This window comes from Felis catus, chromosome D4 (assembly GCF_018350175.1).
Source record: "Felis catus isolate Fca126 chromosome D4, F.catus_Fca126_mat1.0, whole genome shotgun sequence".
Classification (NCBI taxonomy): domain Eukaryota; kingdom Metazoa; phylum Chordata; class Mammalia; order Carnivora; family Felidae; genus Felis; species Felis catus.
Genome location: NC_058380.1, coordinates 88,613,633 through 88,886,903, shown reverse-complemented (window position 1 = coordinate 88,886,903; position 273,271 = coordinate 88,613,633). Strand labels below are relative to the sequence as shown.

At 53.1% G+C, this 273,271-nt stretch overlaps 5 protein-coding genes and 3 long non-coding RNA genes across 11 annotated transcripts; 3 read left to right on the top strand and 5 right to left on the bottom strand.

Moving 5' to 3' along the window:
• Positions 1 to 6,251: 6,251 nt before the first annotated feature.
• On the bottom strand, positions 6,252 to 11,430 carry LOC111557555. Its single transcript, XR_002737697.2, has 2 exons — positions 10,923 to 11,430; positions 6,252 to 8,470 (listed from the first exon to the last, which is right to left on the bottom strand). It is a non-coding gene; the product is annotated as an uncharacterized LOC111557555 (long non-coding RNA).
• A 28,567-nt stretch (positions 11,431 to 39,997) lies between these two features.
• On the top strand, positions 39,998 to 71,719 carry FIBCD1 (fibrinogen C domain containing 1). 2 transcript variants are annotated; one of them, XM_023242858.2, is made up of 8 exons: positions 39,998 to 40,203; positions 47,198 to 47,272; positions 47,848 to 48,327; positions 52,448 to 52,607; positions 52,981 to 53,117; positions 64,389 to 64,485; positions 69,495 to 69,674; positions 70,217 to 71,719. In XM_023242858.2, exons 1-8 carry the CDS (start codon positions 40,132 to 40,134, stop codon positions 70,474 to 70,476), a joined length of 1,461 nt encoding a protein of 486 aa, XP_023098626.1. In that variant the 5' UTR covers positions 39,998 to 40,131; the 3' UTR covers positions 70,477 to 71,719. The 2 variants fall into 2 exon arrangements, with proteins under 2 accessions (XP_023098626.1, XP_023098627.1); XM_023242859.2 differs by lacking the exon at positions 47,198 to 47,272 and having other exon boundaries at positions 40,000 to 40,203.
• A 3,138-nt stretch (positions 71,720 to 74,857) lies between these two features.
• QRFP (pyroglutamylated RFamide peptide) lies at positions 74,858 to 80,944 on the top strand. The gene is made up of 2 exons (XM_045043179.1): positions 74,858 to 77,689; positions 79,729 to 80,944. The coding sequence occupies exons 1-2, from the start codon at positions 77,390 to 77,392 to the stop codon at positions 80,122 to 80,124; spliced, it is 696 nt and encodes a 231-aa protein (XP_044899114.1). The 5' UTR covers positions 74,858 to 77,389; the 3' UTR covers positions 80,125 to 80,944.
• On the bottom strand, positions 78,446 to 229,295 carry ABL1 (ABL proto-oncogene 1, non-receptor tyrosine kinase). 2 transcript variants are annotated; one of them, XM_003995974.6, is made up of 13 exons: positions 228,394 to 229,295; positions 115,856 to 116,029; positions 115,014 to 115,309; positions 106,255 to 106,527; positions 98,778 to 98,862; positions 97,784 to 97,961; positions 95,882 to 96,066; positions 93,391 to 93,543; positions 92,069 to 92,158; positions 91,554 to 91,718; positions 83,162 to 89,135; positions 81,724 to 81,937; positions 78,446 to 80,660 (listed from the first exon to the last, which is right to left on the bottom strand). In XM_003995974.6, exons 1-11 carry the CDS (start codon positions 228,527 to 228,529, stop codon positions 87,418 to 87,420), a joined length of 3,453 nt encoding a protein of 1,150 aa, XP_003996023.4. In that variant the 5' UTR covers positions 228,530 to 229,295; the 3' UTR covers positions 78,446 to 80,660; positions 81,724 to 81,937; positions 83,162 to 87,417. The 2 variants fall into 2 exon arrangements, with proteins under 2 accessions (XP_003996023.4, XP_023098624.2); XM_023242856.2 differs by lacking the exon at positions 228,394 to 229,295 and adding an exon at positions 130,451 to 130,611.
• On the top strand, positions 103,615 to 109,249 carry LOC109494013. Of its 2 annotated transcripts, XR_006588879.1 has the most exons (4): positions 103,615 to 104,159; positions 105,265 to 105,358; positions 108,725 to 108,843; positions 108,948 to 109,249. It is a non-coding gene; the product is annotated as an uncharacterized LOC109494013 (long non-coding RNA). The 2 variants fall into 2 exon arrangements; XR_002737696.2 differs by lacking the exon at positions 108,725 to 108,843.
• A 4,152-nt stretch (positions 229,296 to 233,447) lies between the features above and the next one.
• Positions 233,448 to 243,090, bottom strand: EXOSC2 (exosome component 2). Its single transcript, XM_003995972.6, has 9 exons — positions 242,933 to 243,090; positions 241,545 to 241,646; positions 239,823 to 239,868; positions 239,511 to 239,600; positions 238,156 to 238,221; positions 237,599 to 237,667; positions 236,035 to 236,211; positions 235,029 to 235,157; positions 233,448 to 234,475 (listed from the first exon to the last, which is right to left on the bottom strand). The coding sequence occupies exons 1-9, from the start codon at positions 243,052 to 243,054 to the stop codon at positions 234,395 to 234,397; spliced, it is 882 nt and encodes a 293-aa protein (XP_003996021.1). The 5' UTR covers positions 243,055 to 243,090; the 3' UTR covers positions 233,448 to 234,394.
• A 6,526-nt stretch (positions 243,091 to 249,616) lies between these two features.
• On the bottom strand, positions 249,617 to 250,775 carry LOC111557628. Its single transcript, XR_002737857.2, has 2 exons — positions 250,679 to 250,775; positions 249,617 to 250,297 (listed from the first exon to the last, which is right to left on the bottom strand). It is a non-coding gene; the product is annotated as an uncharacterized LOC111557628 (long non-coding RNA).
• A 95-nt stretch (positions 250,776 to 250,870) lies between these two features.
• Positions 250,871 to 265,408, bottom strand: PRDM12 (PR/SET domain 12). Its single transcript, XM_023242854.2, has 5 exons — positions 264,878 to 265,408; positions 262,852 to 263,042; positions 261,323 to 261,478; positions 252,609 to 252,720; positions 250,871 to 251,280 (listed from the first exon to the last, which is right to left on the bottom strand). Exons 1-5 carry the CDS (start codon positions 265,098 to 265,100, stop codon positions 250,871 to 250,873), a joined length of 1,092 nt encoding a protein of 363 aa, XP_023098622.1. The 5' UTR covers positions 265,101 to 265,408.
• Between the last annotated feature and the right edge of the window lie 7,863 nt (positions 265,409 to 273,271).

Sequence of the window (273,271 nt, the reverse complement as noted above, 5' to 3'; positions counted from 1 at the left end):
AGAAAACCGCTGTCCTGATTTGCTTAATGAACGTTAATTAAAAGGACAGAAGATACCAGACTCCTTCAGGACAGAGATGAAAGGCCTGTTAATTAAATCTGGGGAGATGGGGCCAGGACCCCGCTGATCCCACCTGACAGCTCCTCCTTGGAGCCCGGGATTGGGGTGCTAGCACAAAGGGAAAAGTAGCCCCCTTCCCCGGCCTTGAGGCCCTGCCCTGATGGTCACTCGGGTGGGTCCTGCCCCTCTGGGGTGCCTCGTTTTCCCTATCTAGACAGCAAGAGCATTGGCCCAGGTGGTTTCCCATGACACCCCGAATGGCTCCAGGGCTCTGTAAGTCTGTGCTCTTTGTCTGCGTGTCTGGGCCTCAGTCTTCCCTTCTGTTAAGTAGGGAGACTCTACCTGCTCAGCGGATAGGCAGACAAGGCGTGACATCAGGCTTGGGGATCTGCCCGGGGAATTTAGTGACTGGCTACAGCTGGCCCCCGGGCCTGTGCTGCCAGGCCCAAGCCGTCTGTCTGCACCGCGACCACCCTCCTGGGGCACCATCCCATTATCTCTCAGCAAGGACAAGGTGGCCACCACAGAGGCTTCCTGGGGGTCGGGCCTGGGCTGAGTGCATCACATGCCCAGGTAAGCGTAAACAGGGAAACTGAGGCTCAGCCGGAGGCAGTCCCTTGCCCAAGTCAGTGACGGAGCCTGGATTCGAACCCCGATGTCCCTGGCTCCAGAACCTACGCTCTTTTCTCCTTGACTCTTGTTTCATTCATTAATTCATTCCTTCAGGGAGCAGCTGTGCTGGGCGCTGGGGTTGCCGCGGTGCAGGCCAGGCCGTGGGTGGTCCATGAACTCAGGGGGCTTCCTGCGGGATTAGGGAGGGAGACGGTGACCCAGGAAACAAACTGATGAATCAGGTGGTGACAGGTCACGGTAGGAGCCACAGAGGAAATAGAAGAAGGGATGGGATGGACTCCAAAAGGGGATGAGTTTTAGTTTGGGCAATCAGGGGAGGCTTCTCGAAGGAGGCGACAGATCGGCAGAGACCTGCAAGATGGGATGGGGGCAGGGTGGCAAGGGAGGGCTCCCACTGATAGGAGCTGACAGAGGGCCCCTCAGCTGTCAACCTCATGGAGCATCCTTTCCCTGGAGTTAACAAGTTCCGACAGGCCGAGGGACATGGCTGGCCTCGGGTATGGCACCACTGAGTCCCCCCACTGCTGCTGTGCCCAGCCGGAGCAGGCCTGGGCCCAGAATGAGTCAGCCCTGGGAAGCCCTTCAAAGGGAGGGGGCCCAGAAGGACAAAGAATGCCCCTCTTCTGGGTGGTTTGGGGACCAGAGTCTGGGCTACAGAGGAGGCTCCCTGGACAGACATTTACTGTGTCCATGTGCCAAGCCCTGGGGACGGAATGATGGCAAAACTGTCCTTGCACTTGGGGGACCCAGATGATAAACCGGTGATTATAACCCAGAGCAGTCAGGTAAGCCCTGGGGCGGTGAGCACCCAGTCTAGAAAAGCCAGGGAAGTCTTTCTGGAGGAGGTGGGGTCAGCGGAGAGCTGGAGAGGAGATGGTCAGGAAAAAGGGATGGGGATGAGCATTCCGGGAGAGGGAACAGAAGGTGAAAGGCTCAGAGGCAGAACTGTGCAGGACTTAAGGAAGCTGTGTGGCCGGAGGTGTGAGTTTGAGAAGAGGCAAGGTGGGGTGACAGAGGTGGGAGCCGGGGGGCGGGGGTGGGGGGCGCAGCACGACATGTCGTGCTGAAGAGCCCACATTTCACCTGGGGTCAGCCGGCGACTGTGGTTCCCACAGTGGTTTCAACAGAGATGAGACGGAGCAGGTTTTGTCCTGGAAAGCCCTCCCTGACGGCCGCAGGGAGAAGAGAGTGGGCTGCAAGGGTGGGCGCCAGCTGTCTGAGAAGCAGGTCCGGGGAGACGGGGAGGTCACTTTTAAGTACTGACAGCATCTGTCCTGGAGATCATCCAAGAGAGGTCTCCAAGAGGCCAGACTCTTCTCCCTGCTTGGCCCCTCCCTTGCTGTGTGTCCTTGGGCAAGTCCCTTCCCCTCTCTGGGCCTCAGAATTCCCACCTGTGCGCCAGAAGGCGGCACAGAATGGCCACTGAGGCCTGTCTGGAGTGGCTTCCCCTCCCTAAACCTCTCCCGGGGGTCCAGGCTGCCCCCTCGCCGGCGAGAGCCTCCCCCGCTAGACCCAGCCTCTGGCCCCTGCTAGTCTGGCTCCTGCTTCCTCTGGGCACACAGGGTCTAGGACAGCAACCCGTGGCCCTGGGACTCCTTGAGGAAATGCCCGTGGCCAGGTCCACGCAGGCTGGCCCTGCCACGCCCAGACCTTGCCCACACACAGCTGAAGTGTGTGAGTTGCTGTTCACGGATGGGCCCAGCCAGGGCTCCCGGGGCCGTGGAACCCACCCCGTGGGTAAACATCCAAGCTGCCCCCAGTGTCTAATCCCACCCCGGACTAGGGATCCCTTGAGGGTATCCCTGACTCACCCCCTGGGCAGGTGGCAGACTGGGTGCTCACGCGGTGTGAATGAACGGATGAGGAATGAATGGTGAATACATAAATAGTACGTGAAGAGGGGCGCCTGGGTGGCGCAGTCGGTTAGGCGTCCGACTTCAGCCAGGTCACGATCTCGCGGTCCGCGAGGTCGAGCCCCGCGTCGGGCTCTGGGCTGATGGCTCAGAGCCTGGAGCCTGCTTCCGATTCTGTGTTTCCCTCTCTCTCTGCCCCTCCCCCGTTCGTGCTGTGTCTCTCTCTGTCTCAAAAATAAATAAACGTTAAAAAAAAAATTAAAAAAAAAAATAGTACGTGAAGAAAGGGCCCACACGCCCGCCGTCCTCTCCTGCTAGCCACGCTTCCCGGCCACGCCGGCCTCCTCCCCCAAACAGAGCGCATTCCTACCACGGGGCTTTTGCACATGCTGTGCTTACGCCTGGAGCCCTGTTCGCGGAGATCTCGGCAGCCCTCCCTGCCCCAAGGTCCCTGTATGAAGAGGCCATCGTCCCAGAGCTCCTGACCGTCCTCTGTGCGGCCTACCGAGGCACGCTGCGTTGTTTTACTCCCTAACCTTCGCCACACGGGGGGCGCCATATCTGCACTGGCTAGTTTTCCTCTGGTCTGTCTCCTCCATCAGACTGTGAGCTCCCTGAGGGGGTGGGCTGTGCTGGCCTCCCCACCCCTGCTCAGGGCCCAGCAGGGGCCCGTGTGGGATGAATCAATGGAGACGTAGTATCCATCGGGCGCAAAGCAGCAGGAGCAGGGGCGCAGAGTGACCGGCTCCGTGCAGACGCTGGTCCTCACCAGGGGTTCCCCCTGCAGGGAAAACCCGGCCATCAGACATAATTTCGTTTCAGAGCTTTTTGTGCTGAGGACAAGGAAACAGCAATTATAAGTCAGCAGCAGAACCCAGCAAGGAAGGGGAGGGCATGGGAAAGCAATACTGCCCTCCAGCTGCCCTCGGGATTCTGAATCGGTGCTGTGAACACCTCTGGGACCATGTTGGGACCCCCCAGGCCTGAGTTGGACCCCGTCTGTCCCTAGGGCCTGGCACCACCCTGCAGGGGCTCCCATGGCCTTTGGGTAAAGGCAGCCCCTCAGATTTTACCTCCTCAAATCCCAGAACTCCTGCCTCATTGGCCAGCCTCTTCCAGACACTCAGACATACTAGGTCCCCTCCTACCCCAGGACCCTTGCACCTACCAGTCTCTCCATCTGAAATGCTCTCTCCCTGATTCTCGTTCCTCCTCTTGGCCTCAGGCTCAGGATAATGTCGCTTCCTGAGGAAGCCCTCCCCGGTAACCCGCTCCTGATTTCACGTCGCCTCTAATAGTCATTATCAGTCCCGTGTTCTTTGTTCCCACTAGACTGCCACGCCCGGAGGGCAAGAATCGTGCAGTTTCCTGCTCTGCTTCTGACACACACCCCAGGCAGGATTCACATGAGGTGGTCAAACGCAGGTGAGCGAGCGAGCGAGGGAAGGAAATCGGGTGCAAGGAAGGAGGGAGGATGGACAGAAAGCGGGCAGGAAGTAAGGAGAAAGCCGTCTAGCTGTGAGGCCCAGGCCGTGGTTGGGCTCCTCTCCCAGCATGCGGGCCCTTTAAGGGGGTGAAGGCCAAGGGCAGGGAAGAAGCTGGCAGGCCCAGGACGGGGAAGTGATCTACTCCTGCGCCTCTGCCTTCACGTGGCTTTATTTTGAAAACGTGAACTTTACAAATGTCAGGGAAAGGTGGGATTCTCAGCCGGGGACCGGGAGAAGCCGATTAGCATTCCCCGTGCCAGCGCTAATGGGGCCGTGCATAGGCTGCGGGAAATTTATGCCGCCTGCTGGGGCCGATGCTGAGGCCAAGGCAGGAGAGTCTAACACATAAAACGGCAAGGCTGTCAAATCTATGCGTCCCCCAGGAGGACACGGGGCCACCGTGGGGACGCCCGGAGGACGGGAGGCGGGCGGAGTAACCCCCGCAGGTGGTGGAGGCCACGGGGGGGGGGCCGGGCGGGGTGAGGGGACCCCCCTGTTTGCTGCACCCCGGGAGGGTGCATCATCCTCCCTCCATCAGGCCGGGCCCTATCCCTGCCCACCGGGCGACCAAATCGTGCTGATTCCTCCTCATGGGGCCCTGCTGGGGAGGGGCGTGCTTCCGATGAAGAGACAGACGGTCAGGGAAGCAAAGTCACTCAGCTGGGCGGGTCAGGCCGGCGGCCCCCTTGCCCTGCCCTCCCCCACCTTCCCCAGTTTCCAAGACAAACCTCGTTTAGGACGGTCCCCACCATCAGCACCCAATTAGAGTCCCCTCCGAGCGTGTGTAGGGAGTTCTGCATGCACCTCGGAGCACTAAACATACCCTTCCCTCTGCTGGAACACCCTTCCCCACCACACCTGCTCTACGGTTTACTGCTGTCTGTGCCCACCCCACGGGCAGGGGAATTTGGGTCTTTAGCGAAGAGAATTCTTTGCAAATCACCTTTCGGGCACTGTGGGGTCTTGGGGATGTGTTGGGAGCTTTCAGGCTTCCATCTGGATCTGTGTGTGTGTGTGTGTGTGTGTGTGTGTGTGTGTGTGTGTGTGTGTACGAGGAGGGACAGTGCCCGGATCTGACAGGGGAGGGAGGCCCCGGGAGCCCCGGGCCACGGCAGGGCTGTCACAGGCCCCACAGCCTGGCTGGGCTGGGGCCAAGCAGGCCTCAGAGCCCACTCTGGGACCGGGAGACACAGAAGGTGAGGGCAATTGAGGGGTTGGCAGGTTCGGGGCCTCTGGCCCCTCGGGGACAGTCCCTGAGGGGCTCAGGAAGATGCTTTACGGATCACTCCAATCATGGGTGCAGGAGTCCGTATGAGACGAAGGCCCCAGAGCAGCCAGGGAGGGGAGACTTGAGGCTGGTCCCCAAGGCTGTCCAGCTGTGTCCTCCCGCGGGCCGCGTCCTGTCCCTCAGAAGAGGCAGGGGCCTGGGACAGTGCCGGGGACCAGTGATGACCCCGGGCCCCAGCCACTGAGCCCTTCTGTCACCCCCAGATCGGGGCCTTGCTGAGGGCAGGGACGCGGTCTGCCAGTTCCCGAGACTCATCACACCCTAAGTGCCGGGCCAGTGCTGCGTATGGAGTGCATGCCCAGCCCTGTGCCCTGAGCCGTGCGCAGGGTCTCTCCTCCATGTTCGAAGCCACCCCTGCTCTCAGACGAGGCGGCCAGGCTCGGGGATGGGGGACCTGCCCGGGTTCCCAGGGCTCAGAGGTGTGAGCGCGTCGTTCTGAAGACGTGGTTGGACTCCAGAGCGGAAGCACAGCTCGGCCGCTGGCTTGGGGTTCCCGTGGGAGGGCCAGGCAGGGGGCACATGTCACGAGTCGGCCGTGTTCTCCACACTCAGAAGAGCTAGCGGGGACCGGGCCTCTGGAGTCCCTGCAAGCCAGCAGCCAGAGGCTCGGGCTTGGGTCCTGAGTGGGGACTCCGTGGCCTGGTGACAGACAGAGGCCAGGCAGGGAAGCCTGCCAGCGGAGGCCCCTAAATAACAGGGAGTGACCAGCATGTCTGTTCCCTGTCCCAGTCGGGGGACAGGCTCTGCCTTCATAACGCGTGATCGATGGGCCTAATATGGGACTGGAGACGGCGGGCTGGCAGCCCCGGCCCGGCCCGCCGGCTGCCATTTGCCCATATATTTATTTATTTATGCATTCTCCTCCGTGGCAAAAGCCCAAAGACAATAAAAGAAATTGAATTGCATATCAGATGGGACATCAGAGGGAGATACGGCCATAAATCGCGTCGTATTTATTCCATAAATATCAGCGCCTCCCGAATAGCCAGTGCCCGTTATGAAGTTATAATCAGGAATCTGGTCCCACGACGCTCACCACGGGCTCCTCCCCCACTAGACAAACAGGCTGGGTCCCCAAAATAAATAACGGCTTCCTCCGGCCACCTGCCCCCCACCGAGGCAGGCATCTGCGTGCCCGGACGCTGCCTCCACCCCAAGCAAGGAGCAGAGTCTACAGGAAAGGGCAGGAGGAGGCTGGCTCTGCAGTGTGCCCAGGCCCCGGGGGGTGGGAGGGGGAGAGTTAGCTTCTCCAGGCCCTCTCCCCCCCCTCCCCCTGCCCACCTGCCCCGCTAACCCCTGGTCGGAGCCATCACTCCCTCCTCTCTCTCTATGTCAGTTTTCTGCCCAGGTATCCTTTCCATTCAGTAAAATGCACACGGTAAGCGTGCGGCTTGATGAATCTATGCACGCATTCCTTAGTGCTACGTCCCCGTCGTGGGCACCCCTGCAACGGAAGCTGCACTTCTGTCCCCTCGGGTCATCTCGCAGGTTCTAGAATTTCGGCAACCTGCAGTCGCGTCGCTTGTGTTCTCCCGTGTCTGTTTTCTCGTGGGTCCTATGTCAACTTCACCTCCATCCTGGGACCTAGATCGGCGCCTGGCATAGGACAGAGGCTCAGCCAGCGTGGGTGGGACAACTGAAAGGAGTCAGCGGCGGGTAACGTGGCATTTTGACCTGACTCTTTTTAAGGTGGAGGTGAAATTGACGCAGCACAAAATGAGCCATTTTGAAAGTGCGCAACCTGGCGGCGTGTGGAGCATCCACGCTGCTGAGCAGCCACCGTCCCCGGCTTGTTCCAAACGACAGCCTTTCGGACGTGGCCTCATCAGCCTGTGACGTGGCCTCACTTTCTCTCTTTAGCAACCGATGTGCCTCTGAGGTCCTTTCCGGCTCCCTCCCAGCCCCGGGTCTTCGTGTGCCCTTGAACTTCTCTTCTCCGGTGTTTACGGATGGTGAAATGTCCCACCTTGAAGGTTGGCAGATGTGCCCAGCACCCTTCCCGGGGAGGGAAGCGTCTGGTGGGGCTCCCCCTCCCCGCCCCCTGCTGGCCGCTCTGCCTGGGTCCTCAGGTCCCCTGGGCAAACTTTGGCTCCGCCCGTCTCCCCCATGCCCCTGGCGTCCCTCATCAGCCTGCAAGAATCTTTCCTTTCCTTCCCTTTGGCTAATAACTGGGGCAGGGGAGGAGGACCCAATTTATTCGGCAGCAAATGAAGAACTGCCATGATAAAGTTGGGGGGAGAAAGTTTAAAGGAGGAAAAATACCTTGGGTAATGCCATCTCCTGCGTCTTTATATTCGGAAACGGATCGTTCTGGACGCGGGCAGAAGGCCTGATTTAATATCCTCATGGAAAATACTGCACCTGATCCAATTACCACGGGAATTTTGATACAGTCAGCAGTCAAGATGAAACGTTCAGAGGCGCCCGCGGCAGGAGTAAACACAGAGACCGAATTACCCCGACTCCTCTGGGGGCATATAAGCGGTTCGGGTCACGGTAAGGGCACCTCGGGCCAGGCTGGGGGGCTCGACTGAGGCCAGCGTGCTGCCGTCGGCCTCCGTGGCCACGCTGGTCAGTCCCTTGGCAATCCGTCACGTTGCCTTCTAGCCGGTGGGAGCCCTTGGGTTGGAATCCCGGCGTGGCAGGCGAGGGCCCACGCAGAGAGGTGTCCCCACGCACCCTTGCCAAACCCTGACCAGGCTGCTGCCTGAAAAACCCTCCGTGTGTCCTCCTGGCCCAGTCTCCAGGCCACCAGGCTGGCTCTGGCTCAGCCACCAGTCAGTTCTCCCTGTTACGTGCACTCCGAGCCCTTGCCCTTTGCCGCACAACATTGGCCGTGACTATAATCCAGAAACATCCGAGCTCTGCCTACTGAACATCCGTCTCCCCCGCTGGATTTGGGCTGCGCAAACGTACAGGTGCCAAAGGCTGCTGTGTCTGTCCTGTGCTGGCCACGCAGCCTTGGGGAAGGTTCTAGACTCCCTGAGCCTCAGTGGACTGACCTGCACGACATCCCGGAGGGGGCAGGAGGATCCGGCAAGATGCTGATGAGGAGGAATGTGATAAGGAGCGAAGGTTCCACAGCCAGGTTCTTCGGGGGCCATGACCCTGCTGTGCCACTCACCAGCTCCATGACTCAGTTGCCTCATCTGTGAAATGGGTCGTCATGGCAAATACACCAGTTAATATCTATCTAATGAGCACCATAGCAGGGTTACCATGTTGAGTTCCCCACCCCTTCCTGGATTTTGGTGGAGCTCCATGTATCTTTCCCCCCCTTGAATGGGGCGGCAACTAAAAGCCCTGGGGTGTCCCCACCATCGCAGAGCTGCGGGGCAAGGCCTGGATCAAGGCACCAAGTGTTTCCCACCAGAGTCAGACATTAGCCCATTCACCACTAACCCGTGATTACAGCCGGGTCTGTTACCTCTGGAACCCACCTCTTAGGAAGGGACACGGCAGACCAGGTACACAGGAGGACGTGCTTGTTTGTTTATTTATTTAAAGCTTAGTTATCTTGAGAGAGAGAAAGAGAGAGCACGCACAAGCTGGGGAGGGGCAGAGAAGAGAGAGAATCCCAAGCAGGCTCCACACCGTCAGTGCAGAGCCCGATGTGGGGCTCGAACCCACAAACTGTGACATGATGACCTGAGCCGAGATCAAGAGTCGGACGCCTAAGTGACTGTGCCACCCAGGCGCCCCTATTTTTTTTAATGTTTATTTATTTGGGGGGGGGGCTGTGGAGGAACAGAGAGAGACAGTTTACGTACTGAACTGTGAGACGCTGACCTGAATCTACGTAGGATGCTTAACCGACTGAGCCACCCAGGCGCCCGAGGAGGAACGTAACCTCCTGAGTGAATCAACAACCTGGGTGGGCTTTTGTGCACCGAAAAGATTACCCAGACAATGACTTTGATTTTAAACATTAACATGTGGTTCATGAACGTTACACATTCAAAAATGCACCTCTTTCTTGAGCTTTCAAGCTCACTTTCCATACTTACTATTCTATTTCTATTTACATATTTATAAACTTAGCACATTTGAACAATCCTTTGTAAGGGCCCTTTGATTACTGTTTGGTCCCATTTATAAAACTAGTTAATCAAGCGCCTTTAAACATTTTAAGCTGCATGAAGAAATTGAACGTGTTCCATTTCTTTTTTGGTATATTCAGTGGTCTGAGAACCCAGCCTCTCTGCAGACGGAAGCATATGGTTCATACACTGCATTTATAAACGCTGTTAACATCGAGCACTGTTTCTGAACTTCCCCAGAGCGCAACGTAAAACCCCAATTTGATTTATCTTTTATCTTTTTTAATGTTTGTTTGTTTTTGAAGGAGAGAGAGAGAGAGACAGAATGTGAGCGGGGGAGGGGCAGAAAAGAGAGGGAGACACAGAATCCGAAGCAGGCTCCAGGCCCCGAGCGGTCGGCATGGAGCCCGACGCGGGGCTCGAACTCATGAGCCGCGAGATCACGACCTGAGCCAAAGTCAGGCGCTTAACTGAGCCACCCAGGTGCCCCTAAGACCCCACTTCTAAATCAAGCACTCACTTCCATATTTTAAATTTAAATCACAAGGCTGGGCTGGTATCTTAATCAGCAAGATAGTCTTGAACCTTAGGAACGCTCACACCTGTGCACCCTCAAGATGAAGATATTATCGTTATCGTTTTGATTCTCTTAAATGTGTCTATTTTTTTTTTAACCTTATTTACTTATTTTGAGAGAGAGAGAGAGAGAGCACGAGCAGGGGAGGGGCAGAGACAGGGAGAGAGAGAATCCCAAGCAGGCTTCATGCTTTCAGCACGGAGCCCAACGCGGGGCTTGAACCCACAAACCGCAAGATCACGACCCAAGCCGAAATCAAGAGTCGGACGCTTAACCGGCTGAGCCACCCAGGCGCCCCTTAAATATGTCTATTCTTGATTCTAAGCCTTCTTGAGGTTGAACGATGCTAGCCTGGCACGGGCACGATTTTGCTGCACCTAGAGATTTGAGGATTGCATTCTCAGCTGGCTGAGTGTTTTACGGACCCGCTGGCCTGGCTGGGGCGCCCACCTGCCCAGCCTCCAGCTCCCGGGGCCTGGGCCCAGTGCTGGCCTCCCGGGGGCCCCTGGCTGGCCGGGATGAGCCCCTCAGCCCTCATTCTTCTCTCTGCTCACGCCCCCCACGCCCCAGTTGATTGGATTCCGCTAATCGGTTTACTGATTCATTCTCCCCTGAACACTTCATATTCCTCCTCTCAGTTAGGACCTCCGCCATGGAGGACACTTAATGACAGATGATTGGATTCTGTGTGCCTCCCAGGGCTTTTGTCACACTTCTGAGGTCACCGCAAGGACGGGGGTGGGGTGGGGGGTGGGGGTGGAGGCTTGGCCGCTACCCAGGAGGAAGTGGCCGCGAGGAGCTTGGCTGCGGGACCACGCGGCCACCCCAGTCTCTCCACCTTTGCCAGTCGATGCCCGTGTGTCCTGGGCCGCCAGAAGCCACGGAACCCTGGGACAGCTGGAAGGAGGCTGGGGAAGGCCTGGGGCTTCGAATCACCCCCGCCTGGACTGCGGGGCAGTTGGCTGCTGGCTCTCTGCACCTCACCTGTGAAGCAAACCGCAGACAAGTGGGTCTTAGAGCTTCCTCCTGGGCAGGGTGGCTGTGAGCACAGAGAAGGGCCTGGTAGCCAGTGAGCCCCAACTAAATGTCAGTCCCTTCCGGGTGGGCGGGCGGCAGCTGTATCCGGAGCTCCACCCAGGAGAGGCTGGGACGCGGCAGGAAACACCTGCTGGTGGGAGGGGCTGCCCGCAAGAGTGCGCCCTCCTCCTTCTCAACAACCTGGTCAGCACTGGGGCTCAGAGAGGTTAAGTAACTTGCCCACAGTCACACAGCTTAGAAAAGGTGGAGCTGGGGGTTGCCCTCAGGCCAGCCTGAACCCTCTGTCCCTTCGTCTTGGCCCCGGTGCTGTCCCCCTCCCTGTGGCTGTGGGCCCCCAAATCCCGGCTTGGGCCGGACGAGACGGAAGCAGCGGGAGGAGGCAGCCGTGACTGAGCTGTTTACACAGCGGAGAGGATTCCCTTCCATCTCCCATCACTCCCCCTTCAATGATCTCACCACCAGGAACCCGAGAGAATCGGAGCCTCTGTGAAGGCGGCATCTCTCAGATGAAAGCTGCAGCCGGCATCCCCGCGATGGGGGCACCTGCTGGCCCCTCGGCCCCTCTCGGGGCGGCCCCCTGGGGAGGCTGGGGGCTGCGGGAAGGGCAAGGTGGATAGGGGTCTCCTTCTAGCCTCCCCTCCCTCCCCGCCAGCGCCAGCCACGGCCTGGGAAGGTTGTCTTGGTAACTCGGGCTGAATTGCTGCTTACCATCTTGCTGGGATTTCTCTCCCTGTGATGAAAGGCTCGTGGAGGGGAGGAGAGGCAGAGCCAGCCCAGCACCCTCCTTCCGGGGCGCTGCTGACTTCATAAGAGATGCTCCTTTTCTGCAGGAAGCCTCAACCGCAGGCTCATGATGTGCGGGGCGGGGTGGGGGGCAGGGGCGAGGGTCTTCCTGAAGCCCGGACCCCCACGGGGAAAGTCCTCAGGTCCCAAACACCCTCCCGGGCTGGAAAACCCCAGGGCGAGCCTGTGGCTCTGGGGACAGTGGAGGCGGGAGGCTCTTAAGAGGGGGCACAGCAGCCCAGTGGTTTGCGCAGCGCTGGATGGCCTGGGGCCCCTCTGCTCACGGGCTGGATGGCCTTTCCTGCCGGGTGCCAGGGACGTGATGGCTCCCTGGGGCAGCCCCATCCACAGGGGCCGGTGACACCATTGCCAGGATGCTGTGGGATGACCCTAAGCCAGCCTGACTGAGATGTCCACCCCAAGAACCATGGGAGGCAGGAAGCTGACCAGCTTCCTTCGTCTCTCTCTCTCTCTCTCTCTCTCTCTTTTTAACCAGCTTGCAGCATTGCAAAATCATCCGCCTTGGACTCAGAAGGAGCTCCAGACAGGGGGTGCCTGGGTGGCTCCGTTGGCCGAGCGTCCGACTTCGGCTCAGGTCGCGATCTCGCGGTTCACGAGTTCAAGCCCCGCGTCGGGCTCTGCGCTGACAGCTCGGAGCCCGGGGCCTGCTTCGGATTGACACGCCCTGCTATCAAGGAAGAGCATGCCCCCCCCCCACCCCCGCCCCGATCTTTACACATGTGGCCATGCGAGCCCAGGGAGGTGACACGACTTGTCCTGGGCTGCCCAGCCACTTGGGTCTTCTCTAGCAGAGGTGGTGGCTCAGCGCGGGGGTGAGAGTCTAGGCTGTCCCCACCCGTGGCTCTTTCCTCTGCCAGCTCATCAGCTCCGGCCTCTGCTCGAAGAGACCCTCGCATCCCCCCACAGTGAAGACAGGCAAACGTCCACACTCTAACCAGAGCCCACGTGGCCTCAGCCGCGCCTCCGGGAAGTGACCGTGTCGGAGGCCAAACCCCGTCTTGTAACTGACCATCCCCTGAGACACGAACCCATGACCCGAGTGTCAAGGCGGCTGTATTATAAGCACAGAGCTGAGGATGAGACTTTCTCTGATGGGAAGGGGATGGGGGGATGGGGTCGGGGAGGGGTGGGCACTGTAGACATTTTCTAAAGCTACTTCCTCCTTACCGCGGTGCAGGAGACCGGGGATGTCCCCCAGGGCCGGGGGAAGAGGGCGCGGGCAATGCTTCATTCCTCAGTAACGTTGCTGACCACACTGCTATGTGTTCCCCACTAATCAGAAGAGACTTTATCTAGTGAGCAACTGCTGTGTACCAGGCCGTCCCTATGCTAGCTGCACGTTGTGGGGAAAGTTATGTCCATTTTACAGATGAGGTAAGCGAGGCTCAGACAGGCAGAGTCACTTGCTATCTTCGGTGGTTCTTCCAAGGGCGGGCCCGTGTCGAGGAGGTCAGGGCAAGTGATTTTATGAAGGAAGTGCTCCCAGGAGAAGCCAGTCAGGGATAGAGAAAGAGGACAGAGGAAGGATTAGAAGGCCAACATAGAGCTCAGCTGAGGTCCGAGGCTCAGCCTGATCCCGTGAAGCATAGATGATACCCTGGTGCTGGTCCCATCCCAAGACCGGGAGAGGAGCTTTCATACCTGCCCGCCAGCCAATGGCTATAGATGGACAACGGGGTCCAGGAAAGGGGACTCAGGGACACCGAAGTCTCTACCCTATTTGCTCTAAGTCATGTATCTGGCAGGTGACAGAGCCAGGCTTCAAACCAAGCCCTGTCCCCACCTGGGGTTCTTTTTTTTTTCCCCCTTAAGTTTATTTATTTTGAGGAGGGGCAGGGCAGAGAGAGAGCAAGACAGAATCCCAAGCAGGCTCCGTGCTGTCCGTGGGGCCGGATGCACGGCTCAATCACGCGAACCATGAGATCATGACCCGAGCTGAAATCAAGAGCCAGATGCTTAACCAACGGGGCCATCCAGGCGCCCCCAGGTCCTGGGTTCTTAACTACCGCCCCACAGGCCTCACCTCTCCCTAAGCTGATGCTTTGGCTTCACTGGGAGGCCGGCTTCCCCTCTGCTTCCCGCCGTCTCCAGGAAGCCAAGAGGCCACGGTGCGGAAGTGACACGAGCATATAATCGCACGCTTTTATTACACCGCGAATCTACCGTGCTCTATCACATGGCCTCACCACAGAAAATACGGCACAGGGTCGCGTGTATTATTTATACAAGGAGACTCTTGGTGGGAGTGCGGGGCGGGGGCAGCCTTGGATAATACGCAGATGGCTGGGCGCACTCGGAAAATCCCCCGTGCTCAGAGGAACATTTAGACACTCCTGACTTAGGGCCCCTCTCCTCGCCTGGCAAAGCAAACAAGCAGACAAATGAGTTGATTTAAAGAAAATGACTCTGTAAATGAGGTTAGGGTTGGTGCAGGGATATGGCAGGAGGAGGGAGGTGTGGGATAAGGTGTGTGAGCGGGGAGCACGGGGGGCGGAGCTGGGCACCGGCTCCATCCATCAGCCTCGCCATCCCCTCCCCACCCCCAACCCCTCCCCCGCCCCGGCAACCCCCACAGTGCTCTAGGGAGTGAGATCCCCGCCCCCTCCAGTGAGACGTGGGCACGTGACCCTTTCTGGCCAATGAAATCCAGAGGGGCCGAATGTGGGCCCCTCCCAGGCCTGGACATTTAAGTGCCAGTGTGGGACCCTCCGGGCGGTCCCTCCAGCAGACGTCTATCGGAAGCCTGAGGGGTGTGAGTGAGGAACAAAGCTTGGCACTGGGGACCCACTGAGAGTCTGGGCTTGTCGCCGGCCTGTTGTGCTCATAGAGCAATTTTACAGCTAAGCAAACAGCTCAAGGGCATGAGGGAACCTGCCCAAGGTCACACTGCCTGGGAGTGGGACAGCTAGGGCTGAGAGCCAGTCTGCCTCCACCAGCCCTCAGTGGCTCCCTTCTGTCTCCAGGGACAACTGATTTTTTTTCAAAAGACCATTCTGTCAGTAGGTCCTGTCCAGCCACATTCCAAGCGTTTCTCAAGCCTCCATCCACTCTGCCTAGACCTCTGGGCTTTGGGGTGGCCGCCCTGGTCTTTCCCTGGGCTCCTCCTCCCCCTCCCGCCCCTTGCAAATCCGCTCTCCACTCAGGAACCAGGTCACCTCTCCAGACACGCGTCTCCTTGCGCCACGCACCGTTCAAAGCCCATCGCAGGCTCCCCGGTGCCCCAAAGACAAGGCCTGCGTGCCACAGGCCTCTGGTGACTTCCGTACCTCACTACACCACTCTCCATTTGGGCTATGCCCCAGCCACACCTGCTTCCTTCAGTCTCTCTGAACACCACACTCCTACTGCACGGGCTTCACACAGGCTGTTCCCACCACTTAGAATGCTTGTCCCTGCAATCTTAGCCTGGCTCACTTCCACGAGGGAGGCTGTGGAGCCCAGGGGTGGAACCCAGAAACTGTGTGCACGCGTGTGCATGCCTGTGTGTGTGTGTGTGTGTGTGTGTGCACGCGTGCCTGTGTAAGCTCCACCTTCCCTCACACCTCTGCCCAGATGCCCTCCCGCATCAGCCACGCTGTATTGGCTTGTCCACTGTCCTCCCCTACGGGGACATAGGCTCCCTACAGCTGGAGGTTTTGCCTTGTTACCGTGTACTTTGAGTCTAGCCCAGTGCCCGGCACAAAGAAGGCATTTAGTAAATAGTCACTGGTTGGATGAAGGCTTTGCATTGGTGGACACCATGAGCGGCCACAAGTCTATGAAGATATATTTGATTTCTCTACCCGTCCCAGTTGGGACACAGACCCAGCCGCCCCCTGTCCTGGGGTCCGCACCCACACCCAGGCCAAGACCCACCCTCTGTGGACAAGCCACCGCCCTTGAGAGTCTAACACCGTTGTGAACCCCTCCTTCCCACCTCCAGGCCTGGCTGCACCTGTTGTCTTGTGCTCCGGGTCTGCGCTCTTTGAGGGTCGTGTGCAGAATCCCTTGCCCCCTTCTGGGAGTCAGGCCTAGAGCCCGTGAGCCCGTGTCCCACGCTGGTTGTGGGTGGTAAAGACCTTGGGCTTTGGGGCCAGAGAAACCTCCCTGCCAGTTACTTTCTCCGGCTGTGGACCTTGGACAAGTCACTGGACGGCTTGCTGGAGGCCCCAGCCATCCGCCCTGTAAATGGGTATAAACAGCACCTTCTTCCAAGGCCTGTCATGGCGGTTTGGGGAGCTGACGTCCAGTTATGACCTCAGCCACCCAGTCCTGCCCTTCGGACCTGCAACCCCCCGGCAGGGGCTGCCGACAACAAGAGATCTCACAGGGTGTGAGAGACGGGTTAGCTCTCTACACTTTCTCTCCCACAGAATCAGCCAGAACCGGAGGAGCCTTGCTAATGGAGAGTTTCCTGTCTGGAAGAGACGACTCACCTGTCAGCATTCTGGAGGAGGATGTACCTGTCAAAGGTATATCACCAGCATCACTTGAGAATGCTGTCACCCGAGGCGGCCCCACCTCGGGAGAAGTGGCTGACGTCTCACCGGGCCAGCAGCTGTCTGGAGCAGGGCTGTGGGGTATGAACGATGGCATTTGGGGTGATTACCTGAGGGGACACGGGACGAGCCTTCTCCCCGAGCCCAGGGAGCGTTTCCAGACCCTCACCGCCACTTTTTTTTTTTTTTTAATGTTTATTCATTCTTGAGAGACAGAGAGAGACAGCATGAACGCGGGAGGGTCAGAGAGAGGGAGGCACAGAATCCGAAACAGGCTCCAGGCTCCGAGCTGTCAGCACAGAGCCCGACGCGGGGCTCGAACCCACGAACCGTGAGATCATGACCTGCGCCGAAGTCGGACGCTCCACTGACTGAGCCCCCCAGGCGCCCCTCACCGCCACTTTTTATATTAAAGTCTTCGCCACACTTCCGAACCTCTGGTTCTGTTGCCATCATCAGCTATGGATGAGCAGCAGTGCCCGGAGGTGGGACAGGAGTGAACGTGGCCGTGTTTAAATGGCGCCTGAGCCTGGGGGGGCTCAGCCGGTTGAGCATCTGACTCTTGGTTTCGGCTCAGGTCACGATCCCAGGTGTGTGAGTTCAAGCCCCGCGTCGGGCTCTGCGCTGACATCATGGAGCCTGCTTGGGATTCTCTCTCCCTCTCTCTCTGCCCCTCCCACTCTCTCTCTCTCTCTCAAAATAAATAAATGTAAAAAAAAGAAAATAGGCTACTTGGGAAATGGAGGCTGGTGGGGACAGGGAGCTTGCCTGGGGGTGGGTAACTATGCTTTTGCCCACTGCCCCCATCCTGCCTTGGACCTGATGCTCTGATGCCTCAGTTTACCCCTGGGTGCCCACACGACTAGAGTAGTCTTCTTCCCAGGCATGCCGTGAGGGGGTTCGGACCTGGGCGAACGGCACAGGCCCCCGGCCGTGGTTGGTGGGACCGTCCAGTCGCCCTGCACACCACTTCCTCCATCAGTGACACTTCCCAGCTGGAGGGTTGGAATCGCTTTGCCCGATGCTGGCTGTCGCCGGCACAGGCGATGGCCGCCCGCAGCCTGGGAGCGGCCGGGGCTGACAGAGACCTCGGGGAGGCAGGTCTGGCATCTGCACAAATGGGGAGGGGGGGGGCAGTGGACCCGGCTGCCCCTCTGGTTGGGCCCCCAGCGGGCTGTGTGGCCTGGGCAGCCCGAGGCGCTGGCTGCCACCCCGGTCCATCTGCCGAAATTTCAAAGGCAAATGTTCTGAGAAATAATGGGGCTTAATAAACCAGGCTGATCGATATTCCATTGAAGGGAAAGGAGAAGGAGAGGGAGAGAGGGGGAGGGGGAGGGGGAATGACCCAGAGAGACCTAGAGAGACCTAGAGAAACACAGAGTGTAACAGAGAGAGAGAGAGAGAGAGAGAGAGAGAGAGAGAGAGAGAGGGAGGGAGGGAGACTCATGCACAGAGAGACACAGGCCGAAATACACAGAGAAAGAAGGAGGGAGAGAGGCAGGTACAGACAGCAACTATACACACTGAACAACGCAGGGGTACAACAGAGAGAGAGATGTGGGGCCCCCCGCACCCCCACGACGTGCACAGAAACAGAGTCACAGAGGGACCCCCGGAGGACGGCGGAGGGATGCAAGGGGTCAGGAGGAGGGCTGTGGGGGTCTGACCTCGGGACCTCGGAGGAAGCTGGGCCCAAGGTCAGCCTGGCCGCAGGGGTCTTGTCCTTGGTCCTCAGGCCCTCGGGCAGCAAAGTGTGTGGCCACCCCCTGTCCCAGTGCTCAGGACACAGAATGACGGGCCCGGCCGACAGCAGTGCCTGAGGTCATGGTGACAGGGAGGGGTCCCGAGTGACAGGGCTTCCATCGGCAGCTGTACGGACCTCCCGCCCTGGGCAAGACCCCACGTCTGGAGTTTCCTCCCCTACATCTGCAAAATGGCAGGGGTGGGCACCAGAGTGGCTGTGAGGGTTTAAATGAGCAGCCTCTAGTCCAGCAGCAGCTACCCTTTCTGGAAACTTCCGATGTGGCAGGCCCATCAGAGGGCCCAACAAGCATCCGTGAGTTAGGCACAGCAATGCCCGGTTGCAAGGGAGAGAGTGAGTTACCCGAGGTCCTGCACGGGCAGGAGATGTGAACACAACCTCTGAACGTGTTTCTACGCGGGGTCGGTGCCCCGGCAGAGGTGGGAGTAAGGCAGACCCAGCAGCCTTGTCCTTCGTTAAGGTTGGGCTAAGGGCTGGGGACGGGCAGACGTCCACCTCTGGGGGCAGAGAGCCATTCACTCACCCACCCGCTCCCTCCCTCCTCCACTCACTTCCGGCCTTACTAGATTATTGTTAAATAAAAATTTTTAAATGAGCTGACTCTTGTCCTTCCCCGTGTTCTTCAGAGGCCTGTACTGAGTGTTCTCGGCCGCCTATAGAATGCGCCTTCTCCAAGCCCAGAGACCATTTGGCAACCTGTCTGTCTGTCCCACGCACACGCTCCCTGCACCGAGGTGCCCACGAGAAGTGCCCGAGGTGGGTCCGATCTGAGGTCACACAGCTTGTTCTGGGATCCCAACCTGTGCTCTCGGCTACCCTCCCATCAGTCCGGGACACCTCACCGAGCTCCACCCTGCACCCCTCGGTCCTCGCTCATGGCCCTGCAGGTGCGTCTCTGGAGTTCCGTCCCGGGACCCTTCCTCTGCGTGGGGCCAAAGATCTCTACCCCTTGCATCTATGAATCGTCCCCATACTTCAGTCGAAGCCGGGGCTCTACTCACCTGCCCTTTCTCTGCAGGGCCCTGGACTCTTAACAGCACCACCCTCCTGTCCCAGGGGACGGAATTCATACAGCCAGGGGCCACTCGGCCGACTTTCAAGCTGCCCACCGTGTCCAGTAGCCTCCAGATTTTTCCTGCATGGCCCTGGGGCTCAAGAGGACAGAGGGTTTGAGAGAAATCGTCCCCCGTTCGACCTGCCTCTTCAAATGTATGCTCCCCGAAGTCCCCTTCCTTAAGTAGACTGTCACCTGCCCCTGGGTGTATGTCAGGGGAGTTTTCAAAAGCTGGATTCCTGCGTCTCACACAGCAGATTCCATTCCTGCCAGCCTGGACCTATGATATATTTTTTTTTTTACAGTGGTAAAATGCATATTACATAAAATTTACCATTTTAACCATTTTAAATATCAGTGGAAACAAATACAACCACGATGTTGCACAACTGTTCCTACTACCTTAGTTCCAGAACTTTTCAGCACCCCAAATGGAAACCCCATACCAATTAAGCAGTCAGCCCCCATTCCCTCCTTGCCTCCCCCCTCCTCGTCAGCCCCTGGAAACCACTAATCTGCTTTCTGCCTCCCTGGATTGGCCTGCTCTGAATGTCTCGTAGATGAGGAATCATACAATACGTGGGCTGCTGGGACTGGCTTCTTCAAGGTTCGTCCTTGTGGGAGCAGGTGTCAGAACCTCATTCCTTTTTTTTTTTTTTAATTTTTTTTTCAACATTTATTTATTTTTGGGACAGAGAGAGACAGAGCATGAACGGGGGAGGGGCAGAGAGAGAGGGAGACACAGAATCGGAAACAGGCTCCAGGCTCTGAGCCATCAGCCCAGAGCCCGACGCGGGGCTCGAACTCCCGGACCGCGAGATCGTGAGCTGGCTGAAGTCGGACGCTTAACCGACTGCGCCACCCAGGCGCCCCTGAACCTCATTCCTTTTTGTGGCTCACTGTTTCTCCGTCACGTGGCTCTACCAAATTTTGGTTATCCATTCATCCTTTGATGGACACTTGAGTCGCTTCCGCCTTTGGCTGTCGTGAATAACACTGCTACAGACCCGGGTGTACAAGTATCTCTTTGAGACCCTGCTCGCAATCCTTCTGGGTGTATCTCAGAAGTGGGCTTGCCGGCCAGGCGATAATTCCACTTTTGATTTTTTGAGGAGCCCCCACGCCGTTCCCCACAGGGGCCGCACCATTTTGCATTCCCACCAGCAGGGCACAAGATCTCTCCACATCCTCTTCAACACTTGTTGTTTCTGTTTTGTCCTGGTTTTCACAGCCTAAGAGCCGCCCTAATGGTATGAGGCAGGATCTGGTCATTTCGATTTTCTTTTCCCTTTTCCTCTTATTTCCTTTTCTTGCCTAACTGCTCCGGGGCAGAATTGCGGTTTTGCCGGTAGTGTTTTCTCATTCTCGGGAGCCGTGGGGCGATTCTGCTGAGCAGCCTGTGGGCGTGAGCCCCTGGCTCCCTCAGGTCTGTGTTTCCCCATCTCACGTCAGAATTCTCAAAACGGAGGCCTCAGGCCCTGTTTACATGTCACACAGAGAAGACAGATGCCCAAAGAGGGGAGGTTCTCCAAGGCACAGGGAGGTGGGCAGCAGAGCCAGAAGGGCCCAGGCAGGGTAACGGGACCTCAGGCACTGCTTACAGTGGCACCTGTCCTGACCGGAACGGACGCCCGCAGGTTGGTGAGTGTTTTCAAGGTCTCCTGGCCCGGGTCTACCTGACTCCAAAGCCCTTCACCCCCGCCTTCCAGGCACAACCTTGTAGCCAGGGGTTGGCCAACTATGGCCCACAGGCCAAATCCAAAGTTAAGAACGGTGTTCACGTTTTTAAGGGATTGGAAAAAGAAATCAAAATTGAATAGGCAAACCCTAAAATATTCACTGTCCGGCCCTTTGCAGGAAGAGATCGCTGACCCCAGCTTTGCTCGGACTTTAACGCTGGATCCCTCTGGCCAGGGGATTCCAGAGGCTTGGGGAAGATCCTCACAAGGGCAGTGCCTTCCGGCTGTGCCTTGTCAAAGCCCAAGTGCTAGCCGAGGAATGAGGGACGGCCAGGCTCCCCTCCGCTGCTGCCGCAGCCCCTGTCTGGGTCCCTGGCACCAGACTTCAGCTCTGGGCAGGCCAACCCTCCCCCATCCCAGGAGGAGGTAAAAAATGTGACACCTCAAAGTGGGACATTAAAATTTAACGGGGGCGATGCATATTTAATGGGGCTTAACAAAGCATCCTTAAAGACATCCCAGACAGCCCCCCCGGGGGCGGGCGGGGGTAGGCTGCTGAGAGCGGTCCTGCCCAGGCAGGCTTGCTCCCTCATCTGTCTGTGGTGGCATCGTTGGGACAACTTGGCATTCTACGCTCCTGCCAGAGCCAAGTGCGGGCCTGCGGGCTCCCAGGGAGCTGCCCTTTCATTATTCATACTATGAGGGTGTCTGAGGAACAGCGTGAGCAGGGACACAACTCAGGCTGCCTGGCCCCATTCCAGGAAGCACCCCCTACCTGCCCCCACGGGCAGGGTGACCCCTTCTCCCTCCGCCCTCTGATCCCGCCCTCTGATCCCTCACTCGTGGCAGGGGTCACTGCTGCGGCTGGAAGGTCAGCTGGAGACATCCCTAGGAAGGGGCGCTGGGATGGCCCCCCCCAGGGGCTTTGGCATAAGATGGGCCCCAGTCATGGACTCCGAGGCCACTGTCTGAGAATCAGAGGTCACCGAGTCTCAGAATCATGGCGTCTTGGAAGCCTGCTACAGGCTCTCCTGAATCTAAACGGCTCTAGCAGCCCTGACCTCTGACCAAATCCCATGAGCACTGGGCTCACTTGGTTCCACCTCACTCCCCCGCCATCCGCACCATTTGGGGGCCGCAGCCTCCTCTCAGAGCCACCTGGACATCCCCGGGGGTCCCTGGGGGCTTCTCACAAGGAGCCCGCCGGCCCTCGCCGATGTCTCGCACGGGAAGCTCCTGTCGGCCACTCTGCAGGCTCCCTGCCCAGGATGGTGGCCTGGAATTCTCAGACTGTCGCCGAAACTCACCCTTGCGTCCAGCCTCAACTCATCCTGGGAACTCTCACCCTGGGGACCGGCCACCCAGGGCCGCCGCAGCCCACACCTGGGCCCCCAACGCTGCCTTGATTTCCCCCGTGGCGTGTTTCAAGGGCCGCCCCCGGCCCAATATGTTCGGAACAGAGTTTCCGATCTTGCCCCCCAAGACTGGTCCTTGCCCGAGGTTCCTGTTGATGTGATGGGACCCCCCTCATGGAAGGGCCTGGACCGGATACCAGCATGGGGCGGGGGTGGGGGTCACTCTCGACACCCCTGTCACCGGCACCGTCTCTCCTAAGCCCCTGCTGACTGTCCTCAGTCTCTCTCCTCCTCCCCAGCCTGGTTGTAGTGTCACCTCTCTTGGCCTCTGTGCATCCCCTGGTCGCCCCCTCCATCCGTCTCCTGTCACCATCACAGTCAACTTCTCTCTGATCACGTGGAGCCCCTGTTTAAAACTATGAGAGTCCCTGGTTCTCTCCACCAGGGCGTGCAGGGGACACAGAGTCTTGTCTCCAGCACCTCCCACCCCCCCACACATCCCTTCCGTCCCCTTCCCGCCCTGCCCCTCCCTCATAGCTGCCTGTCCTCTGGTGCCCCTTGTCCCTGCTCCCCCATCTCAGGAGCCCGGCTCCCTGCCTCCTCACCTGTGACACCTGTTAGCCTTCCCACTTCAACTGCTCCTGGTCACCTCCTTGGGGGGACCCTTCCTGACCAAGTCAGACCCCTGAGGGGGTTCCTGCCCAGCCTGAGGTTTCTGTCCCTTAGGACACACATCACAGAGGCCACTTGACAGCTTTCGGGTGACCCCTCCCCAGACAGAAGCCCGGCTGACCCACCGGGCGCCCAAGGGTGCTGGCTCTGTTGTCAGTCTCCCCACACGGCTCCCTGACCCTGGGTTCAGGTGGAGGCGCCCCACTCTGCCATTTAGTCAACTTTATTGAGCACCTGCTTTGGGACAGGTGTGGTCCCCGGGCCCTAAAGCGGCACTCTGGAGGTGGTAACCCCAAGTGTCCCAAGTCGCCCACCCTCAGAGCAGACACGCCAGCCCTCACCTCCTCTGGTCGCCTCTGCCAGCTGGCATCGGGGTCCCGCTCACAGACATGAGCAGGCCGGTGGCGGGGTGGGGGGAGGGGGGCCCAGCCTCACCGGGAATCCGAGGAGCTCAGCTCATGGCCTCAGAATCCGTGACTCTCCACGTGCTGGAGTTTGGGTGTTGTGTCTACAGAGTCCCCACCCGGGCCAGGGTTAAAGACGTGCTCCCAGTCTCAGGGTCTGCAGGGCGACTTTGTGGGGGACCAAAGGCTGGAGGGGCCACGGGAGGCCGCCGGGGGCGCCGGGAGGGAGCCAGGGGCCCTTAAGCACCCCATCCCCCCCCCCCCAGAATGGCTCTGATGTGACACCCAGGGGCTTCTGTAAAAGATCTCGTTCAGCGTCGCAGCTGAAACCCAAGGCACCGGTCGCAGCTGAGGGCAAGGCCAGCGGGGCCCAGCTGCAGGGACAGGAGTTCGCAGGAGAAGGCGGAGGGGGGCCTTGGCAACATCTGGAGTGTGGCCTGTCACGTCTCTGCGTTCTCGCTCGAGAGGAAGCAGGTGTCCTGGCAGCCTCTCCATGTCTCTCCAGCCCCCTCAGTGTTCCAGCCCCTACCAGACGCCCCACACCCACCCTCCAAGATGGCACAGAGGCATCAGCCGTCCTCGCATTTGGGAAGTGTTTTCAAATTCCTTTGCCGTTACTTATCTCTCTTTTTTAGAAAAAAAAAAAAAAATTCTCCCCAACATCCCGGGATGTCTCACGATTCTTAGACTCCCTGGTCTTGAGACGCTGGTCGGAAAAGTCTAGGAGTCGGAGGTTCGGCATCTGGGGGACAGGCAGCTGACCGGACCGGGGCTCCCCGGCCACATGGGCAGCACAGCCCGCACACAGGCCACCCGCCCTCCTCACTCCGGCCCCAGCCCTTCCAGCCAGTCACCTGAGCCGAGGGCGGATATTCCACGGCAAGTTCCCAGCTGTTGGCTTCGGGGAGAGGTGTTCCCTCCCCATCGACGGCACGGGGGAAGCCTGTCCACACGGGCCACCCTGCTGAGGGCAGGATCACTCTGAGCAGTCAGAGCACAAGGCCACAGCTCCCTCCTCTCTTTTTTCTGGGGGTCTGAGGGCCCGCTATTCCCCTGAAGGCCCGGGGGGACGGCCCGTGTGCTGGCTGCAGGAGGGGACGCCAGGTCCCCACCCCGCCCGTTGAACCCTCCGTGGGCCACCTCACCACCTCCACCTGTCCTCTAGCGTCGTCCGGCCCTGCGACCCCTTTGCAAAGCGACCCCATCACCCTTGTCGTCTTTGATCTGCACAATGCCCCGAGAGGCAGACTTGAGTAGCAGACGGGGAAACTGAGGCCAGAGAAGGGGTGTGACCTAACAAAGTTCATGGAGCCCGATTGAGGAGGTGACTGGCTAAGAAGACGGGGCGCCCGGGTACCTCACCCAGCCCAGGTTCCCCCCACTTCTCTCTCAGGGTCCATCAGACTGGTCACAGTGGGTACCCTAAAGGTGATGAGGGCACTTCCTGGCTGTGCAACCTTAGGTGAGCGTCTTAACCTCTCTGAGCCTTAGTCAGGACTGGGTGCAGGCACTGGCATGTGAGGAAATTTCGGTACAAACGAGTGTAGGAGAGAGAGAGAGAGCCCATGCTAGACATGAGTTGTGGGGGCCCAGAGAACCTTGGCATCCAGGCAGGGGACCACCCCGGCCACCCCCTGCCCAGGACGGATGTCCCTCACTCTAGAGGAGAGGGTCCAGTGCATCCCATTGGGTTGGAGTCCAAAGCCCCCATCCTGCCGGCCTCAGATGAGGTCCCCCCAGAGGTGAAGCACCTTCCTGACCATCGAATAGCTGAACCGTGGTGTCTCGTCTCCCCGGGGCCTGCCGCCACAGGGCTTTGCCTGGCTGCTCGGAGGAGGCCACGCCCTGTCCCCCTCCTCGCTGTCACCATGGTGGCAAGGCCTCTCGGCAGAGGGGACCCCCCCCCCCAGGCTGGGCTGCAGCCCCCACCACAGCACCCAAGCTGTTGGAAATGGGGAAAAATTTTAAAAAACAAAACAAAACCAGATGCTCCTTTGAACATTTCTGGCATTCATAAGGCTAGGAGTTTCGTCCCAAATGCCACTAACTTCCTCTCCCATGCTGTCTCCTGCGTTCTGCTGTAAGCGTCCCCACCCTCCTGGCCAGCATCAGGATGACAGGAGGGCCGGCACCTGCCTCTCCCTTCCTCCCTCCCCCCTCCTCACCTCCTCCCGTCTCTCCAGCCACAGAGCCTTCCCCCCCACCACTGTCTCCCCCCGGGAACCACATTCTTGGCCACTCCATCTGGCCCTGTGCCCAGGCTCATATCTGATGGCCCCCTCACCTGCCCCCTCCTCCCCTCCTGAGAGGCCTTGGCCTTTGCCAGCCCCCAGGGGCCTCCTACCGAGGAAATAAGGCCCCAGCTCTGCACCGGAGAAAGGTGATTCATGACAGGGGCTGGCTGCCTCCCTCCCGCCCTCCCTCCCTCCCTCCCTCCCGGGCTCAGCAGCAGGGAAGGGGCTGGGCCTCGCAGGGGGGCGTCAGGTGGCTGGCAGGTTGACTGGGAGGGGAGCGCATCATCTGCCAACCGGCAGGACGAACGGACACAGACCCAGGCTCCAGGCTTCCCTGACACCTGCCCTGGGGTCTGGTCAGGGAAGGAACCCAGGGAGGGGTCTCTTCGGGGCCTCGGTTTTCTACGCGGACACTGAGGGCATGTAGGCCGGATGGCCTCTAATAGCCCCTCTGACTCTGATATTGTAGGATTCTAGAACAGCCGCCCCATTTCCACTACCCTGTCTCCATCGCTAAAGGAAAATAAAAGGGAAAAAAAAAAATAACACCCACCCCATCTAATCCTTTCCCGGCTTATACCACACAGCTCAGCTCTCTTGCCGGCTCCTCTGGGGGATGATGGAAATGTGAATTTAAATAGAGTTATGTCAAAAGAACATTACCCGGCACAGTCCCAGCAGGGAGAAGCCCCGCCGAGTCACAGAGGCAGGCTGGTGGTGCACGCGTTCACAGGGGAGGCCAGCACCTTCGGACAATTACAATCAGGACAGCTTGATTAGCCTTCTCCCCGCCTCGCCCCCTTCCCATGAATCTCCTTAATAGCTAGCTGCCTTCTTTTAGGGCGCTGGGGCCGGCCGCCGGGGACCGGCCGGGTGTGGATAATCTCCTGGTGGCACCATGATGCCATCCACAACTAATGGGGACTCCAAACCAGCTTTCCGGGTGGCTCGCTTTCCCCCTCCTGGCTGGGGGCAGCCACCAGCCCGGGAGAGGATTAGCATGGCTGTCTGCTCTGAGCTGAGGGCTCAGGCGTGGGGCTCCAGGCAGAGCGGAGGCAGGAGCTGGGGCCGTCCGGGAGGCTCCCCTGCACAGCCCTGAGCTGACCCTGCACAGCAACCCCCTCCTTCTTTGCTCTTTCCCATTGCCCGGGCGCCCTGGAGGGAAGGGACAGTCTGCCTTGCTGACTGCCGGGCACAGAGTAGGGACTCAGGGCAGGGCCAGCCTTCCCCTGTCCAGGGCCTAGGGTCAGCTAGGAGACATGGGCAGGGCTGGCAGCATGGGCTTGTCTTAGAGGGGCACTTGCTGGCCCTCAGACACACTCTTGGGCCCAGAGTCTCACGGTCTTGCCTGGGAATCGCTGCTGGTTCGAACGTTCCGGGTGAGCCCAAACCATCCCATCCCACGTGGCCGCGTGCTGACTCTTCCCCGGCCCCAGGATCCCATCTGGTGCCTTTGAGTAAATTAGAAAAAGGTGCCCTTCTCAGACCCACCACCTTTCTCAGCCTTGTGCGGGGCACAGCCTGGACGACTGTTCCAGGCGACCCGACTCATTTCTCCTCCTGAACTCTTAGAGTGAAAACTCCTCCCGCGTCATCTCCAAGCAGCTGCACATCCCAGGTGGGCCTGTCCCATCGGGCTGCGAACAAAGCCACTCTGGATCTCGGTTTGGGCTCAGCCGGCCCACCTTGCGTGCACACCGTGCATAAAATGTCTATGACACTCCTTGGAAATAGACTCAAGGGCTCCAGATGGGCCAAGATTCTCGGTGGGTGACGGCCTGGCTAAGGGGGCCGGGGTGGGGAGGAAGGGGCGGGAGCAGAGGAGGCACCGAGTGGAGAAAGGAGAGATCCGTGTGGTCCGGCACGCCCGACTGCTAAGCAGGACTTCGGGTTTTATCCTGTTGAAAATGGGGAGCCCTGGCTGCCTGGGGGGGGAGGGGGCAAGGGGGGAAACGAGAGAGGCAGCATTTGGGGAGCCCATGCTGATGGTGCCGTTTGGGGTAGATGGGTGCTGGGGGCTGGGTAACTGTAGCAAGGCTGGGTGCTGGGTTTGGGGAATGGTGATACAACCACAGTCGCCACAGACCGAGTCTTGGCAGGTTGAGTTGGTGCCCAGGCCCGGTGCCCGTCGGACCGTCTCCATGAGCTTCAGCACCCCGTCAGGCGCCTGTGGCAGCTTTTAGAAACATAGGCTCCTCTCTCAGGGCGACCTAGTTCCCCGGCCCTTGCCCGTGGACGGCACGGAGGGGCTCACTTCTAACGAACGGAGTGTGTGCGAGATGGTGAGTGGGGCTTCCCAAGAGTAGGCCGTAGAAGGTATCGTGGCTTCCCTTGCTCTCTTGGGTCCCCGCCTTGGAGGGAGCCAGTGGCCATATTGTAAGGATGCTCAAGCCACCCTAGAGAGGGGGCCGTGGCCGAGGAACGGAGGCCTCCCGCCCAACGGCCCTGGGAGGGCGCCATCTTGGAAGTGGGCCTCCAGCCCCAGTGGAACCTTCAGTTGATGCAGCCCCAGGCCCCTGTCTTGACTGCCCCCCTCTGAGGGACCCACCAGCTGAGCTGCTCCTGTAGTCCTGCCCCTCATAAACCGTGTGAGACGATAAATGTTTGTTTCGTTTGGGGGTGATTTGTAATGCAGCAATCGATAACCGCTGCAGTATTTTTGTTCCCTTTTTTGTTCAGGTTAGAAAATCGAGTTGTGAGGCAACCCGGGCCGGGGGCCTGGTTTCAGCCAAGGTGCCCGGCTGGACCACCTGTCCCAGTACAAAAAGCACCTGTCAGGGAAGGTGTGTCCGAGGGGATGGGCCCAGGGCTAGCTGTAGAGCGTTGGTTGCAGATTGAGGGGGTCGTGTCTACACGATCCCTTCTTTTCTGCCCCCAGCAAATGGGGAGCTGCCTGGAGGCACGTGGAGCTCCTGTGGACGCCGGAGTCCAGGGGGGTGCTGCTTTACGAGGGTTCCGCACCTGGAAATCTATCCAGGCGGGCCAGGGGACTTGTTCGCTCGTTCACTCGCTCACTCACTCATTCATTCATTCACTCACTCATTCATTCATCATAGCCAAGTCCCTACTCTGTGTCAGGACCAACCCCATTTCCTCCAGTAAGATCCCCCACCCCCGTCCTTTCTGGAAGGAAGCTCAGACGTCCTCTGCAGGCACACAGGACAGGACCCGGGAGGTCAGGTGCAGACTCGGGCAGGTGGGGGCTGGGCAGAGAGAGGCCAAGGTGGATGTTTCCCACTGACTCCTGGCCCAAGACAGTGTGGGAAAGGAGGCGAGAGAGTCCAAAAGCAAGGCCAGAGCGGGGCCCCGGGGGATGAGGAGTCTTAAAGACAGTTCTGCCCTCTGACCCCATAATTCTCTTCCTGGGAATCCACCCTAAGGAAGTAATTAGTGAGGCCCAATGGTGATGGAGGGCGAGGCTGTTTGCTGTGTGTGGTTTACAGCAACTAGAAAATAGAAATACACGTCCAAAACTAAGCGGGGGGGGGGGGGGGGGGCTTACAAACACCATGTCCTCCAACCCCGACTCTGGAGTCCAACGACCCGGGCCTAAATCTCCAGTCTATAGTTGTGTTACCACGCTGTGCCTCAGCTTCCTCTTCTGTAAGTGGGGAGAGTGATAGGACTCAGCTGCCAGTCCCTGTATGGGTCAGACGGTTAGCACACGCAGCATGCCAAGGTCAGCGCCTGGCACGTAGATCGCCTTCTGTACATATCACCTAAGATCATCGTTAAATACGCCTAACCGTAAAGGTGAGTTTTGAATCTTTAGGAAATGGGAAATCTTCACAGTCAGGTTATAAAACGTGCATACAGGGGCGCCCGGGTGGCCCAGTCGGTTGGGCGTCCGACTGCGGCTCAGGTCATGAGCTGGTGGAGTTTGAGCCCCACCTCGGGCCCTGTGCTGACCGCTCAGAGCCTGGAGCTTGCCTCGTATTCTGTGTCTCCCCCTCTCTCTGCCCCACCCCTGCTTGTACTCTCTCTTTCTCCCCAGAATAAATAAACATTTAAAAACAGAGAAAGAAACGTGTACATGAAACCTCCGTCTGGTAAAACCTGACTTTAGCCCGAGGCACTTCTCTAGGTCGAGGGCAAGCCCTGGTCACCGGGGCTCAGACGCTCCTGTCACCTCCGTCGGCGCACTTACCGTGGCCAGCGTGTGGCGCGTCATAGCAGAGCTGCTACGAAACCACAGGTCACCCGAGAACCTGCCGCATGGTCGTGAGAAGAAATGGGGGACGCGTACACAGCACCTGGCCACTAACGGTGGCTCCCCAAGGGGCAGGGACGTAAACACAAGCGGCTTATCTGGTGGCGATCACCCCAGGGTGAGCTTCAAGGGGCGTGAGAAGGTGACACAGGGAGGGAAGCCAGCCATCACAGGGACATTTCATCCTCTACCCTCCCAACCCCATCCTCGCTGGCCGAAGGCCGTGGGTCTGGCACCTTCTGGAACTGTGGGCGCTGAGTGCCCCTGTGGGCAGAGATCCAGCGGCGCCCACGACGCCGGTTTGTGGCAAATGTTGGATACTTGCTCCTGATAGTTTCCCATTTCAACCCCAAGGGCCTGCCCACAAAAAACACCACCGGGACCCTCTCCCCGCCCATGTTGCGTATCTGTACATATAAGCGGATCTCCCCCCCGCCCCCGCAAACGTCCCTGGTCCCTCTGGCCCAATAGAGACTCAGTCTCTGGCGGCGATGTAAGATAAAGATTGGAAGGAGGCACCCCGAAGTCGTGACCAGGATTATCTCTGGGTTCGGCGGTAATAAGCGATTTTTATAATTGGGGGAAAACTATGGAAAGGGAGAAAGAAATACGAGACAGAAGCAGATGGTCGCATGAGTGGCCCTGAGGAGCCCAGAGTCGAGAAAACGCTCAGGGAGGGTCTCTGTTTTAGATGCACAGTTAACAGTAGGCTAGGTAGAGTTTGCCGAGCGCCTACCCTGCACCAAGCCCTCAAGCATGCCCCCATCCTCCTTCCCAGAGGGCCTCGCCTCTGCTCTGTGTATCAGTCAGCTACGGCTGAAATACTGCTGCGTAATACCCACTCCCGGCACTCAGGGACTTACCACCGCGGCATGTATTTTCTGGCTCGTGGCTCTGCCAGGTTCAGGCCTCTGAACACATCTCCCAACCTTCTGGTACCTGTCTTCCCAGGGCTATTCCTCTCATGGTCCCAAGAGAAGGAAGTGCAGGAAGGTGTCTCTTAAGCTCTGGGCTCAGAACGCTGGCTGTTCTGCACGTTTGCACATAGTCCGGTAGCTGAAGCAAGTCACATGGCCAAGTCCAACATCAGCGGGGTGGGAGGCACAGGAGAGTCACCAGGCAGAGGGTGTAGATATGGGTAATTCTCTAACAGGGAGGGAGGAATTGGAAGCAATAATCCCAGGTCCCCAGATCCCACCGGCCACCGGGGATCGTCTGGTCTCATGGCTCAGAGTGGACAGCTCCAGCCTGGTGAGTTCGAGCCACCTCTCCCTGGCACTCCAGCCTCGGGTGTTCGATGCCCACGCCATGCCCTTCTGGGAGGCCCGGCAGGTGTCTGAAACGTAATGCGTTCAGAACAGAACTCCTGATTCCAGCCCGCACCTGCATGCTTCTTCCCCCAGATTCCCATATCTCGGGTATTCCCATGCCACCCTGCTTGTGCCTCGGACCCCCGACCTTGGCATCACCCTTGCTCTCTCTTCACCTTGCTGGGCACATCCACTCTGTCAGCCGGCCCGTGACCGTACCTCCACCACTTGTCCCATATCTGTCCCCTCTTTCTGCCGCCAACGCCCCAGTCCGAGCTGCCTCCGGCCCTCACCAGAGGGGACAGCAAGCAACCTTCTCACTGGCCCCTGCCGTCCCACCAGACCCTCCTGGAGCCCAACCTTGACATGGCAGCCAAAAATGAACTTGCAGAAACACCGCGCCCCCACCTACCACCCTCTGACGGTCTCCTGTTGTGACCAGTATGAAACCCAAACCCATTCCCGGCCCCGTATCGTCCAGCCCTCCTTCCCTCTCTGACCTCATCGCTGCCCTGGGCTCCAACCACAAGGCCTGCTGTCGGGGTTTAACATGCCAGTCTCATTCCTGCCTCAGGGCCTTTGCACCTGCTGTCCCCGCTCCCCGGAGAGCTCTCCCTCAGACCTTGCACGATAGGCTCCTTCAAACACCAGCTCCTCCCCAGCCACCCCAGCCACTCTGTATGGCAGCACCCTGTCTTATTTTCTTAGAGCGCATATCTCCATTTGAACGTATCTGGTACGTTTGCTGGAATTAAGCTCTACGCGGCAGGTGCTCCATAAATATTTGTTGAAAGAACTTGCCTGCGGATTGGACGTGGGAGGTGAGAGCGGGAGCTCTCTCTGGTCAGGGAAGCTTTCGGGTAGGGCTCCGGAAGGGGGCACAGATTCCACAGGAACCGCAGCTCTCGGGCGTTGGGCCCACCGCGGGCGGTCAGCAACCTTCCGGGGCTTGGGGTGTGTTTTCCCAGGCAGAGTGCAGGTGGAGAGCGACCCGAGGCCTGTCTGCCTGCTGGACTGTCCCCTGCCTCCCCTGCCCCTCCAGACGAGACCTGGAGCGTGAGATGGGGCACCCGGGTCCTCACACCCCCAAGGCCTTGGGCTCCGGGGGAGCTGGAACCCAGCACAGAGCCAGCTGCACCCCCAGTGAGCCGGCAGCCTGGGCGGAAACCCACCTGTGCGTGAGGCCGATGATGAGGAGGGTGCGAGGGTGACAAGGAGACGCTTCCCCACAGGCGAATGACCACAGGCCTGTTCTCTACCCTCGCACTGCTAGCGGGAGCGTCCGATGACACAGCCTCGTTAGGAGCCATTTGGCTGTGTTTTCTAAGGCACCAGCCCTCCGGTCCTCGGTGCCGGGCGGCGCGGCCGGTCGGGCGGGGAGGGTGGCTGGGGAGACAGAACGGTGATCGACGCGCCCCGGCGCACGCTGACATTCTGACAAGGACACACGAGGTTTGGCCGAGACACCAGCTTCCTCGGAGGCACGGGTGACAGCCCAGCGGCTCTCCTGCCACAGCCTTAGGACGGGCCCTCTGGCAGGCCCGAGGGGGAAGGAAGACACCCGCCGGGCCACCGTGCGCGTCCCCAGAGCCCATGAACGACGGCGGGGGCGGGACGCACGTGCAAATGGGCACAGCAGCCCCGTTCGCAGCAGCCCGAACGTCCATCAACAGGAAGGTGGCTAAACACACCGTGGCCGGGCCATCGAGGAAAGGCAAAACGAAGTTCCTATAGAAATCACGACTGGGGGCACCTCCGGGCGGTCGCGTGTGACCGGGAAAGGGGCCCGCGGGAACTTTCTGGGGAGGTGGAAATGGTCATCTAAACCCTACCTCTAAGATCTGTGCCTTTTATTGCACATATGTTAGACTTGGTCTTTTTTAAAAAAAAAAAAAATTTTTTTAACGTTTATTTATTTATTTATTAAAAAAAAATTTTTTTTTTAACGTTTATTTATTTTTGAGACAGGGAGAGACAGCATGAATGGGGGAGGGTCAGAGAGAGAGAGGGAGACACAGAATCTGAAACAGGCTCCGGGCTCTGAGCTGTCAGCCCAGAGCCTGACGCGGGGTTCGAACTCACGGACCGCGAGATCATGACCTGAGCCGAAGTCGGATGGTTAACCGACTGAGCCACCCAGGCGCCCCACGTTTATTTATTTTTGAGACAGAGAGAGACAGAGCATGAACAGGGGAGGGGCAGAGAGAGGGAGACACAGAATCTGAAACAGGCTCCAGGCTCTGAGCTGTCAGCACAGAGCCCGACGCGGGGCTCGAACTCACGGACCGCGAGATCATGACCTGAGCCGAAGTCGGCCGCTTAACCGACCGAGCCACCCAGGCGCCCCAGACTTTGTCTTTTTTTAAAGCTGAGAAAAGAGGGGCGCCTGGGTGGCGCTCAGTCGGTTAAGCCTCTGACTACAGCTCAGGGCAAGAGCTCACGGTTTGTGGGTTCGAGCCCCCCGTTGGGCTCTGTGCTGCCCAGCTCGGAGCCTGGAGCCTGCAGCCTGCTTTGGATTCTGTGTCTCCCTGTCTCTCTCTCTCCCACGCTCACGCTCTGTTTCTCTCTCTCTGTCTCTCAAAAATGAATAAACATTAAAAGAACGAAAATAATAAAGTTAAGACGAGAAAACTAGGCGTGAGAGGAGAGACTTCTGTTGTCAGTGATACTAGACTAGACTCCTACCACCAAAAGTCTGCAAGTGTTGCATACGACCTAACAAACATCCTTTTAGACGTACAGCTAAAGCAAAAAAAAAAAGGAAATGATCAGAGGTCAGAAGCAAAAAGGGGGAGCAGGGAAGGGGCGCCCGGCTGGCTCCGTCTGGAGAACGTGCGACTCTTGATCTCGGGGTTGTAAGTTTGAGCCCCACGTTGGGTGTAGAGATTACTTCAAACAAAGTCTTAAAAAAATTTTTTTTTTTTAAAGCCAGGGCAGGGAATCTGGGTGGAGATGGGCAGACAAGGAAAAACTCCATCTGTAGCGGAAAGGGAAGCGGACAGGAAAGTTTCTGCTGTAAACGAACACCCGCAGGCCCGTTCTCATGAAGACGTGGTTCGACTTTATTCTACGTGCAAGATGAGGGCTTCACGTGGCCCTGGGTTCGAAGTGGCTTCGGATGCCTCCCGGGAAGAAAAGCAAATCTGGGGAAGGACAAACTCGCGGCCCAGGACACCCCGGATTCCCACCGATAAAGCTCTGACAAAGAGGACGCACACGATCCAAAATTACAAAACACGCCGGGAAACACGGCACCGTGACTAAGCTGGCAGCAGGGACGACTATTAGTACCCCGGGGTTCGCGCTCCGGGGACATCGAGGTCACCGGCACAGAAAAGAGATAGTAAGATAAGGCACGCCATTTTCAAAGGTGAGGCCACTTGTGGCTGGGACGGGGCCACTGCTGCATCCAGACTTAACAAGATTTTGGCTTTCCGCACCCAGTTCCTTTCATTCGGTATAAACATTTGTCACCCGAGCGTGAGGTGCGCGGGGGTCCCCGCATTCCGCCGCCGAGGGCCCTGGAGAAGCGGGGTCAGGCGGCACAGCCCAAATTCAAGACGTGGGGTTCACGAGATGTAGAACCTTGAGCAAGGTACGCGACCTTCACGTACTCCCGTTGTTTCTGTATCTGTCCAATGCGGACAAGAAGCAGCAGCTGCCCCTTAGGCTCTTGCGAGGAAACCCAATGAGGAAGGGTGAGCGGCCCGCGCGGTGCCTGGCACGAGCTAGGCCTTCCGGAAAATGGTGGCTACTGTGAGTGCTCGAAAATGAAAACCGAAATGGCTCAAGCTCGGGTCACCTGCTGGTCGGATTTCCTCCTCGGGCCGCATTCTGGACCTCTACGCCCTCCCCGCCCTCCCCTCCGACAGCCGGACCCTTCGCTCTGCCTTGCGCTGACCTTGGCACGGGATGGCGACCGTTCCTTCCGTTTCCCCCGGAACGCCCCGGACACGAGGCCGTTGAGCAGAGCCCTGAGGGGAACAGATGGGAAAGCTGCTCTCAGCAAGAGCATACGCGCCCCTGCGCCAGGGCTGTGCTTCCCAGGCCCCCGTGTGGCCTCTCCTCCCTCTCCCCCCCCCCCCCACCCCTCCCCGGCCCTTCCTTGTCCAGTTGCTTTTGCAAAACCGTGCTTCTTCTGGGTTTCTTGCTTCCCTCCTGTGTCCTGCCCTCCCCTCCCCGGCCAGCCTTGAGCCTCAGGTTTTCACACCCAAAGAGTCTTCTAGGATGTTCCCCTGCAGAAAAAAACCAGACCTCTGCTTTCTGGCTTTTAAAATGACATCGTCCTCGACTGCTCTGTATTTATTGAGCACTGACTGTGTGTCAGAGGACCTATGGGAAGGGCTGGGGCCACGGAGATAAATGGGCAGGTGCCGTCCTGCCCGGAATGACCAAGTTATCCTGTTCCTGGGCTCCGGTCCTAGCCCCGAGGACCTGGCTTCGGCTCGTCTTTCTCTGGTGACACCTGACGGACGCGCTGCGGGCTACCGCACGCGGCACCCCAGCGGACGTGGGGCGCAGCCCCACACCGCCCCCTCCCAGCACACCACGGCAAAAACACACACACACACACACGCACACGCACACGCACACACGTCCGCTCCATGCTAATTTTCGCCTTTGATGGCGGCCTCTAGACTGTCATCACCACTCCGTGTTGACAAAGCATAAAAAATAAAAAGAAAGAAAGAAATCCACCCTGTCACTTGGACTCCCCTCCCACCCCCGCCCCCCCACCCCCGCCGGGCTTGGCAGCCCCCACCCCCGCCCCCGCCTTTGTATTATAGGTTTATGTCAAGGTATGTTGGATTCTAAATTAAATGTCAGCCCACTGTACCTTTCTGGCTCCAGCCACAGAAAATGAGGCGCCAGTGTTGGAGACCATCCAGTTGTTCAGCTCCCCGTGCCTAACCGAGAGGGGTGACAAGCCCATTGAATCACTGCACAGTAGCTTTCCGTGCCACGGGAAGCCAAGATAAATTTATTTTTAATGATAAATGTGACTGTCAGAGTTAAGTTGAAACAGCTTTACGGCAAGATCCCGGTGCCCTCGGCAAGTGAGGGGCAGAGGCTGGGCGGATGAGGGCCAGGGGTCCCGACCTCCTGGCCAGGCAAGCCCCCAGGCCCCACGGAGCCAAGCCCCTTTGGCATTCCGCCCACGTCTGCAGCGCCGCTGCTGCGACTTCGCTGGATGTCTCAGGCCAGCTCCAGATGACGAAGAGGGCGGAAGCTAGTGACAGAGCAGGGCGGAGACCTGGGTTCCAGTTCTGGCCCCATCGGTTGCTGGGTGATCTTGACCAAGTTACTTAACCTCTCTGAGCTCCAGATGCCTCATCTGTAAAATGGGGGTGTCGGGTTTTGGTGAGGATTACATGAAATAAGGTATACTGTTAATGACTGGGACTCATTCATTAAGCACAGGCGACACGCTTACTGAACGGCAGTTATTCATTATATCATCTTCTGTAACTTCCCTGACTCGGTTTTCTCATCCATGAAATGGGGATGGCAAAAGCTCCCGTGTCTGAGGGTGGCGGTGGGTCCAGCACAGAGCCCAGTGTGGGGAGGATGTTCAACGCATTGCACCCAGTCTGAAGGCCAACACCCTGAATGCTGTCACCCAGCGATCCTGGTCACTTTCTTATCTCCTTCGTCGGTTCTCTTCCCGTCCATTCCTCCAAAGCCGGCATCATGACTCGCCGCCCTGTCCCCACTCCCTGCTAAGGGAGGTGCCCTGCATCAGGTCCCCTATGCTCATTGCCCTCCATCAGATTATGGTGGGCACCTGACAGAGGGCAGCTGTTATTGGCCAGCTGGTAATCCACAGTTGACATGTCCTGGCTCCAAATGAGGAGCAGGATGGATCACAGCCTTTCTCTCCGGAATTTAAACTAAAAATCCCAGACAGGAGCTTTCTGTTCGTGGGGCCATCATATCCAGGTGGCCACGGGCAAAAAAAAAAAAGAAAAAAAAAAGTAGGAACGTGTAGAATTGGCGAGCCAGAGGGAGGAGGAGGGTAAGTGGATGCCCAAGGAGGGGGCAGGGATTCCGGGGCAGCCTTGGGGCTAAGCCAAGCACCCTGGGTTCCTAGGTTCCCACTCTCCCGAGGTCCTGGCTGGTCCCCAGATAGCCTTGATCCCACGCCGGCCAGTTGGGAACACCTGCGATCTCCCCTGGGGCTGTGAGGACACCAGCCTTGTCAAAAGGGAAGGGTGGGGGCACTGTCCCCTCTGTGGGGCCGGCTTCGATTTTTCTTACGCGGATCTCGGGGTCAATGAACTGAGTGAGGGTGGCCCTCCCCTCTCCCCGAGACACCAAGTGTGCGAGGTGAATACAGCGTGTAAAGCACTGAGCAAATGGCTGCAGGCTCGTGCCAGAGCTGCAGCAGGCCTGATTCTTCTCCTGGGGTGCCCAGGGGGTGGGTAGGCGAAGGTCGTCCTTGACACACGTCCTCACTGCACCCTCTCAAGGGCAGGAAAGCGAGGAGCCTGCTGTCCAGCAGGTGAGACCACCGGCAGCCAGCAGTGCCAGGAGGCGCCGCTAGGTGGCGCCCACTCACCTGTCCAACTGTCCTCCCGCCGGCCTGGGAGCGGATCTCCAGCCAGCATCCTCCGGCTTGCACCTGCCCACAGCCTATTGTCACTCTCCATTCTCTGCCTTTGCTGTAATGCCTTCTTCCCCAGCCTCCAGACATCCCGGCCTGCCAGGCCTGGCTCACGCCTCTCCTTCTTCAGGATGCTTTCCCTGCCCCCTCAGAGCACGCGTTCCCAACCTCGGTTGACCCTCAGCACCGCCCTGGTCTCAGAGTCTCAGTTCAGGGTTTCCCCCTCCCCAGCAGGGTGCTCTTTTGTCTGCACGTAGACACATCTGGAGTTTACATCCTCTCCCCAAATCAGTGCCACAGACTTGCAGTCCCAGGCGTGTGCCTGCAAACTTCACAATTCCCCACCAAGAAGGGGGAGGTCCTGATTTCTTTCCATGAGGAAACCAAGGCTACGGACGACAGGAAATCTGCCCAAGGTCGTAGCAGGAAAGTTTGAAATCTGCTCCGGTGATTCAAGGAGCCCTCTCTTAGAATTTCGCAATGAGCCCTTCCAAAGAGGGTGCTGTTAATCTTTTGGTACACATGGGGAAACTGAGACTCAGAGAGGCGCAGTAGCTTGCCCCAGGCCACACAGCCAGGGCTCTGTGCTTTCCACCACACCCCTCTGAGCAAGCCAGATGGCCCCCTCAGTCACCTGCCAATTCCTTTAACCCACAGGGAAGGGGGCGGAGGGGAAGAAGGGTGCGATCCGGAAAGAGCCTGGACTCCACACAGGTCCCGCGCCCCCCAGCCAGTGCTGTGGGATCCTCCCCAGCCACCCAGGCGGCCTCCCCCGTGGGGCGCAAACGGGGTGGGGCTGCAGGTGGGGCAGCCGGCAGCCCTGGGAGGCAGAGGAGGCTGCGCCAAACAGCTGGCGTGTTGCAGAACCCAGCTGCTGGTGGGTGAGTGACAGTCGCTCAGACGGCATGGGGGGCACGGGGTCCCGGGGCTTCCGGGCTCAGGGCGCGGCCACCGCGCAGGCTGGGCGCGGCCCCCACCCCCAGGCAGCCCGCGTTGCCTGTGCGGGGCTTGGAGAGGGGCCGGGAGAGGGACGAAGATGGGGCGACAGACTGGCAGCCGGTGGGGAAGAGACGAAGACGGTGCCAGGGAACAGCGTGGCGGGCCAAGGCTCCCCGGGAGCCGGAAAACAGCTCTGGGGAGAAGCGGGGGGCGGAAAATAGGGGTGTCTACTCTGAAGCTGGGGGAGCTGAAGCGATGGAAGAAAGGGGCGGGGGAGGGGCAGCCGGCGGGGCTCCCGCGGCGACCTGGGGAGGGGGCGGCCCGCCGAGAACGCGGCGTCGGGCCGTGTGGGCGCCTCCCGGTCAGAAGCCACAATAGCATCTCGTTAACGGCGCAGATTAAGGACTTTGTCAATTACCTCCGAAGGCTGCGCCGGGCGGATTAAATGCTTTTAAAAGTGCTGCTGGTGGGAGGGGGCGACTGAGAAGCCCCCTCCCTGCACAAATCCCCACTCTCCGGAGCAGAGGAGGAGGCGGGGGCTGAGGCGGTGCGGGGCGCGCCTGGGAGACGCGGGCGATCCAGCGCGCCGAGCGGCTCCTACTGGGGACCGCGGCGCCGGCGGCTGTGGCGGCGCGGGGAGGCAGGATCCAGGGTCGCGGACTCTGGCCGGGGGCGCCCCCAGGCCGGCCTCGCTGGTGGGGATCCGGAGGGGAAGGTCCCAACGGCTTGTGACTCCAGGACGGGGAGCGCTTGCCGGATCGGAGTCCTCGGAGACCCGCAGGGGGCGCACTCCGGCCGGCCCCACCCCGTGCCCCGCCGGGGTCCCCGGGTGAGGCCGGCGCCCCGAGGGAGCGGGAGCAACGCGGCGCCGCGCCCGGGAGACGCCCGACGGCCCGGCGGGGACGCCCACTGGGCCCTCCCGGCGCCGCGCCCCCGGCGCACGTTGAGTTGGCGCGGGTCCCGCCGGGAGGAAGTTTGCGAGGAGGTGCCGTCGGGGTTTCCCAGGCCCCTCCCGGAGCCGGCTGGAGGCGGGCTGGAGGCGGGCTGCCCGCTGCGGTTTGCCGCCCTCCCGGCTGGCCCCAGGGGCCTGGGGCCGGTTCTGCCCCTTTATCTGGGCCTTTTCGGAGGTGGAGTTAACTATCGCAGGCCTCCGGGGTGGGTGTGTGTGTGTGTGTGTGTGTGTGTACGCGCGCGCGCGCGCGAGCGCGTGTGTGTGTGTGTGTGTGTGTGTGTGTGTGTGACACAGAGAGGGAGGGAGGCCGGGGGAGCAATAAAAGGAAAGAGAGTCCGAGACAAAAAAGACACGGAGATTGAGAAGGAAGGAGGGAGGAGGGAGAGGAGCGCGCAGGGGGAGGCGCGGGAGCGGAGAACGGGGACGGCGCGCAGCGCGAGCGGCGGGCGGGCGGGCTGGCGGGCGGGCTGTTCTCGCGCTCCCGCTCCCGCTGTCACCCGCGCATCCCCGCGCACCCCGTCCTCACCCGCGCACCCCCGCACACGCACCCCCGTTGGCCCGGGCCGCCTGGCGCGGGGCCCCGAGGCGGGGATCTGGCGGGCAGAACGCGCCCCGCGCCCGAGCCCGCGCCCACCTCGGCGTCTTTGCGCTCCGCAGCGGCGCGCCTCGCCGGGCGCCCCCGCCAGTCCTGCCGGAAGATGGTCAACGACCGGTGGAAGACCATGGGCGGCGCTTCCCAACTTGAGGACCGGCCGCGTGACAAGCCGCAGGTACACGCGGGCCCGCGGCGTGGGGACTTGGGGCCCGCGCGGTGGGCGAGGTGGTGGCCGCTCCCGCCGGCGGGGTGGGCGCCCAGCTCGAGGCTGGAGTTTGGGGTGCACCCCGCGGGGGTCGGGAGGCCTGGGGTGAGGCGGGCGCCCTCCTCTCCTCCTCCTCCCGAAGAGGCTTGAACTTGGGGTGCGGGGTGCGGACGGGGGCAGCACCCCCGCAGGAGCCGCGCGCTGTGGGAGAGGGCCCTCTTGCGCCGCCAACAGCCTCCCTGTGCGCGTGTGCAGGGGGGATGAGAGACCTATAGTTCGCAGGGTGACCAGCCTTTTAGTTAACTGTGCGACCACAGACATCACACCCTCGCTGAGTGTGTTTCCACCCCTCGGCAATGGGCATCTTAATCACTTGCTAACTCTCCACCCTGGGCACCACCCTGTGCCAGGTGCCTGGCAGGGTGCCGATCCCCTGGATCTCCCCTGGACCCTTACACTTTAAACAGCTCTGTCCCCCCCCCTTCCCCACACAGTAAAGGATCGATAAATATTTGTCTTATGTGAGAAGCCTGGATATCATGATTCTCCAGTTTTAAGACAAGGAAAGCGAGGTTCAGAGAGGGTTGCTCCAGCCAGAGGCCGTGAGGCTCTGCTGAGATTTGAACCTGGGTCCGAGGTTCCACGTCTGTTCATTTGATCCTTCCTGCTGCGTCTTCAGGGGCAGTGGAGGGGGCAGGCTTGGAGGGTGCCCAGGGCTGTGCACTGGAAGGGGGGGCGGGGGTGAGGGCAGAGCTCCGGGGCTGGCCAGAGACGGGGCTGGAGATTCGGAGCTGAGCGGAGGGACAGCCCTGGGGCTGCCCCAGGCCGGGTTGCCAAGGGACTGGGGCAGGCAGGCAAGATGAGGGGGCCCCCCGCTCGCCAAGGAAAGGAAATAATGGGGCTGCCCGTTTTAAATTTCAAATTTCTCCCAGACAGATGTCATTGGGGAAAGAGCTGTTTGTGTTCGCGATGGCAAGAAGGCGGTGGCAGGGGCGGGCCTTGCAGCCCCTCACTCTCCAGGGTTGCAACCTGCTTGTTCTGTCCGGACTGACAGGGCCGTGGTGTGGGGGCCCAGCCCTCTACAGTTTGCAGAGCTCTTTCCCCACCAGCTGGCCAACCTCACTTCGTGCCATAGCCTGGGGGTTAGGCAGAGATGCATATTCCCACGTCACAGGGTAACGTGGCTCAGAGAGGTCGAGGCACCGCCCAGATCACACAGCATGTTAGCAGGAGAACGAGGATTCGAACCTGGGTCTGACCCCAGCGCCTCCCAATGCCTTCCAGGTAGTCTGTTTCTTTGTTTCGGGCAGGTGCACCCCCGAGCCACTCTCAGGTGTCACTCTTCTGCTGAGATCTGACTTTTCACCCTCTTAGCAAGAGCAGTCTCATCTCCTAGACTCGTTCAAGGCCATCCCCAGCCTGACCCGTTCTCCTTTCCCATTACCCCCTTACCAGGACTGACTGCTTGTCGTTGCCAAACTCCAGCCCCACACTAGGCTGAACATTTCCAAACCTTTGCAGGTCCCAGTAGCATTTAGCTTGGGGCGCTCAGCTGCCTTTGTGTCGCTGCCTTGCTCCCCCCACCCCAGCCCCGGGTCTCTCCTCTATCAGGAGCTCCCTTTGGACGCATGCTCCTTCCGGGCCCCCGTCTCTACGTCTTCCCCTGGGCCCAGGCTCCTGCCCCTCCATGTAGCTCAGACTGGGAGCTTAGGGGTGTTGGCTGAACTGAAGTGCGTGAAGCCCTCAGCCAGGCGCCCTGGGTGAGGAGTCAGCAGGTGCCCCTGTGTCTCAAGGGGAAGGGGGGGCTCCTGGGGGATCTGTTTGAAATGTGCCTTCAAGGCCTCCTCCCTCTGCTGCTGCCTGGGGGCACATATTCCAGCTGCCCCAGCCAGAGCCCCCGCCGTCCGCCCCGTGGCATCAGAGGCCGCTGAGAGCTTGTGGCCCCAGGGTCCTGGGCCAACATCAAACACCGCCTCCTTTCCCCCCTCCCTTGGTGACCTGGCATGTAGACCTAAGCACAGTGACCGAGCCTGTGCCAGCCCCAGCCTCACTTGAAGCTTCAGGTAAGAGGCAAGCCCGCTTCGTTAGAGTTGTCCCTTCTCCCCCCGGAGCACGAAGGGGCTTTCACACCCTTGGGGCGGGAGGTGACGGTGGAACATTTGCCAGAGTTTGGAGTCTGTCAGATGGAAGGATCTAGGAATAGACACGGTTCTCCTCTCCGGGAGCGCAGGGCAGGAAGTCCCCCTGTGACCCGCTCCTCCTGGGCGGGGTTGGGGTGGGGCGGTGGGGGGTGGTGGGGGGAGCCTTGTTTCTCAGCAGCCCTGGGGTCACGCCACCCCAAACTTCTCGCACCATTGCGGAAAGAAAAAGAACGTCTCATCGGGAAGTTCTTCCCGATGTCTAACCTAAACCCTGCGGCATTTAATTCACTCCGTGGCTATTTCTGGAGTCCCCGCCTCGGCTGGGATGCACGGCTGTGAGCCGGTGCCCCCAGGAAGTTTACTTAGGGTCTCACGAGGGAAACAAAAACAAAAAAAACCCCCCAAAAAACAAACCCTCACCAGTCAGGGACTGTCACAAGGCACCATAAAGAAAAGCAACTGTCTTCTTGTTCCCTGGGGCTTGGGTAGAGGTCACTGTGTTAGGCAGGGGCTGGGAGACAAGGAGGGTGACGTAAGGGAAGAAGGGGCCCACGGGGGTGGCAAGCCAAGGACTCCCTTCCGTCACTTTCCGTGCCCTCCTCCGGGCCGCCCCCCCCCCCCACCCAGCCCCACAGAGCTCACCATCTAGCCCAGCGGGGTGGCTGTGACCCGAAGGCAGGGTGGGAGTGAAGGACCACCTGCCAGAGGAGGTGACAGTTAAGCTGAATGGTATTTGCTGCATCCGTCCTGGAGGGAGACCAAGGTGTGTTGGGAGCCAGGAAAGGCACCAGGCAGGTGCAGAGCTGGGCAGGGCAGGATGGGGGAGGGGAGCCCGCAGGTGCCCTAGGCCGGAGGGCCCAGCGGGACCTGCCCTGGGGGCCTCTATAGCTCTACGGGGTTCTAAGCAGGACCTTCGGGAAGGGTCCTTCATGGCCTCGTGGGGAACGGGTTGGCGGAGCCTGGAGGCCAGCGGGGAGACCGTCACAGTGATTTCTTCGAGGCAGATGACGGGCTTAGACTGGGGCAGGGCTGGGGGCACAGAGACAGAGCCGGGTGGCTGCCTGGGTGGCGGTGGGGTGGAAGGAGTCCGGTGAGGCACCGGCTTTGGAGGGGTGGAGGCCGAGTTGGTGCAGGGGATCTCCAGAGGGCTCAGGTTAGGGGTGGGGACAGAACCTGGTTCGGTGTCAGTGGGCCGGGTGGGCCATCAGGAGGCCAGGGGCTGTGGAGGTGGGGAACAGACCCTCATGGGAAGCGTATGAAGACCCCCCTCTGCCCCCCCCCAGATGGACCCAGAGTCGAGCTCCTCTGAGGAGTAGCAAAGGTTGGGGAGCTTGGAGCCCCCAGGAGGGGTGGACTTGGGCCGCTCTCCAGGCCCTGCCCCTCTGTCCCCTTCGGCCACTCCCCCAGGACCTTGCAAATGGCCAGAGGCTTCCGATGGTCCTCAGCATGGGGTGCCTTAAAGCCGAAGAACTGGCCCCTCATTCTAGGGGGTCTCCGGGACACCCCAACCCCATCCTGCCTTTGGCTGGGGTGCTCGTAGGAGACGGGGGGGCTGTGCATTTGGATCCCACCTCACCTGGCCTCCCCTGGAGGGACATTTTTCTTCTTCCCACTTTGATACTGGGAGCCCAGTCTCTGTCTACCGCGGGGGCTCCCGCACCGGCTCCCTGAGCAAACGAGGAAGAAGACCGGGGGGCGGGGAACGGGGAGGGGGGGGCGGGCTGGGCACGTTGGGCTAGCAGGGCATCGAGCCAGCGCGTCCCTTCCTCTTGAGCCCTCTTTTCCTCCGCCAGACCCCATGGCCGCCTCTGGAGGCTGGGGACACAGAGGAGGCAGCGGGGAAAGACGCCAGCCCTCAACTGAGGCACCTCTGGGGTTTCTTACCTCCTGCCTCCCCTCGGCCACGGGGAGCCAGCCCTGGGGGCCACGCAGGGGACGAAGCCACGTGCCTCCAGCTGGGGGCTCACGTAAGCGGTTAGTGGCAGACTGGACCTCGAACCCGGGGCTCCTGGCACCTCTCACGCCCACCGCCTGGGATACCTTCCCAGCGTCCGCCCTCCTTGCCAGGGGAGGCGGGGGCCCCGTGTGCCCGGACCCCGGGGTGTGCACCCGGCTCTGCCACGGCCGAAGGCTGATAAAGCAGCCCCGGCCCCGTGGCCTGCTCTTTGCGCCCGGAGCCCCCCTTCTTAGCTCAAGCGGATTTCTTTGCGAGACACGTAAACAGCAGCCTATAAAAACGAAAAGTACTTCGTGTTTAAGGTGATCTCAGAAGACTAATTCTCCTCTGCTGAGTGGCCTGTTTCATCTCCAACTCCGTCATCCCCCTGCCCCTCAGGGGACCCCATGTGGCTTTCTCGAGCCTCTTCCTCCTCTGCACCCTCCGTCTTCCCTCCAGGGACTGGGGGCTTGGGTGGCAGCAGGTGCGAGAGACGGCGAGGGTCCTGGAGACACCGGGGTGGGTGGGGGCGGATGCGGCTGGCCACTTTGCCTTGCCGGCCGGGGACCTTAATGCCATTCAGTTGGAGGACGTCGCTCAGAGCTGCTTGGGGCAAGGTGTCTCCCCGTGGACTCCGGGAGGGGCCTGATTGCTGACACAGAGCTTTGTCTCGCAAACCCCACACTCCAGACTCTGGCAAGAACGTTGTGGGAAGACGTAGCCTCGGCCCGGAGGGTGTGATTCCAGTCACCGGCCCTGGGCTCAAATGCTGGCCCTCCCGCTCGCCTCCCGTGTGTCCTCGGCGCGGGCTCTTCTGCCCTCTGAGCTCTTCCCCCTGAATCCAGCCAGAGAAGGGGGCGTTAGGACGTTTCTGGGGCGGGAACACGGCTCGTGCTCGAGGCCTGGCGGTGCTAACGTGGTGCCCGCCCGTCTGCAAGGCCCTGACCTGCAGGTGACCGGGGGATTGGGGCAGCCTGGAGGTCGCCTTCGTTCCGTGCCCGGCCAGGAGAGGGGGCACACGGGGTCAGAGGGGGCCTTGCCCCGGGGTCCGGGGCTCAGCGTGAAGGTCATGAGTCCCGAAGCACAGTGGATCCCGGGGCCTTCACATCCTCCCCCTTTCGAGCACGGTCACTGAGAGATGGCCTGGCCCATCTGTTTTTCCTCCCATCCATGTGACAAGCGGCCGCTCTGTGCTGGGTGGGGGGAGGCGAGAGCAGGCCCGGCCCCGGGGGGCTCTGGTGGTCCAGCCCAAGTCTCCGGGCTCCTGGGGACACCCAGTGAGTGGATGTTTGCATGAGTACACAAATGAATTCAAAGGTGATGACTGTGGGTCTTGATAAGCACCCCCCCTCCCCCGGGGGGGTGGGGGGGAAGGAAGGGGCGTGGGAACACAGAGGAAGAGCATCTCCAAAACTAGATTGGGGGTGGCGGAGGGCTGGGGAAACAGTCAAGGAAGGCTTCCCGGAAGAGGTGGCCATCTAGCTGAGCCCTGAAGGAAGAGAGGGAGTTGGGTCGGCGGAGGAGGAGCAGGGGCCGTGGGCGCCTCGGGCTGAGGGACCAGCCTATGCAGAGCTGATGTGGTGGTGGGGGGGGTGCTAAGGTGTTCAGGTCCGGCTGGAGCAAGCCGTCGAGATGTGTGGAGCCCGGCACGGAGGTGCCGTCCTGGGGCCCCGGGCAGATGTGGGGAGAGGAGTCCTGGGGGTGTCACCCCTGCAGGGGCGGGCTAAGGAATTCTCTCTCTCATCTCGACCACAACACGGCACCCTTCCTTGGGCGGGGCGGGGGGGGGGTCTGCTCGTCCACCTGCGCCGCACCCCTGACCCCACCCCTGACCCCACCCTCCTCTGGTGCCAAGCAGCAGATCCAGGAGTCACCCGCGGCATTTGAGTGCGTGCAAAAGAAGCTCTTTGCTGTATAGTACTTTCCAGTAAAGAGCAAAGTGTAAGAGGAATTGCTGCTTTAGGCGCCACCGCGGGGAGCCTTCAATTACACCTACAGGAACCCCCCCCCGCCCCGCCCCCCGTCGGAGATGTGAAAATGTGCAAAAACGAGAAGGTGCACCCGAGCATCAGTGACAGAGAGAAGTAACACTTTGGGAGGAAAATAAACAACCCAACACCCCCAGATGCTCTGTGCACACTGATCGCCAGGCAATAAAAGCTGCTAATATTTATTGGACGCGCACAACGCGCCGGGCACGGTGCCAGGGGGTTCACATACTAACTCGCTTAAAGATGCATCGCGCATGCAGAAAGTTGAACACGCGGCGGGCGGGAAACTCAGGGGTAGAAGGTGCCTGGCCCTGAGAGGAGGCAGGAGGCCGGGGACGGGGGGCGGGGGGGGTGCGGTTCTAGCCTGAGCTTGCCTCTGAGGTGCCGTGTGACCCTCTGGGCCTCGCTTTCCCCACGTGTCATGCTCCCCGGCCGCCCCCTTTGGGGCTGTGAGGGATTCGGCCCGTGCGTCTGGGTGCGCGGTGCCTGCTTCACTGACGAGCGGCCCCTGTGTTCTAGCTTCCTTTGTCCCCAGCCCCCACGGGGTCCCCAGCCCACTTTGTACCTCCTCCGCCTTTTCCCGCTTTGGGGCACAACTGCCCTGCTGCCCCAACCCTTGCCTCCTTCAAGGGGGGGGGGGCGATCCCTCTCTCCAGGGTCCCCAGGGCTGTTCTGCCCGTTGGCCCGCTCTGCGGAGACGGGGTGGGGGGGGTGGAGGGGAGAGGAGGTGCTGGGCCGGTCACCCTGCGCCCCCGGGACTCGTGCACGGCGGCCTCGGAGGCTGGCCTGCACGGGGGACTCGGGATGTGGGTGCTCCAGGCCGAAAGGGACCTTTAGTGACGGGCGCTCATTCCGCTGTGACAGTGTGACAATTCTCGTTGCTGTCACCGTTACAGCTCTCTCTTCCTGAGTCTGCACGGCAGACACCCACGTGTGGGGCAGGGCGTGTCATTATTGCCTCCACTTTACAGGTGAGGACGCCCAGACTCGGCGAGGTGAGGTCCCTCAGCCAAGGTTCCCCCCTCCCCACCCCCCACCGGAAATGGCAGCCTGGGGGCCTGAGGCCGTGGGAGCCTTTGGCCGCAGCCCTTACCCACCCAGGAGGGCTCCAGGGGGGAGGAGGGCCTGCCCCGTGCAGGCCACGCGGAGCAGGGCAGGGGCAGCGAGGGGAAGGGTGCCTCTGTCTCCATCGGTCTCTGTGCCTCTCTGCCTCAGTTTCTCTTTTCGTCCTCTCCATCTCTGGTTCCCTGCGTCTCTCACTCACTCGCTCTTGCTGTATTGTTGGTCCCTGTCTGTCTGTCTCCCCTCCGGGCTTCTGTCTGTCATCTCTGCCTTTCTCTCCCCCGTCCCCGAGAGGAAGGGGATCCTCTGAGTCTCGTCCAGGCCTCGCAAAGGCCAGAGGCCCCGCCCGTCCTGAGGCTGCCCGCCCCCCCCCCCCTCACTGGGCAGAGCTGGAAGCCCAGCTCTGCCCCTGATGCCGCCCCTTCTCTCTCCTGTCCGTCTGTCTGTCCGTCTCTGTGTCTGTGTGCGCGGGGCCGGCCCGCAGTGGCCAAGCTGCGGCTACGTGCTGTGCACGGTGCTGCTCTCGCTGGCGGTGCTGCTGGCCGTGGCCGTCACGGGCGCCGTGCTCTTCCTGAACCACACCCACGTGCCAGGCACGGCGCCCCCGCCCGTCGTCAGCACCGGGCCCGCAGGTGCCAACAGCGCCCTGGTCACCGTGGAGAGGGCCGACAGCTCGCGCCTCAGCATTCTCATCGACCCGCGCTGCCCCGACCTCGCCGACGGCTTCGCCCGCCTGGAGGGCGCCCGGGCCTCCGTGCTGCAGGCCCTGGCGGAGCTGCAGGCCCAGCCGAGGCTGGCGGGCGAGCGGGAGCGGGAGCTTCTGGACACGCTGGTGGACCAGCTGCCCCGGCTGCTGGCCCGGGCCTCCGAGCTGCAGGCGGAGTGTGTGGGGCTGCGGAAGGGCCTCGGCGTGCTGGGCCAGGGGCTCGGCGCCCTGCAGAGCGAGCAGGGCCGCCTCATCCAGGTAAGGGGCCGGGTCTGCACCCGGGGTCCTGGGAGGGGGCTGGGGTGGCTGCCGCTGTGTCCCCCCCAGTGCCGCTGCCTGACGTCCGCGGCCTCGCTTCATCCCCAAGGGCCCCGGGAGCTGGTCCCACCTGCCGTCCAGCAAATGAGCCTCAGGGAAGGGGCTCCTTCGTCCGAGGCCACACAGCTAGAGGCACCAGGGTTCAACCCATTTCCTACGCGCTGTCCAGGTGGCCCTGGGCGTTTGTGTAGCACCCTGTGGCATGTGAGAGTCCGGTCAAGTCCAGGGCTCGAGGGGCTTCCCAGGCGCGCCGGTGCAGGTGGGGCAGGCCCTTCCCCGCAATGGGTAGTGAATGGAGGTTCAAGGTCAAGTGGCTGGTCAGTGGCAAGCCCTCTCCCCAGCTGGGCCTCGTGGCCGGAGAGAGCTGTACCCCCTGCCCAGCGCCCTGTCCCCCATTCATTGCCATCTGATGCTCCCAGCTTTCCAGGGAAGGAGGGACCAGCTGCTGGAGTTCCCACCGGACCCTTAGCCTGTCCCCACCACCCCTGCCCCTCCCCCACGTCCCCTCCGCACCCGAGTCAGGTCCCAGCAAACACCCGGTAGTTCTGGGGGCAGAGTTTCCAACACCGACCGCGCCTGAAGCACCGGCAAGAACTTCCCCTCCTAGATCCCTTCATAGGATCAGGGGCTTAGGGCCATCTCATTGGTTTTCCACCATTTTCCAGAAAAGAAAACTAAGACCTGGAAAGGGACAGTGATTTGTCCAGGGTGCAGTGGCCAAGTCAGGCCCGGCCTCTGGCCTCCTGATGCCCTGCCCACCCTCCGGCTTTGTACCCCGTCACCCCTGTGACTCAGGTCCTTAGGGACTAGGAGGCGAGCCCCACCCTGCCACGGATCCCAGCCCCTTCCCGACCCCCGGGATGCCCAGGCATTTGCTCGCCCTGCAGCTCATGAGCAATAGGTCTTTTCCCTCCTCTGAAGGCCGCAGCTGGAGGAATTATAGCCCTTGTCGTCCTGTTTGGGTGACTGATGGGAAGGCACTTCCCCCTCCCAGGGTGGGGTGGGAGGTAGGGTGTTCAGCCGCCCCCTCCATCAATCTGGGTCTCATCAATCTGGAGAGACCTCCAGATTTTCTGGGTGGTCTGCCCCCCCCCCCACCTTGCTCTCCACATGATGGAGCCCCTGGCCATCCAGGCCCTGAGGGCAGGGGTGGGGATTGGGGGGGGAAGGGGCCTTGGGGTGTCCCACCCACCCACCTATGCAGAGGCCTAGAGCTGTTCCTGCAAGACTGATAGCTTTAGGGGGGCCCGGGAGTGCCTTGGCTCACCTGACAGATTCACTTCTCCAAAGAATGTTTAATTTGACTCATTTCCTACAGACTCAGGGTAGCTTCAGAGACCCCATGTCGCTGGGGCTCCTGGCTCCCCTCCTCCAAGCGTCCCAGACCCCCCAGGGGATTGGCCCAGACCTGGGTTTCCCCAAGCACTACCCTCGGGCACCCTCTGTCGCAAGTGTCAAAGCCGCTTGCTAAAAGGCAGCCCTCCGGGGCGCCTGGGTGGCTGGGTCGGTTGAGCCTCCCATTCTTGATTTCAGCTCAGGCCGCGATCTCAAGGTCACGGGATGGAACCCTGGGTCGGGCTCCCTGCTAAGCATGAGAGCATTCTCTCTCTCTCTCTCCCCCTCTGCCCCACCTCCTCTCCCCTGCTGGCCCTCTCGCTCTCAAATTAAAATAATAACAATAATAATAATAAACATATAAAAGGCACCTCTCCGAACCTCATCACAAACCCGGGGTCCCAACAGTTAAGCATCAGGGTGGCTCTCGTGTGCACAAGCGTCTGAAACCCGCTGGCCTGGGAGCAGCAGGGCCGAGTGGTGCTGCCTGCAGGGGTGAGGCCGCGGCCCGTGCTGGGATCCAGTCCAGGCTCCACCAAGCAGCGGCTGTGGGACTTGGGCTGGTCAGTGGCCCTCCCCGGGGTGAGTCTCCTCACCTGTGACACGGGGGCGAAGGTAGCCTGTTCCCAGGAGGATTGTGGGAGCTCCCGACTGGGCCGGGCTCAGCTGGCATCTGGTGCATGAGAGACCAGCGTTTCTTTTATTATTACGGTGGAGATTATTTGTAAACTAAAGCCGCGGTCAGCGGGGGGCCACCGTTGCAAATCTCTTTTTGCGATGATCGACCGTAGTGGCAGGGACCACGGAGTGCTGGTTACTATAAGCACTTGGTTGCACAGTGGCCCCAGGAGGTGGAGATCGCGGACCCATTCCACGGAGGGGCAGACTGAGGCTCAGAGAAGCAGAGGGCCTTGTTTCGGCTCAGTCACACGACAAAGCGCCCGAAGCAGCGACTCTGACTTCACTGCCCCTAAAAGCTGCCGCGTCCCCTTTAACGCATCCGTGCAGCTCAGCGAGCAGGGCCTGACTCTCCCTATTAATTCGGAGCATGTTTATATGTACATTTTCAACTTTAATCATTTGCTGCTTTAAACTGAGGTCTTCCCTGCCCGCCAGCAAGAGCGGGCCGCGCCTGAGTTTCTCGAGCGTGTCCGCTGGTCCCAGAAGGGTGGGCAGTACCCTGGAGACTTCACCGATGAGCCTGGTGATCTCTGGCGCCCACACCCTGTCCCCTGCGCCCCGGGGGCCGTCTGCATCGTCTGGGCCGCGGGGCTCCCCTCCACCCCCCCACCCCCACCCGCGGAACCTGTCTACAGGACACTACGGTAAAAGCCCAGGGTGGGATCGGCCACCTTGCCCCAGGGTCCCCCCCCTGCCCGGCTCCGCACCTCTCCCCCAGGCCTCAGCCCTCACTGCAGAGGAGAAGCTGGCAAGGAACAGAAAAGCTTTGCGGGAGCCCTTGCTTCTGGACGAAACGAGAATCCTATTTTGTAAACTGCTGGCAGCGCGTGTTTCTATTTTCCTTCCTCCAACGAGCTATTATCTGGCAAGTGACAGGTTCGGGCAGGCTCCACGTGCACTTGCTGGCCGGCTGTGCCCGTGACCCCGCCTCCCCCCTCCCTGTGGTCCTGCAGCCTCCTAGAGCCAAGCCAGGGTGGGGAGGTGACAGACCGCAGACCCTTCAGCCGGCAGGCACGGCCCAGAGGCCCCCGGGGCGGGCAGGGGGAGGGGGCCCGTGCTGCGCTGACCGAGCTACAGGCCTCCAGACCCGGATCTCGGGGAGGGTGGCTGTTAGCCAGCGGTGGGAGCGACACAGACCGGGGACTGAGCACTCGGGCCCCAAACACGTGCCCTGGCGAGCCACCCCACACACCCACCCCGGAAAACCGGGTCCCGTCACTTTGGCTCACAAAGGGGGGTTGGTTACTCTTCCAGGGTCACTTGCCCAGCGAATGGAGGAAGGTCCGAGTCAAAACCCAGGGCTGACGCCAGAGCCTGGGTCCCAACCACTGCCCCCACCGTCCTGCCCCCATCCCGGGCACCCTATGTGCCTTTCCTGCCCGTCAACCCCGGGGAAGCGGCCTGAGGTCGTTCTCCGTCAGGGACCGCTCCTCCCGGGCCTCAGTTTCCCCATTTGTAACCAGGGGACAGCAACTCAAGTCCTCCCTCCTGGCAAGGCTGTGGGGGGTGAGGTGAGGCGGTGGACATGGGAGCTGTGACCCAAGAAAGTGGAGTTTGCGTGGGGGCTGGGCGGGGCGGGTGGGGTATCCCAGGGCCCCCTCCTGTGTGCAGAACCATCACCCCTGCCTCCAGGGCCTTGCTGGGGGGACCGGGAGAGACCGGGTGAGGGTGTCTCCTAGCCTGAAAGGTGCCTTAGGAATTCGTGGAACGAGGTGGGCCAGGTCCCGCGTGCCCTGCTGTCGGCCCCGCTTTGGGGTTTCGTTAAGTCACCCACCCACGCGTACCTGGTAAATGGGTGGGCTGGGATTTGAACCTGGTGCCAGGTGCCCACCTGGGCTTTTGCCTCCGGTCACCTCACCGAGGCTGAGGCCCAGAAATGGATGAGGACAGGGCCTGGGGCGCAGCAGGGGCACGGGTCTCTGTTGAAGCCCCTCTGTCCCTTCCCACCGGAGCCCCCAACCTGAGACCTCCTCGGATGGGGGCCAGGGCAGGGAGGGGGGGGGAACCTGCCGTCATACGAGGAGGGGCCCCCCGTGCTCCACAGCTTCTCTCCGAGAGTCAAGGCCACATGGCTCACCTGCTGAACTCGGTCAGTGACGTACTAGACGCCCTGCAGAGGGACCGGGGGCTGGGCCGGCCCCGCGTCAAGGCTGACCTTCAGAGGGCGCCTGCAAGGGGATTGCGGCCCCGGGGCTGCGCCAGCGGTGAGTGGGGTGCCCAGCTTTGTACCCCCGTGGTCCCGCCCCCACCCCTCTGATAAGGAAACGCTGTTCCTGTTCGCTCAGGACTTTCTGCAGCCAGGCAGCACGGAGCACCCGACCTGCACCCTTCTGTTGAGCCCTCTCCCGGCCCACTGTGCCCATTTTCCAGATGAGGAAGGCAAGGCTCAGAGAGGGTGCTCACTCACCCAAAGGCACGCAGGGAGTAGCAGAGCCAAGGTCTGCCCCCAAGGCTGGTGCCCTGGGGCCCACATGACCCCGCAGGGTAGACTGACAAATCAGGGAGACCCAGGGACGGAGGGGGGTGGGGAGGGGCACGGGTGCCAGGGCACCGGCTTGACTGCATTCCCTGTCGCAGGCTCTCCGCCACGCGACTGCCTGGACGTGCTCCTGAGCGGACAGCAGGAGGATGGCATTTACTCAGTCTTCCCCACACACTACCCTGCCGGCTTCCAGGTCTACTGTGACATGCGCACGGACGGCGGCGGCTGGACGGTGAGTCCCCCGCGCTGCGCGGCTGGCTTCCTCTCGGCCCCGCAGACGCCCAGGCAGGCCGGGGTGACCCAGGGGACTGTGCCCACGAACCTGGCTACTCTGAGCGACCTCTCACCCAGCCTTCTGCCCTTGGCCCAGGCCTGCCTGTGTGCCCTCTGGCCCCCACAAACCTGCCTCGAATCTCACCCGGGAACCCCACACCCCCAGAAACCTGCACAGGACAAGTGGAGGCCATGAACTGAGGCCCCGTCACCTGTCCGTGGAGCCACCTTCTGCTCCCCGATCCTCGAGCCTCTGGGAACACAGTGCTTGCCCCGGGAGTGTCAGGCAAATGGGGGATGGGCTCTGTGATGAAACGGGGTGCCTGTCGCCGATGTGAGTTCAAGGGCGTGTGTAGATGCTGTCTTCTGAGTTACCCGATACGTGATGTGTGTGCCCCCTTTTGGGGGGGGGGGGCACACGGCAGAGAGCAGAGACCCCGATGACTTCCTGCCAAAGAGCTGTCGTGACTTCCGTGACTTTCCTGCACCTTCTGGTTCCTGCCTGGGTGGGAAGTAGGAGCCATGAAAGGTCCCCACGGCCAAGGGAGGGCGGGGAGGGGTGGCCATGGGTGGCCCTGAAATCTCCCCGGAGCTGGGAGAAGGGGGCGGAGCGGCGGGGAGAGGCCCCTGGCTGGATTCTCTCAGTAACACTTGTGGACACGGAAATGTGAACTTCATACATTTTTCCCGTACTCTCCAACTATTATTCACAAGATATTTTAAGATAGTCTTCTTATGCTTTTTAAAAGCCATTTAAACATGTTCCAACCATTCTTGGCTCACAAGTCAGATAAAAACAGGCAGCAGGCAGGCGTTGTCCTGGGGGGCCGTGGTTTGCTGACCCCCCCCCATTCTAGAGCTGGGATAGGAAGTGAGCTTGCTGTCTCTCTCCCACTCCCATCAGTGGCCTTCCAACCCTCTCCTGCAGCTCCGTCTTGGGGGCTGGGCTTCAACAGGGCTGCCACTGGCCATTGGGTGACTTTGTATAAATTAAAAATGCATGTCCTTCCCTTTTGGCACACTGGCACCCTGGGCTTGGCAAGGTGAGTAGATGTGAGCCTTGCTTCTTGGCCAGACGCCCTAGAGCAGTGAACAACCTATACCACTGTCCCTGGACATCTGCATCCACCCCGAAAGCTGCTCAGCGCCCCCGAAGTCGGCCGTGGTTGGGAGGCCCAGGGACCATGAAAGCAGGGCCAGTAAAGCCGACTTTTTAAGGATTCTCGGCCTCACATTTAATTTCAAAAATGGGCAGGTTTTGAGCCCCAACTGCGTGCTGGGGGCTGGGGAAGCACAGAGATGGGGAAGACCCTGCCGCAGTCGTCCCAGACAACTTGGCAACTGCGAGGATTTGGGGGCAAGAAGTGACGGTAAGCAGAGGTAGGGGGGGCTCTGTGCGAGCTTCCTGGCGAAGGGGGCTTTGCTGACAAGCCTTAAGAGGCCGGCAAGAACAGGAAGTGGGAAGGAAAGAGAAGGCATTCCAGGCAGAGGAAGCAACCTGACAAGGGTCTGGGACTCAGGAGGCACGCAGCCTCTCCAGGAAACAGAGTCAACTGGGGGCCGGGGCATGTGATGAGGTGAGACTGGGGCCGATAACCCAGACGGTGGGGTTCGGGCCGGGCACTGGGGAGCTATTGAGGGTGCTGGAAAGAGGAAAGACGGCATAAGAACTGCGCCTCCGGAGCTATAACCCGACTGTGCATCCTTGAGCGGGGCAGGGAGAGTGTAGAGCAGGAGGCGGTTCCCTCATGCCCCGACAAGCCTGTAGCTGAGCCTCTGCCGGAGAGGTCGGCAGCTTGGCGGTTATGCACTTGGACTCCGGCATCCACAGACAGACCCGGGTGTGGCTCTCAGTCCTGCTGTGTGATCTTGGGGAAGGTACTTAAGTTCTCTGAGCCTCGGCATCCTTAGCTGTAAATGGCGATACCCACTAGCCTCACTTAGAGGTCTTAACGGCAAGCAACAGGAGATGGCTGATTCCAGCAGGAAAGGAATGTACCGGAGGGAGGCTGGGAGGCCGGAGAAACCAGCTCAGGGCCAGGCAGCCAGGAACGGAGTCCCCCAGAGCTAGCCAGGCATGACCTGGTAGAAAACACCCTACCCCAGTGCCGCTGGCACGGAGCCCTGGGCACAGCGACACCTGGGCACGGGCACCCCCACCAGGACGGGTCCGGGCCTGGGGTGCAGTCTGCGGTCCCTTTCAAGGAGATCCCCTGTGTCCCTGCCTCTTTGCTTCCCCAGCCGTCGAGCCAGCGGCTGTTCTGACTGGTGGGGCCGGGGCCGCGTGCCGACGACCCTCACCGCAAGGGAGGTTGAGAAAGCCAGCGGCTGGAGCCTTTAGCTGCCATGGTGGGAGCCACCCCTGCCTCCCCCCAAATCTCAGAAGATGGGGAAGGACGCAGGTTGACCGTGTGCGAGGCACTGGCGACCCAATGATGACCGAGCTACGTGTGACCCCGCCTCTTACCGAACTCTTTGCCAAGAGGGCGTCACCATAGTCCAGGGGACAGTCGTGGGGACCCGAAGCAGGGCACGGGGTCAGGCGTTTCCCAGGGGTCCCCAGATGGGCTCCCAGGTCTCTGCCTTTGGCACCTGGGGCCTCAGGGAGAGGCTGGCAGGACGCCTCCGTTTCTCGCCAAGAGGCTTGGTGCCATCTCTGCTGTGCCGATGTCCGGGCAGAGGGGAGCGGGAAGCTTCTCCAGGAAATGCGTGGAGGGACCTGAAGGCGCGGCAGGCTGGACGGGGTCAGTTTTGAAAGGGGTCGGCTCTCCTGAGCTGGTGGCGACAGGGGAGGCCCGAGTGAGGCAGGTGGGCACGGGGGCCAGGCGAGTGCGTTCAAGAGGGCAGAGCCGGTGTGAGAGCAGCTGAGGGTCCCCCCAAAGACCCGGGGACAGACAGACCCACAGACCCCTCTTCAAGCTCCGGAGGAGAGCCCTTACGCCTCCCGGATCCGCGTCTGGGGGCTAAAAGCTCTCTTGTTTTCCTAACTCGGAACATCTGAGTTACGGCGCGTGCCTCTGGGAACCCCCTCGGCAGGCAGAGCAGCATCCATGCGACAGCCGGTGCCCAGAAATCAGAGTTAAGGGTTAGGACGGGCTTAATGAAAGACCAAGGAGGCAGCACAGGCGCTTCCTCTCCGGTGGACGTGACGCCAGTGTCCCGGAAAGTCCATCAGGATTTGGGCCGGGAGGAGGGCGACATCCAGGGCCCGGGCTGCAGGGGCCGTTACAGGGGAGTCGATGAGCAACGCCAGCCACCCGCCCCAGCCCTCCCGCTCAGACACCTGGATCAGGGGCCCCGCAAGAAAGGCCGCTCTCGGCTGAGAAGTGCTCGTGAGCCCGATAAACGTTAATATCCATTTGGACTTCCGTCAAAAGCAATCTTTGCCCAGATACCTCTGGGCATCTGTCAGGATCACCTCCCTGCCACACGGAATCTCTCGGAAACTCAATTGTTGTTTGGGAAGGAGCCGGCGGCCGTCTCTCCGAACCCGGTACAATCCATCGTCATTAGGCTCCGTGTCTAAGCTGCCAGGCCTCAAGTGCGGACACCCGAGAGCTCTCCCTTGGCGGACGGGCACCCGGGGCCGCAGCCACAGCCTGCTTCCTGGAGAGACCAGTCCCGGCAAGCGTGGGGCTCGGCAGCCCCGTCCGCCTAGGGGCCGCTTCACGGATTATACACCGCTGCCCTGCCTGGTACCCCGCCCGCCCGGCCTCATGCGGGTCCGTGGAGCTCACTGTCACACGGTGACTGTCATTTATTCAACCACTGAGCACCAAGCACAGGCCAGAGGATTCAACGGCGAGCTCCTGGCCCGGTGGGGGCTGGGCACAGCAGCTGACTTGTGCGAGGGCCGTAGGGGTGGGGGCCGGGGGCGTGGGGGAGAGCCCCTGACCCAGCCGGGGGCGGCCAAGAGAGGCTTCTGGACGGGGAGGTCCACGTGCTGGGGGATGAGGTGAGAACGGCGTTCCAGGCAGAGCGAAGGTGCGCCCGGTGTTGTGCACGGAGGTGGCAGGGCTCAGTCTGGGTCCGCGGGCGCTCTGCTCTGCTGGCCTCTGGGGCCGGAGGGGCCAGGGATAGAGGGGGGAGGTTTTGTCCCGAGGGTAGATTGGGCTCCTGCCGCCCTCAGGATTTCCCCAGGTGGGGAGTGGCCCAGAGACCTGGGGCCCCGGGCACGGCGAGGGGGGACGCGAGTTCTGTGCGCCCTGAATCGTTACTGCAGAAAGCAGGAACTGCCAGCTGGGAAAGAGGCCACGTGTGGCTCCTGGGGGCGAGGAGGCCACAGAGGCAGGTGGACACATGCCACAAGGCCACCTTTGGGCTGATGCGGCCACTGGCCCTGACTGATGAGCCCAAGCCTTCCCCCCACGCTCATCAAAGCCCATAGTGGCCGGGAGCACATGAGGGCATGCTGATTGTCACGGCTGCTCTTGAACTTGACGCGTGCACCCAGCCCCGCCCCCGCCCCTGCCCCTGAGAAGCAGGAGGGAAGGCGGGAGGGAGGGGCCGCTTCCTGCTGGCCCGTGACTCTGGGCAGGGGGCCCAGCCTGGCCGCCCACCATCCGTGTTCCCTCCGCACCGGTCACACGAGTGACCGCTCGCACCTGTGGCGGTGACGCGTCACCTCACTGAGCCTTACTTTCTCGTCTGCTAGACGAGGCTAATAGAGCGCCGTTCACGGGGGGGAGAGCGGCAGAGTCCTTTGCAGGCCGTGTCCCCGCGAGGGAGGAGCGGGGCGAGCAGGGGTCCGTGCCGAGCCTCGAGGATTCGTTCCCTGTGAACAGAGGAGCCGTGCTCCCTCCTGTAGGATCTTACGGTCCGCGGTGTTTACAGGGGAGGAAGAGTCACCAAAACCGGGGCCGGATGTCCCCATTTGGAAGCTGATGCGTGGGACCAGGCTGGCTGTTTCCAGCTCACCTCCCCCCTGGCCGTGCGAGACTGGGAGGGTCACATCCCCTCTTGGGGCACGCCCCCTTTCTGGTCCGGCCACCAGCGTAGCCCTTGTGTCTTGTGTGGCTTGTGCTTTGCAGGGCCTGGGGAATGGGGTGGCCGTGCCCAGGACGCGGGGTGGGCTTGGGGTGTCCCTGCCTCTCTGCCCTGAGGCACAGCCTTGCCCCACCGGGATCTGCCCGTGGCCGTGCTGTCCCTGGGCCTGATCGCCAGACCCTCCCTCGCCTTTGCATAATTACCAACCGGGGGTCACCGAAATCGGGGCCAGTTCAACCTCTCCTACCGCAGGAACCCGCAATGGGATCGATCCTGCTCTGCGTTCCCACTGGGATTCACCGCGCGGCCGGCTGCTCCCACCGCCGCGAGCTGAGTGGCCCAAACCCCGTTCTGCACGGTGACCACGCTCTCTGCCAGGCGCTTTCCCGTCGTGCGAGGTCAGCGGCTCAGATATGCTGCTAATTGGCTTTGCTGTGCGAGAAAACTCTCCCCTCCCCACCTGAGCTCCCCAGGCAGGGAGGAAAATCCTTCCCTCACTCGGAAGACATCAAAGGAGCCACCACGGACGCAGAGCCCAGCCCGGCAGTGGGATCAGGCTCAGGGAGAGATGAAAAGCTTCCAGAGTCGCTGGAGCCAGGATGCGAGGCGCGCGGCGCCCAGCCCGGGACCCCCGGCTGGGGCGGGGAGGGGGCTGGACAGCAGGTGTGTGGGACCCTCCGGGGGCACTGGCTCCTCCCCACTTGGGCTGAGGCTTCGCTAGTCCTCGTGACAGGCCGCGGCGGCTGGGGGACCTGCTGAGACATCCTCGGGCCGCCGCGTCCCCAGGCCGCAGCCAGGCTCGGCCGCGGCTCCCCGCTGCCCTGCGGGGTCCTTAGGGCCGCACACGCTAGTAAAGGAGCGTGGTGGCTGGCCCCGCGTCCCCTCGAGCCATCTGCCGGGAGAAAGCCTGCCTCCCTCCAGAGCAGTTTGGGTTTGTGAAACTTTCGACGTAAAACGGGGTGCTACACGTGAAGGCTCAGTCTGGTACCTTTCTTTGCGTGTGATAAACAGCAGCTCCCGGCAGCGTTTGCCAGAAGCCGGCAGGCACCGACTGCCAAGCCCGGGAAGCATGGCAGGGCGCCAAGCCCGGGGATACCACTTGCAGTCGAAAACAAGGAGTGGGCCCGCTTCCTTCTGGGCTCGGCAGCCGGTTCGGAAGGAGAGGGAGGCGACGTCGTGCAGACCCAGCACGGGCGCCCAGTTTACGCGGTCGCTCCACTGCGTCTTCGCTGCAACCCTGCAGGGGCCGCTGGTGGGGCCTGGTTGCAGAGGGGGAAACCGAGGCGCGGAAAAGGTCCGTGACTTGTCCGAGGTCACACGGCCGAGATTCGAACTCCGCCCGGCCTCCTGTACCTGTGCCTTGCCAGCAAGCCCAGGGAGCACGCTGGGGGCACTGCCCAGAGGTGCCCCCCCCACCCCCGCGGTCGCCTCTGAAGGGCTGCGTTGCGCGTCCGAGGTCTTTGTTCTTAGAAACAAGAATCCACCTCTGCCACAGCCCCTCCCCGAATCACCTGCTCAGCAGGTCAGGGAGGCTGGAGGACCCCGAAGCCGCCCAACCCACAAGATCCTGCCTGTCACTGATTGGTTTTTTTTCTTTTTAAAAAAATTTTTAACGTTTATTTTCCTTTTGAGAGAGAGGGAGGGGCAGAGAGAGAGGGGGACAGGGGATCTGAAGCGGGCTCTGTGCTGACAGCAGCGAGCCTGATGCGGGGCTCGAACTCGTGAACCGTGGGATCATGACCCGAGCTGAAGTCGATGCTTAACCCGACTGAGCCACCCGGGCGCCCCTATAAAATGATTTCTGCGGCAGCTTCATCAGAGTCTAGGGAAAATCCCAGGTGCTGCCTCCTGGGGACCCTTCTAAAGTGGCAGGGACAGCCCCGCCCCATCTCATAGGGTTTGGACCCATCCAGCTCCCGTCCCTGGGTCTCTCTGACCACCTGCCAAGACCCTGCTCAGTGTGCGGTTCGGCTGATCATCTCCTACTCCGGGAAGCCCTCCTGGAACCCACCCCAGCCTGATCGCCCCAGCCAGCCCGCCCGTGAGCCCAGCCACAGCACGCAGGGCCCGGGGCGGCGAGGCTTTCGTTCCGCAGCACAGAGACGCCAAGACTTAGGTGGGCACGCGGCTGGAGCCCCGGTGGAACTTGGTCTCCTGGATGCCAGCCCAGGGCGCTTCCTGGGGCTGGCCCAGCTTAGCCACGCCGGGTGGGCTCCCGGGCCTGGGGCACCCCCTCCGCTTTGAGGACCCCCCACTCTGCACAGCTCACCACCTTCACCTTCTCCCCTGCCATATGGGAGCGCAAAGCCCCCCCTCCCCGGCTGAGGTGGGGCGGCTGTGGCCGTCCGTGAGGGCAGGGCCGGTGCTGGGGGGACCACGGAGCCAGGCTCGGGCGCCCAGGACAAAGGAGCCCATCTGTCTCCCGGCGGAGACAAACGCGGGACGATCGGCCACTCCGCTCGGCCTCCACCGCCCCAAGGGCAGCGGCTCCTTCCTTTGGAACCGCCCGGTACCATCTGCGGGACCATGTGCGCCCAGCCCTCCCTTGGCAAAGCCCCCCAAGCGGCACTTGGAGGACCCGCCGGGCGGCAGGGACTGGCTTCTGAGAATCCACATCGAGAAAACACGCTCTGTCTGTCTGCCTCCGTGTCACCTGCTGGAGGGGCCGAGCGACGGCGAGCGTCCAGCATCGGTCACTTTGTGGCTGCAACTCAAGGGAGACGCGCCCGGGAGCCGGGCCACTGAAGATTTTAGCCTTGAGGTTACTCTGTTTCCCTACCGTTTTCCCCTTTTGCGGGGGAGCGGGTGGCAATTCACGTCCTACTGGCGGGACAGACGGGCCGGAAGCGGATACGTCCATCTTTTACGCGCTCCCTCTTCGCGTCTTCCCGTCTGGCTGATCCTTGCTCTGTACTCGAAGGCCTCCTGCCTGGTGACAGCCGTCCACCCAGCGTCCCTGAAGTCCAGCTTGCGGCTCAGCCTGGGGCCCCGAGTCCGAGAAAGCGTACTCCTGGGAAGTCTGGAGAGCCAGCGGTCTGGCCTGGCGCGCGCCTGGAACTCGCCGGCCCCCGGCGGCGAGGCCGGGGGGCCGAGTCTGAGATCCTGGCCGGTGCCGTCGCTCAGTGTTTTGAGCCAAGGAGTAAGGACAGCCCGTGGCAGAGGCCGGCAACGTCCAGAGCCGTGCTTCTCAGACTGCGGGCCGTGATCTCTCGGCCGGTGGCGAGATCAATTGAACGGTTTGTGATCGATACTACTTTTTAAATCAAACAGAGTGTAATAGATTAGGACAGGATAGAAAATATTAGCGCCCATCCGTCTTACTAAGGGCAAGTATCATTCCGGGAAGGTTTGGTTTCTGATACAAACGCCTGTGGGTGTGCGCGTCGTCACGTAAACCGCGCCTCCCGGGGTTGTGGCCGTGAAGTCTTTTTTTTTTTTTTTGTAATTTTTTTTTAACGTTTATTTATTTTTGAGACAGGGAGAGACAGAGCATGAACGGGGGAGGGTCAGAGAGAGAGGGAGACACAGAGTCTGAAACAGGCTCCGGGCTCTGAGCTGTCCGCACAGAGCCCGACGCGGGGCTCGAACTCACAGACCGCGAGATCATGACCCGAGCCGAAGTCGGCCGCTTAACCGACCGAGCCACCCAGGCGCCCCAATCGTGGTCATGAAGTCTTAACCGCAGACCCTCCTCGTGGATGTATCTGGGCCCTTCGAGGATCATGATCCATTACGCCTGCGGTTAAAGCGTTCTCATTGGCACACAATTGCTGTGGCTTCTAAGCTGGTGCAGACCCAAACCGTCCGTCGGGGACGTCTGCCACCCTTGTTTGACGGCAGTGTGGTTTCCCCGGGGGCAGGGCGGCCCGTGCTCACCCACCGATGGTGCAGCCGGGCCGAGCCCAGCAGCGCTCCGGCCTGTTACTGGCACCGGGAAAGAGGGGCTGAGAACAGGGTTTGGAGGTCGGCTCTCTGGAGGGAGACAGTTCTGGCCAGTGGCAAATAAGAGTGACGTGGGTGGGTAGGACTTTGGCCCCTGGGTGTCCAGCCTGGCCTTAGGCTGGGGTGTGAGGTGTGGGTCAGACTGCCCACTCCATGCTCACGGCCGCCTGGCTTCTGTCCGCTGTAGGGACGAGGGGGTTGGGGGACAGGATTCGGTAAATAAGCGTGTGCTCAGTGAGGACTCAACCCTGGCACCTGCTGTGGTGGGCGCTCGACGCCAGCTCATCTTGGGCGCCCTGCCCCCCGCTCTTCGATCAGTCCTGCTTCAGGGGAGGGTGGGTGAGGGGCATGGAGGAGGGCACCTGTTGGGATGAGCACCGGGTGTTGTATGGAAACCAATTTGACGATACATTTCATATTGAAAAGATCAGTCCTGCTTCCCGCGTGGGAGGGGGTCCCCTGTGTCCCGCGGCCCTCAGGGAGATGCTCAGTGGAACATCTGAATGGATGAGGGAGGCGTGGGGGTGGGCTGCTGGACGGCCCAGGAAGGACATGCGTAGGGGGCAAGTCTGGAAGGAAGAGCAGGGCATTCCTGGGGCAGGGGCTGCGGAAGAGGGGCAGAGGGAGGCCCGACGGCCAGGCCTGGGTCTCCATGCGGCCATTCTCCTGCAGCGGGCATGCACCGAGCCCCGACCGTGTGCCAGGCCCCGAGCGTCTTCTCCGTGGACCGCCACGGTCCATGGGGGAGGTGCTGCTGTGACCCCCACTTATACAGAAGGAAACTGAGGCTCAGAGAGGTGCAGTAATGGCCCGCGCTCTAGGTGGCGGGGCCCAGGTCCCCACCATCCCGCCCCCCGCCCCCGGCCCCCCGTCTCCCCGGCCCCCGACTCCCTCCTCCCACAGAAACGGGCTCCCCCCCTGCCTTCTGCCTTCTGGAGGCTTCTCAGGGGAGCGTCTGAGCTTCTGCCAGGATTAAGCCTTTCAAAGGGCGCGTGCTCAGGGTCCCAATCCAGCCCGTCGATACCCGCTGCCCACCACCTCTCAGATCTCTCCGAGCCTGATCGAATTTCCTTCCCCAGCCAGTCCCTTCTGAGCATTTCCACCTGTCGGGGCCGGGCCAGGTTTGAGGTAGCGAAGCCACTCCCTGACGTCACGGCTGCCCAAACGCCGTGACTGACGGGTCCCCACGGGCAGGGGCAGAGCAGGAGGCCAAGCTCGCGGCAGATGATGCGCCCGGGCGGTTCCGGGCGACCGAAATCAGGCTGCTTAGTAATGAATCCGGCAGGCTGCTGGTGCCGCAGCCAAATCTCTAACACCTCGCACGCGGTACAGATGGAGGGGGGGGGAGGGGGGCAGAGGGGGAGCGGGTGCTGCCTCGGCAAACAAGCAAGAAAAAGGCTTGTTACACAGAACGAGTTGGAAGGGGGAGGGCGGGAGGGGGCAGCCAGGAACGGGATCGTCAGCGGATCCTGGAAATACTCAAGGCAGCTCCCTGGCCTGGACCAGCGTGGTACTTATTTGAAAGCAATTTAACCGATGGGATTCCTGACTCCCAAATCAAGAAGGTTATTAAAATGGAGAACAGAGGCAGCTCGGCTGCTCATCGGTACCCTAGTCACACTCCCGTGGGCTGTGGACTGCTGTCCCCCCCTCCCTAGTCACACCCCCGTGGGCTGCGGACTGCTGGCCCCAGCCCCCACCCCCCAGGAGCGGCTGGGGCTCTGGTTCCCCAAGCCCCCACGGACCCCCGGGCCCCGGGCTTCTTATTCCCGGGGGGAGGGCATGCGTGGCTCTGGCAGAATCATTTTGCGACACGGAGCTCTGGAGGCTTCGGGGCATGTGTGTGGGTGTTTTCGGTTTTTACCAACTCGAGAATGGATTTTTTGCTCAGTTTCCTCTTGACCCCGGGGAAAGATACTAGGGCCCTTGCGCACGCTTCTTATTTGACCAGTGGGGAAACTGAGGCCCAGGCCGGGGTGGGGCCAGTCCAGGGTCGTCCAGCAAGGCAGCAGAGGTGGGCCCGGAAGCCAGGGTTTTAGCACCCGGGTCTAGCAGGATTCCTTCCTGAGGGGCCATTTTGGGGGTCTGGGGGCATTTGGTCTGTCCCACCTTGTGCCAACATGAAGGCCCCTGAGTCCCTGCTCTGCTCTGGGTCCCGTGCCGGGGGCGGGGAGGGACCGGGAAGCCCGGCCCCTGCCCTCCGCAAGCAGGCAGGTGGAGGGAGTGCCTGGGGCCGGGGACACGTCGGGGTGGGCGTGGGGGGGCCCAGGGGCTGTTGGACCCAGCTCTCCATCCTTTGTAGGTGTTTCAGCGCCGGGAGGACGGCTCCGTGAACTTCTTCCGAGGCTGGGAAGCGTACCGGGACGGCTTCGGCAAGCTCACGGGGGAGCACTGGCTAGGTGAGGGCCGGGACACCTGCCTGCCGAGGGGACGCGCCCTCCCCGGGTGGCGGGACGTCAGGGTCTCCAGGGGCCTCCACACACCCGAGCCAGCTCCCAGGTGTTGCCCGGAAAGGCGTTCCGTGCGTTCAGCGTGTCTGCGGTCGGTGAGCAGGAGGCCAAAGGAAGAAGGGGCGCGGCGAGACGGGGGGTCCCTTGGAGGGGTGTGTGCGTTTCCAGGCAGGACGGCCGGTGGCCATCCTGGATCCAGAGAGCTGGGGGCAGGGGCAGGGCTCGGTTTCGGGTACGGGGAGGGCCAGACCAACCCCCAAACTGCCCTGCCCTCGGGGGTCAGCAAACGCCCGAGGTGTGCTTGGGGCACCAAGGCCATGACTCCCAAAAGAGAGGCCACAGTTCCTGGGGCCCCAGGGCACGGTGCTTGTATCCCATCTTTGGCACACGGCCTGTGCGGAGCAGAGTAAGGGCTCAAAAAGCCCGTGTCCATATTATGTTTAGATACTATTTATCTTTAAATTCACGCAGCATTTAAACATTGGGGTATCTTACACAATGTCATTCGGAAGCATAACATCCATAAAAAAATCACAGGTCTGAGGTCTTATATATATTTGGGAGGGAGTTGGGACTCGAGGTGAGGTTTTCTTTATTATTATCTGAGAAAGAGAGAGAGAGAGAGAACTTGAGTGCGGAGAGAGAGAATCCCAAGCAGGTTCCATGCTCAGTGGGGAGCCCGATGCGGGGCTCGATCCCACAGCCCCTGGGATCGTGACCTGAGCGGAAATCGAGTTGGATGCTCAAGTGACTGAGCCACCCAGGTGCCCCTGCTTTATGTATATATAATTCACTGTTTTAAAGTGCACAGTTCAGGGTTTGTTGTTGTTGTTGCTGTTTTTTGAGAGAGAGAGAGAGAATGCAAGTAAGAGAAGGGCAGAGAGAGAGGGAGACACAGAATCGGAAGCAGCTCCAGGCTCCGAGCTGTCAGCACAGATCCTGACGTGGGGCTCGAACTCGCGAACTGTGAGATCATGACCTGAAACAAAGTCAGATGCTTAACCGACTGAGCCACCCAGGCACCCCCGGGGGGGTTTAATATATTCAGAGTTGTGCAACTCTCCTAATTCCAGAACGTCTTCTCCACCCCAGAAAGCTCAGAGCCCTGTGCCCCCGTTAGCAGTCACCCCCATTTATATTTTCAAAATATATTAAAACCGAGGTGCCTGGCTGGCTTAGTTGGAGGAGCGTGTGACTCTTGATCGCGGGGTCATGAGTTTGAGCCCCACGTTGGGTGTAGAGGCGGCTTAAAGACATAAACTTTAAAAAACAAAATAAACACACGGCACGGGAAAGACACGCCATGTTTGAACGGCCTCACACACCCCAGGGCACACCGGCCCCACTGTGGCCTCCCCAGGCATGGACATCTGGGAACGTCCCCCCTAGCAGGGCTGGGGCAGCCGGGCAGGAGGGAGAGGAGGCGAGAACAAAGGCACGGGGCGTGTGGCTGGGCTCCAGGTGGGCGTCAGGAAGGTCCCAGGCCTGTAGGGTTTGCTTTCAGGGGACCTTCTGGGGGGGGAGGAGAGGGCCAGTCCCAGAGGTGGGACCGGGCACGTGCCCGCTCGCTGTGTGCGCAGAGGCACCCGGCTGGTGATCTACGCTGTCATTTGCCTTATGTCCGTCTCCCGCCTCCATGACCCTGTGATGCATGAGGACAGGACCCTCTCTGTCCTGCCCTGCCCTGTGTCCCTGTTACCAGGAAGGGGCTGGCTGCAGGAGAGGCCAGTGTGGACTTCATCACCACGGTCTCTACTTAGTGCCCAGCCCACCTTATACACTTCAGCCTTGACCCCTCACACCCACCCTCACAGCTGCACTGCTGTCCTCCCCTTTTATGGGTGAGGAAACCGAGGTCCAGAAAGAGTGGGGTGTGTGTGTGTGCGTGTGTGTGTGTGTGTTGGGGCGGAGGACGCCTGGGCAGGATTCACGAGCTTTAAAGTGTACCCTGAACTGAGTGAATGAGAGCAGGGGCGGGATAGGGGCCGGGGGAGAGAAGCTTCTAGGTGGGAGACCCTTCCCCGGTCCCTCGGCCCCGCCCCGTCCCCAGGTGGTTGCGTAAAGACAGGGAGAAGCTGGGGGGGGGGGCTGTTTCCATATCACCACCCACCCCCTTAGAGCAGCGTTGGTGACCCTGCCACTCACGGCATCTTAATTGAAATCTATCAGCAGCCACCGAAGCTTCGGGAGGAAGCATTTAAGCAGGGCCTTGATTAGCTCCTGGCAGACAGGGAGCCCTGAGGAGAATGTCAACGTAGCCCTCCACCGCCCTGGCTGTTCCCTCCCTCTGCTTTGCCACACTCCCCTGTCCCCTTTCATCCAGGGTTTTGTCTTCTCCTATTGAGTTATGGGAGCTCTTTATATATTAAGGTTATTGATTCTTTGTCAGATGCACATGATACACATTTACTTCCAGTCATTTGTCTTTTGGCTGCTTTTTTGTTGCTGTTGTTAAATTATTGCTGATTTCCTAGATGTTTTAAATTTTTATGTAGCCAATTCTTGCCAGTTTTTTCCTTCCTATCCTCTGGGCTTGAGGCCCTGCTTTCCCCTCCCGGTTTTCTAAAAATGTCTCCTATCTTAACAAAAAAAATTTTTTTTCTTTAGTGTTTGTATTAGGTGCGGATCCGTAACCCATCTGGGAGTTTGTTCGGGGTGACGATATGAGGGTTGGAGGTCTGAGTATTTTTCCTCTCTTTTTGTTTTTAATTTTTTTTTTTGACGTTTATTTATTTTTGAGACAGAGAGAGGCAGAGCACGAACGGGGGAGGGTCAGAGAGAGAGGGAGACACAGAATCCTAAACAGGCTCCAGGCTCCGAGCCGTCAGCACAGAGCCCGACGCGAGGCTCGAACTCACCAACCGTGAGATGGTGACCTGAGCCAAAGTCGGACGCTCAACCGGCTGGGCCCCCCAGGCGCCCCTTCCTCTCTCTTTTAACCCCCCAGCCGCCTCTTCCTCCAGCTTTGATGGCGATGGGGGCCCCGATCTCAGCTCACCATCCAGGGGCCCAGCGAGGTGGCGGGGGGCGGGGCAGGGGGGGCGGGAGTGTCCTGGCAGGTCAGGATTTCTGCAGGGGCTGCAGAAACACAGAAAGTGAAGAGAGAGGGAGAGCAAGGGGGTGGAGACGGCAGAGGAACCCCGCAGCCCCCACCCGGCCCCTCCTCCAGGGCACCCTGCCCAGGGGCCCCTCACAGGCGCTGGGATGGCCCGTCCAGCTTAGCCCAGAGGAATGATGGGCCAAATGTGGGCCTTTGGGCACCAGCCACCATTCAGTGATGGGGAAAGGGATTCCCCAGCGTCCCTGCCAGGCTGGTCTCCCTCTTGCCCCGTCCCTGGAGCCGATGATCGGTCTCGGACAAGAACTGAGTAAGGGCAAGGCGTCTGGGCCAGTCTGCCTGGGTTCCACTCCTAGCTCTGCCACTTACCAGCTGGGTGACCTGGGCCCGCACCTTAACCTCTCTGTGCCTCATTTTTCTCACCTGTAAAATAGGGAATATGAAGCCCCTGCCTCGTTGACCATGACAGCAGGAGCAACAGCCACCCGGGTAACGTGTGCAGCGGGCCAGGCGCTGTTCTAAGAGCTGCACAGGGATTCTTTAATTAAATTGGGCTCATTCTAATTCTGCTGGATTCATTAACCCCCGAGAAGTGCTCGGAACGGTGCCCGGCATTCGTAAGTGCCGTCCAGCTGGTGGCTGTTGTCGCCCCTGCCCTTACAGCTTGCGGAACCCTCCCGGCCCTGCATCTCAGCCCCGTGAGGCCCACTCCGCAGGTGTACAAGCCGGGGCCCCGAGAGAGGGACAGCGGCTTGCTCTGAAACTCCAGCCTGGGGGGGGGGGGGGCGGGGAAGCAGAGCAGAGCAGAGAGAGGCAGGGAGACGAGACCCTTCTGTTCTCAGAGCCCGGTCCTGGCCAGGTCCCGGGAGAGGAGGGCGGGCGGGGTCTGCCGCGGCCCCTGCGACGTCACGGCGGCTTCTCCTGTGCCCCCGACCTCGACCGTGGGACCCAGGCTTCCCTCCGGCCTCGCTGGGGGAGGGTCCGCACAGCCTTCTCGCCCCGTTAGCTTGCACACCCCGGCCCCACCGATGGGTTTGGAGCTCAGGAGGGAGAGGCTGATGAAGTGTCACTCGATGCTGATAAGTTGTAATTTTAATTGAACGCCCTCGTAATCAAGAGGTAATCAAAGTGGCAGGGAAGCACCTTGAATGTGAGTGTGTGGGAGGGAGGGAGGGTGCGGGACGATGGGGGTGTGGGGGCAGGTACAGGGCCAGGCCCTGGAGACAGCAGGAGACTCAGCCCTCCCACTTCTCCACTCAGCCTCCAGGGCAGCATTTATTGAGCACCTATGGTGGACGGAGCCCCGCTCACATGCCGGGATTCAGCGTGAACGGGACAGTCCGTTAGTCTCATGGAGCTTCCACGGTGGGGGGCAGGCCTCGGGGGCACAGAATGATACACACCAACCAGGGGGGAGCAGCTGGGTTGGCAGAGGTCCTCGACCCAGACAGGAGGCCAGGCAGCCTTCCCCAGGTGCGGCCTGAAAACGAACAGAGCATAATGTGGGGGAGTAGGGACAAGTGTCCCAGGCAGAGGGAACAGCATGTGCAAAGAGGCCAGGTTCAGGGAGATATATACGAGTCCCAGATCCTTTTGGGCCGGAGCCCTGAGTGGGAGAGAGGATGAGGGGGGTCGCCACCCCCAACCCAGATTTTCCGGGGTCCTTCTGAAACCTACAGTCTTTCTACTGACCTTCCACTCAAACGTTTGGAAAGCAGAGCCCGACTTAAAGCCCGACAGAGAAAACCAAACACGAGAAATGGTCGGTCCTCGGTTTGTTGCCAAACACAGGCTGGCCCGAGCCGCGTGCCCTCGGCTCTCGGGTGGCCCCAGTTCCCTCCCGCGGGGGTCACCTTGTGAGCCCCTCCCCCCACGTCTGCCCTTCCCTCCCCGACTCCAGGGCTCAGGAGGATCCACGCTCTGACCACGCAGGCCGCCTACGAGCTCCACGTGGACCTCGAGGACTTCGAGAACGGCACGGCCTACGCCCGCTACGGGAGCTTTGGCGTGGGCTTGTTTTCTGTGGACCCGGAGGAAGACGGCTACCCGCTCACCGTGGCCGACTACTCGGGCACTGCAGGTGGGACCCCGGGGCGGCAGCGGGGAAAAGGGAGGGCAGGTGTGGGGGGACGCCCACCAGTCTCCCCACTCAGGAGGTCAAAGAAGCCCCAGGCCCAGTGCTTCTGGCCTCCACCTTCCAGTCCCACCTGGCCCCCATCCCGGCAACGCAGAGCACCGGGGCCCGAACCGTTCACCCATTTGGCAGACGGGCAAAGGGACCCTCGAGCCAGGCAGCAGGACACCCGGGGCTTGTGTTCTGCTGGGCCTCTAAAGTGTGGTGGCTGCACTTCTCTGGGCTGGGTTTCTCTTCTGAGGCGGAGGCAGGAGGGCAAGGAGAGGGAGCGCGTGAAGAAGCTGGGAGAAGGGACAGAGACGGCCAGGACCCAGGGACAGCCCGGGGACCCCCAGGGCGGCCCCGTGGGCGCACGCGAGCCGCACAGGCTCCCGGGTGTGGTGGGACAGACGTGCGCGCACAGCGGGGACACACGTGCGCCACCGCGCACGTCCAGGGGAGGCGCCCTGAGGACGCAGCGGCGTGCGTCTGTGTCTGCGCCTGCGCAGGGGACTCCCTCCTGAAGCACAGCGGCATGAGGTTCACCACCAAGGACCGCGACAGTGACCACTCGGAGAACAACTGCGCGGCCTTCTACCGCGGCGCCTGGTGGTACCGCAACTGCCACACGTCCAACCTGAACGGGCAGTACCTGCGGGGCGCGCACGCCTCCTACGCCGACGGCATCGAGTGGTCCTCCTGGACCGGCTGGCAGTACTCGCTCAAGTTCTCCGAGATGAAGATCCGGCCGGTCCGCGAGGACCGCTAGCTGGGCGCTCCCCACCCCGGCCCCCCGCCCCCACCCACCCCCGTGCCCCCTGTGGTCCCCGAGCCCAGCCCCACCCTGCATCTCCCCCCGACGCCCACCTGCCCGCACGTGGCCGGCTTGCTCACGTGTTGGGGGGGGGGGGGTTGTACGTCCCCTTCACGCTGTCCTCACCCCTCAGTTCACCTCTGCTGATGTGGGGGGGGGTGACTCGACACCCCCAAATTCTGCCCGCCCGGACTTCGGCTCCTGGGCTAAGCGTCTTGACTTCCCGTGCTCAGCAGTCGGCCCGGCACCCCGGCAGACCCTCCGCTTCGCCCGTCCAGACACCCGGCGTTATGGGGGCACAGGGCAGGGGCCGGCGGCACCCCAGCAGCCTTTTCAGGAGACGGAGGGAGTGTCTGGTCTTTCTGAGTCAGGTCTGAGGCCAGCCGCCTCTGGCCTCGAAATTTCACTTCCCTGGTGCCTGAGGATCCGGCCTCTCCCCCAAGGACCAGACAAAGGCTGGACAGCCATATGCCAACCCTTCCCCCAGGCCAGGCCGGGGTGCGGCTGCCCGTGGGGACTCCTACCCCGAGGCCAGTTTCCTGGAGCTCCCCCACCCCCACCCCTGTGTTCCTGCAGGCCTGGGAGGTCCTCAGTCCCTTCGGCTGCTGCGCCCAGCCTCCTGCCTTCCTGGGGCGGCGGAGCCCCACCCCACCCTATCCTCTTTCCCGAGGGAGGCTGGGGCAGGTCCTGAATCCTCTGGGCCTGGCCGGTGAGGATCTCTATTTTCTGGGCTGCCGTGGGGAGTGAATGTCCCACCATTCCCAGGGACTCCGGGATCCTAGGGCCCCCTGGCATCAGGCCTGCAGGGGGGAGGGTGGACCAGGAGGGGTTGGGTGGCCGTTAGCCCTTCATCCCCGAGACTGCTGTCTCAAGTGGGGGCGGCTGCCCCCTGCTGGTGACTCTGGGCACTGCCAAGACTCGCTGGGCAAATGGGGGAGACTGAGGCACCACCAGACGCTCGAAACCATCTTTCATTGAATCCTCCCAATGCCCAACATACTATCACTCTACCCCTCTCCCTCCCCCTAAGAACTGGCCAAGATGAGCAGCCCTCAACCTGATATCAACCCGCTGGGACCCCAATGCCTTTGCCCTCAGAACCAAGCACCAGGCTGTTTTTCTACGTTCCTACCTGTGGGGATTTGATGGGGGCAGGGGCGCTTCGAGAGGGCTGGAAGGTCACCCTGGGGGGCTGCCTGGAGGGTGGGCGGGAGGGAGGGGGTGTTTCCTTCCTTCACTGGAAGGCAGATGAAGACAGGCACATAGGGGAGCACGGGCTTTAGCTCTCCCTTCCCCGCCCACCCAAGTTTGCGGTTCAGTAATCACGTGCCACGGACCCGTGTGCAACCTGGCAGGTCCCCTGGAGCTCCACCTGGTCGCAGCCTTCAGCAGAGTTTCGCAGGACATCTGCTGTGGGCCGGGGCCTGCCTGGGCGCTGGGCAACACCGCATCCCTGCCCTGTCGGCCTCGCGGCTTGAAGCGAACATGGCCGTGAAACAGACGGCTGCGGCCCAGGGTGAGCAGGTGCTGGGGAGCAGCCCGGCTGCTGGAGGGGCCGGGGAGCCGTGTGGGGTGGGGGAGATGGGGGGAGGAGGGCTCCCTTTCTCATCCTCTAGAAGAGAGCCAGCCCCCCACCCCACCCCGAGCTGCCAGGACCCGCGGCCACAGTGCAGATTCTGGCTGGGTGGGACCCCAAGTCCTCATCCCAGGGAGCCCCCTTCTCCCCCACCAGCCCCAGGCGAGAGCCGGCTTCTGCCGCCAGCCTTGCAGTGCCAGCCGCCGTTTGGAAAGTGTCGAGCGCTTTCTGATCTGTCATCACACAAACTCCTGGTGAGTGTGATGTTAACGGATTCACAGATGTGCGTGCGCGTCGGGAAGCTCAGGGGCACTCCTGCCAGGGCTTGGCTGCAGAACAGACGTGTGCCGCGGCTCCGGCCTGGTGTGGGGACAGGTGCGGGTGGCCTTCAGGAGCATCCGGCTGACCTGAAGACACCCGTCCCTGCCGACCCGAGAGCGCCAGCCCTGCTCCCGGCCCAGGACTGGCACAGAGGGCTGTGGCCGGCTCAAGCACTGGCTGAATGGGCACTAAAGCCGTCACGGTGGGCCAGCGCACCCCCCTTCCTAAAGGGCACCCTTTGAAGGCTGGTGCGGAGCACAGAGGGTCCCTGAACACCCGCTCTGGGCCAGGAGGCTGTGCTGAGCAAAGCAGGCTCTGGCCCCCGGCCTCCAGGAGCCCGCGGTGTGAGGTCAGCGTGGATGGCCATCGAGTGAGTGATCCCAGGAAGAAGAGGGTGTCAGGAGAGCAAGTCGCAAGACGCAGCTCCACTGAGGACGGAGGGACGACAGATGTGTGCAAAAGGTCAACGGGGACCCAGGCTCATTGCCCCTGAACTCTGTCTCGAGGGGCCTAAGCTGATGGTTTGACAGTGGGGGTCTGTGACCTGACCAACCCTCCCTCCCTTTCCTCCTTCCACTGATGAGGGGAACGACGAGTCAAGCAGAGGAGGGGTCTCGACACGGGGATCTCGGGGGCAGTGCACGGGGCTCCAGAAGCTGCCGGAGGTTCCCTTCCCCCAGCACGGGTAGGTTCTGTGCAATCAGCCAGTGGCCTCACTCATTCTGCACCCCCCGCCCCAGACTTTGGACGCGTCTCTCGAGAGTTCAACCAGAGGCCGCCTGATGGGCCACCTGAGCTCGCTGCGTCCAGAGGGTGGATGGTTCCTGCACTTCCGCCCTCGGTGGCCTCAGCACCACCCACCAGGGGATCAGGACAGCGCCGGGAGTAGTGCCCAGATTGCATCGTCCCCCTGTGGCTGTGTGCAATTCGGCTTGAGAATGTTCGTCTTGGGGCAGAAACGGTATCACAGGCCTGCCTCTTCCTGACCCCCTGCTCGCCCCACCGGCCACCCTCGGTCACACGGGCCTCTGGCTGGCCGGTCTGGGGCCCGAGCCCCATCACCCAGGATTTGGAAGGTTGGTCAACAGGATCTGCCCCACGTCATGGCGACAGGGGGGGCTTCGGCTAGGCCCGTGGTCACACCTCTGTCCCGTGCAGTCTGAGGAGCAACGTGCTTGCGGGAGACGTGCTAAACCTAGAACAGAGGGCGCTAGGCTCTGGTCCATGCGGCCGGGGGCCTCCCCAGGGCCTCTGTCCTCACCTGCCTGCAGGGAGAGAGCTATCCCCAGACCCCAAGAGGGCCAAGCGGCTGGCAGGACTCAGCAGACCCAGAGGTTTGGGGCTGGACACGGGGGGGACTGCCCGACTGTCCACACGCGGCTGGCAGGGGGTGTGTGGAGGTGCTGGAGGACCAGCACGGCTGCCGACGGACAGAGCGTGGTGTGGGACAGAAGCTGGTCTGGGCTGCGAACACTTGGCGTCGTGTGTCCCTGTCTCTAATAAAGTCTTGTGCTGACTCGGCTGCCTCTAACCTTGCTCGGCGCCCCACGTCAAGGCCGCCTCCTGCCCGATTTCCCCAGACTTCCTCACCGTCTTTATTTCTATTAAAGAAACGGTGTTTCCCAGGTAGCCCTGTGTCCCCAGAGGCCGCCCCAGACCCTTGAGCAGAACCAGCCGCACACCGGCCAGCAGCTGGGCCACCTCCCGGCGGGGGAGATCCTCCTGGGGCCAGGCGTCTGGGGACGGGCCTGTGCATCCCACGGGGGTCCCCAGGGTCTCTCTTGTGGCCGAGACTGGAGTCCTGAGGAGCTGAGACTTTATTAAAACAACAGTCCCTAGTGGCTATTCGTAAAACCAGTGTGAAGCTTGAGGACAAAATCACCCCCTGAGCTGATTTAATGAAGTCCAACATCTATCGAGTGCCCGTATCAGAGACCTGGTGCGGGGCCAGAGCCGGGATGTGCTGGAGCCCTGCCTGAGGCCCCCTGTGGGGGCAGCTGGAGGGTGTCTGCCCACCGGGCCACACGGGGGACAGAGGTCTCTGTCCCGGTGGCTGGAGGCTTCTAGAACGTTCACAGAACGCTATCCCCCTTCATAACGTGTCTCCGGCCAACGGCGTGCGGTCTCGCCTTCTCAGTGTCAGACCCACAGGGACCCCCTGGCTATGTGGCTCCTGGGCCAGGCCGCAGGAAGTCACTGAGTTGATCACGGCCACCTGCCTCCCCACAGGCTCACGGGGCCAACTGCCAGGCTGTTACCCCAATACATCCCACTCTTGCAAGGTCACAGCCCTACGCAGAGAAGCAAGGGCCGGGGTGTCTTAAGGAACTGAGGCTGCTGTGAGCTTGGCCATCCTGGGACTTGGCCCTGATGTTCTAGGGAGGTTTCCCGGGGAACCTCAGTCCTGGTGGAAGAAAGCAGGACCCCCTGAAACCTCTCTCCCATTTTACCCTGACCCCGTGAAAAGCCTCTGTTTCAGGAAGCTGAACGGAGCCTACTGCTCTCTGGCTGACAGCCTGAGCCGTCCTTGACCTTCCCACAGCCCAGAGCCTGTCGATCTGCTGCTCTGGAGGCCCAGAGGTCGTCACCTCTCCCATTGCCCATCCCCTGGAGGGAGTCTAGGAAGAGTACTTGAAAGCAGTCTTTCGGGCCAGCTGTTCTCGGGGGGACACCTGGGGACCTCCTCCTACTCACCCCCAACCTCACCCCCACCCCAAGCCCCAACACTCGGGACTTCCTGTGGCCTCTTTTCAGAGCTGCGGGCGCCAGCCCTGAAGGGACCTGGGTCATGGCGGGCCTCACAGCAGAACCTCTTCTTGGAGTTCGGCCTGTCAGAGAGCCAAGTGGAGACTTTCTCCGGGCGGGAATGGGGTGGCCCTGGGGTTTGACCCCACCCCTGCCCTCCCTACACCCCCCAGCTGAGAAATTTCACAGAGCGCAGCTTGGGAACCCAAACCTGTCTTTTTACACCCACAAAAACTGAGGCACAGAGGAGGCAAGCATCTGGCCCAGGCCTCACAGCATGGTAGGGACCCACCACGGGCCGCACCCCATCACTAAGCAGCACCCAAGGTCACAACCAACCAGCACTAAGTAGGGAGATCAAATGACACTGCTCCTCTGGTCTCCCACGCACACACCAGCCCCTCAGGGGACAGAAGCCAGCTCTGCACCTGCTCCCGTCGGCACATGAATGCACCCGCCCCCTGCACCTGCCCATGGAGAAGCCCAAAGTCAATCCACACGGCTCTTTCTTGACCCTGTTCTCTCCAGACAAGACCAGGGGGAACCAAGACTTCCCGCTGCAGATGGGGCTGCAGACAGAGGAGGATGGGGGTTGGGCCTGCTCCCGCAAGGCCAAGTGCTCTGACCCTCTGAGCCTCAGACTCCCCTCTCCCCCTGCAGAGGGGCAGTATTCTAGCCCCTTCCTCAGGTTGATGGGGGACAGTAAGTGTCCATGAGGCCGTCTCTATTCCCCCTGTGAATGGCGGGGTGGTTCTCCACACCCCCCAGCACCCACAGGCAAAGGTGACGGAGGTCAGCGGGGGTGAGGGCCCCGGAGACTGGGGGAACGCCTCTGTGCTTGGTCCCCAGCCTCGCCGGAGCAGCCGGCTCGGGACAACGGCAGGGTGGCCTAGCCTCACTCGGCACCTGCTTCCCTTATCCCCCTGCTCACTCTCAGTGGAGGGGAAATCTAGGCCAAGAGAGGAGTAGGGGGCCTGGCTGGGCTGTCTTCACACCCTCTGCTGGTCTCCCCACAGGTGCTCCGAAGACACGGTGCTGGGTCACCAGGCGTGGGGACGTGGGCTCCTGGGGCTGCAGGATGCTGGACCAGTCAGAGTGCTGGCGCCCACAAGCAGGTGCTCCCCCTGTGACGGGCGCCTGCCTCCCACCTTGGCCAGTGCCCGGAGAACACTCTGTAGCGCTCTCTGCCCGACCGGGAACTGCATCTCGGCTTAGCCGAGCCGACCCTCGCTCCTGAAGCAGACCCCGGGGTCGCTCTGTGATCAGACGCAGCGCAGGCAGAGCGAACAGCCGTGGGGTGAGCACCCCAAGTCGTGAGCGAGGTGTCCAGTCAGTGGCCATGCCCGGACCAGAGGGATCCTGCAGAAACACGTGGCCCGCAACGCAGCCCCCCCACCCCCCGACCCCGCTCCGCCATGGGGACGTGCGGGTGATGACGTGGGATGCTCCCCGCACTGATCTGTGAGCCCACCTGGGGAGGAACCGCCCGGGAACCAGCGCCTGGGGAGTGACGGACGCCGTGTTCCCCACTGTGGGTGCCGGTGGTGCAGAGAGCCACTGCCATGACCTTGACGACTCTCCCAGCCCTTGCCGAGCCCTACCCTGGGCTAAGGGCCTCACCACCGAGCCCCGTCACCATGGCCACTCTCCGCTGAGGCTCAGAAAGCGAGGCCCTGCCAGCCACCCAGCGGACAGCCAGTGCGTTTTGAAAACCTTGGCCGGTGGGTCCGTCCTTCCCCGAATGGGAGTCGGGCACTGAGCTGGGCGCTGGGGTTGTGGGAAACACCGAGCTTCCTTTTTTGTCCCTTAAGCGGGCTCCACACCCAGCATGGGACCCCACGGGACCGAGATCGAGAGTCAGACGCTGAACCAGGCGGCCCCACTCAGCTTCCCTTCTCAGGAATAAATGGACTGTGGTACAGGGGACACGGGCCAGGGGGCTCCGAACCCCTTCCGCATTCCCCCTCGTAGGAAGCAGCCCTCCCTCGTGAGGCCCACGGCCACGCCACCCAACACAGCTGCCCGCCTGACCGCCCACGGGAGCGGCTGAGCGGGTCGGGCGTGGGTGGGCGAGGGGTGGACACCGCCTCCCCCCAACCCTGCTTCTCCGAAGAGTGAGGCAGACGCGACAAACGCAGGACCGTGAAGGGTAAGGGTGGGTGTGCCATTCACACCTCTCCCGAGGGACTCGAGGGTCTGTGCCCGCCCTGCGATGGCTGGCTAACGATGCTGGCTGCTCCGCTGGAGACCAGGCCTGGGCAAAGGGCAGCCCCCTCGGCTCCCGTCATCAGACCACATCCTGTTTGTGTTGGGTCTTTTATGGAGGCCGGCAGCACTGCCCCCTCCTTCGCCACCAGCGTCCCCAATGGAATCCCAGGGTCAGGAATGTGCGGCAATCAGACCACAGGGCGGCAAATCTACCCGGGGGCCTATATAAAGCAGGAGGAGCCCGGAGCCGCACCTCCCAGACAGGAGCCCGGAGGCGCCCTGCCCAGCAGCCCTCCTGGGGAGCAGGCCCGCAGCACGGTGAGTACAGCCACGCCATCCCTAGAGGGAACCCTGCTCGCTGGACCCCTCCTCCGGGTCAGGGAGGTGGTGACCAAACACCTCCTCTCGCGGCCCAGAGATTGGCACGGCTGCCCTCCGGGGTTCAGCCTCCGTCTCCCCCGGGTGCTTTTTTTGCCTCGTCCTCAACGTCGGGGACTGAAGTCCCGACTCGTGCTGGGGCCCATTTACGGTGGCGGATGTCCCAACTTCCACCACTCCTGTTCTCGAAGGGGTCCATGACCCCCCCCCCCACCCCCCCCGCTCGACAAGGGGAGAGAAGCCACTTCCTAGGCATCGATGCACCCTTTCTCGAGACCCAGAGGCCATCTCCCGGCAGAGTCGTCCCCCAGATGGGATCCTGCCCGGCCCCCAGGGCTGCCGGCTGCCCTGTGGAAAGCCCCCCACTCCGCCCAGGCCCTGATGGAGAGGCTTTCCCGAAGCAGGCGAGACTTGACTTCAGCTCCGGGGGAGGAGATGATAGAAGTTAGGAGGGCTGGATTTGGGTAGAGAGGAGGCTGCTTTTGTGACTTTTTCAAAGCTTTCTGGCTGAGTTCCCTTTGAAATGTCTTCAAGGGAGCCATTTCTGGAAAGAGCTCTGGGGAGCCCGTGCCTCCTCTCCAGAACCGGCTCTTTTTACCAGCCTCAGCTCTCCTCAGAGGACCAGCCAGCTCCGACTCACCATGGTCATTACCGGAAAGGCTTCCTTTAGGAGGGAATGAGCAATTGCTGTCGAAGCAGGGGCATTTTGGGAAGCTCTATTTCTGTTTCAAATCCCCCCATGGACTGCCATCCATGGGGTAGAGTAGTGGCTCTGAGTCACTTAGACCTGGGCTTGAATCCCGGCTCTGTCACTTATAAAGCCGTGACGTCTTGGGCACGTCACCTGCTTGGGCACGGCCCCCTCTGTCAAAGGGAGTGAGACCCTCCTGCGGGAGGGACGTGAGGGCGGCACCGGATGGACAGGGCCACAAAGCGCTGCCCACACACCCGGTGCGCCAAGCTGTCCGGCCATTAGAATCATGAATCTCAGGGCCTCCGCTTTCTAGTTGTGGTCCAGTCTCCTGGCCTTCTTGACAGTCTTCTCGGCTGAAAACATGCTTACTGTGAGGACAGTCTGCCGAGGTCACACGGACGGGGCTCACAGGTTTTAGCTCAGGGCCTGGCACGTGGGTGGTGCTCTGTAGGGATCACTGACAGCCCGGCCACGTCCACATGCTTCTCCCCAGGTGGGCGCGTTAGGCCAGGAACATCAAATCCATTCCAGCTTCCGGGAGCAATTCGTTTCCGTGGTAAAGAGACATTAGGTGTCCCAGCTACGCGGCTTAGCTACGCCCGTTTAGCATCGAGTTGAAGACTAAGACAGATCGATGCTGTTCATTCCCTACCTTGTGGCTCTGAGATGATGTGGCCCAAGAGTCAGTAATTATTCGGGGCTCCTGGGTGGCTCAGTCGGTTGAGCGTCCGACTTCAGCTCAGGCCATGATCTCGCAGTTTGTGAGTTCGAGCCCCGCGTCGGGCTAAGCGCTGACAGCTCAGAGCCTGGAGCCTGTTTCAGATTCTGTGTCCCCCTTTCTCTCTCTGCCCCTTCCCCGCTCATACTCTGTCTCTCAAAAATGAACAAACGTTAAAAAAAAATTTTTTTTTAAATTGTAATAAAAGGAGACCGAGCCCAAGTTTGTGCAGCACTCGGGGACTACGGGCACCCCCCCCTCCGCCCGGCTGTATGCCGTCCCAGCAGTGGGGGGTTATCCGAATGCTAAGCTGCCAAGGCCGTCAGATCCAGGGGACCACGGGAGAGGAGACTCAGCCTAATTGGTACAATCAGCTCCTGAGCCTGCTAAGAAAATAAAGGCCTGCTCCCCCAGCATAGTGACACTTCCTCAAGCTGCCTGCAAGTTGGGCTCAGCTGATCCCCCAGCCTTTGATGGCTGCCCGGGCCCTGGGAAGCACTTGACAGGTTGTCATGCAAGGCCCACGCGTGCAGCCTGTAACTTGTTCCTCTCTTTCCTCCGGGCCAGATGATAAGCCCTTACTGCCTGCTCCTCCTGCCGCTGGGCGCCTGCTTTCCTCTGCTGGGCACAGAAGAGGCCGCCGCGGGTGGCGTCAGAGGCGAAATGGGCTGGGCCCACCTGCCCGGGGGACACCGAGTCTCCCTCCCACGGGGCTCCCCCCGGCGGCCGAGAGCTCCGCACCCCCTGGGCCCGCCTGTCACGGCCAAGGAGCCGCAGACGTCCGGCAGGCAGAGTGCTGGCTTCAGGGTCCGGTTTGGGAGGCATGATGACGGCAGCGAGGCGACCGGCTTCCTCCTGGCGGATGGCGACAAGGCTAGCGGCCCGTTGGGGACCCTGGCTGAGGAGCTCAGCGGTTACAGCAGGAAGAAAGGCGGCTTCAGCTTCCGCTTTGGCCGGCGGTGAAGGGGCCAGGGCATCCTGGAAGGGGCTTCTCCGTGGACCCTCCCCGCTGCTGCTTCCAACCCCCCCTGCCCTGTCTTCTCCTCGAGCCCGAAAGACCAGAATACTAAGAAGGCGTGAGGAATATTCTAATGAGTTCTTAGCAGTAGGATGGCTTAGGTGGGTGCTTCCTTTTGATTTCCAACTTGGCTGAGGCCAAAACCTGGACGGGATCCAAAAAAGGAAGCAAGCCGCATCCCAGCAAGCACCGCCCTGATGTAGCCCACAGACCACCGTCTGTTCCAGCCCCCTTCCCGGGGGGTCGGGTCTCAGCAGTCCCCTGGCCGAGAGGCGGCCCGGAGGCTGGGCGGTGTCAGCTGCTCGGTGGACGGGGCTGGGCCATGAATATGAATAAGCAAAGCTGGCTAAGCCGAAGGCAGGTGGGCTGATGCTGACAGCGGGGTAGTCAAAGTTTTGACAGTCTCCACGGGGACGTCTGGAGCTGACATCCATCCATAGTGGGCCGTGACAGCGTGTTCCATCGGGTGTAGCGTGCGGTTCTGGAAGTTAAAAAACAGAAACAGAAACAATCTTGCTCTCCGTCCCATTAACACACGAGCCCCTCTGGCAAGAAAACCCCGCTTGTGGTGTCGAGATGTCGTTCGGACCCGGCTGCCCGTTCCCTTCTGATACCTGTGCTCGGCGGCGGACCCGTCTGGTGGGAGATGAATGGGGCAAGAATACGGTTTTGCTCTGGCAAGGCTGCCCCTCGAGTGTTCAGGATATGAATGTGCCGTGTGTGTCTTTTGAAATAAAACTTGTAACTGCAAAACCGTAATGGGAAGCTAGCTCACCCGATTCTTGCCTACAGGTCCTCTGTGCCCCCAGGAATCTGGCTTTTTCCTGAGCTGCAAGTGCCTTAACTCTGGGGAGATGGAAATCGTGTTGCCGGCACCCGCACCTGTCCCGGCATCCCCTTAATTGGCAGCTGGTAACACCAGTGGTCAAGGGCGGAGGGAAACGCGGCACAAGGTGTATTTTCCTGCTGCACTCGACTGCTCCTTCCGAGGCTTTCTCAAAGCGAAGAGCATTCTGAGAACAACTTCTCTACCCCAGGGGAAGCCAGAGCTCAGCCTGGAGTGGCTGCAGGCCCGGGGCAAGGCAGAGCAGCTCTTTCAAACGCTGCTCTGCCGTGTCCTGCAATCCCATCCCCTGTCAGATACGGCCGCGTGATCCTGCTCCCTCCCAGGCTGGCTTCGACCGCCGAGATGAGAGCCTGGATTGATGTTACTATGGCAACATCTCCCCTCCTCCTCTCGAGCTGCAGCTTGGCCCTGTTCACAATTGAATAATTTTCCATTGAGCTGTCACAATTAATTGGTGGATTTTTATTAGCCTTTTAGAACCACACTGGGTTGGGCCCAGCTTGGCACCTCGGAGCATTTCACAGTGTTTTCCATTCTATTAGTGACTTAGATTCCCCAGCAGCAGCTCTCAATCCTCGGCAGCCAGAAAGCCACTTCATTAGGGGGTGACAGATCTGAGCCACAAAGGAGCCAAGCTGACTGGGGCGCGGAAATTGGGTGGCAGGGTGGGACAGGAACACAGGAATCCAAACATCACCTTGGGTTAAAGTGAGCTGCCTTCCCCTGGAGCTCCTCGCGGCTTCTCCCCTCCGCGTGCCCCGCCGGGACAGGCGCCAGATAGCGACACGGAGTCTGGGAGGCACATCGTACTCCCTTTGGCTTCTACCGCTGTCCAGGGAAGGGATGATCCGGGATGCTGTCCTGCTAATGTGACAGACTGGTGGGGATGGAACACATCCCGGGGTCTTCGTCTGTTGGTAAAGAGAGGCAAACACTCAGCCCTCAAGCCACAGAGGGTAAACCTCAAGAAAATGAGTCCCAGCGTGTCCAACAAGGACAGTTCCGGAGCTGAGAATAGACATCGCAGGGTGGCCACGTGAAGGAAGTGAAATCCCAGCCCAGGCTCTCGCCCCAGTCTTGGCTCATTTCCACTTCGTTGGGGCGGGGGCGGGCAGTAAGCTGGATCCCTCCTCCCTTCACTCACTGACACATGCAGGGAAGCCAGAGAACATGCTTGTGAAAAGACCAGGTGAGACAGGACAGATCGAAGGCCGAGGGCAGAGGACCACCCTGCAGCCAGGTGCCCTGGTGACCCCCACTTGGCCAATTTCTACTCTTAGAATGAAAGGAGCCACCTCCATGGTCACTAACCGCAGGAACCTGGAGGTCACCGAGGCTGAGCTACTCCCGCATGTGTTTACCACGCAGTTTGGGGACATACTGGCTGGTTTCTAATTTAGTAGGATGAGATTAACCTCAGAGAAATCGGAGATAAAGAGGGGGAAGGGGAGGGCCTTCAGAGGGGTGGATATCCCGTCATCACTTTCACCCTTCAACAACCATCAGCAACAAAGGTATTCTTTCCAGTTGCTTGTATATTCGAGCGCAATAACCCCGAACATCTAAATGATCAAACCGTTAAGGGCATTGCTCTGTTCAGTCCACTCCCGTGCTGTATCTGGCGATACCACCTCTTCAGTTCCCTGCCCCTCACTCTACCCCCTGGGGCTTGGTCGAGGTTTGGGGGCCTTTCAAACCACCCCCCGCGCCCTCCTTGGCGGGGACGATCACTCTCCAGATTAGTGACGGTGAGGTTCTTTGGAAAACATTGACTTTGCAAGCAGAGATTAAGCTCCCTGTCTGGGTTTGCTCTAGCTGGTGTGATGGGATGGTCTCCTCCAGCCCAGGCACCTGTCTGCATCCCTTCGGCGTGTTGGTGCAAGACGCACACACAAGAGCCTTCATCTTGGGCGTCTAGCTAAACACTGGATGGGGAGTATTTCTGTATTTTCCCCTATGTTTCAAACATTAATAAAAACGTTTTAAGAAAAAAGGAGGCTCACGGGGCAGGCAGCGGGCCATCCAGCAGCTGCTGAAGTAAATAAGGAGCCACCTTGTCCTTAACTTTGCCCCAGGACCAGAGATGCTACAGGACAGAGTCCCTTGAAGACCCCAAGTCAGGAAAGGTGTTTTACCCTCTGAGCAGGGAGCTGGGGCCCTGCCCACGGTGTCGGGTCGCCATCAGGGAGGTGGGTAGGCATGACAGGGACACCGTGGCCGGTCAGTCTCGTCCCACCTGACGCCTTCCGTGCCAAGGCAACATTTACAAATTGATTCCCCAGGACACTCCATTTGGGAATGCCTCCCGTAAAACATCCCAACACCTGAGAAGCTGGGTTGGCTGCAATCCTGGACTTCTTTTCTTCCACGACAGAGGGAGGAGCCCGACTGGAGCCCAGACCTCTTCTGCTGGCCACGCTGGGGCCACCTACCACCATCAACGAGTTAGTCCAGCACAGTATGGCAGCACATGCTGTGTGACCCGGGGCAAGCTGCTCCACATCTCTGAGTCTCAACTTCCTCACACATCAAATGCCGAACAGCAACAGAACCTCCCTCGTTAGAAACAAAAAAAAGGGAGAGGCTGTCACGTGGTAACGCGCGGCGCATCTGTAGTGGCTGAGAACGCCCACGTGTGGGCTGTGATTTTAAGAAAACTCCCACTGGAATATGACACACATGGAGAACGGGCTCCCACTCTGCGCACAGTTCCGTTTTCACCAAGTGACAGACCCACTGGCCGGCACGACCCAGACTGAGAAGCATGGTGTCACCTGCCCCCCAAGAGCTCCCCTGCACCCCAACCAGGCGTGGCCTTCCGTCCTGACTTCTAACACGACACCACAGGCTAGCCGTGTTGCCGTAAATAAACAGAAGTTTCTGGCATCGCTACTGCGTGTCTGGCTGCTTCTGTTCAACGTCACGTTCGCGTGACTCGTGTCCACGCGGGGTTGCGGCCAAGAGTGTTCGTCTCCGCTGCTCCGTAACATCCCACTACGTGAACACATCGCAACGTTCTGCTCCTCTGTGCTGACGGCATCTGGACGGTTTTCAGTCTGAGGGTTTTTCCCTGCGATCCTCACTCTGACGTTTGGGCTTGGATTTTGTGAAAACAGCATCAACGGCAGCTGCTGGCCCTTCTGGCAGGCTTGACCCTCGGGCGCTCCTTGGTTCCGGACCTGGAGGGCAGGCCTCGAAATCACCCGAAAACCGCGTGTGCACGGACGTGGGTTTTCGGGGCCTCGATCCAGGTGCGCGAAGTCCTCAAGGGGCTCTGTGACCTGACCAAGGGCAGGAACCACGGTCCTGGAACGGCTAGACCCAAGTAAGTTTCTGAAGCTCGGGTGACACACGGAACGTTCTTATTTGAGAGAAGACCTGTACTTCCCCCTGGCACAGCCACCGCGGTGACAGGCACGGGACGCCAGGCGAGGGCCGTGCCCGGCTGCAGCCTCACTGCTGGGCGTCAAGAAAACGGGACAATGTGCTCTAAGAGGGCTCCGTGAAGACTCTGGGCCGGGCCCACGTCTGGCACGGAGGAAGCAGCCCGTCGGTTGCGGCCGTCACTCCAAGTCACCGTGCGTCGTCTTTCCGACGCCAGAGCTGTCCCTCGAGGAAGGCCCCCTGACTTGGGAGAGCTGACCTGGACAGGGCGTGGCCCGGGCCTCCGTGAAAAGAGGGAGGGGCTCCTGCAGCCCTCGGGTGCGGGCACACCCCGCGGTCCCACCAGCCCTCGCCGCAGGCCGGCGGCCTCACCTCCGGCCCGAGACAGGCAGCACGGCAGCCGCGGAGGGTCCACTCAACCGTGGTCCTGCACACGCTCTGGTGAGCAGGACCCGTGTCCCCTGACAAGGCTGCTGGCTTAATAAGTATCATTATCAGACAGCACCACTCACTTCCCCGACTGCCACTTTCCAAGCTGTCAGCTGGCGTTAAATGCAGGCCCAGACGAGGAAACGGCCGCACGCGCCCCCTCGGTCCCCTCGGTCCCCTCGGTGGGGGGCTGGGAGAGGCCACGGCGCTGCAGGTGGCATTTCCAGGCCCCCTGCCCCTCCTCGTGCGCACAGAGAAAGGAGACACGGGGCGGGTGGGCCACAGCGCGCGAGGGGCGCTTCGGGGGCCGGCGGGGTGCCGAGGCGGGGTCACAGGCAGAGGAAAAAGGCGCACCTGTGGAGGGACTATCGCTTCCAGGCCAGTGGAGCCCAGGACGTACTTCCTCCCGATTCAATGACGCTGTGACGGCCTGACAGCTGGAACAGCCCTTGGACTCCTCTTCCTCCCGATTCGGAGGCAGGGCCCACGCCCAGTGCTGCTGGCAGATCCGTGTCAAGGGCACAAGAAGGGCCAGAGGCCAGGGCAGGGAGAGAAACCGCATTTGGCAGGCCGAGGAAGATGCCCGGATGCAGGATTCCCACTGCGCTCCTGTAAAACCCACCCCGGAGCCTCCAGCCCCTTAAGGGCAACGAGGACCCCCTCCCTCCCGTCTGCACACCACAGCCCGGAGGGACAGGGAAAATGACAGACCAGACCCATCTGCCCGAGTTCTAACGTTGTAAACATTTATTTAAAAAATACTACGGAGAGATGTGGATTCAAAAAACAGAGTCATATACAGAAACAAAATGTACTGGACCAAAAAAAAAAAAAAAAAAAAAAAGACACCATAGGCATTTGAGAAGGGAAAATAGTGGAAAACTATTTACATGTCATTTATAAAAGACCAAGTCTATAAAAGAGTGTAATACCAAGATATAAATGCAAAATATAGTGGCACGTCATGTGAACAACAAAAAAAAATCAGTACCTTATAGAAAGAGGCGGTCGAGGGGACCTGGGTGGGGTCGGTTTTGCTTTGTCTGCAAGGCCGCTGGTGGTGTTCTAGCACCTCCCTCAGTCTGTGTGACACAGAAGTCTGGGGGGGGGGAGGGGGCAAAGAGGTGATGAGCTGTGAGGACAGCACAAATCGATGCAGAGGGAACCATCTCTACTAGAGAAATAAAGAACAAGTTCGGGTGATGAGGCCGGTGTGAGGTCACGGGGGTATGGGGGTGGAAGGTGGTCGCGCCTGGGCCCGGCAGGAGGCCCAGGCAGGTGCCTGCCCCCCGCCTTCAGCAGCTGCTCTAGGTCAAGGTCAAGGCGGCCTGGGCCCCTGGCTGGAGGGCCTGGTCCTGGGCAGCCTGGGGAGAGGAGACCGAGGCCTGCTCTTGGAGACACTTTCTGGGCTTCATCTGTTTGTGGTTTTCTCCATCCCTGAAAACCCCAGCAGAAACAGTGGGCTGCGTGTTGTTGCTCGTGGCGATTCAACAGGACATTGGCCTCTTAGCGCACAGCCAGCAACGGTTGGGGCTTTGGTGCCACAGTCCTTCTCCCGTGCGCCGGCGGCCAGTCCTTCTGTGCCGGAGGCGACTGGGCTGAGCTCAGAGCCATGAAATGCTCCGGAAAACTAAAGGTTGGCTTGTCACACAGGAAAGAGCTCTGCATGAATCTACTTGGTCTCAGAGGAGTACAAGGGAGGAGAAGGAGATTGGTCAGAAATCAAGACCAAGTGCCTTTTCTGGGCACCTGGAAGCCTGAAAAGAAGGTAGGCTGGGCCCAGCCCCGGGCCATCTGGGTACCAGCTGTTCCCCCAGCCAGCCACCCTGCCTGCCTCCCCTGACCCTGCACGCCGGACTGCGACCCTCCTACCCTTCAGACTCCGGCTTTCCATCCAGGCCGAGCAGTGCCACAAGACAGCAAGGACCCAAGGGCCGGCTGGTTTTAGCACCCCGTTTCACCCCCCAAATCAAGAGCTGTCCTTCACACGAGGCAATGTGAGGGCACCAGCCCCCGGCAGCAACGGAGGGCAGAGTGACCAGCTGGCAAGCGCTTCCCAGGATGTAGTTCTGGAGACGGGTCTTCTGCGCCGGCTCCCCCCATGGGGTAGGTGGGGAGGACAGTTCCTCGGGCCTCGGTGACAAGGCTCCTGGTCAGGGCGCTCGTTTCCCGCGGGAAGCGGAGGAGAAGGCATCCCCAGAGGAGGGCCTCCAGAAAGACCAGTGGAAAGGAAATATGCTCGTCTGCTTTCACCCCTGGCCGGAAGAGCTCAGTTCTGGAGCACTACGTGGGGAGGAGGCCGGCGGGCCGACCGGAGTCCACAGAGCAGGAACTCCACAGATAGAACTCGGGACAGAGGCGACTCAGGGAGCTCGGGATGGGGGAGGGGGAAGTGCGGGACAGTTGGCACAAAACACAGGTAGTCGGGCTGTGTTCCACAGTGGCCCTTGGCTCCGTGTGGCGCAGCGCTCCCGGGCCAAGGTCCCAACTCACTGGTCTGGTGTCGGCCACTGTCGCAGGCATGGGGAAGCCTTCACGCACTGCAGGCGGCTCCGGCCGGCCTCATGCCCGGCTTCTGCTACCTCTGTACGATGTCACTGATCTCCTTCACGGAGCTGAGGAGTTTGCTGAAGTCCTGAGTGGCCGCCGGGCCACTCCCTGCTGTCGCCGGGCAGATCTGAAGCTCCCGGAGATTATTCTCCAGTTTGTTGATGGCCTCGCGGAAGGCGAATTTGTTCCTCATCTGCTGGATGGAATCCACATAGCTCACGCAGAACGTGTACAGGTTTTTGCCGGCTTCCAGCACGGCGCTATGGCTGGCCATCTGCTCGGAGTTCTTGGAGATGGCCAGGCACAGGGCCTCGGTGCCGTCCAGGACCACGCTCTTGGTGATGGTGCCGCTGGCGATCCGCTCCGGAGGCTGGCGGGTTTTCCGAAGAGACACGCGGGTCGATATGAGAGGGATGAAGGCAGTAGACGCGGGCTGGTCCCCGGCCAGGGCGGAGGCTGCTGATGGCAGCGTGGAGGGGGCGGGCGCCGCCCCGGCTGGGGCCCCCGCTGGCTTGCCGGACGACTGCGGCTTTGGCACGGATGGGAGCGCGGGCTTTTTGACGCCCTCTCCCAGCGGACTGGGCTTGATGGCGTCACTGTTCACAGCATCCACGACCACAGCCGCGGCTTTCGTTTTCCCGCCAGTGCTGGCCTCCCCGGCCGCTTCCTGGGTCGGGTTCTGAGCGGGCTTCCCGGCTTTCCCCACGGAGGCCGGCGGCGGGGGCGGTGGGGCAGGTTTGAGCTTGGACAGTTTCCCCTTGTCTCTCCCCGGGGACTCGGAGGAAGGCTTGTGCCTCCTCGCTCTGGGCTCCTCGGCGGGGGCCTTGCCGGTCCCTCCGGACGCACCTGGCCCTGCTCTGCTGGCGGGGGGCACCGGCTCAGCTGCGACAGGTGTCCCCAAGGCACCGGACTTGGCGGTCTCGTCCTTGTGGGGAAGGCCAGAGGAAGGAGCCCCCGTGACCTGCCTGCGGAGGAGTTTTGGAGTCAGACTTGGGGGGCTGGAGCCCGGGCTGGACTCCCCCGCGTCTCGAAAGACCTCATCGGCTGCTTCCTCGGTCTTTTTCACCAGCCTGGGTGGGGGAGTCACCGTGCCTCTGGTCGCCTGGTCGGACCTGTTCTCACTCGCCCGCTTCCGAGGCAGAGCCGGCTTCTCGCTTTTGTGCCCTCCAAACGTGGACGAGTCGAACTGCCTGCCCGTGGACTGCAGGTCCCGAGGCAGTGTGACAGACCTCCACTCGGTGTCCCTGGCTCCGTGGGGCACGCAGGAGGCCGAGCAGGACCGCAGGAAGCGCTTGCTGGAGCTGCCGCCACTCTCCTCCTCGCTGGCTGCTAGGCGGCTGCTGGTCAGCGTACTGGACTTTTTCCACAGGTGGGGAGACCGGAAGCCTGCACCCCCGGACTCCCGGAAGGCTCCGTTGGGGACGCCAGCCCCGCTGCTGGGCTTTGGGGACTTGGCTGGCTCGGCTGCGTCCGAGGGTGTGAGAGCCGGTGCCCCGTTGCTGGTTTCTCGGCCCTCTTCCTCGCCGGCCCCCTTGCGCTCGGGCTGGCCGTCCATCTCCCGGAAGGAGCTGCTGCGTTTCGGGGGCGTTGGGGCCGTTTTCTTCTTCTTCTTGATCAAGGCACTGAACAAGTTGGTCTTTTTGTCTTTGGGAAGAAGCCGCTCATCCTCATTCAGGCCGCCATCCTGGGGACCTCGTTCTTTTCGAGGGAGCAGTGGAGACACAGGGGGCTCGTGGTCCAGAGGATCTGAAACACAGTGGGAAATGTTTAACAGCTTCAGACTAGAGGCTCCTTTGTGAGGGGGAACCTGGGGCTGGCCACCGGCTCCCCAGAGGACCAGCCACGGGTCTGGGCCCGGACAGGCCTGCGCGTGAGCACCAGCTCCGCCACCCTCCCCCCTGCCCCCCACCCCCCAGCCGCGAAGCCTGGGCAAGGGACGCCTCTCCACACATCCTCAGCGTTCTCCTCTACGAAATGGAGAAACAAAACCCACCCGTAGACGGGGCGCCTGGGTGGCTCAGTCGGTTAAGCGTCCGACGCTTGACCTGGGCTCAGGTCACGGTCTCGTGGTTTGTGGGATCGAGCCCTGTGTCGGGCTCTGTGCGGACGGCACGAAGCCTGCTCGGGATTCATATTCATTCTCTCTCTCTCTCTCTCTCTCTCTCTCTCTCCTCTCCTCTCCTCTCCTCTCCTCTCCTCTCTCCTCTCCCTCTCTCTCCCCTCTCCGCCTGTTCCCCCTGCTCACGCTCTCTCAAAATAAATAAGTGAACACTAAAAGCAAGAAGAAAGACCCACCCGCGGCGCGGCTGTGTGAATACAGCGCGATAGAAGGAGGGTCTGTCCCAGCTTCTGGCACATAGTGGCTCACTGTTGCCCCTGTCGCTACTGGTGTTATTAGGAAGAGCACGGGTCTCTCTCCTTGAGGACGGCAGCACAGAACCCGCGGCACTCGTCCTCACCCCTGCACTGGGGCTTCCTTTACAGCACAGAGCCCCCTCCGTGCCACTATCTGGTGCGTGAACCCCACGACGAGGCCGAGCTAAGGGTCAGGCCCCGCGCCCCGCGGACCTGCCAATCATGGTTCCTCGGAGGCGGGGCCTGAAGGGAAGGGGACGCTCACCACAGCGACAATGGGCTATTATGCTTGGCAAACAAGGACTGACCTTTACAGATGTCTAAATGGGCATTCTTTACACACGAATAATAGCTCCTAAGAAATCTTTCTGGTGTTGCCAAGCTCGGGGCCAGTGAATGACAGAAGTCGCCCTCAGGGGGCGGCTGTGAGGAGAGCGGTTTTCTGTCAGCACTCGAGCAGCACAGGGGGGCGTCCTTAACCGCAGCAGAGGTACAAGGGGGCGCCCCTCAGGACACCGGGTGGCACGCAGGACACCCGGCTCGGGGAAAGCTGAGGACCTCCCCAAACCTCAATCCAGCAGGAGGAGGCAGAGAAAGTGAGATTCTAACGACCCGTGTGCAGCCCCATCGCAGGACCCAAAAGCCGACACTCTCGGCTCACCAAGAGACGACACGCGAATCCCGACGGCCGTAAATGAACAGGGCTGTGTATCACCGGGCTTCTAATAAGCCTGAAGTTTCCACGGTGGCCTCTCCCCATTCCCACCACTGAATTGCCGAAATCATGACACCAGACAGAAGGACAAAGGTCCAAGGTTCTGGATGGTCTCTACGCCACGGCCTCCAGGGTGGGTGAGCAGGGCGACCCAGGGGGTGTGGAGGGAAAACATCGTAATTTGGATTTCTTGTCTTATATAAACCTTCTAAGTGTACGTTTTTGGTGTATTTTAAGTTACACATATTTGCACAGTCGTACACATCTACACCCAGGCTTCCCATCTTTTTTTGTTTGTTTTTTTAACTGACATGGGCACACAATATAAAAAAAAGGGGGGGGGAATCCTGGGACTACAGATCCTGCTATGGCTAAACATCCCATAATTGGGGCTTTGCCGTGCCCCTTCCCACTCGCTCGGTCTGTGGTCCATCAGAGCATCCCCTAGGAGCCTCTACGAGCCCAGATTTCTGGGGCTTGTGGGGGGACAGGGTGGCAAGCGCTCCACAAGCATGTCCTAACTCAAAGGAGAGCACGGCGCACGGGGGCCACCAGGTCCCCATCTGCGAGCAGCATTCCTGCGAGCATCCTGAGACCCCCGCACCACCTCCACCTCGCTGGCTCGTCTAGGGCACGGTGGCTGACAGGTTTTTGTGTCAGAGACCAGGCGCGGACGCCGACTCTGTGCCACGGGCGTCTCTTGGCTCCGTCCGTCCCGGGGAGCTTTTCGCACCAGCGTTTTTGCCACAAGCTGCTCTCTACCTGGTTCGATGTTTATTATTGCTGTGTCTGCCCTGCAAGAGCAACCACAAATGCCACGAATAATCCTCGAGAAGGCGGGTTTGCCTTCCCCATCGGTTTCATCAGCACCTGTGCCTACCTGACTGAGCTAGCTACTGAAGCCAATGGTTCCTGATGATTCCCAGGAGGAGGGTGGGCCGCTGTGGGGAACCTTCTTCTTTTCGAGCTGGACCACTGACAAGGAATTAGAGTCAGCCCGCCCGCCGTGCAGGCGAACTCACTGCTTCCCATCCGCCTACACTGGCCCTGACGGCGTGGACCCCTCCGGGCCTGGTGGGGGTGGGGGGACGTACCGGTCTCTCCTGGGCCCTTGGAGTGGGGCGTCTCGGGCACCTCAGTGGGGTCTTTGTGCTCCGCGGCTCTCCTGGACGTTCTCGTCTTGGTGGGCAGCTCTGGGGCCTGCAGCAAAGTACTCGCAACCCCTCGCACACCTTTTTTCCCCAGTTCCTTTTCCACTTCTAAGAACCACCGAGAACAAAAACAAAAATCAGCGGCCGTTAGTAACGGCGTCGGTCTGGCGTTCTTTCTGTTTCTCAGGCACGAGTGGTCATCCACGCGCAGTTACAGAAAAAGAGACGCAGATGCTGAGAAAACCGCACTCGGCACTTTCCAGAAAGGTGCGTGGCCACAAGACAGAGATCTCCACGCTCCACGCCTCTGCCCGGCCTTCTGGTCTCAGATAACTTGCTGGCCTGGGGCTCTTCTAGCCGGTAGTGAAGAGCTCCACCGGGCTGGAGCCCCGCCCGGCCGTCCCTTCCATCCCAACCTCTCGCCCCACTGCAGGCACCCCCAGGAATGGGCACTTTACCATCTGATATGCTGGACTCTTGGAACATGGTCTCAAAGGCTTGGTGGATTTCAGCAAAGGAGGGCCGGTCGGAGGGATTCCACTGCCAACCTGGACGGACGAGACCCAGGCAGACCACGCATGAGGCCCTGCTAACAAGTGTGGGGCTAGTAATTCTCAAGGAAGATCTGGTGATGAAAGAAGCACCCCAAATCTTGCTAACCATCTTGTGCTGGGACAAGTGACAAATGTCACCGTGTCCTGCCACAGACATTAAGAAGGAGAAAAGACCTTAGATACTGGCAGGAATATGGACTGTAGAGCCCCAGAGAGTTGTGACAGCAAAAAGTGCATCTATAAATCTTTTCCCCGGCCCCACTCAATCAAGTGCAGAGAATCACGGAGTCACGTGGCTTCCATTTGACCCTCACTTCTGGGTTATCAAAGTCTAAAGTCCTCACCAGTACAGAAAGGCTAATTAAAACAAGGTTAACATGAGGATTATGGACTGACGGAGGCTCGTGTTGGTAAGGATACAGAATTAACTCTCCTACACTTCTGGTGGGAATATAAATTGGTACACCTTTCCTGGAAAACAATTCGGTAAAATCTTTCAGAATTTAAAACGCAAATAGCTCTTTGGACCAACACGTCAACTTCCACAACTACCGGCACAATGTACGGACGTCTACGCAGGAGGGTGTTCATCCTGGCTTTGTTCACGATGGCAAAAGCCAAACACAGGTGTAAAACAAGCAAATGTCCATCAAAAGGGGAAGAGATGGATGAATGCATCATTTAACGGCAAGCTAAACAGCTACATAAAAATAAGGGGATGGAGAGAGGACGGGATCTTTGAAATATGGACATGAAACTGACCTGAGCCTTACGGCTGTGTGCGAAAGAAGTTGAGGGAGTTGTTTTACACACACACACACACACACACAGACACACACACACACACACACACACACACACACACACACACACGAAATAAAACCAACCCAGGTAAATGTCTCCGGGAGTATTTACCTATTACAGCAGAATGTTTGGAGGCAGGGCCCAGGAATTTGCATTTTTAAATAAGAAATCTAAGTTTGGTATCCATCCATCCCATTTTTGCATGAAAAACAGAAAGAGCCTCACATATAAATACTACGTATACATAACGTGTATAGAGACACGGAATCTGAGTAAGTATGCATCTGTTATACTAGTTGCTTCTGAAGAATGTGAATAAAGACAGGAAGGGAAATACTTTTTGACTTTAGGAAAACACTCCTGCACGGGAATTTCTTACAAAGCCCACACAGAAGTTTTACAACCAGCTGGGGTAGACTCACATGCTCGCATGAGTTCGTAGACCTTCTCTGGGCAGCCTTCCGGGCGTTCCATGCGATAGTCTTTCTCTAGCAGCTCGTATACCTGGGACAGGTCAATTCCTGGGTAAGGTGACATACCGTAGGTAGCAATTTCCCAAAGCAGTACTCCAAACGCTGCAAGGAAAAAGAGAGAGGAAGGTTGTTCAAGATGTGGCAAATTTAACTATCTTGCATTTGAAACTGGTTACCCGTGTAGTGGACATTATAAGCACCTACGCCCTCAGGGGGCGCCTGGGTGGCTCAGTAGGTTAAGGATCCGACTTCGGCTCAGGCCATGATCGCACGGTTCGTGGGTTCGAGCCCTGTGTCGGGCTCTGTGATGACAGCTCAGAGCCTGGAGCCAGCTTCGGATTCTGTGTCTCCCCTCTTCTCTCTGCCCCTCCCCCACTTGGGCTCTGTCTCTCTCAAAAATAAACATCAAAAAAAAAAAAAAAAAAAAAAAGCAGCAGCCACCACATCCTCAGAAGCAGGCCAGACACCAACATTTTACCAGGCCCTTAACGACCAACAGCCCAGGACAGAACCAGACTAAAACGCACCGCAGGGGAGAAGAGACTGTACTGATCGGCCTCTCCAGGGTCTTTGAGGTAAGGTGACCATCTTTACTGGGATTTGTGATGCAGGGAACCTAGGGCTGGAGATCAGGACGCCATTTCTACTCCTAGTTTTGAGATCACCTGGCTAAGTGTCTCAGACGGGCCACGTCTCCTTTCGGGGCATATGAGATTATCTCCAGGGCCCCTACCAACTCTAAACATTTCATAAAAATCTTACAAAATCTTTGAAAGCCCAGATTGTAGCCTTGAAATCCCAGATCCCACTGAAGAGATCCAAGGACCCCTTGGAGAATGGATGATTCAGGTTCAGGGCCGGAACGAACCTGGAATATCTTAATCGCTCTAGACGGCACAGATGCCATCAAAGACTACAAGGGGTCTTGTCAAAAGGGAGCAATCTGGCCAAACAGGAAACACTCTGCTTATCAATAAGGAGAAGAACTACCGTGGATTAAAACACATCAGATACATCTAAACACATCATACACATATATACGTATATGTCATCACAAAAGGAAAAAACCCAAAAAAACCCAAAAATGTACTTGGTCACCATTTGAGGGTATTAAAAAACTAGCTCGTTTGCATGACCCCTGGTAAGCCCGGGCAAGGAGACAAACAACTATGCGGCCTCTCCTGTGCGAACCGTACCCCGAAGTAACCCCACAGCAGATGAGGGTTTCGTCTGACAGACGTACTGAGCTAAGCCGGGAACGAGGAGTGACAGCATTCGAGAATTACCGGCTGGCAACCCCTAATAAATCGGTGGATCTCGGCACGGGGGATTAGAAACCGCTAAAATCACAAAAAAGAGAGCAAATCGAGCGCTGCGCAGCTACTGACGGCAAAGCACGCACGGCGCACCCAGTGCTCCTGCTAAAAGAAAAGAGTCAAACCCGAATGTGACCAAACTGTCCAGGTCCCACTGCCCGTTTAGTAGGGGTACCGAAGACAGAGGAACGCACTAAATCACAGCACGGGGTGCAGCGTGGGAGACTTGCAAGGACACGTGAGGTTTCTTCCACAAATAGCGAGCGAGCGAAAGGAAAATACGGAGAGGGAGCCTGCAGACCAGAGGGCGCTGAGGGGGGCATCAGCCGTCCACCTTGTGTGGACAGTATCCGGATCTCAACTCAAACAGACCACAACAGCGGGACTACGAACACCCAACTGGAAATGTGAACACTGACTGGATCGTAATATTCAAAATGACGATCAATTCGGGGAGGAAGGGCGATGTGGTTACAAGGGTAAAAAAGAGACACCTTTAAGAGACTCATACTGCAGTATTTATGGACAAAATCAAATGCTATCGGGGGTCTGCTTCAAGATAGTAAGGGGCGGGGCAGGGGGCGGGGTACAGGGTTCGGGAGCGCCATGAGGCGATGGCCGGTGAAGCTGGGTGACGCGTACCTCGGGCTCACTGTGCAATGGGCATATGGTTCTTCATATGCTTACCACCTGCTGTAACAAGTTCTTTAACAAAAGACACAAATAAAATACTGGCACATGAAGCTTCAGGGGGCAATATCCTACGTAAAGCCCAAACCAAACTACAGAAAATCGTGGGTGCCTGCAGGCTTGGCTAAGTGCCCCCACAAACCCAAGCAGTAAGCGCGGGCTGGAGATGGGAAGTTAGGGGGCGGGGGGGGGGAAGGTAACCTGAATTATTCTGGAAGAAAACTCCGCTTTTACTTCATTTTGGAGAAAACAGGGGAGCAAAGATTGTAAGGTGAGAAAGGGAAAAAACGGTAAGAAAGAGAATTAAGGAACGAAGGAAAACAAATGAAGGAGTGAGAGGGAGGCAGCGAAAGGCAAGGAGACAAAGAAAACCGGGACAAGGAGCCCACGCTTGCGGGTGAGGGCCGACCGGGAGCCGCAGCGGCAGCCCTTACCCCAGACGTCGGACTTGATGGAGAACTTGTTGTAGGCCAGGCTTTCTGGCGCTGTCCACTTGATGGGGAACTTGGCCCCGGCGTGGGCTGTGTACGTATCCCCTGTCATTAACCTGCTCAGGCCGAAATCAGCCACCTTCACCAAGTGGTTCTCCCCTACCAGGCAGTTTCGGGCAGCAAGATCTCTGGGGAAAGAGAGAGAGTTCAGCCGTGAGAGTTGTGGCCATCGCGTTCCCGGCCCCGCAAATCCACCGCCACTGAGGGAAGGCGCCCTCCCGACGACCGCGTCCAGTCCCCCGGGAACCTGTGCCCGTGCCTCAGCATCCGCCCGGCCTCCCACCGCGGGGAGAGGTAGCAGAGGGTGGGCGGGAGCAAGCTCATTACCCTGGGCCTCAGTTACCGCACCCGTAACACGAAGATGAGTGGTCGTGACTTAATACGTGAAGCGCTTTAACTCACACCTGCCTATCTGCAATCACCTAAGGGTCTGCTGGGTGAGGACGGCTCTACGGCAGGCACGGGGAACGAAGGCACCAGCCAGTCCTCAACTGGGGGAAACTTCCATCGGAGGGAGTCTCCATGTGGCCTATCCAGACTTGACAGAGGACAAAATAAAATAAAGCCCGTGGCACTCCGCCCCCTCCTCCTCCCCAAACTGTGTTTCCTACTTTCCTATTTCCTCCTGATGCGTATCCGAACGTATCCTAAAAACTCTCTCCAGTTTAATCGGCTTCCTCTCGCCTCTGGATTCTCCCAGGGAGGTGGGAGTCTAATCTCTGGTTCACGGATGTTAACCATGAAATCACAAGGCAAAACGGAACAGGGGGATGCGACGAGGCAGCACCTTTAGGCGATGGCTGAAGGTAAGATCGCCTGATCGTCAGCAATCAGAGAGCAATTAAATACAGAAGACTTGTGCCTAATAGGATTTTGGTAAAGCGTTTTAAGTCTGTGAAATGAAGGGGGGACAGACGTAGCCATGCAAAGCGAACCACAAGTCAAGAAATCTCAATTTGCAGCCTCAGAGGGTTCACCCTTTGAGTGACAGGCGCATCGGAATCAGGCTCTCATGCAGCACAGGAAATCTGTCTTACAAGGAAGCGCCAACGTCTCACACATTCTACTCTCGTCCCTCGCTGTGAAATCTCATGTACGGATCTCATACTTGAGTTAATTGGGGAGGAAAGTTCAGGGCGGTGGCGTGGTGAACATCTTGTATAAAAGTCACCGGCAAAGCCCATCGGGTTCTGTCCTGCTCGGACAGAACCTTCCTTTGCCAGGAAGCCATTTCCACCAGCAAAGAATGCGAACAGCAAGATAATTGCTGCCCGCTTGAAGGTCAAAGCCCTCCAGGCTTTAGAACAGCAAAGGCGCTTAATTCAGGACCGCACTGACGCCGTCCTGACAATCGTGGACGCGTCCCCGGACCGGAGGATGGCAAGCTAAGTGGAGAAGGAAATAAAGGGAAGGGGGGGCGGGCGCAGAAAACATGCCGCTCAGAAACAAAAGCCACGCGCCGGCTGTACCCGCGGGGCGGTGTGGGCGCGACGCCAGCCTCCCCGCGGGGGAGGTCACTCCTGGTGACACCGAGCGCTCTGCCTCCCCGGGAGCACAGATGCCTCTGAGGGGCGTCGCTGGATATTCCACTTAGTCCAAGATGCTTCCGAGAGAAGTGTTTCTTACCGCGGGGATCCACTGCCCCGTGGGCCCAGACGCGCGCCTGGAGCTGGCAAAGTCAGGAACCCGGCGTCTGCCTCTGTTCCAGCGTCCAACGTGCCGCCAGCGCCGAGGCGGGAGGCTGAGCCCTCACGCCCTGTGGGCTGGAGCTTCGTGGAGGAGGCTGCCCGGGCCCCACGCTCGCTCCGCGGCGCTGCGAGGAGGGCTGCTCCGCCAGGCCCCTACCTGTGGATGAAGTTCTTCTTCTCCAGGTACTCCATGGCTGACGAGATCTGCGTGGCCATGTACAGCAGCACCACAGCGTTCACCTCCTGCCGGTTACACTCCCGCAGGTAATCCAGCAGGTTCCCATAGGTCATGAACTCAGTGATTATATAGAACGGGGGCTCCCGGGTGCAGACCCCTGCCAACAAGACAGACATTGAGGGCTTCGGGGGGCCGCTCTGCTCCCGACTGCACAAGCACCAGAAAAGGACCCCTGAGGGGCGTCTGGGGGGTTCAGTCGGTTAAGCGTCCGATTTCGGCTCAGGTCACGATCTCGTCATTCACGAGTTCGAGTCCCGCGTCGGGCTCCGTGCCGACGGCTCGGGAGCCCGGAGCCTCTGCTTCGGATGCTGTGTGTCTCCTTCTCGCTCTGCCCCTCCCCCGCTCACACTCCGTGCCCCTCTCTCAAAAATAAACATAAAAAAAAAATTAAAAAATAGAAAAGAAAATGAGAGAAAAGAGCCCCCGAAACACGTTCTGTGTCTGCTCCAAAGTCTGGGGCCCAACGTCTAATACGGTCCCAAGCACTCGTGGCTTGTGATGTGTTCCTGTGGGAGGGAGGTGGCCATGCTCTTTTCTTCCTCTCGAGCCCCTGAACTCGAACAGAAGAAGACGCCACCGAGTTCAGAAGCAAAGGTCAGGTGCACACCCCACAGCCCACGTCACCCCCACGTGGCGACGTCTGCTCACGGGAGAACTGCGGCGGAGGGACTCTCGAAACCTCTGGTCTCAGAGGCCGGCTGAGATTTGCACCGGACTACTCTGGGGTCTCCACTTAAAGCAACAGCCTATTCCGTCCACGCACACACCATCCCGCATCGGCCTCCTTGCCACCACGGGCTGAGTGTCGCCAGAGGACAGACGTCCACGTCAGACACGTTCACCTCCTCTGTCATAGCGCCCGCATCACCCCAGGGGGCGTAAGAGAGAGGCCGTCTCCTCAGAGCTCACTCACCCAGCAACTGCACGAGGTTGGGGTGCTTGATCTCCTTCATCACTGCGGCTTCTTTCAAGAACTCTTCCACCTCCATGGTGTCCTCCTGGGGGAGAAAAGGGGAGGAAGTTGTCTCAGCAAAGAAAGTGTTCGAGCAGGAAAGTATGGCTTGAACGGTTAGTACCAACTGGAGCCTCGACCGACAACCACCCCGGTTCGCCAGGGCCGACCTGCATGATGCCTGCAGTGGATCGATTACTGCCCCCCGTGGCGTAAAGAATTTTCCCCTTTGATGGGGCGCCGGGGTGGCTCCGTCGGTTGAGCGTCCGACTTCGGCTCGGGTCACGATCTCACGGTTCGTGGGTTCGAGCCCCGCATCAGGCTCTGTGCTGATGGCTCGGGGCCTGGAGCCTGCTTCGGATTCTGGGTCTCCCTCTCTCTCTGCCCCTCCCCTGCTCACACTCTGTCTCTCAAAAATAAATAAACATTGAAAAAAAAAAAAAAAAAAGAAGAATTTTCCCCAACAGTAAATATATGTTGGCAACTTGCTTCTGGGGGCTACTATGCAGAGGATAGTTCTATTTCCCTAAAGAAGAGCTGGTTTCCAAGGAGTCCTAAAACACTTAACATTACAAAAATATATATATATATCACCTGAAGAATCAGAAATGTACCCACTTTAATGGAAGAGACGCTGACACAAAACGATACTATCCTAAAGAAGAACACCACCTCAAAACACTCTGTACCACAGAGGATGCCCGAAATGCAGAGCTGTGGGGGTCTCAACAAAGCAACCACCACTATCCACCGGGTCGATTTACGGGTTCTACAATAATCCTCCCTAGCAGCCCCCCTAACGACAGATTCACGAGTATCGTCAGAGATGTCATATTCTAGCAAGTTCACCGTATCTAAATGCCACGCGGAGACAAAGAATATTAGCAAACGCCCAGAGCAAACGTGGTGCCATCTCCCCATCTCCTCACGTGCTCTGGGTGGGGGCTCAACTCGAGGGGGCCTTGCCCCTGGCCCCGCACACCACAGTTGGCCCCGTTACACGGGAGGCTTGCTGTGGCCTGCATCAGGCAAACCTCTTCGTGACTTAAAGAACCCACTGTCCTCTGACTGCCGCGACCAGAAGCCAGCGGGTGGCAAATGGCGTGGCCCGTGTGTGTGCGAGAGCCTGGCCACGAAGGCCAACGAGACAGGCAGGACATCACCCTCCAAGTTTCAACACGGAGTCCACGTCTGCCCGGAGAGAAAGACTGCGTTGGCAGATGGGGAGTGAACGCCTGGAAAACTCGACTCGCCCAAGAGGAAAGCTTCCTCGGGCTTATTTTCAAGGTGGAACCTTCCAGGTCGTGCCTGCCCCTTCAGGAGGCAAAGCACTCAAAGGGTCCTGACTGCAGCCTCCCGGTGGCCGCGCCGTTCTTGCCCCTGCACGTGGAGATTTCCAGAGGACAGGTCAACCTCTACTCAGCACGTTCCCGCTGCGGCCAATCCTGTCTACAAGCGGAGCGTGACCGCTGAGGATCCGTGTCAGCCCATTATCACTTAGTCTAGGGCTCTCTGAGGCTGAAACTCAGCTGCAATTTGCTGCTCTTTAAAAATCGTGGGCTGCTCTGATGTCAATGAGACATCGTTGGTAGTCTCTGTGTCAAGCCGTACGGGGGGGGGGGCAAGAACTCATCCCTGCCACCGCTCCGCTGGCTGTCCGATTCTTGGGAGTCCTCTCTGCTCCTCAACACGCTCCGCAGAGCATGCCGTTGGCGCGTCTGATCCACCGGGTGATGCGCGGCCGTCAAAGGCTGGGAAGCCTGCTGGAATCCGCCAAGACGATGCCGCTCACGCACGGACCGGGGGCCTCAAGAGCCTCGCCTGGCCAACAGGAGGTTCACGACGCAGCTCTCAAATACAGCTTTCTGGGCAAGTGGAGCTTTCCTTCTTCTCAACCACCACAATAACCAACTCCGCACAGTGACACCATTTCACAGAGATCGTGGGCTCTGACAGCTCCTGCCGCTTTTCTAGAAGAACCACGTTCTAGATCTTGAGAGGCGTGGACATGCGAGAACAACGATACGGCTTTCGGAGCCATCCCTCTCCTCTTCTTGCCCGTCTTTTCGTCTTCCCCCTCATTCCTACACACGCACACACACGTGTGGATGCTATAGATAATTCCTTGTTTTTTTCTTTCAGGGCAATTGGCGTGAATTTGTCTCCCCCTGGTGGAATCCGGCCGGGTTCAGCCTACAGCTGCCACTACCAGCAGCACTCTCTTCTAGTAGCTGTGTTAAATGGGAAACTATCCTGTTATGTTCCTTCCCTTTCATTTAAACGCTTTCTTTTCTTTTTCTTTTTTAACGTTTATTCATTTTTGAGAGACAGAGAGAGACAGAGCGCAAGCAGGGGAGGGGCAGAGAGACAGGGGGACACAGAATCCGAAGCAGGCTCCAGGCCCCGAGCTGTCAGCACAGAGCCCGACGCGGGGCTCGAACTCACAAACCGCGAGATCACGACCTGAGCCGAAGCCGGATGCTCAACCGACCGAGCCACCCACGCGCCCCTCCGTCATCTTTTCAAAGAGACATCTCCCACGTACGGAGTAAAATTAACACAGATAATTAGGGTGAAAGCACCACTGAGTGAACGCGGAGTTTCGGCCTTGTCCGTTGGAAGTCAGGTGGGTCGGCCGGCTCTCCTCATGGGGACTGACTGGCCCGGCCCAGATGCACACGAAGGCCTGGCCGGTACAGGGGTGGTTAAAAGGATGGCTTCAGAGCTACGTGGACCAAGCCCTGCCGCTGTGTGACCACATACAGAGCGCAGTTATTCACACGCCAGAGAAGAGAGGTCTCTGAACAAGGTCCCGTCTACACACCGGGAGAACAGCAGCATCTGCCTCGTGCGCAGAGTCCCGAGCACCGCGCCCAGACGCGGGCAGCACTCAGCCGGCTGGACCCACTTCTACTGTAACGAACACGGCTGAGAAGCCGGCTAAACACAGCGCTCGTAGGAAAGACGGGCTGGGTCTTTAGTTACTATCGCTCCGTGTTTTCGTTTTTGTCTTTCTCAGATGGGCACTCTCCGGGCCCAACACCTTCTGTTTTTCTGGTTCTCTAACCAGCTTCATTCACCCTTTTTGCTCCCTGGCCTCGCCCCCAAGTGAAGGTATTCTCCGGCATAACGGAGACATCGGCGGCTCAGTGTCCCACGGGTGCCTCCCTGAGTCTCAGCAGGGACCAAGTCCCCGGGGGGAGGGGCTGAGAGGTCCGTTTCCCCCTCGCTCCCTGGTTCTCAACCAAGTGTCAGGGGAGCAAGGTTACGACCCCGGGGAAGCAGCATCCCGCACCCGTCAGAGACGGGGCTGCAGAGATGGGGCCGGGCTTCAGAGCCGGACCGAGGAAGGCGGTTCACCCGCCAGGTCCGCGGAAACAGCCACACACCGAGCCCCCAGAACTCGGGTCCTCGGGTTCGCAGGCGTATCCAGCCCACGGCCAGAACAGAACCCGCCGCGAGAGCGCGCAACGGTGGGCTCCGGGTCGCGCGGCCTCTCTCCCTGAGGCCCAGCCCCCTCGGAAGTCAGAGAGCCAGCGCGAGCGACTGTCCAGGGCCATCCTGGAGCCCTGGCTTCTCTGCTCACTTCTGCAGCTCTCCAGTAGAACCAACTGCCTGGGGGAAAACACCACCAACAAAACCCCGACCGAAACAGGCTGGCGGAGCAGGGCAACGGAGGCACCCTCTCGGCACGGCTGGCCGCGTGCAAACTGGCACCGGGACAGTCTCCTCACGGCCAACGGGGAGAACCCCTGGGGCACGGTCTGTGACAGCAAAGTACTGGAAAGCTGAAGGCTGCTAGACGCTGGAAGACATCCACGCGAAAGCAAGACCCCCGTACGTATACGGATGTGGAACGGGTGCCGAGCTACGTGGGGTGGACACTAGGAGGTGCAGGGCAGTGTCCACAGCATGCTGCCCTACGGTTAGAAGGACTACTTCCGGAAGGGCACAAAAATCCAGGGGGGAGGATACCGTGTGCGTACGTTACCTATTCGAAAAACAGGTAAAGAATTTAAGCCTTAACATTTTTCATCAACGTTATCTTCCACTTTTTTAACGGTAAGTCTGTCAGGAGCTTAGGAGTCAATCCTAATGCCACATTAGATCGAGAGCAGTCTTTCCCCGATTCTAGGACTTCCAGAACGGCTTCATAAGAAAAAAAGGAGGGCTCATAAACAAACTTCTGGAATACAGCTCATTTGAAACGTGGGACTTCCCTGTACTGGACGGTTGTTTCTCTCAGGCACATCCCACCTTTAGCATTGATCACACGCAGGTAAAGTTAAGCCTAGGATCTGGTGAATGATGTCAAAATTCAAACCAGCAAGTCCGGCCGGTGGCCTTTGCTGTAATTCCAGTTTCCCGCCCACAGGGGTCAGCCTAGCACCCTCCTGTCTCCCGTTTTTTGGTCTCCGGCCCTGAAGGTACAGGACCCAACGTTGCCTGGTGGATCAACACAGAGTCCGGGTTAAAGCAGGGTCTTGCCACCCCCTGCTGCTTCAAGAGGGTCTGCCTCTGCCCTCTGAGGGGCCAGCGACACAAAACAGGCAGGATGGGACGGACCAGGGGATGGTGGGAGGCAGACTGAGACTCAGGTGCCCGGCTGGGGTCTGGTGCAAAGAGCTGCCAGGGCTTTCCAAGGCGTCCTGAAGAGCGAGGGAGATCTAGCTGCCACCCGAGGGGAAGCGAATGGGGGGAGGGGAGGGGGATGGGAGACGTCTAAGACGCATGACTGTGGTTGACGTGTTCTGCATGGTGTGCGAGGGGCGAGAACTGGAATGACAATTAAGGAAAGGAGGAGAAGAAAGGAGCCGGGCTTTGGGGCAGGATGTCTGGGCCGGAACCCCGGGTCTGCGGCTCCCCGGCGGGTAACACCAGGCCAGTTGCCTGGCCCGCCCGCACTGCACGTTCCTCAAGCCTGAGATGGCAGTGACAGGCGGGCCCTTCCCTTACAAGGTGCCTGTGAGGATTAAGTGAGATGCTACACGCGGAGCGGGGCGCTCAGACTGCAGGCCCATAGTAAGAGCTCGATGAACAGTAACCGTAACTGTCATTTAGAACCCACTCAAGGTTCTCAACCTCTCCAGGGGCGATAAATGCCCCAAAGAGTGCTATCAATCTTACTGGACAAGCGGGAACCCTAATGTAGAGATGTGCCTTATGCGGAGGAGGAGGAAGAAGGGATAATTTACTTAGCACTTGCCCAGTACTGTATTTCGGGTTGACATACATCTCTAGAATCTGACGCCTTCCCTTTTCCCTAATTAGCTATCACCTGGGGTGACGACTCCGAGAAATCCACACAACTAGATTCTGTACTTTTTTACCGGCTGTAGGACTGTAAGTTAATAAGGCTCTTGGGGACAACCGTTAAAAGTATTAAAAAAAAAAGTTTAGTAGCGTATCATTAGAGAAATAGACTCCAAAAGGCACCCAACTTCCCGATAAGTCTGATTTGCGGGTACAAGAAAGCCACCACTGCCAGACAAGTCCCTCCGGGAGGCGCCCTGCCCTGACTCCCTGGCGGCGGCTCAGGAAGCAACGTCACAGCGTCAGCTGCTGGACTGTGTCCTCCCCACGCTTCGAGCAGCGCAAACTCTCCCTCTTTCTAACGTTTTCAAACAAGGCTTGCTGGGTGGAAACCAGGAATTTTGTGCTTTTGTTCCTCTTCGTTTCACGTGTGCAAATACTGGCGAGCGTGTGGGTGATGCCCGGGCCTTTAACGGTTTCTCAAGCCGGTCAGGGCCCGGAGGCCGGCCTGGTGTTCAGCCTCGTGCCAGATCGGGACACTGAGCACAAGCACACGCCTCTCCCTGGACTTGCCTGGTCTGGGGGTGGGGGGACGGGGCAGCGGCCGGTGCAGCGCATATCCAATCACCTTATTCCTGCGGATCAGACCCTCCACTGCGCCCCACTGCCGCCAGGAGAATGTCCCCGGCTCCGTAGCCTCCGTGACTTACCGGGGGCTCTATGCCCTCCGCCTCTGTCCAGGCCTCCGCTCCTCCACTCCGGCACCAACCCACCCTGCACTTTCTCCCCACCGTGGGGAGCTCACCAGTTCCCCCCCTCCCCACCTCGTGCCTGTGCGGTGTGAGGGCGCCTCGCTCCTGCCTCGGGCCCCGGTCACCCCACGCTGCAGGTTCTGTCATTGCCCGTCTCTCCTCCCAACTGCGCTGTTCTACCTACCTAGGCTGGCCTGGGGTGCAGAACTCTATTCGTAAAACCCTAGGGCCAAGCCCAGGGTCTGGCAAGCAGAAGCGAGGGTCTCGCTAAGTGTTTATTGAGTTTTTAAAAAATCATGTCTGGAAAGTATCCGGGAGTCCTCAAGTGACCCCAAACCATGCTACCCACCCCTCCCCCAACACACAAGCGTCAGTCCTGCCCCAAGGGCTGATCTAACGGGGTACGTTCAATATGAGCGCCACGAGCCCCCCTTGTTTTCTAGAACTGCAGACTGCGAGTCTTTCTCTGAAGCATCACTTTACATGAGCCAGAAACTGTAATTTCCACTTTGCTGCACCTCTGAGTACAGGCGGCAGGTAAGTAACAGAGTCCCTGAAAGGCAAGCGATCTGGCTGCCCGGGTCTCCAAGCACGTGCCCCACGGGCTCCTGAGAGGCGTGTGCGCGCCGGGGTCCCTTCCTCCAGCCGGGTGGATGTTTCCCTTCTTCTTCTTGTCCAACGGCTACAGGAGGGCCTCCCCTCAGCCTCCGCGTGGTTGTCAGGGTAATCGGTTCGCTTACAGCAAGTGCAAATGGCACAGGTCAACGCTAGGGGACGCTCTGGCCACAGGTAGAAAGCTCAGATCACATCCTGAAGGCCGAGCGCCCCGGATGAAACCCGCTGCTGGGCCTCAAGGTTTCAAAGAACTTCAAACCCCGCCCGGAAACTACGAACACCATGCGTTAGTGCAGACGAGAGAACGATGGCACGGAACCCGAGTAAGGAGCCCTGACGTCCCCTTCATGCCTCCGTCCGCTCGCATTTCCAGCAGTCGGGACCCACACGACACAGAACTGGATGGAACCTGCCAGGAACGCCCAACGCGCTTGCCTCCCAGATCTGCCAACAAACATCCACTGGAGAGTCCAATGCATTTTGGCTAAATCCCCTTCTTTCAAAACTCACAGCTCCTCCCCTCCTTCTCCTGCTTCTCGATAGGAAGTGATTCAAAGGCCACACGGACAGAACGGAAACCCACGGCTTTAAAAGACTCTTGCCACGGAATGAAAAAACTTCTCCGAATGACTAATCTTTTTACACCAAAAACCACAGCGTGCCTCAGCGCTCACCCTCCGTGGAGGCACGGAGTCTGGGAGGGGGACTGAACCCGTCGGAAGAGGTCGGCCGAGGCCTGCAGAGGCCCTTCCCGGGCTGCCCACCGGCAGCAACGAACCGTGTTCAGCCGCGAGCCGCGGCGGCAGCCCCAGACCTACCTTCAAGGTCTTCACGGCCACCGTCAGGCTGTATTTCTTCCACACGCCCTCGTACACCTCTCCATACTGGCCGCCTCCCAGCTTGTGCTTCATGGTGATGTCCGTGCGTTCCATCTCCCACTTGTCGTAGTTGGGGGACACGCCGTAGACGGTGGGCTTGTTGCGCTTGGGGGCCGGGTAATGGAGAGTGGTGATGAGCCCGTCCGCCACAGTCGAGTGATGATGAACCAACTCCGCCAAAGTGTTGAAGCGGCTCTCTGAGGAGACGTAGAGCTGAGGGAAACAGAGACAGCACAGCCTTCAGCCCACGGGCACGCACACACCCAGACAACTCTGCTGAGCCCAAGTGAGTGTGCAGAAAATCACTTAGACTGTGCTCCTCGACACTTGCTGTAATTTACTTGCCGAGGCAGAAAGATACAATAAAATGCCTCAGGGCCTTTGCACCTGCTGCTCCCTCTGCCTGAAATCCTTCGGCCACTTAATCATCATACGCCTGGGTCTCCCTTACCATTCCGAGCCCAGGGTAAATGTCATTGTCACTGTGCCACTGGACCTAGTCATCACCCAGCACTAGTCATCAAATCACCTTCCTTCCTTCTCTGCATTGTACTTACCGCTGGCTGATCGGTCCCTGTTTATCTGCTGGATTACTTCCTGTCTGTCAACACCTTCTAGAATGTCGGCTCTTGAGAGCAAAGCCCTAAGTGGTCTGTTTTTATCCTGGATCCCCAGTGTGGAGAACAAGAAATGAGCACATAATAGGCACTAAATAAATGCCTGTTGATTACATTAACGAAGAGCAGAACTTAGTATTTGCAGACTAAAAAAGAAAGGTTTTTTTTCGTTTTTAGTTTTTTTTTAACGTTTATTTATTTTTGACAGACAAAACCTGAGCGGGAGAAGGGCAGAGAGAGAGAGACAGAGAGAGGCAGACACAGAATCCGAAGCAGGGTCCAGGCTCTGAGCTGTCAGCACGGAGCCAGATGTGGGGCTCGAACCCATGAACTGTGAGATCATGACCTAGGCCGAAGCTGGACGCTTAACCGACGGAGCCACCCAGGTACCCCAAGAAAGTAATTGTTTAAAATTACGCTTATTACCTGAAACCTAGAATTATTACTTATAGTCATATAATCATCCAGATCTAAACGGTGACCCGAGATGGAAATCACTAAACAAAACCAAAATCTCTTTCTCATTCTTACTCCCTCGATCTGGGCTAAGGAGCCCCAGAGGCCAAGGCTTGCAAACCCCAGCTGGATGCCACCATGGGTGCCCCCGGTCAGCTCACGCCAGGAATGGATCGGGGGTGCACAAGGGCCACACAGCCTCCTCCGCCGTGGGGAAGGGAGGAGAGAGGATTACGGACACGAGTGCACACGACCCGTCCGCGTGTGGTTCTCGTCTGAACACACGGAAAGGAAAGGAAAAGAGCAGCTGACAGGCAGCCAGCAGTGGATGGTGACAGCTCTCTGTCTTCTTCTCCTTGTTTTGTTCGTTTCAGGGAGGCGGTGAGGGAGTGCTTCCACATTAAGCAATTCCACGTTGTAATCCACACAGGACATCTGGGCCCCAGGCAGACAAGGGATCAGTGAACCTACCAGCTCACGAAGGGCAGCCAGCGAGTGTGGGAAGGGGGAAAGGACACGAAAAACCAGGACTAGGTGTTCGTAAGACTTGCCCTGACTACAGAGACAGAGGAGGAACGCGGGTTTGAAAGAGCGGTGATGCCTGGGGCAGGAAGAAGAAAGGGGAAGGGGAGTCACCTATAGCTGCAGTATCTTGATTACCTAAAAACAGAAGAGGGGGGTGGGGTGGAAACAGAAAAAGGAAGAAAAAGCCTGAAGCACACAGCAGCCCAAGGCCTTGGCTGTCGGTTATGGGAGGCTCCCCACCACTTTCTGTAAGTTTGTAATAGGAAAGAATTAAAGTATTTTCAAAGAAGAAAATATTAACGAATGCATGAGTCGATGCCATTTGCAACCCTCGAGAGGGTAAATAGGATTCTTTCTCGCTTGGGGAGATGACAGAGTTTTAAAACTCAGGCGAGCCAGTGGCCAACTCTGACTTAGGGGTTTGTAATTTACAATCTTTTGGTTGCAATCCTAGCGAAACAAAATTCTTGAGCAACCCAAGAACTGTCGAGAAAGAGCCTCTAGCTCTGGGGGACTCGTCCCTCTGCAAGACGGTGCCCCCCAATGGCAGGACCTTTCAGGGTGAGGAGAAGGCCCACCAGGAGGCCCCACCGAGAACCTGACTCTGAGTGTGCTCAGGGTGCACGAAGGTGTCGGGAGGAGGCAGGGAGCACAGGCACCGCCAGCCTGGGAGCTTGCCCCGAGCCGAACGTCCACACGGTGACGTCCTTGGCACACTTGTCAGTGGGCAGGGCCGGGTGGGATGTGGGGACAGCCCCTAATCCCACCCCTCTCTGGAAACCTCTGTCAGTTGTCCAACTACCTCACTGCAGGTGCCAAGTGTTCCAAGCCATCCTGTTTCAGGGCAGCTGTTTTTGCTACCGTGGAGTGTAGACAAGAGGGAAGAAGTGCTCCCTGGAATCCAAGCCCCCCCCCCCCCAGCACTGGCACAGTAAGAGCCTATCCACCTGCTGGGCTCCCCAGGGCAGGGTGGGGGGAGGCGCAGGTCACCTGGGAGCAAGGCTCATTACCTACTTCTCCCCTTCTCCCTGGCAGCTTGCAAGGAGTGCTCTCCAACCCGAGGATCGAGGATCGAGGATCGAGGATTGAGTTCCCTCAACCACCCAGAATGCTAATGGCTCCCCAAGCCCTCGTTTATGCAGAATTCGTGCTTGGTCCCCTTTGATTCCCTCACAGGCTCTTCCTGCTAGAGATTTCAGAGTTACGGGAGGTTTCGCTGCTCACACCCACTTTATCCTTTTCTGTAATTAAATGTACAGACCCTGTGACTTAGAGTTCATCTGTCAGCGTAAAATTTACATACCGACGCTTATTAAATATTAAAGCTACTCTCCCTTTCCAGCGCAGTGCACGACCATCTTCTTTTTTTTTTTTTTTATTTTTTTATTTTTTTTTAAATTTTTTTTTTTTTTCAACGTTTATTTATTTTTGGGACAGAGAGAGACAGAGCATGAATGGGGGAGGGGCAGAGAGAGAGGGAGACACAGAATCGGAAACAGGCTCCAGGCTCTGAGCCATCAGCCCAGAGCCCGACGCGGGGCTCGAACCCACGGACCGCGAGATCGTGACCTGACTGAAGTCGGACGCTTAACCAACTGCGCCACCCAGGGGCCCCTGCACGACCATCTTCTAACAGTCAAGTCTGGAGGCTTCCTTCTGGTTAGTTCTGAGCTCCGCGCATTCTGCTAGTGAGCTGGGTGGTCTGCATCAGGAATTCATGGCCCGATCAAAGAAAGTGAAATTAGCATCAAGACGTTCAGAGAAGAAAGTGAAATTAGCATCACGAATGGCATGTCATTATCCTGCGCACCTGATCACATAAACACTCTGGCTGCTCAGCCGGGACTGGGCCTCTTCCTGATCGCACAGGAACCCCAAAGACAGGACCTGTCAAAGCAGCTCGCCAGAAACAGCTTTTCCTCCTGAGAGCCACACGGCCAGGCTTATCAGCGCTTAGTCCTGTGCCCCCTTTAGGGGCCTCGGACCCCGGAGTCCCACCCGGGAGGTACTGGTTACAGGTTACAGGCAGCCTGGCCTGAGAGCTTCCAGAGTCCAGCAGGAAGGCAGGACTTACTAATTAAGCAGGACTTAATAGTGCTCCGAGTCTCCCGGACAAGGGGAAGGTCAGCCACGTGTTAGCAGGCTTTTCCCCCGGAATGCCTGCACCTGCCAAGCCACCGTCAGGGTGGGTAAATCTTAAAAACTCAAGAGGTTGCGCGGTTGGCCCGTCCTGCCACCTCTGCTAAAGCTTAAGCCCAGATTCCATTCCCGTCAACCTGAACCCGTCACTTCGGCAGACCGTGACAATAAGCGTCACCTGGGAACTTCTTTGAAGAAAAGGACAAGGGCTTCAAGGGCTACAAGGAATTGTGAAACCTGACAGTGGCATCCCACAGAAGTAAATAAAGTGCAGACACAAATAGCCAGAACTAAAAATGATCCAGGCAGGGGGCTGGTGGAGAGGAACGCGCCTTTGACTCCACCGAGCTGGCAGGGAGCTTGGAGAAAGCACAGAGCGCGACACTCTGACCCCGGGGTACGTGGGGGTCTCCAGACTGTCAAGAGTCCTAGGAGCGGCGATGGCTCAGTTTGGTGCGGCCCGTGCAAGAGTCCAGCTCGAAGCTCCCCGAGCCCCGGGGCCGACTGGCCGGCCACAACTGCTGTCGAGGCTTAGGGACATGACAACAGCAGCGGTCCAGAGCCAAGAGGGCGGAGGCACCAAAGAAATCTTTTGGGGCCTTGGAGAAGAGTCTGCCATATTCAGCCGTTGTGTGAAGATTAGCTGTTTGAAAATAAGAATTAAACTTATGCAACCCCAGCCCGTCCCTCCTACCGACCTTAAATTTTCCCCTCAGAAATCCAAAAAGGATTGCATCAAGGCTCTGCTATGTGAGTCCTTTTTTTTTCAGGGCCGAGCCACACGGTCTCATGCGTGGCTGTGATACCGCCCCCACTACCTCTGACACTGTTTCCCTCATTCCAGGAACATGATCCCACCCCACACAGCCCCTCAAGTGCAGGCCTCACAGAGAGGCGCCTCCGCAGATGGCCGGCCCGATAACCCCGGGGGCTGAGCCGTCTCCAGGTGCTCGGACAGCTGAAGGGAGGGGTCTCTGCCAGGGAGGGAAGACGGCAGGAGGCCCAGCACGCTTGGGTGAGGCGCCCAGTGACGGACACAGCCCGGTCGAATGAGTTCCCTGTGCTCCAACCCGGAATGAAAGGAGCCCCTGGCACACCCCTGGCCGGCTTTTCGACCGACGGGTTGGCATCCTCATCGGACGCCTCTCAAATTCCCTGAATCATGTATCCCACACGCAGGCCTTACTCTCTCCCTCTGAACAGTATTTTGGACCAACCGGCGGCTAATGAGTCGTCAAACTAGATCATGCCTGCCCGAATCTGTTCCTAGGATGCCTGATTAAACAACTCCAGGGAGGAGAAACCGGGGCCCCGCGCAGCACAGACCTCAACTGATTACCGCTGGATAAACAACACCGATGGGAAGCAAGCTGTCAGCTCCGGGAGATCACCTCCCTCGCGGGCGGGGTGCTCTGCTCTTCTAATTCACTACAGAGGAACCCTTGTGGTCTGAAGGCACGGTTTCACAGGGCCCGCCACCCTGGAATGCACCCTTGCAGAATGGAAGGACCCAGCTCCACATCCGGGGTAGGGCGAGGCCCCAAAACACAAGCTGATAGGGCCGGTCTGTGGTCACGCATCAGCAAGCCCCTGTGCTCCTGTACAAACCTCTGCCGTCACAGAAAGCACCAGGTAGCAGCAATAAGGACTTCGGCCAGAAGACTTTGGGATGTGCGCAAAAGACAACAGAGAAGAATGTGAAAAAGAGAAACACACATGCATTCGTTTTGGGTGAGGAGAGCCATAAAAATGCTAAGAGGGTTAGGAGGAGGGGCCCAGCCCTACCCCACGCTGAAACATATTATAATTCTGGTATGGGAAGAGAACAGAGAGCAGATCGACAGACCCAAAATGCATAAGCTAATCTGGTATATTTCAAACATGTAGGAAAAGATAAATTTAGTAAACGGTACAGGGATCCCTCAAAACACTATGCGCATACGTTACGCGTTAACGAGACCGCCGTGGCCCATCGGGGACAGAGGTTTCCACGAGCCTGCTAAACACAGTGTTGATGAGGCGGAGGGACACAGGCCCTCCTACGTTTCTCATAGAGGGTGCAGGTCTCACCAGAAGCAAGGGGAGGAAACACATCTGTCCAATTTCTACGGGAGGTAATCTGACAACATCCACGTAAATTTTTTTTTTTTTAATGTTCATTTATTTTTGAGACACAGACAGATTGTGAGTGGGGTAGAGGCAGAGAGAGAGGGAGACATAGAATCTGAAGCAGGCTCCGGGCTCCGAGCTGTCAGCACAGAGCCCGACGCGGGGCTGGAACTCGTCAACCGCGAGCTCATGACCCGAGCCGAAGTCAGACACTCAACCGACTGAGCCACCCAGGCGCCCCGACATCTACACAAGTACTGAATGCACAGAACCTTCAATCAGTTCCAGCAACTTACTTCGCATACACTTATACCCCAAACAAAGTATGTGCGATATGTTCAAACCGCAGGATGTGACCCACTAGGGGGCCTCTGAAATACATTGAGGGGATTCTGGCCAGAACTTTTAAAGAAAATGAAACCGAACTGAATGGAATACAAAATACCAAGAGTGCATCACCTCTAGCGAGGGTAAGCAGGGTTTCAAGAATCTTCTGTTACCAGTGAGGACTGGGTGCTACTGTAAATGTTTTCATACAGTGTGCCAACGTTATTTATTTTTTTAAAGGTGTGAAAGCCACCTCGTGTTATTTATAACAGCCAAAGATTGGAAACCACCTAAAACTCAACCCCCAGGGGACTGCTTCAGTGAATGACGGTCCATCCGCACGAGGCAGTCATTAGTAAGAATGAGGTGGCTCTAAATGCGCTGCGGGAAAGCAATCTTCAAAAAATATTACTAGGTGGGAAAAGCAAGATGCAGACCAGTGTGGAGTTTGCATCATTTGTGCTTTTTAAAAAAATATAAACGTAAACCTGTACTGGGGAACTCTGAAAGAAACTGGTCACGGGGGGGTGGGAGGGGCCTCTGGGCAGGGGAACGGAATTAGGAGACGGAATTATTTCCCACTCTAATTCACTTTGTTCTTTTTTTTTTTAAACATGTGCACACATTACATGCCATTTAAAAAACACATCCAGGGGCGCCTGGGTGGCGCAGTCGGTTAAGCGTCTGACTTCGGCCAGGTCACGATCTCGCGGTCCGTGAGTTCGAGCCCCGCGTCGGGCTCTGGGCTGACGGCTCAGAGCCTGGAGCCTGTTTCCGATTCTGTGTCTCCCTCTCTCTCTGCCCCTCCCCCGTTCATGCTCTGTCTCTCTCTGTCCCCAAAATAAATAAACGTTGAAAAAAAAAAAAACTAAAACAACAACAACAACAACAACAACAACAACACATCCAGCATCTAGACCCAGCCCGATAATCTGCTATCTCCGCCCTCGACACTGGCAGAGTATAGCAGCAGGGTCTATAGCAGGGCCCGAGCCTGGTTCCATCGATCACGTAGGATGTGATTCTGGGCAAGAAATGTTCTCCCTCTTAAGTTCCCATCTCCTTAATGCAAAAATGCCGTAGTCCACAGCAACCTCTGCCCCGAGGACTGAGGTGAAGTCTAAAGAGACTGAAAAATGCAGCGGCCAACAGCAGGACCCCAGAAAACGTTAATCCCCCCCATCCCTTCGTGGACTCTTAAGCAGTGTTCATATAAAGATCACAAAACCACATATATCAACTCTTTTACAAAACTACAAGTGAGGGGGTGCCCAGGTGGCTCAGTCAGTTAGGTGTCCGACTCTTGGTTTCGGCGCAGGTCACACGATCTCACGGTTCGTGGGTTCGAGCCCCGTGTCAGGCTCTGCACTGGCAGCACAGAGCCTGCTGGTGATTCTCTTTCTCCCTCTCTGCCCCTCCCCTACTGTCTCTGTCTCTCTCAAAATAGATAAACTTAGAAACAGGGGCCCTTGGGTGGCTCAGTCGGTTAAGCGTCTGACTTCGGCTCAGGTCATGATCTCACAGTTCACAAGCTTGAGCCCCACATGGGGCTCTGTGCTGAGAGCTCAGAGCCTGGAGCCTGCTTGGGCTTCTGTGTCTCCCTCTCTCTCTGCCCCTCTCCTGCTTGCATAGTCTCTCCCTCAAAAACAAACATTAAAAAACAAACAAAAAACCCAAAAACTACAATCTGGGTTTGGAAATCTCTTGATACGATGACGCGATCTCATTTTTGTTTAAAAACTGTGTGTGTGGGGGCGCCTGGGTGGCGCAGTCGGTTAAGCGTCCGACTTCAGCCAGGTCACGATCTCGCGGTCCGTGAGTTCGAGCCCCGCGTCGGGCTCTGGGCTGATGGCTCAGAGCCTGGAGCCTGTTTCCGATTCTGTGTCTCCCTCTCTCTCTGCCCCTCCCCCGTTCATGCTCTGTCTCTCTCTGTCCCAAAAATAAATAAACGTTGAAAAAAAAAATTAAAAAAAAAAATAAAAACTGTGTGTGTGTATGTATGTATCCGCCTGTAGACACATACACACGTGATCTTATCTGTAGGAAGAATGTCATGTACTTATTTGGCGGAAGTGCTCTTAAGGGGCCTTTTACCCTAAAAGTACCTACCTGTCACTGCAACTTCACCCACTGGAGATGAATTGCTATCACAACAGATTTTTTAAAAGGGAAGAGACTTAATATCTTACAAGAAGTGGGTCCAAGAACCAACAGGTAATTCCCCGTCTTATGAAACAGCTAACAACAAAACCCCAGCAGGACGGGCACAGGGCCACCCCAGGCCCACGGACTTATCACATCATCACGTGATCGGTCCTCGACAGAAGGTCTTTCACGGGCTACCGGCACGCCGCCTGCGGTCACTTGAAGATGTCGTCTTCGAGCGCCTTCCCGGTTGAGCTTCGCCGCGGTAACTTCTCAGCCCCAGTGGCAGGAGCTCTGGGTCCCCCTGGCCAAAGACTAGCCGCCCGCCCGTCCCCGCGGCCCACCCCCAGCCGGTCAGCTCCCCCGTCTGCGGTCCCCTACCTTGCCATCAGAAGCAGTGTTGATCCTGTAGTGGTACACTCTCCCTTCGTATCTCAGCGAGATGGACCTCTGGCCGGGGCTGCTCTCGCTCTCCCGCACCAAGAAGCTGCCGTTGATCCCGCTGCTCAGCAGGTACTCGGCGGCGTTGCGGGACACGGGCCCGTGGTACCAGGAATGTTTCTCCAGACTGTTGACCGGCGTGATGTAGTTGCTCGGGACCCACCCTTGGCCATTTTTGGTTTGGGCCTCACACCATTCCCCATTGTGGTTGTAGCCTAAAACCCGGAGCTTTTCACCTTGGAAGAGAATCAAACCAGACGTCAGCTTCTGACGCCGGCTTTGTTCATCCCCGTGTATTCTTATAGGATTACTAAAAAATCTCCAAATTCCTAACTACCTGCTTCGCGGGAACAAATCCGCATAAATGTACGCATTTGTGGGTCTGCAGAAGAATACAGAACATGCAGAGAGATACACAGCCTCGGTTTTCGTAAATAATATACGCTGCGTTACCCAAGTGTTATGTTCCCAACATAAGGAAGTTTCTTAGGGAAAAGATACTTTTTCTCAAAACAAAATAAAATAAGAGAAAAGTAAAAGGTGTTTTCCGTGTCTGGCCCATGTGTCCCTTTCACTATGAAATAGGGGATGTGCGTTTTCTAAGGACTTATCATATAGGAACTCTTCTCCTTTAGGAAAAGTGGCTCTCTTATAAAGATGCTGGGCTTTTTTGGGGGACCTCCCTGCATTCCAACTTTAAAGTGAAGGGGTATTCAGTCAAGCCTCAGTTTCCCCTGATTTCTGTCTCTTGCAACCCCCCATGTGGTCTGTGGCCCTTTTACCTTTAGTGATGCTTAGGGTGTTATCCCCACTGGCCACAAAATCATACAGTGCAACAAAAAGGTTGGGGTCATTTTCGCTGGGACCAGCAAGAAGGTTTTCCTTGGAGTTCCAACGAGCCGCTTCGCTCAGACCTTGGGGCTCAAAGTCAGACGCTACTGGCCTCTGAAGGGCTTCTGGAAGAGAAAAGAAGAAAGGAACAGGAAGAGGTGGGGAAAAAAAATTAGTTTCATTCTCAGGAGCAAAAATAGTCTGCTTCCATCATTATACTTTTCTAATCTATTTCGTAACATCGACATGCCTTTTGTATTAATAAGAAAGGCCGGAGAATAAAAACGGACCCTTCCTTCCCCAAACCCTGTGAAAAGCATCAAGCATTTTCCTTCCAAGGTGGCAATTACTGTTCCTAAATAGCTTCAGCTTTTTAAGCTCATTCATTCAAAATGACCTCAGTTAAAAACGGAAATACTCCAGGGTGCCTGGGGGGCTCGGCTGCTTAAGCATCTGACTTGCTCTTGGCTCAGGTCATGATCTCCCGGTTCGTGGGTTCAGGCCCCACGTCGAGCTCTGTGCTGACAGTGCAGAGCCTGCTTGGGACTCTCTCTCTCTGCCCCTCTACCCTCATCTCTCTCATTCTCAAAATAAATAAAACTTAAAAAAAAAAAAAGAATACTTTAAAAAAAAGAACAAAAAACAGAGGACGCCTGGGAGTGGGGGGGCAGTGGGGAGCTCAGTTGGTTAAACGTCTGACTTTGGCTCAGATCATGATCTCATGGTTCGTGGGTTTGAGCCCCGCATCAGGCTCTGTGCTGACAGCTCAGAGCCTGCTTCAGATTCTGTGTCTCCCTTTCTCTCTGCTCCTCCCCCACTCAAGCTCTCTCTTGCTCTCGCTCTCAAAAATAAATAAACATAAAAAAAAAATTTTTTTATATCTCGTTGTAATGAACCGCTACAACATGAAAAACGAGGGTCTTTCGATGCTAGCTTTTTGTACTCCTGACTGAAGTAAACCTTTAGGAATTGTATTTGCTAAAAGAGTAAATCCCAAATTCTGTCATTACTGTTTGGTCATCTCATTTTATGAATCATGAGGGCAAAGATCATTTCAAGGAAGAGGGTCTGGTAACACTGCCATTTCCTAGAAGCCTTAGTGATGGGCTGGGCCCCCATTCTCTTGAGTGTTCACACGGGCTCTAAAGGCACACCTAGCACAATCGTGACGGGGGACTGATCAATTAACCAAAAAAAGCTAGTTAAAAGCAGAAAATTATCTTTTTCAAAGATGTGGGATCTCCCACCCCCACCTGAATGCAGTTGGTTTGCTGGCCTTGACTCTGCGGGGACAAGGCCTGTCCTTTCGAGGGTGGGCACGTGCGAAGCACATTCCCAGCTTCAGCTTGCTGCAGGCTGGGGGAAATTGGGAGCCATATGCCATCTATTGGCTTACGACGGGCTCGCTCTCACCCGGTCGGGTAGCAACGTTTAAAACCACCCGTCCTTACTGACTATGTCTGAGGCGTCCATCTGGAGTTCACAGGTACAGTTCTCTTCTTACAACTGCATTTCACTGGTTTCATATTGAACAAGTAATGAAAACAACAAGTGTATCTGAAATAAAGAGATGTGGAAAGAAACACAAGGGGCTCTGCGTGTGGCCAAGAGCAGTAAGCAGCAGCGGAGTGGCGGGGTTGGCTGCCCTATCCCGTGGGTCCCGGGCACTGGGGGGGCAGGTGTTACAGGAAGCAAGAGCATGATGGTCAACCCAACAAGTCGGTCACGTGGAAGCGAGTCCAAAGAGCTTCCATTGTGCTTATATTAAGTAACACCATTAGCCTCAGGATTCTTAACGTGAAAGAATTCTTACATATCGACAGAACAAGATAAATCCTCCACTGGGGGGGGGGGGGGAGGGAGGAGGAGGAGGGAGGAAGGGACCAAAGCATGAATAAGCAATTCACAGGAAATTTAAATTACCATTAAACTTGGGAAGCACGTTAGGCCTGGCTAATAGTCAAAGAAATGCAAAGTCTTCGTCAAATGGGCAGACCCATTTTCTTGAGGCTAAGTCAGTGTAAGGCTTGAAATGGAGCTCTCATGCAAAGCTAGCGGCTGCTGTAGAAAGTGCTATACACGTTAGGAGGGCAACTGGAAATACAAATCGAATCTCTAAATAATTCCATAACCTTTGCTCTACCTCCAGCAATTATCCCGAGACTCACATGATTATTTCTAGATACTGATTGTTTTTAACATTTTTCAAGTGTTTCTGTTTGAGAAAGAGAGAGAAAGCGAGCGTGTGCACGAACCTGAGCCGAAGTCAAGTCGGAAGCCTAACCGACTGAACCACTCAGGCGCCCCTCTATATACTAATTTTGAAATAACAGCACAGAAAAAGAGAAGTACAAGGTATCTATCAATAAAAGATAAGTTAGTTTGCGGTCCATCCGTAATACAGAATACATTCAGAACATCATTCAAGATATTTTTACACAAAAACTACTACTGGCTTGGGAACACACTCACAGTAATGCATTAAGTGCTCATACTACAACCTGTCATTTGCAGCGTGATCCCAATTTTGTAAAAACTGAACGAAGTACAGAAGGGACTGCACCAAACTGTGAACAGTAGTTGACAAGGGGTGTGTGTGGGGGGGGTAGGATTACAAACATCTAACATTTTCTCTGTTCTTTTCTGTGTTTTGGCTCATTTCTCACAATGGATGTGGGTTGTTTTTGCAATTCAGAAAACAGTGACAAAAACAGAGACACTGCCATCGTAAGTAGAAGCCAGCTGACACTTCCACAATTGATCATCTAACCTGAAAAAGAACCCTGGGGGAGGAGGAATCTCCTCGTGGTGTCCTGAAAAAACATTTGTGCACCTCCCTCTGGAGTCCCAACCTCGTGGCCATGAGCACACAACTCTGGCAGACCAGGCCCACACAGGAAATTAAACCAAAGTCATGAATACAGAAATGCTTTTCTTCTCAAATGCCATTTGACCTCTTCTATCAAACATTCTGCAGCATCTGGATTTGATCAAAGTTACATAATCAGGGGGAAGTGGCCTGGAAAACACCTGGAAGAGGCAGAAGGCCGATACTCGCCCAGGGCGGCCTGTGGACTTCAAGTCAGGGTTCAAGAGGGACTGTCCCCGACAGGGAGACCGATGCTGGGAATTTCTCGCGAGGGGATGAGCCCTTTGTCAGGAAGGAAAGGGCCTCCCACCGCTTTTTGATTCAACAGGACGTCAGGAAATCCAAGGCAGTCTCTCCGTCTTCCTCTCCAGTTCTTGCTCCATTCCACAAATTTATGGCCGAAGCCCAAAGGGAAGTAATGCCCACGCATGCCTCTGGATGGAGACACTGAAGTGTAGCCACAGTCCGACACCAAAACCTTCCAGTCAATTCCCCATCCAGGCTGATGTCAAAATTGACTCACGGTGCATAAATGCCAAGTTCCTTGCTTCATCTCATAGTGAACTGTGCTCGTCAACCTTAAAAATGATCACAGCTCACAAGGCCAACACTGCAGAATGTACTTAAACCTTCCTGGCTAAACGCGGGGACTTTCTGCCAGGCCCACTGTCAGGAAGTCGGACCCTTAAAGAAGCCCCGAAGCTTCATTCAAGAAAGATGTCCAAAATAGCTCCCCTTTTCTGTTCTTCCAATGGATCTTTTGGCTATTGTTAAGTCTTGGGAAAGAAATTTCAGCGTCTGTCGGGGCGCCTGGGTGGCTCGGTCGGCTAAGCATCCAACTTCGGCTCCAGTCACGTGATCTCATGGTTCGTGAGTTTGAACCCCACATACGCTCTATGCTGACAGCTCAGAGCCTGGAGCCTGCTTCGGATTCTGTGTGTCCCCCCCTCCGGCCCCAACTCTCTGCCCCTCCCCTGCGCTCATGCTCGGGCCCATGCCTGCTTAACTTATTTCTAAGTAAATATTCTAAGTATTCTAAGAAAATGGCTTGGGTCTTTAAAGTACAAGTTAAAGATCTTCTTATACAAAAATAATCCTTTCTTAAAGTTGTGAGTCAGTGATCAAAAATGTTTACGGAAGATTCTCAGATAAGGCGTATCTGGTCTAGACGGCCAGGGGCTGCCCCTGCACCCACCAAGGGCAAACAGGAAGAGAAGTAAAATGTTGGTGACCTTCAGGGGCCGTGAGGCTACTTCACAGACCCGAGGGGAGGGATTTCACCTCCAGGGAAAACATCCCTGGGAAGCTTCCCACCTTCCTGTAGGTGCTGGTGCCCAAGGCCTCGGTTTGCTCTGTGAGTACAGAGCGAGCGGAGTGGGCTCTCCTTCAGTGGGGAGGGGAGGGGAGGGGAGGGGAGGGGAGGGGAGGGGGGGGTCGGGAGGGGGCAGGGTGTGTCAGGCGTGATAAACACTCCCTCTCCTTTTGCTCACATGCAATTCTTTAAACCCTTGTTGTTTATTCTTATTTCCTCTGTGGGCCTTTCACTATTACCCTCCAGTTCAAGGAATCTCTGTAATTCAGAAATCTATAAAACAGATCCCTCAAAAAGGAGGGAAGGCTTCGTGTTTTATTTCATACTCGGTTCCAACTGATGAGATCATGCTCAGACTATTCTCAAGTCAGTATACAACAGTCTCCTACAACTTTTTAGAATATGAGCTTAGAGGAAAAGTATTATTTCCCACAATCTGAACTTGATGAAAGTCCTTTTACCCACTTTCTACACGGTCCTTTATTTTGTAATTTACACCCTCACCCAGAGCGGCTAAAATTATTTAAAAAACGGGCTTAGTTGAATACAGCCTTGGCCTTAACATCACACTTCACAACATCTTCCCAGCACCCCCAAACACTGTGTTAGCTGCTGGGGAGCAGGGGCAGGGCGAGGTGGCAGTGATGCGAAGAATCCCCACACGGCCTCTGCCCCTTGGGGGAAGAGAACACAGCTGGGGAAAATGTACGCGGCCTCGACAGCAAAAGTCAAATAGAAGACCAGGTGAATTTCTAAGAACGCAGACATTGGGGCGAGGAGGTGTGAAGGGGCCCGTCACCAGCATTACACAGAAGGGGCTCCTGAGTAAGACCTCGCCTGGCAAGGGAAGCAGGATTAACACAGGGATCCAAGGCGAGCCTGACACACTGAGGCTACTCAGGGAGGGATCTTCATCCGTGCTGTGGAAACCTCTGGCGATGTCTGCGGATGCCTCCAAAAAAAGTCAGGGACGCCTGGGTGGCTCAGTCGGTTGAGAGTCCGGCTTCGGCTCAGGTCATGATCTCGCGGTCTGTGAGTTCGAGCCCCGCGTCGGGCTCTGTGCTGACGGCTAGGAGCCTGGGGCCTGTTTCGGATTCTGTGTCTCCCTCGCTCTCTGCCCCTCCCCCCGCTCATGCTCTGTCTCTCTCTGTCTCAGAAATAAACACTAAAAAAAAAATTAAAAAAAAAAAAAAAGTCTGCAAATGCAGAGAATATGGAGGGCTGTAAGGGAAAACAGCTGTATGGAAACAATCCTCAAATCTTAAACAGAAATTTATTTGTGATACAGGGCTTCCTCATTAATGCGTTAAGTATCTACTTATTAATGGATTAAAGAAACAAGATCTAGTAGTAACTACTATCATTTCAAAGTTCTGATATGTGTAAGTGATAATCACAACTGTTACACGGACACGAAAACATCGGATTTCTACTGGTGACAAAGTCACCAATACTGCTAACCTGACTGTGGTTTGTTACCTACCTTCTTTAAAAAATGATATACTAATTTTCAGTTAGAGGTTAGTGAAATAAAGTTCTAAAATTTTCCCATCCAAGGAAATGGAGCCCCTGAATTCTATCCCAGACCCCAAGGACTTTCCAGGCTAACAACTCCTACACTATAGATTTGGTTCAGTAGAACCCCTGTAATCTGACAGGGGGAGGGGCCTAAAAAGAAGGCTGCTATAAATTAGTGAGAAGTCCTAATTATGCAGTTTTCTTTTTAAATAAATGCAGTTTGGGGGCGCCTGGGTGGCTCAGTTGGCTAAGCGTCTGACTCTTGATTTTGGCTCGGGTCACGATCTCACAGTTCATGAGTTCAAGCCCCGTGTTGGGCTCCATATGGACAAGACAAGAGCCTGGTTGGGGTTCTCCACCCCTCCCCTGCTTGCTCTCTTTACTCTCTCTCTCAAAGTAAATAAACTTTAAAAATAAACAAATAAGTAAACAAATAAATGCAGTTTTAGCACTTCCCACTTACAGGCATTATAAGCGTTAAGCTAAATGGGTTTCTGGAGAAAACTCCTTTTAAAAATAAGAAGTAAAAAAAAATAATAATAATAATAACAAATAAAAAATAAAGTTACTTAAAATTAGACCAAGGTGGGGCCCCTGGGTGGCTCAGTTGGTTGAGCTCCCGACTTTGGCTCAGGTCATGACCTCACGGTTCACGGGTTTGAGCCCCACATCGGGTTCTGTGCAGACAGCGCAGAGCCTGGATCCTACTCTGGATTCTGTGTCTCTCTCTCTCTCTCTCTGCCCTCCCCTGTTCACGCTCTCTCTGTCTCTCAAAAATAAACAAACATTTAAAAATTTAAATAAATAAATAAAATTAGACCAAGGTTTAAGTATTTCCCCAGGAATCTTTACATTATCATGTTCCTAGCAAATCAAGTTTAGAAAACAGAATTCTCCGCGTCGTCTCTATCAGCAGTCCAAGTATTAACTTTCTGAAAGATACACAGAGCCGGTCCCCTCCATCAAAAAGCAAAAACAAAAAGAATTCTGTATCGCTTTCTAGGACTCTGTTGTCAAAGCCTACGGTTACTGGAGACGGAGCATAAAGACGGAACACCTCACCATCTTCAAACCACTCTGAATACGACACCCCCACACCTCACCCCTGCCTCATCCCAGCTAAGTTTACACCCACATCGTGGCCACTTTTCCTCCTCAATCTCCCTGAGGGGTCCTGTCCTGTCCGTGTGCCCCACCGTGCCCTTGACTGGTTTCCCTGACTCTGCCCACTGCGTTGTGCCTCCACACTGCCACCAGAGGGGTCTTTCTAAAACGCAGCTCCGACCGAGCGGCTCTCCTATTAAAATCCCATGGAGAAGGCTGCTGGCAGAGGCAGAAGAGATCCTGCCTGTCACTGGCCAGCCACTACGTACTAGCAGGGTCACCTGTGGCAACACAAAGAACAGGACGGTCAAGTGCCCTGCAGGGTAGACTGCGGTTTGCAGATTAACAGGCAAGACGCGGTTCCTAGCGTGTAACAGGCCCTCTCAGCACGGCTGGGGTCATCATCAAGTCCGAGCTCCTGAAGCGGGTACACGAGGCCCTGCAGGGTCTGGTCTGCGACCAGCTTCTCCCACAACCCCTGGTCCCCCATTCCAGCCTCCCCAAACCTCTGGAAGCTTCCCCCACCCGAAGCTTGTTGCTGCCCCAGCTTGTGAGCACTGTGACAAGTGCTCTCCAGAATGCCTCCCCAGCCTACTTTCCATCCTCCTTGGCCTCACCCCTTCTAGTGAGCCTGACTGGTCCTCCCTCCTCTCTGCACCTCACCCCTAACTGATTATCTCCCCTTCACCTCATAGGTGAAGAATCTGTAAGCCTGGGCTCCAGGGTGGACAAGCCTTGTTTAAATTCACTCTACCATGTCTTGAAGACATTAATTTCCCAGCCTCAGTTTCTCGATTGCACAATAGGGCAACAACAGCATCTACCCAGCTGGGCTGTCAGGAGGGCTCCACACACACCGCAGGTGGAGAATTTCTGCACAAACGCCACGTGTGGTACCTGGCCCTAGGACCCTGCCCTACAGGTCAAGTACTTCTTCATTTATTATTGTTCCCACAATAACGTGAACTCTGGGGCAGAGACCAGCATTTTTTTTTTTTAATTTCCTTTAATGTTTATTTTTGAGAGAGAACGAGTGGGGGAGACACCGAGAGAGAGGGAGACAGATTCTGAAGCAGGCTCCAGGCTCAGAGCGCTCAGCCCAGAGCCCGACGCGGGGCTTGAACTCAGGAGCCGCGAGATCATGACCTGAGCCAAAGTCAGATGCTTAACCGACTGAGCCACCCAGGCGCCCTGAGACCAGCATTCTCATCACAGCCTTCACCCTCTGCCCCGGGCTAGGCAGGACATACAGCACCACCAGGTGTTTATTTAAATGAACAGCTAGGCAGAACCCCTTGCACTTGACTGGCTTTAGCAACAAAGTAAAATATTAAGTCCGGAGTGAAGCGTGTACCTTAATTATCTGTGAACCTGCAGAAACAGCAGACAGCAGGATGGAGAGCAAATGGCACTTTACCAGGAATGCTTTTATAAAGATCTAGGAAACGCAATCATTTTTTAAAAAATGGAATGTAAACCATGGTCAAGATCCCGAAACACAGCGCAACGTGAAAGTACGTTTCTCTGTGCTTTCACAAGAAACAGGACTCGTGACAGGCCGGTACGGGCAGACGGCCCCTCCACACACTTTTTTTTTTTTGTCTGTGGGGGAGGAAAGGTTCCCCAGATCCTGGCACTGGACCCGATTCAAACTGTGGGCAGTGAGCCCGTTAACCAGAGAAGCATTTACTCTGTCACAGGTCCTTTGCGGCAGACTGAAAGCCTCCCCTTCCGCCTTGCCAGGCCGGGGATGGTTTGCGAGTACTCACTTCGTGTGTCCTGATCTCCCTGAAAAGGTCATCAAGGATGCCTGGGTCAGGTTAGACCCGACTCACCGAAGGGGCTACCCAAGGGCAGATGAATCCCCGAGAATGTCTTGTTTGCCATTATTCCTCCTACTGCTAACCTGAGTAACTGAACAGGACCATAAAAAGCTATCTGGGTTCCAAAAAGCAATGGCTGATTCTATTCACGGCCCACCTTTTCAATTCAGTTTTAAGGCACTCCGTGTAGGGTGCTACACTACCCCGCCCCCCCACCTCCTCACCCCCCCCCACAAGTCTATTAAGCAGACTCTCTCATGATGGGCGTTTTGAGAGGCCAGGCGACAGAGGCAGAGGTGAAGGTTACTCACGTGCCTCTCCCACGGCTTCCCATCCATCAGTCTGTATGGCTCACACTCAGCCCCTTGCACTGCTTTCAATCTCTCTCTCTCTCTCTCTCTCTCTCTCTCTCTCTCTCTCTCTGGATCTTGCTCTCTCCCTTCCTCTCCTCTGGATCTCTTCCTCTGCCCACCTCTGCCATCCTCCCCCATCCCGTGTCCCCTGGGTTCTCCCTTTCTGGTCTCAGCCTTTCTCCTCTTGGGTCTCTGCCTCCCTCTCCTCCTTAATTCCCACCTCTTTCTCCTTCTCCCTCGTCTGTCTTCTGTGTCACCCAACACAGACAGGGTAACAAAGTACCTAGGTGTGGGTTAAGAGAGAAGGATCTGAACGCCAATTTCGGGGACTGACAACTCTCATCATCGGAGGGCAAAGTTAGACTCTCAAATGTCAGTAATTAGCAAGCTGTTTTTCCAAATGGCTTTGGAAGTAGAACTTCAACGAGGCAAGAAAACAAGATTGACCATAATTTGCTCTGTGTTCTTTTTTTAACCAAGGTAATCTTGGGCCCAGCCGACTATGAAAAATGACTTAATCTGCCCTCCCTGAGGCTCAAATTCGGGACCTTCCGATTAGGAGATGGACGCTCTGCCAGCTGCACTAAAAAGGACAATTTAAAATTGACCATACGTTGGGAATTATTAAAACTGGTGATGAGTACAAGGAATTCAATGGGCTGTGTGCTTTTCCTTTAAAAAAGTAAAAAAACAAACAAACAAAAAAAACCCCACAAACCCCCCAAAACTAAGAATTTATTTTATGACTCTTTCTGGGTGTTTAATTATGATCCGCTATTACAGACGGAAAGTTAAATTCTTCCCATATCCCACTTGATCTTATGGTCTTGTATTTACCTTTTCCAGTTTTATTGATATGATTTACATATCACATTGTGTAGGAGTTTCAGGCGTACAACCTAACAACTTGCTGCATGTAGACCGTGAAAAGATTAGTTACCACAGTAAGTTTCGTTAACCTCCGTATCACCACACAGTTGCACATTTTTTCCTTATGATGAGAACCCTTAAGATCTACTTCTCTTAGCAACTTTTAAATATACAGCACAGTGCTGTTAACTACACTATCTATAGTGTAACTGTATAGCTATATCTATAGTCTAACTAACTATACAGTGCTGTTAACTAACGATCGTGTTGTACAACGGTGTTATGTATTTTTTTTTTTTTAATTTCTCCGTCGACCATTTTTCCTGTTTCTATTTCGGATCGGCGATTACACTGGCAAAATTACGATGATTTTAGAACAAGGTAATGAGAGGTAGATGTTCAGTCTTCACATCTTTGGAGCTGTGGAAAGAGTGAGACGCCAATCGTGGATCAAGGGGATTCCTTTTCCACAATGAAAACATTCAGCATGGGCGTAAGAAAGGATCCGGGGGGGGGGGGGGGGGGGGGGGCGGGGACGCCTGGCTGGCTCAGTGAGGCCAGTGATCTTGGGGTTGGGAGTTCGAGCTCCACGTTGGGTGTAGAGAATACTTAAATAATTAAAACTTACAAAAAAAAAAAAAAAGGATCAGGAAAAGGGAAGATACTTTTCCTTAAAACTGATGACAGAAGTATTAATTTTATGCATCAGAGCAAACATGGAAACAAACTGTCTTGTTAACAAGAAAACCTATGGGTAGGTTCAGCTCGATTCTGTCATGACTTCAGCCATTGGAGAAACTGGCAATGCCAACCTTTTAGACTGCTCAGTATTTGTTTAAAGTAACAGCTGATATGTGCTAACATCCTGCTCTGTGCCAGGCTCCGTGCTGAACAATTTAAATGAAATCTCTCCCGCAAATCTCACAACTCAACGAAGGAGGGCCTACCACGAGTTGTATTTGGAAATGAGAACGCCGCCGAGGTTCAGACAGCACGATGCCCAGGGCCAGCGGGCAGCAGGGTTGGCATCCAGGCCCCGGACGGCTGGCTCTGGAGCTGCGGGCGTCACACGAGAAGAGGACTCTGCAGTGCCCTAGCCACGAAACTGTCTGCATTGAGGGACCTCTCAAAGGAACCTCATGCAGGTATAAATGCAAACAGTCAGCACTTTATTGATTTCAAAACCTTCACGCGAATCATCTCCTAGATCCCCAAAACGATCCTCTCAAGGTTGGCTGGACAGAGGATGTTGGTTCTTTCTGTCTTAGAGGCAAAGAAACAGAGAGGCTGAGAGAGGTTAGACAAAAATGGATCTCCTGACTCCAAATTCAGAAGTATTTCCAAAGGGCACAGGGGCCTTTCTCCTCCTCCTCTCTGGAAACCTCACAGCGGTGGTATGCAAATAAGGTAAGGGTGTCTACAAAGCGCTTGGTGCCAGCGCCTGTCACGTCATAAATGCTCACCAGTTTTAATGTCACCTCAAGCGAGGAGAACTGGCTGGCTTTCCATTAGGTTCCTGGAAGAGGCTGGCATTTTCTTTGTTACTAAACAAGGGAAGCACGTGATGAGCCCAGGAGAGAGTATTTAGAAAGAGAGCCTGAGCTGCTCTACAGAAGTTCTAACACTGTACATATCTGTGCAGCTGGCACCACATAAAGTATTTGCCAGAAAGTTAACTGCTGAAAAGCAGCATTTTAAAGCGGCCCTTAAAATAAATTTTGAAAGTTCAAGAAGAGTTCACTTCACATTACTTTTGATTCCACACTACAGAGCTAGCATATACATGTACAATATTCATGAACGATGTATGCAAATACACACATAAACAAAGAAGAGTGAACTGGGGGGAAAAAAAAAAAAAAGAATTCAAATGGCCAGTGCTCGGGGCGCCCGGGTGGCTCCATCGGTTAAGCGCCTCACTTCGGCTCAGGCATGATCTCATGGTTCGGGGGTTCGAGCCCCAGGTCTGGCTCTGTGCTGACAGCTCAGAGCCTGGAGCCTGCTGCGGAATCTGTGTCTCCTTCTCTCTCTGCCCCTCCCCCGCCCGTGCTGTCTCTCTCTGTCTCTGTGTGTGTGTGTCTCTGTCTCTCAAAAATAAACATTAAAAAAATTTTTTTTACATGGCCAGTGTTCATGTTTTCTTCCACATCTCTAGGGGGAAGCAATAATCAGAAAGCTGGGTGTTTGAAGTCAACCTAAGATTGTAAAGCTAAATGTGGTCATGGTGAATACATACTGCCTATAAACACACATTTTCACAAAGTTGGAACGCAAAATTCAAATGTTTTAAACGCTTATTAGACGCATACAATATCTCCAGAAGGACACGCAAGAAAACTCCTGAGTGATTGCCTCTGGGTAGGGAAATGGGTAGGAGACACAACTACTTTTCACTAAATGCCCTTTTAGAATGTTCTTTTTTTTTAATCATGTACAGCTATTTTAATATACATTTAAATTTTCTTACTTCTGCGAAAGATGATCATTTTTATCAGTATTAAGTTTTCTAGAAAAGAAAGAAAGAATAGCCTTATTTCAGACGTTCTTGAAGCTGCCATTTCCACATCCACAGAGAGTGCCAAAGGTCACAGTCACAGTTGGTAAAGCACCGAATGGCTGAAACTCGGCTCTCTGGAGCCAGACGGTATGGGTTCAAATCCCAGCACCACCACTTGCTAGCTCTGGGACCTTAGACAAGTTTCCTAACCTTCTGGGGCCTTAGGTTCCTCATCTGTAAAGTGGAAATAACCACAGGGCCATCATGAGAAACACGCACACCGAATCATATAGAAATACTGAAACACTGCTTGGCATACAGTAAGTGTTTAATTGTTGCTTTGACAGCGGGGCCTGGGGAGCGCATAGATGCATGATCAGGTCGCATTCACGGCGGGAACCATCTTTGACAGAATGCAAAAGCTGACTATATTCGACTCTCTGTGCCCTGAGCGGCCTGCGCCCTGAGCGGGTGTCAATAAACACTGATTGACTGACTTGGGATGTCAGTAAAAAATGGAAAGGCTGGACAGGAAGCAGTAAGACGCTTTAGATGAGATCCACCCCCTAAAATAAAAACCAATAATTCAACTATGCACTAAATCTCCAGTTTACCCCAAGAAAACAGTCTGCCCTAAATCTCCGGTTTACCCCAAGAAAACAAAAACAATGTCACGGCTCTGCAGCTACAAAAGTCCAGTTCATCTACTCCGCCCGTGGGCGTCCATCTGCAAATGGAGATAATGCCTAACACTAACTCGATACAGATGTAAATGAGAATGTGCTCAGAATTTTGAGCAACTTGGAAAATAAGCGACGCATGAACTGAAGATGATTTTGGCCGCTTCAAATGCCAACTTTCAGGGACAAATAAACCATCTCCTCCCTCCAAATGGTGGATTTTGTGAGCCGGCTCGAAGGCCCAAAATCGCAGGCAGGGAAGAGGGATGGATGTCCACATCCTGTGAAAGCAAGAGCAAACAGGTTTCACCTGCATCACTGCTGTTTATGGTTTCAGCTGCTTATGTGACTCCAGGCAGGCCCTCAAATCAGAAAGGAAAAAAAAAAAAAAAGGTGGCTGGTGAGGGTCACCGGGGTATTAAAAAAAAAAAAAAGTTGGAAGGAAAAGAGGTTAGACCATTTATGAGGCCTTCGTTTATTTCTCCTTCCTTTTAAAAAGAAGTACGTTACAACTTCATGGCACACTAGCAGCAATCCAACATGTTCTCAGATGAGCTTTACATTTCTATTCCTATTTTAAGTCCTCAGTGAAAATGACAGAGAAATACCAGCAGGATTTCGTCTGGGATGTCCGGTCCCTAAGTCAGATCGATTTCAAGTCCAAAATGACGACCCCCACGCACCCTCCCCGGTTCACTTTCTTTCAGTTGTTACTAGCAAAGGAAAGGAAAGGCAACAGGAAAGAAGGACACAGGGGATGAGAGAAGGAAAGGAAAGCAGAACGGAAAAAAGGCAAAAAGAAAGATGCTCCCGGCTCTGCACTTTATGGAGCGAACCCAACATGAGGTCCCCCCCCCTCCCCCGCCAAGTACGCTGGACTCATTCACAACGCCTTCCTCAAATGTGTAACTTCGCTTCCCCCATCCCCAGGAAAAGGGAGAATTCCTAAGACCTCTTCGTGGTCTGCAGATAAGAGTGGGTTGGGGGTTGGGGGCGCGTGGGGCGTGGGTTAGAAAGATCACTTGAAATTCCGTACCCATAAATGGTAGAGCGGTGTTCCTTTGTACACGACACTTAATGAGAATCACATGTTTCACAAACACGGGTCGACCTTTTTGACACATAATTCCCAATTCACGGTGGAAATTCCACAACGTGGGCTCACAGGGCCGTTCGGGCCTGTAGAGTTCGCTTTCTCAAACTTTCTCGGGGAGAGCCCCCCCCCCCCACTCTGGCTGGAGACACCGCCATCCCGGCGTGGGCTCCCAGGGTAGGGCGCGGGGACCGGAGCCCCGCACCCTCCCGCTCGGCCCGCAGCGCCCAGGCGGGGTCGCGGGAAAGACCAGGAGAGAGCAAGAAAGCGGGGGGGGGGGGGGGGGGGGCAGAGAAAGGGAAAGGGAAGGGAGGGGCAGGGAGGGCGCGGAGGGAGCGCGCGCGGGCAGGCGGGCGGGCGCGGCCCGGGAAGGCCCGGCCCGCGGCCCCGCCGCCGCCTCGAGCGCTCGGCGCCAGCCGGCGCTTACCTTCCAGGTAGCAGCTGGAGGACGAAGAGAGCCCCTTCTTGGATTTGCAGCCCACCAGCTTCAAGCAGATCTCCAACATTTTCGCGGGCCGGCGGCGTGGGGGCCGGCGCCCCCCGGCTCGCTGCGCCGCGCGCTCAGGCCCGGCGCGCCCCGCTGGCCCCGCGCGCCCTCCCGCGCCCCGGCGGCCCCGCCACGCCGCCTCGCCGCCGCCCCGCGCGCCCGCCCATGGCCGCGGCCGCGTCTCCGTCTCCGCTCCGGACGCGCCTGTTAACAAAGGGCCCCGAGCCCGGCTCGCGAGGCCCGCCCCCGCCGCCGCCTTAACCCCCTCGGCGCCGCGCCGGTCGGCCGGCCCCGCTCGTCGCGGGCGATCGGCAGGCCCGACCCGGCCCGGCCCCCTTGCCGAGATCCAAAACCAACCCAGGGCCGGTTTCTAGGTCCACACGGGTGCTGATTTCAGGTGCAGCACTGAGTGGTTCTCAACGTTGCCAAGTCCTAACGGCCCAAGAAAGACACACGGGCTACTCTGGCTGCCGCCAGCGCAGGCCTGCTCGGCCACCACTTTTGCAACCTCGAGCATCTCTGGGGCGAGACGCCAACCTGCACCGCTTACAGCCCAGCTCGGCGGGTGCGCGGGGCTCTGGCAAACGCTGTGTCCCCAAAATGTTGGTGAATAATGCGGATTCCTCTGCAGCTACCAGTGCTGGTCTCATTTCATGTTCACGGAGTTTACAGTGATTAAGGCTAACTCAGTGGGTGTATAAAGAATGAATAATCAGAGCTAGAACCCACATGACAACCTCACAGGTATGCAACACGTTTGTCAAATCCTACATTCAGACTAGGAGATGGTTGGAAACGGGAGGAGAGGTGTGAGTTCAAGTTCAAACATGATTTCTGATTATATGTAAAGGAAATTGAGCTTTCACAAGGAGAAATCCTCAGAGGCAGGGCCTGGATCCCTTCTTTGCCTTATTTTCTTCCACAGGGATTTTTTTTCCCCCTTGGTTTGGTGAGTGCCACGGGGTACCGTTATTTGAAACCCATTTCATTGCCGTTCAGGGCTCAAATATTTATAGCTCTGGTTAGGACTGATCATATACAATATTATAACAAAATAACAAGAATCACAATGGTGTATTATGTGACACAAAATCAGAAATCTAGATCAGCGGGAAGTAACAGGGAACCCAATCATACCAACTAATTTAATAAAAATCATATATATTTCAGTAACAGTAAGAAAAGGAATTTAATAAGTAGTACGAAGTAACTGCACTGCAACAGAGAAAAAAATCAATGTAGCTCACATCTTAGAACACATGAGTAGTAATAAGAAAGGATGCGTGGAAGATCTTAGGAGTAGATCTGATGTGCGTCAGACTCTTAGGAGAAACATGGTCCATTCGTTACAACACTGCGTTTGCACAACGATCCTGTGAGGACTGGGGTTGTTATTATCCCAAATCTTCAGGGTAAGACCTGGTAGTCAGGAAAGTCAAGCACCCTGCCCAAGGTCCCGTAGTTGGAAACCGACGCTGGTCTGCCTGGTTCCAAGGATCAGGCTCCTGACCGGAGGATTACACTGTACCCTCTCATCAACAATAAATTCCAAATGGATTAAAGCCTTGGAGATCTGTATCTTTGGTTAAATAGCTAACATATTGGGGCTCCCGGGTGGCTCAGTCGGTTAAGCGTCCGACTTCGGCTCAGGTCACGATCTCACTGCTCATGGGTTTGAGCCCCGTGTCGGGCTCTGGGCTGACAGCTCAGAGCCCGGAGCCTGCTTCGGATTCCGTGTCTCCCTCTCTCTCTGCCCCTCCCCTCCCCATATAAACAAACATTAAAAAAAAAATAGCTAACATATATTTCAGAGCCAGTGTTGGTTAAGAGACCCTGGCGACGAACGGTCAACCCCAGAAGGCAAAGCTGGACTCATGTGTTATACTTTCCAGCCTATCCTGTAACAACAGAAACCTGGCTATCTTGGAATGGCTAAGGAACAAGATCTTCACGTAGGTCTGCCAAATATAGCACATAAAAATTCACAAGTGGACTGGACGTGACTAGTGCGTATCACCGGGGTTCTCGGCCAGGGCATTAATAACTTTTCGGAAGTGTCCTACCGAATTGTGATCAGTGTACAAAATGTGTTTTTCCTGCAACTGAGTGGTTAGTGCTGTGGTACAAGCTCAGGCCTCATGAGCACCTAAGAAGGCACAGGCAGGAAAGTAAGCGCGCAGTTCCCACCACCTGCAGACACAAGAGACGAGCGCGGTGACTGTGGGTGCCATCTAGACTCTGGGAGGCACGCTCATTCTGCTAGAGGGCCTGCAGGTAGTGCCAGCTGACCGGCTTAGTGTTGTCTTGAATCTTTCAAACTCCCAAACGTAGCACCAAAAATAGAATTGAAAGGGTGCCACCAGGACAAACTGACAAATACAGTATCTGTTTTGGTGCCCTTCCGGAAAGTTCTTTATTACTGGACCAAACAATAATAAAGTGTGTCATTGATACAGCATTTCAGGTTTAAAGAGCCAGACTCAAATCGGCAGCTTAGTGCCAACAATCATACGTTGGCAGGCATTTTTGCGGCTCTGACCGCATCCTTGAATACTACCAGTTAATACAGGTCCGAATACTTGTTTGCATGTGAGGCACTTTATGTTGGGATGTAAGTTTATTTTAAAAGGCTAATGGCTATTACTAATATTCTCTTCTTGAATCTAAAATGACCTTATCCTCTTAAATCCTCTTAAAATGAGTAATGCTTATAAACTGCATCCAAACCTTTTAAATTATAGTTATAAAAGCATGCATCAACAGGTCTGGCGAAACACTCTGAATCAGCAACAACAAATATTGAAAGTTTTGCCAACCTGTACACTACCAGACCAAACTGGACTACTCTTTCCAGATCCAGCTTTTGATGCGTATGAAACTTATTTGCAAGGTACAAAAGGCGCTGTTACAAGCAAACCAAGGCGAACCCCGATTTTCTTACAAAGACCCGAGAAAGGTTTCCCTTGAGCAACCTTAAACCCAAAGGCATGAACTTACACAAGCAAAGAAACGAAAAAGATGTGACCTAACGTGTTGCTTTGGTTGCATCCAGTTTGGGAAAGAAACAGACTTTTAATGTGCACCTGATACGTGCCAGGCACCAGTGTTACAACGATCCCATGAACTTTGGGTAGTTTAATTCCATTTCACAGATAAGGAAACTTGGGGGGATGGGGAGAGGGCTCTGTCCAAGTTCACACAGCTCCAGAAGCGGTATGGTCCAGAGCCCCTGACCTTTCCAAAATGGCACATGATTTTCAATTTAAGTGAAAGGGTAAGATAAGCAAAGCTAGAGGTTGAAATAGAGATCATTAACCGTTAGGGAAAACGTCTTAAAAGAAAACAGTTCAGAAAACTAGAACTATTGAAGAATATTTTAAAACATATTAAATATATATCATTTTTTTATTTTCTAGGTTTACTTATTTAGAGAGAGAGTGCACATGTGAGCATGAGAGGGGCAGAGAGAGAGAGAATCCCCAGACTCCTCCAGGATGTCAGAGCAGAGCCCATTGCGGGGCTCAATCTCATGAACTGTGAGATCATGACCTGAGCCAAAACCAAGAGTCAGCTTAACTATCTGAGCCACCCAGACACCCCTTATATATATACTTTTTAAATGTTTATTTATTTATTTATTTTGAGAGAGAGAGTGTGTGTGTTGGAGGGGCAGAGAAGGAGGGAGAGAGAGAATCCCAAGCAGGCCTCAGCACAGAGCCTGACATGGGGCTCGAAGTCAAGAATCCTGAAATCATGACCTGAGCCGAAATCAAGAGTTGGACGCTTAATAGATTGAGCCACCCCCGTGCTCCAAAAACCACTGTTTTAGAAGAGAGAAGAGGTGCTTGTTTTCACTGGAAATAGGACAAACGTGAATGGATATTTCTAAAATTTTCTCATTTGAAACCAATTTTTTCCTCAATCTAGGAAACACACAACTCTAGAACAAGTTACCAAAAGAGGACGCTTCTCTTAAAGATTTTAGGTTAAAGACAAATTTTTTTAAGTTTGGAGTTCAGTCCTATTTAAATGTGGGAGGGGGTGGGGCAAAAGTGGGTCAAGGGAAGGAGACAGGAGCTGCAGGATGGGGGGTCAGGTGGAAGGGAGACAGGTGAATCTGACATGGGTCCTGGTGTGGAACCCCCCCCCCCGGACCAGATGATCCCAAATGTGACAGGCCCCTTCACTGTTTCTGGCCCAGCCAGTAACTTTGGGGGGTGGGGGGCGCGAGAGCAAAGATCTCGAAGTAAGTGCATGCTATTTTATATGCACCTGCCAACAAAGCCCACTTCCTCTGACTCTGCAAACACTCTCCCGCGAGAGCCTGCTGGGTCCAGTGTGGGTCCAACAAAAGGAAAATGCGGCTCAGAAGACCACATCGGTCAGTCACATCCATTTTGGCCACTGTACAAGGACACACGTGCATCTCTTACAAGTTTTCCCATGAGATAGCACTACCTGGGGGTCAAGTGTCACAAAGGCCTGCTGACTCTGGACTGGTAAGACGGGGAGGCAACACGGCAGAGGCTGAATGAGCTACTCACGCAGCCTAGCTCCGAACGGCGCGTGTACATCATCCACTGTGGTGGCCTGGGCAACTGACTTCACCTCTCAGAGCCCTCATTTCTTCAACCGTTAACACTGGGGGTGAGGGGCTATCTCACAGGGTTACGAAGATTAAAAATAACGTATGGAAGGTGCTCCACATACAGGAGCTATTGTTATTTCCAAAAGAGCCCCCTTACCAGATCAGATGATGGTCTGTGTTCCTGCGTAAGTCTTACTGGGACTAAGTCAAGAGCTAAAATTAACAAATGTGATATGTGAAAATGATTCCAGAAAGCACAGTCTGAGGGAGTGAAAGTAGTCTGGAGGTTTTCCAAGGGACAAGGAATCCATTTATTTTATTAAGGGAAAGAAACACTAGCTATGGAGTAGGAGTAGCAACTGAGATTGAAATGTCAGAGTCCTACCTTTCATCCGAAAGCCAGGGATTGCAACCACAGCTTTGTGGCAAATCACAAACTCCACACCCCACATCTTTAATGGGGGCCGATTTCAGGACCAGGACTTGATGAGCTAGCCGCACACAGTTAATACTGATTGTTTTGTTAGTTCCCCTGGTATTTCCAGAGCTACAATTCTTAGCTGGGGACCAAATTCAAACTGCCTTAGAGTAAATCTACTTTCTAGAAAATCTCATTACATCAAGACTCTACATTTTTATAATTAACAAGTCAAACATAAGTATTAAACAATAATTTTTCTCTAGGTGGAAGCAATGTATTATGGGTATGCCCATTTTTAAATTAATTTTAATTTTTAATCAAAGTAATAACACATGCAAGGTTAAAAATCAAATAGTACTGAAGTTTTATAATAAAAACAGCAATCCCCCAGTTTGCTGACCCGGAGGCAGGCAGCCTCCTTCAGATTTCTAACTAATATCCTCATATTGTTTCTGGAGTCATCAGCTTTCCACATTATATTTGGTAGTATCCCAACCTCCCTAAACAGTAAAATCACAATTTTTGGTTAAATCAATAGTGTTTACATTACTGTGATGATATAAATATTGTTCACTGTTCTGCCAATAATATACTATGAATATTTCCTTTATTCATTTAACCTAGAGATATTAATTACCTTGATTTTTTTCATTTGACTAATCTTCTATAGACCTATTACTGTTTCCCCCCAAATATTTCGAAGATCTGTTAAACACCTGGTAGTATTTTTTCCAAATACTAAAACACTTAAAATATCCTCAATTCTAGTTATTGGCTTCTGTTCTTCTTTTGCTGGAATTCACTGTCCAGTGCCTTCCTGAAAAGAAAAAAAGGTGGGGGTGGGGTGGGAGGGTGGGTGCTGCAGGTCCAAAAAATGCCTTTCTTCTATGCTACTCTGACAGTTTGGCTGGGTATAGAATTCTAGGTTAAAAATAACTTTTCCCTATAGGAACGACCCAACACTAATATCATCCTCAATGGGGAAAAACTGAGAGCTTTTCCCCTAAGGTCAGGAACAAGAGAGGGATGTCCACTCTTGCCACTGTTATTCAACATAGTATTGGAAGTCTTAGCCTCTGCAATCAGCACAAAGAAATAAAAGGCATCCAAGTCGGCCAGGAGGAGGTCAAACTTTCACTCTTCACAGATGACATGATACTCTATACGGAAAACCCAAAAGATTCCACCAAAAAACTGCTAGAATTGATTCATGAATTCAGCAAAGTTGCAGGGTATAAAATCAACACACAGAAATCGGTTGCATTCCTATACACCAACAGTGAAGCGACAGAAAGAGAAATCAAGGAACCGATCCCATTTACAGTTGCACCAAAAACCATAAAACACCTAGGAAGAAATCTAACCAAAGAGGTGAAAAATCTATACACTGAAAACTATAGAAAGCTTATGAAAGAAATTGAAGAAGACACAAAGAAATGGAAAAAGATTCCATGCTCATGGATAGGAAGAACAAATATTGTTAAAATGTCGATATTACCCAAAGCAATCTACATATTCAACACAATCCCTATCAAAGTAACACCAGCATTCTTCACAGAGCTAGAACAAATAAGCCTAAAATTTGTATGGAATCAGAAAAGACCCCGAATAGCCAAAGCAATCTTGAAAAAGAAAACCAAAGCAGGAGGCATCACAATCCCAGACTTCAAGCTAGACTACAAAGCTGTAATCATCAAGACAGTATGGTACTGGCACAAGAACAGACACTCAGATCAATGGAACAGAATAGAGAACCCAGAAATGGACCCACAATCGTATGGCCAACTAATCTTTGACAAAGCAGGAAAGAATAGCCAACGGAATAAAGACAGTCTCTTCAGCAAGTGGTGCTGGGAAAACTGGACAGCGACATGCAGAAGAATGAACCTGGACCACTTTCTTACACCAGACACAAAAATAAACTCAAAATGGATGAAAGACCTAAATGTAAGACAGGAAGCCATCAAAATCCTCGAGGAGAAAGCAGGCAAAAACCTCTTTCATCTTGTCCGTAGCAACTTCTTACTCAACACGTCTCCAGAGGCAAGGGAAACAAAAGCAAAAATGAACCACTGGGACCTCATCAAGATAAAAAGCTTCTGCACAGCGAAGGAAACAATCAGCAAAACTACAAGGCAACCGACAGAATGGGAGAAGATATTTGCAAATGACATATCAGATAAAGGGTTAGTATCCAAAATCTATAAAGAACTTCTCAAACTCAACACCCAAAAAACAACTAATCCAGTGAAGAAATGGGCAAAAGACATGAATAGACCCTTCTCCAAAGAAGACATCCAGATGGCCAACCGGCACATGAAAAAAATGCTCCACATCACTCATCATCAGGGAAATGCAAATCAAAACCAGAATGAGATGCCACCTCACCCCTGTCAGAATGGCTCACATTAACAGCTCAGCCAACAACAGATGTTGGTGAGGATGCGGAGAAAGAGGGTCTCCTTCGCATTGTTGGTGGCAATGCAAGCTGGGGCAGCCACTCTGGAGAACAGTATGGAGGTTCCTCAAAAAACTAAAAATAGAACTGTCCTACAACTCAGCAATTGCACCACTAGGCATTTCTCCACGGGATACAGGTGTGCTGTTTCGAAGGGACGCATGCACCCCCATGTTTATAGCAGCACTCTCGACAATAGCCAAAGTACGGAAAGAGCCCAAATGTCCATCGATGGATGAACGGATAAAGAAGATGTGGTATGGGGCGCCTGGGTGGCGCAGTCGGTTAAGCGTCCGACTTCAGCCAGGTCACGATCTCGCGGTCCGTGAGTTCGAGCCCCGCGTCGGGCTCTGGGCTGATGGCTCAGAGCCTGGAGCCTGTTTCCGATTCTGTGTCTCCCAATCTCTCTGCCCCTCCCCCGTTCATGCTCTGTCTCTCTCTGTCCCAAAAATAAATAAACGTTGAAAAAAAAATTAAAAAAAAAAAAAAAAAAGAAGATGTGGTATATATAGACAATGGAGTATTACTCAGCAATCAAAAAGAATGAAATCTGGCCATTTGCAACTGCGTGGATGAAACAGGAGGGTATTCTGCTAAGTGAAATTAGTCAGAGAAAGACAAAAATCATATGACTTCACTCATAGAGGACTTTAAGAGACAAAACATATGAACATAAGGGAAAGGAAACAAAAATAATATAGAAACAGGGAGGGGGACAAAACAGAAGAGACTCATAAATATGGAGAACAAACTGAGGGTCACAGGAGGGGTGGTGGGAGGGGGGGATGGGCGAAATGGGGAAGGGGCACTAAGGAATCTACTCCTGAAATCATTGTTGCACTATATGCTAACTAATTTGGATGTAAATTTTAAAAAAGAAAAAAGAAAATTAAAAAAAAATAACTTTTCCCATTTAATTTTGAAGACATTTCTGCACTAGCTTCTAGCTTCCAGTATTGTTTAGAAATGCAATTCCGCTCTGATTCTTGATCCTGCACATATGACCCTGTTTTTGTCTTTGGAAGCTCTGGAATATCTTCTAATACCCTTAGTGTTCTGAAATTTCACAATGAGACAGCTCGAAGTGAGTCTTTTATCAGCCCCTTGGCTTATTTGTACCAATGGTGGGGGCAATGCCCCTGAGTCCAGAGTCCTTAGGGCAATCTGTCAATATAATACTTCTAGGTGGGAAGGAGAGCTGGCCATCTGCTGTAGAGTTGGGGAGGAGCGTAAAGAATCTAAACCAACTTTCAACCAATCCCCTCAATTCCAGTTATAGGCCTCACCACCCCCTGCTTTCTGTACTAATGCATCTAATGTTAATGCTTTTTCTCAGGATCTTACAAGCACACTGGCTCACTTCTAATCAATACCTCTCTCAGAAGAAGTTAGGTTTCAATTTGCTTTTGACTATCTTCCATTTTGAAAACTGTGTTCACCTTTCTTGTCCAATTATCCTTTTTCGTTCTTTTGCCCTCGCGCATTTTCATTTAGAAAAAAACCATCTTCATATTATCATTTCGGTTGGGCTTGGGAACAGATAGAGATAAAAACAGGTCTTCAATCTTTAATCATTTTTAATCCGAATCTCTATTGCCCATTTTATAGATGAGGTAACTGAGGCACAGACAGGTTAAACAAATTGCATGAGGTCTCACAGCAAAGTATGGCAGAGCCAGGGAAAGAACCCAGACCCTCGTTAGATTTTTTTTCCATTATGTCACACCCGCTAGGTAGGTACTGTATCCATCATCAAGAGCAGACAGACCAGTTTAGGACACCAGGCTGCAAAACTATTTACAGTTTGTTGCACACCACAGGTTTCAAATCATAATATTGCCCGTGATGAAGAAGCAAGCAAAGCCTGAATTCTTACATCCATTTACAAGTCAAGTTATAAACAGATACATGATTATTTTTTTTTAGTGTTTTTATTTATTTTTGAGACAGAGAAAGACAGAGCATGAGCAGGGGAGGGGCAGAGAGGGAGCGACACACAGAATCTGAAGCAGGCTCCAGGCTCCGAGCTGTCAGCACAGAGCCTCATGCGGGGCTCGAACTCACAAACTGCAAGATCATGACCTGAGCCGAAGTCGGACGCTCAACCGACTGAGCCATCCAGGTGCCCCTAAACAGATATATTATTACACAAAATATAGTCTGGGATAATTGGTATTAAACTCTAAGTGCATGAATTCAACTCAGAGAGGTTCCATGCATTTTCATGAATTGTCTTTGTCCCTTTACTTTAGTTAACTTTTATAATAAATGCCAAAGAATTTTATTTTAAATCCCTAAATCTCGTTTGCTTGCCTCTAACCTGAATATTGACTAAAGAGTAGGCTAACTCCAAACCAAATCAAAAATAGCAATGTTGCAAAAGTCAAAACGCTTCACACTATTACCTTTAGAATAAGGTAAGCTTAAGCACAAACTTTACGCAGAAACACTGATAAAGGAAAAGCCCGAATGGGCCAGACCCGTTTTCTTTTCAAACGCTGCTTTTGGCTTTTATAGTTTTGTTCACTTTGACCTGGGACACCAGTGGTTAACTTTTCCTTCTCTTTCTCTAAGACTGAAAGAATCTGGCCAGCAGAGAGCAGGCCAGGGAGATCACGTTACTTGGGGGTGGGGGAGGCAGGCAGCTGGAGGGAGGGTAGAGAGAAGGGCCAGTAGGGAAGGAAAACACGTCCTCTGAACCTCCCCACAGTGCAAGGCCCAGCAGGGATCAGGAGGTTCGCAGAGGGGCTGGTGTTTATCCGGGTTATCTCTGGGGCAGCTGAAGGGGGCTGTGCGAGCATGGGCTCCCCGGGCACGAAGGTCCTCTGAGCAGCCCAGAGCTGCACCCGGGGAAGGCAAGTTTCTCGACAATTGCTAGTGAGGCCTAAAAACCTAGAAAGGAAACACTCAAGTTGTTTTTATGTTTGCTTCTTCAAAACAGTCAGCACCGAAGTGTCCTGTTGTCAAGGTTCTTAAACGCACCCAAAGGACAAATGGATCCGCAAGATTTCATCCCTGCACTTGTGAGGAGTGGCTGTGGTCTGCAGAGGAGCAGAGGCGTGGCGAAATAAATGGGACTGCTTTTCTCCTCCAGAAGCGACAGATATGGCATATTAACCCAAAGCCACATAATAACCAGAGAAGTATGGCTGCAGAGAACACTGGAGAAACTGCTCGTTAAGGGACACTGCGGTGATGTCAGGAGGAAAGAGTCACTTGAAGAGAAAACGGCGTAGAGTTCTGCTTCCAAAGTCAACCGGCAGACGCTATCGGCCTGTCCGCCACCCCAGCCACCAGCTGGTGTGTCTAAGCTCGAGATTCAGTAAAGCAGCGACTCCCAAATCGGATTTAACCACTAAGTGAATTTTCAAATTTTCGAACCAATAATAATTCATATTTACGGCTGTTTCAGCATAAGAACATTCTGATTGCAATTCTAAAAAACAGCATTAAAGATAACTCCTCAGTAAGGCTTGGGCCAATAACTGCAGATCAGCTAGACTTTCTTTGAGGAAAAACGAATGGGCATCCCACGCAGACTAGTTACAGGAACCCCCAAGCAAATAATGGCCCCCCAACATCTGTTCTCCTCTCTTGCCCTCAACCCCTAAGTTTTAGACCTTAACCGTAAGTTTTAGATGAATATGCAGCACCACCCCCACCATGCCCAGAATAAAGACGACATTTCCCAGTCTCTGCAGCTCAACATCACCATGTAACTAAGTTTTAGCCAATGGCATATGAGCAGAAATGACACAAGCCCCTTTCTTAGAAGGAAAGGGAGGCAGTCTCTCTTCTACTTTCCACTGCCCGTACAAGGACAGGGCAGCCAGAGTGGCCATTTGGATCTTGAGGCAGAATCCACATCTCACTTTTTCATGTTTATTTATTTTTGAGAGAGAGAGAGAGAGACAGACAGAGAGACAGAGAGACAGAGCATGAGCAGGGGAGGGGCAGACAGAGAGAGAGAGAGAGAATCTCAAGAAGGCTCCGTGCTGTCAGCACACAGCCTGACGAGGGGCTTGATCTCATGAACCATGAGATCATGACCCGAGTTGAAATCAAGAGTGGGACGCTTAACCGACTGAGCCACCCAGGCGCCCCGAGAATCCACATTTCAAAGAGTAACAAGATGACAGTGTCTCCTTATATAGCCAGGACTGCTAATGTCAGCCTGTTGCAGAAGAAACAAACATCTAGTTTGTTTAAAACTGCTGGTTGGGGCGCAGTCGGTTAAGCGTCCGACTTCAGCCAGGTCACGATCTCGCGGTCCGTGAGTTCGAGCCCCGCGTCGGGCTCTGGGCTGACGGCTCAGAGCCTGGAGCCTGCTTCCGATTCTGTGTCTCCCTCTCTCTCTGCCCCTCCCCCGTTCATGCTCTGTCTCTCTCTGTCCCAAAAATAAATAAACGTTGAAAAAAAAAATTTTTTTAAACTGCTGGTGTTCTGCGGCGCCTGGGTGGCTCAGTCCGTTGGGCGTCCGATTTCAGCTCAGGTTGTGATCTCATGGTTTGTGAGTTCGAGCCCCGTGTCGGGCTCTGCGTGGTCAGCACGGAGCCTGCTTCGGACCCTCCGTCCCCCTCTTTCTCTCTGCCCCTCCCCTAATCAAGGGAATGAACACTGAAACAGCGAGCCACTCTTTTCTTCCCCCACAAAATCAGCAATCATCCAGAGAAGCAGCAAGACTCAGTGCTGGCAAGAATGCAAGCAAACAGGCACCCTCTCGTCCATGTTCCCTGCAGATGTAAATGGGAACATACTCTCCGGAGAGTGATTTAACAATTTTTCCATCAGAAGCCTTGTAAGATGTCCCCAGGCTTTAATGCCACAGCTTCATTCTGGGGCATTAACTTCAGGAAGACTTGTTGCAAAATTTATTGCAAAGCTGTTCTTACAAAGATTTAGTACAAGAATGTTCATCACAGCACTGTTGATATTGGCAAAAGGAGGGAAGGAAGGGAAGAAGGGAGGGAGGGAGGGAGGGAGGAAGGGAGGAAGGAAGGAAGGAAGGAAGGAAGGAAGGAAGGAAGGAAGGAAGGAAGGAACCTAACTGTCCAATGGCCGGGGATCAAATGAAATGTTGCATTCACATGGTACACCACTAAAAAATAATGTTTTCAGGGGGGTGCCTGGGTGGCTCAGTCGGTTAAGCGTCTGACTTCAGCTCAGGTCACGATCTCACCGTTCATGAGTTCAAGCCCCGCATCGGGCTCTGTGCTGACAGCTCGGAGCCTGGAGCCTGCTTCGGATTCTGTGTCTTCCTCTCTCTCTGCCCCTCCCCTGCTCATGCTCTGTCTCTCTCTGTCTCAAAAATAAATAAAACATTAAAAAAAAATTTTTTTTAACTGCTGGTGTTCTACATCTGTTGTAACAGCCACGTAGCCTTTAGGCTAATAGTATTAAAAGACCAATTCTAACTGACAGAAATTTAAGAATTCCCTAAATCAACATTTCCTTTTCTTTATCAAAAACTGTAAATTGGAAAGCAAGCATCTGAAACAGTCTCAGAACCTTTAGAAAATGAGGAAGTGTCCTAGATAATCAGGATAAGACACACAGCCCCGTGTCCCCTCACAAAGAACACTCAAATATCACACGTTAATTATTATTACCTTTAACCATCCCCTCCCCTTTCCACAATCTCTGGTCCTGGTGTAAGGAAAAAAAACAAAAAACAAAAAACCCTCATGTGTTCTATCATATACCTGATAAAGACCCTGTATCCAGAATAACAGTGAAATCTTATCCCTCAATAATAAGACAGCATGCAAACCAATTTAAAAAACAGGTGAAAGACTGTAATTGACGTCGCCAAAGAAGAAATACGAATGGCTAGTCGCACAAAAAGATGCTCAGCATCATCGGTCATGCAAGAAACGGAAACTACAACCACAAGGAGATTCTCTTTCACACCCACTCGCTTAGCTAGAATCGAAAAGATAGACAAAACCAAGTGTCGGCGAGGATGGGGAGAAAACTGGGGCTCTCATACACTGCAGGTGGGGAGGCAAAATGGTAGGACCACTCTAGAAAACAGCTTGGCAATTTCTTAAAAAGTTCAACGCATACTTTTTTTTTTATAAGAACCAGCAACTCTGCTCCTAGGAATCTACCCCAGAGAAATGAAAACACACAGTCACACAAAGACTTGTCCGTGAGTGCTCAGAGCAGCATTATTCATCACGGCCGAGAACCGGAAACAATCCAAACGTCCGTCAGTTGGTGAACGGAGAAACAAAATGTATATCCAAAGAATGGAGTAACACTCAACAATGAAAAGGAAAGATGTGCTGATCTGTGCTGCAACATAGATAAACCTCCAAGATCTGCTGCAGGTGGAAAAAGCCAGTCACAAAAGACCACATATTATTGCACGATTCCATTTATGTGACATGTGCAGAAAAGGCAGATCTATAGAGACGGGGAGCAGATTAGCGGTTGCCCGGGGGTAGGGGTGGGATCGACCATGAAGGGGCACAAGGGATGTTTTTGGCACGATGGACATGTTCTAAAACTGGATTGTGGGGATGGTTGCACGCTCTGTAAATTTGTTGGAAATCAATGAATTGTACACTAAAACAGTGAATTTGATGGCATATAAAGGATACCTCAAAAAACCTAAACAAGATGGGCGCCTGAGCGGCTCAGTCAGTTGAGTGTCCGACTTCGGCTCAGGTCATGATCTCGTGGTCTGTGACTTCGAGCCCCGCATCGGGCTCTGTGCTGACGGCTCAGAGCCCGGAGCCTGCTTCGGGTTCTGGGTCTCCCTCTCTCTCTGCACCCCCCCCCCACCCCGTTCATGCTCTGTCTCTGTCTCAAAAATAAATAAACGTTAAAAAAAAAAAAAACCTAAACCAGAAAGGAAAAAAGAAGGTGTTCTATGATTTTGACCCTTTTCCCTAATTGGATGTCATACATTTGCAAATATCTTCTCCCATTCCGTCGGTTGCCTTTTAGTTTTGCTGAATGTTTCCTTCACTGTGCAGAAGCTTTTTATCTTGATGAGGTCCCAGTGGTTCATTTTTGCTTTTGTTTCCCTTGCCTCTGGAGACGTGTTGAGTAAGAAGTTGCTGCGACCAAAGTCAAAGAGGTTTTTGCCTGCTTTCTCCTCTAGGATCTTGATGGCTTCCTGTCTTACACTTAGGTCTTTCATCCATTTTGAGTTTATTTTTGTGTCTGGTGTAAGAAAGTGGTCCAGGTTCATTCTTCTGCATGTCGCTGTCCAGTTTTCCCAGTACCACTTGCCGAAGAGACCGTCTTTATTCCGTTGGCTATTCTTTCCTGCTTTGTCAAAGATTAGTTGCCCATATGATTGTGGGTCCATTTCTGGGTTCTCTATTCTGTTCCATTGATCTGAGTGTCTGTTTTTGTGCCAGTACCATACTGTCTTGATGATTACAGCTTTGTAATACGTCTTGAAGTCCAGCATTGTGACGCCTCCAGCTTGGTTTTCTTTTTCAAGATTGCTATGGCTATTCGGGGTCTTTTCTGGTCCCAGGCCTACTTTAGGATTGTTTGTGCTAGCTCTGTGAAGAATGCTGGGGTTATTTTGATAGGGACTGCCCTAACTGGATGTCATACAAAGGATGAGACAAAGGATCAGAAGTGCTTCAGGCCTGGCTGCTGGGTTCCATGCAGCGAACCCACCCAGACCATGCCCTACGTGTTGCTGGTAGGCGGCAGTTTATGTAGAGATGCTTCCAACGAGAGCCACGTTCCCGGAGAGCAAACGCGAAGCTATCCCCCCCAGCTCTGACACCTCTCCTGACTCCCGATTGAGTTCCTGGCTCAGGAGTGTGTGTCAGGGGGAGGACTGAACAGATACAACTACGGTGATCAACACCTGGGTAGGAGTGGGGAGGTGTATCTCCGGTTGATTAAAACAGAGACACGGGAGGAAGCCAGCAATCTGAAACATCAGAGACTGGAACCTACAGCAACACATCTCCCATTCGTGGAAGCACTTAGATTCTCTCCTAAGCAGCAGGAGCTTTCCAAATGTAGCCTTCATAGAGGCCTGCAGGGCTGCGACTTTGAGAGTTCTCAAACATATATGTCAGCCCCACCCGTGTTGCCGGACGATACAGTCCCGACTGTTAAACCTCTCCCAGAGACCAAGTGTCGTGGTAAATTACCTGAGATCACAATGTTAAGAAGAATATTTAAGATCTAACGCAGGAAAATTTCCAGGTAGTAAATAATATGGTCCGAAAGTGCTGGGGGGGGGGGGGGGAAGCAATCAATTAAATTAATTCACCATAAATATTTCATGAGTCTTAAGCTTCTGATAAAGGAATTCCAAAAGTTAATCGGTCAATAATTCTCAATACTCTCTGGTCTTCTCCCATATCTTTCTTCATTTGGTCTCCAAAACAACCCATGGAAGGAAGTAGGGAAGAAAGACTCCAGATCCCCAATGACGCCGCTGTGACTGAAGTCCAGCAGAAGGAATCCCACAAGAAGGGGGACTCGAGAAGCCAGACATCCTCTGAAGCGGAGAACCCACCTATGACCCAACTGTGCCTGGTGTCACAGGCCCACCCCACACACCCCTGGTAAAACAGCGGTCACCCCAAAGGAGAATGACAGACAGTTCCTGCTTGAGAGAGAACTGGTTCTTAATCTTCGCTTCCTGGCCTCATCTGATTGGTAGAGCAATCATGAAGTTCCTGAGTGCTCACCACTTGTCAATCCAAGATCTGACTTGTCATCAGAGATCTGAGAATGTTCCATTCATTCAACAAACATTATAGAGCCAGCTGTGATGGAGATGATAGAAAGGAAGGAGACATACTTGCGGGCCTCCAAGGATGCATGGTCTTGGGGGAGAGGGTGGGGAGTCTTGGGGGAGAGGGTCGGGAGTCTTGGGGGAGAGGGTGGGGAGTCTTTGGGGAGAGGGTGGGGAGTCTTGGGGGAGAGGGTGGGGAGTCTTGGGGGAGAGGGTCGGGAGTCTTGGGGGAGAGGGTGGGGAGTCTTGGGGGAGAGGGTGGGGAGTCTTAGGGGAGAGGGTGGGGAGTCTTGCGGGAGAGGGTAGGGAGGGAGGGAGGAGCAGACACTGAAACAAAGAATTACAAGAGGGAGAAAAATGTGATAAGGGTGTGCACAATAGCTACAATAGCACAGGAAAAGAGGCTAATTCTGCCTAGAGATGTCAGGAAAGTCTTCCCGGTGGAGAAACCAGTAGTGCGAAAATAGTGAATGAGCCTTCCTAAAACTGTTTTCCTTTCAGAGCTCAGAAATTAACTAACAGCATACAAGTAGCCCACGCATGTGAACGGTGCTGAACGGACTCTCCACAAAGGTGCAATGGCAACGCAGTGACGAATTCTTTTGAACAAACGGCACCGGAACGTTGGGGATCCATACGCAAGGCAGCCTTGCACCCTATTCAAAATTTAATGCAAAACGGGTTCTAGTTCTAAATGTTAAATAAAAACTTCTGGAAGAAAGTCTTTGTGATTCTGGGTTAGCCAAAGATTTCTTAGGTGCGATACCAAAAGTACGAACTTTAAGAGACATAACGGATTGGACTTCATCAAAATTAAAAATGTCTGCTCTTCAGGGTGCCTGCGTGGCTCAGTCGGTTAAGCATCCAACTCTTGATTTCGGCTGAGGTCGTGATCTCACCGTTCGTGAGATCGAGCCCCACATCAGGCTCTGCGCTGACGGCATGGGGCCTGCTTGGGATTCTCTCTCTTCCTTGCTCTCTGCCCACCCCTCACACCCCACTCACACACGTGTGTGTGTGTGTGCAAGCGCTCTCTCTCTCAAAATAAATAAATAAATTAGCATTCTAATTTTTTTTCCTGCTCTTCTAAAGATACTATTAAGAGAATGAAAAGCCTAGTCAAAGGCCAGGAGAAAATACCAAGTGCTGACAAGCATATACTTAACATAAGACCTAGCAATTCTAGGGGTGCCTGGGCGGCTCAGTCCCTTAAATATCTGATTCTCGGTTTTCGCTTGGGTCAGGATCTCATGGTTCGTGAGTTCCAGCCTCCAGTCAGGCTCTGTCTCTCCCCTACCCCTCCAAAATAAATAAGTAAACTTAAAATTTTTTTTTTGTGAAGACCCAGCAATTCTATTCCTGATTAGTTATCCAAGAGAAATGAAAACACGTCCCCACAAAAACCTGTGTGAATGTTTACGGTGGCTTTATCCTCAATCAGCAAAACTCAAAGAAAACTCAAATAAAAATCAGCAGCTGAATGGATAAACACACTGTGGTGCCTTCACACAACGGAACGCTACTCAGCAACAAGAAGGAAGGAACCATGTTGCTTTCACACAACAACATGAACGAATCTTACATGCGTCACGACTCAAAAGGTTATATGCTTCGTAATTCTATTTATGCTATTCTGTAACGGGCAAAATTCTAAGAACAGAAACTGAAAAGTGCTTGCTGGGGCTGGGAGGCTGGCTTGACCACCAAAGGAAGAAGGGAACTGTAGGCGTGATGTTCTACATCCGAAGTGCGGTGGCGGGGACTTGGCTCCGTGCATTGTCAAAACTCATACACTAAGAGGGTAAATTCTACCGTATGTGAATTCTACCTCAAAAACAGCACTCTCTTCCTCCCTCGAGGCCCCATTCCCCCGGGGAGTCCGCTGCTAGGACCCAGGCTTGGTGCTTCCCTGCGAATGTGCCCCTGTGGGACCGTGAGAGGGCTCCACTACTGGGCTCGGAGTGACCTGGCCGGTGGGGATTCTCTTAATGGTGCTCCATGAGCACTATCGTCTATGTCATCTGTTTTTCAGTCTCTCTGTTCCTCCCGCTCTACGGGACCCAAAGTGGGACACCGATCAGAAGTGCAAACAGCAATAATAAGTAGTTTTACGCACCGTCACCTCAAGGTGGGAGAAATCCGCACGCTGAAGGGCTGTCTTTCTCTAACACAAACCTCCCTGTGCCTGGGTGGGAGAGCATTGGTGGTCACGGAGCAGAGGCGGTTGTGGGTGATGGAGAGAAGCCGTGCAGGAGAGCAGGGCCCTGGGTTCCGGGAGGTTCTGTGAGGCCCGGGGAGGTACTTGCCCCACTCCCAGCTTCACTCACCTGCAAAACGGAGGCTGAACCCCATAGTCGTTACGATCTTGGCAGGCGCTCAGTCTGTGAGCTGATTCAAAGTCCGAGATAAATTTTTCTGTTTCTCCTTGTCGAGGGCTTCTAAGCAATGACCAGACATTTTCTTGACTGGGAAGAGCAGTCTGCTACCTTATAAATGCCAGCACTGTACCCTAAGACTGGCTTCCCCTTATGAGGTCTTTGCCCCAATCAATCTTCACAAATGGACTCAGGAACCCTTCGGCCCCAGGAGGATGAGGGGCAGGTCTCGGGCAAACCATATTGACGATGTGGACAATCAGGGGCACCTGGGTGGCTCAGTCGGTTAAGCAACTGACTTTGACTCAGGTCATGAACTCGCGGTTCATGAGTTTGAGCCCCGCGTCAGGCTCTGTGCTCACAGCTGAGCCTGGAGCCTGCTTTGGATTCTGGGTCTCCCTTTCTCTCTCTGTTCCTCCCTCGGCTTGCTCTCTCTCTCTCTCTCAAAAATAAATAAAGATTCTAAAAAATTTAAAAAAGAAGAATATGGAGAATCAGCCCTGGCTGGCCGCGATCAATCCCCATCTCAACACTTCCAGAGCAAGTGTTGAGCAAGCAAGCCAGAAAGCCTTATAAAAACAGTGTCCAGAGACCTGGGTGTTCAACTTCCTGCCAGTGAGTTGTACAAAGACGAGGGGTGTGGGGCTTATCACTCTTGTACACAGTCTCCTAAGGACTGAGAGTTCCACTTAATTCCTCAGTTTTTCACTATGTAGGTGACAAAACTGTCTGTGACTCTGTCCTGTAGTTGCAGATCGTGAAGGGAATGCTAGCTCTTGACTCTGATCCCCAGCTCTCAAAAAGCCCAGAGAAGGAATTTGACAAGATTCAATATCTATCAAAATTACAAACATATTTACCCTTTGACCCGGCAATTCTGTTTTGGGGGATTTGCTCTACAAACTTACCTACACATACACACACAACTGAGTATGAACACACACACACACACACACACACACACTCTCTCTCTCTCTCTCTCTCTCATTGCAGCACTGTTTAAATAGTAAAGCATCTATCACTAAGTTAAATAAACTCTGGTCTTAGCCTTCAAAATGGGGTACAATTATGTCTGCACGGGGGTTCATGAAGCTTTCCAAGAAATTTGCAAAGTATATATTTAGGAACCAGACTTCAGATCCTCAATTTCATACATACTCTGTTCTTTTTTTTTTTTTTCAACGTTTATTTATTTTGGGGACAGAGAGAGACAGAGCATGAACGGGGGAGGGGCAGAGAGAGAGGGAGACACGGAATCGGAAACAGGCTCCAGGCTCTGAGCCGTCAGCCCGGAGCCCGACGCGGGGCTCGAACTCCCGGACCGCGAGATCGTGACCTGGCTGAAGTCGGACGCTTAACCGACTGCGCCACCCAGGCGCCCCCATACATACTCTGTTCTAAAACTGATCTGCCTGAGAACACCCCCACCAGTTCTCCTTCCTACTGCTGCTTTCACAATCGCCACTTCCTTCCTCTCAAAGGAGAACACCTCTCATAAGTCCCCATAGGCTTAAAACTTCCTGGTCACCAAACCATGGGACAATCTGAGAATACATGGCTTCAGGGTGGAAGTTTTCTTTCAGAGCAAAGCAAAGGGAGTATCATTAAGAGATAAACATTAAGTATTCGGCAAATGTTTACTGAGTACCTACTAAGAGCTACGTACTGTCCTAAGCTCTAGGGTTACAACACGTAGAACATAGGGGGAAAAAATCCTTCCCTCCAACAGTTCATATTCTAGTAGAGGGAGAGAGACAACAAAATAAACTAGTAAATCACGAAATATGTAAGAAAGTAAAAACTGCTAGGGAGAAAAAGCAAGTAAGAGGGATTGGGGATGCTGAGGTCAGGGAGTGAGGATTGAATTGTAATTTTAATAATTTTTTTTTATTTTTTTAAATTTTATTTTTATTTTTGAGAGAGAGAGAGCGCGCGCGCACGTATGAGCAAGGGAGGGGCAGAGAGAGGGAGACCAGAGGATCCTAAGCAGGCTCTGCACTGACAGCAGAGAGCCCCACATGGGGCTTGAACTCACGAGCTGAGTCGAAGTCCGAAGTCCAACCGACTGAGCCACCCAGGTGCCCCAGATTGTAATTTCATTTAATTCTTCTTAAATTTTTTTTAATGTTTATTATTTTTGAGAGAGAGAGAGACACAGAGAGCAAGCAGGGAAGGGGCAGAGAGAGAGGGAGACACAGAATCGGAAGCAGGCTCCAGGCTCTGAGCTGTCAGCACAGAGCCTGATGTGGGGCTCGAACTCACAGACCTCGAGATCGTGACCTGAGCCGAAGTCGGCCGCCCAACTGACTGAGCCACCCAGGTGCCCCACCCCCCCCCACCTCCAGATTGTAATTTTAAAGAAAGTGATCAGAAAAACCACTGCTGAAGATAAACAACTGAGCAAAGACCCAAAGGAGAGAGAATGAACTATGGGGAAAGCACTTTCCTGGCACAGGGAACAGCAAGTACAAAGGCACTGGGGCGGGGAGGATGAATAGGAAAGGTTCAAGGAAGAGCAAACAGGCCAATGTGGATAGAACAGGGTCAGCAAGGACAGTAATAGGTAGAGGGTGCAGAGGCATGGGAAGATCCCGCCTGCCTAAGGTGACTGTTGGGGCTTTGGTTTTTACTCTGAAGGAACTGGGAAGGCACAGGAGGCGTGGGGCAGAGACAGGAATCTGATTACATTTGAAGGGATTACTCTGGCTGCACCAGGAGAAGACGGATATCAGGGTATCAGTGAGCAACGCTGACCTGCTGACCTTGGAGAATGACCTGGGAAGTGTCTGTTCCCTCCTTTCCTATTTTCTGGGAAGGCTGCACTGAATTCATATTATTTGCTCTTTAAATGGTTGGTAGAATTCACCAAGTGAAGCCATCTGGGCCTGGAGTTTTCTTTGCGGGAAGATTTTTAACTGCAAATAAAATTTCCTTAATAAGTTTGGCGCTATCTGGGTTGCCTGTTCCTTCTTGAGTTGGCTTTGGCTGTTTGTGTCTTTCAAGGAATTTGTCTGTTTTTCCCAGGTTGATGATTCATTCACTTATTATACTTTTGAGAGCTGTAGAATCTGTGTGATGTTACCTCTTTCTTTCCTAATATTACACTTTTTGTGTTCTCTTTTTTTCCCGGTCGGTCTGCCTAGAGGTTTATCCATTTTATTGCTCTTCTCAAAGAACTGGCTTTTGGTTTCATAGATTTCTTTACGGTTTTTGTTTTCTATTTCACTGATTTCTACACTGGTCTTTTTTTCTACTGAATTTGGGTTTTACTAGCCTTTATTTTTCTACTTTCTTAAGGTGGAAACCCAAGGCCATTTATTTGAGACCTTTCTTTCTTTTCTAACGTAAGGGTTGAGTGTTATATAAATTTCCCTTTTGTTCTATCCTGCAAATTTTATGTTACATTTTCACCTGCATTCGGTTCCGAATACTTGCTAATTTCACTTCTGATTTTTATTCTTTGACTCAGGGTTTATTTGAAAATGCTATCTAGTTTCCAAACAGTTGAAAGTTCTTCCTGACATCTTTCTGTCACTGATCCTTCATTTAATTCCACTGTGGTCAGAGATCATACCTTCTATAAATTGAACCAGCTTATATATACTGAGACTTTTTTAATGGCCCAGAAAATAGTTTATCTTGGTAACAGTTCTGTGTGCACTGGAAGAGAATGTGTATTCTACTGTTCTGGGGTAGAGTGTTCCATAAACATAAATTAAGTCACGTTAGTTGATTATAATGTTCAAATCTCGTATACCCTTATTAATTTTCTGTCTAGTTGTTCTATTTGTTATTGAGAAGTGTTAACAACTCCGGTTGTAATTGTGAATTTCTTGCAGTTCTATCACTTTTTGATTCACGTATTTTGAATCTCTGTTAATACATAGATAAACATTTAGGATTATATCTTCTTAATGAATTAACCTCTTATCATTATGAAATCATTATGAAATGACTCTCTTTATCCTTGACGGTATGTTTTGTTTTAAAATCCACTTTGTCTGGGGCGTCTGGGTGGCTCAGTCAGTTAAACGTCTGACTTCAGCTCAGGTCATGATCTCACCGCTCGTGAGTTCAAGCCCCATGTCAAGCTTTGTGCTGACAGCTCAGAGCCTGGAGCCCACTTCGTATTCTGTGTCTCCCTCTCTCTCTCCCCTCCCCTGCTCATACACTCTCTCTCCTTCAAAATAAATATTTAAAAAAAATACAAAATAAATAAAATCCACTTTGTCCGATATAGCTACTCAGCTTTTCTTTTGATTGCTGTTAACATGGTACATCTTTCTCCACCCTTTTGTTTTTAACCTATTTGTATCTTAAAATTTTTTTTTAATTTATTATTGAGAGAGAGAGAGAGAGAGACAGAGAGAGACAGAGAGTGAGCGCAGGAGAGGCAGAGAGAGGGAGACACAGAATCTAAATAGGCTCCAAGCTCTAAGCTGTCAGCACAGCCTCAATGCAGAGCTCAAACCCACAGACTGTCAGATCATGACCTGAGCCGAAGTCAGACACCCAACCGACTGAGCCACCCAGGCACCCTCCAATTTGTGTCTTTATATTAAAAGCAGTTTCATTGTAGGCAGCCTATGAATGGGTCTTATTTTCTTAAGTTTATTTATTTTTTTTTTGAGAGAGACAAAGAGATAGAAAGAAAGTGAGAACAGGGGAGGGGCAGAAGGAGAGAGAGAATCCCAAGTAGGCTCTCCACTGTCAGCACAGAGCCTGACACGGGACTTGATCACATGAACCATGAGATCATGACCTGACCCCAAATCAAGAGTCAGCTACTTAACCGACTGTGCCATCCAGGCGCCCCTGAATGAGTCTTACTTTTTTATGCAATCCGACAACCCCTGCTTTTTGTTGGGATGTTTTGACTTTTATATTTGATATAATATCAATATGGAATTTAACCCAACATCTTGCTATTTGTTTTACAGTTATCAAATCTGTTCTTTGTTCATTTCTCCAAGTTATTCTGCTTTCGTTTGGATGAATTAATTATTTTTAGGATTATATTTGATCTTTGTTGGCTTATTAGCATAACTCTGATGCTGTGGAGGTGACCATACACGTCTTATCTGACCACAATCTACCTTCAAATGATACACTACTTCATACGTAGCGTAAGAACCGTGTAAGAGTATATACTGTTCCTCCTTCCAGTTGTGCTACTGCTGTCACAAATTTTACTTCCACCTAAGCTATGCATGCCACAACGTGTCATTCCTGTTTTTGTTTAAAACACATTTAGGGGCACCTGGGTAGCTCAGTTGGTTGAGCGTCTGACTTCGGCTCAGGTCATGATCTCATGGCTCGTGAGTTCAAGCGCCATGTCAGGCCGGGGTCGGTGCGGACAGCTCAGAGCCTGGAGCCTGTTTCAAGTTCTGTGTCTCCCTCTCTCTCTGCCCTTCCCCCACTCATTTGCCCACGCGTGTGTCCCCCACCCCCCCCCCCCGCCTCTCAAAATAAATGTTTTCAAAAAAGTTATTTAATGGCCGTATTTACTGGTTCTATCATTTGCATCACTTCCGGCCAGTTGTTGGTTGTATTTTCCGCTTCTTCACATACCTAGTAATTTTTTATTGGATGGCGGACATGAATTTTACCATGCTGGGTTACCTAGATATCTTTATATTGTTAAAAAATATTCTTCAGTGTGTTCTGAGATACAGTTTGGAAAAGTTTGATCCTTTTAAATCTTGCTCTCAAATGTTGTTAGACGAGACCAGAGTAACATTTACTCCACAATTAATTGAGGCAAGATGCTTGTGATGGCTAATTTTATGTGTCAACTTGACTGGGCCACAGGGCACCCAGATATTTGGTCAAGCATTATTCTGACCAAATCTACTAATTCTATTCTGCCCTCAACCTACTAGTTTTTATATACATTAATTTTTAAACTAGTGAATGAATTATTTTATTTTTTAGAAAGTCATCATAGAGGTTAAGCGACCGACTTCGGCTCAGGTCATGATCTCCCAGTTCATGGGTTCGAGCCCCACGTCGGGCTCTGTGTTGACAGCTCCGAGCCTGGAGCCTGCTTCGGATTCTGTGTCTCCCTCTCTCTTTCTGCCCCTCCCCCACTCGTGCTCTCTGTCTCTCTCTCTCAAAAATAAAACATTAAAAAAAAAGTCATCATAGAAAATAGGTCTGGCCTGGCTTAGCCTAAGAATGGGAACCTCATATTCTGCAAAATGCTGGAATCTAAAATGGGGTTCTCTAGAATTCAGGCCGTATTAGTGTAACTATTTATGGTAATTAGGTCCCTTTGGATTGATGCCAAGGCAGATTTATCCTACCATGAAGACAACAACTTATGCAATATTTTGCTCAAAAAAAGAGGTAAGCTGTGAGCCTCGCCGGGGCTGAAGTGATGTCTTATATCTGACCCATCTTCGTACACCTAGGGTCAAGTACAGTACACAGCCACTCATTATTGATTGGCTGGGTTGGCTGAATTAAGGACCTAATTCTCCTGTTAAGCAAACGGTATTATAGGGAAGTTCCATGAGCCTTGCTCTCCAAGGACAGGGACAGACCTCTACTGTTGGAGGGGTCACTGGGACTCCACTTGGTGATGCGTGGTCTTTGACAAGATTCCGGAGATACTAGATTTATGTAAGTACTGGTCTTACTGAACCCACTCTCATGGGGTCTTTGTAGTCTGGTCCAGAGGACCAAACACCTGCTCTCTTCATCTTTTCACTCAAATGCACTTATAACTGATATAATTCCACCAATCTGAAACTGCAGTTGCCACTTCGAAAATTTTGTTATGAAAAAGATTGTTCAGGGGCGCCCGGGTGGCTCAGTCGGTTAAGCGTCTGACTTCGGCTCAGGTCATGATCTCGCGGTTTGTGAGTTCGAGCCCCGCGTCGGGCTCTGTGCTGACGGCTCGGAGCCTGGAGCCTGCTTCCGATTCTGTGTCTCCCTCTCTCTCTGCTCCTCCCCTGCTCATGCTCTGTCTCCCTCTGTCCCAAAAATAAATAAAAACATTTTTAAAAATGTAAAAAAAAAAAAAAATTAAAAAAAAGAAAAGAAAAAGATGGTTCATCTAAGAGACATCATAAATTCAAACCAAAAAGGGAAGAAACCTCATGAGGGGATTCTCTGTCTTGCCTGTGTAAAAGACAGACCATCTTGTTTAACCAGGACACCTCCCTCTCTTTCCCTTATTAATAAATGCTGGCTTTTTAAGGACATGGCTTAACAGGACGGTCAGGGACCTGAATTCCTATGTAAGTCGGATGTGTTGACTTCAGTTCTTGTGGGTTTGAGTGGGGTTCCCTGCATCTAAGTCTCCCCTCCGTACAGGGAGAAGATACGCCATTTACGCCAGCGTGAAGCCAGCTTCCTCTCGCTTCTTCCTTCCTTCCTTTCCCACTTTTTCTCTTTTCTTGGGAGACTCTGGAGATTAATTAACCATAAGTCATTGTTCTGTCATTATGTGCGTACCCAAGAAATATCTAGTACAGATAAATAGTCCAGAATTTCCATAAGAAAGAGAAAAAAAATGTACTTCTACTTTTCTCTTGCTAAAATTGTAACTCAAAAGAAAAAGTCTAAGTGTGGGTTTGGGTAGCAGTCTGTAAAAAAAAAAGAAAAAAAAAGTTTATGTATTCATTTTGAGGAGGGGGCAGAGGGAGAGAGAATCCCAAGCAGGCTCCACACTCACCACAGAGCCCAACTCGGGGCTCGATCCCACGACCATGAGATCATAACCTGAGCCTAAATAAAAAATGAGACACTTAACTGACTGAGCAACCCAGGCGCCCATTTTGGGGGGATAAAAGTCTTGGTTCGTATACTTAGCTTGGTATACCCAAGAGACTTAAAAGTCTTTTTGGATATATGACTATAATAGGTCTATTTATATTAAAATTGTGTTATATTCCTGATAATTAGATGATTCTTTGGAATATAAATAAGAGTAAGTTTAAATTAGCTTAAAAATAACTCTACACTTCCTCCTGATTTTATTATGATATAAAAATAATGTCACTGCAGTAATTAATCAGTGTACGACTTGGGTTTAATTTCTCATTATTTAAACCTTCCAAATTAATAATAGTAGTTCTAAGGGTTCGGTAAGATCTGTCTCTACAAATTGTTTAAAGCTACAAAAATATGTAACTGTATTTAATGAAAAGAACTTATGATAAAATATCTTTTAAAAATTATTTAATCGCACAAATTCTTATGTTTCAATTCATAAATATTTGATGTGTTGACCTAATTTTCTTTTCCAGATGTTCAGTCAAACTAAAGATCTCTCAAACTAATAACAAATTGAGTTAATTAATAATCTTTGGAACTATGGACAATTTCTAATTAGAGGAAAAGATCCAAATATTTGGCACTACATTCAGTTTTAAATTACCCTTCCTCCTTATTCTTTTTAACTTTGTTTTTAAGTAATCATTACACCCAACGTGGGGCTCAAACTCAGAACCCTGAGATCAAGAGTCGTTTATTCTGCCGACTGAAACAGCCAGGCGACTCTCCTTATTTTTTTTCCTTTATTTTTTTAACTTGCATTTATTTATCTATTTGTTTTGAGAGAGAGAGAATGCACATAAATAGGGAAGAGGGGTGGGGGAGGGAGGGAGAGGGAGAGAGGGAGGGAAAGAGAGAGGGAGAGTCTCAAGTAAGCAGGCTCCATGCACGGCATAGAGCCCAATACAGGGCTTGATCCCATGACCCTGGGATCATGATCTGAGCTGAAATCAAAAGTCAGACACTCAACCAACTGAGCCACCCAGGCGCCCCTCTCTTCCTTAATTTTATATATAAAATACCTATGAATTAACTGGACACGTAAATTTCTCTAAATGATGTAGATCCATGCCTTTTTGTCATCTTAAAATTTGTTAAAGTGACATAAAATATATACTCAAGGGGAAAAAAACTGCTAGACAATTCCCAATTTCCTGTCTTCTAATACTTTTTTAAGTTTATTTACATATTTTGAGAGAGAGAGAGTGCACACGCACAAACAGGGGAGGGGCAGACAGAGAAGGGGAGAGAGAGAATCCCAAGCAGGCTCCACACTGCCAGCGTGGAGCCCGACGTGGGGCTCAAACTCACAAACCATGAGATCATGACCTGAACTGAAATCAAGAGTTGGGCACTAGGGGCGCCTGAGTGGCTCCGTCAGCTAAGGCTCAGGTCATGAATTCACGGTTCGTGGGTTCCAGCCCCAAGTCGGGCTCTGTGCTGACCGCTCAGAGCCTGGAGCCTGCTTCGGATTCTGTGTCTCCTTCTCTCTCTGCCCCTCCCCTGCTTGTGCTCCGTCTCTCTCGGTCTCTGAAAAATAAACAAACATAAGAAAAAAGAAGAGCTGGGCACTTAACCGACTGGGCCACCCAGGCACCCCGCTAATTTTCTCTTACGTCTAGAAACTTTTAACTTTAAAGTTGGTGAAATAGATATGAAAAAACAGGAATATGTGTATAATAAATGTGGTTTGATTTTTTTTTCATTAAGGAAATTGTTTTTTTTAATTTTTAACGTTTATTTATTTTTGAGAGAGAGAGAGACAGAGCATGAACAGGGGAGGGGCAGAGAGAGAGGGAGACAGAGAATCAGAAGCAGGCTCCAGGCTCTGAGCCGTCAGCACAGAGCCCGACGCGGGGCTCGAACTCACAAACCGCGAGATCATGACCTGAGCCGAAGTCGGACGCTTAACCGAACGAGCCACCCAGGCACCCCTCATTAAGGAAATTGTTAATTAAGATGGTAAATCAATATAATCTATATGGTATTTAATGTCCTGATATAATTAATTATGTTTTACAACTAGTTAGAAACTTTACTCTCATCATCATTTACAGAATTATGTTTCTATGTATCTAAACACATACCTAAGGAAGTGTATTGATTAATGCAAAATTTCATATTTGATCAGAGATAACAAAAGACAAATTTGAGGGTAAATTATTAATGGCAAATATAAAGGGCCTGAAGAAAACAAACTGCCTACAGATGGTGAATCTGAAGTAAATAATGAATTCTATTCAAAAATCATGGCAATGTTGGCTCAATGTTAATAAATTTATTCATGAAGGAAATGCCTTATAAATCTTTTATTGCCAACAGTTAAATGGATAATAGGCAAAAAATAAAATTCAAATCTGGGTTATCTTTCTGTAAAGTGACCAAGTTATGCCACTGCCAGATAATAGATTCCTTTCCTTTTTGTCATCAAAATATGATGTTAACTGTCTGAATTTTCTGGCATAGGCAGAATCATTTTGAAAAAAAGTCTTTTTTTAAAGTTCCTGTAATCATTTTATTTACTGTTGTGTGTTTCCAAATTATTTCCTTTAGCATTTTCTTGGTTTTGGATACTATGACTTATGTCATATATACAGAGGGAGTAGGGACGTGCAATAAAAAAAGTATTTCTGACTTGATAAATCAGAAAAGTGAAGCCAGGAATGAATGCCAAGGAGACTGGGTAATCCTAGAAGAGAGAGAGATGGGGTGATATCCAAGCTCTCTACACTCATTCTCTGATTGACCTTTGAACTACTCACACTCATGCAGGGGACAGACCCAAAACAGCTGGCTAAAGACAAAAACTCCGAGAGACAGGAGCTGCCCCTTGAGAAGCAAGTTTGCAGTTTAAACCCAATGGAGAAAATGACCTGATAAAAGAAATAAAGCAAAGCTTACTGGAGAAAAATAACAGAATCTGGAATTTCTACAAGTTGACACTGATAATGTCCAGGATACAATTCAAAACTAGTCAACATGCCAAGAATCAAGAAAATGGAACACGTTTTAGTTCAACCCCAAGCCTGTTCATGAAACGAGATGAACAAGACATTGGTATTTAAAAAAAAAAAAATTAAGTTTATTTATTTATTTTGAAAGAGTCAGAGAAAGCACAAGTAGGGGCTGGGGCAGAGACAGGGGGAGAGAGAATCCCGACCAGGCTCTGAGCTATCAGCATGGAGCCAACATGGGGCTCAAACCCACGAACTGTGAGATTGTGACCTGAGCTGAAACCAAGACTCGGATGTCCAACCAACTGAGACATCCAAGCACCCCCAAGAGATGAACTTTAATGTAAAGACACAGGTAAGCTGAAAGAAAAATGAACAGAAAAAGATACAACATGCAACATAATCACAAAAGACTGGAACAGTCATATTAATATCAAATAAAATAGACTTCAAAACAAAACGTATTACCAGAAATGAGAAAAGGATAAGTTTATCCAGAAGACACAGCTACCATAAATAGGTACGCCCCTAATAACAGATCCAAAATACCTGAAGCAAAACTGATACTATTAAAGGGAAAGACAATTCTACAATAGCAACTGGAGATTTTAACACCATCAACTGACTGAACTAGACAATAAAAAAAAAAAAAAAAAAATCAGCAAACACACTGAAGATATGAATCACCTTGACTTAATAACATTTATAAAACTCTACTCAAGAAAAAAGAATGCCCAGTCTTTTCAAGGTGCATTTTATATGGTACATCTATTAAGACAGATCTATCTAGATAAATAAAGTAAGATCAATATATTTAAGTAGATTAAAATTGTATAGGATATGTTCTTTGATTACAATGGAATCAAACTAGAAATCAATACCAATAAGATAACCAAAAAACTCCTAGTGTTTCAAAATTAAACAACATGCTTCTATTTTTTATTTTTATTATTTTGAGAGACAAAACACATGAGATGGGGAGAGGGACAGAGGAAGAGAGAGAGAGTCTCAAGCAGGCTCCATGCTCAGTGCAGAGCCTGACTCGGGGCTTGATCCCATGACCCTGGGATCGTGACCTGAGCCAAAATCAAGAGTCGGACGCTCAACCAACTGAGCCACCCAGGCACCCTAAACAACGCGCTTCTAAATAATCATTCAAAGCAGGAATCACAAGAGAAATTAGAAAACATTTTGAACTGAACAATAATGAAAATATAACTTATCAAAATTTGTAAAACATAGGAAAAGTAGTGTCTAGAGGAAATTTTACAGATTTAAATAGCTATATATAACTTATGTAAATTTCTACATATGTGACAATCTATATGAAATGAGCAAATCCCTTGGAAGATGCAAATTACCAAAACTATGCAATAACCAGAAAACTCAATATCCATGAAAGAAAGAGAATATATAATTAAAAACCTTCTGACAAAGAAATCTCCAGGCCCAGGTAGTTTCACGGGTAATTGAAACATTTAAGAAAGAAATAATATCAATCTTTCAGAAAATTGCAGAAGAAATGCTTCCAAACTCATTTCAGGGAAACAAGTATTACCCTGATGCCAAAATTAGACAAAGATGTCACAAGAAAAAAAGAACTACAGGCCAATATCCCTCATAAACATAGGTATGAAGATTCTTAACAAAGCGTTATCATATAGCAAATCCAATAATACACAACATATATCAAGTGGAGTTTACCTTGAGAATGCAAGGTTGGTTTAACATGTGAAAATCAATGTGATTCACCACCATAGTAGAAGAATAAAGGGGAAAAATCATATGATCATTTAAGCAGATGCAGAAAAAGCCTCTGACCAAATTTGATATCACTTTCATGACAAAAATTCTCAGTAAACTAGGAAGAGAAGAGAACTTCTCCATCCTCGTTTAGGGTGTATACGAAAGCCCTACCACTAACATTATACTTAATAGTGAAAGGCTCAATGCTTTCTAGCTAAAATCAAGACCAAGGCAGGGATGTCCACTTTTATGGCTTCTATTTAACACTGTACTAGAAGTCCTAGGTAGTGCAAGAAGGTAAGAAAAAGAAATAAAAGGCATGACTATTTTTATTTGTGGATGACACAGTCTTCTGTTTAAGAACAGAAAAATATACATTCCTTCAAGGGCATGGTATATTTACTTAAACATATCCTAAGAAATAAAACAAGATCAATACATTTAAAAAGATTGAAATAATACAGGGTATATTCTTTAACTACAATGGAATCAAGTTAGAAATCAATACCAAATACAACAACAACAAAATTCCAAGTATTTGAAGTATTTGGAGAAAACTCTAAGCAACCAACACAAAAAAGCAACTAGAACTAATAAGTGAATTTAGCAAATTGCAGTATACAATATCAGTATACAAAAGTCATTTTTATTTCTAAATGTTAGCAGTAAAAAGTTAGAAAGATATGGGGTGCCTGGATGGCTCGACTGGTTAAGCATCCAGCTTCGGCTCAGGTCATGATCTCGCGGTTTGTGAGTCTGAGCCCCACATCGTGCTCTGTGCTGACAGCACAGAGCCTGGAGCTTGCTTGAGTTCTGTTGTCTCCCTCTCTCTCTCTCTGCCCCTCCCCTGCCCCTGCTCACACTCTGTCTCTCTCTCTCTCTCTCAAAAAAAATAAATAAATAAACATTAAAAAAAATTGTTAAGTTAGAAAGATAAATTTAAAATCAACTCTATTTACAGTATCATTAAAAATACTGAGTTATGGGGCGCCTGGGTGGCACAGTCGGTTAAGCGTCCGACTTCAGCCAGGTCACGATCTTGCGGTCCGTGAGTTCAAGCCCCACGTCGGGCTCTGGGATGATGGCTCGGAGCCTGGAGCCTGTTTCCAGTTCTGTGTCTCCCTCTCTCTCTGACCCTCCCCCGTTCATGCTCTGTCTCTCTCTGTCCCAAAAATAAATAAAAAACGTTGAAAAAAAAATTAAAAAAAAAAATACTGAGTTATACATTTAATGAAAGATATGAAAGTCCTGAACACTGAAAATTATAAGACATCACAAAGGAAAATTATAAAAGACCTAAATACATGGGGAGACATACTATACTCGTGGACTATCAAATACGGACTGATTTCCCATGAAGCCAATATTAAGATGGCAATCCCCTCAGACTGACAATAGACCTAAGGCAATCCCAATAAAAATCTTAATAGGTTTTTCTGAAGAAATTGACAAGCTAATCTTAAAATTTATATGAACAGGCAAAGACCTCGAACAGCCAAACAATTTTGAAAAGAACAATAAAACTGTAAGATTTGCCTGAACTCAAACCACATTATAAAGCTACAGCAACCAACACAGTATGACATTGGTGGAAGAATAGACATGTATCAACAGAACAGAAGAGCCCATATATAGGTCTATATTTACATCAGCAAACCCCAGAAAAGATAAACTCAAATAAATTGACACCAACCCATATGCTAGTTAAACTTCAAAAAACTAAAAGCAAAGAAAAAAAATCTTAAAGGCAAAGAGAGAGAAATGGTATCTCACCTACAGGGGGGAAACAATTTGAATGACAGTAAATTTCTCATCAGAAACTACAGAGGCCAGAGGGAGCGGAACAAATTTTCATGTGCTGAAAGAAGAAAACGGGCAACCCAGAATCCTATATCCACCAAATATATCCTTAGGGAATAAAGAGAAGACCAAAACATTATCAGATAGAGGAAACTAAGAGAATTGGTGGACAACAGATCTACACTAAAAGGACAGCTAAAGGAAATTCTCTAAACATAAAGGAAACAATAAAAGAGATTTGGGAACATCAGGAAGAAAACACAACACAAAAACATGGATAAATACAACAGACTTTCCCTTTCATCTTAAGTTTTTTAAATTGTGCATGACTGCTATAGCAAAAAATTGTAACACTAATGTGGTTTTAAACGCAGAAGAAATATTTAAGACGATTATATTATAAAAGGGGGAGAGTAAATGGATGTTAAAAGAGGTAATGTTTCTGTGCTCCACTCAAACTGGCAAAATAATGGCACTGGTAGACTGTGATAAGTTTTATAGATAGATAGATAAAAATATAGATAGATAAGGCAACCACTAAAAAAGCTATACAAAGATAGATCTTCAAAAATACTACAGTTATATCAAAATGGAGTTCCAAAAAATGTTCAAGTAACTCAAAGGAAGGCAGAAAAAGGAAAACAGAGAAATGTAAAACAGAGAGAAAGAGGGGGAAAAACAGAACCAAAAATCAAATGGCAGACTCAAGCCCTAACATATCAATAGTTACATTAGTTGTAGATGGTCTAAACACACCAATTAAAAGAAAAAGATTGACAGAATGGACTAAGATGTTGCCTTTATATAAGAAACTCACTTCAAATATAATGACATATGTAGGTTGAAAGTAAAAGGTTGTAAAAAGATATTTCATGTAAACATTGATTGAAAGAAAGTCGAAGTAACTACAGTAATATCAGACTTCAGGGCAAATGAAATTATCAGAGGTAAAGAGGGACTTTATAGATGATATACGGTCAAGTCATCAAGACTGCATAGTAATCCTAAGTATGTAAGCACCAAACAACAAAGCTCCAATATATAAAAAGAAAAAACTGACAGAACTCAAAGGAGAAACAGACAAATCCACCATTCTACTTGGAGACTTCAACACTCCTCTCTCAACGATCGCTAGAACGCTTATTGTTAGAACTCAAAGACCATCCACCAACAGTGTCTATTGCCATTTATAGAACAGTACACTCAATAACAATAGAATACACAGTCTTTCCAAGCGTCCAAGACAGATCATATCCTGGGGCAGAAAACAAACCTCAAGATTTTTAAATAACTGAAATCTGTATATCCTTGGGCCAGAATGGACTCAAAACTAAATATCAGTAACAGGAAGATAAATAATAACCTCCAAATACTTGGGACCCAAACCGTGTACTTTTAAATAATTCATGGATCAAAAAAAAGTCTCGAGGAAATTTAAAAAAAAATACACTGAGCAAAATAAAAGTGAAAACACCACCTATCGAAATCCAGTCATTTTAGGAAACAATATGTCATTTATCTCTTACAAGCATACACTTGTCCTATGACCCAGAAATTCCACTCCTAGGTATTTCTCCAACAGAAATAAAAGTATACGTGCACGCAGTGATGAGTACAAAAATGTTCACAGCGGTAGCATTCATAACGGCCGCCCAAAAGGAAGCAACTCCTGTGTTAATCACTGGCAAACTGGTAAGCAAATTGTGCTGGACCCACATAATGGAAAGCTACTTGGCAAGGAAAGGAAAAGGAAAGGAAAGATTAGTACACCGACAACATGTATGAATCTCAAAAAGATTATGCTACGTGGAAGAAGTCAAACACAAAAGTCTCTGGTTTCTGTATGATTCCACTTATATGAATTTCTTGAAAAGCCAAAACTACAGACACAGAACGCATATGGGTGGTTGAAGGGCCAGTGGTTGAAGGGAATCAAAGGGAAAAGGACACAGGAAAACTTAAATGGTGAGGAAACTTCTATAATCTCAACCGTGATGGAGGCTACGTGATACACCAAAATTCATCCAAATACACACTTAAAAATAGGTGGATTTTCTTATATGTAAATAATACCTTTATTTTTTAATAATTACTCTAAAAAATCACCCAACCCAAGGCCCCAGTATTCTATAAACATCCCTCCCTGACTCTGTCAAGTGAGCGTTCGAATTTCTCTACTACAAGCTTTTCTCTCTCGACAGGTTGTTGGGCACAGACCACTTTAAGGAAATACAATTCCCAAACCTCCACCTCCCTGGGTACGCTTCCCTACGCCCACCTGCCTGAGAGGATGCACCTGATCTGCAGCCTTCCCAGTAATTCTCTCCCACACCCCTGCTCGGCCACCCTCCCCGCACTTGGCAAAAGCAAAGCTTCCGCTCACTTGCCCTAAACCTCACTACAGAGCACTACTTACGGGTATGAACACCCCCCGGAGGACAAACAGAGCTCCAGACACTGGCGACAGCGGAGCCTTCTTTCCTCATGACACCTTAAACCCACAGTCTTGTGACTCTCCAGTTTTACCCATATTTCTATTGATGGTAAAGCATGGGGTCCAAAGAGGGATCCTCGGGGTCACTCTGAATTCACGTGTGTCACAGAGGGGGGTGTAAAGACAATTTGCATAACCACCTTGCTTCTTCCACCCACCCCCCCCCCTCATGTTCTAAAGAATTCACTGCCCCTGTGGGAAGAAGCCTGGAGAACAAAGTCAATCAAGAAAGAGTTATTAGTAGGAATACTGACGGCACAGGTGCTTTATTTCATCCAGATAACAAACCACGGCAGGGTGCTGTGGAATTTTCAAGAAATAGAAAATGCATGCTGGAAAATACCAATCAATCTCATAGTATGCCTCCTCCGTATTTTCACTGTTCTCAGTAGTGAGGGGCTTCGCGATTTCCATTTGCCAAAAGATTCTTAAATACTGTAAATCCACATTTATTTTTTACTCGGGCCTAAGTCTCCTGCTCCTTGTCACTTAACTACTTTTGCTGATGATTGGAATAATATACTGAGCAGCTTTAGATGAACTTAATAGAAAAATGTTACAGATTCCGCTGCAAGCACTGATTTAGTAACAATCATTTCACCTTTCATAAGCCCCACGCTTAATTTGGGGTTCGGTGTCTTCTCTGCCTTTTATTCCTGGTGTCTACAAAGCAAATCAAATTGTAATCTCAGAAGCAGAACATCCACTATGATATACAGATGTAGAATAACATGTTTTCAAAATACAACCTAGAGAGAAATTCCTTAAATATTCAAGAAGCCAGAAGGACAGGGTCTGGTGGATGGATATTCAATGTTACCCACGAAGGGATGATAAGAGAAAGAGACAGTTACGTATGAGCAAATCTTACCTTTGTAATAAAACCTACTACACAACCAACAAAGTATTCATCAGCGTAAGAATTAAAAGCTAATCTTTGTTCACTGGAAGCTATATCAATTCTGACCTGCCAAAGAAATGAAAATCAAAGAAGGGGGAAAAGGAACAGGCACCTGGTCTAATAATCTCTTGATGTAGCGTCTGGGCTTGAGAACAGGCCCCTGGTTTCTGGCAACAGAGATCTGCACCTGGAATCACAAACGCATCAGTCCTGGAAGCGGAAGAATATCCTGTGTTCTTTTATTGCCAAGATATTCCTATATGGAAAATGCCTGGAATAACTGTCACACACAAACAATAAAGAACTTGGCAACAAAGATTTAAATGTTAACCAGCACGTTGTTGAACATTTTGTATGTAGTCACCCAATACTTACTAAATACGGAGTTAACGTGTGTAAAGCACGGACGTGAGTGCGTGACACAGGAGGTAGTAAGTTTGCTATTATTATCATTATATCGCACTCTCGGTGGAAAGTGGCTCACTGTTTCATTCATTAAGTTTCTACTAAACACCTACTATATGCAAGGTAATCTGATGTGTGCTAAGATCTGATAAAGGACAACATGGGCATGGCCTCTGCACTAAGGCAGCTGTCCAGTCCAGGAGGGGAGGGGCACTGAACAAAGTATCACAATAATTAATGTGTGATTATAAACTGAGATACATTCCCCAAAGACAAGAATAAATCCTATGGAAGAATGTAACAAAAGGAAAGTGCTTATAAAAAAAATTCTCAGTGGGCCGCCTGGGTGGCTCAGTCAGTTGACCGTCCGACTTCGGCTCAGGTCATGATTTCATGGTCTGGGGGTTCGAGCCCCATGTCGGGCTCTGTGCTGACAGTTCAGAGCCTGGAGCCTGTTTCGGATTCTGTGTGTCTCCCTCTCTCTCTGCCCCTCCCCTGCTCACACTCTGTTTCTCTCTCTCTCTCTCTCTCTAAGATGAATAAACATTAAAAAAGAAATTAAAAACAAAAACAAAGAGGGGCACCTGGGTGGCTCAGTCAGTTAAGTGTCTGACTTCAGCTCAGGTCATGGTCTCGCGGCTCTTGAGTTCAAGCCCCACGTTGGGCTCTGTGCTGACAGCGTGGAGCCTGGAGCCTGCTTGGGATTCTGGGTCCCCCTCTCTCTCTGCCCCTCCCCCACTCATGCTCTGTCTCTCTCTCTCAAAAGTAAACCTTAAAAAAAAAGAATTTTTCATGTTTATAAAGTGAAAAACACTCCCTAATTTATCTGGTTTTGTCAATTGACGTTTTTTATTTAAAAAAATTATTTTTTTATTTTTGACAGAGAGAGACAGAGCATGAGTAAGGAGGGGGCAGAGAGAGGGGGAGACACAGAATCCAAAACAGCTCCAGGCTCTGAGCTGTCTGCACAGAGCCCGATGCGGGGCTCGAACTCACAGACCGAGAGATAATAACCTGAGCTGAAGTCAGACACTCAACCAAGTGAGCCACCCAGGCGCCCCTGTCAACTGAGATTTCTAAACAGAGTCCTTTAAAGGGAAATATACCTAAACAACAAAGGATTTTGGTCAGTTTTATAAAATGACCGGTCCCAAATTAAATCTTTAAACTACTGAACACAGTAATCAATGTATCACATCTGAACACAACTCTATTCGTAAGTGCAATAACTTCAAGCAGAATTTTCTAATCTGTCATGCTCGGGCACTTATGATATCGTTGGGAAAACATTTTTAAAAATAAGTGCAAAGAACAGCTACAAGGAACAGACTATTCTGAAACCATTTCCAGGAACAGGGTTTGTTTAAACAAAACGTATTAAGTGAAACCAGCTGCATTAAGGGTCGATGCCATCTGAATTGGAATTCTAAAACCACCCACTTCATGGGATCAGGGTAATTATTGCTTCCGGTTGCTAGAAATGAAATAGCGGCCAATATAGGACAGCCTGGCAAGGAGGAGGTCGCTGCTGAACAAAAGGCCCAGATGAACAAAGCTGAACAAAAGGCAGGTAGGGACTCAACAGAAACCCAGGGTCTCGCTGGCCAGCGCACACCACATGCTTCCACACCCCCTTCAGACGAAATGCGCTGGGAATGGGAAGGGAGCCCCTCTTTTGGGGGTGCCAGCAGAGAGGGGCCTAGAGTGAGGAATAATCAGCATATTCCACCAGGGAGTCAGTTGATGCTTTCACACACACTGACAGTTTAAAAAAAAACAAACAAACAAACCACTCCACTAATTAAATATATGCTCTAGGGAGCTCTGAAATGCATGTTTTCCTATCTGAAAACGAAAACAGATCTCAAGGAAAATGGAGCCTGAATTATAGCTAAGGTTTCGTTACTTAAAATCACCTTCCTCGGCTTCTAACAAAAAGCCTAAGAACGAGCTTGCTCCCTTGAAGACTCCCTATCAGAGAACCTGCCGAGAAGTCATGTGACCCGGCCAGCAAGGATCATCAGTTCTGAGTGTTTCCCAATGTACCGCCCGGCATGGCCAGTAGGACCGTAACCAAAACAATGCAGTTGAGAAACGTGGCCGTTAATCATTTTATTTTGGAAACCAATTAGGGGATGATGAAGGAAGAAAAAACAGTGATTCATTTGTTTTGATGAAATCTGGCCTTCAAAAGACAGAACAGACCAGGAAATAGGCATATCTGGATGGTCTAAGGTATCTTAAATGTGGCCTTTAAAAAAAGATTCTTCCCAAGCTCACTAAATGAACAAAATAAATCAGCTAGTTTATGAACTCGACTATGACCTATTCTGGTAACTTTATGGATGGAAGCTCACAGGTTAAAAAAAAAAGTGTGTGTGTGTGTGTGTGTGTGTGTGTGTGTGTGTCCTAAGGGCAGTCACAAACTTGGCAGTCTGAAGCACTTAAAGCAACAAGATACAGAGTGCCATGACCTCCCAGGTCACCTGCAGGATAATGGTGGTGTAGGTTTGAAACTGCCCTCATTAGCTGAGTTTATCTGCCTCTAAAAAGCAGGCAGAGTTTAGGACTAAATTCAAGCCAAAGTGTGCAGTTTACAACACAGCTTGTATGGACTCGAGCTGTTTCTCAGAATAGTCTGAAACTTCTAAAGTGAATGGAGAGAGTAATCCCAACGATGTCTTGAAAGGCATAAGGAACATTTCAATGATAGAAATCCTGATTGGCATGTGGACACCACTAGTAAACAAAATTCATGATAATCTGGGCCCAGGCTAGACTTCCAAATCTTTATGGAGAATAAAGGGGGGCAGGGGGGGGGTAGATGCTGAGTTACTGGAGGAGTTAAAGGAAACGTGGAACAAAATAAATCTGTGGAAACTGCTTTTGAAGAAACTCATTAGTATGGAAGGAATGCTAAAAATAAGCAAATTCCGTGTGATTCCTGGTGGCTGATTAAAAGGTGTTGCTCCCTGTTGCACTATATGCTACCTTGGATGTAAATTTAAAAATTAATTAATTAATTAAAAAGAAATAAAATGCTAGAAACTTCAAAACAAAATAGGAAGTCAATATGCTAAAATAAACTTGTTAGAAAACAATTAAAAGTGAAAAACAAAACAAACAAACAAACGAAAGGTGTTGTTCCCTATGTCAGTTACAACGGAAATAACAGTGCTGTTCCTTAGCACACCTTGTAAGCCATTACCACGGAGAGGAAAGACGGTATTCGCGGCAGGCATAAACGAGAAAGCAGAGAGAAGCCGCGAGGTCTAATCCCGGGACTCCGCCACTTCCTACCTTCACATCACACTCAAGTCACCCAGCCTGTCTACACCCGGTGGACTATCCATACAACTGGACGGTATCCGCCAACTCATATGATATCACTTGAGATCATGTACTACCACCATGTTGCCGAGTACAACTATGTAAATAGAAGGTACAATATGATTTGAGCTATCTCCTAACATCTCCCACTCAACATTCTTCACGCCTCTTACACCCTCCCCCAACTGAGTACACCACCCCTTGTGCCAGCCAGGGCCGCCATATTGGAAATCGTATTTGACATGGCTGCTGTTTGTTAACAGAGAAAGGGATAAAACTGGAGGACTGGGGGACGAAGAAACTCTTAAGATAACCAACAGGGGCAGGAAGGAGCTGATGGAAACTGGAATGAAAAAAAAAGGAGAGAGAGAGAGAGAGAATTAAGATAATAAGCAGAGTGGGGTGCCTGGGTGGCTTGGTCGGTTGGGCCTCCGACTTTGGCCCACGTCACGATCTCACAGTTCGTGAGTTCGAGCCCTGCATCAGGCTTTGTGCTGACAGCATGGAGCCTGGAGCTCACTTGCAGTTCTGTGTCTGTCTGTCTCTCTGTCTCTCTCTCTCTCTCTCTCTCTCTCTCTCTCTCTCCCCTTTCCCTGCTCACACTGTGTTTCTCTCTCTCTCAAAAGTAAGTAAACATTAAAAAAAAAAAAAAAGATAATTAGCAGAGAAATGCAAGTTGTCATGTCCCTGGCAACCTGGTAGGCTTCCACTTACTTGTGGCCTTAGGCTACCATGTGGCCTCCGGAAAGTCAGAAAGTCGAGTTCTCAGTTGTGACCAACTCAGTGTCCAGAGAAAGGAAAGACGAGCCTTCAGCAGTGGGGAACTTAGAACAAGTTCCCCGACGCTGTCAGGACTCAGCTTAAGTGACGGTGTATTCTGGCAAAAAGGGAGGGCTTACCCCAGAGGGGAACCCCAAGGCATCCTCCATCCACTTCCCAAATGGAAATGGTATTCTGCTCTCAACTTTATTTCTTGCTCCCATTCTGTCTGGCTCGAAGAAACCTGATCTGGGCTAAAGTCCAAGCTCGATCCTAAACCAACGGGGATCCTTAGGCAAGTTCATTCACCTCTCTGGGTCTATTTAACATCTTCCTAAATTTTAAACCTTCTTTCTTGGGGTGACCGCCCTTCTCGAAATATGTACTTGAGAAATTCCTTTAGTGATGGGTTCTCAGGGGCAAATTCCTCGTTTTTATTTATCTGAAAATGTCTGTATTTCATTCTCCTTGTTGAAAGACAGTTTCATAAATATGATTCTAGGTTAACAGCTATTTTCACTGCCTACTCCGGAAATACTATTTTCCTGTTTCAGGGCTTTTACTCTTGCTATAGAAAAGCCAGCTGTCACTTGGTTGTTTCTTTGTAGGTAATCTGTCTTTTCTCTCTGGCCATCGGAAGAATCTTTTTCTGTCTTTGATGTTCTATAGATTCATAATATCTTTCCTTTCCCTTTTGATTGCTTTAGAATTTGATGGGCTTCCTGAATCTGAGAATTTCTGTCTCTCTACCACCCTTAGAACCTGGGTCAAGGGGCCCCCGTCCTAGATTCCACAGTGTAAAAGACTCCAGCTCTCTGCACAGAGTAAGAGGTCCAAAGGCTCGGGGATGTGTCCACCCAGAGCCTGACTACCATATTCTAGGTATCCTAATCAGCTCCAAGCCCACATTCAGGGTTTGCCTGAGTCTCTTCCCCATTCTACTCTGAAAGTAGAATGTACCAGCAGTGTGGGCATAGGCCAGAGGTGTCCTCTAGTGGCATTTCTGTGAGGAGTGTGAACAGAGGTTAGATATGCAGGCTGAAATATCTAGGCATGAGTGCATGAGACCACTCACAATACGGAATAAAGCTGGGGGAAGAAAGGAAGAGGGCTGGGCTATATGTCAGGGCCTAGCTCAGTCTATGCTGTTACATGACTGTAGAGTTCAAGGACTATAAATTTAAACCTGGCTTTCTACGTTATTATGAAGGCATATTTGTCAAGGTCGAAGTATAGAATACATTTTATTCGGGGTGCCTGCCTGGCTCAGTCAGTAGAGCATGTTACTCTTAATCTCAGGGTTGTAAATTCAAGCCCCATGTTGGACGTAGAGATTAAATACAATCTTTAGAAAAAAAACAAAGAAAAGAGAAAAGAACATATTTTATTTAACAGTTCGTTACGTTGGTAACTTTTTTAAATATTTAGATATATGGTTTGTGCACCTCCAATTATACTCTTGCACCAGCCTCTACAAATGAAAGGGGGAGACTGGATACTTATCAATTGTGAAAATTCTCACCCATTACCTCTTTCAACACTGCTCTTTGCCATTTCCCATACTTCATTTCCAATCGTCTTCTGGAACTCCAATTAAACACAAGTTGGAACTTCTTGTTATACACTCTGTCTCGTAACTGCTTGTATTTCCCATTTCTTTGTCTCTCTATGCTATAGCTTGTATTACTTCTTTCAGATTTGCCATCCAGTTCACTAATTCTCTCTTCGGCTCTATCTATTCTGGTATTCAACCCCTCCTTGAATTTTTCATTTCAATAATTATGCTTTTTATTTCTGGATATTATGTTTGGTTTTCAAAATAAATTTGCTTAGCTGTTTCTAACAGTATCTTTTTCTTTACTCCTATTTTCAATTTCTTCTTTAGTTTAAGTATTAAATGAATTTACTTTATATTCTATATCCAGTATTTCTAGTATCTGAAGTCTCAGAAGTCAGAACTTACTATTATTTCTACTGACTCTTGCTCATGATATCTTGTTTTTGGTGTGCGTGTGTGTGTCTGTCTGTCTCCTTTTTTGGTGTGTTCATATTGATTAAAATGATTTATAGGAACTCTCTGAGTCCAGAGAAGGCTTCAATTTTCTTTTGTCAAGTACTCAGGATGATTAAAAACCCACTCCACTTTATTTTTTTTTTTATGTTTTTTTTATTTTTGAGAGTGAGTGAGTGAGCAAGCAGGGGAGGGCAGAGAGAGAGGGAAACACAGAATCCATAGGAGGTTCCAGGCTCCAGGCTCTGAGATGTCAGCACAGAGCCTGATGCAGGGCTTGAACTCATGAACCATGAGAGCATGACCTGAGCTGAAGTCAGGCCAGATGCTCAACCAACTGAGCCGCCCAGGTGCCCCCACTTTATTTATTTTTAAGTAATCTCTACACCCAACATGGGGCTCAAACTCACAACCTCAAGATCAAGAGTCACATGCTCCACCGACTGAGCCAGCCAGGTGCTCCTGCTCTACTTTAAATCAAGATTTCTAACGTGTAGCTACTGGAGGTCACACAAGTCAGTGTGGAGGACAAATCCGTGTGGAGGATAAAATCAGTTTCCAAACCCATATGGGAGCTGGTCAGTGGCCACAAGTTTTCACGTGACTTGTTTTTTCTTTGCTTTCAACACAAACCTAAGTATGAAATGATTTTCCTTGCTATTAGTCCCCGAGTCTACCTCTTCTCTGGGAATGTAGCCCCTCTGAAGTCTTGGCTTTTCAAGGAATGGTCTTGGATTACTGACCCCGTTCTCTACCCTAAGAGGAAATTAAGGCTTGTCACAGGTACACTACTGCCCTCCCTCACCTCCAATAAAGTTCTAGGTCGTTAGGATCTATACATCCAGGTTATCACCGATGGAAGGTTTTATGAGGAGCAGATTATTTACACGGCCACAGAATGTTTTCCCCATAGATTGCTTTTTTGTTGCAGGAGGGAAACTTGCAACTATCCAATGAAGGAACCAGACCATACCTTGGCCATCATCAAAACTAATATCACTAATTTCAGACAGAAGGATACTGTGTGCACCCAGATGTGATACCATGAGAAAGACACATCACCCCTGTAGTTTCCTAACGAGGAATGGGTAATTTGAGTGTAATAATAAGGAAACATCAAACAAACCCAAACTGAAAAACATAAAATAACTGGCCTATGTTCTTCAAAAATATCAGTGCTGGGGCGCCTGGGTGGCTCAGTCGGTTAAACGTCTGACTCGAATTCAGCTCAGGTCATGATCTCACCGCTCATGAGTTCGAGCCCCACACTGGGCTCTGTGCTGACAGCTCAGAGTCTGGAGCCTGCTTCCGATTCTGTGTCTCCCTCTCTCTCTGCCCTTCCCCCGCTCACTCTCTCTCTCTCTCCCAAATAAATAAACATTAAAAAAAAAATTTTTTTTAAGTATCAGTGTTATACAAGACAGAGATACTGAGGAACTGTTCCAGATTATAGGAGATTAAGGAACGTTAACAAATTAATGCAATCCATGATCCTGCACTGGATCCTACACTTGTAGGAGAGGAAGGGCGCTACAAAGGGCATGACTGGGACAACCAAGAAAACTGGAATGGACCACAGATTAAATAAGAACATTATTATCAAACTTGAATTTCCTAAAATTGATAATTGTACTGTAGCTAAATAGGAGAATATCCTTGTTCTAAGAAAACACACTTGAAACACTAAGGAATAAAGGGATAAATGTTATAACCTAATCTCAACTGGCTCAGAAAAATGAATTTTATATCCATACACAATTCAGAGGAAAGACAGAGAAAAAGACACAGGGTGAGGGAGGGAGAGGGGGAGAGTGATAAAGCAAGTGTAATCTGGCAAAATGTTAAAAACTGATACACCTAAGTAAAGGGCACGTGGGAATTCTCTGTGCTATTCTTGTAAGTTTCTGTAAGTTTTGGGGCACCTGGGTGGCTCAGTCGGTTAAGCGTCTGACTTCGGCTCAGGTCATGATCTCACAGTCTGTGAGTTCGAGCCCCGTGCTGGGCTCTGTGCTGATGGCTCAGAGCCTGGAGCCTGCTTCGGATTCTGTGTCTCCCTCTCTCTCTGCCCCTCCCCTGCTCATGCTCTGTCTCTGTCTCTCAAAAAGTGAATAAACGTTAAAAAAAATGTTAAGTTTCTGTAAGTTTTGAAATTATTTAAAAATATAAAGTGAAGGGGCGCCTGGGTGCCGCAGTCGGTTAAGCGTCCGACTTCAGCCAGGTCACGATCTCGCGGTCCGTGAGTTCGAGCCCCGTGTCGGGCTCTGGGCTGATGGCTCAGAGCCTGGAGCCTGTTTCCGATTCTGTGTCTCCCTCTCTCTCTGCCCCTCCCCCATTCATGCTCTGTCTCTCTCTGTCCCAAAAATAAATAAATGTTGAAAAAAAATTTTTTTTTAAAAAATATAAAGTGGAGGGGCGCCTGGGTGGCTCAGTCGGTTGGGCGTCCGACTTCGGCTCAGGTCATGATCTCACGGTCCGTGAGTTCGAGCCCCGCATCGGGCTCTGTGCTGACAGCTCAGAGCCTGGAGCCTGCCTCAGATTCTGTGTCTCTCTCTCTCTCTGACCCTCCCCCGTTCATGCTCTCTCTCTGTCTCAAAAATAAACATTAAAAAAAAAATTAAAAAATATATATATAAAGTGGAAAAAAGGGTGTGGTCAAGCTTTAGCCAACTAGAGACACAGTAAACAATAAATATACACAGAGTACTGTATTGATCTGTGAGGAACCTAAAACTCTATTTTACCTATCCAATTCCACTGAAGAAATAATGTTAAGAGTTCTACTCCTGCTTAAGTTACAGAAAGCCAGGGGTGTCTGGGTGGCTCAGCTGGTTGAGCATCCAACTTTTGGTTTCAGCTCAGATCATGATCTCTCAGTTGTGAGATTGAGCCCACACTGAGCCCCATGCTCAGCATGGAGCCTGCTTAAGATTCTCTCCCTCCCTCTCCCTCTGCCCCTCCCCTGCTTGTGCATGCTCTATCTCTCTCTCTCTCAAGAAAAGAAAAGAAAAGAAAAGAAAAGAAAAGAAAAGAAAAGAAAAGAAAAGAAAAGAAAAGAGAAAAGAAAAGATCTAGAAAGCCATAAAAGAACATCACTCCCATCCCAACAAAACAAAACTAGAGACTCTATATAATGGTGACTTTTCTTGAGCTCATCAGAAAGCTGAGGTCACAAGGTAACCAAGTGAACTGAATTCTAAAGAGTGACAAGTCCCTCCAAGGAGAAGCAGATATGCAAACTGTATGACCTTTCACAAGCATGAGAGGAAGAGGTGGCTGCCACAACATTAGGGAAGAGGAAAACACTTTAAATGATAATGAATTCTTACAAAGCCAAATGTGGCCCTAATAGAACATATCAAATCCCTGGGAGTTCCAGATACAAGGGCTGTCCGAACTCATCTACAAGCCCTTTTCCACGGGACCTCTACCAAATGGTCTTGTGAAAGACTGGGAGCAGAGCAGGAGACTGGAAAAAGCCCCCTTAATACAGAACTGGTATAAAATCTTGCCCACTTCTTGGACCCTTCTCTCACACAGTGTAAAAGCCTTAATCCACAGAGGGGAAGGGCAGGAAATCCTCCCTAGCCCTGGGATCTAGGCAAAGATCTACCTTTTCTAGGGGTAGGGGAAAGGCAAAGTCATCGCTGGCCAGGTCCTGCACTGATACAAAGCAGAAGTCGACTACCACTGGGGATGAGGGGCACATGGAAAATTCTATCCCACCCAAGGTCCTCCCCACCTGCCACATACACAGAGACACTCCTAGAGAAGAAGGTAGAGTTTAGGTGCCACAGAGAGTAGAAGGGCTGAAATGTTCTGAAAGCCCCACCTGCAAAGTCCAGGCACCCATGACATGCCTAAGACCAAGGACCAAGAGAACCAAGAAACTCCCTGCCCCCGACCAGGAGCCTGGACATTATCGCTAGGATAATAAGAATAGGGTAATGATAATATAGATAGATCAAAAGTAAAAGGATGAAAAAAGATATTCTAAGCATTATCAAAAGAAAACTGGAGTGGCTATCAGACAAAGCAGACTTCAGAACAAGGAATATTACCAGGGACGAGGAGGCACATTACATAATCGGAAAAGGTCCATTCAACCAAAAGGTGTAACAATCCTAAATGTGTATGCGCCCGATAACAGAGCTTCAAAATATAAAAATAAACAGGGTGCCTGGGTGGCTCAGTCGAGCACCTGACTCTTGGTTTCACCTAAGGCCATCATCTCACAGTTTGAGGGACTGAGACCCGTGTTGGGTTCCTCGTTGACAGCACAGAGCCTGCATGGGATTCTCTGTCTCTCTCTGCCCCCCTCCCCTTCTCTCTCTCTCTCTCTCTCTCTCCCTCTCCTCCCACAAAATAAACTTAAAAACAAAAAAAAAAATAGGGGCGCCTGGGTGGTGCAGTCGGTTAAGCGTCCGACTTCAGCCAGGTCACGATCTCGTGGTCCGTGAGTTCGAGCCCCGCATCAGGCTCTGGGCTGATGGCTCAGAGCCTGGAGCCTGTTTCTGATTCTGTGTCTCCCTCTCTCTCTGCCCCTCCCCCGTTCATGCTCTGTCTCTCTCTGTCCCAAAAATAAATAAAACATTGAAAAAAAATTAAAAAAAAAACAAAAAAACAAAAAAACAAATATATATATATATATATATATATATGTACATGTATACACACACACACACAGTAAAAATAAAAGTAGTAATTTAGTCTTTCCTTTAACTCTGATAGACATTTCTTCACTTTTCCTCCATCCTTATGGGTCCAAATTAGCCTTTTCACTTAGTAAGTTACTATGTGGTTGGCTTTTAAGGCCAAGGGCCAGCTTCAAAATATGCTGTATTTTATTGTAGCACTGTTTGTGTTGGCAAAAGAACTTAAATGCCCTTCTATGACAAGCTGGAAGAGCTTCCACCGCACTAAGAGGGAGGAAACAACAGAAGAGGAGCTCCGTCCCAACAGAAAGAAGGTCCAGTCCTTCCATCGGGTCGGAGTGTGAAGAGAAGAGAGGAAGACGCAAAGCCACACAAACGTGTCATTGCTTCCCTGGTGTACCAGTCAGGGTCCAGTCAAGAGAAATTTGAACAGGGAAAACTTAATATAAAACTTAACAGAAAGACGTCCGCTGCTAAGAGGGCTTCCCAACTGTGGGTTCTTTAGGATCTCTATTTGTTTATTTGGCACCCAGTAACTATAGGGCCAAACTGACTGGCAAAGTTTAAATCTCCCCTCCCATCCAGAGTCCTTCCCCTGAAAGCCCTCCTTATCTAGCTCACACACCAAACCAGCATTTCCCTGGTCCTAAATCCCCCCGGGGCCAAGCACCAGAGAGCTAGGACCAGCAAGGAAAGGACTTAAGAGTATAGAAGAGCCTCCCCTTGACCCCAAAGATGGGGTTCGGACCGCTGCAGAGAGGGTGCAGCTCACAGAAATGCACAGCCCGCCGGTGACAAAGATGCTTGCCGGAGGGAGTAATCCAGAGATGGTCTGCAGAAGCGGCCCATCACGTGGTGGAGACGCCCAGTGCGTGTGAATGGGGCGGAGCTGAGCCAACAACCTGCTGGGTGGTCTGTGACGGGGCTGAAGTGTTCCTGGGCATCCTCACAGCAGCCCACTGAAAACCACACGGGAAGTAGGACAGGAAGCCCCTCCTGCCACCTTTCGGCGTCGCGGCAACATCCTCTATCGGCAAAGCCTAACACTAAGCCAGCTGGCAAAGGAGAAACGTTTAGATCCCGCATCACAAAGCAGGGCAAAGAATGGATTTGGACACGAGAGGCAATAAACTGGTAACAGGCACTTACGTAATGAGGGAAAGGTGGGGACAGAAGGGTAGTTAGATTGAGAGAGGAAATAATGGCCTCTTGCCTCCCTGTCTAACTGAAACTCTGGGAGAAGATCACCTTGCAGGACGTAACCTCCCATCGATGCCGATGTGGATGGCCACGGACTAAAAATGGTGGCACAGCATGGCAGACTAAGGCAGAGAAAGGATCTGGGCTGTGGCACTTGGTGCCTCCTTAGTTTCTGTGTGGCTAGAAAGGAACTCAAGTTCTTTCCTCCCTACGGAAAGAAACCAAGTCGAGAGCCACGACATCTGCCATCAGGTGAATGTACTGAAGGCAGACAAGGACAGCCCCTGGACCCGACGGAGACAAAAGGATAAAACACAACGTCACCGATCACACTTCAGGGACAAAGGTCCCGGGGACCAGACAGACCCAGATCAACAAAGCACGGACAAGGAGCTCTCTCCCCACCGCAGAGGTCTTTGTCCCCCAAGGCACCCAGATGTTCATTTTTTAATGGGGACGAGCAGGGGAGGGTAGGAAATGGGAAAGACTAAGAATTTACCCAAAAGATGTTTAAACCAAAATAATAGGAGACCTTGTCAGCTGGCTAATTAAAACACCTTCCTTAACTTCTCCCCCACCACAAGATGGCAATTTATGAGGAAGACAGAAAATGTCTCTGCACAACTGGGTCGTAGGATATAAGTCTATGACCCTGTTGCATTACCACGTCTTCAAAAAGGGAGGAAAAAAAACCACAAAGAACACATCAATTTGTACATATAAAGAATATTAGACTTCTTCAAATCTAATTATTAAACCATGGCATTCTATCCGTTATAGGCTCCATCCTGATTTTAGAGATGGTTTTAAAATGTGAAATAATGTCCCCTTTAATTCATTAAAGCAGCTCTGAAAAAATACAGAAGGAACTAGCAAGGTAAGACCTTTTAAAATGCCTTCTCTCACTCTTAAAAACTGAGAATAAACTGAGGGTGGATGGGGGGTGGGGGGGAGAGGGAAGTGGGGTGATGGGCATTGAGGGGGGCACCTGTTGGGGTGAGCACTGGGTGTTGTATGGAAACCAATTTGACAATAAATTTCACATTAAAAAATTAAAAATAAAAAAAAAATTAAATGCCTTCTCTCGTTGCTTTAATTTTCTACTGTGTCTATGTGTACTTAAAAACCACACGTGTCCAAACATCCATACAGTTCATTTTAAATTCTCTCCTTACAAGACAACCTTATCATTCTCGATTTAAGGGAAGAATGTAAATTCCTACCTAGACACATACTAATTCCAACAAGTATTTCCAATTCACAGCCATTTAAGTTCAAATGTAACTTAGTGCTCTACTCTTTGCATTCCGGGGTGTTATCTTTTTGGTCCCCTCTCCCCGTTTTATTACCAGAGAGCACACTGTGTGAATTGGTAAAGGAAGGGACGCAATCTCGAAAGCAGGTGTGAGGACTGCCAGGCTCCGGGTCCTACCCAGTATGTTATCACCACCTCCACCGGCTCGGGTGTTCACACAAAGGAGGCCAGAAAGATGCAGGGTCCATTTAATATTCCACGTGACGGTGCCCCTCGGGCGGTTATTTTCAACTTCAAAGGAGTCTTCACCTCCATCAGACCTTCCTTAGGCCATCTAGTTCATCCTAAATTCTTTGAGCGGTTCCCATTTAAAATGCTGCCAAGATGTTGGGGCACCTGGGGGGCTCGGTCGGTTAAGCGTCCGACTTCAGCTCAGGTCATGATCTCACGGTTCTGTGCTGACAGCTCAGAGCCTGAGCCTCCTTCGGATTCCGTGTCTCCCTCTCTCTCTGCCCCTCCCCTGCTCGAGCTTTGTCTGTCTCTCGGTAATAAACATTAGAAAGTAATTAAAAATAAATAAATAAACATTAAAAGGAACTTTTTTTAAATGTTACCGAGATGTGCGGGATTTTTAATACAGAGTGCATGTTGGATAACGTTACTGGATTCGTGCTGTTTTTCTTTGTGCAGCAATGGTGCTGTGGCGGCCGAGGACGATGTCCTCGTTCTTGCCTGTCATGAGACTACAGCCAACTTCCAGGTGGTGTGGTTAAAAACAACAACAAAAAAGGGGTGTTCGTATGTAGAGATGTGGAGAGGGTGGCGCAAGTGTTCACAGATGAACCTACACGGGGACAACATTGCTGGTCCTTTGCACTGTTCTTTCAACTTTTTGGAGGCTTGAAAGTTTTCATAATAAGAAAATAAAATAGTAACAAATGCTCTTGACAAGCACAATCTATCCTTCTCAACACCCTCAGGGAAGGAAATGCCACAACTTCCCACGAAGCCAGTGCCGCTGCAGCATCTTAACAAGGACGGTCACGACCGCGGGCGGAGCAGTGACGCCACGGAGGCCCGTGCGCAGGCGCTGCACCCAGAGATTCTGCGCCTCTCCGCGCATCCTCTCGGTGACCCTGGGAGGTGGGGGTGTGACCACCACTGGCACCTCACAGGAGTTAGAGCCAAAGCTTTAGAGGGGTAACCCAGTAGCCGGCTGATCCCACTCGAGTTAGGGTAGATCCAGAATTTATACCCGGATAGACAAACTCTGGAACCCACCTTCTTTATACAGCCAATCTCTTCAAACTTGGATCAGGATTCATTCTTGCTCGTGAAAACTGTTAGCAAGTCACAGCCAGCATGTTTTTCAAAAATTACATAAAATAAAAAGTATCACTATGATCCACAGTGAAGATATTTATCCACAGACTTTCTTCTCTCTCTCTCTCTCTCTCTCTCTCTTTCTCTCTCTCTCTCACACACACACACACACACACACACACACACACACACACACACACACACACGGTCGCAGCAGAGTACGTATTCCTCATGGAGGTCACATGTTTGAAAGCCACTGCGTTATTCTATGTTGCCTCCTCCTTCTCTTTCATTTCCTGCCCAGAAGCCTCACTGTTCAGGAGACTAGGGAGAAAAAGCAATACAGATTTAGATTGTTAAGGGAAATGTTCCATTGGGAATTCTCTAATCTCAAAATAAGCCAAAATAATATACTTTTAATACACACTAATAGATAATAGAGCAGCTGGCAAATTTGCCAATATAAAAGACATTTTCAAGTAGGAATCTGGATAATCCCCTTGATGTTTGTTATAGTAAGATGTTATCTGCAATTCTATTAAAAGCTATCAATTTAAAATTCAGGCTGAAATAGTATCTGTAAATATGGTCAATGCTTACAATGAAATGAAAAGATTCTTCTCTGGTGATTCTTCCCCACTGAGAATGCCAATGCATGTCAACACAACTGCAGGTCAAGAGTAACCAGGAAAGGGGTGCCTGGGTGGCGCAGTCGGTGAAGCGTCCGACTTCAGCTCAGGTCACGATCTCGCGGTCCGGGAGTTCGAGCCCCGCGTCGGGCTCTGTGCTGACAGCTCAGAGCCTGGAGCCTGCTTTGGATTCTGTGTCTCCCTCTCTCTCTGCCCCCCTCCCTGCTCATGCTCTGTCTCTCTCTGTCTCAAACATAAATAAAAACATAAAAAAAAAAAAAAAAAAAAAAAAAGAGTGACCAGGAAAACTCCACTGAAATTCCCCAAGAAATCCAAAAGCAGCCGGGGCGGGAGGAGAAGGGGGCGTGTGGATGCCAAGTGAACGGTAGAGAAATTCTTTCAACAGAGCACCCCCCCCCCAAGCAAAGTACCTAACCGTATGTCCTGCTTTCAAAGGTCAAATGGGAAAAGTAAAGGAATACACTCATTCCACATGTGTTTATGATGCACCATTAAAGGAGGGTTTCCTGTGAATTAATCTTACCATTACCAAATGAAATCATAGGAAGAAAGTACTCTGTCTTTAAATCCAGAGCTATTTTTCATTCCGAGTTTCTGTTTGAGGCCATTACGGCTCCCTTGGGACCACGCTGACTCACTCCATCTCGGGATGACGCAAGCAAGCTTCTCTGCACAACTTCAAAACAGTCTGTGAATGTACCCAGGCGAAGGGTGCCTTTGGGGCCAACGGATCCGTCAGGTGCCCGTCCACACAACGGCCAGCACCAGGCAGGTGATGGGAGTGTGCGTCTCATCTTCAATTTCGTCGTGGTCTGATCACTTTTTTCAACTGGCAAAAGAGCTTGACCATTTACTTCTAAATCTTCTCTTAATGCGTCCATCCCGTTTGGGACCTCGTCTCTACCTTCGCTGCCCACTCCGAGTCCAATGTGCTTCCTTGGACTTACTTGGTCATATGGTAAGAAAGGAATGGACACGTCTGGAGTTGCCTCCTCTGATCTTTTTATCTAACAGAAAAAACCCAAAAACACCTCCTCAGAGGGAGTGGGAAGCGACTTCAATCATCCATGCTCCCCTTCCCATTTCTGGAAATAACGCGTGCTAACCGTCACTCAGTATTTCTTCCGGTCCTAATACAGGTGACACTCAAAGGCTCGCCTAGGCTCCTACATCAGTCCCCATGTGTGCCCACCGAAGCTGGGGAGCGTAATTAGCTATGTGACCGGAGTGGCAAAGGCAGACCAACCACCCAGCCATCAGGGCGAATAGCATCAGCCCAGGGCATGTGCCAGGCTCAGTGCGGGCACTGGACACAGAGCAGAGTGACCGGGACAGTCACAGCCCTTCCCTGCCACACTAATGGGACTCATTGTAAACATGGGAAGTGCCAACGAGGACTCACACAGGTCCTAGAGAACCTGCCTGAGACCGGAAGGGTCTCAGGAAGTGACCTGGAAGAGAAGAGTGTGAGCTATGGGACGGGGTGGGGGGTGGGGGGGATTCACTTGCAAAGACTGGATCCACGTATCGCTAGGAGGTGAGGAGAATCCGAAACTGAAGCTGCGAGAGGGTTCATCCGGGGACTGGTCAGATGCGGACACCCCCAAGGTCACGACCAATACGACAAACAGACAAGACGACATCCACACGGCCTATCACCAGGTAACTTCACTGTCACCTGGTTCACCACATTTCCAGAAGGCCCTGCAGCTTCCTTCCTAATAAAACAGACAACCAAAAACCAGAGGACGAGCCAATGTAAAATGTGTTTGCTTGTATTAAAAGCGGTTTACATTCAGGGCTGATCGTTTTCACACAATGTTCTTTTTGAGAACACTCAAATTATAAAAGGCCTCTGCGGTGCCAGAAAGCAGAGACGGCTCTATTAATACAATAGCTGAGCAGCTGTAAATCATAAAACCTCTAGTAATCGAACTAAAATGCCAGGCTTGGCCAGTAGTATCTCAAATACAACTGCACCGTATTTCTATTCTCTCCGTCCCAAGACATCGGCCACCTAGGAGCATCCAGACGATGACATTGTTTTAAACCCAAAGTAATTCCCCACGTAACAGATCACTCATATGCTAAATATATTGTTGTTTGCCTTGTGGTGGCCACGTTGGCTAGAGGCATTCCGTCATCTCACGCACCCATTTCTCTCTATACGTTTATAAGCCCCGCCCCCCCTTCCTAAGCATAAAGGGCTAAACAGTATAAGGTCCTCCTGTGACATACTCTTGGGCACTAAGGTCTCTGATGTATCCTGAGACTTTACAGACTTCGTTTCAGAGGTGAATCTGAACTATACTATGCCATAAATCAGCAAGTTCTAACCTGAAGTAAAATAAAAAATAAAAAAAAAATGGCAGAGGACAGCAAAGAGGCAAAGGATAGAATTTTTAAAGCGAATGACTTTGCCACTGTGAATGATGCCTTTCTAAAATGTCCTGCTGCTTTTCCAGTATCTCTCTCTTTCTCCCTCTGTTGATCTACGTTGCCATAACTACCACTTGAATCATCTTAACAAACTGCACACACATCCCCAGTGCTGTTACGGCCACTCTGTCACTCTAGATCAGCTTTCATTCACCTGGCAGCTGCTTAGGCCATTGTCAGGTCACGTGGGGACTGACTTGTGACCAAGTAATTAGAAATCAGTTCTTAGATTTCTTTTTTTTTTCTTTTTTTTTTTTTTAATGTTTATTTATTTTTGAGAGAGACAGAGACAGAATGCGAGTGGGTTAGGGGCAGAGAGAGAGGGAGACACAGAATCCGAAACAGGCTCCAGGCTCTGAGCTGTCAGCACAGAGCCCGACGTGGGGCTCAAAGTCACGAGCTGTGAGATCATGACCTGAGCCAAAGTTGGATGCTCAACCGACGGAGCCACCCGGGCGCCCCAGTTTTTAAGATTTCTTAAGAAAAAAAAAAAAGTCATAGTTCCCAACAATATGTGACAATATTTAAATCTCACTCATAATTCCTTTTTTAAAAATGTTTATTTGTGTGTGTGTGTGTGTGTGTGAGAGAGAGAGAGAGAGAGAGAGAGAGAAGGGGTGGGGGAACAGGATGCAAAGCAGGCTCTGTGCTGACAGCAGAGAGCCCAATGCAGAGCTCGAACCCATGAACCGTGAGATCATGACCTGAGCTGAAGGTGGACGCTTAACCAACTGAGCCACATAATTCTTAATTAACCAGAGAGTTTTTTCTTCCCTATTTACCACAATTTTTTTTTCAAGGAGAAAATGACAAGTTTTCAAAACACAGGGAACTTTTTAAAAGAAGTCTAAATAATTTGCTCTTGATAATACCCTAGAGGTTAATATACATTTGGCTTAATGGCCTATGTTTTCCCTCTCTGCAGTAATCCATAACCATCAAAGGTATTAAAATGATGACTCCAGGTTTCTGGGGCAAGATCGTGGACTGAGCACATGAACTTACCCTCTCTCCTGCCTGTGACTCCTTTAAATTACAATAAAGGTGTTTTGTTTGTTTGTTTGTTTAAGTATTTCACACTTATTTATTTCTGAGAGACAGAGAGAGATAGGGCGTGAGTGGGGGAGGGGCAGAGAGAGAGGGAGACACAGAATCCGAAGCAGGCTCCGGACTCCGAGCTTTAAGCGCAGAGCCCGACGCGGGGCACGAACTCACAGACCACGAGATCACGACCTAAGCTGTAGTCGGCCGCCCAACCGACTGAGCCACCCAGGTGACCCTATTTGTTTTTTTAAGTCTAAACCCTTTCTAAGTCTGTCCGTGAAATGGCAGACAGCCAAAAACCCACACCTGACCCACCTCTCCACACCCAGACAGCTACCTCCCGGTAAGGACGGGTCCCCTCTAAAGAAATCCAAGTAGTCTCAAAAGTACTAATGCAGTGTTCATGCCCCAACGTAACGTAAGCCCTCCGAGAGGGAGTTTCTTCATTCCCCTCCTCGTTAATCCAGAAAGGCAATTAGCCAATCTACAATCCCTCCTTGTACTAGTTGTACAATTCCTCGTCTCACTTTATGTACTTTTTTTCAGTTTATTTAAGTAAACTCTAGACCCAACGTGGAGCTCAAACTCATGACCCTGAGGTCAAGAGCCTCAGGTTCTGCTAACTGAGCCAGTAAGGCGCCCCTCTGCCCAGTCCCACTTCAAATCTAAATGGACAACTGGGATCACGAGAGTTTGGGGGAAGCCCTGGAACATCACAGAGAGAGACCAAGACAAACAGACGAACCCTGAAGGAAACAGAATCGGCAAAACTGGAGACATTTTTTTAAAACACCAGCACCAACCAATATCTCATTCTTGTTCCCTCATTATAAAAGTATATTCTGAGTTTAATATTCTAGGGTGGCAATAACTTTCTCTCAGTACTTTTAAGACACTATTCCACTGCCTTCCGGTTTCTGTGACCGCTGTAGAGAAGTCTCCCTTCAGTCTAATAGCGTTCCTTAGAAGGTCATGCGTTTCCCTCCGATTGCCTTTAAGGCCCTCTTTTTGTCTTTGGTGTTCCAGTGCATTCCAATTTGCCTGGATAAGGTTTTTGGTGGGGTTTTTGTTGTTGTTGTTGTTGTTGTTGTTGTTGTTGTTGTTATTCTACTTGGAATTTGCTCTGATTCCTACATCTAAAGATTCATGGTTTTGAATATTTTTAGAAATTTTTACTGTTACGACCTCAAATACTGCCTCTCCCTGGTTATCTGTATTATCTTCTTCTGCCTCCCCATATAAGCCTACATTTGATATCCTCAAATTCTGTTCTCTATTTCTCTAGTCTTGACTTTCCTATTTTTCATCTGTGTCTTTCTGTACAGCAATCTGTGAATTTCTCCATCTGTGTCCTCCAACAGTCTCTTCATCTGTGTCTACCTTGTTTAACCCATCCACTGAGGTTCGAGTTTCACCGACGATATAGTTCGGCTTTTTCAATTCTTCCTGATTCTTTCTTCGTAAGATTTTTAGTCCTGTTTTCTGTTTCACATTTTACTTTCTCAAGTATTTTAAACCATTATTTTATATTCCAAAACTGATCACTTGAGTCTCTAAAACTCTACCCTGGCTCCGCTGTTCTTTTTTCCTGCTCTCTTCTTATTCACGGTTGTTTCCTCCTGTTTTTAAATTTTGGACTCTCAGATCATGCTTGGAGAGGTTTTAGGATACGTGGGAATCCTGAGCTGAGGCTGGGATAAAAGTAGGTATATTCCAAGACATGTACTGATGTCTGCCAAGCACCTGGGAACTCTACCAACTTAGGCTCTCTTTAAGATAATTTCTCTTCTTCCGATTTCCCAGACTACACAGATCAAGTAAATTCAAGCAAAGTTCAAGAGAAGGCAGGCCTAGGGTAAAAATTATCCAAGGAGATTTCTTTTTCCTCTCAAAATATGGACCAACTCAGACAAGTTTCTTTTTTAATACTCGACCAGTGGGCTTACTTTTCACTCTACCATTTTGCTAGAGATCTAGGCTTGCAATGACAGCCTTATATGGGGGTCTCATTCAACTTCCCTGTTTACCACGGGTCCAAGACTTTGTCTCCTGTACCGCAAACAGCCTTTGAAACCCAAGTCTCACAGACGCCCACCATGTGACCCAGACATTCCGTCCCTAGTTACCCAAAATCATTAAAAGCATATGCTCATACAAGGACTTGTTCACAAATGTTCCCAGGCTTTATTTGTAATAGCCCCCAAATGGAAACAACCCAAATACCCATCAACAGGTGAACATATAAACAAATTGTGGTATATCCAGACAATGGAATAGTACTTAGCAATAAAAAATAAAACACTGATATACACAAAAACATGGATGACTCTCAAAATAACGTCAAAGAATATATAGCATATGAATTATATTTTCTAGAATTTTAAATAAATAAAAATTAATTTACACTAACAAAAAACAGGTAAATGGTTGGGGATGGAGGTGGGGGTGTGGGGGGAGACCAGGAAAGGATTTTAGAGGGTCTTTAGAAACTTCTGAGGATGACTGATATTTTCATTATCTTAATTGCGGTGATGATTTATTTCATGGGTGTACATATATGTCACAATTTATCAAATTATATAACTTTAAATGCACACAGCTTATTATATATCAATAAAACAGTCTGGGGGAGAAAATAACCCCCTGGTTACTGAAACCAGCAGACTCAAAGACAGCTGGAGTGTAAACCTGCCCATCTTATTTTCAGCTTATCCTTTTATTTTTTAGGCCTTCCCTCCTCTCTTGCAAGTTTAGCTATTTTGTCAATAAGACGTCTGTTATGTCTTAGGTATCGTGTCCAGGTGGATTTTCAGAATAGCTCATCTGTCGTTTCACTAGCAGAAGTCTCCCCCTCATCTGTTTTTGAAGGTGATGCTAAGTGTCCCTAAAGGTCTATCATGCTGTCCTCTTCCTCCCCCAAGCTCCCCAGCAGAGAAAACCTTCAGGCAAACATACAGTTGGATCACAATCTAATGCCTGTGGACCGTGTATTTTCCTTTCCTCGGGGTCTTGCTCACAATATGCCCTCTGCCCACAATCTGTGTCTCCCTCCTGTGCCCTTGGGCGGGGGCGGGGTACACACTTGGGACAGGGTCCTAGCTAGGGAAGAGTGAAATTCTACCTCATTCCCGCAGACCTCTCCATACACCCACGTACTCTCTCCTCTCACCTTCACCCCCCCAACACCACTCCCACACTTGTCCTTGACCAGGCAGCCTAGTGGGGAGCAGCTCTCCTCTCGGCCACTGTAATTCTTCTTACCTAAATTATTAATGTGAACAAAATAATGCCCAGCATTTGAATTAAATGTTTGAGTGTCATCTTGTCTATTTGGTTCCTGAAAAGCAGGACCATCTGAATCTCCCACAGGGCTAGCACAATGCCTGTGCCTGTGCGGACAACATAAATACCTGGTAAATGAATCAGTGGACAGGAGGGAAAATTCTTCAGGGAAACTACTGTGATGGGAGCCATCTCCTCTCCCTCCCCGAGAAGCACAAGTGCCAACCAGCCTGAGATTCTGGTGCAAATAACCTAAATCCAGCCGGTGACAGCAGTGACTCCTTAGAAGTATCTAGTTCAAGGGACGCCTGGGTGGCTCAGTCGGTGACTCTTGATATCGGCTCAGGTCATGACCTCATAGTCGTGAGATCGCGTCCTGCGTCAGGCTCCGTGCTGAGCATAGAGAATGCTTGGGATTCTCTCTTTCCCTCCCTCCCTCCCTCTCTCTCCCCTCCCCTCAAAATAAATAAATAAACATTAAAAAAAAAAAAAAGAAGTATCCAATTCAAATCTGTAAGGCAGACACACTTTGCCTCTCAACTAAAATGTTAAAACTGTTCTGCCTGCAGTAATTGTTAGGCAAACATTTTAAAAATACCAATTAAAAACAATTTTTTTATGTTTATTTTTTTGAGAGAGAGAGAGAGAGAGAATAAGCAGGGAGGGGCAGAGAGAGAGGGAGACAGAAATCCCAAGCAGGCTCCGCACTGTCAGCACAGAGCCCAGTGAGGGGCTCAAACCCACGAACCGTGAGATCATGACCTGAGCCGAAACCAAGAGTCGGACGCTTAACTGACTGAGCTACACAGGCGTCCCAATGCCAATTTCTGAAGGAGAAATATTTATGATGTTTTATTTATAGATGTATCTTTCTTTCCTGTTAAGCACACAGCTTTTCAGTGAAGATATCTAGAAAATATTAAAGTATAGCATCAGTTAATGTATAATAAATTTCACAATGCTTAAGAAAGGACAAGTGATCCCATGTTCTAACATCTTCATAATGTACTGGGCCAATAAAAGGACAGGACTCCATTTCCCTATTTGTCCCCGAAAACTCAAAGCACAAATGTGCAGAACAAAAACTGGCACTCCAGCTGCAAATCCCTGCCTAAAATTCAATGCCGACCCCTAACTTTTTGTTTCGTTTCGTTCTGCCTCATTTTGTTTTTCTAAGGGAGCGCCACCATGTGGCGAATGATTTTAGTACACTTTTAACACAGCTACCGATAGGATGTGTCACAGTCAATTCATCACCCAAGGCACCAAAGCCTGTAATCGGGGGCGGGGGTGATGTGGAGAAGTTGTATTACTAGGGTCTACAGCCCTATCCCACAGCACCTCTCTTCTACAAGAAGTACAATTTGCCAACTTTAAAGCTGTTATTTATTTAACAAACACATATACAGCACTTCCTATGCGCCTGCAACTGTTCTAAGCACTTTATGAATATTTAGAAGGCAGTGTGTGTGTGCCAGACACACAGTAAGCACTCTACGTGTCCAATAAAATTTAAAATTACCGAATGATTTATATTCAATACAGCTCTTCCCATGTAAGGATTCTGAAAAAACGGCCCATATTATAAGTCTCAGTAATCTTCTGAAAAAAGAAAAGGAGGCAAAACTGGTAGAAATAAAGAGGAGAGAAGCCAGAAGTCTGCCTGCTCTAAAAGCCTGGTGAATGGATAAACAAACTGTGGTATATCCATACAAGGGGATACTGCTCAGAGACAGGCGGGTAACTGCTGATCATGGGTGACAACTGGCTGACTCTCAATGTGTTACATTAAGTGAAAGAAGCCAGACGGCGGGGGGGGGGGGGGGGGGGAGGGAGGGGAGAGGAGGGGAACCACCATATATACTGTCCAATTCCACTTATACGACATTCTGGAAAAAGCAAAACTATAAGGACCGAAAACGGCTCAGTGGTTGCCAGGAGCTGGGGGCGGGGGAGGGGATGACTGCAAAGGGGGCAGCGCTGGGGAATTCTGGAGGTGATGACATTGTTGTCTGTCTCGAATGTGATGGTCATTTCACAACTATACGCGTTTGTCAGAGTTCACAGGACTGCAGGCTAAAGAGAGTCTTATGCTCTTTAGAAACTGTACCTCAGTGAACTTGACTAAAAATATAATAATATGAAATACAATAAAGGGCCAGGGCCACTGTTTGGCTTTCCAAATTAAATACTGGTTATGTTTTCAGAAGCTAAAAGTTGCCATCGATAAAAGTTAAAAACCGACTCGACTTTTTGTCTATAACCAACCTACTCTACTTGGATCTCTGGCCTTTATCAGAACTGCCCTTTATACTATTTACAATTTACTCAGTGCTGTGTAACAAGCACTATTCTGTTACTTTATATTTACTGTCCAATTTTCTGTCTCAATTACAGGAATATATGAAATAAAGAGTGAAACACGCCCCTTCCCCTCTCCATACCGTATTCCCCCATCCATTCCGCTCCCAGAGACCACCACTACCAACAAACCTTTTCCTACACGCCTACCGACCCACAATTTTCTCTGCATGAATAGGACTTACTACACTTGCTTTTCTCTTAAACGTGTTCAACAGGTTCCATGTCAAGCCACATAAAGCTACCCCAACCTCAACAGCTAGACATGTGGCACAGGACGATGGCCACAACTTATTTTGCCATACCATTAATGAACATTGAAGCTATCGCCAACTGTTCTTTTAGGTTCTTTACAGAGGTTCCCATTTAATTCTCCCGATGACCCTACAGAGTGGACCTATTATAGGTTAAGTCCCCCAAGACTTGAAAAGACGCACTCACTCGTTCCTTCCTTCAACAAACACTACCCTGGGCCAGGAACACGACACACACAGTCAGACAGTCTCGGCCACCATATAACTCACTGTCTTTCTTCTCTGCTCTCTGTTACAAGCAACGATCCCCTTGACGAGCGCAAGACAGGGTTGACATAAGGAAGGTTCTAGGGACTGAAGAGAGGTCCTCGGCCCAGGTGAGGCAGGGCGGTCACTGGGTGAACGCTCCCCGTGTCTGTTCTTGGCGTTGCTCTCCTCCATCCCCATCAGACTGAGGACACACAGCGAGAGTCACCACTGGCGCCATCGTAAGGGGGCTCTGCTCTTGCCAACAAATGTCTTCTGTCACTCCACGATGCCGCTAAATGCCACCTCACACCGCGCTTCCCACGAAGTTGCGTACCCACTTTGCACAGCGTAGACTATTTTACATGCTCACAAATGTAGCAGCCAGGGGCACTTGGGTGGCTCCGTGGGTTGAGCGTCCAACTCTTTTGGTTTCGCCTCCGCTCAGGATCTCACGGTTCGTGGGTTCGAGCCCCACGTCGAGGCTGTCAGCGCACTGTCAATGGGGAGCCTGCTTGGGATTCTCTCTCTCTCCCCCTCTCTCTCTCTGTCCCTCCCCTGCTAGTGTTCTCTCTCTCAAAATAAATAAACTTTAAAAACAAACAAATGTAGCAACCAAGTAAATCGTGCCACCAATCAATGCTTCCAGCAAGGACAACAAACGGGGCGCCTGGGTGGCTCAGTCAGTTAAGCGTCTGACTTCGACTCAGGTCATGATCTCACGGTTCGTGAGTTCGAGCCCCGCGTCAGGCTCTGTGCTGATAGCTCGGAGCCTGGGGCCTGCTTCGGATTCTGTGTCTCCCTCTCTCCCTGCTCCTCCCCTGCTCACACGCTGTCTCTGTCTCAAAAATAAAGAAAAATTGGGGAAAAAAAAGAAGAAGAAGGACCACGAACAAGACAAGGCCACGAGCTCTAAGGCTTCCAGGGGCCGGCAGCTGAGCTCAAGAATGAAGTGCTCAGGCGGTCTCCCCCATTCTAAGGGATGTTGCTTGAAAGACAGCAGGCAGTCAAGCTCCAGCAGAGGGGCCGTGGGAGAGGGCAGGGTTTGTGGGAGTAAAATCTCCTGGTTAAAAAAATCATTATGGAAATTTAAAACTAGATCTCCAAGTAGAGAGAACAGTGTGAGAATCCCCGTGTACCCCCATCTACCCACGTACCACCCGCCGTGGCTGCAACAGGTACCGACTCACAGCTGACTGGCTTTCATCGATAGCACCCGCTCCTCGGCTCACAAATGGATTTCCCCCCAATGTTTTAATGTATTAACCATTATTATTATTATTATTTCTTAAGTAAGCTCTACACCCATTGTGGGGCTTGAACTCATGAGCCCGGGGTCAAGAGTCGCATGCTCTACTGACTGAGCCAGCCAGGCACCCTAGATTTCCACCCCCCCAATTAAAAAAATTTTTTTAAGTTTATTTGTTTGAGAGAGAGAGACAGAGACAGAGACATAGACATAGAGAGAGGGGGAATCCCAAGCAGGCTCTGCACCATCCACGCACAACCCGACAAACTGCGAGACTGTGACCTGAGCCGAAATCAAGATTCACTCCACCAACCGAGCCACCCAGATGCTTCCCCCCAATTTTTATACTTTGCTTGAATTCAGTTCTTAATGAGCTCCAGGTATTGCAATCACATCTCTGTTACTCTACAGATGCCACTCAATCTTTTCCTTCCAATTTACCCATCAATTGAAACAGAGAACAGGTCGTTTCTATAGAGTTCTTAGTCTAAATTTTGATGACTGAGTTTAACAGGCTAGGAGGTGTATTTCAATGCGTCTTTCTGTGTGAAAAACTTTCTTTGCTCAAATGCAAGTGCCTACGTCCTGTTTCTGTGCGCGTGTGTGCGTGCGCGTGTGCGCACACACCTTCTCTCGAAGAGCCGTGTCATGGCTGGTTTGAGGAGTCAAATGTGTTTCTTTCTCACACGACCTGCAGCTCTCCCGGAACTAAAACTCGGTATTCCCACATGAGGCCAGGCTCGCCAGGGCATTCCGAGGCCAAGTGAGCCTTTACAAGAAGGAGATCACTGAGGGTATTCCGGGAGGAGAGCAAGCAACCATAGCAATAAATACACAAGGGATTTCAGATGGCACGTGCTGTGAGAAATGAAGAGGAAAAGGGTCTGAGTGCTGGCGCGGGAAGCCTGGATGGGGTCGGCAGGGAAGGCCTTTCCTAGCAGGTGCCACATGGGCAGGAACCCCCACGATCTGAAAGAGCCCGGCCCCGGCAGACGTGGCGTAAGAGAACCCCAGCAGAGGAAAGGGCAGAGCCCGGGGCAGGCACTAACAGGGAAAAGCACCCCAGTAAACAAAGGGGGTGACGGGAGGGGAAGTCCCAGAGGGACACCAGGCCCAGACCACATGGGCCCACGGGCTGTGGAGAGAAGTTGGGAATTCTATTCCAAGAGGCCAACCCGGCAGGAGACGGAAAACTGAGATCTGACGTAAGTGTCTGAGGAAAGGTGTCTGACGGCAGAAGGAGAACAGACACGTACGAGAACAAGACCAGGTTGGGAGGCCGGGGAATCTTTCGGGACAGAGTCAGCGGTGGCACAGGGCCAGGGTGGTAGGATTTCTCTGGGATTCATTCTGGAGCATCTGCTGCTTCACTGGATGTGGGGAGGAGGGGTAAGGGAGGAGTCTAGGATGATGGGGGGGGGGCAGGGCACCTGAGGAGATGAAGTCACGGCCACAGGCTATCACCCTTTCCCCAGGTCCTAAGCCACCAAAAAAAAAGAGACAGGGAGTGATCAAAAGGTACCAACTTCCAGCTATAAAGTAAGTTAAGACTCGGGTTTTGCAATATACAGCCTAGGGAATAATATTGTAATGTTGTAATATTACAATATTACATAATATGAGAATAACACTCTAATGATGTTGTAATATGACAATATTACACAATATGACAATCATAATGTAATGGCATTGTAATAATTTTTGTACGGTGACAGATGGCACCGAGATTTATGTTAGCGATCGTTTCGTAATGTAATAAACGCCGAGTCACTGTTGTACGCCCAAACCTAATATAATACTGCAGCTCAACCACATTTCGATTAATGTTTTTTAAAAAGGACTGGAATGTGAAGACCAGGTTTGGTGAGAACCCATCCCCTTGACAGAAGTCCCTGAAAGCACATGTGCTTTTTCACCGTCACCTCCGTAACCACAGGGCACGCTCTCCTCTGTACCCTGACAGGCCGAGCCCAACGCCGCCACCCGGGTGGGCACCCACGCAGCTCTCCAATCTCCTGTCGGATGCCAGCTTTGGAAGGGGCCTCCAAACCCGGGGCCTCTAAATTTTCCATTCTCTGCTCAGGGTCCCACTCAGAAGTTTGTCTATGACCATCGTTCCTCTCCCTGGACCGACGGTGAGGCATCTGTCCTGCCCAGCCAGACCCACTTGCCACGCTGTGGTCACGTGGCTTGCTCTGGTTATTCAGCGTGGCCGTGAGCCAGCCGGCAGGGGCACCCGGGGAGGCCAAGAGTGCTTGGTATGTGTCTACGGAATGCCCCGGGCCACATTCTTCCGCGCGCACGCCAGGGCCCCGGGGCTCTCACAATCAGAAGCTCCCGGGCAGCAGTTTCTCGGGGACCCTGGGAAACCTGTGGGCGATGACCCACACCCACTTGATCTCCATCTTGCCAAATACAGTCTAATGAATTCACCCGATTCTGGGTTGTATCTTCTCCCTCCTCAGGGAAGCACTCAAAAGGAGCCTAACACCCAGTCCTTGTGACAGTTCCCTTACCTAATTCTGCTGGCAAACCACCCAGCCGACACGAATGACTGGTGGATTCATTTGGTCAGTGCCAGGACTGGGAAAACCTGGTGGGCTATTATGGCCGATTAGATTTACATAACTTTCCAGAATTTTAGCATTTGTTAAAGCACTCAAACTGTGTGTAAAGAAGAAAGCAAAGGGTTCCCGAGGTGCTTAAGAGAGATCAGAAGGCTGATCAAAAGGTCAAATTATGGCTCTGTGCCACCCAGTGGCTTGGACTCCTCCCTCAGGAACAAAAATAAATATTCATTTGTTATTGGCGGCGGACAGGTAAACTGATCTACCAGACACGCCTTCCAGAGGGGTAGTTCGCGATATGTACCAAAGCCTTTAAAAGTACCTATTCTTCTTCTTTTTTTTTTTTTTTTTTTTTTTTTTTGAGAAAGAGAGAGAGAAAGCACGTGAGTGGCGGAAAGGGGGAAAAGAGGAGGGGGGAGGGGAGACAGAATCCCAACAGGCTCCATGCTAGATGGGGAGCCCTATGCGAAGCCCGATCCCACAACCCTGAGATCATGACCTGAGCTGAAATCAAGAGTCGGACACTCAACTGACTGAGCCACCCAGGTGCCCCAAAAAGTATCTATTCTTTAGATGCAGAAATCCCACTTTCAGAAATTTATCCTAAGGAAATAATAAGAAACACAAAAATGAATCGTGAAGATTCTGGAGGAAGAAACCATCAACAACGTTAAGTGCTCAATAAGAGAGGATTAGGGGAATAAAGTACGGCATCCCCACATCTGTCGCAGGTATCTGCTGTCCAGCCTGCTGTACCTCAGCACAGTGCCCCTCCTCCCTTAAGAACTGTGCAGGGAAGTAGGTGAGAGGTACCCAGGTGTCCCTGGTTGCTGGCCGCAGCAACATCATAACCACACCAAAGCCTTGCCCTGTGCCTCTAACAACCCCCTTGAGAAGCTGATAAGGACTATGGACTTAGACACACACACACACACACACACACCCCAAAAACAAAACTCAGGTGAACACACGTTTGCATATAATTTCAAGAGGCCTAGAAAGTCCAAAGAGAAGCATACCATTCATATTTAAGAAGAAAAAATCTGGGCACCTGGGTGGCTCAGTTACTCTACTTGTCAAAAAAAAAAATTTTTTTTTTTGAGAGACAAAGTGAGACAGAGCACGAGTGGGGAAAGGGCACAGAGAGGACAAAATGTGAAGCAGGCTCCAGGCTCTGAGCAAGTGTTCAGCACAGAGCCCAATGCGGGGCTCGAACCCACGAACCGCGAGATCGTGACCTGAGCCGAAGCCGGACGCTCAACCGACTGAGCCACCCCGGCGCCCCTCAGTTACTCTGCCTGTATCCTCTGAACTAATTAAATCAATCCAAACCCAAGGTGTCAAGGACACAAAACACGATATCCTTGAGCTTACATATAACAAACACAAGGAAATAATGTGCCACATGCGCCAGGAAATCTGTACAAGCTTTTTGGATCCATTTGTCGGAACAAGAATCTGATCCTGCTAACTACGTTGTTCAAACGAGACAAGCACAGCCCCCTTAAAGGGAGAAGGGAACCTCTGACATGTGAAAAGGTCAGACCCAGAAGACCCAGATGTATGTTTCCCCAGGCCCAGAGGCAATAAAACAAAACAACTTGAAGAGCTCTGGAGACAGGCGGGTACCCCAAGCCCTCCCTGCACAGGATAAACGCTCTCCAGAAAGCTCGGCGCGTATTTTCTAGGTAAACTCAGCTATCTATGTTCCTAGAGAGGAAAAGCTCCCTAAAAGGCATGGGGATGGCCACATCCTGGCCTCTGTAGCCGGGCATGACCTGGCCTCTGCCCTCGCCTGCCGCCACTCTCCCACATCCACCCAGCACCTTCGCACACGCGGCTCCTTGGCCTGGAACGTTTCCACGTCTCCAAACCTCCTCCACGGTTCCAGTCTCAGCTTCCATGTCTGCTCCTCAAGGGCAGCCTTTCCTGCCCTCCCCTCACCCCCATTACGCTAGATGCGGGTTCCCTGGTGCTGGCCAAAGAGGTCGTCGTGGTGGCAATGACAACACACAACCACAACTAAGATTTTTTGAGCGCTTACTATGTACCAGGGCTTTTCCTCGTTCGCTTTAAGTGTGTTACTTCATTTACTCCTCACTATTAAAATCAAGGATGTGGGTGCCACCATGATGCTCATTTTATAGCCAGTGTAGGAGCCAGCCTCTACAACGGTCCCCAGTGACTCCCATCTCACTTGTTCCGTCCCCTCCCCCACTGAATAGGGCAGACGTGTTAACCAACAGGATACTGCGGAAATGACAGCGGGACTTCCACGACTAGGTCCCAAAGACACCGTGGCTGGGGCACCTGGCTGGCTCAGTGGGTGGAGCGTGTGACTCTTGATCTCGGGATCATGAGTTCGAGCCCCATGTCGGGTGTAGAGATTACTTAAAAATAAATAAGTAAATAAACTTAAAAATAAAAAAAGAAAGACATCGTGGCCTCTGCCTTGTGGTCTCTTGGACTGCCTAGTCTGGGGACACTCCAGTAGCCTGTGGACAGGTCCCCGTGGTAAGGAACCGAAGCCTCCTACCAGTCAGCACCATCCTGCCAGCTGTGAGAAGCAGTTCCTCCAGCCCCAGTCAAGCTCTCAGATGACGGCGTCCCAGCCAACATCTGGAGCATAGTCTCAGCAGAGGCCACAAGCCAGAACCTTCCAGCTAGCTCACTTCTGACTTCCTGGTCCTGAGACACTGTGGGGTAATACATATTTTGTTGTTTTAAGCCACCGCATTTTGAGGTGGTTTGTCATGCAGAAAGAGGTGACCAACCAACACTAATGGGAAAACGGGCTTGGAATGTAACCAGCTCACAGTGACACAACTCGGAAGTGGTCCAACCAAATGTCCGACTCTTGCTAGAAGGACTCCCGAGCCTGAGTTCTTAACCGTTACACCACACAGCCTCCTCCACGTAAGGATGAACATCTCAACAGATCTCACACAGGCAAGAACCATAACTGTCTTTTCTAATGCTGTAGCCCTACCAGGCACCAGCAAAGTACACGCGGCACATCACAGGTCTTTTGTTAAGACGATGAACAAATAAAGTGACTAAAATGAAAACGATCACAAAAATGTACACAGCAACAGTGAGATTACAGGTGACATGTTCTAGTGCCCATTTTGCTAAATTTGATTCTATTAAAAATTTTTTTAATGTTTTTATTTATTTTTGAGACAGAGAGAGACAGAGCATGAGCAGGGGAGGGGCAGAGAGGGAACAACACAGAATCTGAAGCAGGCTCCAGGCTCTGAGCTGTCAGCACAGAGCCTGACACGGGGCTCGAACCCATGAACCGTGAGATCATGACCTGAGCTGAAGTCAGATGCTCGACCGACTGAGCCACTTAGGCGCCCCTTAAATTTTTTAATGTTTTTATTTATTTTTGAGACAGAGACAGACCATGAGCAGGGGAGGGGCAGAGAGAGAGGGAGACACAGAATCTGAAGCAGGCTCCAGGCTCTGAGCTGTCAGCACAGGGTCCAACGTGGGGCTCGAACTCACGGACTGTGAGATCATGACCTGAGCTGAAGTCGGACGCTTAACCGACTGAGCCACTCAAGCGCCCCAACATTTTGCTAAATTTTAAAATATTTCCACAATGTACACGTATTATGCGGTTCATTTCACTTCAATTCAATTTGAACTGGGGCCTGAAAGAAAATAAAGTCAATCATCCAAGTGTCCCAGGGCAGAGGAACTAGAAATCAGTGCAAAGGCCCTGTGGTTGAAACAGATTTGTCACGCTTAAGCAGAATGTGGGCCTACGTGGCTGTGGGAGGGATGCCGGGACACAGGCCAGATCTCACTTTGGCTCTTAGTTGGAAGTGAAACGAGAAGCTACTAGAGGTTTTTAGCAGAGGAGCCACATGATCTCATTTGCATTCCTGAAAGATTATTCAGGTTTATGTATGAAAAATAAGTTGTAACGCAGGGAGCATCTGTAGGAAGGCTACCGCACAACCCCAGACAAAGGGATGGACTGGATGGGCGGATTCCTGTAGACAGTTCAGCACAGTGCCTGGCACACTGCACGCACCCAGCAACTGGGGTTTCTTTCTGTCGTAGACACGCAGTTTGCAAATCACGACACACATAGGCATCCCTATAAACTAGAAAGTGCACACACATGCCAACAACAGAGAGTTTTAAATTACCATGTTCTATATTCAATGGCATGAAAAAATGGCTTACAACATACTGGTAAGGTGCTTTGTTTGTTGGTTTTGAAACAAATGAACCACGGGGCGCCTAGGTGGCTCAGTCTGTTGAGCGGCCGACCCTAGATTTCAGCTCAAGTCGTGATCTCTCTGTTTGTGGGCTCGGGCCCCTTGTCGGGCTCTGTGCCGGCAGTGCGGAACCTGTTTGGGATTCTCTCTCTCTCTCTGCCCCTCCCCCACTTGTGCATGCACTCTCTCTCCCTTCCTCTCAAAATCAATAAATGAATGACTTAAAAAAATAAATAAAACAAATGAACAACAACAACAACAACAACAAAAAAAAACCCAGCATACACAATATGACCCACACAATATGGTGTGGCTATAAGCAGAGAAATGTATCTGAGAAGTTTCCACAAAATCGTGCTCTCAATGCCTGATAATGGCAACTGTCTCCTTCATTACTAATGTCTAGCGATGACTCAAGAAAATAAAAGGGAGAGGCGCCTGGGTGGCTGTGCCTGTTTAGTGCTTGACTCTTGATTTCAGCTCAGGTCATGATCCCAGGGTCATGGATGGAGCCTGCTTGGGATTCTCTCCTTCCCTCTCCCTCTGACCCTCCCCCACTCCCTCTAAATAAATAAATAAATAAATAAATAAATAAATAAATAAATAAAATGTAAGGAAGAGTTGAAGAAAACAGAATATTCCAGGATTTCTTGCTTTTGTTCTCCTGGTCCTAATAATGCATCAAAACAAAAACCTTTCCTTCCCAAAGAAAAGAGAGAAGGCTAGGAGAGGCTTCAGGGTAGGGAAGGGCTGGCGGTCAGAGAAAAGACAGATGCCACTTTCCCTCCAGAAGTCAGTGATCAGATGTGAATGATAGGTCAAAGACCGAAGAGTCATGAAAAAACGTGTAAGTGCAACTTTCTTCCTTAAAAAGGAGAGAGAGAAGCCGTATAATGAGAACTTAGCATCCTATGCTTTAAGCAGAAAAGCCATCCCCTAATATTTTCAGGTCTTTTTGCCAGGATCAGTGATGCGGCCACTTGGAAAAGATCAGAACACTTCCTGCTTTCAAGAAGCCCTGACATTTGTGAGACTTGGAAGGGTCTATGCTAAGAGAACAGAAAGAAATCCAGGAACAACAGATCTCTTGTTACCAGCCGGTAGCTTCTACTACCGACCCAAGAGGAACAGGAGTCCTAATTGACAACAGTGTTCCAGTCCTTCGTAGGGTAAGTCCCCACACCAAGGACTCGCTTCAAGGAGGGGGTAAGAGACCAAACACAGCTGCTGTTGTTTACCCTTGGTCCAGCACCAGGATATCTGCAGGCCAGGCAACGGCAGAGTTAACCCCATTCGGTCCACAATCCAAGCAGAAGGTGACAGCATTTCAAGCCAGCTATGCTGACGACACGAAGCAACCACAGCCAGCGGGGCCTGGAGGTGAGCCTTCCGGGGGTGTGACAGGAGCAAGGCTCCCAGCCTGGCTCCACCACAGAGACAAACCCTTGGAGCTGGCTTCAACCAGACACACGGTCTGTGCGCAACCATCATCCCAGCAAACGGCCGGTGTCCTGGGAAGCGCTCACCCCTTGCTCCACAGGAGCCTACGGCCTGCTGCCCCCAGGCCTCCACAGCCCCGGAGAACCTTCGGAAGGCAGGATCAGGCCTCCCTTGACTGTGATGAATGACGTGTCCTCTCTTAGTCAACCTTCCAAACCCAGTGACATAGGGATGATCTGGGCGGAAATAACAAGTTAGAACTGACAGCTAGCGAAGACAGAGGAAGAATCCATCCCAGGTCTGTGTGACTCCTGAGCCCCAACTCTTAGCCACTCTGTGAGCGAGACAATGTGTCAAGAAGCCAACACAGCGCCCAGGTCAAGGTCAGCCCTCGATGTAAGTTAGCCAACCATGTAAGTAATAGTAACCGCATCCCTGAAGGAAGGTATGAGTGGGCGCATTTTACAACTAAAGGGTCTGAGGTAAAACTCCTGGGGGAGAAGAGACAGTGTTCGGGGTGTCCCAGAGGGGCCACGGCTTCTTGGCTTTCTTAAAATCTCTACCAAACTTCTCTAGTCTGTTTTCCATGAAATTGAGATTCTCAACAGGAAAATGGGGCCTGCACGCTGTTCGCCATCTGGACTTCTCCAGGAGTCATGAAGCCTTCCCAAGTGGGCTGATCTCAGTCTGTCTTAGAACAACCTGTTCTCGCCGAGTTCTGAGCACGTGCTCTGGCTGGCCTGAGTTTCTTCATTTAGAAAGCAGGCTTCTAAAAGGGCCCCAAGCTGCCCAATCAAACAAACTGAGTCCCCCTTTCCACCCAGCTTTCAGCCTTAACTCCCTGGGGTACGGCTGTGGAGCGAGGGAGGCAGGCGGCACCAAGGGGAGCCCAGCGTTGCCCAAGCGTTGCCCAGGCCCAGCGCCTGGGGGCCTCCAAGTGCCCAAATTCCACAGCCATGAGCGGCAGGGCAAGACAGGGCTGTGTTTACATTTCGTTTTAAAACCCCCCCAGACGCACTCGCCTCGAAACCGCCTTACAGTCAAGGCAAAGGGGATCCAGATCGGCTATCGCGCATCAGAGCACAGCCGGCCGCTCTGCCAGCGTGAAGGCCCCGGGTGTGCATGGTGGAAGAGAATTCGGCAAGTCGCAACAGCAGAAACGGCCCCTTCCCCTGGGCTCCCACAAGCCCCAACTTCTCTTTCTGAGCAAAACGCTATCGGGTTGCCGTAGACACTGTCAAGATCATCCCCAAAGGTGAACAGAACACGAGAGAGCACGATGCACGTCAAAGGCTTGAAAGCGAAAAATACTTCCATTTCCAGCGGTGCTGAAATACGGCTGCCAAAGACACCGAACTGAGTTGTGTTTGAAGATGTCAAACGTTTTAAGTTGTGAGGAAATAAGGGCCCCGCTGAATCCTCCGATCTGAAATCTGGAGACCGCTGCACTCGGGTGTGGGAAAGGTCTACCTTTCATGGGACCAAAGAATTCAAATATCCAGCCAAGCGCAGAAGGCCTGAGAAGCGGCTCTCTCCAGGAGAACTGAGTGGGAAAGCTTCGGGGCCAACCTGGTTTGTCAGAAACCCAGGACACGGGAGGGGGAAACACACACAACCTCCCAAATGCAGCTGCTTTTCAAAACCAGAATCCACCCGAAGCAGGCGGTGGCAGGCAACCGCACGTCTGTTGATCGGTGCTTTTCCGCTCCCACTCCTCTTTATTGGAGAAGTGAGTCCCCCTTTGCTCACGGAGACGTGATTCCTCTGAGAGGCGACACGGCTTACAGAACAGGAGACGACAATGCTTTACCAGCTGTTTTTGGATAAACGAGAAGTGGAGTCAAGTCTTTTCTGCGTCGACAACAACTCCTGATACGGAAGAGTGTTCTTTCTGTCCAAGGAAGCTCCTGAAAGACGCGGGGCCTGGACAACGTCCTTGTCCTCCTGGGTTCACCACCCTCACGGCCGGAGCAGATGTGCACAGGCAGCAGGTCACGGACCAGATCTCTGGAGACCGGGGAGGGCCGCAGTCAAGCCGAGGCCCCTGGCGCTGGTGTTTACACAGACCGCCACGATTCCAGAACCTCCACGACCCCCGTGAGCCCAGGCAAAGGAGCTGCAGGGCCAGGAGCAACATCTCAAGAAGATAGAGCTTTGGTTCTTCCCCAGACGGAAAAAAAAGGGAGAGCTGGTCCAAAGGGTCTCCGAACTGACACACTGTGAGAGCTAACACACCAAACATAACTCAGGGGAAGTTAAGTCCTCCCGGGCAGTTGTTCTGACCGTTACAGTTGATTCTCTCCAGAGACCCAGACTTCCCAGTCACGGTGAGAAGCACAAACGACCCGTAAAGAAGTGCCGAGTTGAGTGACACACACGGACAAACCGCTGTGGGGAGGCGCGGACGGAGGCTGTTAACCCAATCCCGTCACTGAAGCGTGTCCAGAGCCAAAAGCCTTACCTTCTTCTGCTTAAGTAAGAAGCCCAAGGAAGGGCCCACTTGTGGGAATGCCGCTCCCATTTCTGACCACCAGACTGAAGTTCATGGGATCACCTTTGTCTCTTCCCCTCTCTGCCCGCTTGGCCAGCCGTCAACCCCACAACCAAGATGGCTCTTGGTGTCCTCTCCCTTTCATCAGGCTGTCCTTACCTCAAGTGTCCTTCCTTCCAAGCCCCACCTAAACTCGAGTTTCAGATTAATTTTCTAAATCACAGCTATGATCTTTTAACAAGTTCCTTCAACAAATATTTATTGAGGGGCGCGCCACAGTGGCTCAGTCGGTTGAGCATCGGACTCTTGGTTTCGGTTCAGGTCATGATCTCACAGTTTGTGAGATCAAGCCTGGAGTCGGGCGCTGTGCTGACAGCACGAAGCCTGCCTGGGATTCTCGCTCTCCCTCTCCCTCTCTGCCCCGCCCCAACTTGTGCTCGTGCGTGCTCTCTCTCTCTCAAAATAAATAAAACTTAAAAAACAAACACATATTTCTTGAACATCTACTACGTGCCAAGCATTACTCTAAGTACTGGGAATACTTTTGTGGTGCTAACACCCTACTGGGAACTATCTATAACTCCCACTGCCCACCAAATATTTCCAAAATCTTTGCCTTGGCACTTAAGGTCATCTCTGAAGTAGCCCGAACATGCCCCTCCTGCCTTAATCCACATACTCCCCTGAATATTCCAGCTAAACTACTCCTAATTTGTTTTGTCCTTTCCCACCTGAAGATACCTTCCCTCCCTGACTAGGTAAGTCTCTCTGGGATTATCAGTGTACATTCGATAAAGGTACACAGAGAAGCAAGTGTCCCGAGAGTGTTCCAAGAGTTTGAATTCCACCTTTATCTCCCTATCTTGCGCCTCTTGAATATCCCCAGGGTAGATTAATCGCTGCCTTCCAAGGCACCCATCCTACTGCTGGACTGCTCTCACTGTTCGAAAGCACGCTCCACACCAAGCCCAAACGCCCCTTAGTTTGTGACTTCTACCCACTACTCATTCTGACTGCCAAAGCAGTGCAGGGTGAGACCTGCTTCCTTCCACAGGAACTGTCCTTTAAATATTTTCAGACAGGGCCCCTGGGTGGTGCAGTCCGTTAAGCGTCCGACTCTTGATCTCGGCTCAGTTTAAATAAACAAACTTTAAAAAACAAAAAAATAAAAAAAAATTCAGGCAGCTAACATGTCTTCCCAGAGTCTTTCCTCCAAGCTAAAAGATTGCCCAGAACACTCATGTGTTCATTTTATAAACATTTACTGAACATCTCCTATGTAAAAAGCACTACAGTATAATCTCTGCCCTAAAGACATTTAAGAGGGAGTGACAGAGAGGCAATTATCAAACAGTATGATAAATATCACAGTGCTAGGCACCGGAGGCATTGAGAGTGGACAAAATAATATCTCAGTATACTTCTGTATCACAGATAGAAGGAGTTACCAGGTGGTATTCCTAACAGAGGCAGCAAGACACTATAGTTTTTTCGTGTTAGCCACCTCCTTCTGAAGAATGAAATGAATGAAGGAAGGAAGGAAGGAAGGAAAGCAACTACTAGTTACTGATTGTTACTCCGAGGTAGGCAATACAGCAGGCACCCCTACGCATGCATTCTGGACCGCACCCTCATAACAACCCTAGGGGATACGTTTTATCCCACTTTAAAGAGGAGAAAAATGAAGGCTTAGAGAAATGACGTGTCCAAGGCCTCTGACCAAGAAAGTAGCAGAGACAGGATTCAAACCTAGATCTTCCCGATTTCAGAATCTGGGCGCTTAATCACTCACTATCTGGTCAGTAGGTGCTTGCCCTTTGTTTGGTCATCATCCCCTTTGAGAATCTCAGAAAGCAAAGGCTCCTTGCAAAGAAAAATGTCACTGTGCACATTCACAAAAGTATGCATGAGAGCCCAGGGGTCAGAGGCTCCGTAACTGTATGCATGCATCTTAATAATCAGCGTAAGACCCTGGGGCGAGGGGAGTAGACTGATGCTCAGTACCCACTCCCTCCGCCCCCAACATTCTGCCACGTAGCACTGCAGAGGCTGGAGAGCTGAAAACGACCCATCAGCGTCACCGACTTCCTCGCAGCGAGGGTTTGAGTATGATTTAGGTTTTCTCAATCGGATGACCCTCGTGTGAGATCTGGAGAGCAGATGCGAGGGAGGCCGAGCACACGCCTGCTGCTTCCGCTGTTGCTGGGGCAGGGCCAGCTGTGGAAGCGCTTGGTTTTCCGGGGCAGAACTAGGGGTCCCGCCCCCAGGCATTAGCTTCACAGAGAAGCAGCAGCACGGGGTCGACTGCAGCCAGGGGCGTAATGCCCTTGACTGTAGCGGTGGTTCTAGAGCTGGCAACTCTCCGAGGACAGAAGAGGCTGCAGCTTCCTTGGTGGCCCAGGTCTGGGTGGTGACTTTGGGAATCATTCACAAAGCTCAACCTACAACGCACTTTTTCAGCTCTCCCAAAAAGTCGGTTAGCTATAAAATACCCTATAATAAAGCCCTCCCGGTTAAAATGAGCTCCCGTGGGTTCTTGTCTCTGTAACTGAACCCAGGCCAGCAGAAAATCTCTGTTCTACATTTTTAAAAATAAGTAACTGTTGTACAGATCCCAAGACATAGGTTCGGTCTCCATCTTCTGCTTTATTAATGTTTCAAAAAAAAAGCCTATAACGCACAATCAAGCTGTAATTTAAGACTAAGGGGCCCCCCAGTTTGGGGAAGAACCGGTTGCCCCTCTGGGGGCCTGAGGAACAGTTGTACATCGCGTGTTAGGCACACAGTGTTAACAGCATCGGGCTCCTCTTCACACGGATCTATCCTGGGTCCGCATTACCAGTGCTCACAAGTGACTGGTAACCCTTCCCCTTCCTGAACACACAGAAGAGGACATTCCCAGGCCTCTTACAGTGAGGTGAGACCTTGTGCCTAGTTCTGGACGCGGGTGTAACCGGAAGCAACCATGAGTCCCTTCCTGGCTGGAGAACTCACAGTTCTCGCTACTCACTTGCATTATCTCAGTACCAGGGAGGCAGCACTTTCCAGTCACGCCGGCACAAGATGGTGGGGCCACCATCAGTCCGGGTCCCCGAGAAACTACGTGGGGCAGAGCATCCCTCAGCCATACCTGCGAGACATAACCCTCCGGGTTAAGCAACTGGGATCTGATGGCTGTTTATTACCACTGCAAAGCCTAGCCTCGCCAGGCTCGTCCACCACCCTGAGAAACGCTCACACACGTGCACAAGCGCATGTGTAGATGGACATTCACTGCATCACCGTTTGTCGTTATGGAAAAGGTGGAAGTCACCTGACTGGCCACAAGTGGGAGAAGGGATAAACTATGCCTTAACCATATTACAGAACACCCTACAGCAGTTAAATGAGGTCCCAGATCTGTATGCATTAACACAGACAAATCTTCAATACAACGCTCAATTAAAAAAGCAAGTTTCAAAAGGATGTGCACAGGGTACCACTTACATATCCTTAAATATTATATGATTGTGTTTTGCAGGTTTCTTATTTTTTTCAATTTCTTATTGGGGGGTTTGTTTGTTTGTTTGTTTGTTTGTTTTCTTTTTGAATGAGAGCGTGCACACACACTCCCTGGCATGCAAGCAGGGGAAAGGCAGAGGGACAGCAGGAGAGAGAGACTCTCAAGCAGGCTCCATGCCTAGCACAGAGCCCAACGCGGGGCTCGATCTCACAACTGCTGAGATCATAACCCGAACCAAAACCAAGAGTCAGACGCCCAGCCCGCTGAGCCCCACCCAGGCATCTCTTGCCTGTTCCTGAACCTGTTTCAACAAAGGATGAAGCCTCTTCCCTATTCTAGCAACACTCCCTGCCTCCCCAATCACCCCAGTGCCACCAAAAGAGTAGCTTAAAAGAAAAAGGCACATGTTATGGGTAGGAGTAGTCCCCCTCTGTAAGTTATGCTTACTCTTCAAGTGTCAAGATCTGGAAGAAATAAGTTGAAAAGTCAGTAATGAAACAGCCTTTGCCAGCCAGCCTCTGAGTATTCAAATTTATGTGGCAATATATTTTTTTTAAGTAACTGAGAAAATCCTCCACAAGCAGTAGCATTCAAACAGAGATCTGGTATCTCACATTACAAAGACCAGGGGACGATTCCCTGAAATCGTAATAATCATCACATACATTCATGAAGCATCTTACGGTTTCCTAAGCTCTTGCACAGACGCCAGCTCATCTCGGCCTCCCGCCGCCCCGGGAAGGAGCAGAGGGCTCCCCCCGCGCCGTCTGAGAGCTGGAGACCCCGGACTCGGTGGCATCCTATCAGCTAAGTGCCTTCTCCAAGATCATATGGCTTGAAGTATCAGCACCAGAGCTAGAAGCAACTACTTATGAACGGTAAATGCTGGATCAAGTCAACATACTCTAAACTCACACCACTAACAGCCTCTTAGCACATCAGAAAGGTAAGGCCCCCCAGTCTTTGTGGAGGAGGCGGATCCTCCCAGGTGAGCGAGGAAATGCCATGCAGTCCTGTTTTTGAGCCATGACTATTTTATTTTTTTTTTTAATTTTTTTTTCAATGTTTATTTATTTTTGGGACAGAGAGAGACAGAGCATGAACGGGGGAGGGGCAGAGAGAGAGGGAGACACAGAATCGGAAACAGGCTCCAGGCTCTGAGCCGTCAGCCCAGAGCCCGACGCGGGGCTCGAACTCCCGGACCGCGAGGTCGTGACCTGGCTGAAGTCGGACTTCGCCACCGACTGCGCCACCCAGGCACCCCAGAGCCATGACTATTTTAAATATTGGGCTTTTCAATGTCCAGAGACTGAAACTGGGTACTATTTATTTATATTCGAATATTCAACCCCAAATGTCCGTTGTTGTTTTTTTTTTTTAATGGGAAAGGGTCATTTTATTTTTAATTGTTTTTAATCCCAGTATAGTTAACATACAGTATTATATTGGTTCCAGGTGTACAATATAGTGATTCGACACGTCCCTACAGCATCCAGTGCCCAAGTGTCTATTAAAAGCAGTACAATCAGAATAACAAATACTCTAGGGGCACCTGGGTGGCTCAGTTGGTGAAGCGTCCAACCTCAGCTCAGGTCATGATCTCACAGTTCCTGAGTTCGAGCCCCGCGTCAGGCTCTGTGCTGACAGCTCGGAGCCTGGAGCCTGCTTTGGATTCTGGGTCTCCACCTCTCTCTGCCCCTCCCCCGCTCACCCTCCGTCTCTCTGTCCCTCAAGAATAAATAAAACATTTAAAAAATTTTTTTAAAAAATAACAAATACTGTAAAGATACGTCCTATATTTTGCCTCCGCTCATTTATTCTACTCTGCCCCGCCTTTCTGACCTGAGGATTTGATCCTCAGATCTACTAACCCCCCTTCACAACTTGGTAAGAGCTCGAGCAGCAGGAGTTCCTGTGCTGGACTGAGTCGAGGACCAAAGAAGAATGCAGCACAATTAATTACTATAAACCACTGCTTCGAGAGAAAGCCAATGGTTACTGCGAAAACTCTAGTTCAAAAGGAGCACCCGGGTGGCTCTGTCGGTGAGGTGTCCAGAAGCTGCTTGGCAAGCTTCTGCTCCGAGACAGTAACGCTCTTCCTTCCTTCCTTCGGCTGCTTCGGCCCACTCTTCTTCTTCAAACTTACAAAGGCAGTGAAAAAGGAAAATCAAAAAGTATGAAGTCTTCACATGAAAAGATGCTCAACATCAGTAGCCATCAGGGACATGCAAATTAAAACCATGAGAGGGGCGCCTGGGTGGCTCAGTCAGCTGAGCTTCCGACTTCGGCTCAGGACATGATCCCACGGTCCGTGAGTTCGAGCCCCGCGTCGGGCTCTGGGCTGACGGCTCAGAGCCTGGAGCCTGTTTCGGACTCTGTGTCTCCCTGTCTCTCTGACCCTCCCCCGCTCGCGGTCTCTCTCTGTCTCAAAAATAAACATTAAAAAATAAATAAATAAAACCATAATGAGATACCCACTAGAATGGCTACAATAAAAAAAATACAATACCAAGTTCTAGTGAGGATGCCAGGAATTCTAGCACACGAGGATCCTGGTAGGGATGTACAATAAGGGCCACTCTGCAAAACCGTTTTGCAGTTTCTAATAAAATGAAATGTACACTTACCATGTGACCCTATAATACCCAGGCCCAGTCCTCACCTGCATGTGGTTGGCTGAGAAAAAGGTCCTCTAAAAGATACATACAACATACTCACGGGAACCTGGATTATTTTACGTGGCAAAAAAATGGTGTTTGAAGATGTGACTAAACTAAGGATCTTGAGCTGGGGGGATTCTCCTGAATCATCCCGATGGGCCCTAAATGTAATCACAAGGGTCTTTATAAAAGGGAGGATAGCGGAGATCTGACGGCATAACGGGAGGAGGAGAGTAACAAAGGAAGTGAGGGTTTAGAGGGACATGAGGAGGGGGTCACAGGCCAAGGAATGCCGGTGGCCTCCAGAAGCCGGAAAAGGCAAAAAAGGGGTTCTTCCCCGGGGCCTCTAGAGCGAGTGAGGCCCTGTTGACACCATGACTCGGGCCAGGCGATACCAATTTCAGACTTCTGGCTTCCAGAACAGTCGACAAGAAATTTCTGTTGTTTTAAGCCACCCAGTTTGTGGCAATTTGTTACAGCAGTCACAGGAAACTAATATGCTAAGTAAACTGAAAATTTATGTTCCTACAAAAACTGTACACAAAGTTTGTAACAGTTCTATTCATAATCATCCATAACAGGAAACAACCCAAATGTCCCTCAACAGATGAATGAATGCACAAATTACAGTATATCCGTACAACAGACTACTACTGAGCAATGAAAAGGAATGAACTATTGTTATATACGATGCTTGGATGGACCTCAAAGGTGTCAGACTCAGTGAACGTGCCAGTCTGAAAAAGTTATATACTGGATGGTCCCATTTATAGGACAGTCTCAAAAAGACAAAACACTGACAAGAACAGGTCAGTGTTTGCCCGGGGGTGGGCAGGGCAGGGGGAACGGTGAGGGGTGGGGGGCACACAGAGCATAAAGATTTACTTTAAATTCCTATGAGTTCCTTTAAGTTGACAGATTCCCAGAAAGTCATGAAGAAAATTATCCATCGTGAATTGTCCGTCACAACAACATAAAGACAAAATACAAACACTACGGACCCGTACATTTCTTAGGCTTTTGTCTGTACAATAAACCCTTCTGACCAGTGGGTCTGTTTTACTGTGCAATCCTTGGTTGGGTTGACAGCCACACACGCTTAAAAACCTCAGCGCTCACCCCCAGCAGCCTAACCGCAATGTAATCCAGACCAAATGGGTCTTACCAACCTATCTTCCATCCAGATTCATCGATAAAACCTAAGGGGACTCTGAGAAAGGAGCCAAAAGAGTGAAGTGGGCTGAAAAAGAAGCGGCAGATTTAAGGGTTAGGTAACCCTGTCCTGGAGAAACAAGAAATTCCCGGAGGGAGTGGAAGCGCCCTCTCGGCCCCAACAACAAGGAAACCCTCAGAGAAAACCCCAAGGGCTGATTTCACGCGGCAGGGAGGGAAAGGGCTCCGCGGCTCACATCCTCCAGCCGCTCTAAGAAGTTCTTTCTCAAAAATGCTTACAGTTCCACAGGGGTTTCCTCTAGAATTTTCTTGAAGCGCTAGCATTCCAGTAGCGTCATATGGTCGGATATAACCCACAGGTTTTATAGATAATCCTCAATTACCAACAAAGTACAAGCTTGTCACGGGCAAGCTGCTTATCACAACATTATTACTGCAAGGATTTGCTTCTTAATCTTCCTCTGGTTTAGTCCCCTTGGGCCTGCTCCTTGTTACAAACAGATACATGATTTCAGAATTATAAGCAACAATTACTATTTGTTAGGAGCTAACCAAGTGCCAGGCACTATTAGACATTTTAAATTTATTATCCCATTTCATTCTCTCATTAATAGTAAATCAAGCAAAGGGGCGCCTGGGTGGCTCAGTCTGTTGAGCGTCCGACTTCCCCTCAGGTCATGATCTCGCGGTTTGTGAGTTCGAGCCCCGCGTCGGGCTCTGTGCAGACAGCTCGGGGTCTGGAGCCTGCTTCGGATTCTGCGTCTCCCTCTCTTTCTGCCCTTCCCCTGCTCGTGTTCTGTCTCTCTCTGCCTCTCAAAAATAAGTAAACGTTAAAAAAAATTTTAATAGTAAATCAAGTAAAAACTACGATGCCCATTTTGTGAATGAAGAACCAAAGACTCCAGTTAAAAAGACATGCTGTAGGGGCGCCTGGGTGGCTCAGTCGGTTAAGTGACACGCTTCGGCTCCGGTCATGATCTCACAGTTCGTGAGATGGAGCCCCATGTCAGGCTCTGCACGGACAGCGAGAAGCCTGCTTGGGATTCTCTCCCTCTCTCTCTGCCCCTCCCCCACTCGTGCTTGCTAGCTCGCTCTCCCTCAAAATACATAAGTAAACATTAAAAAAAAAAAAGAACGAACTTGCTCTATTCCCAGAACCTCACAACGTACAGAGATCGCACTCAACTAATATCTACTAAGTACAAGCTGGTGTCTACAGTCACACTGCTTAGTAAGTGGTACGCTGGGACCTGACTTCAGATAAAGCCAAGATTTCAATGTCACCCACCTCCCTGTTTGCCTAGGAGACAGACACAGAAGCAGGAAACCGTCAAAGTACAACAAAACTCCTATACATCCCACAGCCTGTATTTTCGTCTCCGGGAAGGTTTGGTTTAACTTACAAGCCACACTGTCAAGCCTTACTTTGCCAGTTCTGCTTTGTGCATTTTTACCTGATCTTCAATTTGCAGGGAGTAGTAACAAATTTTACTCTTTTTTTTTTTTTTTTAATTTTTTTTTTTCAACCTTCATTTATTTTTGGGACAGAGAGAGACAGAGCATGAATGGGGGAGGGGCAGAGAGAGAGGGAGACACAGAATCGGAAACAGGCTCCAGGCTCTGAGCCATCAGCCCAGAGCCTGACGCGGGGCTCGAACTCACGGACCGCGAGATTGTGACCTGGCTGAAGTCGGACGCTTAACCGACTGCGCCACCCAGGCGCCCCAAATTTTACTGTTTTAAACACAGAATTTTAGCTCCAACCAAACAAGCAGGAATTTGATAATCAGAAAATTCTGGGGTTTCATGAGACCAAACATGACAAATCTCCCCATTGATCTACGTTTTTCCACATGCATTTCAAAGAACAAGAACGGAGATTGGTTATCACAACAAATCAGGCTGAAATATGGGGGAAAGAACTTTATATTTTTTCAATTTTTTTTAATGTTTATTTATTTTTGAGAGAGACAGAGACAGAATTCAAGTGGGTCAGGGGCAGAGAGAGAGGGAGACACAGAATCTGAAGCAGGCTCCAGATGTGCTCGCTTCGGCTCCAGGCTCTGAGCCGTCAGCTCGGAGCCCGACGCGGGGCTCGAACCCACGAGCTGCGAGATCATGACCTGAGCCGAAGTCGGACGCTCAACCGACAGAGCCACCCAGGCACCCCAAGACTTTAGAATAAGAAACCTAAATGTGAGGGGTGCCTGGGTGGCTCCATTGGTTAAGCGTCCTGCTTCGGCTCAGGTCATGATCTCAGAGTCCGTGAGTTTAAGCCCCCTGTCGGGCTCTGTGCTGACGGCTCGGAGCCTGGAGCCTGCCTCAGATTCTGCGTCTCCCTCTCTCTCTGCACGTCCCCCACTCACTCTCTGTCTCTCTCTGTCTCTCAAAAATGAATGTTAAAAAAATTAAAAAATGAAAGAAACCTAAATGTGAAAGTCATTTTCCCCTTACTCTAGGCATCTCCATTTCCTATCAGAAGCCAGAATATGTGGGCAGAAAGGAGGAAGGGAGAAACAAGGGGGTCTCAAGGACTTCACTACTGTTTGAGGGTCACTTGTTTTTTTTCTTTCTACAGAAAACTACAAGTCAAAAGAGCTGGGTGCTCCATCAGGCAGGCCGGCATAAAACTACCTGCACACAGACAATTAAAAGGTCTAACACCCTTCTCGCCACCCTACCTTTACTCTTTGCCTACTTTTGTCTCCAGAGAAGCAAACAGCTGAAAAACATTCAAGTCCGCAACTTCAAACACAACTAGGGCAAATAGATATACGTGAGTGATATGTTTGCTCAAAAAATGATTAGGGATAAGGGTACATGACTGTTTACAAAAACAGACGCTGTTGCTCCACCTGATGGGAACCACCAGAGGGTTTTAAGCTACAGAATCCTAAACTTGGACTGCAATTTAGCATGAGGGCTCTGGCATTATGTGGCACTTTAGAAAATAACACGCCAAGGGCTCCGCACAGTGCCCGGCCAGAGAAAGCACTCGCATGGCAGCCATAAAAGGTTAAGGAATACATGACACCACTTGGTGTCGAAGATGGGTTATTCATATGCAGCCCACCATCCGTGAATCAGGTGGCTTCCAGTGTCTCTAAGGCACTTCAGGAGAGATGGAAGCGTTTTGCTGGACACCCCAGCCCGCGGAAACACAGTTTCAAACGCAGTCATCAGTGCTTCTCAGAAATAAGTCAGGAGAACGCACCGCACCGGGTGAATAACCGAGAAGCCACGTGCACGTCTCAGCTGACTCGCTGCTGAGCACACGTCCCAGAATGACAAGCAGGGCAGTGGGAGCACGTAAGTTAAGTGGTGAAAAGTACCCGTGCTTTTCACAAACGGCCGTCCTGGGAGTTTCGCCAAAACCAGGGACGAGCAGAAAACACACAGGACACATCACCTCGGCAGGCCCGGGAGTGAGCCACGCACTGCAGCAAAGGAGTAGGACCACAGGGCAGATGGCCGTGCTCCCCTCTCTTGACAACCGGTCTCGGAGGGGCATGGAGTCCCCTGATCGCCACGGCCTGGGCCACACACAGCACAGCCCCCGCGGCACTGGCGCCGTGCGCCGGCAGGCAGCTGTGGCACTCACCAGTCCCAACCAACCCACTCTGTCCCTTCCCCTGGGCCCTCATCCAGTTTCCTTTCCACTACAGTTTTCTTACTTTGCTCTTGTTTTTCTCCGTCCCGGGTTGTAAACACCTGAGGACAGGCGAGGGCCAGCACTCTGCACTCTTGTGTGCACAGAAGCCCCGCGTCTTGGCCAGGGCTCGCACCCCAGCAGGGCCGCCACTATTCCCGCTCCCCTCCTCCCACCAGACCGCCGTGGCCTCTGTGGGCACCAGGCAGCCCCCACGACTAGCTCTCGCACCTAACGGAGCAGTCACCCGTGCGGTGTGGGGACCTGTACCTAAGCACAGAGAAGCAGCTAGCCTCCGGGTCCTTTCCAGCCCTGAGATCGGAGGGTATCCCAGGCGCAAGGTCATGGCTCTTAGACCATGTACTTGTGTGCATTCGTTATGTGAGTCAGTACCAAAAACACAGCCCACAAAAAGGTGAAAACCTAAAATTTCTATCGAAATAAACTCTAAACCCCCCTCATTTCAGTGTTGTGAACATTTTCAAAAGGATGAGTTCATCTTCAGAAAGTAATGTCTTGGGTAGAAAAAAATACTCAAGCTATCAAGATGTACTTGATTTCAACCCCGGCTCTGTAACAAATCAGCAATGTAATCCTAAAAAACACTTTGTTACCATCCTGGACCACAGCTTACTCTACCAAAAACCAGGAACACGGTCTATGCTACCTATACCATAGACCGAAAACGAGTGCTCTAAAAACAGTTAAACCTTTCACATCCACGAGAGACAGACACCCTTTGTAATTTGGGATGCTACAGAATCACCAACTTGATTCATCACCAGCATGAATTAGGATATGACACTGCAGAAGTAGAAAGTACAGAGGTTTAGGTTGAATCCGTTCATCACCGGGGAAAATGCTGTTGTTTGTTTCGCCTAAATGCTTGATACTGGATTGGCTGCCTTTCGTTCCTAAAGCTGCAAGGGCCAAAAATAAAATCCATTAAGTGAAGGTTCCAATTAGTAGTTTAGGTATGACTGTAAATTCAGCGTTATACTCCTGTACTACATTTCCAGATCCAGTTAGTGGCCACAAGCAGCCCTGTCATAAGAGAGATGAGAACGAAAGAAAAGACACTGCTGTGGCCCCAACAGGGGTCTCCTCACCGCTTAACAGCCATGATCAAGTTGAACAAGTGCCCCCTTGCCCTGGCCCATTTGCTGGACCTACCGCTACACTGTTGAGTCAAAGGCGGTAACCATTTTCCCCAGCAGATGGCTGATGGTGGTCCTTAGGATTGTAAACTGGACACAAGGAGCCTTTTGTTGTCCCCTGGTTCCAGGGTAGTCTGCTGTACAACCCCAGACTGACAGTACATGATACAGAGTGGGCACTGAGATAACCAATGAGATTCAACTGCATATTTACTGAGCATCTAGTCTGTAAAAAATATAATACTGGGGGTGCCTGAATGGCTCAGTCGGTTAAGTGTCTGACTCTTGATTTTGGCTCGGGTCATGATCTCACAGTTCATGAGTTCGAGCTCCACATGGGGCTCTGTGCTGACAGCATAGAGCCTGCTTGGGATTCTCTGTCTCCCTCTATCTCTCCCCTCCCCTGCTGGCATACCCACACACACACTCTCTCTCTCTCTCAAAATAAGTAAATAAACATTTAAAATATATATTAAATATATGTTTGTCAAAGTACTTTATAATACTAAATTTATAAGTTAAAAATATTTTAAGATAGTAATATTTTAATTATATATATATATATATATATATATATATATATATATATATGCTGGACCCATGAAGATGTATAAACATGGTCTCCACCATCAAGGAACCAAGAACTAAGTGTCCAAGAAAAACAGAATTAAAAACAACACGCAGAAAGGTGAATCTGGAATAAGCTGATGTTTTGAAATCTTCAACAATTTATAGAAATCATTCCACCTTTATGATTAATAAGGAAAAAAATGTCTCCTGAAGAGGTCTGCTTTTATCAATCAGAATTCTCTATCTTCCATTATTTATTCCGAGGATCAAAGTAATCTACAGATTTAGTGTAATCCTAGTAGAAAATCCTCACGTGTGTTTTTGTTTGGGCAGGAAACTAATAAAACAGAGTCTAAAATGTATTTGTAAATACAAAGGAGCAGGAAAAGCCAAGACAATCCTGAAGAACAAAACTGGAGGTCTTAAGACTTGTTTTAAAGGTGTAGTATTTCAGATAGGACGGCCCTGTGCAAGGACAGAAAAACAGAACCAACGAACACAGTAAGGAGTTCCCAAACAGTCCCACACATGGACGGATACCCGATTGATGCAGCAGCAACTGAGCTCTTCAATTAAAGAACTACAGGTCAGTGTGGAAAAAATAAAAATAAACCATCACCCCAACACAGTAAAATCAATTCCGGGGTGCCTGGCTGGCTCAGCGCTTGGAGCGTGCGACTCTTGATCTTGGGGTTGTGAGCTCGAGCCCCACGGTGGGGGTAGGGGTAGAGATTACTTAAAAAACAAAATCTTGGGGTGCCTGGGTGGCTCGGTCGGTTAAGCGTCCAACTCTTGACTTCGGCTCAGGTCGTGATCTCACGGTTCCTGGGTTCTGGCCCCATGTCGGGTACGCAGCCTGCCTGAGATTCTCTCTACCCCTCTCTCTAACCCTTCCCTGCTTGCTCTCTCTCTCTCTCTCTCAAAACAAATAAATAAATAAAATCTTAAAAGGTAAAGAAAAATCAATTCCAGGTAAACTGTAGATCTGTGTACGAAAGGTAATGGAATAAAACTTCTTCATGAAACCAGACACTAATATAGCACTATATGTTAACTACACTGGAATTAAAATAAAAACTTAACTAAAAAAAAACAAAAAACAAAAAGAAAAACTTCCTCATGACCTTGAGGTAGACGGATCTCTTACATAGGACATAAAAAAGCACCAAGAAAAAAAATTATTAAACTGAACTACATTAAAATTAAAACCTGTCAGTTCATCAAAGATACCATTCAGAGAGTGAAAAGGCAAGCCACAGAGCATGACTCAATATTAGCAGTAAATATATCCAACAAAAGACCTGTATCGAGAATATATAAATAACTCCTACGAATAAGAAACATAACTAGAAAAATGGGCAAAAGAGGTGAACTGACAGGTCACACACACATGCAGACGTTTGGACCAATTTACACATGCACATACACAATGACACATATGTATAACATCCGAATGGCCAATAAGCATATGGAAAGGTGCTTCATTTCAGTGAGTCCTCAAAGAAGCTAGTGAATCAAAACCACAATGAGATAGCACTGTACAACCACAAGAAAAGCTAGCATTTTAAACAGGGACAGTATCAGTTTGTCAAGAACGTACAGCAACGGCACTCTCCTATCAGACATCCTTTGCCTTAAGCGAATATTTGAGACGGCTGGTTCCAGGTGTTAAACAACAGGCAGGCAGGACTGTGATCCCAGAGAGGAGAGAAAAACACAAGGTGAACAGCCAGTCACCTCTGACTTCCTGCCCTGGGGCAACTTTCCCAGCTGCAGTGCAGGGAACTGGAACCCAAACAGAGAGCCACCGTCTCCTGGAAGGTCTCCTGGAAGTGAGGAAGCCGAGACCAGGATTTGTGGCTGTGGAGACACCTAGAAAGTGTAGGGCAGGACATCTAACAGGAGGGGGTGCATGGGGGGCAGAAGAGGAGGGAAGTGCCCCGTGGGTCCCTGGCAGAGGGCTGGGCAGCACACACGCGCGGTGAGATTCTAGAAGGCCTAACAGATAGCAGTGGCTGTGAGGGTGGCACCTGAGCACTGAGAGATGAAGCTTTCATGGTGTCAGCCGATCCTGCATGGAGAGGCCGCGCTGAGCACCTCGGTCCTTTACTTGACATCCCAGAAAGGCCAAGCATTAAGTCTAAAGGACGCCCTCTAGAGCAAGGGCCATGCCTCTGGACTAAGGATGAATCCGAAGCTGACTCACTCTAACAAAGCATAAAACCAGGCGAGATGGTCAAAAGAACAGGCTAGTCACTGGAGGTTAGAAAAAAAACCAAAACCCTAAAGTAAGACGACAAGATCCAGAATCCCTGCAGTGTGACATCCACATACCTGACATACAACAAAAAATTATTAAACATGCCAAGAAGCATGAACATGTTGACTCACAACGCAGAGGAAAAAGCAGTCAATAAAAACAGACCCCAAGATTACCCAGATCCTTAAATTAGCAGGCAAATTCTTTATTATAAATACCTTTAAGAATTTGGAGGCAAAGATGGGCCCAATGACTAAGAGATGGCGAAACTCAGTGGAAAACGCAAACTATGTAAAAGAACCAGATGGAAATTTTAAAATTGAAAATACCAGAGCTGAAATGAGAATCTTAAAGAAGTTAACCATGGAAAACTGCAGAAGCGTTAGTCAACTTGAAGACAGATCAACAGCAATTATTGGAAAACAAGAAAGGCAGGGGGTGGGCAGGAACCTAAGCATTTAACTCAAGAAGCTAGAAAAACAAAGCAACAACGGAGAGAGACAAAGACAAAAAAACAAAAAACAAAAAACCATAGTGTTGGGGACCCAATAGAGGTTCCAAATACACGAAACAAACTGCACGTTCACGGTTACATTCCCATCCTGAATACCACACTCTTGTGCCTCTTTTCTTTTTCATCAGTCTTGCTAAAAGATTTGGCTATTTTACTGATTTTTTTTCCACATTAGCTCTCGGTTTTATTGGCATTTCCATTTCTTGTATGTATGTATGTCTTGGAGAGAGAGAGCACACAAGCGGGGGAGAAGGGCAGAGGGAGAGAGAGAATCCTAAGCAGGCTCCACACTGACCATGGAGCCCAACTTGGGGCTTAGCCCCACGACCCCAGAACCAAAATCAAGAGTTGGATGCTTGGGGCGCCTGGGTGGCTCAGTCGGTTAAGCATCCAACTTCAGCTCAGGTCATGATCTCAAGGTTCGTGGGTTCAAGCCCACATTGGGCTCTGTGCTGACAGCGTGGAGCCTGGAGCCTACTTTGGATTCTGCATTTACTTCTCTCTCTGCCCCCTCTCCCACTAGCACTCTCTCTCTCTCAAAAATAAACATTAAAAAAAGGGGGGGGGTGGATGCTCAACCAACTGAGCCACCTAGGCACCCCGACATTTCCATTTCTTAATTTCTGTTTTCATTGATACTAGTCTCTTACTTCTGTATACTGGGGATTACTTTGTTTTTCTAGCTTCTTGACTTAAATGCTTAGGTAACCCCCCACCCCAGTCTTTCTTGTTTTCTGATAATTGCTCTTAAGGCCAAAAAAACTGATAGAATTGAAAGGGGGAGGTAATCTACCACTATAGCTGCTGATTTTTAATACCTGCCTCTCATGAAAAAAGAGACCAAAAAGAAACTCAGCAAAGGTACAGATAAAATAGACAAAAAGTAAGTAAGGATATGGAAGATTTTAAACACTATCAACCAACTTGATCAAATTCACATTTACAGAAAATTACAACTGCAAGATATAGATTCTTTTCAAGTACAAATGGAACATTCAGTAAGATAGGTCATATGTGGGGCCAGAAAATTGGTCCTAGTAAATGTCAAAAGACTGAAATTTACAGAAGCTATTCTCTGACCACAATGCACTTCAGTTAGAAATCAATAAGATACCTAGACTCCCCAAATGTTTGGGAATTAAACACCTTGAAATGATACATCAGGGGCACCTGACTGGCTCAGTCAGTAGAACATGCGACTCTCGATCTCAGGGTCATGAGTTCAAGACCCACATCGGGCATTGGAGCTCGCTTTAAAAAAACAATAGTAATAAAATTAAAAAAGCACATCAGAATTTGTGTTCAAGAAGGAGGTGGGACCCAAGCAGAGTTTTGAAAGGCAGGCAGGTTGTGAACACACAAAAGCGTAATGTCAGGGCACAACCACCAAAGAGGCAAAGAGGTAGGGAATGGCTAAATGTGCTCCAAAGAGGCCTTCAGGGAGCCCTTCCCTTTACTGAAGCTCATCTTCTAGATATCGATTTTAACCTTTTCCCCCTAGATCCAGAGAATATGCTTGACATACTCCTGTGGGTATAATTCTCAGCTCGAGCATATTAACTCATCTCTATGCCCCCGTTCAAAAAACGCACAATTCGCAACACGCGTCACAACACAGCAGCATATATCACATGGAGATCTGTTTAAATAAGGTAAAAATTCTTCTGGTTAAATCATTTTTGATCATCCTCCTTTATCCCACAACTGAAATTCCTGCTTTCCTCTGTATTACCAACATATTTCTTTTTTTAAGATTTTTTAAAAATAATTTTCACTTATTTTGAGACAGAGAGAGCACGCAAGTGGGAAAGGGGCAGAGAAAGAGGGAGAGAGAGAATCCCAAGCAGGCTCTTTGCTGTTGGCACGGAGCCCACCGCGAGGCTCGATCCCAGCAACTGTGAGATCACGACCTGAGCCAACGTCGAGAGTCGGATGCTCAACTGCCTGAGCCACCCAGATGCCCCTAAGCATACTTCTTAAAATGGGAGATAAGGTTTCATGAGTAGTAAGAAGGCCATACAGAATGTATTCACCGACAGGAAATCACGGGGTGCCTTAAAAAAAGGTACATGTACACTGGTCCGCATTTTCACGGCTCACAACTCAGTCCCCAACGTAAGTAGGTAAATGTCCTCTTTCCAAATGACTTCTTTTTAAGAATCTGACTCATTCAACCTCAATCCTTGTAGACTCCACACTTGCACGGTCTCCCACCTGCTGACATGGATACCAGTACAATTTACCAGTGATGGGATTTATCATACTCCTATTACCTTCAACAAAGTTTTACTCGAGAACCGTAAAATAGTTTTTTTTAGTGTCTATTTATTTTGAGAAAGAGAGACAGTGTGCATGCATGTATGCATGCTCAAGTAGGGGAGGAGCAGAGTGAGAGAGAGAGAGAGAGAGACAGAGAGAGAATTCCCAGCAGGCCCCACGCTGTCAGCGCAGAGCCCAACGCTCGAACTCCCAAACCATGAGATCATGACCTGAGCTGAAATCAAGAGTCAGACACTTAACCAACTGAGCCACCAGGCACCCCAAGAACTGTAAAATAGTTTTTTGTCTATAAATTTTTTTAATGTTTGTTTATTTTTGAGAGAGAGAAACAGAGCACAAACAGGGGAGGGGCAGGGAGAGAGGGAGACAGACACAGAATCCGAAGCAGGCTCCAGGCTCTGAACTGTCAGCACAGAGCCCGACACGGGGCTCGAACTCACAAACTGTGAGATTATGACCTGAGCTGAAGTCAGACGCTTAACTGACTGAGCCCCCCAGGCGCCCCTGTAAAATAGTTTTCAAGTGAGAGTAAACAATTTCTTAAAACCAGTTTTCAGGTAAACTCATAAGTAAAACATGTGGCCTTACCAAATTAAATAATACCCCGCAGGACATAGATGTACTAACTTACAATCAGAAAATCCACAAATAATTTATTTTTTTTTAACTTAAATTTTTTAAAGCATTAACTAGTAAAGTATTACAAAACTTATTTTTTATTTTATTTATTTGTTTTTTGTAACTAAACTCTCCCCCAAGCATGGGGCTCAAACTTATAACCGTGAGATCAAGAGTTGCATGTTCTACCACCTGACTGAGCCAGCCAGGCTCCCCAACCAAACTTTTAAAATTGAAATGGATTTTTTACCTTTAAAACACTGGGGCCGCTTGGGTGGCTCAGTCGGCTGAGCCTCCAATTCTTGATTTTGGCTCAGGTCATGATCTCACAATTCGTGAGACTGGGCTCCAAGTTGACAGCCAAGAGCCTGCTTGGGACTCTCTTTCTCCCACCCATGTTCCTCCCCTGCTCACAAGCTTGCTCACGCACTCTCTCTCTCTCTCTTAAAATAAATAAACAAAGCGATTTTTAATTAAAAAAATTAAACACTTGTTACCAAGAATAGGAAAAATTATGTGCAAATTTTTTTAAATCTGCAACTTTTTGATTTAGGAAAAAAAAAAAAAAAACAGTCCTCAGAGAAACAGGATTTAAAACTTAAAAACGAGGGGAGCCTATGTGGCTCAGTCAGTTAAGCATCCGACTTCAGCTCAGGTCACGATCTCACAGTTTGTGAGTTCGAGCCCTGCATGAGGCTCTGGGCTGACCGCTCAGAGCCTGGAGCCTGCTTCAGATTCTGTGTCTCCCTCTCTCTCTGCCTTTCCCTGGCCTACACTCTCTTTCTCAAAAATAAACCAACAACAACAACAAAGTAAAACTTAAGAATGAGTTAAAATCATTCCCACTCAAAATTCAAATGTCACCACCCCCCAAAAACGAATCAAACTAATCCTATATAAAAACGTGAAGTCCTAATTTCATAAACTACCGAATGTCACCTCACCCTTTTGGAAGGTTCATACTCGGGAGAGTTCTCCCTTGGGCCTGTCATTGTTCTCATAGCTTGACATGCACCCGTAACCTGGTGACCCCCACGTTCCCTCTCCAGCCGGAACTGCTTCCCTGAATTCAAGCTTGTAGACTCAAACGCGTATGTGACATATCCACCGGGACGCCCAATAAAAGGCATCTCAAAGGTAACATGCCCGGATCCTCGTCTCCATTCCCCACAACACACCTCCCCAAACCCCACTTGTCTGTCTTGCAGTAAAAGGCGACTCCATTTTTCCAGTGATTCAGTCCAAACACCTTGGAGTCGCCCTCGACTTCTCTCAACCCTGCACCCCCCATCTCAGGTCTAACTCAACAGCAAATCCGGGCAGCTGTGCCTGGGTAGTCACGCCATCTGACCCCTTCACCACTGCCGCCGCTCTGGTCCAAGCCATGACCGTCCTCATCCAGATTAGGGCAGCCAACCCCTAAGTGTAATCCGTTTCCTCTTTTCCCTCCTTTGGAAGACAGCAGCCGGGGACATTTTAATAGAACAGAAATGGGGTCCTGTTAATCCTCTCTCAAAATTCTCCAAAGGCTTCCCAAACCACACAAGTGAAAAGTCAAAAGTCTTCCAATGGCCAACAGGGCCACATTCTGCTCCAGCCATCCTCTCCTCACCCCCATTTTAGCTCCTACCACTCTCCTTTTGCTCCCATGGTTCCAGTCACTCTGGGCTTCTCCTCAAACAAGCTAAACAAGCTCTGCCTCAGGGCCTTTGCACTGATGATTTCCCCATTATTTCCAAGGCTTGTTCCTCACTTCCCACCTCTGCCTTCGGGTCTTTATTCAACTGTCACCTTCTCATGGAGGCCTCCCTAACTAAAATCGCAGGGCCCAACATTCCTTAGCCCCTTTTCTATGTTATTTTTCTCTCCAGAACCTACCACCATCTAGCATACTCTATACTGTACTTACCTAGCTTATTTATGGTCTGTCTCCTCCCACTAGAATGTCAATTCCAGGAGGGCAGGGATGTTTTTTGTTTGCTAATGTATCACCAATAAATGACTACAACGTTCCCTGATACATAGTGTGCTCAATAAATATTTGTTGGAAAAAGAAGGAAACTACTAAGGAAAAGAGGTTTACAAGTGAATGCTTTTATTCCTCTTTTACCAACTCTCCCGAAAGTGAATTTTCTGTAGTCAAGCCACTGAAATCTGGAAGGGACATATGGTGCGTGAAATAATACCATGGTTTCCTTTTTTTTCTCCCTGTACATATGACTAGCCATTCTGACCCTGAATGATCCTGGCAAAAAACTGCCATCTGCCCTCTCCTTCCAGATTCACCACTGCCGCTCTCACATTGCAGCATTCTTGGCTTCCAGGTTCGTGTCTGATCCAACAATGTATGTTATGACGGCAAGGTGGGTTTGTGTTTTTTTTTTTAATTTTTAGTGTTTATTTATTTTTGAGACAGAGCGACAGCACGCGAGTGGAGGAAGGGGCAGAGAAAGAGAGAGAGAATCCGAAGCAGGCTCCAGGCTCTGAGCTCTCAGCACAGAACCCCACCCGGGGCTTGAACCCATGAACCATGAGATCACGACCTGAGCCAAAGCTGGACACTTAACCTACTGAGTCGCCCAGGTGACCCATGACTGCAAGTTTTTTAATCCAACCTATATGGATATTAACCAACTCTAGAAAGATCACCCTACGAAGGATCAAGAACAATCTGTAACACAAAATAAGACTGTGTTGCCCTAGAAAAAGATACCCAAGGTCCAAAGAAATTGATTTGTCTTCAGTAAAACGTGAATTAGGCAAATTCTTTCATAAAAAGCTGCTGCAAAACAGGGACAGTTTGGGTGGGCGGCCATCAATTCAGTTTTTGCACCTTTTTATGTTCTGCATTATAGCAAATTTGTCACAGAAAGAAATCACAAAGGCAAAGTAAGAAGTCCAAGTTTTTCTCCGATGCCACCTAAATCCCAATTCCCATACCATGCTGACTCATCTCCAGATTGCTTTTTACCTCTCAGCACTACACAGATGCCTTTCAAGGGTAGTATTTCATGGTGCACCTGCAATACACAGCCTTATGTGCCCTCGTGAGAAAACTTGTAGAGCTGTAGTTCTAACTTTCTTATCTCAGGACCTTCTCACACTCTTGAAAATTACTCAGGACCCCAACAAGCTTTTGTTTACATAGATTATCTCACCAGAGTTTACCACATTAGAAATTTAAACTGAGGGGTGCCTGGGTGGCTCAGACAGTTAAGCATCCGACTTCGGCTCAGGTCATGATCTCACGGTCTGTGAGTTCGAGCCCCGCGTCGGGCTCTGTGCTGACAGCTCAGAGCCTGGAGCCTGCTTCAGATTCTGTGTCTCCCTCTCTCTCTGACCCTCCCCCGTTCATGCTCTGTCTCTCTCTGTCTCAAAAATAAATAAACATTAAAAAAAAATTTTTTTTAAGAAATTTAAACTGGAATTCTAAAATTTATTCATTTAAAAACATTTTTGTTACTGGAATTACTGGGAAATAACTGTTGGCCACCAAAAAAGTAGCCTTTTTAGATCACTGTATTTATTCTTCTTAGGAGCTACACCAAAACGCCATTAAGTGGTAGTTTCTTAAAGGTTAGTTGTGATGTAGAACCTAAAACTGTATCAGGGAACTTTTGTAACATTAAAATCCATTGGCCCACCTTGCACCCTGGATGGATTTTTTACCTGTGTGTGATTTTAGGATCCCACATAGTGATCACTTAGAAAAAATGGGTTCACTGAATTATGTAGATTTGCTGAATAATACATTTCATTATAAGCTATCAAAGCACCGCACCTGTAAATATCACCACCGATCTCTACACCACAGTAGCAGATACAAGTTTTCCAAAATCCTAATTTTCATTGGAAAGCTGAAGTTTTATCACTGGCAACATACACGGCCAGTTGTTTTCTTGAAAGACTCCTTTATCCTTTTTTTTTTTTTTTTCAGACTGACTAACCGTTGTTTGTCGGTGGCAGTAAAATGGAGTAAAAATGGCAGTCGGTGAAAAACGCAGCTAGTTCAGCACGCAGCTCAAAGAACTGCCCATCTGCTTCTCCTGGAGAGAGGACCATCATACCTCAGTGCACAGCAGAGACGTTCACACGCACCTTCTCATTTCATCCCACAGGCTACGGGAAAAACCATCTCCACGAGCGGCAACAGTTAATAAATTTAACCTGTTCTACGACTGCATCGAGAACATTCAGGTGAAAACCAAATTCTTATTTCATTGTATTGTACTCATCGCGAGTGCACGGCACGAACGGTCCGATGGCTCCTAGGATAGTTAGGTGCTGCAGCCTTGATTCACGCTAAGGAGCCTGCATGACTTTTGCACCATTAGTGCAAAGAGTGCAAACAGCATCTGAGAACTGTAGTAATATGAACACTGTTTTAACCTCTCGACCCTCTCGGAAAGGGTATCAGGGACACCCAAGGGGATCATACTGTTCCGTACTAGAATAGCTTCCTAGAAGTGAGATTCCTGGGTTATTGGTATATACACACTAAATTCTGCTAAGTGTGACCAAAGCTCTCCAAAAAGTCTGTACCAATTTTCACTATCCAAGGCTGCATGATCGTCACTAGTTAAAAATGTAAATAAATAACTCAGGGGCGCCTGGGTGGCTCAGTCGGTTAAGCGTCCGACTTCGGCTCAAGTCATGATCTCGCGGTCTGGGAGTTCGAGCCCCGTGTCAGGCTCTGGGCTGACGGCTCAGAGCCTGGAGCCTGCTTCCGATTCCGTGTCTCCCTCTCTCTCTCTCTCTGCCCCTCCCCTGCTCACGCTCTGTCTCTCTCTCTCTCTCTGTCTCTCTCTCTCAAAAATAAGTAACGTTAGAAAAAAATTTTTTTAATGTAAATAATTTCACTTTACAAATCCTGAATTGGGGAAGCACCAGAATGTAACAAACTTCCGTATCTCCCAGTCTAAAACCAGCGCTAAAATGTAACTAATATTTCAAGGAAAAATACAATTCGAGCACCCAAATTATATAGATGAGGCAAATATTTTTGTCAGAAAGTAAAACCTCAATGGTCACACGCAAGTGCAAGGCACAGAGACCTCTGTTGACCGTGGTCACCCATCGTTAAAAGGCATCTGAGGCTGAATTTCAAAGTAGATGCCGCGTGCGCTCTTCTCACATTCGCTAATAGAGCGGGTGGGGTCGATATTCCTATATGAAGCTCATGGTTCGAAAAACGTCAGGCTACAGCACTACGGCCAGGGCCCTAATTAAGTGGTTCACGGCCGGCCCCTGTAGCAGGCAGGAGTCTAAGCCGACCCTTCGCTTTAAAACTTCACACGGAATTACTGGAAAGGTGCAGTGGAATACAGACAGTCTGCAATCAAATGCCAACTGTGTTCATGCAAATGTCGAAGGCACCCTTTCTGGCCCCAAATGTCATCCGAAACAGGGAGGCAGGGGAAGCTACAAGCCCCACCGCCGGGGAAACGATCACTCCTGGGTAAGGCAAAGCAACTAGAAGCAGCCGGGTTTCCTCGATCCGCAAAGGACACTGCTTCCCCCACTCCATTTTTCCCACGTAGCTCCAAAGGGGGCATTTTCAAGTCCTACTCAGGACTGAAAAGGTCAAGGATATTAGCGTCCACCAGGATCTGTGGTTCTTAACCTTTTGGGGAGCACGGGCCACTCTGAGGATACGATAAAAGCCCCTCCATGGCTAAAGCAGTGAAGGATCTTCGGGGAGAGCCCATGCCTTAGGTCGGAGCAGGATCGTGGACTCTGATCCGAGAAACGACTTAAGTGCACTCTCCTCGGCAAACTGGAAGAGTAAAATGGCTTATCTAAGGTCAACAGCGAGTGAGAAGGGGAATCAGGCGAGAAATAAACGACTCAGAGAGATTCTGGTAAAGCCACACAGAGTCCCCAAGTAACTTCTTCTGCTACGAAGACAGTCCCTCCACAAACTAAGAGAACGCGACAGCAACACAAGTTTCAAGTACAGCTGGAAGGAACGGACACAAGCGCTGTGGTTCAAACGTGCCTTATGCATTCCTAGGCTGAACACACCAGGAAAAAACAGGATCCGAAAGCTTGAAAAGCACTCACCGTGTTCCACAAAGACATTGCAGTGCGGACCCCCGTGCCTCGATGACTCCTTCTTCCCTGCTCCTTTGATAAAGTGCAGGGCAGGCAAGCTTGGCCTCCTCTGGTCCCCAAGAACTTTTCCAGGCTGCTGCCCCATAAAGCAATGATAGGCACCCCTTTCCAGAAGAGGGTTCGAGATCCTCCAGAATGGTCAGCGGGCTTAGAAGGAAACAGTACATACGTGGGAGTTCACAGTCACCGAATCGCCACAAGTCAGTACATTGAGGTCAAACCCAAGTGAACACATGTAAACAGCCGTTCCGATTATGTCCGCGGTCGATCAACTCGAAGTCCTGCAACTGCGGGGCGACCCCACAGTTGCTTGAGTTTGAGTGTCTTTCGCGGGCTGAGTAAGTTTCTTTCTCTCCAAGAAGAAAAACAAATATTCACAGGGATGCTGTAAAAGGGGCAGTAACACTAAAGTCATCTCGATTCCCGCACATAAAGGAAACGGTGATCACCTCTGGATGCTTCTCCAGAACTTTTCCTGGGGAAGTCGCCCACCCTACCTCCTATCTCGGTTTCTTCATCTTCCGACAGAGTTCCTGCCAAACTAGCTGCCGCTCCTGCTGCTCTACCCCGCGCTCCGGAAAACGACACGGGTCACCCAGACTTCAGCGAGGGCTTGCCCTCGCCTCGGATGACAAGGAATGCATTGCCAGCAACTTTTAAGTCCGCTTTTTAAAAGGCCTGTGAAACCAGTCCAGGCTTTTCCTCTGCATTAAAGTTTTTGTTTGGGCTGAGACTAAAGGGACCGTAGGTGACATTGGAAGAGGTCAAGGCATTGGAGGCTCCCGGGAGCAACCTGGGGGGGGGGAAGGGGAGGCCACTTGACAGCAGGGAGGGGATATGAATGGGGGGCGGGGGGGGGGGCTCCGAGACCAAACTCGGGGCCGGGAGTGGGCGCGAGGGGCGGCTCGGGGGTAAAGGGGAGGCTGCCGGGGCGGGGCACGGGCGGCTTACTCCGGGGCGTCGCTCCTCCACGCCTCAGGAAACGGGGTGTCCCAGGTCTGGGGGGAAACAGAGACCACCCCCAGTGCCCCAGAGCCAGGGCAGGGCTGTACGGGACAGAGCACGCTCGCGGCCCCGAAGGCGGGAGGCGGGCGGAGGGGGGGAGGAGGCCCGGCCGCCTCAGCTGCCCCGAGCCCAGGGGTCTCTGCCCGAGACACCCCCTCCCCCGGCTCCGGACGTTGTTACAGCCGCCGCCGCCGCCAGGCAGTCACATCCCCGGAACTCCGCCGCGGGACCCAGCCTCCCCCCGCAGGTGGGGGCCGTGGACAACCGAGGGGCTCCTCAGCCGCAGGACCCGGGGACCGGCTCCGGCTCCGGCGCTGCTCAGGGACGGACACCGACCCCCGCGGCCGCCATGATGGATTAGGAACCGCTCCACAACGAGGCCAGGCCCCGCCCCTGACCCCGCCCCCGCCGACGTCCGGCGCGCGCCTCGCGGGGACCCGGGCCTTCCCGGCGCCGCTCTCGGGGACGCCGCCGCGCCCTCCGCCTCTGGTCTCCCGACCCGCCAGAATTCGGCCCCACACGACCTTTTAAATGTGGTTTTTCCGAGCGCAAGGTGAGCGGCAAGGAAGCCCCGCCTCCTCTGTACGGCCATTGGTCCCTGAAAATCCGGGTCAGGTCTCTCTCCTGCATCCCATTGGCCGGTGAGGGCAGTAGGCTAGAGTTCCCGGCCAACCCCAGCCGGCCCAGGCCGCAGGGCATGCCGGGGGTCGTAGTCCCGAGGCGCCCGCTCCTGTCCGCGCGCACCCGAGACTTCTTGCCCTCTGCTCCCGGCTCCTGAGCTTCGGTCCCGCCCTCCAGGGAGCCGGTGGACTCTCGCCTGCCTCGCGTCGGGCTGGCCAATGTCTCTCCTGCGCGGGTAGTAGGACCGGCGAGGAGCCAAAGCAAGGGGAAAACTGCGGATTGGATTATCTCAGAACCGGAGTTGTATTACTTCCTTAAACCTCTTTAGGGAAGAGGGAGATTTGGCCCGCTCCTGGAAACCAAGGTATTTGGTGCCTTACCCTCCCTCCCCAAATTCTCACCTTTTCCGCAAGAAGTATAAATATTAGACCTGGCGAAATATAAATGACTGAAGAGCATCCGACCTATTGCGAACGAATTTTCTTTGGGTATCCAGAGGCTCCCTCATCAAAGGAACAGCTTGTTAAGCACCTCTCAGAGGCTAAACCAGGCGTAATCGCAGCTGTTTGAGCTAGAAAGAGCCTTTAAGATGAAACGACCTCATTTTGTGTACATACATGTGTTTGCATGAGAACACCCTGTTAGCTGAGAAAATACTGATTGTTGGGCTAGCAGGCCCACAGAGACAATGACCCAAACACACGAAACCCACACTTGTCATAACCCATCTCCTGCAACTGAAAAGCACCCACCAGGTCCCTTAGTCTTCACCCTCTGTGTGTCCCCATATATGGGATATGTGCCCATTTATAAGGAGATCCACTCATTCTAGTGCCTACTCTATATCCTAATGCTTTTCACAAACTACATTATCTAATTTAATCCTCACTGTAGTCCAGTGAAGCATGTAGTATTATTCCCCATTATGCACTTGAGGAAAAAGATTCAGAGACGTGACTTACTCAAGGTCACTTGCCTAGTTAGTATGTGACAATGTCACCATTTGAGCCCGGATGAATCTTGCTGCAAAGCCCATGATTTTCCCACTGTACCATTCAGTATCAAATAACTTGACCAAATGTTAGCCAATTGACTTTTCAGAAGTTGCTGGCATTAGGGAAGAAGCTACATTATGGATGTTGTACGTCCAGTTAGTATATTGAGTTACGGATTTTAGAAATATTTCTGCCGGATGGGGAAATGGTAGTGACTTAACAGTGGCATCGAGAATAGTCGTGTAGAGGTACCGAATGTGAGCATATGAAAACTTGTACCCAAAGTTGGAACTGAAATGTATTAATTGATGTTAGTAGGTTTAGCTTTGCTCTCACAAAATAATCTGGTTGACACTTAGTCCTGACTCACAGTATCATTCTTCAAACATTCAGCGCCCTTGTTCTCCTGTATTTACCTACGATCTTACCCTGATCAGCACCCTCCTCTTTATTTTTAGCAATTTTGCTTTCTTCCTATTCATGCTTTAATCGCATCCTGTGCATCATCATTCTCTAGTTCAGCTTAAAATCGAGCAACTGGATCAAATTCTTTTTTTTAAAGTTTATTTAGTTTTGAGAGAGAGGGAGACACAGAGTGTGAGTGGGGGAGGGGCAGAGAGAGAGAGAGAGAGAGAGAGAGAGAGAGGGAGCCACAGAATCCCAAGCAGGCTCCAGGCTCTGAGCCGTCAGCGCAGAGCCCCACACGGGGCTCGAACTCATGAACCATGAGATCATGACCTGAGCTGAAATAAGAGTCTGATGCCTAACAAAATGAGCCACCCAAGCACCCCTAAAATTTTCTAAGACGCGTCTCTTGAACTAATTCATTCGACAAGCATTTGAGTCCCCTGTGTGCCAAGCACTGCTCTAGTTGCTGGCATACAATGGGGGGCAGGGGGACACTCATCTGTGTCCAGAGGAGCGTACCTAGAGGGAGGGACAGGCAGTGAGCAAAATGGTAGCTCAAGGGATTGGTCTCAGGGCTGGAAATAAAGTTTCTGGACCTACATTCTTTCACGAACAGTCCAAGCCACTCTCTAGATTATTATTCTTTTTCATTTGAGAGAGAGCATGCCTGCGAGCAGAGAGAGGGGCAGGGGGAGCGGGAGTAAGCAGGCCCCATGCGGGGCTCCTTCCCACAACCCTGGGATCATGACCTGAGCCACCCAGGTGCCCCAGTCCAACCCATTCTCTAAAAGGCTGCTTTCCCTTTAAAGCTTCAGCCTATGCCTGATCCATAGTTCCTCCTGAGCTTAATCAAGCCATTTTCTCTGAACTACTTTCTTCACTGGTTAAGTGAGGATCACATCTGCTGGCTGTCAAGAGATCTTGTTTGGTCTTCCACAGGGTGAGATTATACTGCAGGGGTCAGTGTGGAGGCCACCTGCACCTGATCTAAATGCGTATCCAATCTCCATTTTCCACCGACCCACCTTCTGGTGGTGAACCCCAAGCCTAGACTACAATATTTTCTAGAGACGCACTATGCTCTTTTCTCCCTGTAGAACATTGTAGAATGATACTTTTGAGGACTTTAAAATCCAGAGCCCAGCAAATGCCTGATAGTCAGAAACCAATGTTGCCAAACACTGAATAAATCCCTTCAGGTTCAAATATTCTTCATTAAAAGTAATTCAGTTCAGTCTCATTTTGTCCTCACTTTTATAAAGCAAAATCAACCCATGAGTTGCTACAGGAAGTAAGTACCAGTGTAAAAATTTCAGCTTATTCCATTTTCTTAAAAACACGCAGTGGAATTAACACTCAACAAGGGCGCCCTCTAGTGGGCCACGGACAGTAGTTCAGCCCGAAAAGGTGCTTTCAGACCTTCACCCTATTCCCATCTGGCAGATAATTGCCATTCTGTATATACCGAAGTACAGCATAGGCTGGCAGGCTGGGAGAGACCAAGGGAGACCAAACTTTCAAAGAGCTTACAAACGATCCCCGCCCAAACTCAAAACCAAACCAGGGACTTCGGCTTCCCCCACCCCCTCCCTTCCACAAAGAGGCATCCAGCCTGGCATGTGTTCTGAACAAGATGCCAAGTGAGCAAAACTAAAGTTACAACACAGCCTATGGAACATTCAGTTGTCTGCAAACTCCTCAAACAGATGATACACTCTGGAAAGCCAAAAAAGAGGTAAAATGACACCCCTGAGTCACGTTACAAGGACAAGAAACATACTGTTACTCAAGAGCTGAGCTATAGTTCATAACCGTCAAAGGCAGTGTTCGGTCACTACCGCTGAAACTGCCCTGGGTTTACATTTTCCTAGGCGACCCAAATAGAGTATTGAAGGCCTCTGTCAGGATCTGTATCTGCTAAACCCTCCTTCAACTGGACTCAGCTCTCGTTACACAGGACACGAGACCAGAAAGTGATGTTAACGCATTTATAAATATATAAAAATAGTTCACTACATATGTGAAATAAAATAGCACTTTATAAAGAGAGGGCTTTTAAAAAAAGTTTCCCCAAACCTGAATCAAAGTACCCTCTTTAGATAGTCATTAGGAAAACCGATGCGTGGGAATTCTAGCATTCCTCAGTGAGAATTCCAGCCTCTTGTTTTTCGCCCTGAATTATGCCAAGGTTAATGCATTACTACTTCAGCTACAGGATGAAGACAGCTTTTCTTTTCCCACCTGCATTTGTTTCCATGTTCCTCACAGCACCCAGAGCATTCATTCCATTATCGATAATTCAACTTCTTACAAATCACCCTAAAGGCAGGACAGATTAAGGCAGCCCGCTAGAGATGTACTCGCATCTATCACCAGAAGGATCGTGCAATGGGAAATAACATTCCAGCCAAGCAAAAGGCTGCTTGGTTAACTTTATTCTTCTATTCGACTGCCGGGTTGACGTCACTAACTATATTCTTCAATGTCGTACTTGTGCTGCAGAGGTGGAAATAGAGGCCAAAACGGACAATCTGGGGGTCAGGGAGGCTGTGTTGTTTATAGGGGCAGTTTCATGGGGGCTTTGTGCCTTGTGAACTGATGGTGAGTAGAAGACAAAAGATTCTCCGTATTATTCCAGGATGGGAGGCCACTTGGCTGGAACACCACGTGCTTTTAAAGGCTCGAAACTACCCCTAGTGCCGGACTCTGCAGGCAACCTAAGGGACTGGCAGTACATTCCCCAGGCTTTGCCTTAGAACAAGAGAGAGCAGCCCTTTGGGCCGGAGGCGGCCCAGTGTGGGTTAAGGAATGAGTTTCACGGTTCTCCGCTGAGCCACACTTGGGGACCACAAATCAGCTTCTTCAGTTTCAAGAACTGCTCCACTCAGGTACACGCGGTCCTGTCCTTCAGAGGCCTCTCTTCATCCCTCCTGTTCTAAAAGCCTCTGGCGCGTTTCCATCACTATTTCCTCCATTATTTCTGGCTTTAAGATGTCTTTGATCTAAAGAAGAAAAGGTATTTGCTCAGAAAAGAAATCAACCATAAGCAGCCATAAGCCAACCCAAACGCAGAAACCAAGCATGGCTACCATAAACCCTCTGTACTCCTTTCATCTGCCAGAGGCTAAGTACTGCGAGACAGGATCTGCTACAACCAGCTTAACAACTCATCAAGAATCCATGGTATACAGTGACAGGAGCAGAGACGTTCTCCCGGCATTCACTAACAAGCTACAATTTGGGATGGGCAAGACGAAGTCCTGACAGCTGATGTCATACACTAGTCCCCCCAGGGGCCCCCACCCCGCCCCCCCAAATCCTCGGACTGACACTAGACGTTGAGGACGTTACAAGCATCTTGGGGAAACATCTACCGGCCACCCGGGAGGGCTGTCCGCCAGATCGGGTTCGTACCGACGGACACGGTAAAGGTATCTGGGAGACGGTATCTGGGAGACGTGCTGGCTATCACTGAGGAGACACGGGAGCAGACGACAGACACGCGACGCCGACTCACAGACCGATGGGGAAAAGGGAAGGCCCGGGGCGGAGTACCTGATGCGGAAGGGACGCCTCATAGCAATACAGGATACTGGTATCGTACAACATCATCCTCTGAGTGACCAGCGAGACGATGCAGTTCCGAAGCCGGGAGATCACCTCTCGGTCAGCGAGAGAGACAGGCTACCAGCGGACGCAAAGGGAAAATAGAATCAGAACGACAGTAAGAGGACAGTCCCAGCAAGTCACAGAAATCACTTCTGATTTAAACAGTATCAACTCTGGGACTCCCAACCAACCAAACGGCTAGCTCCGAGGGAGACGAAGACAGATGACCCTTCAGTTGCTGTTACCCTGTAACTTGCTACTTCTGGCGACAAAGATCAAACCCGTTCCATTCCATCTCTTGAGAAAAAGAACGCATGGGGCGCCTGGGTGGCTCAGTCCGTTAAGCGTCAACTTCGACTCAAGTCATAATCTTGCGGTTTGTGAGTTCAAGCCCCACGTTGGGGTCTCTGCTGTCAGAGCCCGCTCCGGATTTTCTGTCCCTTTTTCTCTCTGGCCTTCCCCACTGGTTCTCTCCCTCTCCCTCCCTTCCTTCCTACCTCCCTCCCTCCCTCTCTCTCTGGCTCAAGATAAACAAACTTAAAAAAATAAAAAGAAAAGGGGTGACTGGGAGGCTCCGTTGGTTAAGTGTCTGACTTCAGCTCAGGTCATGATCTCACGGTTCGTGGGTTTGAGCCCTGCCTCGGGCTCTGCGCTGACACCTTGGAGCCCGGAGCCTGCTTCGGATTCTGTGCCCCCCTCTCTCTCTGCCCCTCCCCTGCTTGTGCTCTCTCTCTCTCAAAAGTTAAGTAGTTTTTTAACGTTTTTCTTTTTAAATAAATAAAAAGAGAAAGAGAAGGCAACAATGTTCATGAAGACATCTCGACGGAGACCCACACTAACGCGGACAACAGCAACCGTATGGTTTAGAAACAGCCAGTCCGCCTGTCCCAGAAGCACAGCGAAGACTGAGCACCGCTCCGCCACGAGGGCAGCAGCAGCAGCGTTTCCTCACCTCCAGGTTTGCAGTGAGGCCCCCTGCATCCTCTTCTTTGTGGCCAGGCGTCGGGTAGATCCAGATGAAGCCGTTGGTGCCCAGAATCACCGACGCACCACACGGCAGGTCATGGAAGTGAGTCTTCTGCCGTTTCACCAGGGAGGGGGACACCTGGACCAGGACCCCCTGACCTAGCTGGAGGAACACAGCACATGCGAAGTCACAGCAGGGTCACCCGCGCAGCGCGGGAAGAGCGGACCACAGGACGCGTGTCCTCACTACGGTGGAAGCAGGGCCACTCCCATCAGCAGCCTCAGTCACGGTCACTGGATGCACACACGCCGGAAACATTCCCGGAGAAGGCTTCCAGACGCAGAGGTGGTTCATGAGGCCGGAGAGAAGGGGACTTTCCATACTCTCCTCCCACCTTCCCGTCATCCCAGGGTCGCCGCACCAGCAGTCAGAGCAGCCGGAGCTAATGAGGACGTGAGCCCGAGCCTGTTTCGGGCCAAGGCGCACTGTCCCGTTCCACCTCGATCCCAACCACCTACCTTGCCCGTGAGATGCGTGCCGCCAGGCAAGAGGACTGGCCAAGGGCGGGGTGCAAATCCACCCCGGGTCCTGGCAGGACCGCTCCAAGCCCCCATCCCGCTGAGGGAGGGTCTGCAGGACCCAGTCCCGTGAAGGTCGGCACACGCGGTGCGGCAACTCTACCCACTTCAAGGCTGTGAGCGTGGCTGACCGTGGCCGCTCCACCAGGGAACAGTCTTCTGTTCCACTCAGGAAACGAAAAGTTTCACCCAGATGAAGCCAAGAGACTAGCGAGTCGTAATTTGTTTTAGAAAGTATGCTGTCGGGGCGCCTGGGTGGCTCAGTCGGTTGAGCGACCAACTCGGCCTCGGGTCATGATCTCCCAGTTGGTGGGTTTGAGCCCCGGGTCCGGCTCTGGGCTGGCAGCTCGGAGCCTGGAGCCTGCTTTGGATTCTGTGTCTCCCTCAATCTCTACCCCTCCCTCACTCATGCTCTGTTACCTCTCTCTCTCAAAAATAAATATTAATAAAATAAAAAATAAAGAAACTATGCTATCGTTAAAAAAAATAACAGCCTCAGTAACGTAACCTCATACAACACCTACGAGAAAAGCAGTGACATTTCATTTAGAGGCTCAAGTGGCAAACCAGCCCTTCCTAATAATGAATGATACCCATTTTATTGACTAGACATTTGTCTGGAGCCAAGGCCATCGGGTTCCAATGCACCACCTCCCCTCGCTCCCAGGACAGCCTCTACCCCTGGCCCCTGCGTAAAGCGGCAGTTCCCCCAGGAGGGAACAGACACAGCAGGGCCTCCGGGCCCACGGTCACAAGAGCTCTCCTGCCGCAACATCGCCTCAGTAGCAGGAGAAGTAAAAGCTGTCGTCCGTTACACTACTGACCCACAAACCAGCCACCCAGTGTGTGGGATGCCAGCCTGTAACGCTTAACTTCTGGGGTTCTTCAGGGCCGAAATCCAGAGCCTTGGGGATTCAGAAAAGGATTTGAAGTCTCAGCTAGCATACAGGAACAGCAAGAGTCCAACTTACTTTTCCGTATTTCAGACTCCTTGTGTGCAGAGACACCGCTCCATCAGAGAACACTGCCTGGACTTCCGCCTGGCCAGGGTGATAAAGGAACACACACTTTCACGTCACCTGCCTTCCCTGTGTCCCTGATCCTTCCTCTCCTCCTTCCCTCCCATCCCCAACAGTCCCACTCGCAGCCTTAGACAGACCCAGAGGACATCAATGGGACCTAATCTCTCTCCTCCTTGGTTCTCGTGAATATCTTGACACGAAGAACGCCTTTTCTACTCCCTGGATCAAAGCTAACGTGGCCATGAAAAGTGGAGTCTAGCTTAAGGCACGGGCCACCGCAAGTTACAAAACCCACAGAAAGGACTTGAGGCAGCAGGTCTGAATAAGAGCTGGAGAGTCCGGTTGGGTTAAGGAGGTGGAGAAAGACTGCAGCGGAGCCCCTGGCCTTGATCTAGGATTCAGATCCCCGCCAGGACATGTTTCTCCTGGTGGAGACATAAAATTTAAGCCCCATTTCCCAGTTCCATGTGAAACATAAAGATGCTGTCATGCAAGGTGCAGGATACACTGATAAGGTCCCCTTCCTGCAAGAAACCTCTCATGGCCAGCTCATCTTCCGCAGATCTTCTCCTCTGAAATACACAAAGAGATGACATTGCTTAAGTCAGACGGATCCTGCAGAAAGATCTCTCTCCACCTACTTTCTCTTTCACTTCCTCGTGAGATCTCTGGAACCACAGTATTCAAACACTAGAGTAGGTAACCAGTGTCACTCAAGGAAAACCAGAGCGATCGCCACTACTTTCTGTCTCACGGACCTTCTGGACCTTCCCACGGCTCCTCTTCCCCTCTCCCGCCCTCCTCTGGATAATATCCCAAGTCCTTCCGCGCTACTGAAAACTCTCCCAATCGTGCCCAGCCCACTTTTCCCCACTCACCTTCCGTGGCGGCCCTCCATGCTCCAGTAGGCCCAGACTACCTCCTGCCTGACTTATCTTTACTCACACATTTCCCATTAGCTCAGATTCCCTGTGAAACTCTATCCATCCTTCAAAGATCAACTCCAGCGCCCCACTTTCCGATGACGCGCACTCCTTTTGTATGAGCGCACGCCTGTTTATCCTTCCGACTGCCGGATATTTAGATCACTTATTTCGTTTCCTCTACTCATCTGTACACTCTTTCAGGAACTCGGTCATGCCTCCTTTATCTTGCGTTCTCCGGAGAAACTAGCACAGTGAGCCTCTTTGCAATACATGCTGGACTGAAGAGAAAGGCAAACCGTGGCATTTTACAAAAGGCTGCCCCTCAGGTACTGCAGTTGCCTGGAATAACCAAATGCCATTCAATTCATGAAAAGCTAATCTAAGCACAACTTTCCAAGGCACACATTCACTGTGCAAAGCTGATCCACCCAGGAAAGGAAAATGGGCACCAAGCATCTGAGAGCTTCTTTTTTGGGATCGCTCCCCATGGCTGTTCCGGATCCTACCACATACCAATTGCTGCTTATTTGGGGAGGCCTGGGCCAAGTAAAAAGCCTATGTGTGGGGCGCGTGGGTGGTTCAGTCAGTTAAGCGTCCGGCATCGGCTCAGGTCATTCTCTCCTCCTGGCTCATGAGTTCAAGCCCCCCATCGGGCTCTGTGCTGACAGCTTGGAGCCTGAAGCCTGCTTCGGATTCTGTCTCCCTGTCTCTCGGCCCCTCCCCGGCTCGTGCTCTCGCTCTCTCTCTCAAAAATAAACAAACATTAAAAAAAAATTTTGTTTAATCTTGTAACTGTAAAAAAAAAAGTGTACGTGTAATCTAGACAGCAAACAAGACTAAAAGAGGCAACCTCACTAAAAGCAAAGTTCTCTAGTGGAGGAACAGACCCCAGCATTCTTGCTAGCAAACTACAGTACCGGCCTGGAGACCCTTACCAGCTCTCCTCCAGGAAGGTTCATAGATGAGAGAAGCAAGACTGAATCCAGCCTAGAGTTGGTCTCTACCTTCCACCTCTTCTGTTGAACCTGCAGAGAAATTTCACAGCTGGACAGACTTCAGGGGCAAGAGCTCATATCATAAGCAACCAATGATCCCTACTACAACAAGCCAACTGTTTACCTCAAAGGGCACAAAGAGTCCAATGCAATTAATGCCCACTGGCATCACTACATAGGGAATGACTATCCCAGCCATTCAGTCACCAGCTTGCTTTTACTTTGTAAAAACCCATCTGGTATCGACTTTACCTCTGTGATTCTCCCCACTACAATGTCTCCTACTTCACCATTATATCTGAAAGATAAAACAAAAGGTCGTCCATCAGTAAAAAGACCTCATCACAAGACCAAGCATCATTCGTGATTTCGGTTAAACAGGATGAGGGCCTTAATTACATACCACATTTAAATATGGTAAATTCACATAACTATGCTTTTTAAATTTATTTTCCCGGAACTGGTAACTTCAAACATTCCTACATGTATAAAGTCTTCGTTACTTATTCTTAGACAAACCATTTATTCCAAATAGTGCATTAAGCCCGTAACCCCTACTTTGTTAATTACATGCCACCGATAAGCATGGAATATTTCCTGCTGGGCTCTGGAACATAGATGGCTTCTGCATCAGCAAAGGAGGAGGAGACTGAGATAGGACCCCACCCCAACCAGTCTACACACTGTCTCCTTCACCCACAAGGTGCTCACCTCCGGCCCCTGTGTTAGTTCCCTATCCCAATTCTAATGATGAGGTGTTCCATGCTGAAGGCTCCGGCCCTGGACCTCTTCTCTCTTAACCCACATTCACCTCTTGGTGAGCTCATCCAACCGAATGGCTTTAAATACAACCAATGACTATTCCGTCCCGAATTCCAGACTCTACTCAACTGCTGGCTACGCAGCATCTCTATTTACGTGACTCAGAGGCATTTCCAAATGTCACCAACCTAAAAGCAAAGCTTTCCAACGGCCCCCTCCCCAGCTCCCGTCAGAAACTGGTCCCCTCCCAGTGATCACAGTCTCAGTAAATGGCAACGCCATCCCTACAGTTGCTCAAGTCAAAAAGCTTGGGAGTCCTTGGAAGATCCCTTGATTTCTCTTTCTCTCTTTCTCTCTTTTCTCTCTTTTCTCTCTTTCTCTCTTTCTCTCTTTCTCTCTCTCTTTCTCCCTCTCCCTCTCCCTCTCCCTCTCCCTCTCCCTCTCCCTCTCCCTCTCCCTCTCCCTCTCCCTCTCCCTCTCCCTCTCATGCTCACTATCTCTACTCACAGACATGGTCCTACATATGGCAAATCCCAAAGAATACAAAACCCAACACTGTTACAGGATGAAAAAAACAAACTCAGGACACAAAATGTATGCAGAATCAACCACTACTCCTCACTCCTACCGCCATCTTAGTCCAAGCCGCCATCGCTTCAGATGATGAAAACAGTCCATTAATGTGTCTCTCTAAGCCTGCCCCTGACTCTCCACTCCTCCAGAGTCAAGAGAAGTCAGACCAGGCCCCTCTTCTGCTCCACCCCTTCCAGGGGCTTCCCAGATTATACATAGAGTGGAAGACAAAATGCTTACCGTGGCTACAAAGCAGGCTGTCTGCCCACCTCGTCTGCCCCTACGCTCTCCCTTGCTCGCTCTGTTCCAACCCAACTGGCTTCCTTTCGGGAGCTAACCTTTATGGAGCCCTTCTAGGTAGTGCACCCTGCACTAAGTACTTTACATGTCCTAATTTGAATAAATTCCAATGAAAATCCTACAAGGTAGGTCATGCTATTACCCTCATTTGCAGAGGAGGCGACCGAGGTTTGGAGAGGTCAAGTAATGTGGGGAAACCTTTGAAGCCCCCACTTACCTATAGTCATCTATACCCCTTTCCACCGTCATGTTCAAAATCGCAGACCTACTGAACCGCAGACCTAAGGCGGGTGGGAATGAGGGGAATGACACAAGAGAATACACACCTTTTGTTCTCACCTGGTTTTCAAGGCTTTCACACAGATCAACTTGTTTACCCTCTCCACGGAGCCAGCCACAGATGCAATGAGCTTCTCTTCCCCCATGTAAGTTCCATGGCCCCTGTTACAAGAGTAGGATACAAAGAATACACTCGAGATGACCTCTCCTTCCAAGAACAAGGGTATTCCTAACAGGATCCTCCCACTGTAAAGCCTGGCTTCTCTCTCGGCCCACGACACTCCTTCTTTAGAGAGCTTCACGGACATCTCCTTTGTCTTACCCCTGTCTACTCAAATGACACTTTCTCCATTAGGCCCACCTTGACTATCCCATTTAAAGTGGTCCCCTCACCATGCTGCCACCACCCCCACCATATCTCCAACCACATTCCACCGATGCTGCTCAACTTTTCATTTCCCCCATTGCAGTTATCGCCAAACATACCAACTCATTTGTTGGGTTCATTGCTTATTATCTGTCTCTGTTGAGAGATAAATTCCACTAGGACAGAAGTTTCCACTCTGATCACAGTTGTACCCCAACCACACGTAATTTAAATATATGTTGAATTCAGGAAGGAAGGACTGACACTTAAGATTCCCTGGGTTCCAATAGCCTCAAACTAAAGGGTTAAAGCGCAATGCTATAAATGCTGTACTCCCCTCCCCTCCAAAAAGTCCTACACACCACTGGTGTTTATCTCTGATGGTGACAGAATGGTGAGTTTTGCTTCTTTTCTTAATTATCGCCTCATCTAATCCTCGCTTCCCTACCAAACAGTTACTGTTATTATCACCATTTTACAGATGAGAAATCTGACGATGGAGAGAGAATACAACCAATAATATGTGATGGCGCAGGGCTGGAACCTCAACTGTCTGGGTCAAGAGCCTGCTCTCTTAACTACACATATTGTACTGCCCTCGGATTCGAAATGTATATTTGGGTGCGTGCGGCACAATATATTTCTATGCCCTGAGCCCAAACAACTGCTGATTCCAAAACCGAGCACCTGGCTAAGCGATGTCGCTGAGAGAAGAGGAGACCAAGTCAGAAATGCCCACAGTCCCCTCAATCTGAAAACTGGAAAGAGGTCTCTGCTCCTAACCCCCACCCCCAGGGTTGCAGGTCTCCAACGAAGAAGAAGAAGAAGTCTCAGAGATCAGGGTCTCAGGCAGAGCACCCAAGAGTCCTTGATACCAGAGCTCAGGACAGAAGAGCTTCCAAGGGCTGAGGCAAACGCAGATGGGGACTATTTCCGAGCCCAAGGACTCAGAAACAAGGGGACTGCGATGCTCAGATGTGCCCTGCGTCAGGCGGGTACTTAGGTGCAAGGGAACAGAGGCCACGTGCAGAGAGCCCAGCAGCCGCCCTGTGGGGCCCCGAGTCCCCAAATCCCCACGTACCGCATGAATCCCGTGTCCGTGGTGATCGTGTCCCCCGGAACCACCAGGTGTTTCTTAGTATCGCGGTCCAAGCTCTCGCTAAGGGGCTTGCGAGCGACGGGAAGCCTCATCTCCATCGCCATCTTGGCGCCAAAGAATGGCGCAAGCGCAGTCCGGCCGGGAACCGCGACGTCCGGCTCCGCGATTCCCTGTGGTCGCTTGGAGGGGCGGGGCGGGGCGGGCCTCGGAGGAGCCGCCAATGGGAACGCACAGCCTGGTGGCCATGTTGACTATTGGCAACCATTAGGCTAACATGAAGGGAATGAGGGAGCCGAGTTTCCATTTTTACTATTGGCAGGGCTTCACCTGTGGAACTCTAAACGCTCAGGTTGGATGGCGTTTGATTTACCAAAAATCTCTCATAATCATCATCCCGTTTATTGTTTACCAGGTAGATAATTGAGAAATGGGCCTGTGAGTTTCCTTCCAACTCTAAGTTGCTAAAATGTGATTCTTGATTCTTTGGTATGAGAGAGCTTAGTAGGATGGGGAGTTGGGACCTCCAGAAAACACTAGCTGGACAGAAAAACGAGGCCCTTTTCATACTGTTCCTCGTAGCCCGGTATTCTACGTTACCGCCTCCTCGTGGGTGCTGGTTCAACACCAACCATCCGCGTCTACACACAAACGGTGCTCCAGATGCTGGTTCTGTTCTTTCTTGACTTCTTTTGAGTGAGCTGGGTTACTCTGACTTAAAAGGAAAACCGCCTAAGAAAAATATGCAAACCTTGCAAGGCAGATATATTTTGCAGGGAGGGCAAGTACATAATATAAAGATCTTGGCGTATATTTTCTCACACAACAAATTGAGCCCTCTCTGTGTGCCAGGAGCTGTTCTAAGGATCCAGTGGTGGGCAGAGGGATGTATATGTGGCTTTATCCCGGCGTCTGGTTTCCTAGGAGTGTTTCCCTCCTCCCTCCTCCCTGCCTCCCACCACCCTCTCCCTCTCCCCTGCCCTGCATGGTTTATAGCATCCACAGCCTCAGGGAATTGGAGCTGATGATGCTTTATGCACAGGGACCCTAAAGGGGATTAAATGAAATAACTTGCACCAGCCTCGCACACTGCGTTCGGTAAATCAGATCCATTGTCTCCTGAAGAACCCTCAGACCAGTTGTTTGATAAATCTCCAAAAAGACATTTCTTTCTGAGCAAAGCTCACAACTACATCTGTCAAGAAAGCCAATCCTGCAAGGTGGTCAAGGATATACATTCCAGGGCTCGGTGAGTCATCTGCCAAGCGGGCAGGCCACACACGCGCCCTTCTGTCTGGCAGAGGAGTAGAGCTACAGTAGTGGGAGAAGGGTCCATCTGTTGAACCTGGCCTCAGCCATAAGAGGGCAGTGGTGTCCTTTGAACCGGGGTAGCTCAGTCAGCTAGGGAGCTGGACCTGGGAGTGCCCCTAGGCCAAGAGCAGGGTGCTCTCGACAGCATCCACTTTCAGGCCAGAAAGGACAGTCGTAACCTCAGTCCCTCCCGTTGTCACATTGTGCTCACACGTTCAGCCAGAGCGAGCTTTTAAAAGCGCACCGGGTTAGGGGCGCCCAGGTGGTTCTGTCGGTTAAGCATCCGACTTCAGCTCAGGTCATGATCTCACGGTTCGTGGGTTCGAGCCCCGCGTTGGGCTCTGTGCTGACAGCTCAGCTCTGACCTTTGGATGCTCTCTCTCTTTCTCTCTCTCTCTCTCGCTGCCCCTCACACTCTGTCTCTCTCTCAAAAATAAATAAATATATATATTTTTAATTTTAAAAGAAAAGAAAAAACACATCAGGTCAACCCACTTGCCTGCTCAGAATACTTCTGGCAGCTTCCCTTTACATCAAGAATAAAATCCAAACTCATCTTCCCAGGGCCCTGACTGTCTCTGATCCCCGCCCCCCCCCCCCATGCCCTCCTCCCATCCCGCTCCCTGACTCCACTGCGGCCAGACGCGCTGGTCTCATCTGAGTTCCACACCCACCACACTGGTGGCCCTGCCGAGCCCGGGATGCTTTGGGTGCTCTCTGCGTGGAATTCTCTTCCCTTCAGTCTTCGTGTGACTGGCTGCTTCTTCTCATTCAGACCTCAGTTCAAATATCACCTCCTCGGAGAAGTCTTCCCTGACCACCTTATCTGGAATAATGCTCTGTCGCCTTTTTATCACTCGATCCTGGTCTCATTTCCGGTCACTGCATATCCTCGTTTGTTTACTGCAGACTTCCTCCCCTAAAATGTGAGTACTCCCAGGACCAGAACCAAGGACTTGAGGGTTTGTTCACTGTGTATCAGTGCGCGGAACTGAGGCCCCTCCCAAGGTTAGCCGTGGCCTAGAGATAGTGCCCCAAGGGTGTGCCTTTTAAATGTAAACCGACCAATCCGGAGCCCAACCTCTCAATCACCTCCTTTCCAGGGCTCACTCTGGGCCACTACCCACCTGCCCTATACCCCAGGATCAGGTACCAGACAAGTAGGGACAGGCTCTATGTCCCCAGAGCCTGCTGAAAATATTCAAACCAGCCCCCCCTAAGCCTGCCTGTCCTGCCACACCCATCCCTTTCCCTGGAAACTGTAGTAAAGGCTCCTTCCCACATCTTCTCCTTGCTTCCTCTGCCTCCTGATCCACCCCTGTGGACTGTGCCCTGCCTCCGGGTTCCGGGGAATTGTGAGAATAGCAAGCTTCTTCGTGACAGTCGCTTCCTTGTTTGCGTGTCTTGCTGTGCCCGATCAAAACCAATCCCGCGCGCCCCTGGAATAGCATGCAGTAAATATTTGGTGCGGAAGCGAATAAACGTATCCAGCAAGCACTGGCTGTTACCAGCACCGCAGTGCGTGGCAGGGGCTACGGAGCCAGCTGCGTGGCTGCCCCAGCCATCGAGGCGCTCAGCCGGGAGTTCAGGGCGGAGCGGGGCTGGGAGTTGAGCCCAGAAAAGAAGCGTTGGACACTTGTGCCCGTTGCGCCGAGGGCCCAGGTGAAGTGAAAGTGAAGTCACCAACAAGGACATCTTGAAGAATGTGACAGCAGAGGCAGCAGGGACTCTGGCCTGGAGCCCACTGGCCACCCCCGGGGCTTCACCCTGTGTTCTATTGCAACGGGAAAAGCAACCGCAGAAACTTTCTGGTCAGAGATGCGCACAAAGATTTCTGCACGAGGATGCCCATCGAAGTATCACTTCTCCTGAAAACGTCAGAAACAGCCTCAATGTCTGCAGCGGTTTCCTTTTTTTTTTTTTTTTTTAATTTATTAATTTATTTTGAGAGGGAGAGAGAGACAGCATGAGTGGGGGCGGGGGGACAGAGAGAGAGGGAGAGAATCCCAAGCAGCCTCCGCAGAACCCATCGCGGGGCTCGAACTCACGAAGCCGAGAGACAGCATGACCTGAGCTGAAACTAAGGGTCGGAAGCCTAACCGACTGAGCCACCCTGGCGCCCCTCCGTGGCGCTAAGCTCGTCCACGAATTTTTCGATGCTTCTTCTGCCCCCTTGTATCTGGGCAGGCTTGAGACTGCTCAGACTGACAGCATATGTCGTCAGTGCCTCTGTGTCACTCTGGGGATGGGTCGGAATAGACCCTGCAGCTGCCAAGGGTTCTCTTGGAGCCCTTGTCTTTGAAGCCCTGAGCCCACGTGCAAGAAGCGTGACTTCCCCAAGGCAGCCACGCTGCAGGAAGCAGTCAGAAGGGGTGCTAACTGTCCACCATCCATAACTTTCGCCACTTTCCGCAGGCACGCATCCCAGCAAGCCAGCTCTGAGGCGGGAAGGCAGCTGAAACTTCAGGACAGCTGTTCCTGTTTCAAGATATCCAAGGACAATGGACATAGCAAAGGGTAGGAGTAGAGTGCGTGGACAGCTGTCTCAGATGCCCTCTGCAGGATGCCCAAAGGAGCCACAGCCCTTCTCACCCAGCAAAGGCATCCCTGTATTAACAACAGCTTCCGTGTATTTGTTTATTTTTTTAATTTTTTAATATTTATTTTTGAGAGAGAGAGAAAGGGACAGAGGACCTGGAGCGGGCTCCAGGCTGACAGCACAGAGCCCGACGCGGGGCTCAAACTCACAAACCGTGAGATCATGACCTGAGCCGAAGTCGGAGACCCAACCGACTGAGCCACCCAGGCGCTCCAACAACTTCCGTTTATTGAGCCCTTACTCTGTGCTGGGTACCAAGCCTCATTCATTTACCTGCATCATCCCACTGAATCCTCATGACATCCTTTCCCATTTGAGAAAACCGAGACACAGAGACACTAATTGACTTGCCCTAGGTCACACAGCTAGTGAAGGGAGGAGCAGGGTTTCAAACCCAGGCTGGGTGGCCTCTATCTAGAGCCCTCTACTCCTGGACTTCCTGAACCATGCAACAAGATGAGAAAAAGAAAGAAAGGGCACCTTGATTACAAAGAAAGAAGTAAAACTGTCTTTATTCATAGACAACACGATCATGTAAATAGGAGTCCTAAGGAATCTACAAAAAAGCATAAAATGAGTAAGCGGGTTTTGCAAGGTTGAAGGACACGAGGTCCATATACAGTGCTGGTCTACACTGCATCCCTGTGGGATAAGCAGAAAGCCCTTTGGACCGACTCCATGGGTTGCCTGGGCAGCGGTTGGCCTACTGGTCCTCATGAGCATGGTTTCTAGGGTCAGCCGCCCTGGTGAAACGTGCTCTGCCAGTCGTGGCTGGGTGACATGGGCAAATGACTTCTCTTATAGCTCAGTTTTCTCCTGCATCAAATGGATATTAATAGAGCATCACGGAGGGAAAAAAAAGAACATCAGCTTCGTGGGAGGATTCCCAGAATAAATGCATTTAGATCCCTAAGGCCAGAAATTTCTGTGGCTGTGTTTGCAGGCTTTGCGGGGAGGACGGGGTGTGCACTCTGTGGAAAGGGGCCTGAGGCACCTCCTGCAAATGCCAGCGCACTTCATTCAGTACAAGGTCAGCAGCAGGCGTAGCAAATGTGCTGTAGTCTGCAATTACAGCCTGCCGCCACCAGGTGGGTTCCGGAGCCCGGGCTGTGGACCCTGGGATCTATCTGAAGCAGGGACTTCACAGAAGGGAATTAATTGTCCATAGGGAGTGATATCGATTTTTGATCGAGGGCCCCACTGACTTCTCTGAGGTCTGACTTCCTGCGCTCCTTCTTTGGGAAGCCAACATTACTCTCTGGGAGGCATGGCATGTGGGTCAGGAGGGTGTTTAACTGCATCAGCATCCACAGGAAAGGGGATTCAGCTTTTTTTTCGTGGAAACGAGGCCTCTGGGGTCTACAGCGGGAGGAGGGTAATACCGGGGCCACTGGAAGGATCAGAAGTTTGGTGGTGAGGTTTCAAAGGAGAGGCGAGGTTGGTGACAGGGGGAGAGGAGTACCAAGGGTGACTTTCCCCATTTAGCCGAGGGGAGGACACCCCAGATGGGATGTAAGTCCCTACCCATGCCCCCATCTACCAGGATACAAGACCAGTCCCCCAGAGTATGGGAGTCTTTCGGAGTACCCGAAACTCCAAATGGGGATGGCCTGAAGATAAGAGTGTGAATTCAAGGGGCGCCTGGGTGGCTCAGTCGGTTAAGCATCTGACTTCAGCTCAGGTCATGATCTCACGATCATGGGGTTCGAGCCCCGCGTCGGGCTCTGTGCTGACGGCTCAGAGCCTGGAGCCTGCTTTGGATTCTACGTCTCCCTCTCTCTCTGCACCTCCCCCATTCGCACTCTGTCTCCCAAAAATAAGTAAACGCTAAAAAAAAAATTTTTTTTTTTAAGTGTGAATTCAGGGCCGCCTGGGTGGCTCAGTTGGTTGAGTGTCCGACTTGATTTCAGCTCAGGTCATGATCTCATGGTTCATGGGTTGGGGCCCCGCATTGGGGCTCCACACTGACAGTGTGGAACCTGCTTGGAATTCTCTCTCTCCTGCCCTGTCTGCTCTTCTGCTGTTCTCTCTCTCTCTCTCTCTCTCTCTCTCTCTCAAAAGTAAATAAAAACATTTTAAAAAGGGGTGAATTCAAGTGCCTTCAGGTATGTGTGTGTGTGCCCATGTACACACGCATGGCTTTATGAGGATGCACAGAAGTATCCCTGTGGGATGTCAGTGGCTTGGAAGCGTGACCCTTGGCTTGCACGTGCTGGATTACAGGTGTGAACTCACACTCCCCAGTGTGCACACGTCCTCCTGGCCGGGAGGTGCTGGAGAGGAGAACCAGGGCCTGGCCCTGCACTATGGCCTTCCTGCCCTTTCGTCTTCCTCAGGGAGGGTCTGGAAATGGGTGCCCAAAGCTTTCGGAAATTCTAGGCACTGGGAGGGCACTTGGTGGCCATCGGGGTCCACCCGCACTGGCTGTTTGAATTCTTTCAACTTGTTCACAAAATGGGGGGGGGGGGGGAGTGAGTAAAGATTTTGGGCAAGTAACAAAGTGGGACACCAATATCTGAGAGTCAGCGCTGAGAACCACAAAGAATATGCTCGGCCCCGTCGAGGGTCCCGGTTGCTTTGAATTGTGGCCTTCTCTTTAGGAGCTGACACCCCGGTTGTGACAGAATTTTCCTTGGGGAGGGCACAATGGTGACTTTCAAAAGCAGTGAAACAACCCTTCTTCCCACCCCCTCTCCGGTTGCTAGGCCCCTTCCATATTTCCTTTTCCTGCGGACAAACGTGTCGACCCCTTCAGATGCTAAGTGATAAATGTTCCAAGTAATTTTTATTTTAGAATACAAGAGAGGTACAAATGTATTTACAGTTGTACATATACAATCAAATAATATATATCACAGTTTCGTAAATATCCTTTTAGATAAATATTTACAAAGTTAAAGTGACCATTTTCTGGAAGTAGAACACAGTTTCTTGAAAACTCTATACATTTTATACTTTTCATTACTATTATAGTTTCTTTAGTTTACAAAACGCCCTAGGGAATTCTGGTAAAGGACTGCAAGGTAGGACAGGCGACACCAGAGGGCGCCCTCGGCCAGAGTTTGGGGAGACTCGGGAGGAGGCAAGGAGGGTGCGGGTGGAAGGGGCGAACCCCCACCCCGCACCCCCAGGCCCCGGGATCCCGCACTGTTTGGAAGTTCTTTGCCGGCGGAGAAGCCAGTCTTGCCCTCCTCCCGCAGGCGTGTGGCCAGAAGGGGAAGGGAATCTTCCTCTTAGCAAACATAAATCAGACATGAAGGAGAGGAGGCATGGCTCCAACTCTCCCATTTTACAGATCGGTAAGGGGTAAACCGGGGCCCAAAGAGGAGGGCGGCCTTGCCCCGGTCCTCCGGTGGATTTCCGTTTGTCCTCGCGCTCAGCCTGCCTGGCACACGCACAGTATTGGTGCTTCGGTCCCTCCCCGGGAGCCGGCTTTGGGACTAAGGTGGCCAGAGGGAGAGAAGGGCCCGCCCACGAGGGAGGAGCAGGTTTCAGGCCTCTTCCGGCTGCCCCCGAGCCCCGCCAGCCCCCAACTCTCAAGGTCGTGTCCGTGACTCCCGACCCTGCGGGGGCACCAGTCCCCAGAGGCAGCCGGAGGTGCGGTGCGCGCACCGGCCCGCACCCCCGCCCTCAGGCCCGGGGCGGTCGTCCTCCCCCCACTCCCGAGCTCCCCGTCCCCGCTGAGGCCCCGCCACCCCCGAGGGATGCCAGCCCGGGCGGCCGGCTCGACGGCAGCGGGGAGACTCGGGGGCGAGGCCGGGCGTGGGGACCCCCGAGGAGGAGGAGGAGGAGGCCGATCAGCCGCCCGTCAGTGTCCTCACCTGCGAGACTGAACGAAGACTGTTTGCCTAGGGGGTCACTTCCGGGGCGCACCTACGGCGCGGGGCACCTCTGGCCGGAGCGGGGTGGGGGGGGCGGGGTCGAGTCAGGAGTGAGCGCGCAGTCCCGGCCCGCGCCGCGCGGGCGGGAGGCGGGGCGCGCGGGCGCGGCGGGCGCGGGCGCGCGCGCGGCGCTCACAGCACCATGGCCGGCAGGTGGTGCGCGGCCGCGGCGGCGGCGGCCGCGAGCGCGGGCGCGTGCGCGTGCGGCGCGGGCAGCGCGGGCGAGTGCGCCTGCAGCGCGGCGCTGGGCGGCCGGTGGCGCGCGCTCTTCTGGTGGGCGCGCAGGCCGGCCAGCTGCGAGTAGGCGCTCTGGCACACCTGGCACTTGTAGGGGCGCTCGCCCGTGTGCAGGCGCACGTGGTTGCGCAGAGTGGACGACTGGCTGAAGCGGCGGTTGCAGAAGCGGCACACGAAGGGCTTGTCCAGCGTGTGGATGCGCATGTGCGAGCGCAGGTTGCTGCGCGAGTTGAAGCCGCGGTGGCAGATGACACAGCGCATGCGGCCCGCGGTGCCCGCCGCCGAGTCCGCCGGGTGGAAGTCCTCTGGCCGCGCGGGCGGGGCCCCGGGGGGGGGGCAGGCGGGGAGAGGGCGGGGGAGGGGGGGGAGAGAGCAGGCTCGTTACGACCCGCGCCGCCGCGGCCCGGCACGCGCGCACCCGCTCCCCCACGCGCGCCCTCCTCCCGGCCCCGCCTCGGATGGCCCCGGGCGGGCGGGTGCGGGGTCCGGAGCAGACCGGTGGGCGGGATGAGAGGGGCGTCAGGGAGCCTGGCTTGGGGTCAGATAGGAGTTGGATCCAGACTGTGCTGAGACCTCGAGGCCTTAGTGACTTCGCCTCCGAAACCTCAACGTTCCCATCTGTAAAACGGGGACCTACTACGACCTCATGGGGCTATGCACAACTTGGCCAGATGATCACAAAAAGCTGCACTTTACCTCCCTTAGCCTGAATATGGGAAGTACGTGGCTCAAAGTAGCCTTCTATAAATGACTGTCTTCCATAAAAGGCCCCCCAAATGCCATTTATTCATCCCACAGATATTTCCTGGGTGCCTGTTATGTACCAGGGAACTGCGCCTCATTTTTCTCAGTGCTGAGATGGAAGTAATAATGGCATCAGCCCCAGAAGCTGCTGTAAGGATCAGAGAAATTAGTGTTTGTAAAACATGAGCCGCAGCGCAGGGTCTCAGCTTTGTCCTCTCAAATTAAAGATGACCACATTTCGCGAGGGCTTTAGGAGGACCCAAGTGGGATGATAACCTGTAAAAGGTTTAGCTCGATAAACTTGGTATGAAATAGGTCTTGTGCAAGTGGTCTCTATCGTGATGACCAGTGTCCCCCCCACAACCCACGGAGGCAAGGCACACTCTGCCCCACCTTCAATCAACATGTTTATACCAAGCACCTGCCCCAGGCCCTACACCGGGGACAGAGGGGCATGTACATCGCCAGAGCTGGAAGGCAGTTTAAAGATCATCTCGCCCAACATCTTGCCTTCACAGATGGAGAAACTAAGGCAAGATGGTAAAGCAGAGCTGGCTCTCAATCCAGGCTCCCACTGCTGGGCCCCTTGCTCCTTCCGCTACACCCTCTGCCTCTCTGGTGTCTCCCCACGGAACCTGCCCCCAGATCATTTATTTTGTCCAGGAAACACACTGCCGTTCATGCGGGGACTGCGGTGGGCAGCTCCAGGGGCATCGGCCTGCTTGGGCCAATAGTCTCCTGTGCTCAATACTGCTGGAGATGGAACCAGGATCCCTGGAGGCCAGGAGCCTCCCTGCCGCAAAGACATGCGCGCGCGCGCACACACACACACACACACACACTCACTCTCTCATTCTGGGTTCATCGTGGCCTCATGGAGACTACCTACCATGCTTGTTCTTTTTCTGCTCCTCCTCTAGTCCGGGCACACCAGGGATCCCCAGGAACGTGTTGTGTGAGTTTCCATACCACACCAGCAGCTCCTGGTCAGGAGGGATCATCTACAGGGAAGAAAGCAGGAGGGGGTTAGGGAGACAGCGGTCCCAGGTGTGAGACTCAGGGTGTCTGCACATCCCCCCTCCCCGCTCCCCCTGCCCCGGAGCCAGGAGGCAGCTGTCCTCTGCCTGCCATGGAGATGTGGATCCAGTGTCAGCCCCGAGAAAGCCACCCTAGGCGTCCCCAGCGAGCTGCACAAACATAGAAGTCCGGGGGATGCTCCGTCTGGCCCTCTGCTTCCCTCTCCCAGCCCAGGCCTTCTCGCCATCTCTGTCCTGGGGAACACTGCGGGGAACACAGCTGCCATCCAGCCGCGTAAGAGCTCCCGAACTGGCAGCAACAGAACGAAGCCTTGTAGCAAGCAGAAGTTCCGGAAGAAGGTAGGCCAGAAAACTTTTCGTTGCTTACTGGGGGAACCAGAGTCAGCCAGCCCTCAGGTCTGCAGGGCTGAGGCAGGTGTGCCCCAGGAGCGTGGGCTGCGGGGCACCCTAGGGGACTTGGTTACATCTTGTCTGAAAATGTTCTGGCAACACCTCTCATCCAAAGCGCCCACAAGGCAGCACCACATCACACGTGCTTCTGTCCCTGTCACTGTCTCTGCGGGACTCCTTGCACACGGCAAATGTTAGAAAAGAAGCATTCTGATTGAGAAACACCCTCACCTCAGGAAATACTGGGGCACACGGACCTAAAATCCATTTCTATGGGAGAGAACTTCACAAATGATGACAGGGCCACTCCCCGGGGCGGGGGGGGAACCTGCCCCAGGGAAGGGGTGAAGGCCTGGACAGTCCAGGGAGGCTGTGGAAGGCCTGATGTGGCACTAACCATAAACCCCACACTCCGGAGGAAGGGGGGGACATCCCAAGGGGCCCGCCAGGCCTTTGGCGACAGCCAGTTAGCCCCTCCCAATCGGGGAATCTTCAGGCCCCGGCAACTAAGACAGATGAGAGAGTTGGGGCGCCTGGCTTTCTCAGTCAGTAGAGCACGCCACTCTTGATCTCGGGGTTGTGAGTTCGAGTCCCACGTTGGGTGTAGAGATTACTTAACAATAAAATCTTAAAAGGGGTGCCTGGGTGACTCAGTCGGTTGGGTGAGTGTCCAACTCTTGATTTTAGTCGTGGGATCAGGCTGCGCATCGGGCTCTGTGCTCAGGGTGGAGCCTGCTTGGGGTTCTTTCTCTCTCTCCCTCTGTCCCTCTCCCCTGCTCGTGCTCTCCCAAATAAAAAAATAATAAAATAAAATAAAATCTTAGAGCGAGAGAGAGAGACAAAGGAAAGAGGAGATGGGCCCCACCCTCCCAAGCCTGCACCCGCCGAGCTGACTTTGGCATTCAGCCCGTGGGTCACTCTCTGACCTTCCCAGAGAAAGCTGGACGCCCCCAGGCAGCAAGTGGTCTGTTCGCCTCACGGGTCGTCCACCATCTGAACGGAGTTGCAGCACCAAAGGTCACACGGAAACCATCTGGGGGTATCTGGAATCACGCAAGGATAGGAGCCCCCTCCCTCGGGCTCCCTGGTGGCGGAGAGGGCCCCGCCCCTTCCGTGGGGCTCCGGCCTGCAGACCCCCGCCACAGGCGGAACCCTTCTGGCCGCCACCGCTTCCTTCCCCTGGTCAGAGCTAGGACAACCCTCAGACCAGCCAGCTCTGCTCGATCTGAAAGGAGAGGAGTGGGCGAGGGCAAGTGTGTGAGGGGCCTCGTCACTGCGTCCTCCTAAGACTCAGCCCGGGGTCCCCGGGTCCCTTCCCAACAGCTCCCCCTCCCCGCCCCCACCCATGGGGCATCACGTGGAGCCCTCAGGGTCAGTGAGTGACCAGAACCCAAGCAGAGGATGCCAGGGTTTGAATATGGAAAGTGCAGCCCCCGAACCCCAGGAAAATTAGGTGGTGCCTCAAAGAAGGTAGGCGGACTAGAACTTGGCACCACAGGGACAGTCCTCAAGGTCATTCACAGTCATGGCCGCTGTCCCAGAAGTCAGCGGGACAGCGGTGGAGGCCCTGCTGGAAAGGGGTCAGAGAAGATGGAGGTTTTGCGAGTCCCCCTAGAAAAGGGGAGGTTGGAACTAGAACAATTGAAGATCAGTTCATTGTCAGAAGGCTGCTCTCTGAGGGAAGGTGGGGATAGGCCCTCCGCCATCTGGTCCCTGTGTGACCCTAGGCCAGCCCTTGGCCTCTCTAAGCTTGTCTCCTCAAATGAGGGGGTGGGGGAACATGAGCCCTGAGGTCCCCCAACTCTGACACTCTGATCGTAAGTCATCTCCCACACCGTCCCGACTCCTAGCTTCCCTTTCCAGAATCATGCTTCCAAAGCCACAGGCTCCCCGTCAGACTGTCCCAACAGGAGACACTCCCGCAGAGGGTTCTGACTCAGGACCTGAAGTCACGCTGTCAGGGGCCACCTGGGCTCCCTAGCTGCCGAGCCTGTGACCTCGGGCAGCTTGCCTTCCGTCGCCGGGCCTCAGTTTCCTCGACTGTAAAACAGGGACAGCACCATTGCTCTGGTCTCACGGGGTCAGGGCTCCGCGGAGCCCCGCACATAAACCTTGGCGAGGTGGACGGACGCAGGAGCGCTTGCTATAATTTTCCCCAAGCCCACCAGCCCCTCAGGAAGCTGGCAGCGCTCCGTGGAGCATCAGGTCCCCCAGTGGTCCCCACAGAGCCTGCAGCGTGGCTCCAGCCGCTGGCACGGTGAAAGCCCAGGGTGACTGGTGGCTTTGCCTTCGGTGACCCGACAAGAGCCCAGGCTGGGGCCGCGTGCGCCAAGCACGGGAGCCCGAGATCGGGCCACTGCTTCCGGCTTGGCTGGGGCGGGGCACCCCCAGGGAGGGCAGTGATGTGCTTGGGAAGTTCAGCAAGCCCCCGGCGGATGTCGCCCTGATCTTCGCCTCTACCTCCAGACTCTCAGTGTAGGAATCAAGTATCTAAGTCAACACCCGCCTTCTCCTTGTAATAGACAATAGCGATTGTTATTAAATCTAAAATGAACGCGACAACAACAATGGCGAGGAACCAGAAGCCAAGAACATCTGGGACTGCACAGATTCTGAGTATTATTATTCAAAATGGTTGTTTGGAGGGGCACCTGGGTGACTCAGTCGGTTGAGCTTCGGGCTTTGGCTCAGGTCACGATCTCACATCTGTGGGTTCAAGCCCCGTGTCGGGTTCTGTGCTGACAGCTCGGAGCCTGGAGCCTGCTTCGGATTCTGTGTCTGCCTCTCTCTCTGCCCCTCCCTGGCCTGTATTCTGTCTCTCAAAAATAAATAAACATTTAAAAATTATTTTTAAAATGGTTGTTTGGAATATTATTTAAAAAAATTTTTTTTGAAGTTTATGTATTTACTTTGAGAGTGAGCACAAGGCGGGGAGGAGCAGGGAGAAGGAGAGACAGAATCCCAAGCAGGCTCCACGCCATCAGCGCACAGCCCCACGCGGGGCTTGAACTCACGAACTGTGATCTCACAACCTGAGCCGAGATCAGGAGTCAGACACTTAACCGACAGAGCCGCCCAGGCGCCCCAGGAATATTATTTTTTAAATAAGAGCTTCAATATCGACTTTTGATACAGAGTGACGCATGTATTCACCAACACATTTTCTAAACGTCCGAAAATTAATTTTACTAGTTAATTTCAGAAATTGAAACCACGATGCAGACACGTTGGCCAAAACGTGTCAACACATAAGGGGGGGTATATAACGAAAAGTAACTCTCCCTCCCATCCTGGACGGCCAGCCACCGTCACCAGTTTTCTACGCTTCTTTCCACAGAAGGGTTTGTCATTTTGAGACGATTAAAACATGCTGACTTAAGGTTCGTGAGGAGCAGAGTGAATTCTGCTTTCTAGATGAGATAGCGGATTTTTAGAAAAGCAATGAACAAATATTACTTTCAAGCTATATATATACATACACACACACACATACACACACATATATATACATATACATATACATATACATATACATATACATATACACATAAAGAAAATCTCTGAAGAAGAATCTACTGGAATTGGGAACGACACAGCTCGCCGGATCTGGAGAAGCCACCAGCACTAGGGAAGGTCGGAAGTGGAGCCTCTCAGATCTTTCCCGAGCTCTGGGAAGCCAGCGGCAGCCCCTGACCTGGACATCTAGTCTCCGTTTGCTCACTGGTACCCCTCATGCAATAACCCCAGAGACGGAGACAAGGAGACCCTCAGACCGGACCCGTAGCCTCCTCCCTGAGATCCTGGCGCCATTGTCCACAGACTCCCAGGGTCCCGGCAGCTGACCGCCTGAGAGCAAAGAACAGCCACGGTGCCCGTCAGGCCTTCCAGATCCTTCCGTGGTGTCTTACGGCCAACACTCTGGCGTGGCCCTGGCAGGACTCTCCACTGGAGCCCGGAGAACCAGGATCAGCTATTTATTCACTTTTCTGGACATTAGGCGCTGGCTCAGGACACACAATAAAGCAAATAATTCCCAAAGAAACAGAGTCGCGTACCATAAAATCTACGTTGCCAAGACTTGGGGGGAGTATCGGGGCCTGAGTCTTTCCTTGACAAATTACATAATCGCTCCACTCATGCTCTTAATTTTTATTTTATTTTAGAGAGAGAGTGCGCAAGGAGAGGAGAGGGGCAGAGAGAAAAAGAATCTTAAGCAGGCTCCGCGCTTAGTGCAGAGCCTGACACGGGCCTCAATTCCATGACCCTGGGACCGTGACCTGAGCCCAAATCAAGAGCTGGACGCTCAACCGACTGAGCCACCCAGGCGCCCCTCTCAACTTGTGCTTCTTAACCTTCCCTATCAGCCCAGAAGTTTTGTTCTGCCCCATTTCTGAATTTTTATTGTAAGTGGAAACCGACCGGCTTGGGGTTGTTTTCCTAATAAACATTTATGCCGCACTATTGAACATGCTCCCAGGAGGCTCTGAGGCCCTCCCTCCCTTTCCCCGGGCGGCGCAAAAGCCCTCGTCTAGAAGGATCTCCGTGTCATCTGGACGAATATCAATTTCCATTGTGCCACAGATGTCCTGACACACCAATTAATAGAGTTCCAGCAAATACATATTGGCCAGGGAGGCCCCATGACATGGTGACCAACAGCTTTGCCCTGGGCGGGGGGGGGGTGGGGGGGGTGGTCAGACAGGCCTAGATTCAAATCACAGCTCGCCAACCTCCTGCGATCTCCTTGAACGTTAGTTTTATCATCATTAAAACGGGGACAGTGAGCGGCGCCTGGGTGGCTCAGTCAGTGGATCATCCATCCGACTCTTGGTTTCGGTTCAGGTCACGATCTTACAATCTCGTGGGTTCGAGCCCCGCGTCAGACTCTGCGCTGGCAGTCCGGAGCCCGCTTGGGATTCTCTGTCTCCCTCTCTGCCTGCCCCGCCCCTGCTCGTACTGTCACTGTCTCTCTCTGAATACGTAAATAAACCTTAGAAAAAAATAATAAGACGGGGACAGGGGACAGTGATAGTGTCTCACAGAGCTGAAAGGTCTCGATTCGTAAAAAGTTGCTCAGACCTTAGATCCAGGCCCCCATCCCCTGCAGCAAGACTTACTTGTTCAACACTGAGTGGTCACTTGCTATGTGCCCGGCGCTTTCTAGAAATGTCATTTTAGGCACCTGACGTTCCAGTAAATGCTTCTGTGGCCAAATCGACCAGGAGAATGGCCCAGGAATAGCAGCCAGATGCCAAACCCGCCTGGGGGTTCTCCACCCACTGGCTGGCCTTGAAACCCCAGCCCCATTTGGAGGGCTACTCTTTTGTATTTGTGGGGATTTCGAGGGCAGCCGCCGTGTATGCTATTTATTGCAGAAAGATGTTCCTTCCCGTTTTGGGGGGCAAGTAATGGGTTCCCGTTACGGAAAATAAACAGCAGCTCTGAGTTGACGGAAAGAGTAAGACAATGGATCATGGCTAAGGCCCAGCTCCTCGGCCGACTCACACACACGCGCAGAACAAATGGCCCACGTATTCCAGAGGCTTCGGGGAGTGGCCCGGGGGAGCAGCAATTTCTTCTGGTGGAGCCTAGAAGGGCCAGGGAGCGCTGGCCTCCGCCCTGAGGCACGGTGGGTGGTCACCCCCCCCCCCCCCCCGCCGTCCAGACCTGCGGTGTGCAGGTCCCTCCCATGAGTGGAGTCTCACGTTGCCACACAATGGTTTGAGAAGACTGCCATCACGCGGAGGGTGTCCAGCTTCATTTATTAAAAGTAAACTGAGGGGCGCCTGGGTGGCTCAGGCGGTTAAGCATCCGACTTCGGCTCAGGTCATGATCTCCCGGTTCGTGAGTTCGAGCCCCGCGTCGGGCTCTGTACTGACAGCTCAGAGCCTGGCACCTGCTTCCGATTCTGCGTCTCCCTCTTTTTCTTTGCCCCTCCCCTGCTTCTGCGCTCATGTGCTCTCTCGCTCTCAAAAATAAACATTTTTTTTTAAAGTTTAAATGAAAGTAAAGTGACATTTTGTGTTTCCTTGTCCCTCACCCAAACAGTCCCCTCCGTAGGCTTGCCAACCCTGGGCAAGCATTAACGGCAAACCAGTGGTGTTTAGCTCACAGTATCGTATGTGATACGATTTCCTTCCCCTTATCCTTTTCTCTCACCTTAAATCCTGATGAAATGCAAGGTTTTTTTTTTTGATCTTATAAATTCAGATTCCTCCCTGGCGATACCCTTCAGCCACTGTGCCCTCTGACTCGGAATTTCTGTAGCAATTTCTGTTGATGTTTCCTGACTCTGGTGAGCCTTGGGCAGGGACACCCACACCAGGAGACGAGACTGAGAGGCCCCAGTCTGTCCCAGTCTGTCCCAGCCGGGAGTCCTTTGGCCCGAATCGTGTGAACGTTCCTGTTTCCTCTCATGCGCACGCGCGTGTGCACCTGTGCTCGTGTTATGTGTGTGCACGCGAGGAACACGAAGGGTGTGCGTCCCCGGTCTCTTCTGTGGCGGGATGGCCGGGACTCGGTGCGCAAGTAGGAGGATGTGCAAGTGAGGCTGGGAGGGTGGGAGGGGTGAAGATGCAGGGGGTGCTCTCGGCTGGCAGTGAGGTTCAGCCACACCCGAGGCCAATTTGAGGGCAGCCGGTGCGGGGGGGCGGGGGTCCTTGTTCCCACAGAGTGGTGGCCCAGCCACATGGTCACAGCGGCCACCTCTGTCCTGGGCCTAGGCCACCTTCAGCCCTACCTTCACGCAGCCCCATGCTGCTCCCCCTCACTTGAACCCCAGTCCAGAAACTGCACCTCGCTTCACCCTCCTGGTCCCCCTCCACTTCCTGGCCCCCCCACCAGGGTCCACCCTTCAGCTGGGACCCACTCCCCGGCCACAGGCAAAGACCACCCTGCTGTCATCTCTGGGAGATTTCCTGGAGCCTGGTGATGGAGGGACAACTGGACCCCGGTTCCAGAAGCTGCTAGGCCCCAGTGCCCCTCAGGCCTTAGAAAGACTTGGGGCTCTGAGTCCCGGGGAGAAAATGGACTACAGGGAAATCATTCTCCTTCAGACTCCTCCAAAACTCAACCAAGCCCAGCCCCACCCTATGGGACACTGCCCCCTTCCGCTAGCGGAGTGGAAGAATGAGGTCCAAACAAGTGTGGGGGGAACATCCCCCTGCTGCCCCCCCCCACACACACACACGCAGCCCTCACCACCAATCTGCCATGGGGAAGGAGGACAGCTTGTTCCACTCCGGGCCAGATGGTAAGCAAATTTCCTACCAAGGGACACTGTCCAGGGAGGGTCCCGACAGCATGGCCATCATGGCGGCCACCAGTTGGCTTGCTTTGTGCCGTCAGCCCCTCCCCATACACCGTCAGCTTTTCTGCCTCTGCCCAAGCGTTTCCCTATTGGGAACACCTCCTTTTCCCATCCTCCCGAACCTTCCCGTGACCTGGGTCTGGCTTAGCTACCCCCAACCATGGGATGTGATATTTATGTGTCTGCTCTCTCTCCCTTTCTCTCGCCTCCAAGAAGTTCCACTCCACACGGGCATTCGCCCTAACATTGCCCCCGCAAGGCTCAGTGAGAGCTCCTGAGTCCGTCTGCCACCAAGTGAGACCCAGCTTCCTCCTCGTGGAATCCTCCCTCGTGGAGTAAATGCACAAGGATTATAAACGAGGATGCGTACACAGAGCCTAGGAGAAGCCTTACACAGCAAGGGACCAATACGTGATAGCTGAGACCAGAGTCGTGATCCACATGTCATGAGCATCCCACGCGAGCAGGACAAGGAGCTAAAATGCCGCAGACACAGAGCCCTCCCTCCCATCCAGATGTTTTCCCCAGGCTGCCTTCCCGCGTCTTGCTCTCCGCATCTCTTGGCTTCTGGGCCCCAGGACACCCTAAGCAGCCATCCAAGGACCTCACCGCTGAGGTGCTCGTGACATCCACAAGGGCATCAAGTCACAAGTTCTGTCCTTTCTGATCCACAGCAGGACACCTGCCACGAAGTTCGTGCTCCCAGGGACGGCGATGCGTGGGCCCCGGTCGTACAGCCTGAGCAGGGCCGGCGGGGCCCGAAGGCAACGCCCTTCCATCCCCTGCGGTTCCCGGGACGGACGCGGCTGCCTGCACACCTTCTCCCGGCCGCCCCACGCTTCCTCACACAACAGGACGCACGCTCACCTCAATGGCCTTGTAGAAGATGCTGGTGCCAATCTGGACGACCTCCAGGTTCTGCTCCTGCTCGTTACGCGCGCACTTGATGTAGGTCATCCAGCTCCGGTGGTCCTCCTGGCTGGCATCGATGAAATAGCGCACCGTGCCATCCTCATTGAACACCTGCCCGCAGGGAATCGAGGGGGACGGAGTGAGGCAGGCTGTGTCGCAGGCGCCACCTGTGGCCGGGCCCAGGCCCGGCAGATCCACACACACACACTCTCTCCCCGTGCTCGCAACAGCCCCAGGAAGGGGAAGCAGCTCTCATCTCAGTCTTCCAGCTGAGAAAAGGGAGGCTCGGAGCAGCGCGGTGACTTTCCGGAGGCCAGGCAGCTAGAAGTGACCAACTGGGAGTCGGTCTCCCGGGCCCCACGGCCCCTGCTGCCATGGGCTCCCCATCTCCAGAAGAGAAGGGTCTCCAGGGATCACCGACTGGACAAAGTGGTATCCAGCTAACCCCCTGGGGAGGCAGAGGTGCTCCTCAAAGCAGCGCAGAGCACTGGCCAGGACCTCAGAGGGGGGGACACGGGAGCCTGGAGAGGGAACAGTGGCTCACGGTGACACCCTGGCCTGGCCTAACCCCCCTTGTGGGGCCTACCAAGAATAGTCAGAGACCAAGCTGGACCCCAGCTTGCTAACCTAGCAGCAAATGGGACCGGTAACTACTGGCCCAGGCCTCCAGGGAAGGAGGAGGTGAGGTCAGGAGAGGCGTCTGGACCATCGCCCTGTTCCCTTCCTCCTGCTCCTGTGACCAGAAGCAAGATGTGTCATATTGGGCTCCTCCAGGGACGGTGAGGTGGGGGGTGGGGGGTGGATCCATGGAGGGAGGGGGAATGAGATCAGGGAGAGGGTGCTCCGAACCCCCGGCAGCTGCTGCTGGGGCTGCTCCGCAGCCCCAGGAGGCGGAATTGTTTGGGGGAGTGGCTTTGTCCTCCCTGGCGGAGGAGAGAAGGGTCCGAGGGCCTGGGATGAATGGAAGCTTCTCTGGGCTTCAGCTTCCTTCTGTCTGGTGGAATGTGGGCCCCTGACCTGGAAAGCTGACTCAACACCAGTCTGTCCCTGATCATTTCCAGTTGTCATCATTCTGCCTGGGCTGAGAAGCCCATTCCTCGGAAGAACCCACAGCTCCTGTGGGTCTCCATGCTGGCCACCCTCACACCCAGGCCGGGTGGCTCTGAGGCGGCGTTTTCCTTGCAGCTTCCTCCGGGTTCCCTTCCCAGCAGTCGGCAAAACCCTGGGCAAGCATCGGCCTCTCCCGCTCTCTCTCAGTGCCCTCCTCTGCGTGTTGGGGCCAACAACAGTCCCAAGGGTTGGCCAGGGGGGAGGAGGGTCAGATTTTCCAAACAATGGCCTTCCCGCGAGTGGTTTGGGGAGGCTCCTTCAGGCATACAGGTGCGGGATCGGGCTTCAGGGAGCGCTGGGGCGCCAGGGACCAAGCGGGTGTCTGCCTGACTCCAGGATCCCGCCCGAGCCCCTCTCCCCCGGCTGGAACCTACCTCCCACATGAGGTTGTTGTTCTTGCAGATGTCCACATGCTCCGGGGCGATGACGCGGCCGGTGAAGGGGCCCATCTCGGTGCCGGCCTTGATCCACGTCTTGGAGAAGATGCCGAGGCCCTCGCCGGGGATGGAACTCTGCGCGATGATCACCTCCGCCGGCAGCACCAGGCTGGACAGCTTCTGCACCTCTGTGACCGCCGCCGGGGCAGGGGGACCCGGTCAGAGCCTGAGGCAGGGGATGGCCGGCTCTTCCCCACCAGGGGCCCAGGCCGGTCCTGCCTGGCCAGACCAACCCCGGGCCCGCCCTGGAATGACTCTGCAGAAGTCACTGGGGTGTGTGCGCGCGCGGAGGAGTGGAGGGCGCAGGGTGGAGTCTCCTCCATTTGCAACCGGGGGACCCTCCGTACCTTCCAAAGCAGGAGATGCTTTGGGGCTCATTTCTAGGGACGCTTTTCTTTCCTTCTTTCTTTTCTTTCTTCCTTTTTTTTTTTTTTTTTTTGTCTCTCCACTAATTCTCAAAGCATCCACAACCTCCCTGCCCTCCACCCTGGAAGAGTTCAAGAACTACCGTGCCCGTCGCAGCGCGCGGGTTTACAAATGGGTAAACTGAGGCCAGCTCCCAGGAGGAGGCGGTAGCCAAGCCGAGACCGCCCTTCGGCCCCGGCACTCGGCGCTCACTGCGCCTCCCCGCACGGAACCTAGGGCGCCGTGGAAGGACCCCGGAGGCGGCCAGCGGCTCTCACGCTCTTCGGGGTGCCGAAGGCCCCGCACCTCGGGGCGGACTGGCGACAGCGCTGGAAAGAGACCGCAGGCTGCGGGAGGCGGCGGAAGGTCCAAAGAAACTCGGGCTGCGGCGGGCCGCCTGCGGCGCGCTGCGTGTGACCCGGGGCCCGCCTGGGTCCCCCTCCGCGCCGGGGATCCGGGGCGCCAGAAAGGGCGGCGCCCGGATCCAGGCGAGCCCTGAAGTCGCCCCTCTGGGCGGGAAAGAGCCGGGAGGCCCCCAGCCCCCCGGGGAGGGGTCCCCCCGCCGGGCCCGGCAGCCGGAGTGGGGGCGGCCAGGCGCACAGGGGCGTTTTCCATGTCTTACAAGGTTCCCCTCTAAGCTACCTGGGAAAATAGCCGGCGAGCGGGCCGGCTGAAAGGGGGGGTTAAACGGTGTCCATTGCGGCGCGGCCGGCAATTTGTCACGCTGTTAAAGTGATAGCATTCTTTCGGCTCCATTCGAAAGAAATTGCTAATTCTAAATTCATTAGCCCGGGAAGAATGCTGTAGCAGTAAATTGTAGCTCAATGCGGAGGGGACTTGTTTAAAAGGGGCCGAGGAATTCCCCTTACAAAAAGGGGGGATTAGATGGTTGACATAGCGTGAATGGAAGTGGAATTAGTCTGCACGGTAAATTAAGAGAGGAACAGAAATCGTCACGGGGGAAGAGAGGGCGACGCGCAGAGATGCCAGCGTCGGGGAAAGATATTGTTTGCAGGTTGATGAATGAGGAGTAAGAACTTGAGACATCTTAAAGAAAAGAAACTTTTCTCGCTCTCTCTTTCTCTCCCTCGCTCCCTCCGCGGCTTTCTCTCCCGGCCCGCCCGCCCTCCGCCCCCTCCCCAGCCCCCCCCCCCTTTTAAAGTTCTCGGTTTAAGTGGGAACTTTCGCGGGTCAAGCCCAAGTTAACTAAATGAATTTTAAACCCCTTCTTTTTGAGTCAACTGCTATTACACGCCTAGTAAGGCTTTAAATGCCGGGAACCCGCCGGCTCAAAGGGGCGAGGGGCGGGCAGGGGGGGGGAGCCTGGGGGCGCCGGGCCCCGCAGCCTCGACGCGGCCGCTTCCCGCCCCGCCCCGCCCCGCCCGGGCCTCGCCGCTCGCGCCCCGGTTCGGCTTCCGGGAAACTGAGGCCCGCGGAGCACCTGCAGCGCCCAGGCGAGCCCCTGGTCCCGGCCGCGCCCCGAGCGGGGCGTCGCCAGGCGGGGAATCCGGGGCCGCCGGGAGGAGGGGACGCGACCGGCCTCGACGGCGCGACTCACCGCCGGAGAAAGACTGCGCCAGGACCTCGGCGGTGAAGGCCGTCTTGGGGCTGGCGTGGTGGCTCTTGTCCTCGAAGAGCTGCTCGCCCAGCACGTTGCGCCAGCGGCCGTACAGGAAGCTGTGCAGGATGTCGGAGGTGATGACCTCGGCCAGCGCCAGCCCCGGCGCCTTCAGCCCGGTCTTGAGCACCAGGGCCTCCGCCGGGAGCACGGAGCCCATCATGGGCGGCCCGGGGCTCGCCGGCGCCGGGGACGGACGGCCGGGCCGACGCGGGGATGCGGCGGGTGAGAGGGGAGCGGAGGAGCGAGAGAGGAGGGCTGTGCTGGAGGAGGCGAAGGAAGAGGAGCAGGGGGAGGACGAGGACGAGGAGGAGGAGGAGGAGGAGGGGGAGGACGCAGGAGGGAGCGGGAGGCGAGGCGGGCTGCGCGGGAAGTGAACGAGGGGGAGCGAGGCGGAGAGGGAGAGGAATCAGCAGAGACGGCAGAGGCGGCGCGGAGGGCCGGAGAGACGGGGGTGGAGGCGGAGGTGGGTGCGGGGGGTGCGGGGCGGGTGGGAGGCGGGTGGCTGCCGAGAAACGGCGGCGAGGGGCTCTCGGACGCGCGCTCGCCTCTCGCACACCCGGCCCGGACGGTCTTCCCCTTGGCAAAATCTCAGCGCCTTTATAGGAGCCGCAGTGACCCTCCTAATTGGTTATTAATGACCCCCTGACGTCGGACAGACTTGTTGTACCCGGCCGGGCGCGAGGAGCCCTCGCCGCGAGAGCTCAAGGGGCGGGGGCGCGCAGGCCGCTCCGAATTGTCCCTCTTCGCTCCTCCCGCCCCTCGCCGGCCCTTCCTCTCTCGCCCCCCCCCCTCCCCTCCTCTTCCTCCTCCTCTCCCCGTGGGAAGCGCAGGGCTGGGAGGGAGGCTCAGCCCGCGGCGAGGAAAGGAGGGGACGGAGCAGGGGAGGGGGCGCGGAGAGGCTCGCTCGGATTCCGGGGACCGGACTGGGCCGGAGGGGACGCCTGGCCTCGGGCCCCGCCGGCCCCGCGCTCACCCACTTGTCCCAGGCCGGCTCTGCGCAGCTCCTCCCGGCCCGGCCGGCCCGGCGCTCCCCTCCCCTCCCCTCTCCTCCCCTCCGCTCCCAGGCCGGCCCGGCCCGGCCCGGCCCGGCCCGGGCTCTCCGGAGCTCCAGGCCCCAGGACGCAGGCCGCGCTGATCCCCCGCTGCAGACGGCGCTGCTGGAGCCGGGCGCTTCGCCTCAAACGGGCCGCTCCTCCCGCCCCGCTCGCTGCTCGCGGCCGGGTGTGAAACTCTTCCCCGCGCGGAACGGGCTGCGCGGCGGGGCTGCGGCCAACGCTGGGGCCGCCCTGCCCGAAACGGCGTCGTGGGCGACCGGTTCCCGCCTCTCGGGGGGCTAGGGACGGAAATCCCCGCTAGCCGCGCGTTGTCCAGAATAGGCTTTTCTGATGAACACCGGGGGAAGGGGTCCTGAGAGGGGTCCCCGGACAGTGAGTGGGAGCAGCCGGGCTCCAAAGCGAACGTTCTCGGAAACCGCCGGCAGCCCCAGGCGAGGCTGCGGTGCGCGCGGGGCTTGAGGCTCCGGCCTCCCAGCTTCTCCGCTCGGCTGCCACCGAGGGAGGCTCGCAGCCTTCGGCACTCCTTCCTTCCGGCCTCCTAGTTCTCGTTCTTTCTCTTCTGGCCTCCCTCTTCGCTCCCTTCCTCCCTCCCCCATTCCACCAGGGTGCTTTTTCGGCGCTGAGGTTCCCAGGCACCCGCAGCGCCAGCACGCCAGCACGGTGTCTCTCGGCCTCTTTCCGGAGACGAGGAGCTGCCCAGCCTCGGACGAGGCCGCGGCTTCCTGCAGGCTCTGCCGACTTCTGGGGTTAGCCTCAAGCCCCGACCCCAGCCCTAGACGCGGGAGGGGCTTCATAGGGACACCTCCTTCCCTCCCTGCAATTTCAGGTTCCGTTAACGGAGCCGAGTTTTCTGGGGGCATGGTTTGGGCTCCGGATTAGCTAGAGGAATGGGACTCTCCAGGCTTCCTCCGCAGCACGGGGGACTTGCACGGAAGGTCGGAGGCCTGGCCTTCCCGTTCGGAGGCCACTGCCCTCCCCACCCCTTGGCAAAGAACTCCTTCCACCGTGGGGTCGTGGCCTCTGCTAGGCCATCCTCGCACCTGACCGCCGTGGACCCCCGGCCTCCGCCTGCCCAGTGCGGGCCAGTGGTCCCCGGCATCCCGGTGTCCGCATCCGCGCTTAGGGTAAAGAAGGCGGCAACCGCAGGCCTTCAGACCCAGGGCCCGGGTGCGCCTGGAGGCTGATGCCCAGAGGAGGCTGCACCGGGCAGAAGGCGCGACCGTCGGGCCTGGCGCCAGCAGAGGGCAGCGCTGCAGAGGAGCAAGCGCAGCTCGCGGGTGAGGTCCCGGAACCTCGAGTCCCTTGCAGATGCTGCCGGAGGGCCACACCGGCTCAGGCTTGAACCGGGGGTTCCGTGGGAGGGGGCCGACGCAGTCCGAGCCTGGGTGCCCTCACTCACGCCTGGACCTTAGCTTCTGCGAGGACGTGGTAGAGGGGGAAACGCGCCCGGGCGTAGGAGACCACGTCGGAGAGCGCCGCCGGGAGATGAAAGGAGGCTGAGGGCTTCTGTACGTCCTTGGGACGGCCTTTCTGTCTGGGCCTCAGTGTCCCTGTCTGCACAACGGGTTAAGCTGGACTTTGCGAACTGAGGTGCCTTCCCACCTTGCCCCATTCTGGGGCAGATCACTTTCCTCTGAAAGCCCGGAGGATTGTTGCCAATTCCCCGGGCCACCCCCCCCTCCCCCCGGGAGAAAAGCCCTCGCTCGGGTCTGTGCGTACCTCCAACCACGGGCGCAGCATTTGGGACCTGGACCCCAGCTCCGGGTCAGAAGGTGAAAGGACTGAGGGTTCGGACCGCGCCTAGGGAGCCCGATTCCTTTCCCCAGGACCCGAAAACCCGGGGAGCGGTGCTGGGGGCGGGGGGGGGGGGGTGGTGGGGCGGAAGCAGCGCCCGGGGCTGCCTTCCAGCTCCTGCGCCCGCCGGCCCCGCGCGCGCCTCCGCCGTGCGCTCTCAAATTTTGTGCTTCTGGTCCAGCCCCGGACCCGCCTGAACCGCGCGCCCCAGGGAAAGGGCAGGGCCCACTGGAGTCGGGGCGCAAGGCCGCGCCCCGAAATACGAGGGAAGAAAGACATTGCACGTTCCGGAGTCTCTCCGCGGATGAGCCGCGTGGTTTTTCGCGGGGCCCAGGCGAGGAGTGTGTCGGCGCCGCAGCCCCCTACCCTACCCTGGCCGGGCCCGAGCTCGCAGGCGCCGCCCTCCTCCCGCCTGCGGGCCGCTGTTCCGAGATCTCTTTAATATTCATGGGCGTTAATAGAGAGGCCCCCAGTATATCGGTCCATTGTGGGCGGCTCGTAGGGCTTGAATAGGCCCCGGCCCTCTTTCTTCGGCGCAGCTTCCCGAGGGGCCGGGCCAGGAGTGAATGGCCCCGCTTCCCGCCCCGCGCCTCCTCCCCCTCGCGGGGAGAACATCTTTATCCCCGCCGCCGCCGCCGCCGTCGCCGCCGTCGTCGCCCCGGCCCCCATTCACGCTCCCGGGCTCCGGGCGGAACGAATCAATCGGCCGCGGCTCTTCGGAGGTCATCCGCGTGGCCTGGGCTCCCCCTTCTCCCGGAGCCCACGGGAGTGGACAGAGGGATCGGCGGCAGGCCGACGGACCCACGGACTGAGGGACACTTGGGTGGGGGTGGGGGGGGGAGCAAGGGCAGGGGAGCCCCGCGAGGGGTGGCCGGCCCGGCGCCGGTGAAGAGGGACCCAGGGTCCCGCGGCCGCCCGAGACCGGCTCGTATCTACCTGTTGCCCCGCACAGAGCGGAGAGTGGAGAGAACAGGGCCCACGGCCCAAGCCCCTCTCCATGCACCGGCGCGCGCCCCTCGGGGCCCCGCGGCAGCACCCCCCGAGACCCGGGACTCGGGGTGGGGGGCGGCCCAGGGCTCCCCCCGGCCCCGCGGCCCGGCCCGCAGGGCGCTTTCGTTCTCGCCTCTGCGCCCCTGCTCAGCCCGGGGGCGCCCCGGTCCAGACTGCGCGCTCCGGCGGGGCGTTCCGAGGGGAAGCCGGGTGCCCGGCTCCCGCGCCCTCACTCAGCCGCCCCGACTCGGGTGCAGGGGGGGCGCGAGTCGGCCAGGCGGGGCCGAGCGCCCGGGTCCCCGCCCCTCCCGCCCCGCGGGCCCTCCGAGGCGCAGAAAGGAGCCCATTGTCCGCCGGGAAATACATTTTTGGGGGCCGAGTGAAAGCCCGTCTTTCTTTTGAACTTTAGAAGAAAGTCTTCTGCCCTCGCCCCTCGGAGGGAGAGATTTGTCTCCCCTCCCGGGGGCCCCCGCGCGCCTCCTCCTCCCGAAACATCTGCCGGGGGAAAATCCACCCTGGAGGGCAGATCGCGCTCGCTCTAAGCCCCGCGAACTCATTAAAAAGATATTAGCGGCGGGGGCAGGTCCCGCGCAGGTATCGATCGGCCGGAATGAGCCCGAGGAAGAAAAGGCGAAGAATGCGATCGCGCCGCGTCCCGACCCCCTACCCGGGTCCCCCGGCCCCCTGCGCCCCAGCCCCGCGGCGGCGGCGGGGCCCCCCGAGCGGCCCGCGCGGCCGGCTGCCTCGCGACGCGGCTCGCCCCCCTCCCCCGCTCCCGGGCTCCCCCTGCCTCCCCGTGCCGGGCGCCCCCACCCCTCCGCGCCCGCACGCGGGGTCCCGGCTCCTCCCGCCGCTCCCCTCCACCGCGCTCCCCCCGCCCGCGCCGCCCTCCTTCTCCGGCGCGCTCTCCTCTTTCGCCGGCTCCGGCCCCCTCGCCGGCTTCTCACACCCTCTCGGCCTCCTCCTCCCATTTCTCTCCCGTGCCGAGTCTCAGTCTTTCGGGTCCCAGTCCTGCCGTGGCCCAGGGAAATTCCTTCCTCTCGTGGGGCCCGCGGGTACCCCGGCCCCCGTTCCCGCGGGACGGTTCAGGGCTCCAGCGCCCCCGCCGACGCCTCCAAAGGCCCGACGGGCTGCGAGGTGGGGTGGCGGCGCGGGCCCGTAGAAACGGTTTTGATGGACGTGACTCGGGCCTGGCCTGCCCGGGGCTGCCGGGCGGAGCGGCGGCCGCAGCGCCTTGAATAGGGACGGCGCCCCCGCCCCCCTCAATCTAATTAGCCTCCGGGGCCGGGGAGAGACAAAGGCGCGCCCCGGGACGCCCACGTCGAGCACGTCTGAGCGGAGCCGGCGTCCCGGACGCCAGGTGACCGGCACGCGAGTCTCGCTGGGCGCCGAGGGCAGGGACTCCCCCCCAACCCCACCTTCCCTGCGCCTTCCAGAACCCTCCGCCCCCAACGCCCGCGCCCGGGCTCCCAGCCCCGAGGATGCCAGCGCCCAAGTCCGAGTGACAATCGGCGCAGCGGGACCCAGGGGAGCTACAACTCCAGGAGAGGCACGGCGGGCGGGTGTTGGACACAGGCTTATGGAGGGAGGCGGCGAGGGACGGAGACGGAGGGAGACTGAGGCCAAGAGAGGCCGAGATGGAAGGATCCAGATGAAGGTTAAAGTCTGCGACGTGGAGACACAGGGACCGGTAGAGATGAGAGGAGGTCGAGCAGGGATTCCCAAAGTGCCTGCGGCTTTTGAGAGCTAGAGAGATGGCCCAGAAGCAGGAAGAGGGAGGACTGGGGAGGCTAGGGACAGAGACATGGGGGCGGGTGTGTGTGAGAGGAGGGGGGGGGGAAGCAGGCTGGCAGTGGAGAGAGGAGGAGGCTGGCTGGGGAAGGTGGGTGTCTCCAGGCCCTCTGGCACGGCCCTTCAACTCTGACGGCTTTCCCCCTCCCGTGGGTCCTGGGACGGCCCGAAAGAACTACCTGGACCCCACACCATCTTCCTTTCCAGAGACCCTGCCCCCGTGGCACCCGGCCTGCCTGGCCTTCCTCCATTTCTCGGCTGCCTGCCTCCCAGCTCTTACACCTGCTGCTGTCCGCCTGGGATGCCCCCGGAGCAGAGGGGGTTGGGGCAGAGAATTATCCCCTTGGCTGCCATCCACACTGTATCCGGCCTCACGGAGATCCCAAAGGCTCGGGTCATTCTTTTGCCCAGGAAACATTTATTGAGTGGCCACCGTGTGCCTGCCTCTATACAAAGCCTTGGAGCACCCACGTGACCAGGGCAGCCGCAGTCCTTGCTTTCTCAGACCAGCTTCCAAGGCTGGGTGGGGTGGGGGGCCACCATGGCCAGTCTGGTGGCCCCGATGCCTCTGTCCGCGTGGCTTGGATCTCATCTGTAAAGTGGGAACAATAACCCTGCCTGTGTCGTAAGACCTGATGGGCCCAGTGAGTGAGCCTGCGGCTGTCATTCCTAACGACTGCTTCCAAAGACCACGCAACCGGTGGGTCCTCTGGGACCATCTGGATATGCCCCGAGGACCCGAGGATGTGAGTCCAATCCCGGCTCCAGCAGGTACTGGTCTGGAGCCCAGGCACCAACTCCCCCTCTCTGAACCTCAGTTTCTTCATCTGCAAAATGGGGATAATGATAGAACCTCCGGCGGGAGGGCTGTCCTGCCGAATAAAAGACATAATGCGTGGAAAGGTCATAGGATCGAAAATGTGCTTCATATACAGAAAATATTAGCAACCTCATTACACTTAAAAGTAACACGTGGCCACGCTTGGAAATGTGGGAAATATGAAAGCGCTGGGTGGGTACCGACTACGGCCAAAGGGACACTGAAAGGCAAAACCAAATGCATGTACTCGCACCGCTAATACTCCCCCCGCTCTCCGGCTCCAGCCTCTCCCCTCCTGTCTGTCCAGAGTCTCACTTTGGGCAATTAGAGACGATAGGCTCATCCGAAGACCAGTTAAATAAGTTGTAGCTACAACGAAGCGGACATTTACTGCTTCAAATACCCAGTAGGTCCCAAATTGTATTTATTCTGGAGGCTCCTGGACGCTCCAGACTCTCAGATCGTCGTGTATTTATTTTAATTATGCGACTATATTCAACGCACACCCACCGTGTGGCAGGCTGGTCCCTGGAGACTTGAGTTGAAGGTAAAGTAGTTCACCCAGCATCTCCTGAGCACTTGCCCTGAGCTAGCCCGGTCTGAGCACAGAGAGGCCGCGGAGGACCCACCTGGCATCGATGCTCGGGGTGCTGAGGTTTTCCTGAGCAAGCTGGCGGGTCCACAGATCCCAGGCACACGGTGAGATGTCAGCCAGGGAACCCGAGTCTCAAGTCCTCGTCCTCCAGCTGGTGGGAACGTCCTCCTGCTCCTCACGACTCTCATGAAGGGGGTGCTTAGAGCCACCGGCCCACCGTGCCCCATGCCGGCTCCACACGTCCTATCAGGAAGCGCGAAACTGCGCCCTCACGTACCCAGATCGGTGGCTTTAAATGTGTGTCGAGCAGGGAAATGCTCCCTCCAGATGAACCCTTAAGAAGAAATCCGATTTAGAGAACAGATAGAGGAGTTCTAGTTTCAGCCCAACATGTCGAGAAGTCAGGCGTCACCACTGTAGTCCTTACAAATAAAAAAAGGCTGGGGGCACCTGGGTGGCTCAGTCGGTTAAGCGTCCGACTTCGGCTCAGGTCATGATCTCACGGTTCGTGAGTTCGAGCCCCGCATCGGGCTCTGTGCTGACGGCTCAGAACTTGGAGCCTGCTTTGGCTTCTGGGTCTCCCTCTCTCTCTGCCCCTCCTGTCTCTCACTGTCTCTCAAAAATAAGTAAGTGTTTAAAAAAAAAAAAAAGGAAAGGGAAATGCTGGACACACTGAAAACCAGCAATGTTTCCAGGACCCTTTGGAGAACTGAGGTTGAAAGGCAACTGTTACCCAGCGATCTGGGGGGACGGGGAACCTGGCGAGCCACGGGCAGGATGTGTTCACCCGCAGCAGAGTTGCTGGGGCCACAAAGGTGCAGGAACACATCGTGGCGATTTTGACAGATCGCTGGACGCTGAGTGTGGACGCGGGGGGAGCCATGGTTTTTTACCTCCAGGAAAAAGGGACAAAACAATGATCAGAACCAGACTCAGGTATGACCCCAGTTCCAGAATGATCGGACAAGGAACTGAAAATAACTATGATTAATATGTTGAGCACTCTAGTAGAAAAAGTGGGCAAAGGGGAGAACAGATACGCACGTAAGGAGAGAGATGGGAACTCTAAGAAAGAATCGAAAGGAAATGCTAGAAGTTAAGAACACCAGAAGGGCGCCTGGGTGGCTCAGTCGGTTAAGCGTCTGACTTCGGTTCAGGTCATGATCTCACAGTTTGTGAGTTCGAGCCCCGCATCGGGCTCTCTGCTGTCAGCGCAGCGCCTGCTTGGGATCCTCTGTCTCCCTCTCTCTGTTCCTCCTCCCCCCGCTCTCTCTTGCACACGCATG

What these genes read in the sequence shown, in the direction of transcription:
- PRDM12 (XM_023242854.2), bottom strand. Translation starts at nt 265,100, where the DNA reads ATGATGGGCTCCGTGCTCCCGGCGGAGGCCCTGGTGCTCAAGACCGGG. An exon ending in ACAACAACCTCATGTGGGAG is followed by an intron (nt 261,479 to 262,851) that starts GTAGGTTCCAGC and finishes CCCTGCGGGCAG; the next exon opens with GTGTTCAATGAGGATGGCAC. An exon ending in GCAGAAAAAGAACAAGCATG is followed by an intron (nt 251,281 to 252,608) that starts GTAGGTAGTCTC and finishes CCGCGCGGCCAG; the next exon opens with AGGACTTCCACCCGGCGGAC.
- QRFP (XM_045043179.1), top strand. Translation starts at nt 77,390, where the DNA reads ATGCTGGCTGCTCCGCTGGAGACCAGGCCTGGGCAAAGGGCAGCCCCC. An exon ending in GGGAGCAGGCCCGCAGCACG is followed by an intron (nt 77,690 to 79,728) that starts GTGAGTACAGCC and finishes CCTCCGGGCCAG; the next exon opens with ATGATAAGCCCTTACTGCCT.
- EXOSC2 (XM_003995972.6), bottom strand. Translation starts at nt 243,054, where the DNA reads ATGGCGATGGAGATGAGGCTTCCCGTCGCTCGCAAGCCCCTTAGCGAG. An exon ending in ACGGACACGGGATTCATGCG is followed by an intron (nt 241,647 to 242,932) that starts GTACGTGGGGAT and finishes CTCTTGTAACAG; the next exon opens with GGGCCATGGAACTTACATGG. An exon ending in AGGCGTCCCTTCCGCATCAG is followed by an intron (nt 234,476 to 235,028) that starts GTACTCCGCCCC and finishes TTTCTTCTTTAG; the next exon opens with ATCAAAGACATCTTAAAGCC.
- FIBCD1 (XM_023242858.2), top strand. Translation starts at nt 40,132, where the DNA reads ATGGTCAACGACCGGTGGAAGACCATGGGCGGCGCTTCCCAACTTGAG. An exon ending in AGCAGGGCCGCCTCATCCAG is followed by an intron (nt 48,328 to 52,447) that starts GTAAGGGGCCGG and finishes CGTGCTCCACAG; the next exon opens with CTTCTCTCCGAGAGTCAAGG. An exon ending in GCCCCGGGGCTGCGCCAGCG is followed by an intron (nt 52,608 to 52,980) that starts GTGAGTGGGGTG and finishes TCCCTGTCGCAG; the next exon opens with GCTCTCCGCCACGCGACTGC.
- ABL1 (XM_003995974.6), bottom strand. Translation starts at nt 228,529, where the DNA reads ATGGGGCAGCAGCCTGGAAAAGTTCTTGGGGACCAGAGGAGGCCAAGC. An exon ending in CAATGTCTTTGTGGAACACG is followed by an intron (nt 116,030 to 228,393) that starts GTGAGTGCTTTT and finishes TTTCTCTTCCAG; the next exon opens with AAGCCCTTCAGAGGCCAGTA. An exon ending in TGGCCGTGAAGACCTTGAAG is followed by an intron (nt 98,863 to 106,254) that starts GTAGGTCTGGGG and finishes TTTCTCCCCCAG; the next exon opens with GAGGACACCATGGAGGTGGA.